The sequence below is a fragment of the Drosophila ananassae genome, chromosome XL, assembly GCF_017639315.1.
Source record: "Drosophila ananassae strain 14024-0371.13 chromosome XL, ASM1763931v2, whole genome shotgun sequence".
NCBI lineage: Eukaryota > Metazoa > Arthropoda > Insecta > Diptera > Drosophilidae > Drosophila > Drosophila ananassae.
In genome coordinates, this window is record NC_057931.1 from 9863292 (window position 1) to 10142995 (window position 279704).

The window sequence follows — 279704 nt, forward strand, 5'->3', positions numbered from 1 at the left end:
CCGGAGCTGTAGACGAAGGCTTTAGGCTAACGTTCTCCTACTTGCAACTGTATGAGTGTCTGTGTGTGTGTGTGTGTGTGTGTGTGTGTGGCATGAGGCACTTAAATGGCAGGGAGTTGGTCTTCACTCTTCTCGTTTTTTTCTCCCATTTTTGTTGGCATGTTGTTTTATAATTCATTTCACTGCGTTGTTTGACTTGTGCGGCACCACCGCAGTCGAGGTGCTACCTGGTGGCAGCTAGCTGGAGGAGAAGGAGTAGAAGCACTAGCAGGACCTCGTCCTGGTCACTTCTACATTCTACCTTCCCCCAAACACACAAAACCCAAACGAGAAACACCGCAAATTGCGGCGCATTTCGCGCGCAATTCTGTATGCTCTTAGGCCGCACCAGGGCATCAAAAAAGGACCTAAAGGACCCACCGCACAGGACGAAGGACCATCGCAGGACATCGCAGCTGTAGGGAGTGGCCCCATATACAAGTCATTCGCCTCGGACTCGCCCCGCTTGTTTGCTCAACTCTGCATCCAACTGCAGTCAAGTCGTTTGTGTAATGCTAATTGCTGTCCTTTGGTCCTTTAGTCCTTTTTGTTTTTGGTCCCTGGCTGATCTGGTCACTGACTGATGTCCTGGCACTTCCTCCTTTGGGGCATCCCATCCCCCCATTTCATTCCGTATTCTAAGAGGGCTGCACCGCCCAGAGACCTTCGCGAAAAAAAAGAAATCCAAATTGAATTGTTGCCGAATTTTTGGCCGAAAAGGTGGCAAAAAGCATGATTGCAACATGTTGCATGCAGCACGGATAAGGGGGTGAGGGGGGTTACTGCCATCGTCTCTGATGGCAATAAGAAGACTTCGAAAGGTCGAAAAAAAATATCGCCGAGGGTAGACTCTGGCTGAGTTTCTTTTTTTTTCTCTCGACACCGGCACTTCAAGGCCGACGCACAACTTTTGTTCGAAGGAGAACGCAGGTCCTGATGAATCCTGCTGCCCTCGATTTTCACAGCCAAAAAAAAAAAACAAGAACAGAAAAGGACAAGGGTGCCACCCGACACATTTTTTTTCGGCAATCGATGAGGTCATACTTGAGGAGGGAGGATGGGGAATGGAAGGCTTTAAGAATACTCCTTCGTCCTTGAGCTCTCTGGTTTTGGTTTTATTTTTGGAGGTCCTTTTCTTGGTGAGCCACGAGGATGTTCGGTGATGGAGGGACATCGGAGAGCATCATTTCGAATGGCAACCGTAATGTATCCTGTCATCAGGCTCTTATCCTTCCGCTTGTCTCCGCCACCTGGCCACTCCCCCACACTGCCCCACAGCCGCCATCCTGCCACTTTTGGTGGCACGCCTTTGTTCGTTCCGCAATTAAATTAAAGTCCTTTGTTAGTCCACCGGGTGTTTGGCATTATGAGTAATTACACACTTCTGCGACAGTTCCCCCTTTTTTTGTTTTTTTCGTCCTGCCGCGTCCTGGGCCAATCCTTGGCTACAATACAATGGCCGCCAGTCCTTAGTGCCGCAAAGTGCTGAACGAAAGACAAAACTGTTCTCTAGTTCCGTAGTCCCGGTGGTCCTTTTTTGTTACCACAATTTTGTTGCAAGCTGCAGTCAGCTTTTATTATATTATTTACTTTTATTTCAAGTATTTTTTTTATTTAAATAGTAATATAATTATGTTTAAGGGAGAGAGTCCTGGCCTCTCTGCTATACGTCAGTTTTTATTGCCTACTTTTTAGGGCATAGTGGACTCTCCTTAGGTTTCCTTGATTTTTTCTTTATTTTATAATAATCATAGTTTCTAAAAGAAATACTTCCATTAAATATAAACCCTTAATCCTTAATTTTTCATAAAAAAAAAATGTCTTAAAATATTTAATCTAAAGAAATACTTAATAATTTGATTTTAATAGCTTTTTTATGAGACAGCGGCAGCCTAAGATTGTGAGGCAACTAAATTAATTAAAAATTGTTGTAGCCAGGACTCTTGGCAGGACTCTTACCAAAACAGGCACTGAGTAGCTCAAAGGATGTGTGTGGGAAATAAGCAAGTTGTTTCCAAACGTGGAGGGGGCCCAGGATGGCGGGGAACTAAGCTTGTTAGCAACTTGGCAGAGGCAGCCACACGCACTGCTGCATGCCCCCATTGCCACTCCCCCGGCCACAGCCTCCTCTATTTTTTTATTTTATTTTTTTGAGGAGAAAAGTTGCCAAGTCGCCGGCATATGCATGTATTATTGTGAATATTATTATGCATATTTTATTTTTTTTCGGGCTTCGCTCGTCCTGCAGCTCCTTCTTCTTGTATTTCCTTTTATTGTTTTTACTTTCTGTCTTATTTTCTTGCACTTTCTGCCTCTCTGCCTTCCCCACGGATAGTTATTCAGCTTCAGCATCAGCTTTTCGGGCTGCTGCGTCTTCTTTCAATTTGGTGGCAAGGACCTCCCACTCCTTCTTGGCCCACACCCGTTTTCGTTCATATGTGCTTGTAAAGTTTTTACTTCGTTAGCATAATGAGAAACCGCGTGTTCATATCCCATTCCCACCCACACTGCCGTATAGCCACGCCCCCCTACCCCCCTACCACCCTCCCCGCAGCAAGGAGCAGCCATATCCTGGCCAAGTTGATTGTGCGCCTTCTTGCGCAAGTATTTTGTATTTCTGCAGGATGGTTCCAGAGTCTGAGGTCTGGGGTTTTGAGTTGTAGGAGCTCAGCAAATTCTATTTAAATTGTGTACAACATTATTAGAAAGTTTTCCCAGGCGGGGGAGCGAGGGGAAACCCCCAAAAAAAAAGAACAAAAAAAAAAAACGAGAAAAGCAAAGAATAAGGCGCCTTTCCAAAATGAAAACAAAACAAGAAAGGAGGGGTTTACTTTTGGGGTTCAGGACTATAGGGGATATACTCTTTTCTTTTAACTCATTGGAGACTAAAAATATTATTTAGATAAAGGATATAGATAGATAATTCTTATTATATCCTATATGGAACTATAACTTCAGAGTTTCTTAAATCTCAAGACCTAGAATTTATAATAGCTTCAGAAATATTATTTTTCGAAGAATTCCTATCCTTCTTAGGCCCCTCCTATATAGTTACCCCTCTAGAATAACCTCTTATACTCTCTTAAAATAATAATAATACCCTTTCTGAAAAAAAAACAAGGCAGAAAAGTTCCCTCCACACATAGAGAAGAGAAAAAGTCGAGAAACGAAATTTTTAATTTGCCTTCAAGGCAATACACGCGCCACCGCCACACCACATACATGCCACACATGACCTGCCACCCTCGAACTCCCCGCTTCACAAGCCACAAAAAAAAAAGTGTCCTGAGTCCTGGATCCTGAGTCCTGACAACACAAAATCCAGCGCCTCATAGACACTCATTCTATTTCCTCAACAAAGCAATACCGCGGAATTGTTTTTCCGCAAAAAGATGGGGTTAAGTACAAAGTTCGCTGCCATCCAGTTCAAGGATATTAAAGGATTTTCCATAAACCATAGCCTGTTACCCGTTAGCCCACTCCTATTTCCCCCAAAAAAAAAAAAACGAAGCAACACACTGCCATCCATCCATCAGCAATCATCCATCATTCTGCATTTCTCCCAGCGACTTTAATGAGCCAAACTTTTCTCCACCCACCCCCTTTTTTATTTTATTTTTTTTTTTTGGTTTATAATTTGAAGGAATCCTTGGCAATCCTTTTTTTCCCCCACCACCCACCGCCTTCTTGCAAAAGAACAACTACAAAGGCGGCAAGAAGTAAAATTTTTGAAACGGCTGAAGAATTAAAACCGCAAATGTTGCTGCGACATTAGTGAGATTGTGTGGGCGTGTGTGTGTGTGTGTGTGTCTAGAGGGGATATAGGAGTTAGCTCACACACACACACATCTACAAAAAGAATTCTTAACAAACTTTTCATATGCTTGTTGTGCCCGTTCCCCCCTTCGGTTATCCTTGAGGCTGCTTCGTCAGCTGCGTAGGCCACATCCTCTTCACAAAAAAGTTAAACAAAATGAACGCAACTCAAGGGGGTAAGGGGGGTAAGGGTGCAAGGATATGGGGTGGTGGCAGGACCGCACTTCTTAAGCATATTTCATTACATGTGCCACGAGTTGCCAACCAAAAGAAGAAGCCGTCGCGGAGTCGGAGGAGCAGCAGGAGCAACTACGTCTCAGATGTCAGCCAAGATCGTTCGTGCCCATCATCATCCACGACGTTTCTCTGACAAAGGAACCATCATCAGCCATTCCAGCAAGGACACCACCTCCCTGGCTCACCCTCACACCCCCTTATTTAGCCCCCATGGCCGCCCAAAAATTGTACCCCCGTTAGACCTCCCATCCTGCCAACATCCTGCTTAAGACTGAAAAAATTAACCACACGCTCTTGCAGTCAGCTAATTTAACCCTGAAAATCCTTGACACACACTTACACGCTTGTTACACTGAGGAAAATAATGACTAAGATTGGAAAGTGTTGGGGGATTAAGAGGGTTGGTTGAATAGTTCTTGAAAGATGCTTTTTTGAACTCCAATTTCTCCTTAATATTGATTTTTGAAGCTTGTAGGACTCAGAAGAACTTTTATAAACTACAATAGCTTGTTTCTAATTCAATTATTTACTTGTTTTTATTTTCAAATATTATTTAAGATTTTTCAGGATTTTTTATATATTTTAATGAAGAATCCTTAAGAATCTAATCCTTTTCTAATCTAATGTATGCTTTTCACAAAAACTGGCTTTCTTTAGAAACCAACCTTTCTTTTTAAAAAATACGTTTTTCGAAAACTCTTTCAGTATTTTAGCTGAAAAACTTGCTTAAAAAATCTACAATCTTTAAAAATAAACTATTAATAGTCTCTTACTTTAATTTTCAAACAGTTTTATATAAAGAATTAAAACTAGAGCTTTGAAAAAACTGCATATTTCTTATCGAAAATAAACCCTTTCAGTATCTTCTCTTTTTTCTTACAACTTCTTCCCTAAAAATAGTCTAAAAGTTCTTAAAAATAGTTTAAATTTCTTTCTAAAGTAAATCTAATATTTAAAAATAAAAACACAATAAAAATTATCCCTAAAACCTCTTTTAAAAACCATTTCCAAGACTTCAAAAAACCCCAGCAATTAGAACTCAAAGTAAAGAAATTAGAAGCGAGAGACCTTTTCCAAGGACCTTTAGCATTTTCTAGTGTAATCCTTTTGTCTCTGCCTGGTAACCTTCTGCTCCTTCTAGACCCCTTTCCCCCCAAACCCCTCCACTTGTCAAAATTACTTCCTTGAACCCTTGAACCCCCTTTTAACTTCCCAGCTCATGATTATTTTGGAATTAATTTAAATGCCTTCGCCTCGCCATGGCACTCTTTGATACTTTTTTGTACAATTTTGATACAAGAAGCGAGTTCTACGAGATAGAAACTCCACTTATAGAGAAGAAACCCCTAAAATGTCCTGGAAAATCTAACCCTTTTTCGGCTTACTATCCTACTATTGGACAGAGACTCGTTTCGGTTTCTAAACGCGCTTCGTACTCATATGCAAAGTGTCAGGAGTCGTGTGGCCTATCGGGCCGAAAACTAAGCACATTTCGGGCCAACCACAGTGCCACATGCCTCCAAAGAGAGGGGGGTAGGGGGGGAGGTTATGTGGCATGTGCACTATCCGACTATTCGGCAGCAAACGACACGCATTTAGGCAGCAGTGGATGTGGCAGAGTGGCCGAATGGTGTGTGGAAGGGGGGAGAGACCTAGTGCCACTAAGCATGTGCAGGACTCCCATTGGCCAGGCGAGTTGGGTGGCCGGGGGGCGTGGCGGGCGGCGAAAGAGGGGCCACAGGCCAATCACACTATCGCAAAATAATTTAAACAAATCTAGGACAGTGCCACCATCGTAGAGAGTGGGCAGTGGGTGGGAATGTAGAGCGCCTCGTGCAACAACCGTCAGTGCTGTGATGGAGCCGACGCAGAAAGAAGCGCAAAACAACCACATTGAATTCGGGTTTTTTGGTGGAGCCGAACAGGAGCCGAACTGAGCCACACACAGGATGTGCAAAATGCCGACGGAATAAGAGACACACACATACACACCTACAGACATGTATCCTACATATCCTAGAGAGCAGAGAACTATGTATGCTGGCATGTGTGTAGGAGAGAGCCAGGACGAGCCAGGACGAGCCAGGACTATGTATGTGTGCTGTTTTTGATTAGAGGGACTACAAAAACAACAAAACACACCACAACACACACACCCACACACACACACACATACAGAAAATCAAAGAAAAAACGCAGTTTTTGCCGAGTCCTGACTGGCATCACGAAGTTTCATTCGCAGGACACCAACGAGGATAACCGAGTGCATTTGAAAGGCTTCTAAGCTATGGCTCTGCCAACTTTGATTGGCCACGACTCGTCCCCGGCCTGGCCTAGTCGGAGGACCTCTGCACTCGTCCTTGACACCGACTAACCGACTAAAAAAAAAACAAAAACTGCAACTAACTTTTGGTTGGCTAACCGCCCACACGAATTACTCCCCCGTGAATTTGAATTCTATGCATGTTTCTAACATTAAACACGATATTAGCACTAAAAATAATGTAACCAGATGTTCTAGATATTTTCTTCTATATATGGTGTGTGTGTGTTGTGGTGTGGTGTGTGGCATAAACCAAGGAGAGCCAAGGAAGCCACCACTCCACCCACTCAAGAATACATTTCCCGGGCAATATGCGTAAAATGTATTTATGATAATGCCAGAGAGAATTACGTTAATGTTAATGCAAAACTGTTACGACAAACAAGAACAATACGAGAAAATGATGACGATATGATGGCGCGGGGAAAGTAGAAGAAAGCAAAGAGAAAGCATATACCCACACATATACCAACCCAACACCCACACCCACACCCATCCATATACCCATATAACGTTATCATAAAAGCAGATAAATTCAGCCCAAAGACAAACTCATAAAGGCAAAATGTTTCATTCTATTAAAAATTTTTATTGCAAATTTGTAATTTACAATTTGCATTTCGTGTGTTCGGGCTTCGTTGTTTTTTTTTTTTTTGTTTTTTATGTTCTGGCTTGTCCTGTTAAGGTCCCAAGGACCTCAACCACCATTCCCCCATCCGCCCTGGTACTTGACTTGCGACTTTTTCGCTTTTCGAGGCGAGGCGAGGCGAGCTCTTTTGTTTCGGCGCGCAATTTTATAACCGTTATTCATAATAAAAAATGTTATAGAACATCATTTTGGCAATACATAAAAATGCAGCCGCTTATAGATACACCGATACAGATACAGATACATTATACACTAGGGGAAAATGGGTGGAACTTAAGGAATTATTGTTGGAAGTTACAGGAAAGTAGAGTTGAGAACTAGCTACTTTGGGGCTAAGAAAAATTGGTTTCTTTATTCTTTTTACATTAATCTTACTACATATGTTTTATATTATATATTTAACTTGTTTTTAAGCATCTTAATCAAGTATTTTTAACAAACATTTATCTAATAAAAACAAAAATAACTAGACTAGAACTCCAAAACATTGTCTTACTTTTCTAACTTCTTCAAGGTTCATGTTTCTTAACTAAAATTCTATAAATAAATTTGATAAAATAGTAAATTACTTGTATAATATTTCATCTATAACTTTTATAATAAGTCTTTTTATTAAAAAATAGCTTATTTGGATTATTTGAAAATAAATATTAAAAAGAACCAAAAAGCCCTACAGCCTTTGATCTTCTAAGCCTCTTTTTTAACAGCTTGGATATTCTTCTAAAAAAATAAATAAAAATGATTAAACTGAAAAACTCCTTCAAAAAACTCTTAAAAACTAATAAATTATAAACAAACCAAGCTTATTAAATGCCTTAAATTTTAAATATATATTTTTCCAAGTGCCTGAGATAGCTGCTCTCTAGAACCAGTAATTTTTTTCTAATAAGCTCAGATCGCATCGCGGCATCTCGAGCCCATTGCCAGGCATATGCGACCCACCTGACCCCGACCCCGACTCCGACCTCTGCCCCCTTTTACCTACGCCCCTCTACCCCCTTCTACCGGCTCTCCTGTCGATGGCAAATTTTAATAACATGTCATAAAATATTTCCCTGTGTTTGTGTTTCCTTCTTGTTCTCCGACCCGACATGGCCATAAAAAAGTCATTACCCATCCATACGTGTACCCGTTGCTATATTCTCTCTCTCTATATCTTTTGGAAAACCCCAACCCATGACCCCCTATCCATGACCCCTCAATATCAGTGACGACTTTGGTAATAATATTTCGCGCGATGTGCCCGAAAATGAAATTGCACAAAATAATAAATAAATATATTGTTGCCTATTTTCCATAAGGCCCTTGCTCGTTCACTTTTCCCCATTTTACGATGATCCATAAATGTGGGGCTTCAGCCAGGCTCTATCCAGATCGCCAGGACATACTGGACACTGGACACTGGGCCATGAGGGAGCCATGCTTTTTAGCCTAACCAGAAAAGGGCTTACCAATCCGGCCAATCTGTTGGCCAGTATACTTGGCCTCTTTTGTTTTACGGCCCCAAGATTTTTGTCTGGCGATAAGGCCAGAAAAAAAAACAAACAAAACAAAATCAAATGAGTTGCATCCCTGCGGGAGGATTCTTTGTGATGATTCTTTGCCGACAAGGACTGGCTTCCTTGGGAATTTGTTGACCAAAAAATAAATAATCATAATAATGGTTTAATTTATAAATTCATTGTCCTATTTTCAACCAATTGATCTTCGTTGGTTATTAAGGATAATTGGATATGAGGAGGTTTCTAATATTTAAGCTTGTTTAGTTTAAAGATTGCTTAAATATTATTTTATTAAAATCAGGAACTATCTTATACAGTTTTTAAGAATTAATTAAGGTCTTTGGGGAATAAACTCACCACCAAAAATATTTGTAAAAAATATTAAAAGAAAATGTCTAGAAAATAGTTTGGATCAGGATTTTTCTATAAAAAGGGTCTTAGGAGTTATATCTTTTTGAATTCTTATATATATTTATTAGAAAATATAATAGATATATGTATTATTAGATTAGATTAAGAATACCTCCCTTTATCATAATGAAAATAACAAGCTAATAGAGCAAAGATTTTTTTTTAAAGTCCCTAAATGCTTAAAACTCTTTTATAAAAAATAATAGTTCATTGTACATATGATACAAAAATAATATCTCTCTTGCCTAAAAGGACTCTTTATCCTTTCAAGTATTTAGGCAAACCATCACGCACCACAACAACAAATTGGGGCGCCCATCTCTTCAGTTTCTTGTACATTTTTTGTTTTTTATTTTATTTATTTTTATTTTATTCTGTGTTTTTTTTCTGAAGGCTTAGAACACATGTGCCGAAGCAAGGACGTGAGCTTTGAAATTTGCGCAGTGGAATTTTCTGGGTTTTTTTTAGATCCTTTTTTTGGAGGAAGGGCAGGAGGCGCCCCCGAAAATTAAGCATTTTCAACGTGCCACCATTTCCAGTGGCGGATTAAATGGAAAGAATAATTTGTCTTTTAGGGCGGGGAAAAAAAATACTGAGCCTTTTTTAGAAAAAAATCAAGCTAGTTGCCACAAAAAAACACACTCCCCTCTCCCACTCACCCACCAAGTCTCTCTTAAAACATTATAATATTTAATATTATTTTCATTCTTTATTTTTATGGTACTCGAGGACATTTCAGGACGCAAAAATGCGATTCCAGGGGTGTTGGTGGTTGCTGTGGGTGGAGGTAGGGGGTGGGGGGTGGTGGCGCTTATCGCGCATACGCGACGTGGGACTGCTACACTCTCCCCCACCCCAGCACCCCTCTAACCTAGGCAGGGGAAATCTTGTGCAATAAAATTCCTCTAAACACTCATAAAAATTGCAGGCATATTAAAAATTGTGTTTGTTTAAAAAAAAAAAAAAGAGCGAAAAAAAAATGAAATAAAAATAAAAACGGTAACAACAAGGTAGCGTTAGCTTTAGCCCCTTGGGGTGGCTTTTTTTTAGAGGGCTGATGCGGGGGTGGAGGAGTAGTGGGTGGCTTGGCGGAATTTTTAGCTCATATGCGAATTTTGGGGGCTTCAAAGGACTAAGCAGGGGGAGGCCATAAAACTGAATGGATATTTGAATAGAATTTGCAATAAAAAATCCCGTTAAAAGCCAGGCCTGCCTGACTGCCACTGTGTGTGGCAGGATGGGTGGCACTGTGCCAGTGTGGGTGGCAATAACAACTTGTGCGTTATGAAAAACTAATTTCTCTAAACATATGCCTCTTCGCAGGCTAAACACGCCAAGGACACAGACACGCATACACCCAGAAGAGTCCTTTTACGAGGCCTTATGCGCAGTGAAGGGAGCTCTCCTACTCCCCTATATCCTGTATCCTTGTATCCCCTTCATGCGTCGCTTATGTTGACAGAAAAAAAATTGGGGGGGTGTAGCCCCAAAAATGGGCTTTTCTTTTTCGGAGGAGGGGAGGGGAGAGACTCTCGCGTCTCTCGAAATTGCAAATTTACGAGTATTTATATTGATGCCATTTTACTTTGATTTTAATGCGCGACCAAAATGCGTGCGAAGATTTTTAATATTTCCTTGCCTCATGTCCTGAATTCTTGTCCTTTTCTGCCAAATATTTATTTATTCCTTCTGCGAGAGAGGGTCCTTTTGGCAGAGCCGAGTATATGCCGCACAGGACATCACACACACACACACACACACACACAAGAATGCCATATGTCCTTGGGAAGGACTCGCCACACACACAAAGTGCATACAAAGTGAAGTGGATCGATGACAAGTGATTTCATTGAGAGTCCTGTTGGGCGGCTTTTTGTTTGCGATTTTTTTCTTTAAAGGATTGTGGAAGTTTGAGGGAAATTTTGGAATTTATTTTCTATTTATTAAAAGAGAGAGGTGTCTTGAAAACTATTTTTAAAATATTATAAATTGCCTTAAAAATTAATTGTTAGTTTATTTCCTCTAACAAAATAGTTTAAATAATTCTCTAAAAAATTATTGAATAAGAACCCCCCCTAATTACCCTCTTAGTACTATAATTTCCCTCACCATTTCCCAAAAGCTAATAGATTTTGTTTGCCACTCAAGTGCCAGCAATTACTAAGGTCAGGGGTCAGCTTGGCCACTTCGAGAGCCCCAACCTGGAGGCTATGGCTGGTCAAGGACAGTGAGCCCCCTTCCCCTGCCACCCCCCACTTGATGCCACAATGCAACTAAATGGCTGGAAATTAATTTTGTGTTGGCATTTGCAATCGCGCCAGTAAACAGGCAATAGAGAGAGCCTCGTTGGGAAAAACAAAGGCCCACAACAATAGTTAGCCGGGCCATAATAAACAACAAAAGTAGAAAAAGAGTTAGAGGCAGAGGCTTTTGTTGCAAGGGGCAAAGGGCAAAGGGCAAAGGGCATGGGGCATGGGGCAAGCACTTGACAATCAAAGCGTTGAAAATCAATTACACACAAAAGCGTCAAGTGGCAAAATGCAAATGCGAATGCAAATGGTTTTTTGTTTCAGAAAAAGGCACAAGGTTCTACAGCAAGAGGTGAGTCCTGGTGAGAGTCCTGGTGAGAGTCCTGATGAGAGTCCTGATAAGTCCTGATGAGGCCTAGGGCCCGAGTCCTGCCATCAAATCATCCGATTCCGGCAAACCAAAAATGTTAATCGACAGCTTAAGCCTGGGGTGGCCGTCCCGGCTATCAAAATATCGGTAATTTTGTAAAGAATCGAAAATTTATGTGCAGAAATTCCCAAACAGGGAGCCAGGACCTGGAACGAGTCAGACAGGACTACCAAAACAACAAGAAAAAAAATAAAATAAATGCCAAACAAAAAAAGAACAAACCTCCCAGGACAACTGAAAAATGAGGAGTTGGAAAAAAAATACATAGACCTCCTCCCTCGTTCGCAAAATGCCGAAAAAACGATTGCAGTCGAATGGCTATGGGCTGGAAGGATAAAGGATAAAAATGAGATGTGTGGAGGCAGGAGGCAGTAGGCAGTAGGCAGGAGTCGAGTACAGGCTGCGTGTGAAGCCGGCGATTATGCGACGAGCAATAACAACAAAAATCTGCTGGCGGCTGGCGACCCACATTCGCAGCCCACATGTCCAAGGATGGGGTCCTTGCAGCACAGGACCTCCTCCCCCCCCCCTCCAGCCAAGCATGGGCAATTTTTACTGACTGAAAAATCCAAAAAAAAATCAAAAAAAAAGAAAAACTGAACAAAAATAAGCCCAGAATGCGTTATCAGAGGGCGGCTGGGCTGAGCGAGTGGGTGGGCTTTGGGTGTCCAGTGTCCTGTGGCCAGTGACCAGTGAGTCCTTTTTGGGGTTTTGTGGGTGGTGTTGGCATCAGCATAATGCAAGTCAACGCAAACATTTTATTTGCATTAAGCGTTGCAGCGGAAAACGAAAAAGCAACCAAAAAAAAACGCTAAAATACATACGCATTCCAATAAAAAAAAAAAAAACACAAAAATACAAAAAGGATATAGCCAGAAAATAAAACACAAAACAACAAAAAAAAATTGTATAGGCATATATAGGAGGAGAGCACCTACTTATGGCCCTGCAACTGCAACGCACACATGCGAACGGACTTGCAACGCTTCAGCCAATAAAAATGCAGCGCTGCAAGTTGCGTGCAACAGGAAGGCAAAAAAAGCGCCAAGCGAAAACCAAACAAAAAGCCGCCCAAAAAGCACAAAAGACTAAAAAACAAGGATTCACAAAAAAACATAAAAAAAAATACAACAAAAAAAGAAGGTGAGAAGGGGAGGGGAGAGGGTAGGGCCTTAAAAATCAAACAATACACATTCTGGTATGGAATGGCATGGGTGCGAGTGAAATGACAGCAGGCTGCAGTGGTCAGCATGCCACATGCAACTTGCAACTGCCACGCCACCCACTCAATCACCACCCACCCACGGCAATGGGAGGGGCATTCGGCATTCGGCTATGTTCGGCTCTTTTGGCCCTGAAACAAAAAAAAAAACAACAAAAAAACCCATCACGCCTAGGATTATATATAAAAATTGTCCAAAAAGTACAAAAAAAATACAAAAAAGGAGAGCAACAAAAAAACAAAACGCACACATATCCTAAGCCCTGGGCAGAAGGCCAGAAAAGGTCGGCAATATTCGGGACAGAGCGAGAGGGGGCTATGTTACAATTGCAGTTGCCGCCGCTGCTGTTGCAGTTGCAGCTTGCAGTTGCAGGTTGCAGTGGCAGCTGCAGCATCGGCAGCAGCAACGCAGCACAAGACTTGTTTTAGTTGTTTTGCCAGCAAATGCATTTTCCAGGAGCGCACTCAGAGCTATAAGGATGCTGGGCTCTCATAAGTAGGCAATAGAATTTTTATTTGCTTTTTAGGAGGGATTTTTTAATGGGATTTTATTTTAAAAGTTCGATTTTGTTTTCTCTTAGTGTTAATTTCTGCAAGAATTATTTTTATTCCTTTTTTTTCCAATACATTTTTTTACACATTACGTATACGCATAGTTGTCAGAGTTTTAAGCAAAGATTCGAAATTTTAATGTTTTTATAGGCTTTAGTTTTAGTTCTTAGTTATTTATATATACCATTTTATTATTATTTTAAATGTTTAACCATAATTTCTAACTATATTCAAAAAAATATGAATATTACGTATACGCATAAGAAGGCCTTACTCGGAATATTTTATTTTAACTAAAATTTATACAGATTGTATAAAAAATAAATAAAATAATCTTAAAAATCTATAAATGTATTTATTTTATTATATATTACACCCAGAAACTCCTAGAAACCTTCTAAAAACCGAGTCCTTGCAACCTCCTACTTACCATTTCGCTCCTGGCCTCGAATCCGTTGCATTTTTCCGGCCAGCCGGTCAGTCAGTTGCCTCCCAACACCCTGGAGGACCCCCTGCCCTCCACCATCCCCTAAAAAACTCGCAGGCTTTTTTGTGATTTTTTTTTTTCTTTTTTTTTGGAGGTGCGAGTGAGTGAGAGGTGCTGCGTTGGGTGAGACGGGAAATGGCAGGCAGGCAGGCAGGCAGGCAGGACATGCGGGCAGTGCAGTCGACTGCAGCTGCAACACCCAGTGCACCGCCCAACGGGTGCAAATAGCAATAATAAAACCAAAAAAACAAAAAACCAAAAAAAGAAATCACAAAAAAGCAAAAAAAAACAAAAAAAAAGTAATGTATAAAAACCATAAATAAATAAAATTAAGCAGAGAAAAAGAGAGAGAGAGCGAGAGACAGGGAAAAAAAAGGATGCAGGACGTGGTGCATTGTTGCTGCTGATGCTGAAACTGCAACTGCAACTGCACTTTACATACAGCCACAAATAAATAAAAAAAAATATAAAAAAGTGGGAGAAAAAAAATACAAAATGGGCAGGGCAGGAGGCAGTTGCAGTTTGGCAATTTAGTGGAGGGACTTGGACACAAAAAAAAAATGACAAAAAAAAAGGCGAAATATATTTAAATTTGTTGCTTTTGTGTGTGTTGGTGTCCGTGTGTGTGAGTGTGAGTGGGATGGGTAGTCGAGAGAGCAGGTCAGCAATAGTGCAACCTGCCTCGCTCGGACGCATGCAAAAAAATCTGCAAAAACTCCGCCCTAAAATGTGCGAGGCAATAAAATAAAAATCAATCTAATGAAGCCCAAAAACAAAACAGCCCATAAAAAATACAACAACAAAAATTGTATAAAAAAAAAACAAAAAAAAAATATTACCGAAAAGGAACAAAGATGGCGATAGATTGTGCCGCAGGATGTGCGTGTGTGTGTGTGTGAGTGTTAATGTATATCTGACTCTGAATAAGTGTGTGGGTGAGTGTGTGTAAGGATACGCTAATTTAAAATGCGCAACTATGACAGCTCCACCCACTCTGTCCCCACTTATCACTCCCCCTACCGGCCCAGGATTTCCATTTATGGGCAACAAAAATGTTCGATTAAGCGGCCTCAGCAAAATCAACAAACGGAAAGGGCCAGGCCAGTCCAGGCCCTCCTCTCATGTCTTTCCAGAATACTCCAAAAATCGAATCACAACACCCCAGAGATAGATCCAGAAAAAAGAGGAACAGAGTCCAGCCCACCACATCACACGCCCCGATAATTATGCTACAGAAAATGAAAAATATGGTACTCCTTTGGCGGAGGATTAAAAAGGGAGTTCTAGAAATCGTTCTAGAAGCCTCTACTTTTCAAAATTTATTAATAATTTCTAGAGATATTGTTCTGAAACTTATAGACTCTTAATATTATTATTATTAATGAATTTCTAGCTTTTATTTCAAAATTTTCAAGTAAAAACTTTGTAGCTTCGGGCATTTTTTTGTTAATTTTTCAGATTAGTCAGGCTTTCAGAGGCAAAAATATGTATAATTCGGAGTAAGAGTGGAAGGGAAAAAGGTTATTGGGCATTATAAAATGAAGAGGCTAAGAGGAAAAACTAAACCGCAGCCTTTTTATGGCCAAGGAGGCCGCTGTGTGGCTGTTGCTGTTGCTGTTGCTGCCACAGGATACAGGATACGCCTCTGACTCTGCTTTTGTAGGTTTGCTGACGAAATGTGCCGATAACTTTTTTTATTTCGAAGCTCTAAAAATGAGACATTTGATATTACTTTTACGGCAGCAGCAACTGCCGCCTTCTTCGGAAATCCCATCTACTTTCAGTGGGTTAAAAACAATTCGGCGTTTGGAGGGGGTCGACCCACTACCCATCTACCCAAAAATTTAACGGACATACCACCCAACCCAAGGGTGTATACCCCATCCCCCATCGCCCCAACCCACCCACACATACACACACTTAACGGCACTCAACGCATACAAAATTTCAAAATCATCAAAAAGTAGAAAAATACGCGTTTCATGCACATTCGCGGCATTTATGAGCCCATCAACGTCGCTCATGGATGAAAGTAACGCGTTTTATGCGTCGTTTGGGTGCCTGCCAAATGTATCTTTTTATGTGGTTTCTCTCCGTTCAGTGCCGACCACATGAGATACCCTCAGTCTTTGGTCCTTGGTCCTCCAGCCAGTCCAATCCAATACCCTGCTCCCAAATATCCTCCGACCAGAACACGGCACACATTTGCCGTAAAATCCGCCCAGAAGGTGAGGTCGTCCCAAAAACCATCAAGTTCAAAGTTTTTCGGCAGCATTTACGAGTCCTGGCTCTGGCTATGGTGGCTGGGCGAACCGTTAGCCAGTAAAAAGTGAAGGGCAGCCACCACATCCTGGTCCAGAGCGGTCTCCGATTGGCCAAAAAAAAGGAAGCATAGAACCTACCTGAAGCGGTGGCCGCCTTCTCTAGTTTTGGGAGAAGTTTAGACTAGTTTTTGGGCTAATTATTATAACTATTTAGGGGTTTTTTCGTTTGTTTTTGTCTCTAGATAATTATAGACAAATAGAATGATTAAAAGCTTAAGATTTTGGCTTATTTTCTTTATGAATTCTGTAAGATTTTAATTTTTCCCTTTTGATTTTAACCAAAACTTGTTTATTTTCGTAAGAATTTAAGACTTGTAGACAGTGAAATGGAATAGTAGTCTTGCTAACTATATTCCATTTATATCGGCTTCTAATTCATAATAAAATAATGCCCCTTTCTATAATATTACTAAACAAAAGTATTGGTTTTTTAAATATATCTTATCTAGCTGTCAAATAAATTTTTAAAAACAAAAATCAGTCAATGTATTTACTTTTTAAAATATTTCATAGAACTTTGTAGAACATCCAAAAGGTTAAAAAATTACTTCATCTAGAAATAAATAATAGAAGAAATAAAATAATATAATAATAATTTATTAAAACTAGTATCTGCTTATAAAATTTACAATATCAAATTGCATTAGGAAACTTACTAAAATTAATGTTTAAAGTAATCAAAAAATAGATTAGACCTATAGTCTTCCCAAAATAATTCCCAATATTAGTGCAACCAAGAGTTCTCTATAAAAATTTAAAAAGAGCTACTCTTAAAACTTTTCTCAAATCATATTAAATTTAAAAAAAAATATTTAGCTTATAAGAAAAACTAAGGGAATGGACTATAAAATAGAAAAACCTAAGAAACTACTCTATAAATTATTCAGAAAATGTTTTCTTTCAGAACTCTATCTTAAAATCTAAAAAAAATATGAAAAATCTAAGCCCATTTTTTTTTTTTTTGTGTAGAAAATATAAGCCCCTCCTCCACCCCTCTCCTTCCAGCAGTCGTGCAACTAACAAACAGTTTTTATGCGCTATTAAAAATATTCTTTTTATAAGCCCTATAAAAAAAAAAGCGAAATGCAGGCCCAAGGAGGAAATCGGCCGTCAATTTATTCGAAAAAGCGCTTTCGATTCACGGCCCAAAACCACCCACTGTCTGCAGCACTCCCCCCCCCTCCTCCCAATATCCTGGCAGAAACGCAGGAAACAGGACTCTCCAGAGAGAAAGAGACATTTTATGCGCACCTAAGTCATTTCGAACAATTTCGATTAAAAAACTCATCTAAACAATTTATGGGCGCGGCGTAAAAATCAAATCAAAGCCCAGTCGGTGGCCCAGTCGCAAAAAAAAAAAAAAAGTGCAACATTCAGCTGAAAAAAGGGGGTGGTCTCATTTTCAGTTTACAACTATGTGCCGGAAAAAGCATAAATTTTTGGAAAATTAGATGACTCTAGGAATGGTTTTCGTGATGTTGCCTGTTGATTGGCCATTAAACGTTTTGTGTATTTTTCGGCAACAACTTTATTATTAAGATTATACTATATAGTACTATATAATACTATATAATACTATATAATACTATATATAGTACTATATAAGAAGGCCTTCTTCATGGCCAAGAAGAGACATTACAAAGTTTCTAAACTTTACGATTAAATATAAACGAGAGATGGTAGAGGAAAGAAAAGTTAAAACCGTGCGGGATATTAAAAAGTGCACGGAATAATGTTTCTTTTATGACTAAAGTGGCATCGGACAGGATAAGGGGGTGAACAAGGAGGAGGCAGGGGGAGGCAGGCACGGGGGGAGTGGCAGGCAACTCTACTTCAAATGTCAGCCGCCGCGCATGAGCCCTCCAGGCCGGTTCAGGCTCATTTCGTTTTTAATTTCCGTAATTCCGTCAGCAGAAAAATTTTTGCAATATAAAAAGTAAATATCGAAATTTATAGACCTGCAGATGTGCTTTTTTTCCAGGAGAGAGGGGGGAGGGCGACGGGCGACGAGGCTGTTTGGCGGGTTAGTGTGGGAGTGTGGGTGGGGGAGAGTGATATAGAGGGCGCTGCTGTAGAGTGATAGCCCCCAAGACGAAGACTGAGGCGACATTAAAATGTTAAATAAAAACAGTAACAAAATACACACAAAAACAAGCCGCCCCCCCCCCCCACCACCTAGCCTCCCCCCCCTCTGCGGAAGAGACAGCAACCCTGTTTTAGGGTTGTGGAGCGTTTTTCGGCAACTTACACGAGGAATTTAATGACAACACTAAAAAGTTTAAGCGTTATTATTTCTAGGGTATAGCCATGGACCACCCCCACCACCACCGCCCCCTCCCTTTTCGAAAAATCAGCTCCAAAGGATAAGAGCTTAGAGGGATGAAGGATGCTTGGATGGATGAATGAATGGTAAGAAAAATAAGAAAGGACGAAGGACGAACGAAGGAAAAAAAAATATATACGACGGCTGTAAAATGGCAAATTCATGACCTGCAACTGCCGCTTGCCCCCCTCCCCCCACCACCTCCTCCTCCACGAGTGTGTGCATTCTAACGGCAACTAAAAACGAGCGCGATTGTAACGATTCGGTTATTACCGTTATATTGCCGAAACAGAGCGCGCCAGGACCACCCCCCAGGACCAGGACCACGGCAAGGACCAGGACCTTACAAGAAACAAAGTCGAAACGCACATAACTCAATCTTCGACGGTAGTCCTGGTGGCACACCCCCCCTCTTTCACCCTCTCACACCATATATCCTGCGAAGGATGGCAACTTCCCTTCGTGCTCTTTCCCCCTTTTTATTGCTAATGGTAGCACACTTTTTGGGGTCGGGGGTTACTGCCGCTGCTGCTGCCACTGCCGCTGCTGCTGCTGCAGTTTATGCGCCGCTGTTAAACTTACGGTAGTTTACCGCCACAATACCCCCATGCCCCATGCCCCGCCCCCTTACTTTTCTTAATTTTTATTCTTTTTTTTCCGTCCAAGACGGATGAACAAGCACATTCCCTTTCGGCTTAAAAACGAAACAATTTTTACAACTTTGTTGTTCGCCAGCGGCAGTCTTGGCCGCTTCTAGTTGGTTACCGCCTTCGTACCGCTAGGATCTATAGGGAACCATATAGCCTAGGCACTGCCAAAAAATATTATAATATTAGGATTCATATTTTTAAGAAATTTATTAAGTTTTAAGGCCTTTTAAGAGGTAGTAGGCATAAAGGAGCTATTCTTCTAATGGTTCTTCTTAGATTTCTTTCTTGATTTTTTCCTTTTTTTAACTTTAAAGCTTTTGCTGAGTTTCTATGATTACATAGATTTTTAATTTCTTTATAAAATTTATTAAAACTATTTTAATTTCTAAGATTCAACTTCAAACTCAACAGAAATAGGTTTAGTTCTTCAATTATTTAAGATCTTAGAAGCCCTCTAGAATAAATAACTATTTTCTTAGCTTTTTAAAATATTTTTAAAATAAATCTAGAACCTCAACCCTTTTTTTCAGTGTCTAGCCCCCACCCCAGACCTCACCCATAAACCGAATGCAGTAATTTTTCAAAAATCTTTGTCTTTAATGGACCATCAAGCACTCTTCGGCCGCTGTCCTGTCTGCGCCCCCAACAGTCCCCTGTCCTGCATATCCTGCCGGACAGAAAACTTGCAACATCCTAGTATACTAGTATCCTGGAATCTTGGCATCCCTAGCATCCTTCTTCTAGTCATCTATGGAAGCCAAAGGCAAAAGTTGCTGGCAACTTGGCAACTTGGCCTTGCAACCTTTCGGCTAAAATGCGAGTCAGTGTGGGTGAGAGACTGAGTTTCCGGTGTTCGTCGTCGTCAATATTGCGATTCGGTTGTAAAAAATGCGTTTTAATGCTTCAATAAAATAAAAAGTTTGCATTAAAAGCCAGCCAGCCAGCCGAGCAGCCGAGCAGCGAGTGCCAGGCGAAAGGATGCTTTTTGCGAGCGAGTTGTCTCCTGAATATATATTTTTTTTCTTCCATTTTTCCATCGTCCGGACAAAACAATTAGCGTAAAAAAACAGAGATACGACCAAACGATGTACATGGCTTACAAATAATTTTTGAGTCCCGGCGACCCGGCGAGTCCTTAAGATAGTTTACTGCCGGATGTGAACTTTTAGAGCATACTTTTAGGCACTCAAATGGCATTAAAATGAAGTTCCCTCCCAGTTTAGAGGAGAAAAAGCGGAGGAGCACCTCCGCACCTGCAATTTGTGCATTTTCGAGGAACAAAATTAATGATTAATCAACAAAGTGGGAATATCCTTGCCACAGGACATGGGGCGAAAGGCCTATCATCCATCAGGACCCTTCCATCGTCGTCAGGCATGTGGAAAACTAGCGAAATTGCATCAAAGAAATGAAAATATTTGCAATGCGTTGGAAAAAAGCAAAAAAAAATATATATAAAAAAAGATATAAATGGGTAGGAGGCATAAAAATTGGATACGGATAATGCAAACAGCAAATTAAAAACGAGAGAGGATACTGCATATCCCAGGATGTCAGTGTCCTGGCACTGTCCTGGCAGTGGTACCCCCATCCGGCGGGGTAATGTTTGGGCATTCCGCTAATTGAAAGCCACTGCGCCGGAGTGCCGCCTTTGCGCTTTGCAGCCCAAAGACAAATATTGGATGGACCGCAGCTTTATGCATATTTAAAATCAATTAAGTCAATAAATAATAAGGACAACCTTAATGGCAATTGCATATGAAATCGGCGCTGGAATCCAGGGGTCAAGATACGAGAGCTTAACCCGCCATGCTAGGCCTCCAGCAGGATGGGGGGAGAGGGTGTACTGCATCAGGATACGCTTCAAGGATCTTGCCCCAAACGGGAATGAAACAAATCAACGCAGTGCACTCAACATGGTATGTTGCATAATATTGTTGCCACAAATAAAAATATTTAAACAAAAAACAAACCTTTCGACTTTATTTACTCGGTACTTGAAAAGTGTAAACAGTTGCTTCTGGGCTTTAATAGTTTTTAGTATAATTTTTTGAAGCAGAAAGGACAAAAGGACGAAAGGACATTTAAAAAAAAATAAGTAGAAAGTCAAGAGACAGATCACCAAGGCAAGTCTAGTAATATTTGATCAGGAATACTAGTATCTATAAATTTCTCTCTAAATTTTCTATAAAAAAATGGACTAGAAGCTATAAGCTTTAACGGACAAGCGGACAGCCGGACAGGTTGAAAAGAAAGTCTACTTTCCGGCAGAAAAACATAGAAATTAAGTAGTTTTGTATCAGAAATACTTATAAGTACCACTATACTTACTTAACTTCCTATGATCTGACAGAAAAACTATCTAAAAACTTAAAAGAACAAACGGACAGGCGGTCAACCTGTTACATGTTTCCCTAAGAACCAAAATACCCAGAACACCATCCCCAAAATACCCTGTATAACTAACACAAAGCAATCGCCGAAGCACGCCAGCCAAAAAATGCACTCGGCCACAAAATCTGAGGACAAAGCAGACCGCAGGACCCTCGTCCTTTTGGGTTAAGTGGAGCAACCAACCTGCCAACCAGCCAGGCAGCCAGCCAGCCAAGCGAAATCAAACGAAACAATCGGCTAAACGGGCAGCTACAGGTTCACAATCCAAAAAATAAAGCCAAAAAAGCCAAATACAATAAATAATACAACGAAAGAAACAAAAAGGAGTAAGGAGAAAGAAAAGGGAGCAAAAAGAAGAAACAATTTGCAACAAAGATGATGCAAGACAAGCAACAAACACGGAACGTAACCCATTCCTTGATATCCTTTTTGGGGATTGCCACGGAAGGCAATCAGTGTGTTGCAGGATTTCATTCATGACGATGAACTCGTAGCCTGTAGTGAGTAGCATGTCCTTGCCCCAACTCGTACTCGTACTCGTACATGCCTCACACCCCATGACTCCAGACTCCCAAAAACTCCCGTGTCCTGTGCCGTCCTTTATCCTGTATCCTGTATGTGTGAGTGTGTGTGTTTGTGCATCTTTTTGCTTTCGTTTTAGAAAACTCACACGACACTCGAAACACTCCTCACCGAAAAAGAAACTGCAACGAATCAAGGACGAATTTTTTGGCAATTTTTTTGCTGCCTCCTCACATGTGTGTGTGTGTGGTGTGTGTCCTTTTGGCTTTGTTTCGAGACCCCCATCATCATCATCATGCTACAGCCTTCATGCGCCGAAAAATGGAAAAAACCTCATACTCGTCCTGGACTCGTCCTCCAGGAGAGAGCGGTGTGTTGCTCCTTTTGTGTGGCGCGAATTTGCAGGCAGGATGCGATTCTTTCTTTGCCATTTTTTGCATTTTTTTCTTATTTTTGCATGTTGACGACCCAGTCAGTCAGTCGTGTTTGGTTTTTTTCTCTTTTATTTTTGGTCAAAAAGAAAGCATAACCGAAGTCGACCCAAATAACAATATTTGGCGAGAGAACAGGAGCCGCAAAAGTTGTGGCAGGTATGCCAGGACCCTGGTTCGATACTCATTAAGGACATAAGTATATATTTTTCTTTTAGTTTTTGGGGGGAAAAGAAGTCCCTCCCTCACTATCAATCTATCATGAAGTGAAGTCCTCATGCATATGTGATGAGATGGGAGGCATCCTTGCATCCTGGATTCGGGATTCAGGATTCTGGATTCTAACTAAGCCGCAACAAAGAAAAAAGCAAATCACAAATCCCGGTTTGTAAGCCAATTTGCACTTAGGCTTATCTAATGTCGTATCATTTGTATAATGCTCTGTTTTCTGGCCTGAGATACTTGATGCCAGGATACTGAAACGCAACGCCCTCGACAGTCAATATCTTGTCCCGCCTTATCCTGCGGGGTTCATTTCTAAGCTCATTTATGTTTATCACAAATGCGTGCCAAAGTGTGTCGTTATTCTTCCCGTTTACACATACACACACAAGCACATCCTTACACACATATCCTTTCTACTGTTGCTTTTGGCGTGTGAACAAAAACATTTCAAATATTCAAAAAAAAACGAAAGAGAGTGTAGTGTGGGGGGAGAGACAGCGACTGCCTGTGTGTGCACACTTTTATATCCTTTCGGGAAGGACTCGAAACTGTACTCAACTAGTCGGGACATGTACTGGCCATAGAAATTCATCTAACGGCTGTAACAGGTAATTGAACTTGGTTATATGGCCCATGGAATGGCGTCGCGCGCTTTTCCACCAAAATGGAAATGTGAAAATGTGGGAGGTCCTGGTGGTCCTGGTAGTCCTGGGGAAAAATACACACAAAGATATGCTGAAATGTGGAAATGGAAATGTGGAAATGGAGAAATGGAGAAATGGAAATGGAATTGAATGACGCTCGCTCGTATCGTGGGCCAAATGTGACGGTTCTTGGTGTCCTTTCGCGTCCTCGAGTCCTTAGTCCTTAGTCCTTAGCGAGTGTGTGCCGCGTGCGAACTATATAATGCGGGCATAAAAAGGATTTGCACACCAGTGGCAGTGCTTGTAGCATGTGTAAGTAAGCTGCCACAAGGGGTGGCGAGGTAGAGAGAGAGATATCCTTACAAAGCACATCCTTGCAAATTGCAAATTGTGTGGAGCCATAGTTAGATTTTTTTTTCTTTTGCTTTTTGGCCAACTGTTGAACTGTTGAATTATTCATGGCCGACTGGAGATTTGTGCCGAACATCAGGGGCTAAGCGCATTTGATGCCGATTTGTGGCACGCATAACTGTAAATCGCCCCAAAGCCAATACTTGGATGGGGGGAGAGTGGGGGGAGGTAGTAGAAAGGAGGCAGGATCTAGAGACCCTAGAGCGGAATCAGAAACAATAACAGCACAGGGAGGAGGGAGAGGGAGGTAGAAAAAAATGCATTTCCAACACCGACATGCCGACATTTTCTGTCATCACTGGGCGCCTGGTGGCAAGTGGCATGCAGCATGTAGCATATACATAGCGTGTGGCATCTGGCTCGAGTTTGGTGACTGGTTTTAGGGTCTTTCTTTCTTTCTTTTGTTGCAGCCACACAGCCAGCACAACAGGTGGCACCTACTTCTGGACAGACACCCACTCATGCAACACTCACACATACACACACTTGCCACAGACAGCCCGGCACGACCCACTGCCCATGCCTGCCACCTCAGAGAGGGAGAGAGGGAGGTGACTGAAGCCTGAAGGACGTTCGGAATTGGAGGGAAAAGTGCACTTTTCTTTTACTTTTTCCAAGCATCCTTTTTTCTCTGATTTTATTCAATCTGTGTGAGTTTTTTCGGCCAATTTCCATTCTCAGATGGTCCTTAAAACAAATAACATTTAAAATCTTTTTTGTTTTAAAAATATCTATTTATTTTTTATGTCTATTGTCTTTATAGTTAAGGGTTAATCGTATTGTTTAAGAGTTAAGAGTTTAAGAGTCCTGTACAAGGGTATGGAGGAGGTTAGCCTGCATTCTGGAAACTGGCCACGTCGCTCAGCTCCAGTGGCTTCCACTGGATGGCGACATGCTTGTGGACCTGCTCCTCCTCGTCGTCGCATCCGCTTCCAAAACAGCTGGGCTTCTTATGACTATCAGCTGGGTCTGCAAACATAATCCACAAAAAAAATTAAACAGAAATCTTTAATAAATAGGAAACACTACATACCATATTTGTGGTCATGATCCTCGTCACAGGACTTGGGGCAAAACACAATCTTGAGGTCGATGGGCTCGTACACCTTCACGATCAGTTGGGGCACCTTCTCGGTGGAGAGTTCATCGTCTGGTGTGGCAACTATTGTGGATTGATCAGAGAATGAGCTCGTTTGGTTCACTGGGTGGCCGGCTGTGGCAATGGGGGTTAGGTGAACGGTGTGGTTCTTGGCCATCAGCAGCCAGGGCTTACTGTTTACAGTGAGCACCTCCTGGCGCGGCCTATGAGATGAGTTCTGTTTTCTGGATGGACTTTCATTGAGGGTTTTTAGAATTCTAGATGATTCTGTTGTGATTGTTGGCTGTCTTCGGGTTGTTTCTTTGGAGATTCTTAGAGATTTTGTGGAAAATCTTCTAAAGATTGGAGCTGTTGTTGGTGTAGTTGTTGAAATGCTTCTTAATGGAAGTGTTGTGGTTGAAGTGGTTGCTGGTTTCTTAGTTTTGGTTTCTACATTTTCATTTGAGATGCTTAAAGATTTTGTTAAAAATCTTCTGAAGATGGGAGTTGTTGAAGTTGTTGGTGAAATTGTTGGTGAAGTTGTTGGTGTAACTGATGGTCTAGTAGTTGGTTTCAAAACCAACGAAGAACTTGTTAGCCTCTGAGGTTGACGAAGTGGTTCAGCGAGTCCCTGAAACAGGACACCATCACTTAAAGCCTTGACTTCCGAGGATACAATTTCATTTTGTTGCAAATTGGAAGCCATGTCAGGGATGATGTGTCTCTTCGAAGGAGCTGCTGTGGGTTTAACTATCAGCTTTGGTTCGAGATTAGCTTCTGGTTCTGCCTTGGAGGAAATGGGTTCGTCTTCCATATAATCCTCATCTTCATAAGACTCTGAGGAGCTAGTATTCCTAGCCACTGGAATTGGCTTCACTGTGGTAGTGCTAGAGGTCTGAGGTTCTACTGTGGTGGTGGTGGTGGTGGTGGTAGATGTGGATGTGGATGTGGTAGAAGTGGAGGTTGTGGTGCTGGTTGCCTCTTCCGTTTGATAGAGTCTCTGCTTGAGCAAGTTCAATAGAAGACTCTTGCGTTCTTCTAGACTCTTGACTTCGTTGGGTATCTCATTCTCCAAGTCGGAGGCCTCATCATTGGCGTAATCCGAGCTTCCGGACTCGTCTTCGTACTCCGGTTGGGCCGTACTAGAAGTACTTGGCTTTGGCGAAGTTGTAGTCTCTTCTGGCTTCTTCTCAGTGGTTGTTGTTGGCTGGAGAGGCAGCACCGCCGCCACCGTGGTACTGGCCGCCTTGGCGGACACCACCTCAGTGTCATCATCGCCATATTGCTCCGCCGAGTCGCCGTCGTAGTACTCAGAGTCCTCTGGAATGCCGTTCTCCCGGCTGCTGGTCGCGTTCAGGACCTTCGGCTGAGGGCCAATGGAGCGTTTCTGGGTGGAGGCCAGCTGCTTGATGGACAGCCGCAGGGAGTGGGCGATGAAGGGTTTCGAGGTGGCCAGGTTGTGGCGCGCCATCTGGGCCAAGGTCAGCCGGGGAGTGGTTGGAGGACTGGGCGTGGTAGAGATCACGTGGAACAGCCGCCTCAGGAGCTGAGCCGCCGCCAGTGTGGACAGGGTGGTGGTGGGCATCTTTGTGGTGCTCTGTCCCGACGATCCACTCTCCGTCGATCCATCGCCCCGCGGCTCATCGTCCATGTAGTCCGGACTCTGTGCCACTCCGCCGGAGATGAGATTCTGCGCCAGGACCCCCTGTCCCTCCCCCAAAACACTCTTGCCGACGGCTACCTTAGTGTCGGTGTGTGTTTCTTGGTTCTGTCTGAGTGGTTGTTGCTGTGGTGGTTGTGACTCGAGTTGTTGCAGTTTCTGTGGCAGGAGTGACTCGGTTTGGTGGATTTTGAGTGACTTCAGAACTACTTCTGAGGGGCGTGTGCATTTCTTTAGTGTATCTGTGTCTGTAAGGCAAGTGTCGTTCAGTATAGGCTCTTCTTTTTCAAGGAAGGTCATGAAATGCAATCGTATTCACTGGGAAGTCTGGATATCTTACCTGAGGTGTCGTCCGAATCGGGGCAGTGTGGCTTAGTTTCGGTGGTCAGCTCTGTGGTGGTGGTGGAGCTGCTGGAACTTGGAAGAGTAGTTGTTTTCTTCGTTGTTGTCATCCTGGCAGTGGTTGTTGTCGGTTTCTGGGTCGTTGTTGTCACTGTCGAGGTCTGTCGAGTGGTGGTTGTTGGCTTTGGTGTCGTTATTGTCACTGTTGTTGGTTTGAGAGTGGTTGTGGTGGGTCTCTGTGTGGTTATCGTCACAGTTGTTGTCTTGGGAGTAGTTTCTGTTGTCTTCTTGGAAGTTGTAGAAGGAATGGTTGTCAGTTTGGTAGTCGTTGTTGTCTCCACTGTTGTTGGTTTCTGCGTGGAAGTCGTAGGCTTCGGAGTAGAAGTGGTAGGCCTTAGTGTTGAAGTCGAAGTTGTAGGCTTTGGTGTCGAAGTTGTCGGTTTCTCAGTAGTTGTCGTTGACTTCTGGGTAGTACTTGTCACCGTTGTTGGTTTCTTCGTCGTAGTGGTTGGCTTTGGAGTGGTTGTAGTGGTTATAGTTGTTGTCTTCTGGGTCGTAGAAGTCACTGTTGTAGACTTAGGAGTCGTCGTCTTCTCTGTGGTTGTAGGCTTAGGAGTTGTTGTCTTCAGAGTGGTTGTCGTTGTCTCTGGCGTTGTAGTTGTTGGTTTCTGTGTGGTTGTCGGCTTAATTGTTGTCGTTGTTGGTTTCTCTGTTGTTGTCGTCACTGTGGTGCTTGTCTTGGTCGTTGTTTTAGGTTCAATTGTGGTTGTCTTCTTGGTGGTTGTGGTTGTGGGATTGAGAGTAGTCTTTGGCCTCTCTGTTGTACTAATAGTTGTCGTTTCCCGCTTTGTGGGAGTCGACTTCTCTGTGGTTGTTGACTTCTCAGTGGTTGTTGTTGTCTTAGGAGCTGTCGTTGTTGGTTTCTGAGTTGTAGTTGTTGGCTTTGGAGTCGTAGTAGTTGGTTTCTGAGTAGTTGTTGTCGGTTTAGGAGTCGTCGTTGTTGGCTTTCGAGTCGTAGTGGTTGGTATCTGAGTAGTTGTCGTCGTTTTCTCAGTAGTTGTTGTAGGTTTTGGGGTCGTAGTGGTTGGTTTAGGAGTCGTAGTCGTTGTCGTTGTTGGCTTGGGAGTTTTTGTCGTTTTCAGTGTCGTAGTTGTTGGTTTTTCAGTTGTAGTTGTTGGTTTTGGCGTTGTAGTTTTTGGCTTTTCGGTGGTAGTTGTCACTGTAGTGGTTTCCCTCTTTGTTGGTGTTGGCTTCTGTGTGGTTGTCGCTTTCGTAGTCGTGGTTGTCTTCACAGTTGTTGTGGGTTTCTCTGTGGTTGTTGTGGGTTTCACAGTCGTCGTTGTGGGTTTCTGAGTGGTTGTTGTGGGCTTCTCAGTAGTTGTTGTTGGTTTCTTAGTTGTAGTAGTGGTTGTCGTGGGTTTTTCAGTCGTAGTGGTTGTCGTCTTCTTGGTCGTAGTAGTTGTAGGTTTTGGGGTCGAAGTTGTAGGCTTTGGAGTGGTGGTTGTAGGCTTTGGAGTCGTCGTTGTCGTTGTCTTTTTCGTAGTAGTTGTGGTTGTCGTTGGCTTCTTGGTGGTTGTAGAAGTGGTTTCTGGCTTCTTGGTTATAGGATGCGTGGGACAAGTTGGCACTGTGGGCTTCTCTGTGGTCGGAATAATCACAATATTCTCGGACAAGCTCAAGCCCTTCAGCGACTTCCTTCCACCATCTCTTGGAGCCTCAGTGGCCTCCTCTTCCTCGGTCCTGGTCTTCGTGTACCTCACATACTCGTACTTCTTAGTTGTCGCCGTGGGAAGAATCACAATGTCCTCCTCCAGCTTCAGACTCCTCAGAGCGGGCTCCTCCTCCTTGCTGTTGTGGTGGTGCGACTTATCGTAGGAAGGATAGTAGTAAGGATACGAGTATGTGGGAGTGTTGGGCTTCACTGTCGTCGTGGTAGTGGTGGTGGGCACGATAACTATGTTGACGGAGGGCTTCTCAAAGCTCTTAGCACGATCCGATTTGAGGGCAGGAGTCTCCTGCTCCTTGCCGGCACCCGTGTCATAGTCATCCTCCTCGTAGAGGGGCAGGGCAGCCGGATAGGGCGGATAATAGGGTAGCGGCGCGAAAGGACCCGGCACCGGACCCGGGACATAATCATAGCACTCCACCTCATTACGCGGCCGGCAGAGCTTCTTGTCCAGGTCGAAGCTGTTGCTGCCCGGACACTTGAACCTCGTCTGCAGGAAGTTACCGGTTTCCTTTTGCAATCGGCAGGTGTAGTACAAAGCGCAGTCCGTCGGCGAACGGAAGGTGCCCTCCTCGGCGCACTCGGGAAACTTGAGTTCACAGTTCTGTGGAATATAGCTGCCGCTGTCGGAGATCTCCGTGGAGGGGCACTGGTCGCCGGGCAGGCACTTCCTCTCCAGCGACGAGAACACAGTGCCCTCGGGGCAGGCAAAGAGCCAGGGCTCTGTTTGATTCTTGTGACACCGGTAGTAGACCTTGCAATCATGTGGATGCGGGAAGCGTCCCTCCTTCTGGCACTGAGGGCGGTTCGCTGGCAGGTTGAGAGGCTGTATCTGTTGCTGGACACATCTTCCACTGCTGGGATTGAATTTCTACACAAAAAAAGGCCAGACTCCCCCACTTAATAGAGTAATTAAGGAAAATTAGGGAAAGCACTTACCTCTTGGTTGGGGCACTTGCTGAAAATCACACAGTTTGGCTGACAGATGTAGTAGTACTGCTGCTGGTCGGGATGTGGCTTGATTCCCACATAGTTCCGGGAGCAGCGATTGTTCTAAGTGGGAATAGGGATGTTTTTTTATAAGAAATAATTCTCCATGCCCCAATTAACCTAGTTAACTTACATAATCGTATCTAACTGGACTTCCGCCGCCCGGGAAGTCCTTGAAGACTCCATAGACATTGCCGTAATAAGCAGCAGGTGCTGGACTATAGACGGGAGGTGCTGGCTGGTATCCGTGGTAGCCGTAGGGCAGAGGGGCATGATGATAGGCCGGATAGGGAGCCGGTTGTCCGTAATATCCGGGATGGTAGCCGCCGGATACCTGACGCACCGAACGACCTGTGACCTGGACGAGCACAGCCACAAGGCCCAGCAGTGTCGACCAGAGGCACTGCATCTTTTTTCTATTCTTTCTTGGCACTTCACTTGAAAATAACACTTTTTAAACAAATTTATTGCTGAATCCTACCAGAACATTTGTGTGTGTTTTGTTGAAAGTTATTGGAGTTCCGGTGTTGCAAGTGAAACTGCAACGGCAACTGGTGGCTTGGAGCGGGGCGAGCTCGCTTAAAAGGTCGCTGGCTGGGCTTCTGACCGTTCCCGAGAGTGTTGCATAACTCGAATGCCGATCGACAGCGGCGTGATTTAAGTACGCCAAATGTTAATACCCGGAGAGTCCGAGTATTACCTCTCCGGCCAAGACTCTCCCAGCCACGTGCCCCAGCACCACCGTAGACCGGAAGAGAGTCTTCCATCTGGCCGTAGTAGAAAATTCATGTCCAGAGAGTACCACTGTCGTACTTCCGCACCGGAGATGTATTTCTTTTTCTTCTCCGAGTGGTATGAGTAATCTCTATAGCTCACCAGATTACGTGATTTGGGCCTCTAGACAGACTACGGGTATTACCAAAAAAAAACTCTTAAAACTCACGCAATTTGGGGAAGAATTAAGAACGTTGATCGATTTGCCAAAAATGTTTCACCCTCAAGGTCATATAACACCAAAAAAAAGTATATAATTTTTTTGGTTTTTAGTTTGTTTATGATTCTTACACGTACTTGGGGTTTGATGGGGGAGTTACGCATCCAAAAAAATTCCAAAATTCGTGGTGCGTCACTTGGACACGTTCCAGTTCGTACCGGAAAGGTAGTACCAGCAAAAAAACCGAAGCCTATTAGTTCATAAGACTCTGGTAATATCAGACACGTTCTTGGTAAACAGGAGCACTGGGAATTTCAGTTTTAAAAACTGAATATCTCACAAGACGCTCCAAAAAAAATTGGTACTGTAATGTATTCCCTATTACTAAAATAAATATTTATTAAAAAAATAATCCAGAAAACACAGGTGTTAAGGGTTCACAAGAGATTCAAGAGTTCCATTCGATGTGCGTGCAATTTTTAAGATTTTTTTCCACTCCGGAAATGATTGTGAAAAGAATACTCAGATACGGATAAAAAGAATGTCCGGTGGTTGGATTCCCAACTGCAGAAGAAGACTCTGTAGATATCTGTAGAAGACTCGGACCATCACTCGGATAGGTATTCCGAGGCTACGTGATAATCGAATTTATTTATTTTCAAATCATAAAGAAAAAAATAAAGTATCTGGTATCTGGTATCTGGCATGTCATCGATGTTCGACAAGAATAACACTAATCTTTAATCCGAATTCTTCGCAATTCTTCTGGGGCAATTCTTTGGATTCAAACACGTCTGGCATTAAGAATTTTGAAGAAAAAGAGACTAAAACTAAGACTTCATTCTTAAGACATTCAATGAGTAAGCCGGCAAGTCTCTGATTACCAATTCTACGCAGAAGAAACAGAGAAGAGAGGGAAGTGAAGAAATCTACAAAGAATGGGTTGGAAACTTGGCTTAAAACTTGATCAATCGATTCTCAATTCTACAGTTACCTTTAAGCAACTCTCCCCTAAAGCTTAGACACTAACACGCCTGAAGAAGCTCTTCTGTAGAAAAGAGAGAGAGAGCAATTCTGCGAAGAACATGGTTCGAAGCTTGGCTAACGATCAAAGCTAAGCCAAGACAGAAACCGGAAACTATGGCCGCAATTAAAAGCTCTCTAGCTCCAAGCTCCAAAAGAAAAGCTTGTGCCGAAAAAAAAAAACGAGGCTCCCTCATCCCCATAGATCCCGGGGAAAAAGTAGAGGTACCCCCTACCCCCACGTGGAACAGACAAGGGGGGGACCACATCTCTTAAGTATGAAACTATTTCGAAAGAGAAGCGGCGAAAGAGAAACCCTGCTGCGAAAAGAAAAAAAATGAAATCCAAGAGCCGGGGCAGCAAAGAAAAAGTTAAGAAAAGTTTTTGGGGGAAAAAAAAATAAGGAAAAGAAGAAAAAACGATTCCCGACAGAGGAGTAGAGTGGCAGGGGGCTTGAGGGGGGGGTACTGCCACCAAAATAAACAGTAGCAGTAACGACAGCGACGCTGGCAGAGCGGCAGCAGCAAGGAATGAAGGACGAGAAGGAGCCTTCCTGCTACACTTGTATTGGTGGGGCGACTGTGTGTTGGTATTGGTGTATCGGCGACAGCGCAGTCAACGTCGGCGTCAGCGTCGACGCCAACGCCAGCCAGTGAGTGGGTGTATTTGTGTTTGTAACTGTAAGTGTGTCCTGTGTGCCTGTATGTGTGTGTGGCAAGTGCGTAAGGCTTCATCCCATGTGGGCAGACTTTCACTCTCGTCCTTGCTGGCTTCGTCTTTTTTTTTCCTTTCCATTCCTTCTTCTCTGTATTTTTTTGCTTTTCTTCCAGGGATGGTGCTGCTCCCGAAAAAAGGGGGGGTCCTGCTGGCTAAGCTAGAAACAGAATCCAGAACCCAGGACCCAGAGCCCAGAACCCGACTGAAGAAGTGATGAATTTCCGAGGCGAACTGGTAACAAGTAACAGGTGAAAAGGACAAAAAAAAAGGACCTGCTCTGACGACCTTGAGCTGGCATCATCCCAGCATCCTCCCCCTACCCCCACCCCCTTTTTTCGTCTGAGATGGACCGGGCAGACATTGTTCTTGGAATGGAAGAAGCCCAGGCAGAAGGCAGAAGGACTCGCAGGACTCGTTTCTAATTACACCAACAGCTGACACACACACGTGGCAACATAGGGGGGGTGGGGGAACAAAAGTGAAAGAAACGAAAATCCCAAAAAACCACCTGTAGGCCATTGACCACCCCTTATTTTTAGGGGGGGTAGTGCAGGGAGAGTCCTTTCTTTAAATACTCTACAAGAGGGTAATACTAGGGGGTCAAGAGAAGTATTATTCTTCAAACTATAAAGAGGAAATAGTTATTATCCTTAAGTCCTTTAGTCCTTTAAGGACTTGTGACATCAAAAATTATTAAAAAAGTGTATCTTATAGAACGACTTCATCTATAAGCTAGCCCTCCTTTCTTATTCTTTTTTTTTTTGTGTCTCTGCCAGAAGGATTTTCTCGCGCTTAGCTTTCTTATTTCTTTTCTTTTCTTTTCTTTGGCTTTTCTTTATATTCTTTTCATTTTCATTTTTTTTTCTGTTTTTTTTTGTGGCACGGCTAGCTATTCTCAACAGGTTGCCACACAGTCTCCGTAAGTGGGCGTGCGTGTGTGTGTGTGTGTGTTTGTATGCGTATTAGTGGGATGTCCTTGTCTGCCTTCAGAAGACTCTCCAAGCTTCACAGCCATCTACCCAGTGACCTTGGGCGCCCGACTAAGGCTAAGTGCTGTCATGGCAGCAGTCGACACACCCCTCCCCACCCGGCACCCCCCATCCCGCTACACATCCTGTCTGGGGCAGTAATCCTGGCAACCAGACATGTGTGTCCGTGTGTGTGGCGCGTGTCCTGGATGTGTCGCTGTGATGGCGACAGCAGCAGCAACAACAACAAATCGAATCAAGTGGCACGGGTCCTGGGAGTGTCCTGCCTCAAGAAAAGTCCTGCCCCACGCATCCTAGCCCGGCGGCCTGCCCCATTTCTCAGATAGTCCCGCGATTAAGCGCTCCCTGATTTATTGCCCCAATCGGTCAGCTGCGGCTTGATGTGTTAATCGCATTGGCAGGGCAGGTCCTGCCAGGATATGGATATGTCCTAGGACCTAGGACATGCACGCAACCATACCGAAAACTATTTTCCACGGCTGGGAGACATTTTCCTGGGGAGACCCCTTCAAAATGTGGGTTTTAGGCCTATAGCCCCCTGGGGAAGTTATATCTCGGCCAATTCTCATCCGATTCTTGCAGGGAATACCTTAATCGATTTGTGGATCGATTCCCCGCCGATCTGCATCAAAACCTGACAACAAAATATTTTTTCAATTTTTTTAATCATTTTCCTGGGGAGATGTGGGTTTTGGGGATAAGGCCCTTGAGGTAAGCTATATTTTGGTCAATTTCTATGCGATTTATGCGAGTGATACCTTAAATTATTCTCAATTCAATGTCCCAACAATATGCTTTAAAACCCCAAACAAATTGAAACCAATTTGCCGAATAAATTCTTCTAAAATAGCGTCTGAACGAAACGAAAACCTAAGGGATACACTGGAGGCAATTTGGTCCGTCCGGTAAGTATGATTTGAAAATAAAAGGCATTAGCCAAAAGGCAGCCGGGCAGAAAGTGGCCATGGCCAAAAGCGAAACCGAAGCCGCACAAATTGGCCGATTGCAGCGACCTACATAGAAGACAGCCGGGGATTGAGAGACCTGTGCTATATGCCACCGAGTGGTTTCCGACGAAGCTGAAATTGGAGTCGTCGAGTCGGGGCTGGGAGAAAAGTGCAGTTTTTGGTTTTTTTGAGATCTGAGATGTAGAAGACGAGTCTTCTGGCGGCCTGCATGCGGCTGCAACGTGGCCACAAATGTTACGCTACTAAAAAGTAAAAGAAAAAAAAAAGAAAAATAATAAAAAGGAGGAACCGCGGAACTAACAAAACTCGTTTGGCTCTCCTTGATTTGGGTGAAAACCGGTTAGTAGCGTTTGATTGAAGGGCCCTCTAGTTGGTAAGACTGGGAGAAGGGAGAAGGGGGCAGGAAGAATGGGGCACAAGTGGCACAAGGCAGGGACACCTCCCTGGTGACCACTTTTTGAATGCAAGCAGGGCTGGGCTGGCAGGCAAAGTTTTCCACTCGAAAATCAAATTAAGTTGCCTCGCTCAGTTGAGGAACAAAATTGACTGAGAAATTGTTGCCCAAAAAAAAAAGGCCAAAGCACGCACGCACAAGCAACTCACACACAAGCTAACACACACACACATATGTATGGATTACCCGAAAAGTCTTTCGTCCTTGGGCTCTTCTTTATTTTGCCAGCAGCACCCTCAAGTGTTTATCATGTAAAACACCAAGAAAACATGTCAAACATCCCAAATATGCATGACCTACAAATTATGCGAATGCGACACCCGCCTCAGGTCACACAGGATAGCCAGGATATGTGTATGTAAGTGTGTGAAGGGTCCTTTCATCTCCCCATTTCCCCCCTCCGAAAAACTGACTATCTTAACCCAGGGAATCACTGTTTCTGAGGGGATATCCTTTTCCTTTTCCTTGATTTCGAATTATGCAATAAAACAAGTTTATTAAATAAAGTCTCTCACGTCAGTGTCCTTCTAGCGCCTCAAAAGAGGAAGTCATAATTGGAAATTACACACATAATCGGTGGACACACCACACCACCCCCCAAAGGACACCCCCATATCCTTTGAATTTATTAGAAATTCAAGAGGGAACAGCAGCACGTCCTGGGATACTCGAAGTGACCCACAAATGTGTGTGTTTAACTTGTGGTTAGGACGAAGGAAGAAAAGGTCCTTGAGGGGGATAACCTCCCCCCCTTCCTGGGGCAAACAGTGCGTGCCGCTTTGGGGCAGCTTAGCTTACTGACTTCATGGCAGGTATCGTGTGAATTAATTAGGCAAACGCCCACACAACCCCCCCTCCCCGTCCTTCTTCCTGTCCTTTCTTTCTTCATGGGCTATGTCCTGTCCCAAGAAGGCGGAAATTAACCCTAAAATGATTTGAACACTTTTATGCCACATTATGTTGCCCCTGCCACATGAGTGAGCATAAGCATAAGGTTAGAAGACCCTTCACCCTTATGCCTCCACCACCCTCCCCCTCCACAGGACAACCCCCCCACCCCCCTTTTGACTGGTCCGAAGTTTTATGGGGTGTCCGGTTGCCGTTATCCCAACAAGAACCGGAAGCCAAGTCAAACGAAGGCGGCTGTCCGCAAATTAGCATGATATGTGTATGTGTGTGTGTGTGTGTGTGTCGTCAGGACATGGAAGAGGAAGAGGAAAGCAAAAGGCAAATAAGAAGGCAAACGATTAGGCCCATCAAAGGATTAGTGAACAGTTATGGGACACACACTGGCACGCTCCAGACCCGAAGGGTTGCCCAGCCCACCCGAATGGGGTCAAAGGTTCAAAACTTTTGACACGCAATTATCTATGTATATGTGTGTGTGTGTGTGTACAGGACACCCCACATCCTGGTTAGTAGCTTGCTTAGAGGGGTTGATTCTAATACAATTTTAAGTGATTTTATGATGAATTTCGCCCTAAAAACTTTGCCTCTAGCTCATTTACACACACTGCCATCCATATCAACAACTTCATCATCATTAGCTTCCTAAATGTTGTGTGTTACGCACATGTCCTGGCTTAAGGTCCTGCCTCTTCCAAAAAAGGATTCAAGTGTTTAGTGGTGGGGATGGGTTTTCTCGGTTTCTGTGGCTTTTCTCTGGGAAAGGCTAAAGTTTTTAGTGTGAAATTTTCACAGCCATTTTATAGGCGTACTTAAGTGGTTTTGCCTCTTGGCGGCACTTCTAAGCCAGAAACCCAAACCCTAGACCAAAAATCTTCACGCCCCTTTTTACCCGCTCTATTAGACACACACACACTCTCATACACATGTAGGATATGTGTGTGTGTTTGGATGTATGTGATTTTTGTGGCATTTAAGCCTTTTTGAACTTTGTTTTTTGGGGGCGGTTTCTGGTAGTTTCGTAAATTGTTTTTACCAGTTTTTGCCACCATTTGTTGCTTGTTTATTTTATGATGTTATTTAAGTGGGTTGAGGTTGTTCATTTAATGCCTATAATCCCCACCCACACCCCCTTTCCTATGTTTCTAGTCGTCCTGTCATTGTTGGGAATGTTAAGTGTTGAGTGTTGTTTCTGAGTGCCTCTAAATTGGCGGTTAACCAGAAGCGTGATTGATAATGAATAGGTTTTATGTTCTTATTTATGAGGTGGGGGCGTTGACATAGGTGTCTTTATTAAGCAGATTGGGGAATCTTGGAGGGGGGGAGCTTAGCTACAAAGTGTTTAAAAGGTAAAAGGAGCTGGGATTTTCTGGTGGGGTGACTTTCCCCTAAAAGTTCACACCTATTTAGAGTAGAGAATAATTCCCTCTTGTTGCTGGAGGCTTTAAATTCCCTTAGACAAATTTCCCTCTAAGGATTTTTTTTCAAAAAAAAACACAAATATTTCTAAGCTACTTATATTTCCCAATTAGAGTAAGTTTCTTAGAGAAGTACATTGATCTCAAAAAGATTTCCCTTCTGCACTAATAAGAAAAATGTATTTCCAAGAAGATTTCCCATAAAATAGAAGAAGAATCTTCTTATAACTAAGAATCACATAAAAATTTCCCTCTAAAAAAGTTAGAGAAGAATCGTTAGAAAAGTACCTTGAACACCAGAAGATTTCCCACTGAAAAATAAGATACATTAAAAATTGAATCTTCTTTTAACTAAGAATTAGACTCCTAAGAAACTCCTAATTAAAAGTGAAGATTTCCCTCCAAAAAAGTTAGAAGAAAAAGTATTAAAAAATGTACCTCAAACCCCAGAAGATTTCCCCGTCCAAAAAACCCACCCCTTTCGAAAACAAATCTTCCTTAAACAAAGAAACCACTTGAGAAGATTAATAGCTCCCCCAAAATAAAGCAAAAAAAAGATAATGTGTTAGAGAGGTAGAGAACCCAGAAGAGTGCATTGATCCCTCATGGTTTCATTCTCCCCGAAGATTTCCCACCAAAAAGAAACAGAAACGAAAGAACAATCTTCTATAAAATTCCCCAAAAAAATAAACAAAAAAAAAAACAAGGTAACTAAAGTCCGAATCGGAATGGGATTCGTATCCTCACTTGTCCGACTGTACAAGACAGACCTCTAGGTCTCTTTTTAGAGAACGCGAAGCGGAGAATTCCAAAATTGAAGAGGAGGTGTGGTGGGGGGGAAGAAAAAGAGTAATGGGGATGAAAGAATATGGGGAGTTGTACGATCTATGTAATGCAAACGACAAAGAAACCGACAAAGTCCCTAGAAGCCACAAAGCGCGACAGAGATGGCAATTTTTTGCCAAAAAACACATTTTATTTATTTTTTTGTTTTTTTTGGCAAACGAAGCTTCAAGTCTGGGATCTCTCTCTCTCAGTCTCTCCTCTGTCTCTGTCTCTGGGCCTTTGAAATGTGCATATAATATATATATATATATATATCGGGAGATATATACAAATAGCAGGTCTCTCTCCCTTTTTCGGGCTACTTCCTAAATTTTGAGTGTTTTCTGTGTAGGTCGCTGAGCTGCGATCGGCTATACGATCGTGTATATATATAAGCTATATATAACAGCAGTGTGTGTGTGTGTGTGAGTGTGTTAAATGTGTGTCCAATGCATGTGTTTGTGTGTGTGTGAGAAACCTCAAAAAAGTTGCATTGAAGCCGTTAACCTCGGCTGCGCGTTCGTCGCCCGAGTTTGTTTTTTTGAAATTATAAATGCCTTGCTTGGTAGCCCCCCCCCCCTTTTTTTAAAGGGGTAGAGAGGGTAGAGAGGTTGCAGATAGAGTGAAGTCATTTGCCAAAATGTAGAGGATCACACACACATACTTATACGATCGTGAGTGGCACTAAAAATTACACAAAAATTACGCAAAAAAAAAAAAAGAAAAAATAAAATGAAGACTGAAGAGGAGACTCTTGCACACAAACTCGTTCGAAAAAGAAGATTTGTGAGTTTGCAATTTTTTGGCACACACAAACGGGTTTTGTCCCAACTGCAAGTTGCTACCCCCCCCCTACCCCCTCCCCCCTTTTGTGGCCCTCCGCCGCGCGCCCCTGACTTTTGGGCATTGTTGGGCAATTTGCGCACAGCTTTCTATGGGCAATACGAGTAAAAAAAAAAATATTAAAAAAATATAAAAATAAAAAATAAAAATATATATCTCAGTAGAAAATGCAGAGATTGCAGAGAAGACCGTGGAAGGACGAGAGAAACGAGCCAGTGCCCTTAAATCATTAAATCATGTAAGATTGATGAGGTTATATGTGTGTGTGTGTGTTTGTGTGTCTTTCTTTTTTTTTTTTTTTTGGGGGAATTCTTCAGGTTTTGTGGCGTAGAAAGTTTTTGGTGATTTTTGGAGATTTGTTTGGCGACGATTTCTCTTTTTTTTCTCACACACAGGAGGTATGCATCCATCCTTTGATGGTCGGATAGGGCCTTTTACACAAAAAATAAAAGAAAAGGGGTAGAACCATCCACAAGCAGTGGCAATTGCATTTCACCTGCCTAACGGAATCAATTAAAATCGTTTATGCTAATTTTTTGTGGAACGGCCAGCATTTTTCATTAAGAGCTCGGGTAAACAAGAGGGCGTTTGGATAAAAAAAATACAAAAAAAAATTATACACCCACACACACACACATTTTTAAATAAATATATAAACACCAGAAGAGTAAAGAAAAATCGCATCAAAAAAAAAAAACAGAGCCAAATAATTAAAAAAAATAATGTAAAAAAAAAAGGGATCAGAGTGGGCTGAGCATGGGCGTGGCTGACATGGCATGTGAGGAGCTTTGTCGAGCCTATATCCTTTCCCCCCCAACCCCCAATCGTCCAACCCTCTCCCCAGGAGTTACATTATATTTTTAACATTTTAAAAATGGCTGCCTTTTTGCATCAAACACACATACACTCATACACTCTCTTCGTATGTGTGTGTGTGTGTGTATGCAATTCCGACAATATAAGCCCATAAATATATATTGAATTGAAAAAATGCACAAAAAGTTGCACAAAAATCCAAATAAATAACTGCGCGTAGGCATAACAATTTATTGTTTATCAAAAATGTGCAAAAAAAAAAATGAAATAAAAATGGGCATATATTGGATGGGAAAAAAAATTGAAAAGAGTGAGACAGAGAACGTTAATATAATCCAAAAGTATAGATAAATAAAAGGGAGCCACTGCCACTCATGCCAGAAAAAAAAAGGATACTGGACCTATGGACCCTTTCCCGCTAATTCCCAAAATCAAATGCACACACACGCTTTAAAAATCCTGGCAGATCCTGCCAGCCGGGCAGGCAGCCAGAGAGAGTGAGATGGGGCTTTGGTAGTAATGCGAGAGTGGGACTAAGAGCGGGCCTAAGAGTGGTAGTAGGAGTGGGAGAGAAAGTTCCGTTATTTGGGTTTGAGTGAGAAAGCTAGCGGCACTTACGCACTTTCCCATCCAGCCCCACTCTCTCGCGCCCACTCTTTCTCGCCCACACTCTTCTATCCTCTCCCCAGGTCGTTTTGTCTCCTTTTCACTTTGTCTTCCCTACTCTCCTGCCTCTTCTTTTTTTTTCTCCTCTCTTATATTTTTTTTTTGGTCTATCCTTGTCCCACTCTTGACCGCCGCCTGCATGTCATTTTCATAATACGCACACACACATACAGTTATACCGTTGCATCGCGGCCATGTACCACGCGGCGTATGTGTAATTTGTCCAGCACCACCCACCCAATCAGTCAGCTCTCTCACTCGCTCTCTCTCTTTCTCTCTCTTGCTGTTTGCCGCAGAAAACAAGCAAAACAAAAAGTGAAAACACAACACAAAACAAGGCAAGGCAACAAAAAAAAAAAATGATGTCAGTGGAGAAAACGAGCAAAACAAACGCGAAACGAAAAGCCAAAAAGAGGAAAAATGAACCAAATAATATTTTGCACGTGTGTGTGTGTGTGTCAGTGTGTGTGTGTGTATGTGTGTGCGTGTGTGATTAACAAAATGCATTGGCCTGATGGCGGAAAGTATATCCGGCCCAACCACCCACTCCCACCCACTCGCCACCTCACTGCATTTGCATTTTATTTTCGTGCGTATGTACCAGAGTTTTTGGTTTTTTATTATCTTTTTTTTGTTTTTTTTTAACAATATTATTAAATTGCTCATTCTTTTTAATTTATTTTTGTGACTGGCATGTCCTTTTTTTCCGTTACATTATATACCGTTAGCATCCTGGCGGAGAATGAAACATGTCGTTGATGTTAATGTGATATTTGGGTGCTTGGTTGCATTACCGTTATTTTTCGGTACATAGAGTGTACCAGTGTGTACATCCCCATTTTTTTTTTCCAGCCTCCCTCCCTTTCAGGAAGGACTCGCAGGATAACTTTTGGCCCTAGAGTTTGGGTAAAAAAATGTTTTTCACGCAATTTTCCAGCCGCTAAAGGCAATTTGGATGTATTCAGTAACAAAAAGGATATGAGGGGGCAGGACACTGGCCACTGGACACAGGTCCTTTCAAATGCAATATGAACAATCCAATATTGATCAATACCTTAAATTATAAGGAATTTTGGCCAAAAGGACTTTATTGAAACATTCCTAAGGAAAGCAAAAGCTACCAAATACATGCAGATCTCTCCTTGCCACAAAAGGATATGCACTTTTAATATCCTTTTCCCCGCATAGCCCGATATGTTAGCTTCAAAAGGGTATCCCTTAAATGCATCAATATGTCCTGTTAAGGACATGGCTCGAATCAGAATGCATGCTGCTGATAAATTGCCACAAATTTTTGGGTAAAAGTGCAGAATTTGTTTGCCTTTGCAGGCAATTAACAGTAATTTATGGCCTCGAGCTCCAACCAGAGTCCTTATATTTGTCCTGCATGTCCTGTCGACATATCTCTCTCTCTCTTTCTCTCTCTTTTTGTCAGTGTGTGTGCTTGTTTGTATCCTCGAGCATGTCCTCGATGAATCCATCCATCTTCTGGTCCTCTAAACTGGCCCCTTGCCTTGTCAGCGTGTGTGTTTGTGTGTCCTTGTGCGAGTGTCCTGAGGAATTCCACAGGTGGTTGGTTGTTGCAGGTCCTTGCTGGACTCAATTGCTTCGAGATTTCAACTAAATTGAAAGCCAAAACTAGGTTTTATTGTCTGTTAGATGAAATAGTTTCATTGTGGGCTTAATATTGCAGCTATACACTGAGAAAAAATATTAATTTTAAGTAGAAATATATAAAAAGGACTCCCTGATGAAAATAGAAAGTATAGAGAACAAAAATAGTTTTGTTTAAAAATATAAAATTAAAAATATATATATAAATTACAATTCTCTTAAAATATAAGAATTAAAATAAAACTTGTACGTTTCTTAACACTTTTCTAATTCCGTTTTCAAACACTATTTTTTAAACATGTTTTAAACTTGCTCTTCTCTTATAATTTTTTAAGTCCTGCAGGCATTTTTTATGTATTTCTATTAAAAAACCCTTGAAATTTATTAAACATTCTTTGTAGAAACAAATTTAATAAATATATATTTACTCGAATATGCATTTTAAAGCATTATTTTTTCAGCAAAGGCATCTAGCCTTTGGGTTTCCCCTTTTTTCTGGCCGTGTTTCTGATGCATTGCCATATTTTTCCAGCCGCACACTGTCCAAAAAAACAAAATAAAAAAGAAAGGGGGGGATGCTCGATAAAAAAAGCGCCAAAGAGCGCCGTGCTAGGCCTATTAAACAAACATATTACGTGGCCCCCGCCCATGGGTGTCCCCAGGCCCCACAGCCCCTCTATTTGCAAACCATTCCAACGGTCGGCCTGCTCCCACTCAGGCGCCGAAAAGCAGGCAACAAAAAAATGCACTGCTCGCCCCATGCAACTGCAACTGCAACTGCAACGAGAGGCCGTATATAATAAAATGCAGTGTGGCAAAATGCCTAAAAGTGTGTGTGTGTGTGGAGGGATTTTTAGCGCATTTTTATATAATTTCCACTTTGTTGCCTCTCCATGCGCATTTATTTATTTTCGTTGTTTTGTCCTCTTTTTTTTTTTTGCGTCCTGACTGCCAGTGTGTGTGTGTGTTTGTGTTTGGAACTTGCCACACGCCGCGACCTTGCATCGCTCTACACTTTCTGTTGCATCCACAAACTGCAACTGTTCACCCACCCCACCACCCCACCACCCACTGCATTAACTGGACTTTTTGTGTCTTTTTTTTTTTTGCATTTTTATAATATTTGGCTTGTTGGTTTTTTTTTTATATTTCTGTTTTTTTTTTTAGTTTTTTGTTACTTTTTTGTTGCGACGCTTAAAAAACGCCCATAACTGAAATCGGCTCGCCGGACTGGCCGGTGCGTATGTCCTTTTTTCGGGGGTTGTTTTGCTCATGCAACACACACACTCACACACACTTACACACACACGCATGTAGCTGCCACGCACGAAAAAAAAAAAATAGGGGAATGCAACACCAACACTCGTTCGATTTTCCGTTGACTTATTTTTTAATTTTATTGGCGCCACCAATGCAGTCGACGTTGGCAGCGAACCTGACGCCGACGTTGGCTGCGCTGTTGCAAGTGCAGTGTTGCAGTTGCAGTTGCAGCTGCAGTTGCAGTTTCCATGGCTGCAGCTTCAATGTCAGTGCATATTGTCGGGCGTTGGCAGACCAGCCGGCCGGCTCTCTGTTTTTTATCCTGCCTATCCCCCCTCACCTTGCCACGCCCCCTGCTATGGTCACCCAACCACCCACTTTTGAGTTTTTTGTATTTTGTTGCCTACTTTTTTGTGCGCGTACATTTATTTTCGACGCTTTTAGTCCTTTTTTTGTTGTTCTTTTTTTTGGTTTTTTTTTGGGCTTGTTTTATTTTTAATTCTTATCCTTTTTTTATCCTTTTTTGTGTTTTATTTTTTGGCCAGTGGCCGGCATGCGTGCGGCTAACAAAGTACATGCGTTAGAGCGAGTCGGCTGCAGTGCATCGCTTGATGCATTTGCATCCTGCCAGTCATGTCCTTTTTGGTTGCTTGATGTTTTTTTTTTTGTGTATTTTTTTTTGTACTTTTTGGCACTTTTCCATTATATGCTTCGTTTTGCGTGACTGCGACTTTTTGATAGGCCTACACATGCGTCGCTTATTTTGGGGGGATTTGAAAGGTCTATGCCTCTATGTATGTGCCACAGCAGCGTCAGTGGCAAGTGGCAAGTGGCAAGGGGGGTTGGGGGGAGAGACAATTGGTGCATCAGTGGGCGTGTATGGTCTGAGGGAGTGTGTGGCTGCTGATTTTTTAAAACCATGCCGACTGACTGTCCATTCCCCAGAACAGAGCTGGGCAGGCGGTGCGTATACGTAATGTGCTATGTGCATTTTTATTCCGACTTTTTTTCGCGAGTCTAGGCATAGCCACACGCATCTGTATGAGTGTGTGTGTTTGTTTGTATCTGCGTATGTGTGGTGCATCCTTAACTAAATAAATATAATGAGTTGCACAGTGGTGCTAGAGGTATTTGTTTTGGTTTTAATACTTAAAAGGCTTAAATATTGATTTTATTATTTTTTTTAATTAGTTGAATAAGCAATTAGGTGAATAATTTAATAAATAATACAAAAACATGGGATAAAATACTAAAAATACTAAGAAGTAGCTACTAGAGATAGGATTTTTGAACTTCATTTGTTAAATTATTTTTTAAGAGTTTATTTTTTTATGAACATTATAAAATATATTGCCAGTAATAAATTTATACCAATTTTTATTTTTTTTAATATTAAATATAGGATCTCTAAACTTTATAAAGATATTCTATATTTCTGAATAATTTGTATTAATTTTTAATAGATTTCTCTAAATATTTTTTAACAAGATAAAAAATAGAAAAAAACAGAATTCTCCTCAAAAAATAAGTATTTAAGGATTCTATCTATCTAATCAAGTTTTCTAAGATAATAAATATAATATCTATAATTAACAATAATAATCCTTTTAATTTATTCCCTTACTTATAACACCCTTTTCAAGCCTTATAACAATATCCCTAAAATTCCCTATAAATTATAAAATTACTATATCCTTGCCCCACTGTCCTTTGAACTAACCAAGGGATATTTCTGCCTCCTGTTGCCCCCTGGCTGAGAGCCGACTGTTGGGGGGGCTTTTTAGCCCAAAAAAGGAAATAAAAATGTAAAATAAAAGCATCGCATCGAACTTTTTTCCTATTCGAAATTGCATTTTTGTTAGTTTTTTGCTGATTTTTTTTTTATCATCACCCGGCCATGTATATATTTTATGTGAATATCTATATGTATTATCCGATGCAGCATCCTCGGCGCTGCAGCACGCATCTGTGACAGTGTGTGAGTGCAACTGCAACTGCCACTGCCACTGCAACTGGTGTTTGTGCATTATTTCTATATAAACGAATATAATATAAAAAGGCTGTGGTGCATTCGATGATTTCTTTTTTATTTTGGTGTTTGTTTTTTCTTATTTTTTTTTTTTGTAAATTTTTTATGTTTTTTTTGTTTTTATTTTGTAGGCACGCAGCAGCGCAGTCAGCTTTGACGGCAACGTCGACTGAGAACCGCATAGGCCGAAAAAGGACGAAAGCGTAGCTCATTTGCCACGCATCCCTCTACGCGTGTGTGTGTGTAGGAGGGGGTGAAGTGGTTGCAAAGTGCACACATATTTTTATAGGGTTTCGATTGCATTTTTTGCATTTTTTTTCTTGTTTTTTTTTTGTGCAGGCTTTGGGTTTTTTGTATTTTTGTTTTTTTCGTATGTATTTGAATTACGCTTTGTGGCCTTCTTCCTTTTAGCCCATACCCCAGCTCCTTTCTGCCCCATGTTGCCCACCTTTTTTCGTATATTTTGTACATGCATTGCCTGACACTTTTTGGTTTTATTTTTCCAATTTCTTCACATCAGTGATGGTGTGTGAGTGTGTGTGTGTGTGAGTGTGTGTTGCGAGTGTGGTTTTTGTGAGCGATTTTTTTTTTTTTTTTGCATTTTTGCTGTTTGTTTTGGGCAGATTTTTATTTTTCGGCGACCAGTCCCGGCTCGACCGACAGAGACGGCATATATTGGCCGCTAAGAGAGAGATGGGTATATCAAAAAAATGAAAGAGAACGAGTGATATGATGATGATATGCAGGCAGGAGCAACCAGGGGCCTGGGCCTGGTCCTGGCCAGGTCCATCCATCGAAGTAGGGGTAGTCCAGTATTCTGTTTTTTTTTGCTTTTATTTTTTTTTCACTGTGTATGGATGTGTGTGTGTGTGTGTGGTGTGTGTGTGTGTGGCCTGGAGAAATGATTGCCCCATGAACGCAATTATGATGTTTTTGGTGGCTCATTACGAACTGGCTGCATATTATGTGCAGGCGAGCGGTGCAGCGGCTCAGAACCGACTTTGCCGTTGCCGTTGCTGGAGCCATTGAAAACTCCCAAATACACACACGCTAACACACACACACACACATACACACACTCACTAACAGACAGTCACTGATAGGAGGTATAGAATGCCAAAATTTTGCAGTCGACTGCAACTGCGACTGCAACGCAACGCAACGCAACTGCGACGCTGATCTCAAAAAACACATTTTCTGGGCAACATTATTTTTCGTATAGTTCGGATCCATTTAGATGAACATCAGTTAGCTATCGGATTGGACGTGCTACGTCGTCAAAAGCCCTCAACTTCCAGCTTCAAGCTCAACTTCAAGCCCAATCGTCTATATTTCACAAAAATACAAAAAAAATATATATTTAAAAAAAAAAATAAAATAAAAATTAATTTGTATTTGAAGGCTAGTAAGCCCTAAGCTATAAGGACATCGAATCAGGACACTACCAGTGCAATGCCAGAAACACTCCGGCGTATCCTTATGAGGAGCCAGCCATGTGAAATATCCGACGACCCGCCTTTTTTGTTCAAGTGCTAAGAAACTAATCATTTTTTTTCCAAGTGTCTAACAAAAAAACAAACAATAAAAAACAGTAGCTAAACTGAATAATCAAAATTATTACAAACAAAAAAACTAAGAACAAAAGTCCTTGAAAGTGCGTCCCTAAAATCCATAATAGAAAAGTGAGTGAGAAAAAATAAAATCAAGTTGCGGCATTTAGGGAAAGGACAACAACAAGCAAGGACTCTAAGGTAGGTGATACCCGATACTCCCCTCCAACCCACACACACACACTAGGTTAGTATAACCACTAAGCCAGGATACAGCCAGGATGGCAGAGGATCCTGCCTGCCTGGCTGGCGTCAGAAATTACAAAGTTATAACAACAATAACCAGAGGTAGCAAAACATTTACTTTATCATTTTTAACACTTGGCCAGACCAGGACCAGGACCAGAACCAGGGCCAGGACCAGCCAGGACCAAGCTAGGCTATGCTCAAAAAAAAATAAAATAAAATAGAATCAGAGTGCTGCTTCCGGTTTTTGCTTCTGCCACAAGGATGCAGGATGCAGGATGCCGATGGCGGATGGTGGATGGTGGATGGGTGGAACAAAAAAAAAAAAAAAAAAGAGGCAACTAAAACGGCGCTTAACACACGCGAAAGGGGGTCCTGCCATCCTTCCCCTCCTCTCCCCTCCTACATAGACATAGACACATGGGTGCAACAAAAAATGCAAAAATGCAAACACAGACAAAGTCAACAAAGTTCGTTGCATGCCACATGGGCTGCCGCAACGCCCTCCCGCAGGGGCTGGGGCTGTTGCATAGAAAAAGTGTGCAACTAGAAGGGGTGGGGGGAGGGGAGGACTACTAGGGGGCAGCTACTAGGTGTCCGCGAGTCAATTGCCCAACAATCGCAGCGCCTCTCGACTTCTAATTGTGCAAACCGTAAGCGTTTCAAATTCAGGATACAAAGATACAATTTACAGGATGCAGGATACAGGATACAGATTTGGGGTTAAAAAAAGGATAGGAGGGGGGTCAGAGCAAAAAAAAATAGAACCAGGAACCACAAAAAGAAATCACAGGCAACCACTAATGTCCGCCATTTAATTTCAATTTGCGCGCCACGCTCTAAATCGCAGCTTATTAATTAAACTGGGAATTTAATGAAAAGGGCGGAACGGGGCGGGGCAGGGCGGGGCGGGGAACTCTATTCCTTGTTCAAGGTTGAAGCTTAAAGTCAAGGATTCTATAAAAATGGGGGAAAGGTAACAGAGTTGGCAGATCACCTTGCTCCTTATTTTACGAGGCTCTAAAATTCCCAACTATGAGTTCAGGAGGGATAAGAAACAAGGATAATTGGGCGCTAAAATGATAAAAAAAAGTTACAAAGTCAATAAGTCTTTTTAAAACTCTACTTATAGGACAGGATTTTTCAAATAAAAAGGTTATAACTTTCAAAAATACTATCTTTTCACTATAATTCTCACCAAAAAGTGTCCTTACTTTCAAAAACAATATTTTCACTATAATTCCCAACTAAAAGTTTCATAACTTTCAAAAACCCAATCTTTCCACTATAATTCCCAACTAAGAAATCTAAAGACTTGTCTCTTCTCTTCCCAAATATCTCATCTTATTCTTGTGACTCATTTAAGCACAAAGTTTAGTCATCAAATCTTAAAAAATATATGTTCTTGATCAGTCTCTGGTGTGATAATTTGTACTTCCTACTACCCCTTTCTGTGGTGACTTCAGGGTTAAAGCCATAATTCATTAACCCCCCCGCCTCAGAGCGAATTCCAACGAAAATTTCACGCCACAGTCAGAGTCAGTCAGAGTGCAATTTTTTGTTTTTAGGCAAAAAGGAACGACTGAAAAGGCCTGAAAGAATCAGTTCAATGACCCAAAACCAAATATACAAAGCTGAACATCCAAACAAAAGCCCCGAAAAAACCAAAAAACCAAAAACCAAAACCAAAACAAAACAACAACGCAACTTTCTGAACTAAAAGCCTTCAGAGATTCTTTAGAGAGATTCTTCCAAGTATGGGTGTGTGTATTCTGAGAAGAATTGCAGTTGCCGAAAAACATCCCAAAAGAGAGAAGCGAGGTGCACTCATGCAAAGATACACACATACACTGATATAAAAAAATAATAAAAAAAAAAAAATATCAAATAGCAAATTACTCATGCGAAGGGCAGGAGGAAGAAAGGATGAAGAGGAGCCTCAGGATCACTTCTCCAAAAACAGAGTTTATTTTTGGGGTTTAGATGGAATGGGAGATCGGGATATGGTCCCGATATGAAACATATGGTGCACACACGACCATTTATTGGGGATCTCTTATTTTCTTCTCCAAAATAGCAATTGCAGGGATTCGGTTCGGTCAGGTCCCTGCACTGTCATTAAAATAATTATCAAGTATCCGCCACATGGGTCTCAGACTGAGATTAACTTGTTTCCTCCAAACAGGCTACTATTTATTAGATGGCAATTATACGAGAGGGTCAACAATCGCAGTGAAGTTTATTAAGCGTTTAATATTTTATGATTGGATTTAAGGGGGGGTTCAATGGTCTATAGAATATATATACTTTAAAAGTCTAACTAGCAAGATTTTTGGGTAAAAAGGTAGTACTTTTGGCACTATTTCTATTTTAAAATGAATTATAAAAATATTTCATAATATTCCATAAAACCTTATTCTTTTTCATTCTTCTTGGAGAGAGAAACCAGAACTGTAACCCTTCGAATCATTAGAAAGCCAACCCCCAGAAGACTCTCTTCTGTGCCGGACTCTCTTCCACTGCAAATGCAAAATAATGCAACGAACCCTGTATCCGGTTAGACTAGAATTTCGGGTATTAAATGACACAAGCGACTAAAACCCAAAAAAAAACAAACAAACTGACTAAAAAGCAAGGGAAGGCCAAAAACTAAGCTTGCGAAACCATTTCCATATGCCGTATAAAGCGCAGTAAAATAATACCTATATATAAAAAAATATTTATATATACATGTACCTCCTAACTATATATATTGAATTTTTTGGCGCATATGTTCGGGGCCTAAAAGGCAAACGCCTACGAAACTGCATAGGCGATCGGGGGGGAGGGAGAGCTCTCTTTTTTTGGAAGAATTCCGGAGGGAGAGGGTGAGAGGGGGGGAAGCAAGTCTTCCAGAACCAGAACGACACTTGTATGTCTTGCCTCGAAGTGGTGTGCGTGTGTGCGACTATTCAGTTTGTGAGCTAAAAAAAAGTCAAAATGGCAACTGTGTTGGTGTTTTTTTTTTTGGCAGTCATTGACCCCCGCCGACCAACGACTCGAAATTCAAGCGATCATGGCCAAGGCAGCGACGCCAACTGCAGCAGCGATAATGGCAGAGGAAGAGATAGTGGCAGTGGCAGAGACAGGGGTTTGGGGCAAGGGCAGCCATCAAAGGCAGAGACCCAGACCCAGACCCAGGCCACGATGTAGAAAGATAGCAAACAAGTTAAACAGAGACAGAGAGCGATAGTACGATCTTGCCAGAGTGTGTGTGAGTGTGTGGTGTGTGTGTGGTGTGAGTGTGTGTGTGTGTGGCTATGCACATGCACTGTATGTCATACACCTGAGGTCACAAAAGTGGTTATACTAGAAATTATATGATATTAGGGCTTCTAGAGAGTCTCTTTAGAGGCAGCTTTTGGGGCTAAGGTATTTTTTATAAATATTCAAATTAATAAATTTTTAAGCTCAATACTATTTTTAAGATTTTTTACAAGATTAACACCTTCTTAAACTCATATTAAATATTTATTTATGAAATATTTAAACCAATTTTACTTATTTCTATAAAGTATAGTGCTGCTAGTAAAATAAAACTCATTTTAAAATAAAATATTATATTTTTGACTTATTTAATGGAAAATACTTATTATCTACACGATTTATTTATATATTTTCTTTAATATACTTTCTATAATAGATCTATAATGAAATATTAGATATTTGATTGAAATTTAATAAACAAGTGCCAGAAAGTTATTAAAATGCTTATATATTATTATAAATATTTAAAAAAATAATAAAAATAATAATTTTTTTACACTAAACCATTTTTCCAACCAAATCTCATACCTAATATCTTAAAATCTGAACTGTATTTGATGGAGAAATTTTAATAAACTTCATGATAATCTTGATGAAAAACTGAAATAATAGAGTTTTCAATAAAATATTCATATATATAGTCTATAAAATAATTTACCTGTATACTATATAATAATATATAGTATATAACTTACCTGCAAATATCAGCCAACTTAAAATCATTAAAAAAATCAAACAAACTAAAGAAGTAAAAACTTATTTCCTTTATTTTACATGTATAGTTATAATTTTAAATCTTAAAAAATATTATTCAACAAAATACAATCTATAAAAATAATAATTCCAAAAGCCAGTACTATTTTTTCCACCTTGGGTGTAAATTTTTTGGCAAATTCGCACTGCGACGCACTCGGGTGATCTCACCCGGCAGCGCTGCAGCAGCGGCTCTCGGCTCTCGGCGCTCTGCGTTCTCCGTTCTACGTTCTCCCTGCCCAATTCTTCCCCTGCGCTCTCCCCTTCCCCCCTATTTATTTTTCATATATACCATATATAGTTTATTATTTTGAAGGCTTTTGGGAGGGTGCTTAGAGAGCGAGGTGGCCGGAGGTAGGGATCGTTGACTTGGCCAATATGATTCACAACCCCCATCGAAGCCGATCGGAGAATCGGAACCGAAAAGGTGATCATGACGAGGTGGATGTGGATGTGGATGTGAATGATGATGATGATGCCCCGGGGCAGGGCAATGACTCCCGGACGGACTTTCAAAGCCTATGTATGACTCGTTGAATGAATATTAGAATTTTTTATTTGGATCACCCCCTCAGGGGAGTCGAAACTCACTCTCTCTCTCTCAGTCGGTTGTGATAAGTGCAGTTCACTGATCCCTGCACGAGGCACAGATATATTTTATTTTGTTACAAAAAAAAAATAATAATAATAATAAATAAGAAAAATACAAACAAATGCTAAAATTAAAACCTCGTGCCTTGCTTATCTGTTTAATGTTGGATTTTTTTTTCGCGTAGAATCTTAGAAGGCAAGGAGAGCTCTCTACTTCCTTTTTATTTTATTTTTTTTTTTATTTAGGAATGACAATCAATCATTTCCTCCCACTACCCTCCTATACTACTGGCATACTGTCAAATGACTAGGGAGAATTTTAATGAAAAGCACTGTGCTGTGGTGCCTTGGCTCCTGCTCCTGCTCCTTGCCATATCCTTTGCGAACGTCAAATCCAAACAATATTAAAAAAAAATCCAAAAAAAAAAGAAAAGAAAAAAAAGCGAACTAGAAGTTATTGCTGCCAGGACACCCGTCCTTAATACCAAAAAGGACCACCCATTTCCATTCCACCATACCACCATACCACCACTTATCAAAGCCAGCACACAACGTTATAGAAATTTTAAACATGTTTGAACTACACACTGAGACACACACAAGGCATATCCTGAGACATCCTTCTTGCCTTTTCTTTTCTTTTTTTTTTGTATTTTTTTTTATTTGAGTAACTCTATTCATCATTTCGGGGTTTTTTCAGAAGTGAAAACTGCTTACAAAGATTTCTGCTACATCTGCACTGTCTCTCCTCTTGATTTTCCTTCATTTTAATACCCACACAAACACACATACATATATATAGCTAAAGGAGCAACAAGGACTCGCATGTAAGTACAAAATTCTAAAAACGAAAGCAACAAAAAATATCCAGAAAAATATTAATCCTTAGCTTAAACATTTGCCAACGTCGACTCCGCCATCTTCTTGTCGCCTGTCTCTCTCGCTGACTGCGTCTTCGTCTTCGTCCTTATCCTTCGTCCTGCCGTCGTCCTGACTGCCACCTTAGTCCTTCCATGCCACACATCGCGGCGGCGGCGGCACCAGCCTCTAATACAGCAATCCTCTACTTACTATTTCACATTTTCTTGCCACCCCCGCCCCCGACTCCTGCTCCTGCTCATCCTGGCGCTCCCAGGACCTGCCTGCTCTTCCTCTTATTATTGATTGTGTTATTATTATGCCGCGGCAGCGACAGCGACAGCGACGGCGACGTCGACTGCGAAGCGATCGTCGATGCTTTTGTGATTTGAGACAGGGGCGGTGGGGAGGGGCTAGGTTGCAAGTGAAAAATGTAATGTTCCACAAAAAAAAAATAAATAAATGAAAATTATAATCAAAAGCTGAAAGTACTGAGAGAAAAAGGGGATACTTTATTTTAATTATTTCTTTTTTTACAAAAATTTTCAAACTAAAAATTAAACAAAAATAGTTCTGCTCCAGTCCTGTTTGGAACTCGGGTCCTGTTTCGATCCTTTGGTTGAAAAATCTAAAAAAAAAAAATAAATAGAAGAGTTTAAAAATATTTTGTTCATTTAAAAAAAACTAAATTAGTTACAAGTATGCATTTTTTTACAAAAAAATGTTAGTAGAAATCTTAAATATAAATTCTTGAATCTTTTTATGCTGAAATTGTGAAAGGAAGTGCCTAATTTTTTCGAGTGTACAACTACAACTACAAAAGAAAGCGTAGGCAGCGACTATTTGGCCACCCCCTCTCCCAAAAAAAAAAAGGAGCTCCCGCCCCCTGCCCCTTGACAGCTTCTAATCCAGCCAAGGATAAAGGACGAAGGACGAAGGACCAAGCAACAACTACATTGTCAAGCGTTAACAGCAAAGTCGACTGAGACAGCGACAGCGACCGCGACTGCGACTGCGACTGCGACTGAGACAGAGACCGCGGCGACGACGGCCGGCGTACTTGCTTTTGGCTTCGTATCGTTTTTATTCAAATTCATAATCGCAAAATTTTTATATTCTACTTATGCTCAAAAGACGCGCGTGTATCGCTCCTGTCCCGCCCACTCTAGCCGCCCACCCACCACCCACTCTTTGCCACCCACCGCCCTTTTGTACAGAATTTTTTGTTTTTTTTTTTTTTTCTGGTAAGGGGGTTAGTGGGAGGGTTTGGGGCGGAAAGCGGCGACTAGTGCTTGGCTTTGTGCTGGGCCTACAATGCCACCACCCCCCCACTCCCCCCCTTGAACCCGCCACCCCCACCACCCCATCCTCTATGAACCGCCCCCACGGTAATCGGAAACTTTCCTCTTTCTTTACATTTTTCATCTTTTTACTTTTTTTTCTCCCCCATTTTTTCCTTTAGCTTTCAATTCGCTTGTGCCAAAAATACAACAACAAGGAAAAAGTAAGGACGAAAAAAAAAAAAGAGAAAGGAGAGAAAGGAGGGAAAGGGAGAGAGGAGGAGAGAGGAGAATGAATGAATAATAAAAACGAAGCACTCGATGGCGTAGAATTTGAATAGAAGCTTAGTTTTTCGCTTATACAACAAAAACTTTCTTTATATTTTGTTTTTTTTTTTTTTTCGGGGTTGTTTCCAATTTTTTTCTACTTTGCGCGGCAGAAGAAGAAGCAGAAGGGGAGAAGGGGAGAAGGGAGGAGGGGGGGGAGGTCCTGCCTCTCAAGGATTCAAGGGGAAGACATCATCGAAGCTGAAAATAAAAAAAAAAACGAAAAAACTGAAAAGGAAAAAATGTAAAGGAAAAGGCAGGGAAAGCGTTTTCCTAACGGGAAACGCTCACACACACACACACACACACACACATACACATATTGAGAAAGTGGAAAAGGGACAGAGCTAGCATAGACGCAAGAAAAACTGAAAAGTTTATAATTACTTATTTTTTGATGAATTGGGTAAATATTAAAAAAAGAAAAAAAAAAGAAAACCCGAAAACGAAATTCAACTGAAGTGAACCGAAAAGTAGAGAGTAGAGGGAGTAGAGAGTAGAGGGAGGGGTTCGATGGGTTGAACAGAGGGTTTTAGATGGCAAAGGACTGGGTCCTGGGAGTCCTGGGAGGGTCCTGACGGGTCCTGGGACAGCCAGCCAAAAAGGTACAACAGCAAGTGCTTAAAAAGAAATACGACTACATTAAAAATTATCGATCGATGATTGCTTCTTTTTCCTTCTATTTTTTTATTATCCTTGAGAAAAAGAGGGTAAAATGAAAATTTTCTAAAATTAGATGGTCTTGAGGGATATCCTTTTTTGCAACCAAATGCACTTATACACTTATATCCTAGTGAGTCCTGGAGAGTCCTGGCCGGAACTCTTAATTACTTTATCACAGCCGCAAAAAAGGAAATTGGGATGTGGGCGTGGTCGGTCGAGTCTTGAACTTAATTTGCGCAATTAATTTATTAAATAATTCAATCGGCTGGTTCGGAGTTTTCACCATCAAGGAGAATACCACCCAGGATAACCAGTTTCCAGACAAGAGTCTGAGTAGAGTCCTGCCACTCTACCACCAGACATCCTTATTAACTTTCATTGAATTTGAATGAATTTGTGTTGTTTACTGCCGCCTCCCGCCCCCACGCCACCACGCCACAGAACCACAGCCCAAACATCATCCTCTCAGCCTCATCCTTTCCTGGATTTCTTCTCCCGAGGCCTTTAAATGTTTTCCAATTTATTTCAATCAAAAAAGCAAATTTTGCGGAAAAATATATAGGGGATCAATACTGTTAAGGGGGTTGTGAGTTTAAACTTTAGTTTTCTAGCTAATTATGGTAGGAAAAGTACTGGGTATCACATACCAGGCTGTTTTTAAGCTTACTGTCATGTTTCTTCCAATACTGCATTGATTTCAAGGCAAAAACTAAGAAAAAGCATGCTTTTTTCATAAATTTTGCAATTTAAAGTTTCTGTATTATATGAAACTTATGCTTTTTCGATCTAGTACCAGTATCAATGTGAAATCATATAAAAAGCATGCTTTTAAGAAAAAAAACATGCTTTTTAGGTTTAGTTCAAAGTTAATTATAAGTGAAAAAGCATAAAAAGCATGCTTTTTGCAACAAATTAGCCTTGCAGAGTACCAGGTATCATATATATTATATGATTTTTAGGTCTAATGTGAGTATCAATGAGAATTGTATAAAAATCATGCTTTTAAAAAAATAACATGCTTTTTAGGTCGATTTCAAAGTGATTCGTAAAAAAAAACATATAAAAAACCTGCTTTTTGAAGCAATAAGCTATGAAAAGTACTGGATATCATATATCTCATGTGATTTTTAGGTCTAGTGCCAATATCAATGATAACTCTTATAAAAAGCATGCTTTTTTGAAAAATTTGCTTGTAAGGAAGAAGTAAAGTATGCTTTTTGGCTCTAGTGCCAGTACAGATGTGAAAAATTGTAAAAAGCATGCTTTTTGAAGCAATTTAGTAATGGAAAGTACCAGGTATCACATACAACATTTGCTTTTTAGGCTTTAACTTCAAAAAAGCATGCTTTTTTTGCTTTTGATGCTTAAACCTAAAAAAAAGCATGCTTTTTTAACAAAAATTTATTTTGTTTTAGAAGAAAAGGATATGCTTTTTAGGTCTAGGAGTCAGATTTGCGCCTGAGAAGCCCTCAACTTCCATATTTTCCCTTATCCCCACCCAAAAGCTAATTAAAAGCATGCTTTTTTAATCAATTTCTTAGTTTTGTCGAAAACTAAACTAATATCCTTCGAATACTTCACTCGACCACCCCTGCCCCCAAGTGCTTCACTTATTCTGTTGCTAAGTATTACGACTTGTGCGGCAATCCCATCAAAGCAACGCCTCTCGAGTGGCCCATCCACTGCCCCCCGGACCCAATCCCCCATCCCAACTACCCCTGCTAGGCACTACGCCCCTGCCCCATGTCTGTATGGTGGAAAAGTTTAGCAACTATGAGGCACAAGAAGTGGCAAGAGCAAACTGAAATGCCAACGCTCACATTATCAAAGGCAGCAGTACCCCCCCTACAGTGTTGCCCCAAACGACCGTAGAACCGCCGCGGTGTACCCCCTTTTTTCAGCCACCGCCACTGCTTTCTCCACTTTCTTAGCGCCAGAAAATCTGCGGAATTTATAAAATTTTCATAGTTACAACTTTCTTTATGTTGAGTTTTTGGGAGAAAATCACAAGGGGGGGGATAGGATGCAGAGGCTGTGGATAGAAGGGGGGAGGGGGTAGCCTGGCCTGGTAGATGGTTAATGTGCAGAGTTTCTTCTATTTTGCAGTTTAGTTTCAAATACATCCCCCCCTTAATATTTTTTTTTTCCTTTTTTTTTTGGCCTTGCCTTTGCTCTTTCTATGCATAAAACTTTTCATTATTATTATTATTATTATTTTTTGTTGCCTCTTCTTCTTATTTGGTGTTAGAGTAAGATGGCACTAACAGCTCATTACCCTCTTCTTCTTCTTTTTCTTTTTAGGGGGTTCTAGCCCCAAAAAAAATAAAAATAAAAATAAATAAATTCGTTGCCTTTCTGAAGACAAACAGACGCAAACTTTGGCAGCTCTAACAGTTTTCTTCTACAAAGACACAGCCATAGAAAGAGATGGAGCTTAGGGGGGGAGCATAGAAAGAGATGGGTAGAAAGGGGGAAGAAAGAGAAAGAGATGGAGCTCCTTAGAAAAGAAAATGTTGCCGCGCCAGAAATGTTAAAAAATATTTTTATAGCTCCGCGAACGTTAGAATAGTGTTTGTGTGGGGGTGTGTGTATCAGAGAGTGTGTATCAGAGAGTGTGTATTGGTGTGTGTGTGTGTGTGTATAGAACCCCCCCTTTTCTTGTTGCTGTTGTTAGTCAAATGGGGTGTTGATTGAACGGTTGTGTGCGCGATTCCCCCCCTTGAAAAATACGAATCTTGCCTCGAAAAAGGACTCGCACAAGGAGCACACAGCTGAGCAGCTGAATCCTGGCGCTGTCGTTATATTTATTTTATTCGTTTTTTTCTCTCCACTCCCCCCTCCCCCCCTAACGCCTTGTTTTGCGTTTAGACACAAATTTTACAGCCTCCCCCCTTATTCTGATTCCACTAGAAGCCAACTTTGCAAAAGTATTACTCGAACATATACATAAAAAAAATGGTTGGTAGAGTCCCCCCCTTTTTTTTGTAGCCTACGCCCATGCTGTCACTGGCAGAGAGTACGTTGTAGTTGAGATTTTCCGCCAAAATGAAAATGATGTATTTGCGAAGGATACAGAATTATGGATACAGAAATCGTCCTTTTTTTCCCTGACAGTCTGTAGGTAATTGAATTTGTGGTTTTATTTTTTGGATTTTATTTTTGAGAGAAAAAGAAAGAGATTTCTTCAGAGAAAGGTCAAGGCAAGAGACTATCAGTTATGAAGAAATATAACTAATATTTACTTGAAACCAAAGATAAGAGTTATAAAGAGGAAGGTCAGAGGTTAGATGGATAACCCCTAAGACCAACCGCAGTGTCTTATCTTCAAAAAAAAAAGAATATAAAAAAATTAGAAAACAAAACCCACTCACCTGGTTCTCAATTTCAATAATATTTTCCATCTTTTTCACAATTTGTTTGACCAAAAACTGAAACTGTGTATTAAGCCTGGAAGGGAAATTGAACAAATTCAATTTGTAATGGGATAAATTTTGTGTGGAAATCAGACTATCCCATCCATATTGTCTATGCCAAAGTCAGTTAGGGCGGCAATTGGGTTTTTGTCTAAATACCAAAAAATAGCATGCCATGCCGACTTTTATAAAAAAAAAAAAAAAACATAATAATAAATACATAAATTACTTGAACAAAAAATGGGAAAGCCGACAAAGCGGCACGAATGTGGCTGGCCCAGGACCCTATCCTGGCCCAAGCTAACCTCATAAAAAAATATAAAAAAATATAAAATAAAATAAAGCAATAGTAAGCAAATGAAATTAAAACAGAAGCAACAACAAACGGTGCAAATTATAGTTAGCATCAGAGTTTTTGGCTCTTGGCCAGGACCTAGGCCTCCTTCCTGTTTGGCCAAAAAAAAAAGAAGGAAGAAAAAAAATACAGGACCTCCTCATTCCATCACACACACTCACTAACACATTCGTCTAAACGTTTGTTTGGCTGCACTGCGGCAACCGTGTTACACATGGCGTATACGTGATACGTGTTCCCGAAGCGCTTGAAATTTATTCGCTTGTTATCCTGCCATAGCCCCTCCATTCACTCCTCCCCCCTCGATTACTTCTTGCCATTGTTGTCAATGTCATTGTTGTTGTGTGTGTATTTATTTTATATATGTTTGTACATCTATACTATGGTATTATGGTGAGAAAAAAATAAAAAGGAAAAAAGTTAGAAGACGGGCCTGGTATATAGCTCATAGTTCAGCGCAAAATCTCATTTAATTTTCATCTATTTATGCCCTAGATGGTGGATTGGGGAGTGTTGGCTATAGGGGGGATTATGATTTAGGGTTTTTATTGCAGATTTTTCTAGCTGTCCGCCAGTGTCCGCCACTGTCCGCTAGTTACTTTTATATTAATTCAAATTTTATTTAAATTATATGATAGATCTCTAAATATTATATTTTTTTCTGGCTATAAGCTTGTCCTTTTGTCCGCTTGTCCGCTACTGTCCGTTGGTTTATAAAATTAAAAAAATTTATAAAAATTAAAAACCTAAAAAAGAGTATTAAAAATACCAAAGAAATGCTATTACTTCTCTCACAGTTTTTTAGCTTTTTTATGACTCGCTTCTATGCCATGTACGTTGAAATTTAAAACGTTCTATATTTTTTTTCCACCAAAAATTATTAGTAATTTTTTCTACATCGCTGCATGGACACACACACTCTGGCACACAACAGGGACAGGGGGGCGTGGCAGTTGGCGGCCCCGTCGTCAGCATTTTAAATATAATTATAATATAATTTGGCGCGGTATTTTTTCGCTTCTCGTTTCGTTTTTTTTCCCCTCCAACATGGACTGTATCTCGTTTTTTATTTATTATTTTTTTTTTGTAATGCTCTCATGTGTTTGGGGTTTTGGGTTATAATTTTTACCCCTACCCCCACACCATTTCAGTGTCTACTTATTGGATTTTGGAGGGGCTGGAGAGGTCTAGGAAGGACTTGGGGGGTACTGGGCTGCATTGTTAATGCAATTTTCGCTTTTGTTGTCGCTTTTTGTTTTTGCGCTTTTGTATTAAAATAATTATACATTTTTTTCCACTCATTTTATCCGTTTGCATTTGTATCCGTATCTTTGTATTGCTTTGTTTATATCACTCTTAGTGTGAGTGAGAGGGAGTGAGTGTCCTGTAAGGACATCATCCATACACATGAGCTGTAGAAAGTCAGTTATAATAGTTTTTTGTTATTGTTTGAAAGCCGATGCTGCCATTTCTCATTTCTCATTTTATATTTTTAATGCGTTTGTTCTCGAGCTAGTAATTTCCGCCAAAAAGTTTAGCAGAGAAATTGTAAAAAAAATAATAAAAAATAAATGAGAGAAATGCAAATACTGTGTAGGATATATATTAACACTAAGACCTCATCCTGCAAAGTCCTGTGGAGTCCTGTGGAGGGAAGATCCAATGATTTATTGCATTTCCATGTTCGACCACAAAAAAGTTTCTCAATAAAAAATCAAACTGATGCCTCGAACTCATACGAATATCCTGCGATATCCTGCCAGTATATCCTGCGAATAATGATTATTGACTTTGGTATTGAGTCTGGCAACTAATTAGAATGCCTCCAGACCTCTTGCAACAGGTGCCCTGACCTAGAGACAAAAAAAACACATACACCTCCTTCTACCATCTTCTTCTTGGTGTTTTTTTTTTTTTCAAGGACGTTGCGTGGCCGCCGTGAAGGAGTTTCTTTGGGGGGAGGACAGACAGGGAGTGAGTGGCTGGTTGGTTGGTTTTTGGCGCTTTGGCTCCCCGGCATCTCATTGAAATTAAAATCCAGACTGTCCGCCGTGCCGGCTGCTGCGGCTCCTCCTCGAGTGCCTCTCTGGTGGCTTTTTTTTTCTCATTTTGTTTAAAGCTTTTAACTTCCGGAGCCACCCAACTCCCCTACCTTGGAGAGGGAGCAGTGGGAGGAGGAAGAAACGACCTTGCCTGGCAACCGAGCGAGCGACTTGACCTTGCCGGGAAAAAACAGCTGCCATCTTGAAAGGCAGACGTCGTCTGACAAGCACACCTGTACACACAACTGTGTGTGTGAGCTGTGATAATCCGCATAAAATTACAGGAGCTAACCAAAAACCAAAACCAAAACCAAAAAAAAAAAAGGACCAAGAAAGGACGACCACACAGACACACACACACACACGCATAACAAAGGCGGCGACAAGAACGACAAAAGGCGAAAGTAAGGCCAAGGTCGTTTCACACTCCATCTCCCTCCCCTCCCACACACACTGCCACACACACACATGGCAATTGACCAGGCAAGTCGACACTGTCGTCCTGGCATGTGACTCACTTTCACTTCGTCCTGCCAGCCATCCTTCCAGCCAGCCAAAAAAAAAAAAAAGAAAAAGAAAAAGGAAAAGTCGGGCAACCTCAGTCAACACCCCCTCCTTCCGTCACATTCTAGCTAGCCGAGTCCTGTTGCTGTCTGTGTCTGTGTCTGTGTATCCTTGACTCCAGGATACTCCATGTATGTGTGTGTTTGTGTGTGTGTGTCAAGCAGTCAAGAGCATATGCCCGACACACATATCCTCCCTGTTTCCTTAAGTTTTTATGGCTTGCTGACTACTACTTCCGGCATCCGGAATCAGGCATCCGACATCCGGACTCCAGGACTCCAGAACGCCAGGACCTCCAATGAATACATTAACACAGAAAGACGGGGCAAGGATATTCGGCCAGCAAGGCCAGCAGACACACAAAAACGTCTTGTGCCCTGCCGCGCCCTTGAAGTCCGGCATCAGAATACACATGGCGACCGTGACTCGACACCCCCCTGGAGGCAAGGAGGCAAGGAGGCAAAGAGGCAAGGACGATATGCAACAAGTAGCTCCGGCCCAAATCAACAAATTATCACACACACACACACTCTGACTCTGACTGTCCTGACAGAGTCCTGTCTGCCTTGAATGTCCTGCCCCCTTGGTTACCCTGTTGAACTTCGATAATATGGAAATTTTCATCATTTTCTACCCCGAATGGCCACAGACGAGACACAACTTTGTCAACACACCCAAAACACACACACTCAGACACATATGAGAATTGTGTGTGAAGGATTCGAAACGGAAAAGGACATTGTTGACAAGCAAACAAACAAAGCAACAAAACCATCTAAAGCGGGGGGAAAGTAAGTGAAAATAAATGGAAATAGAGATGGAAATGTGAATGGAAATCTGAAATCAGAATCAGGATTGAGGATCCGCATATGTGAGCTTTGCCACCCTTGACCTCTTACCCTCTTTTGGGACAGGACAGGACAGGACGAGACAGGACAACCAGTTAACCAGTCGAGCAGTCATGAGCGATATCACTTACCAGTTACCAGTTAGGAGAAGAACCCCAACCCCTATTACTGAGAAGCCCTTGAGCCCTGTAACCCCTGACCTCTGACCACCCCAGACATCTATGTCTGGGGCATGTCTCTCTGGCTAAGTGTTTTAGGCAAAGATTTGCCACATTTGGGGTTGGAGAAATTCCGGTTCTGGCCAAGGGGGTTGTGCGTGTGTGTGTGTGTGTGTGGTGTATGTGGTGTTTAGGAGGAGGTCACCGGGTTAGACCAAAGGGGTTAGAGCTCATTTACATGTCTCTCTGATTTGCATTTTGTCAGAAACGGGACAGGACGAGAGGAACAGGAAACAGGATACAGGATATGTTCTACCAAAGAGGTCAGGGGTCAACCCCCTACCCCTACCCCTACCCATCATATAATGGCTTATAAAATGCCGATTATTTTGTCGCTTTCGAAATGCTCACTTTTGGGATAAAAAGCGTTTTGGTTTTTTTGGTTAACCCGGTGTCCCGGGGCTGGCCGGGTCAGAGGTTACGGCGTGTTGACTTCTGGCCTATGGGATGTCAGGGTTCAAGTATGTTATGTTATCCTGCCCCTGCCCCTGCCACTGCCCTTGCCCCGTTGTGGCACAATGAGGTCTTGATTTAGTGGTGAAAGCATTGGAAAATAGAGCCATTTTTTCGAGGGTGGGTGGGAGGTGGGTGTTTGAGGCAATTAGTGACGAGTGACGTACGACTGTGTGAGTGTGAGTGTGTGTGTGTGTGGGATATGTGCCACAAAATGGCTACCAATTCTTCTTCTTCTTTATTTTCCCAAGAAAGCTCCGCCCTTTTTTGTTGCAAGTACAAGACTGCCTTTTAACTCTTATGTTAATTAGTGGCGCCTCCAAAAAATGTTTCCCTCATAAGTTGCCAAGGGGCTACTGCACTTAAGGGGTTTTCTCACTCAATTCTTTATATTAAATAAAGTTTTCTTAATTGTTTATTATTTTTAAATGTTTAATATTGCTTTCTTTTATTTATTTTATTAATTATTCATTTAATTATCTTATAAATTTTAATAAAAACATTTTTTTTTTGGTGTGCTTGCTTTGGGTTTCCTGAGGGGGGGACCTCAGTGCTCAGTTTGAAAGAAAAAGTTTTAAATTAATTATTAGAAAAAGCATCAGCTGCGGTGGGGTTGGGGTTGGGGTTGGGGTTGTTACTTTCTTTTTTTTTCGAGGGGTTGGGGAGGTTGGGGAGGTGGTTCTGTGTGGCAGCCACATGAGAGCTTCAACAGCAGCAGCAGCATGTGGGTTAAGGTATACACACATGCATATGCATAAGTGTTAGTATGTGTGTGTGTGTGTGTGTGTTAGGGTGTGTGTGTGTGAGAGTCACCTCCCTAGGCAATTTCCGCTGCCAAATTGAAAAATTACGCGAGCGCAAAGTTTCGTTGGTTCTGCTGCTGTCGCTGCTTTGATTTGCCCTTCCAGAGGGGGTACCCCTCCCTTTCTACCCCTCTTCTGCCACACACACCCTATAACCTCCAACCCCCCCCTCCAACCCTACCCCCCTTAGAACAGTCTCCACTCACTACTTAAGCGGCGCAGCAAAACATTTTTACATTTTATACGCTCATTACATAATTTCAAAGTACATGTACGGAATTTTAGAAAGCCGAAGACTCAACCCCCATGCCCCATGCCACATGCCCCCCACACACACCCACACACACACACAAAAAAGAAGAAGCAGCCGAGCCAGAGACTTTCTCCTTTCTTTTTTTTTTAAGCAAGTCTGAGGCAATGGGGGATTAGAGGGAGGGGAGGCAGGGACTTTGCAACAAAAAAGAAAAGACAGCTATCGAACACACACACAGAGAGAGAGAAAGAGAGAAAGACACACACACACACACACACACACAACACACGCAGGAAAAACGAGAAAAACGCTAATGAAAATTAAAATGAAAAATTGCAAACGACGTGTGGCATAAGACGAGGCAAGCCAAAAATGGGAGGGGGTGAGGAGGGATGGAGGCACACACACATACACTTGCATACATTAGACACAATGAGTGGTGTGTGTAAAGAGGGGGAGGGGGTAGAGGCAGGAGAGTGTGTGTGCCTCACGCACACCCACAAAAAGTAGAAACAAATTTTCCATTTTTACTTACCACTTCCCCCTCATGCCCCATACCCCATGCCCCATGCCTCATGCCTCCTTTTCTTGATGGAAAGTTGTACTTAGTGAGAGGGGGAGGGAGTGTGTGTGTGGGTGTGTGTGTGTGTGGCTTAAGGGTTGGGGAGCCGCCAAACGTTCGCGTTTCCCATTAGCATACACTACTCACATTTTATAATAAATTTCACCCCCGCACAGGGGGTAAGTGTGTGTTCATTTCATTACACAGTACATAACGGTTTTGTTGTGCCTGTGTCTGTGTTGGTGTATGTCCTTTGTGTGTGTGTGTGTGTGAGTCCTGTGTGTGAGTCCTGGTGTGTGTAGAGCTAAACTACCCTTTTTGCCTAATTTTTAATCTCGAGTGTTGCCTGGCAGCCTGGCGGTGACTAATTTCTCGTCCTTCCCATCGCAGGACTACAAAAAAAAAAAAGAGTATCCTTGATATCCTTAAAAGCCTCTGTAAGCTAGTTTATATACATATTTTTTTTTATTTTTAAATATATATATACCTATTTTTTTTTTATTTCAATTAAAAATGTAAATCAGCGAGCGGCGAGGTCCTTTTTTTTTGGCAGAAATTCTCTCTTTTTTAAGGACTCTTTTTTGGGTGGGTGGTAATGGTGGTGGTTAGTTGTTGCCTCTCTAAAAGAAAGGTCCTTCATCCTTCGTATGTAAATATTATATTTATTTATTTCGCGGATGACAACAGGAGCGTAACAGGCCACAAGTCGCTAGAATCTCTATCCTTCGTCCTTCCATCCATCGCACTGTCTCTCTTCCTGTCTCTATCTTTGTCTCTCTACAGATATCCTGTTATTAGGAATCCTTCGGCTCCTTTTTGGCCAACAAACACCGCCAGCTCCCCCTAATCTATTATTAAAAATGTTAACTGAAAGCATTCCTCGTATAAATATAGAGCCAGGACCTCTTCTCTTCTTCTATAAAAAAAAAATACCATAGACCCGGGAAGCGGTTAGGAGGTCCTGCCTGCCAGAGAGGGGGGAGGAGGATAGAGGGGATGGTAACAGCCAACATAAATACATATTTATTGTTGGTACAAGCAATTTAGCGAAAAGAAATCCAAATTATATCATAACTTTGTGTAGTGCGCCATCTGGGGTTTAGTTGCCTGCCACGCCTCCCACCCCTACCCACCGCCCCTCCGCTGTCTTCTTCTTCTTGCTGCCTACGCCTACAACAATACCAGGACATCCAAAGGACCCTGGCAAAGGCAGCAGCTGAATCTGATACTGAATCAGATTCTCGGCATCAGAGGAATCCCGGAGTTTGTTCCACCACTGGCGTAGTTAAGGGGGGGTTTCTTATTAATTACTAGAAGGGGGGCTTAGACTATAATATTTCTGGGATTAGGGGGAGGGTGTTTAGAGGACTAATTTTGAGGTTTAGAGGCCGTAGTAGAGGCTCTAGGGAGATTGATTTTCCCTTTGGAAGATAAGAACTTCTTTGAAAAATACCTATTTTTGAAAATCTGGTATTTTATTTTGAAAAATTATAATTTTATTCTGAAAAACTAGTATTTTGTTTTGAAAAAATAACTTCTTTTTGAAATATTAGCACCTTATTTTGAAAAACTAGTATTTTATTTTGAAAAACTAGTCTTTTATTTTGAAAAAATACCTTCTTTTGAAAGAACTAGTTCTTTATTTTCAAAAACTACTATTTTTTTCGAAAAAATGCCTTTTTTTTGAAAAACTTGTATTTTATTTCGAAATATTAGTATTTAATTTTGAAAAAATACCTTCTAGTTGAAAAACTAGTATTCTATTTTGAAAAAATACTAAATAGAAATAAGTTAACCCCTTGATAAATTACCAAAAAGAAAGGACCGCCCTACGACTACGACCCTGCCACCAAACATAGACACCAGACCCATCAAGAGGGGTTAGAAGGCGTGGGGCGTGGGGCAAAGGGTGTCAGAGGGCAGCAAGGAGCTGCAGGAGCCAGTGCCAGAGGGGGGGCGGGGGCGGCCCAGGAGCAATAATTCTATGCCGACGCCATTGTAGCCACGTTAAAGATGTTGCCACACATTTTTGTAGCGCCGCTGCTCTCGGTGCCTCGCTCTCTGTTTTGTTTTGTTTTGTTTTGGCTTTTTTCCCCTACCCCCCCTGCTACCCCCCTGCTACCCCCCTGCTATCTTTGCCCCAACTTCTTGGAAAGGAGCTGCGGAGGCAGAGGAGGCGCGAGAAGGGGCACTGTAACAATGAAAACAATTACAACAACAATTGCGAATAAACATGCAAAAAGCAAAGTAGAAGATGAAGTAGCTAAAGAGGAGACGAAGGGGAGGTAGGGAAGGATGGCTGAAAGGAAGGAAGGAAGGAAGGACCCTTTGTGTGAGAGCGAGACCGCCAATCCGAATGAGAATGAAATGTTTTCTAATAAATTTTGCTTTATGTGCGCGGTGCGGCGCGAAGAGGCATGCCCCACTCCCCCCTCCCCCCCCCCTTGTTGGGGGGATAGCGGTAAAGAAAAAGGGAATAAATAAAAATAAAGTTTTATATTCATGTACCAACACACGCACACACACTCACAAACATGAATGAAAGAGAGAGCATGCTTGCCACCCAATTGCCATTAATATGGCGGCTGCCTAACATCCGTATATGTGTGTGTGTGTGTGTTTGTGTGTGTGTGTTTGTGTGTGTGTGTGTCTCTAATGCCAAGTTGCCGTTTATTTTAACTTTGCCACCAACTTTAGAGGCAGTCCCAGTTGGTACTCCCCCTCCTTCCCCCACTCCCCCCCCCTTACTCGTCCTGCTCAACTAAGCCGAAAAAACTTTTTCTGCCATTTTGTTGCTTCTCTTTTACTATTTCAGCCACATTTTTTTCAATTTTTCTTTTTTTTTGTTTTTTTTTTTCCTCATTGGGTTTTCTCTTATTTCCCAAGCATTTTTCTCTTTTTTCCTTGTTTTTATTATTTTTTTTTTAGGTATTTTTTAGGTAGAATTTGTGTTTTGTTCTCTCTCTCTTCTATTTTTTTTTGCCAATTTTTTTTTTTGTTAATTTTTTAACGCATTTTGCGTGGGCCGCGTTTACTTAGTTAGTCCGGACGGACAAAAAGAGATAGGTGGAGAGAGGGGAGGGAATACCCGGAGTCGCGGATTGCGACAGCTCCGAAATGCCGCGACAAAGGTAAAAGGATTTTTGTGTAACTTAGACAGCGGCGGGCAGGAGAGGGGGGAGCAGGAGATGTTGAGGTAACAAAAAAAAATACTGAAAAAAAAAATAAAATTAAATAAAATAAATTAAATGGCAGACGCCGGTGGGAAATCGTTAGCAGAAGGCGAGGAAATTAAATAGTCTGATAGTCTGGGATCATCGATCTCAAAAGAGAGTGACCAGATGAGAGAGAGAAGCAGGCGCCTGGCTCGTGTGCCCTTGCCATTAGAGATTAAGGCCTTTTTTAGTCCCTATTTTAAAGATTTTAAAGATATGTGATCGTATTAGGATGCCCAGTCTAGCCAAAATCTGTCCAAGAGTATATATTCCCCACAAAGATGATGGCCATCAACATTTATGCGAGCATAAAGAATGGCTCCAAATTGGATTCATTACGAGATGTGGATGCACACGGCCTGAGAGATATCACGAGATGATCCCTGGGGCCATAAACCGCATAGAAGTACCCCCTCAAAAAAATCTTTTACTATCGAATGTGCCCCGACACATACCCCCAACACATACCAACCAGACTCTCTCATCCTTTATATCCTTTATATCCTTTATGCGAGCATTAATAATTTCTCGTATTGGCCGCAATAAAAAGGAACCAACCGGATCCTGGACCACAAAGCAGAATAACAAAAATCAAAGCATGCTCAGGTCATTAAAGTTAACGCTGGACCAGACATGGGGGTAGAAATATTTCCTTTTTATTCTTATATATATTATTTTTTCTTATTTTTGACGGTAAGCGGGGATAGTATGCTGCCAATATACAATTGAATCCACTTCGTCCGCTCGCTCAGTACAGTTCATACCTACAAACGTATAGATTTTTATAAAAAAAAAAAAGGGCCCACGTCAGCTACTTCTTCCTAATCAACCCTTTATAAACCCCTAAAAAAAAATAAAAGAAAAAGGCAAAAATAAAAAAAAAACAAGTAAATTGTTAAGCGAAGAGAAGAGAAGGAGAGAAACAAACGGCCAGAACAATAAAATGTAAAATTAGAAGAGCCCGCTTCCTCGGGGGCAGTTTTTTCTTTTTTTTTCCAGACCATCGATGGTCTGTCAGCTTCAGATGCAAATTCGAAATACGATTTCGATGATGAGAGAAGTCAGTTCGGGGTATTTTTTCATATAAATTATAATTATAATTTAAAAATTATAATTTATAATAGATAGTTGATAGTTTTTCGTGATAATTGGAGAGAAAATAAAGTGTTGCCTACTTTTTAGGGGCGAGGTTCTAGGCTCCATTAGAAGAAAGTTCAAGAAACTATAGTCTATTTTCTTGGGGCTTTATTAGTTTTTTAATTTTAAAATTATTTAAAAATAAGAACTTTTAATAATTAATTATATATATGATCGATCTGGAAGCTACTGCTTTCCGCTTTCCAATTTCCGCTTCGCAAGCCACTGAGAAAAACTTACACGGCGGAAAGGTAAACCGTGGCAAGGAGGTACACGGCCCGGGGCATAAGGCATCAGGCATGAGGCATGGTACTGTGGCAGGGGCAGGGGGCAGCATCCACCAGCCAGCATCATTAAGGGTAGTTTCGAGCATCGTAAAAAATATAGAGAAATAAAATTGAAAAAAGCAGCAACAACAATAACAAGGTCGGAAGACGAAGTCGAAGTCAACGCCAGCCGAAGCAGCGACCGTGGCAGCGGCAGCGACGTCGACGACGCACAACTACAAACACAAAAAGGCAATAGCGGGTGGAGGGTCGGTAGGTTGAGGGGGTGGAGGGGTTATACCCAGAAACAAAAAGCGAAATAAATAAAAAGTATCGATATAGAAAATTTTTTGAAGAAAACTGCGCTGCGACGCAGCTGCTATCCTTGAATGAGTTTCGCGATTGTAATGTAGGTGGAGAGGGGTGGGGGGTGAGGCATGCCACTTGCCCCCCCTGCCTCTGAAAGGAACTACAATTTTAGAGAGCTTTCTACCCCCCCTCTTCCCATTTCTCACCCACTTTCGAACGAAGGCCAAATCAATGAGCAGGATATTTCCCTTCGAAGGGGGTCCTTCAAGGGGGGGGGGGGGGAATGGGGGTGTAGACCCCTTTTAATTTTAGTGCTCTACAATGAAACTTTAGATGAGCACCCCCACCCTCCCCGCTGCCCCTGCCCTGCCATACTACCCGGCTTCTTAGTTTCCATGGATATATCTGGGTCAGACAGACATCGAACCCTATCCTTCTGAAATTAAAAGAAATATGTTCCATTTCATTTGAATGTGCCACAGGAGGTGGCAGGGGTGGCTGCAAGGGGGGGTCGATGGGTACTGAATGTTGCCGAAATCTGAAGCTACCATCCCTCCTCTCCCCCCACCCCTCTCTCTATTATTTTTTGGGAACCCTTGAGCCCACGCAACCTCGTCAACTGCTATCCTTCGACGTCCTTCGTAGTCGTCGTTTTCAGCTTCGTGAGCGTCTTGGAACTTTTACCGCTCAACCCGCTTGCCCTCCTCCCTCCTCCCTCCGCATCCTATCCAGACCTCCCCCCCATCTAGACCCCCATCCAGACCCTCGCCATGCCGCAACCTTAGCAGCCATTAAGTTTTCTCGCTGTAATAAAAAATTTTTCTCTTTTTCGCCGTTCATCGGTGTGCGTACTTTTGTGTTTGTATTGCCGTGTATGTGTGTGTGTGTGTATGTGTGTAGATACTAAATTTTCTAGTTCGTTTTATTTCCTTTTTGCCTTTGCCTTGGCATTAGTGTTTATTTATTTTTTCTGCGCTCTTCTCCCTCATTCTTTTTTTTTTCTTATGTTCCCAACATTATTTTTTTCCTTTTCTCCTTTTTTTTTTTTTTTGAAAAGAAGATTTATGTAAAATGCGGCAGCGGTGTAAGAAGGGGGGGCATGCCACTGGCGTCGGCAGCGAAATAGTCGCAGATGCTGTTGCTGTAAGTTTCACGCAGCTAAAAAAGCAAACTGCCGAAACCCAAACTCAAACCCACACCCACACCCACAACCCACCGTCACAGCCATAGCCCAACCACCTTACCCCGCCTCACCCCTTGGCTTTGCTTTGACGCGGCTTTGGTCGCGACTGCCACACGGCAAAAGGGGCACGGGGCACGAGGCACGGGGCAGCAACAGCAGCAGCAGCAGGTTGGAGGGTTGCCGGCTTCGGCATTCGGCATTTACGGTGGTTGGCAAAAGTTTCGGCGAGTTTAATGTTTAGATTTCTAAGACGCCATCGTATTTTCAACTATAAAATATTCTTTTCATTTTTCCAAACACCACCCTCCAGGCGGAATACCTACCCACCCCCCAAAAAAAAGGCCATACCGCCCAGGAAAGCCATTAAAAGCAAACGCTGAATTATAGTACTCCCTAAATACATACAAACACACACATACAAAGATAGAGAGTAAAGAAGAAAATCCTTGAGAGGGGGGAAGGGGGGGGAGGTAAGGAAGATTGGCCGCTTGTTGCGGTGCTTAGTTGTTAGTTGCTAGTTCCGTTAGGCGCGCACAGTGGTCCACGTCAGGCGCCAATAAAATAACGGGACATCAAGGACTGCCCCACGTCGGGCGCCAAATTGACTTATAAGACATTATTACTCAATATTATTCGAAGATAGTCCCTATTTTTAAACCACACACTCTCATAAATGAAATATACTTTCGAATAACAAGTACTGTCCTTGAATTGAAAGTTCATTGAGCGCACTGAAATGCAATGCTATTTACAAATTATTTTAGAAGTATGTCTGAACAAGCTGCCAGATGAAAAATGAAACAAAAAAAAAAACCCATAACCCATCAAACAGAAAGCGAATGGTAAAACAATTGGAATTGTTTCGTTCGCACATTTCAATATTTGCACATGCCAAACTCGGCCCATAACACACTTGTGCTTGGAACTTTTTCTATATGACAAACAAAGGGCAACTCCGCACAATCGAAGATGTTGAAGCAGCTGCCAACTGCTTGTTTAATTTTGCAAGCGCAACTCCAATGATACTCCAATAATAGTAGATGGAGAAGGCACTGCCCTCCGAAAAAAAAAACACACACAGTGCCAATGGACTTGAGACCACTGTGCCAATGCGAAGGCCACGATTACCAGCTTTTTGAGGCAAGTTGGCAAGTAATGGGTGGCTTCTACACAAATAAAAATGTTTTAAATTTTCAATTATTCAATTTTTTATATCATGGAAAGTCATTATAATGTTTTGGTTGACTTGGCAACACTTATATTAATAAAATAATTCATTTTTTCAGAAATCTGATTAGAAAGCTTTTGAGAAAATTGTTTTGTTTTGAAAGCAATCAAGTGTGACCATACTAATTACAAATATTGATGAAATCTTATCTGTAAACCCGAAGGACTACCTTTTTTGGCACAGTGTCTAGTGAAATCGAAGCGAAAGGAAAGCAAAGTTTCTGTTTCTGTTTCTGTTTCTGGACCTGGACCACCCGACCCACCCACGCACTTTGTGGCTACTTCTACTGTTGCCGCTTTTGCTGCTTTTCTGCTCGAATGGATTTTAGAATTTGCCGCATTTTGTCTCTCAACTATGTGCAATAATATAAAGCAATTCCAGCCCTTGGAGTCCTCCGCCTTCCTGCCCCCCTAAGAACTAGGAGCAGCAGAGAAAACTGAAAGTAGCATAGAAATGGACGTGGACGTGGTTGGCGAAGGAAAAATGCCACAAAACGTGCTTCTAAGTTATTTTTCATTTGCCACGCTCTGTGCCAGCTGACCCACCTCATCCTACGACTTTCCAGTCTTGAGTCTCGAGTCCTTCGTCCTTGTTCAGGATTCATCCCCACCTACCTACATAACGAAAAAGCGAAAGAGAGTAGTTAGGCAAAAAGCAGTAACAGCAACAGCAACAGCAGCAGCCCATTTTAAGATTTATGTCGGTGATTATTTCTAAGTTTTTGTGCGCTCAACGATGGCCAAAGCCATCCAGCCATTCAGCCATCCAACCATCCTATTCTCTCTATAAAATCCAGGACACAGAGGGGTGGAAAAATAGTAGCAATGGTATAGGTAGATCTGGGATAGCTGGGATACCAGGTAACTAAAGAAAAAGGACCCGTCCGAACAGAGCATCCGAAAGGAGCCTCAAATACTAGACGATGTCCTGTCTGCGGAGAGATAATTCCCCGGGAAAAAAGGCCAAGGAAAACTAGAAGAAAAGTACAAGGGTAGTAGTGGGTGGGTGCTGTGCTGTGCCGGGGGTCAATAGGTGAATGCCAAAAACTTTTCGGCCAAAAATTGTAGTTCGACTTGGCCGTGGTAGTAGTAGTAGTAGTACGTGGCCTTACAGCATTTCACCTTTGTGTTTTTGTATTAAAAGTGCCTGGACCGTCCATAAATACTCGTGAATTGATATAAATCAGATTGGGATTGGATAAGTATAAACATATATATACAAACTTTTATACCCAAAAGATATATATATAGATGTGTATTTTAGGTTCTTGGCAATTGATAGTTCTCTTTTTCACTGCCGCTGACAGGTGGAACTTGGGCTTTTTTTTGTTTATTCTGTAGGGAGTCCTGGTAGGTCCTGTTAGGTAGTCCTGGTAGTAGGTAGTCGGGAGGCAGCATAAAAAATCTAATCTAATCTATCTAATGTTTCTTTTCTTCCCTCCTGGCCAGCCTCCCTTAGTACCTCTCTATACCTATAATGCCTCGCATGTTGTTTCCGCTTTATTTTATTTTTTTTGTATTTTTTTTTCTAAGCACAATACTATTTTCTTATTTTTGTTTTTTTTTTTTCGTTGTTGTTGCTACATTTAAAATGTTTTATTTGGCCATTTGTATGTTTTATGGCATTCCTTGTTACCAACGGCCTGGCCTCCTAAAGTTCCTGGAGCTCCTTCTACTTCCCATTCACTGTCTATAAAGGATACTCTTTCTTTTAGGTTATAGGGGGTGTTTAATAATTTTTTTAAAATAAAAATTTTATAAAATATAGTAATAATTATTCTTAGGTAGCTTATTTGATTATTTTTTGAACTTTTCTTGGTTCAAAAAAGCCAATTAGAGCATCAGAAATACTCTTTCTTTAAGGCCATAGGTTGTTTAATAATTTTTTAAATTTAAAATTTTTATAAAATATAGTAATAGTTATATTACTATGCCAATAAGAGCATCAGAAATTCGTTTTATATTTTTTTTAAATATTTATTTTTGTTCCTTTTTTTTTTTGTGCTTTACTTTATTTAATTTATGGCCCGCACACGGCACAGCCAGCGACATAAATAAATAATTGAAGCTTTATAAATCTAAAACAGTCGCCAGTAGTTGATAATTTTCTACAAGCCCATGTGCCTATATGTGGGTGGAATATTCGATTCTATATAGATTCTATATACCTACACATATTCGTGGTTATCAGTGAAAAAAAAAACTAAACAAAAGTACCCGGGGACTTCAAATCACGGGGGTTTCCACTTCCCCAGTTAGTCCTTCTACCCGCAGAATTTTTCGTATTTTTTTTTTTTTAATGCCATTGAGTGAGTTCTCCCCCTACTCTACTATTACGAACCAGGGGCTCTGTTCACTGTCAAGTTTACTTTCGTTTTTAGTCTGCGTATGCTCATTCATTCCGAGGACACTGTCGAGTCCTGTCGAGTAGTAGTATAGGAGTAGTAGTATAAAAGGGGGGGCAACCACTAAAAAGGAGCACAGACGGCAAAACCATGAAAAAAGCACGCACACACGCACTCTCACATACCAAAAAAAAAATTTATATGATATTAAAAGTAATAATAAGTGCCTTCAAAGGGGAGCACAGAACAGGAGAGGAGAGAGGAGGAGAGGGGGTAGACCACCCGCACTTAGATATTGAAATGAGTATGTTTTTAAATATAAAAGGATGTCTCACACACACACACACTTTAACACACACATACACTCGTATCCCCCTAATATCCACTTACAACAACAACTAATACAAGTCCTTTTTGCGCTGACTGCGACGTCAGCAGAAGCAGCAGGAGCGGCAGGAGCAGCATTGCACAAGAAATATATCAAGCAACCCTCGTGTGCTTTTTATTTTCAAAGTTACATTGCCTCACCTCCCTCCCGTGTCCTTCAGGACTACAGCCTCCTGCCTCCTGTTACCCCTCTCTCTCTCTCTCTTGCACTCTCTATTCCTATCTCTCTCCTTTCGTTTTCATTTCACCGTGTCGTGCTGTTGTTGTTTTCTTTCCTTTTTTTTTTCCACCTCCACCTCCACCCACCACCCACCTTCACCCACTCCCCCCCTATATTTTTTAGGTACGGTACTTAGTTGTCGGCCCATGGGTGGGGGGATGGGGCTAGGGGGGGTCTCCAGGATGTCTCATCTATTCAGTTCTTGGGCAAAAAACTCTCTAAACACCGCAGCGGCAGCGGCAGCACATGACAAAAGACACAAGGGGGGGGGGGGCGGTAGAGGGAGCCCACCACTTATCATAAGGACATTACACTGAGAGAAAGTCTAAGGGAGTAATTAGGTGATATTTTTAGAGGAAAAAAAGGGATAACTATTGCCGGTAATTTTTTAATTTAAGATTTTAATTTATTTGTTCTAAAATATATCTAAAAATATAAAAAATAAATATTTAATTCCCAATCAAGTTATACAATTTTTACTTTATAAAATATAAAAAATAAATCAGCCAAAATAACAGAAAAAAAAATATTAAACTTCCAATCAAGGTTTGAACTTTTTACTTTTATTTTTTTTCCTCCAAAAAAATTTTTATTAAAATATAAAATAATTTTAAATCCAAATCCCTTTTAAATAAAATTTCTCTCAGTGGATTGGCGCGTCTAAAAAATCACCTTTTCTCCACTACTAATTCCGCTTATCCCGCCTGCACTTGTAAGCCCTTTGCCATTTCCCCCCCTCAGCCGCTGCCTCAGTTAGCGTCTCAGCCTCACACACACATACATACATGCCACACACACTCACACACACACACACTACAGTCTATACTCTATACCAGCAGGAGGAACAGGACGAGATTGTTTAACTACGAACACGTAGTTAAAAAACGAAAAATTGAGACCCGCAAGATGGTTAAAAGGGGGAGGGAGTGGGTGGGTGGTAGTGGGTGGGTTAAGGACTAGAGGGGGTAGAGGGGAGCGCTGCTAACTAGCGACTGCAACGGCAGCGTCGACGTCAAAATTGAAAAAATATACAGAGCTACAATAAAAAACAGGAGCGGCAGAAAGCAGCTGAGAAAAAGCAGCGACAGGATTCTCACACACACACAGGGACACACACACACACAAGGACACACACTTAAAAATTACGCACACACATGCAGGGGTGGTTTCACCTTCAAAATAAAATAAAAAATTAATACGCAAAGTAAAATATAAAGGGGGTTTCCCCAAAAATAAAATCTATTTTTTCAAAAACATTTCTGAAGAAAGAAATTTTTTAAAAAAATATTTAAAATATAATTACTAAAATAATTATGTAAAAAATAATATTTTATGATATATTTTTATTTATAGTATTTATAATATACCCCCTTATTATCCTCAGTGCCTAAGGGGGGGTACCAAACGAAGTGAAAAGTAAAGAAAGAAATGGTGAAATAAAAACCTTGTTTCCGCGCAAGTTACAAGAGTAACTCCCCCCCCTTCCAAAGCCCCTCCAAGTATGCTTTCCCCTTTACATTCGCCTAAAAAGCTAAGCACACACACACACACACTCAGACACACACATAGACACACTCATACAGACTCACCTTGGCAAGGAGAAGAAGTTCAGATATTTCCTAGCAATAAAAGTAGTAATCAGCCGGAGGGACCCGCCATGGGCGTAGTAGGGGGCCGACATCGCTGCTGCCGCTGCCGCCGAGTTAGAAAGAGATGAGCATTAGGAGAAGAAAAGAAGAAGAAGAGGCAGAGGCAGAAAAAAATAAAAAGGGGGGCTCTCAAGAGGGGAGGACGCAATAAATGCGCCGCGTAACGAGAACTTTTCATTTTATGTAATTTGAGTTCGTTTTTTTCCGGCTCTGCTTTGGCTGTATGGTGTGTGTGTGTGTGTGGGTGTGTCCCCCCTGGCCCCCATCTGCCGCCGTCTCTGCCACTGTTTTGTGGCATAAGCCCCCCCTTTTTCGCCACCCCTGACACTGCTTTCTTTTTCGCCGTCGTCGTGCTTTTGCTCACTTTTCTATAACATTCGAATTTTTAAGTGAGTCTGCTTCTGCTCAGCTTCTGTCTCGGGCCCCCCCTTATTTTGTATTTGTTTTTTTTTTTTTTGGGACACCCCCTTTGTCCTTTTTGGCCCCACAAAGATGTCCTGGCCCCCTCTTTCCATATCAGAAGCTTTATAATTTTGAATGACAATGAATAATCATACTCATTTGATTTCTTTTTATTTTCGGGGAAAATATTAATTTTATTGGATTTGATTTGATTAAGGGGTAACGTAATTAATATATGTGCATTTCGACAAATCGTTAAGGGCATTTTGAACAAGAATCGAGTGGGAATCGAACAAGATATATCCAAATATAGCTAGCCCCAAATCCCGATTTTTGAAAGGGTCTCCACAGGAAAATGATGAAAAAAATTGAAAAAATATTTTGTTGTCAGATTTTGATGCAGATCGACGGGGAATCGATCCACAAATCGAATAAGGTACTCCCCGCGAGAATCGGATGAGAATTGGCCGAGATATAGCCATCTTAGGGGGCTATGGGCCCAAAATCCACATTTTGAAGGGGTCTCCTCAGGAAAATGATGAAAAAAATTGAAAAAATATTTTGTTTCCAGATTTTAACGCAGATCGATGGGAAATCGATCCACAAATCGATTAAGGTATTCCCCGCAAGAATCGGATGAGAATTGGCCGAGATATATCTTAAAATCCCCAGGGGGAATATCTTAAAATCCCACATTCTCAGAAAAGTTGTGAAAAAGGAGTCTCTTAATTTTTGTTTATGTTTGTTTTTCAAAATATTTATTTTAAAACGTGGTTTTGTCTGTCTTGTGTTTCCTAGTTCTGCCCAGTATTTTTCGCAGTGTAGTGCCTGTTTAGTGGCCGCCTTGCCGCTGTGTGGCTGCCTTCGAATTACGAAAGCGACATTAATTTTTTAGAATCGCGCGTATGAGCTCCCGGATTCCTGCCGTCGTCCTGCGTTCGAGTTTCTGCTCCATCTGGAAAGTGGGAGGCTGGGGGGCGTGGAGCCTTTTCAGCGATTTTCCGGGCTTAGCTGGCGCGTGTCTGCGGATGTAGTTGTATTATTTTTTACGAGCACGATATGTTGTGCAAAATAGCGGGCGTAGTACCGTACCCCCTCTCCTAACGCATTACCTTGAATTTTTTTTTCGCTGTGTCTCGCTGGCACCCCCCTTTTTACACACACACAGAGAGCAGTTAAAATATATTATAATGCCTTGCTTCAGATATAAAAATAAAAAGAGGAAAAAGAAACAACCTCCAGACCCTACCTCCTGTCCTGTTATCCTGTCGCGCCACACTAAATAAAATGTATTTACAAAAATTTCCCTGCCACTTATTATTATATTTTTTTGGTGGACACTTTATCCTAGATCCTGGTAGCAGGAGGGGGGAGGTCACTATACAATCAAAAAGTTTTAACCCTAATTCAAATTACAGGATACCTAATAAAAAATTGGAGAGGGCCATCAACTAGACAGACAAACAAACTATATATAGATATGGATTGGATATAAAAATTGGATAGACTATAGGGAGAGGGGAGGGGGGAGACCATGTCCTGGCTACCCGTTCCTCTCTGGAAATTATTTTATGTGACAATTAAAATGCATTTTTGTGAAAAATGAAAGCCCCATGAATAATGGCAGAAAATATTTGGCGTCACTGGCTTTTTCTATATAATGCCCGACTTTTTTTACCGCAACATTTCTCCACACACACACTAACTCGTTCGTCCTGGCAATATTTATATTTGCCTATGTAATGATTTTTTATTAAAAAATAAATCGAAAAAAAATCAGGCAGCAGCCGACACTCTCTCTGTGTGTGTGTGTGTCCTGGAATGAAATTTATCGATGAAGCAGTGGCCTCAAAAAAAAAAAAATAAAGAGAAACGCTTTCAAATGAAATGTTAATTTTATTTTGATGTAATATTTAACAGCGACGCGTCGCCAGCATCCCGCCCTCAAAAAAAAAAAAACAAAAAAAAAAGCACTAAGGACTAAGGACATGTGGCGGCGGGTTCTATCTACTGGCAGCTGACATTGCTAACAAACAATGCAAAAATCACTGCCTGATGCTGCTCTCTGGCTGTGTCCTTCGTCCTTCGTAGGTGGGCTGCTAGCAGGCGCCATCGTCCTGTCAAATCATCATAAAAGCAGACGATCACAAAACAAGGACTCGCATTGCGAAAATATGACTTGCAATAATCGGCTTCTATTCGTTGAAAGTTTATTTTTTTTTTGGGATTTTAATTGATTTGAAATATATATAATATTTGTATTTTAATTAGGGGTTGAATGTTTTTAAAACAGAAATATCATTATTTTAGTGGTTTCTTATAAGGATCCTAACTCTTATCTTCTAGTAGTTCTTAAAATACTAGCTAGTTGGGAATTATAAGCCTAGAAGTGAGGGTTTTTTTTGGGTTTAATTATATTTTAAAATTTAGGGAAATTTCTAAGAAAATCTGGGTATAGTTTTTCCTAATTTTTACTTGATTTTTAAGTGGTTTCATTTATAGATCTTAACTCTTATCTTCTAGTAGCTCCTAAAAGACAAGTTAGTTGGGAATTATAAGCCTAGAAGTTAGAGTTTTTTTTGGGTTTAATTATATTTTAAAATAAAAAAAGTAAAACAAAGCTTTAAAGACAAGCTTTTCCCTAATTTTATTTTGATTTTTAAGTGGTTCCCCCCCTGAAGCATAAAATATATACAGATCTAAGCTAATAATTCCCAAAAATACCAGATAGTTGAGAATTATAAGCTCCTAAAAGATTCCCTCCACTTTTAACTTGACATTTTGATATAATTTCCCTGTAAGATCTATATGGTAACCCCCTTTTTTAAATATAGTTGCCAGGACTAGAGAGACCTCCTTGCAATAGGCCTGCCATTAAGAGTCCTTCGACTGCGCACATCTCGCCCACAGAAATGAGAAATGAACGAATGAGCAGGCAACACACACACACCAAGATACTCATACACATATCCTTAAAACATATACATATTCATGTATGCAAAAAAAAAAAAAAAAAAAAGAATGTAAAAAGTGTGTGTGCGCGAGTCCTAAACGACATGCTAAAAATTTGTATAGAAAATTAGTTAAAAAATTACTCCGCAGACACGCGCACGCATTAAGTGTGGAAGAGGGAAGCGGAGGGAGGGGGGGAGCATACACTTTACATATGCGCACACACACACACAGGACACACACACAACACACACACAGACAGAGATAGCGAGAACGAATCGCTCCACCAGTTAGACACAGTTGGCATTAGTGGGCGGTGTTAGAAGTACGCGCATTGAGCCACCGTTCCTCCCCCCACCCCCACCAGCTCTCCTAGCCTACCTTACCCCACACCCAAGACCCACACCACCCCCTCTCTCCTCACACACACACACATTAAGGATACACCTCCACATGGGCCATGTACAATTTTAATGTTTAGAGTCGCGCGCTTAAAGTTTGTCATAAAGCACCCCATTAAAAAAAGGGCGAACACAGTTCGCAAATGTAAAGAAAGGGGGGTACTGGGAGTTAAGAAGGGGAGAGTGGGAGGGGGTAGAGGGATCTGTTTTTTAGAGGGTGGTGTATACTTTTTTTGGAGCAAAAAGGAAAAAGGCACTGGCAGCGAGAAAGAGAACTCCATCAAATTAAATACAAATGCGAATTAGAAAAACTTTTTTTTTGGTTTTTTTTTGTTTTTTTGGCCCGCTCTGTGTACATATGAAAAATTAAATTGGCTGCTGCCGACGTCGACTGAGACAGAGACTGCGACTGCGACTGCGACTGCAGCGACTGTCACTAACAGACTAGCGCGAATGCTAAAGAGGCAAAGACGGTTAGTGGCAAGAAGGTTGGGGGCACGCACATGCCAGCAGAAAAAGCAGAAAAACTTTTTCTTTTTTTTTTTTTTGCTTTGCCGAAAAAGAAAGTGCTCGCAAAAAGGCAGGATGTGGCATAAAGGGATAGGTTTTCGAACAAGGGGGGTGGGGTCTTTTGGGGGCGCCACAACAAGTTAAAACAAACAGTCGACTCAAAAGCAGGCACACGACGATGCCGCGCTGAAGCCCCATCGAAGTCGAAACAGAGACGATGATGAGGCATCCGCTTTTTGGGTGGAAAATATTTAACAGAAAACTGAATAATTAATACACTTTCTTAGCAATAATATTAAGATTTAATTGCTAAAAAATAAGCACTAAAAAATAAATAGTATAATAATTATAATTATTAGACTTATGATGCCATAAGATTGTTATTTTTTCTTGGGGTTTCCTTGTTTTTATTATAATAAATTAATTATTTAATATTATTTTTATTATTAGGGCTTTTTTTTATATTTTATTATTATATTTGTTATTTATTTAAATATTATTTTAGTAAATATCTGAGCATTTTTTAAAAAGATATAATTTTTAGGAGATAGTTTCTGTTTATAGTTTGGAAAGTGATGTTTTTATGACTAATTTTTTACTAATTTTCTAAATAATTCTTTGAAAAAATCATAATAAAAAATAAGACTAAATAAAGTATTTTTTTTTTCAAATATTTTTTATATAATTTTAAAATATAAAACCCCCTTAAAACCTCCTAGATACTCCCATCCTTATAGAGCATCAGTCACTATAGTAAGATCTAGAGTTTTTGGCTAAATTATCTTTCACAATTCCCGGTTCTATGGCCCCAACCCCTCACTCCTCCTGCCACCTACCACCTCCCACCCCCCTCTCATCCCCCTCCCCTGCCCTAGCAAAATGTTAAATTATTTGGCAACGAATTTCGTTAGGGGGGGAAGAGTGGGAGTGGGAGTGGGAGTAGGAGTAGGGGTGGTAGCGCACAAATTAAAAAATAAGCTTTGCAGCTCCGCCGCCAGCAGAGAAAGAAAGAGGGGAGGGGGGGGAGCACATCACATAACAGTAGTGGCAGTGAAAAAGGGGGGGCCTTCATCTTCATCTGCACGCACCACAACGCACTTTTCCACAAATACATTTGCAATTTATGTACCTTTTGCTGGCTGCGACGCGCGAAATAATAAAAAGGGAGCACCAACACACATACATGACACACACACACTGCCACACACACTCTGACACACACACATATATGGTATAAGGACCGTAGGCATTTCGACAATGTTCTATATGGTTACATATTCATATGAGTGGGCGAAAGAGATGGAAAGCGTTTACATAAGCTCCGCAACTTTTTCTTTCTTTTTTTTTTGTTAAAAAATAAATACGCGGATGTAAAGAGGGGGTAGGGGGAGGGGTAGGGATGCCTGAGGTTCAACTTTCTTTGTACACTCTTTCCGGGACAACAAAAAATGTTACAATCGGGGAACTCTGGGAAGGGTATTTCCAATTCGGTTTTTTTTATTTTTTTTTTCATCATCATCCTGCATCCTGACATTGTTCGGTTTTATAATTTTTTTCGGCTGTCGTTTTGTAGTTGTTTTTGGCAATTAACCAAAAGTGGTGGTACCCCCTTGCTGTCACACGCATGCTTTTTGGGAGCACCACCCCCCCCATACCCTGGCACTTGAAATTTTTTAAATATTTTTAACTGCTCTGCTCGGCTCACTCTGTTTGGTTAATATTTTGTCTGTATGTGTGTGGGTGGGTGGTGTCTAGTGTTTACCCACCCACCATCCACCATCCCCCACTCCCCCATGTGCGTAATTTATTAACCAAAACACAAAAAAAACAAAAAAAAAATCAACTGAAACGAGAGCGTAAAAAACAAAGGCACCCAAAGTAGGTGGAGCAACAAATTTCAGTTCGCTTCTGACACTTGAAGCTTACTCTTTTTACCAACAGAAGAATAAGGGGGGGAGTGGGCTTAAAAAATATAAAAATAGGGGGAGTAAAGTGTACATAAACATAAGCATAACACATAGGCCGCAATACATAAAATATAATATATAGATAGAGAATGTGGAAGCGATTTTTGTTCGCGAGGCACATAATTAATAATTGGGAGCCACAACTTACCAATAGGCAGGACGAATACACAGGACATTTGCCAACAAATAATTCCAACAGTCGGGCAAACAGGGAGCTCTGAAAAGGTTATAAAGGATATATAGGTATAAGAATAATAGTTTCAAAAATAAGTCATAAAATCTTGTAAAAACAAAGTTGATTTCTTCTAACCAACTAGTTGGGAATTATAGTGAAAAGGGGGGTTTTTTAATTCAAATATTTCTGTTTAAAATATTTTAGTTTTTAACTTATATGGTAGAGGATATAAAGATAGAAACTATAATAGCTTACAGTTTCAGAAACAAATCCTTAAACTAATTTAAAACTTGATTATTTTCCTCCGCACTTCCCACTTGAGAATTATAGTGAAAAAAGCGCTTTTCAAATTAATCTTTTAACTATTTCCCTAAAAAAACCATTAGTTTTGGAAATTAAAGTAATAAATATAGAGGATATAGCCTATAACTTCAAAAACGTCTCCCTAAAACCATTTAAAAACTAAAAAATGTCCAAACAACTTCCCAGTTGAGAATTATAGTGAAAAAAAACGTTTTTCTAATTTCTTTTTTTGAGATTTCTTTTTAAGAACTATTAGTTTTAGTTATATATTAAATCATACTTAGTAATAAGCTTTTTAGTTACAAAAACATGTCCCTAAAAGCCTTTTAAACACTTACATTTTTCACCCGACTTCCCAGTTGAGAATTATAGTCAAAAACCAGATTTTTCTAATTAAGAGAATTACAGTTTAAATGTATTACTTTGTCGACCCTTTATTTGACCTTTTGAACCCTTTATTATCATTGCAGATTCAATCGCAGACCGACAGGATCACAGGTAAGCGGCGATATACATTTTCCAAAAGGGTCACAAGGGCAGCCGAAGGATCAAGACCGGTAAGTCCTAAGCTCACCAAAAAAACCAAAAAAAAAAAGAAACCCCCCTCCACCCCTGTCCGAACGGGGGACAAATGTGTGTACTTCCATGTGTGAGGGATGACACACACTCACACACACTCACACACACGCAGAGCACCCCTGTTGGGACACTCATACCACCGCACTTGCTCAAGCTTTTCCTATTGGCTAATTACTTTGCTCGCCCCCGCCCCCCGTCCTCTGGAAAATAATTTGCATATGAGTGAGTGTGTGTAGGTGTAAGTGTGTGTGGGTGTAAGTGTGTGTTATTTAAAACAGAGTCTAGCAGAAAAAGATGTGGCATCTTTGGGAACCTACCACTTTTCTTAAGAAAGTGTGTGTGTAATCTAAATTATATGCAACCGAAATTGTATCTTTCTATCTATGTATCTTTGTATCTTTGTATCTGTCTGCCACCATCTTCTAAGATTGGAAATGCAACTACAAGAACAAAAACAAAAACACAACAGATGGCAGAAGAGCGCCACATGCAGCTTAAATAATTTGTAGCATTTGCCGGCTGTCCTGCTGCTTTTATCCTTTCTTTTTTTTTTTTTTTTTGGCAAGGACACCTTCTACCACCACCCCTCTAGTCACTCTAGTCACCACCCACCTTCCACCTTCCACCTTCCACCTCCTAGGTTATCCCATTCAGAATGAACTACGCGAAACTACAACGAAGACGTCAACATTCACATCCTCATCCAGCACCTCACACACACACACACACACACACACACACCAGGATACAGTGTCCTGGACTCTCTTTTGTTGCCTTTACTCTCCAAAGAAAGAGAGCCAGGATAAAAGAAAAAAAAAAGAATGAAAAGAAATGTACTTCGTGGCGCACTTGTTGGCATCTCGGCGACGTCGTCCTTTTTCGTCTAAGAGAGAATCTGGCCAAAAAAAAAAACGGCATAGCATACTTCTCAGGGTGCCAGCAGCTTAGAGAGGGAGAGGGGAGTGGGGGGTGGGGGCGGCAGAGACGGGGGAGCAAGAGGGTGTCCTGCGTCGAGGCGCTACTGGTGGGTACTTTACTTGATGATTATGGCGACGATAATGATGATTGGAATGGCTTTGATGGCGTTGAAAATGAAGATTGCGTGTAGTAGATTTGCTCTGCTTCTGCTTCTTACTTTCGTCTTGTTCGTCTTCTTCTTACTGACTGCCCGCTGTGTGTGTGTGTGTCTGTGTGTGTGTGGGTTAGTGTGTACTTGTGTGGCGCAAGTGGGCGGCTGATTTCGGGTAATGCGTCCAACTACACACTATCAGCATTTGATTTTATTACGCTCATTTGTATGCGCGTAGTTCGCAGTGTTTACCGTTATAGTGGCAGGGGCGTGGGTACACAGTGAGAAAAGGGGGCTACAAGTTTTAGTTTTAGGTTTTGGGTTTATTATTTAATAGAAGAGAATAGTAAGAAACCTTCTATAGAAGCTTGAAAGTGGAGCTTATATGAAAAATAAACAGTTTTCTTTTACTTTTTGGCATATCTTCTATTAATAATCGATAGTTTATCGATAAATTCAACCAGTTAATGAAAAAAATGGTTAGTTTTTATTATAATCAAATTGTTTATTTTTGGAAATATTATTTTTCTATTACTTTAATATTTTTTTCAAGTCAAGTCATAGAAATACTACTAAATCACAATCTTTTATTGATAATCGATAGTTTGTCGATAAATTTAAGCCATAACTATGTTATTTTTATTATGTTTATGGGTTTAATCCCTAACCCATCCCTAATATCTACATCCTCTTGAAAAATAAAGCCAAGATAGGGGTTGTCTACTACTATTTGATAATCTTTAATGGGTAATCGATTAATTTATCTAGTTTTTGATAACACATTTATCGTTTTCTAATCAATTATTGATTTTTTATACTTTTCCTTACAATTATTTTCCACTTAATTGTATAATATCTTTAATTAGCTTTAGACAACAAATGGTATAATATCTTTATCCTTTTGATATTCTCCTTTTGATAATCGATAGTTTTTCGATAATTTATTCCTTATTTTGTTAAAAAAAACATATTTTTCTAATTGACCTTTAATGCTTTTATATTTCAAAAGCTATTATTTATTTAATGTAAAATATATAGACATGATCTTCATACTTTTAAGAAATATATTTGAATGTTAAACAACAAGCGATTAATTCTTAATGAAACTATCGATTAAATCGATCATTTTTAATCGTAGTCACAGTAAACTATTGATTCAAACTGTTTAATTCATTTTTTAAAATAGGTAAGTAATAATTAAGACTTGAATAAAATATATATCATAATTAAACACTTTCCTATTACCTTTGAGAGAAATCCGCAATTTCTCTCAGTGCCTCTGGTCAGCTCCCAAAAAACAGGCCTAAGCAACAAGGCGACGGGTCCTGGTGGTCCTGGTCTGGGTCTGGGTCTTGGTCTTGGTCTTGAAGTGCTCCCAAACTTTGACCTCCTGCGGCAGCGACAGAGACCGAGACGGAGACCGAGACTGAGACTGAGACGCTGGCGTCGCTGCCTGCTGCCTGCCGCCTTCTGCCGCCCGGCGCGATGTCCTCGTGACAATGAAGGCCACACCACGCGGCAGCGACTTTTGCCGGCAATGTCTACAGTTGACTTTCGTCCTTCTACCTCCTCCTGCCTGTCTCCCCTTAGTCCTGCTTAGTCTCGTCCTGGGAAACTAGAAGACCCAGTGAAGGATACTTTTTTGTTACTCGCAGGACCAGACTCCTGTCAAGGACCAGACTCGAAATAGCCAGCTTCTTGGCCAGTTAGTAACCGTTAGGACGTCGCGGCCGCATGTCCTTTTCTCTCTCTCTCTTGGAAGCAACAAGGTGACATTGCTCTCTCCCTCTCTCTCCCTGTCTCTCTCTCGATCGGTGATCCTTTAACAGGATGCCCTAGGATGTATGCTTCATATATGGCATGGCATGTCATACCCCGCCCCCTCCCCCTCCCCCTTATCAGGCGTTTATTGCATACTTTTTTGGGGTAATGCTAAAGCGGCGGAGCCATATACCGTTATACCGCGTACCAGACTCCAAAAGAGCGGGACAAAACGCAAAAAAAAAACAAAAAAAAAAAAAGACAACAAATTAAAATTTAAAAAACTGCTCTCCTCACTCACACACGCACTAACACACACTCCCCCACACGCACACACTGACTCACTCTCTCACACGCACACGCTATCCTTTTTATTCGCTTGGTTATTTTTGTGCGTCGATTTCCCCTTTTTGAGGCTTCGTTTTGGGGGGGCGGTAGTGGGCGGCAGTGGGCGTTGGACGGTGGGTGGTGGGCGGTGGGTGGCTGTAGCTTCGGCTCGTAGTTCTCTTCTCTATGTGTGTGAGTCCTTTTTTTTTTATATTTTTCGTGCTTTACAAATTTTTGTATTTTTCATTTTTCGCTTCGTTCTCGTTTCGTTTGGTTTTTTACTCTCTCTTCTTGTTCTTCTTGTTGTTGTTATTGCTTGTTTTTTGTTGTATGTGTGTGTGTGTGTGTTGTTGTTGTTGTTGTTTTTGTTTTCTTTTTACTTTATTTTTTTTTTGTACTTTTTTCGCGTCGTCGTGTAAACGCGTTTTTTAAAATTTCCAACTGCTGCCGGCATCGGCACGGGGGTTGTTCGTATGTGTGTGTGTGTGTGTGTGACTCTCTCTCTGTATGTGTGTGTGGGATGCAGTGGGGTTGGTTACGGTTGGGATTTTTTCCACCGCGCCACACACACACACACACACTAGCACACTCATACACGCTGCTGACTCTTTTTTTTTTTTTTTCGTCGTGATGCTGCCTGCTCCTGCTTCTTCTTCTTCTTATCCCGCCTTTCCCATTTCTCCTTTCCGCCTTTCTTTTTTCCTTTTGTTTTTTTTGTTGTTGTTGTTTTTTTTTTTTTTTGTTTCAGGCTGCGCTGCCGCTTTTGGTTTTAGCATTTTTCGTTCGTTTTTCGCATTTTTGTTTTGTTTCTGATTTTCCCTTTTTTTTTTGGCTCTCTGCCTCAGTTGACGTCGCAGTCGCATCCTTTTTTTTAACGGCACACGCAGAAAAAAAGAGCAAACTTTTCGCCTCCTCTCCCTACTGCACTGTCCCGTTATACGTGTGCCTCTCTTTTCGAGAGTGTGTGTGTGTGAATAGTTGTTGCTTTTTTTTTTTTGGGGAGGGGGGGAGGAGTAGTTATGGGAGGGGGGAGTGGAACAAACCAACGAAATGAGTAATGAGTGTTTAGTACCGTTGTTTGGCGGGTGATTTTTATATCTGCCGTCGGCAGAGGCAGCAGCAGCAGCAGAGGCTGAGAGCAGAGAGGGGAGCTAGGGCCTATCTACACTTTAAATGCAATTGCCGCAAAAACATAGCACATCTTTTCGGGCACTTCCAATACGAATTATCCTTCTAATCAGCGATTGTGTGTGTGTGTGTGAGTGTGAGAGTGTATTTGTAATGACTTCAATTGTGTGCTAAATTTTCTATTTCTTGCCGCTTCGACTGGCGGCAGCATCACCAAAACAAAGCTACAGTCGGCGTTGGCGTCGCTGCCGCTGTAAGGATGCCGCTTCGTCCTTTCGAGCAACTTCGTGCCGCCTTCGTGTGGCATCGCTGCCTCGGCTGGCGTCGCTGCTACTGCCACTGCTGCCTGCTGCCTGCTGCTGCGGCGTTGAATCCCCGACTTGGACTTCAATCGAGTTGGGCTTTTAAAAATAACGTTAGTTGCTGTTTGTTGCTCGTTACGTGCGCGTGCTGCGACGCGGACCAAAAAACAACAAAAATCAAATCTGAATCAGAATCACAACTCCGAATCAGAAACCCACAAAAATCGTATCCCAACAAGAGATATAATAAATTATTTTTTTTTTAAAACAAAACTAAAAAAAAACAAGAACTACTTCCGTCATATCCTTGAACAAGAAGAATTTTTTTCAAGTGAAGCAGCAGGACAGCATCTTTGATTGTTTGTTGATTGTTTTCATTTTTTGTTTGGTGTAACCAAAGGAGGCCACAAAATCTCACACAAAAATTGTTAAAAAAAAAAAAATTGAAATAATAAACAAAACGAAACACAAGCCAGTATAGCAGCCCCCAAGTGCCGATGTCAAAATTGTGCAATAATTTATTCCCAATAAAAAAAAATAGAAAAGAAAATAAATAATTTCGTGTAATAGTGCGATAGTCCAAGTCGAAGGATAATAGAAGGTCCTGCCACTCGAACCAAGAAACTGAAACTAAAAATAAAATCAAAAAACCGAAAGAAGCGAGCAACCGCAACAGAACAGAAATCTGACACTGACTTTGAACTCGATTAAGAAATATATATATGTATATATATATTTGTACACAAAATATTTAAAAAGAAAGCAAGAAAGCGAGAGAAGTAAACTGCCCAGTGTGAAAAAAAGAAAGTGAAAGTGAGGAAGCTGGTAGCTGGAACCTGGAACCTGGTAGCTGCAAGCTGCAAGCTGTGTGGCAAGAATTGAGATGCACGTGGCACACTCGAACTCGAAGGCGTCCCGCCCACAATAGGAGGCACACAATAAGTACCACGTAAGTCTGTTAGCCGGCAAAGCCATCACTTTTCTGTTGCCTAGTTTGGGGCGCTCGTGGGGGAAATCACTATTTTTGACAAGTATTTCAAAGGAATGTGTGTTTTATTTCAAAGCAGGGGGTTCTAGGTGTTATTTTTACAATTTAAATTATAAAATATATATAACAGATATTTTTAAAAGGTATTTTTATTTTTATTCATTCAGATATTTTTTTTTACAGTTTTTTTCTTCAAAAATGTTGTTTTCAAAATTATTTTAAGCCACTTGAGTCTTAAAATTCCTTTTTTAGTCACTTTATTTTTGATTTAGAAGCTCTATAAAATATAAGAATAATAATTATTTTGTTTCTGGAGTTCGAAACTCATGCTCTACCTCTCTGCCTTTAATTTTAATAATTTATTTTTATTTACAAAATTAATAAAATAATCTCTCTATAAAATAATCACTAAAATCATTTACAACTTACTCACTATTTAAAGAAAAATAAAAATAAATAAAACTCTCAGTTACATTTTATTTTTTTTCTATCTATTTTCTCTTAAAAATATTACAATTTCCTAAATAATCTCCATCCTACTCACTATTTTGTATAATTTCCCATTCATATTCCAATTCCTAGCCATTTTTACACTCTCCCATTGATTTTCCTTATTTTCTTAATGAATTATGTGATTTTGCAATGAATTTTAATGCCCTTCTGGTATGATATCATGGAATTTTATATTTTTTATGGCATGGGGCTATGGCAGATACAAGATATCATATGTGTATACTAAGTATCATCATCATATACGATACAAAGACGCTGTTCGCTTCTCGAAAGTTGCCTTGTTCCCTAAACCCATTATTCCGATTATTCACACTTTGCCTTTGATCGCACATTTTATTTTTATTTTTTTGTTGCATTTCGCATTCCGCATTCTGTATTCTGTATTCTGTATTTTTTTTTTTAAGGGGTTATTGAACCTTTGCCAAAGCTTTTCTCCTGTAAACACGATATTTTTGTAGGGCCTCGTCTCTAACGCGTTCCGCTGGCGTTGACCTCCTACGGAATATTACGTATACGCCCGATCGCTGCCTCGTGAGTTGCTTTTGCTTTCTTGCCTTTTTTTCTTTATTTTTTTTTGATATTTTTTTGTATATATTTTTTTTATTAATGCCTTGAGCGGGCAATGCACGCATCCGATATTTGGGCCTTCGGGCGATAACAAGTGCGTGAGTGTGTGCCAGAGAGTGTGTGTGTTGTGTGTGTGTAGCTGTGTGTGTATTTTTGTGACTAACCCACTGCAGTTGCCAATTAGAAAGAAGATCGCTGCTGCCACCTCTGCTACTGCTCTGCCTCAGTCGACGCCGCTGCCTGGAGAGGTTGTTGTCGAGGTCTCCGTCCCACCTAGGGGTTAATGCCGGTTGTAATTGCAAAACAGCAACTAAAAAAATAAAAAAAATAAAATCAAAATTAACAAAAACAAAAAATGAAATGTTAAACAAAGGAGCGTACAGCTTAGAACCTCAACGAGAGTACAGTGAAGCCTGGTGATCTTGAAAAAGACATAAAGCTGGCCCGAGAGAGGTCAGTGCCGAAAAGGGGGGTAGGGGGGGCTATCAGATAACAGACAGGCCTTTAAAAAAATCGCAAAACATTAAAAACAATTCTTGAAAAGTGCTAGCACAAGTGCGAGACAAGCAGAAATTAAAAAACTCTAAATCGCCACGCATAAAAATGATAAAAAAAATAAAATAAAAAAAAGATGCAAGTGGCAACAAGTTTCTCCAGTGGGTCTCTTCTTCTCAATTCTTCTCAGGGCCATACAGAGAGAAAAAAAAGGGGGGCTCTACAAGAAAATAATTAAGAAAAAAAAATTACAAAGATTCTAGCTCTTCAAACTCTGGTCTAAAATTTAATAAAATATATACTTTTTGATAAAAAATATCTTAAATAATTACTACTTATTATTTCCTGTGTAATGCGTATAAGGAAAGATCGAAAAAGAAGAAGAGGAAGGGAGGGAGGGTCTGAGGGCGATCGGGAATCTGGGTTATGGCAAACAGGGGAGCCATGTAATAAAATGCGGTAATGGCGAGGGGGTAACCAAAAAATTTAAGACAAGTCTTTTTTGCCAACATCAGCACCGAGAGGCTAAAAGGGCCTACAAAAAAAATATATACAGAAAAATAAAAACAGGCCGAATTTCTGGCTTTGAATTTGGGTTTGGGGTTTTAAGCATTTTTTTTGTTTTGTTTGGAGGGGGGATCTCGAAAGGGGGGGTCTGCTGATAAACCTTCTTCCATGTATTTGTATCTCTCACACTTTCGAGATACAGCTGCAGCTACAGATACAGATACAGATGCAGATACAGATACAGCGAAAGTTGCATGTTCCCTCCGCGCAAAGCAAACATATTTTATATATTAAAAAATTAAATAAAAAAAATAAATAAAATTAAATATATAGCTGCGATCGCTGGTGATTCGTTGAGAGCTTTACATTTTTCCCCCAATTTCTGGGGGAAACAAAACTTCTAAATGGCCAATATACCACAAAAATTAAACCAACATGCAATATATATATAAAATAATAAAAAAAATAATGTAAAAAAAAAAATAAAGAGAACATAAAAAAACGCACACAAACGATCCATCCGATCGCGGCGCAGAAATTCGGTTCGGGTCGGTTTTTTTTGTTTGTATTTTTTTTTATTTTATTTTTGGTGTTATTGTTTTTTTTGGCGACTTTGCTGCCAGCGCTGTAAAATGCAGCGGCGTCGCTGCCAGCGTCGCTGCACTCCAAAAAAAGCGAAAGAAATATACAATCGCATGAGAAGTATATAAAAGAATAAAAAAAAAAAAAAATAAAGGCGAGCAAAGGCAAAAAACGGCACAAAAAGCGAACGAAACATACAGGCGGCATTAAAAGTATACAACGATCACACACACAGATACAACTCTCTGATTCAATTGGGCAGGCACACACACACACACACTACCACACACACACATACAGATACGCACTCAGAGGCCGAGGGCAGCGGCGGCACAAAAAAAAAAACCCAACACATTTAACTGCATTTTTTCGGAACTCAGTTGAGCTTTTTAATTCGATCGGTTCAGTTACTAAAGTTAGTTCATCCCAAACGCACAATTTCAATTTCTAAACCAGGCCCAGGCCCAGGCGTTAGTGCGACGGAGATAGAGATTGCCAATAACTAGGATTAGACTCGGGTTCTAAACTCACCCAAAAAAAAAAAAAAAAATTATTTCTATTTTTTTTTTTAAATTTTTTATCAAGTGTGGAATTAAATCCTTGAAATCCGGTCTAGTGCGGTCTAAAATAAAGAAAATAAAAGAAAGAGACTTGAAGAAAGGCGGAAGAAGAAAGTGAACAAATCTCCAGTGATTTAAAAAAAAAAGAAAAACAAGAAAATGTACCACAAGATGTGGGTTAATCAGGATGTGGAAACCATGATGGCCTTCAGGTAAGGGCTTTAAACGATTTCTCTTTCGAGGATGAAGAATTCTTCTAGAAGAATCAGGATCAACTGAAAGTGCACTGAAAAAGACTGAAATTTGATTCGATCGAAGCGTAGAAGGACATTTGAGTGGAGATGGAGATGGAGCTGGAGATGCAGCTGCTCTTCTCTTGCTCTCCCTCTCCCTCTCCCTTCTTTTTTTTTGGTCTCTCCTTTTTGAAGTTTCTTCATTTTGGGCTTCTTCCCCTTCACCCCTACACCGCCCCTATACCTCCCCAGCTCATTAGCACTTTGATGGGAGAGTCACAATACAAAGGCAGCCCTTTTCGGATGCATCTGCATGCAAAAGATGCAAGCACAAAAACACACACCCAAAGATACAAAGATACACAGCACAGTAGCTGCTGTTGCTTCCTGTCCTTGTCCTACCCTGTTGCCATCTCGCTTCTTAACTTGCCCCGATCCCGATCCCGATTCCGATCCCGAACTGCAGTCTGCAGCGACAGCGCGGCGATCTCCCCTGAGGCCAAGGCAGCTGAGGATCTGGATCTCTGGACACACTTCGTGGCTCTGTTAAGCTCTTCGGCTAACAGTTCGGATAGCCGCCCGAATCGGTACGGATTCCCAATTCCGAATTCCCCGGCAATGCAGTTTGCTGTTCAACGTCGCACCGAACAAACGTCGACGTCGTTGTTCTTTCCGCTAAAAAAAAAAAACAAAAAATTGCTAAAAAAAAAAAAAGCACAAAATACATTTAACATTTCGCGCAAAGTGCAAGTAGTGTGCGTTTTTTTTTTTGAGGACTATTTTGTTATAGTAATATATACATATATATATTTTTTTTGTGTTATCCTTGTTATCCTTGTTGCAACACAGCAACAATACCAACTCAGGCTCATATTTACTCTCTCAGGACCTCTTGTTTGTTTTTTAAGCTCAGGACTAATCTAAAAAAAAAAAAAGGTAAGACCAAAAACTCTCGCTTTCGAGCTCGGAAAATGTGAAAAATGTTGAAAATGTGGTGAAAAATGGGACAATAACAAAGGTCGAATGGTCCGCACCAGACACGCACCAGGAAGTGGCGCCCAACGTGTGGGCCCGCCTCTAGTCCTTCTTCCTCTTCCTCTCTCTAATACCTTCGTCTAGCTTTGGGATGCAGCCTCGTTTTCGGTTTTTTTTCGCTTTTTTCTTGCTTTTTTTTGCTTTTTTTTATTCATGTTGTTAGGCGACCGAGACCGAGACCCAGACGAGTCAGCCAAGCGACAACAACAACAACAACAAGAGGAGTAGACGTCATCAAGCCACCTTACAACACCCCTACCATCCCACAGTCTCCCCCATGTTTTCCTCCCTCTTTTCTTTTTTTTTTTTGTTTTTTTTTTTTTAACCACAAAGACCGGTACCCTACACACACACACACCCATACTACCACAGAGAGTCGTCTGTGGCAAGGTGACGTAATGGCAACTACTCCACTAACACATTTTTCTGCATTCCTGCAACCAGCGAGGGAGCAGCCAGAGGCGAAAAGGAGGCGGTGGGGGGGGGCGCCACCATCCGGGGCAGGGCAGAGCTAAGGAGTGGCGAGGGGGGGTAAAGAGCCGGAAAGTCGTGCTACGAGAGAAAAACTGAATGAAAATTGCAGGCAGCCAACGAAGCGTGCCTAGCAAAAAAGGAAGAGCGAAAAAAAATAAAAAAAAAAAACAGAAACTAGAGACGGAGTAGAGCCACCAGACTACGACAGCAGACAGGGGCGTAGTCCGAAGTGGGCGGGGCGGGGAGAGGGTAAAGGATTGGGGGGGGGATTGAGGAGACTGGGAGACCCACACACGTGGGACGCTATGGCGATGCTAGGAAAACAGAAGCGCGGAGGAGACTCGCCAAACTGGTGGTCTCTAGTCTGCAGCCATCAGTATCTGTATCTGTATCTGTGTTTGTGTCTGTGTATCTGCGAGTGTCTGTGTTTAGTATCTATGTGTGTGTGTGTGCCGACTGGCCGACATTCAAGGTTGACGGGGCGCAGTTGCAATTGTTGCTGCAGAAAAAAAACGCAGTAACAGTAAAAAAAAAAAAAAAAAAAAAAAAAATTGCAGGGCTTCCGAAAACGGGGTAACGGGATAAATTGGATAAAAAAAAGAAGAAGAAGGAGGAAGGGGAGCAAGATAACCCATTGAGGAAGAAAGAGTGAAAGAAAGAAAGGAAAAGAAAGACGGAAGCCCGAAGAGATGATGACTACTCTTCTCCCGTTATTTACAGTTAATCAAAATATGACTCTGTCTCTCTCTCTTCTTTTTTTTTAATTAGAAGTTATTATGGAGAGTGGAGAGGTTATAGTAGTGTAGAGAACGTACTTCCGTTAGCCTTGGAACTCAATCAACTGTCAATTAGGGAGTCCAAGTGGACAAAACTCGAAAAAAAAGACAAAAACTCTATTGAGAGACTATGACTCATGTACTTCTAGCCTGCCTCCTCTTCATAATCATCCTCATAATCATCATCATCATCATCATCAGTAATATATAGTGATCCATTCAAGGCCGTCGAGGAGTTGCAAAAACAAACACACACCACACCACACCACTCCACACCACGCCACAAAACAAAAGCGAAAGCGAAAAAAAAAAAAAAAGACACACAGATAGGAGGTTGAAGCAACAGGGCCAAGTGCATAGTTATCGCTTTAGACATGGGCGTGGGGTGTAATGCAAAAAAAAAAAAAAAAACACACACAGAAGAAGAACAAGTACTGACAGAAGGAGGAGGAATTCTCGGAAACGGTAACTTCAAGGCCCCAAGGCCAAGAGCCGGATAGGATAGGATGGGATAGGATAGGAGGATAGACAAACAAATAGTCACCAGCTCGCAGGCACAAAGAGAAGAAACGAGAAGACACGAGAAGAGCCTAGATATCCGAAGAATACAGTTATAACTCCCTAGAGAAGACCAGTCCTCAAAACGAAATCTTCACATCTAAAGATTTCTTCTACCATAAGCTTGAAGAACTAGTTTAACCTCAAACTCTATTACTGCATTTCCGGTTACATAAGCTTCACTGTCTCTGTAGAGTCTCTTTCGCCTCCCGTCTCTTCTTTCTTCTGCTTGAGATTCTTCCATTCGCGATCTTTCTATTTCTGCCTGGGCAGACAGACAACAACAACAACAACAAGGCAGCAAGAACAAGAAGAACTGGGAATGGGAATGGGAATGGGAATGGAAGAAGCAATGTAACTCTTACACTCTCTTCCCGCCCCGAATTCTTCTGGCTCTTCTGCTTCTTGCTCCTCTGCTGGCTCAGTCAGTCAGTTGGTCATGAGTGTCATGTGCATAGTTCGGGGAGGGTGGAGGGTGGAGGCGGGAGGCGGGAGGGACTAGGACAGACAGCCGATGGGAGGGAGGAAGAAAGACTAGGGATGGGGAAGCCAGAAGAATCGAGTATCGTGGAAGAACGGGGCTTCTTTGCGATCCGATCGCTTCTGTTACTTGTTCGTTTATTATTTTTTTTTTCTTAATTTTTTTTTTTTTTTTCTCCTCCTGCACTTTCGTTGACATTTTTCTTTGTACTGTTTCCCCATTTTTCTTCTTTTTTCTCCATTTTCTGCGACTTTCAATTGGCGAGGGTTTCAGTTTACAGAAAAGAAAGAAGAGGGAGGCAGCCCAGACGAGACGGCGAGGGTCGTGTTATATAAAAAAAAAAAAAAATTAATAAAAAAAAAAAATTAAAAGAAAAAGTGTGTTTTTTTTCTTTGGCTTTTGGCTATGACACCCGTAACCCGAGACGAGCTACTCTCTTTAACGGTAAATGTGACAAACAGTGACAATGGCCGTGACTGTGATGGTGACCCCATCATCTCTAGACTTGCTTATTTAAAAAAAAATAAATAAAAAAATAAAAAAAATGTGTACACTTGGTAAGCCAGATGCGCATTGAAGCACCACCACTACACATCCCCTCACTCCTCCCCCCCCTCCCTTCGCCTGCGTTCCGCCAACCTTGCAACAATGCATTGACATTCAGTGCTTGGGGTATCCAAAAAGCAGAAAGCAAAAAACGCAAAAAAAGCGCAAAAAAAACGAAAAAAAGAACGCTCGTCCAGAGATCAACGGCCAAAAAATTTGCCATTCCCGAAAAATACACAAAACTTGGGCACACACACACACTCACACACACACACACACACTCACACACACACACACACATGAGAGAGTGTGTTGGGGGCCTAAAAATAAGTCGCATCCATGCCTGCTCTCTCGCTCTCTCTCGCCAGCCGTCTCGTTCGGCCCCCCTTCCATAGCCGAACCCCTTCGGCTTAGTCGCCATCCTATCTGCAAGTTCACACACGAGGCCCCCGATCGTATACTGAATATTCGAAAATGCACTTGAAAATAATTCTAGCGACTAGTGGGAGTCAAATAAATGCGATTATACAGTAAAAAGCATGCTTTTTTTTGGCTTAAAAGGCTGAAATGAGACTAAAAAGCATGCTTTTTTGGCTTAAGAAATTGCATTTCTTGAAATTGAATTGGATTGAATTTTGAAAGCATGCTTTTTTGGTTAAAAGAAGTGTAAATGCTTTTTTTTTAGCTAAAACGGCTAAATGAGACTAAAAAGCATGCTTTTTTAGTTTAAAAGGATAAAAAGGGACTAAAAAACATTCTTTTTTGATTTAAAAAATATAAATGACACTAAAAAGCATGCTTTTTTTTAGTTAAAAAAGACTAAAATAAGACTTGAAACATAAAAAGCATGCTTTTTCTTTAAAAAATAAATAAAAAAACATGCTTTTTGATAAAAAAATAAATAAAAAGCATGCTTTTTCAATAGAAAATAAATAAAAAGCATGCTTTTTCAATAGAAAACAAATAAAAAACATGCTTTTTAAGTTAAAAAAGCCCCAGAACTCGACAGAAGACTCGAAGAATTAGAAGAATTGCACACTTTTGCTCTCGCTCTCGCCCCCATTTCGAGCAGTGCACTCCAGAGCGGAGCGGAGCAGAGCGCGAGAGAGGAGCCCTCTAGCGCTCTCCGCACACAGTTGGGGCCGCGATGCGAGCACATTTTTTATCTAATAACCTTGTGCAATGTTGTTAAACCCAAAAAGTTTCTTAACCTCGCCGGCGCAGTGGCAGAGCCGTCGGCAGCGGCAAGAGCAGAGCTGAGAATTGCTAATACATTGTTGCTGCCCTGCTCTCCGCTGCTCCTCTGCTGCTCCACTGTTCTGCTGCATTTGTGTGCGTGTGTGCGAATAATCAACAAAAGATGGAAGCAGGACAGATGGTAGGAGAGAGAGAGAGAGAGGGGGGGTAGTGCATATCAGTATGTGTGTCAATTGATCGTGCTAGTGTGCGTGTGTCAGTGTGTGTGTGTTGCGCAAAATGGTCTATAAAATTAATGAGCTGGCCACGCACACTCAATACAAGCGCAAAAAAGCGCAAAAAAAAAAACATGTAAATGCATCTCCATATCAAAAGGGAAATGGAAATGGAAATGAAAATGGAATGGGAATGGGAATGCAAGGCAAACAAGCAAAAAAAAAAAACAAAGAGCAAAGCAAACAAGCTAAATCCCATGTAATGCGAATTAAATTGAGAAAGAGACAAGCCCTGCTCCCTCTCTCCCCCTATCTCTCTCTCTCTCTCGCGTTTCCTTTTTCTCCCCAATATTGCTTTGCTGGCAACTTAGCCCCCCATCCCCCCTTTACCCATCCTTTGGCCTAACAAATAACTGTAAAAAGGAAATAATAATTACGTAGCATATTTTTCTGCCAACGTCAACTATTTTTCCAATCAGAAGTCTCCAAAATTCCCATTCACTTTTGCTAAATTTAAACGAAATAGGCGAAAAAAACACATCAAAATAACAAAAAATATATACTGATCTCATATTAAAATTCGTATATTTTTTTAGTTAAATGCAAATTAGCAATACAAATGGCGCAGTTACTTCCAGGCTGCACAACTTTCTCGCTTTCTCTTTCTTGCACTCACTATGTGTAGATGGAGCTACTTACAGTGATCTTTCCCAGTTAGAGATTGTGTGAGCGGGAGAGAGAGCGCACTAGGGGTGAATGCACCCCACCCAAAGCAGTCCGCGCGGCGCATGTGGGAGTGAGCGAGTGGGAGCGTTGGGGCTATGCGAGCGACGCGGATGTACCGCTAGAACGCCAATCTCACAGGGGCGTGCGATCGAGGGGGGTTTTTATTATTATTCATAATTATTATTAATTTTTGTTTCATATTTTTTTATAACAACTCTTTTGCTTTACATTCACTTTTGATATAATTTTTTATGTGAACCCCCTCCCACTACGGCAACTACGCCTTTGATCCAGTTTGTTTGTTATTTTCGTACGCTTTTGCAATTTGCAGTTCAACGTTCATTAGAGCGGCGGGCCAATAACTGATTGTTGCACTGCAGCAGTGTGGGGCAAGGTGGGGTGGGCTGGGGGAGGTAGGCCAGTACTTATCAGCCGAGCGATAATGGCGGCAGCGACACAGACACACATTTTGGAGTTGCACGAAGCGCGAACCGAAAAAAATGGGAGGGTTGGCGGCACAGGGAGGGCGGTTTATCAAAAGGGGTTTGGGGGGAGGGGGACGGACGGTGGGGGCGTTGAACGCACAGCGCAGTTCAAAAACCCAACGACGGCGACGTCGACTGCGCTGCCGCTGCCGCTGCGACGGTGACGACAGCGAAAATCAGACAGCGACACAAAAAACACTTCCACTTCCTTTTTATTTCACGATCACAAAAAATACTTTTTTTTTATTTTTTATTTACAAGCAATACTACAAAAATTAAAAAAGAAAAAAATAAAAAAATGGGAAACCCCAAAAACTACACTACAAATTTTACAATTTCACTTTAAACAAACACACACACACACATATATACATGGAATACTACTTCCAAGACAAGACTACTTCCACCACTAGTTACATTACCGTTAGTTTCTACGATCCAAAGCCACGAACGTCTCTACGCCAACTAAAAAACTGGGGGAAAATGAACAGCAGATCTAGCGCGAAAACTATTCGCACTCGATTTGGATTTTGACTCAAGAGCAGCAGCCCCACAACCGCCACTAGACGAAACTTACATGGCTAGTTTTCCTAGAGAGAAGAGAGCCAACCAAGACCCCCAGAGTGTCCCCCTGCCCCATCTCTATCACTCGCATAGTAAACTACCACGGAATAGTTGAGAGCCGTGAGCATGTGAGAGTGGGGCAGCAGGACATAACTCTTCTCCAGCTAACTGTAATTGGAGTGGGGAATAGGAATTACATGTCTGCTAGGAGAGTCCAGCACTATTGGTTTCTAATTGGAATTACTACTGCTCCCCCTCACACACACACAGATACTGATCTCTCTCTGGCTCTCTTGTTACCACTCGCTCGCTCGCTCTCTCTCTCTATCGTTCTCTCGCGTGTATTAGAGAACACCTTTTTCGACTTTGGGCCTTGCTGCTGCTGCTGCTGTTGCTGTTGCTGCTGCTGCTGCTGCGAATGTGAGGTAAACGACCGAATGTCCGAGACACGATGACTAGGTTAAGGTGAAGGTCAAATTAGCAAAAATGCAAAACAACTAAGCGAAGCTGGCGAAAAACGAGAGCGAGAGAAAGAGAGAGGGGGAGGGGGAGGTTGGGACGAAGCTGACGGCGCAGTCGCAGCGCACTAACAATAGAAATCGAAATCAACTTTGTCAGCGGTTGTAGAAAGAATTGCTCGATTGTGAGGGTGGAGGGTGGAGGGGGGGAAGAATTGCTTTTTGGGGAAGAAAACAAAAGGAATGGGAATCATGAGTTCGCAAAAACCAGAAAGCAAAAGAGGAAGAAACCTGAAGCGTAGACAAAAGTGGTGAGGGTTCTTTATAATTTTTTTCCTCAAAAAAATAAAAAAAGGAAAAAAATGAAAAAAGTTTGTATGAAAGAGATAGATAGAGAGTAGGCATAGGCGGCAGACAGGCTAGAAGGAGGAGGGGTGGGGTGTTAGGACTCTGTCTGGGTGGCAGGAGGAGACAAGATTCGCAGACAGTCTTCCTCTTTCTTGAGCGTGTTTGCCCGCAAGCTTACGCTCTAACGCGTGCGCCCCTCTCTCTCTATCTCTCTCGCGTGAGCTTTTTTTCATTTCTAACGCTCTCTCACTCTCACGCTTGCTCTCTATTATGCGCAACTAGCTAAGCAGCGCTGTTGTCAGTGGCAGCACTGTCGCGACTACGTCGGCAGAGCAGACGCGATTGAACGCAAGACCTTGAACTTGGACTCAGTTTACGAGTTAAAGAATTGGGTTTTGTTTTGAATGCCGCTCTCTGTCGCTCTCTCTCTTGCTGTCTTTCTCTGCCTCCTGCCCCTCTAACTGCCTGTACTTTCTCTCTCTCTCCCATTCTGGCTAATGGCAATTAGCTTAATGGCCCAATTAACACACATTAATCGGGTGCCCTCTATCCCCCTCTCTATTGCTCTATCAACAAAATGCAAATGCCCCGTTATGGCCTCTCGTAACAAGTATGGCGGCATGGTGCCAGTGCATTATACAATGCATGTGTGTGTGTGTGAGTGTTTGCTGTCTAGCAGTTGTCTAGCCACACACACACACACATACAAAAACCAGTCCACACACACACACACACAAAAGAGGGGACACTAGGGACCAAAGAATTCCGCCCCCTTCTGTCCTCTAAGGCCAGGCACCCCCCCACTGATGCTGGCACACATTGCTGCATTCTGCACTCTTTTGCTGTAATGCGCTCTCTCCTTGCGACGTCACCTCTCGCTCTCCCTTACTCTCACTCGGCTAGTTTTTACACAGAAACTTTCGCTTTCCGTTATATGGCTTCTCCCCACCCATCGCCATCGCCATCCCACTCACACACACACACACACTTACGTTGGACGTTAGATTTTACATTTGTCCGAGACTGGGCAGAGAGAGGGGGATGGGGGATGGGGGGAAATGTGTGTGCGATGTGGGCGCCAGAACGTCTAGCCGGCAACAAGTGGAAAATAGGGAGCCGGCTGGGTATATGGGTGGTGGGGGCATAGGAGGGGGGTCTGTGGCTGTGTGGACTGACCTTGTTTAATGTTTTGTAAACTGTCCTAGAACTTGTCACTCTCCATCCCTCTCTCCACTCTTTCTATTTTCTCTGTTCTGTTTCGGAATAGAGAAATCGGCATGGGAATAAAGCTGATAGTCTCCAACACACACACATACTCTCTCTCTCAATCATGTGTGTATGTGTGTGTGTGTGTGCATAACTAAATCACTTAACCTTGAAAATAGAAACCGCACACAGCAACACACAAGCCAACAAACAAAGATAGGCAACGAAACGAAGGCAAAGTCAAAAAAGAAATCCGCAAAACTTTTTCGGACAAACAAAAAAGAAAGAAAAAGCAAACATACACGCAGAAAAAAAAAATGAAGGAAAGGTGGGGGGGAGAGAACTAGATCTATCTTCCAGATACAATTAGTGATGGGAGAGTGTGTGGGAGAGATCCTTCCATCCTTATTAGAGATGTATGTTAGAATTAGTGATGGGAGAGATCTTTCAAAAAATATCATGTTATCTAAACTATTAAAATTAGAGTATTATTTTTTATTGTGTAATTTTGGAACATCTTGCTAAACTTTCAGATAGTATATATCCCCCATATCTGGCCTGGCATGGCTTTCTGTACATATACTTCTATTTTTGTGGCCATTATACAATTTAGTTTCCAACTGAATAAACTACTGCTGCTCTATCTAATCTCATTTGTCGTTGCTCTTTTTGGCTTTTTGTGTTGTGTTTTTTTTTTATTATTTTTATTTCTTTTCTGGTTTTTGCTTTTTTTTTTTTATTAAGCCACAGCGCAGTCAGCCAAATAATTGCTTTTATTCAAACTCACACCCATACTAACGCAGATAGTGAGAGCCGAAAAAAAATAAATAAAATAAATAAAAAAAATTACTGCAACCGAAAATCAACTTTTTCTAGAACTATTTTGAAGGCTATATAGGAGTGAGTGGGATAGATAGGCAGCAAGTCAATGATGGAAAGAGAAGGAACTAAAGCAGCGCCAAACAAAAAATTTAATAATAATATGTAGCTACAACAACAAGAACATGTAGTATTTAGCCTTGAAAGTTCGTAAACACTACGGCTGCTATTGTGTGTGTGTGTGTGTGTGTGTGTGTGTGTGTGTGTGTGAGTCGGCGACTGAAGATCTGTTATATGCATAAAAAATTAAATACAAAAAATAAAAAATCTATATAGGCGAAAAAAGTTGTAGAAGAATCTAGGAGAAAGAATCCCACTCATCACTTAGATCATAAGAACTTTCTTAACTATTTCATCATTTTACTAAAAAATAAATATATTTTTTAAATATATTTTATTTTAAGCTTATACTTTTTAAATAAATTATAATGTATTTCAGGGAATAAATATTATAAATGTTTATTAATATATTGCATTTTATAGATAAAGTTTATAAATAAAATGAACAATATTTCAGGGTGAGAAGTTCGACTATGGGGGCATTTATTTTATTTTATTTATTTTTAATAATTTTATTATAGATTCTAGAGACAGGATTATAATCTTAAAAAAAAAGTATCTCACTATCAAATGCAATCTTTAAGATACAGATACAAAAGTATCTGAAGGCCTGTTTCTTCGTCTCTTTGTTAGTTTATTGAAGTTGGACTGTGGCAATTTTTTTTATATATTTTTTTATTTATTTTTTTTGGTAAACTCTCCTCCACTAGTCCCCCAATTCCCCCCGTCTGGGACCATTTTTAGTTATTAGTCAGCCGGCAGCAGCGACTGCGACTGCGGCTGCGACGCGTTTGTTTTGTTCTATGCACAAAATTCCGATTCTAGTATAAAAAAAAAATAAAAAATTAAGGAGAGTGCGGAAAAGAGAGAGCAGAGGGGCAGTCTCAGAGTGAGATCGAGCACCGAATTTTTTGCAAAAAAAAAAAAAATGATTTTTTGCGCGAGCTTTAATGTGTCTGTGTGTGTGTGTGTGTGTGTGTGAGTGCTGCGTCTGGGAATTCTACGTTCTAACATGGAGGAGACCCTCTACGCTCTCTATCACTCGCCCTCTCTCTTTCTGGCGCGCATCCTGGCCCGGCTAGCGCTATCTCTGTTCAATCCTTCCGATAGCCTTTCAAACAGAGCGTGCGCGCCTTGTCGCTCCATCTTTCTCCCAGCTCCACTCCACTGCTTTCTCCCTCTATCCCTCTATCTTCTTGGTTCTTAAGCTCTCTCTCACTCACTCTCTCTCTCTCTTTGTTGCTCCCGCATCCAGACATTGCCAAAAAGTAGTGTTGGTGTGTGTGTGTGTGTGTGTGTGCTGACTTTTTCGGCTGCCTAATGCGCTTTTTGTACTCTGCCGGCGTCGACTGCGGCAGAGGCAGTGGCAGTGGCAGAGGCAGAGGCAGTGCGGCACTGGCACTCTCTCTTCTTCTTTAGCGCAAATTCAGTTCAGTTTCTACGCTTGCAATCATCAAACGCAACAAATACAAAATACCGGAATATCTCACAAGCTAAAGAACAAAAAAAAAAAATAGAAACTATATCTCAAAGATACAACACATCCCATAGATACTGTATCTCATCCGAACCAATGGATGATCCTGCATTCGTTTGAGCTTCAAGCTCGCTATGTATCTCAAAGATAGTTTAGTTTAGTTATTTCGGTTTCGTTCGGTCGGTCGGTCGCTCTCCCCCTTCATTATTTTATTTTTTTTTTAATTTTTAATAATTTTAATAAGTTTTTTAAGTTGAATACTTTTTACGGTTCGGTTTGAAAAAGAAATAAATCAAATAACGGTACATCCTGTCAAACGTGCGTGTGTGTGTGTGAGAGAGAAAGAGAGAGAGTGACCATTTTTTTCTCCATTTTGTTGAGTGTGCAAAAAAATAGTTTTACCCCCTTAAAATAAAATTGTATAAAAAATTGCAAGACAAGCACTAAAAACCATTGAATCACACCATAAAAAAAATATATAAAAAAAAATATATTAAACAAGAAATGAGCTTAAAATGCTCTTTAATAATTATACAACGTTCTGTGCCAATAAGAACACTTCCCAGCTAATCAGAAGAAGGAATCGTATTCCAATTAGAGCGCCAGCAGGAGAAAGGTGAGCCCGAAATTGGAGGAGCAATGGGAAACGGTCATAGGAACTCCAATTGGGAACCAGGAATGGGAATCAGAATCAGAATCAGATGGGAATGGGAATGGGAATGGGAATACCAATTGGAACTGGTAATGGGATGACGATATCCATGCATTCCCATAGACAAAGACCTCTGCTATTTTTATAACCACACATATACCTCATATCTATATATATATATTTAATAATACACTCACACACACACACACACACATTCTCTAGTCTATCTGGAAGCTCGAAAAAAAAAAATAGTTAGAAAAAAAAAAAAAAGTGCAGCGCACGCCTCACAAACTTATCTAATAGTTTTCACTTTCAATGCCGACGTGCGAAAGCTCTGCCGCAGTCGCTGCTGCTGTTGCTGCTGCTGTCGCTGCCGCTGCTGCCGCCTCTGCCGCCGCTTATCGCCAGAATGCCAGAAAGAGAGAGCCAGTGCGAGCGGGATGCAAACTACCTTTGTGAAAGTTTTTTTTTTCCTTTTTTTTTTTTATGTTCTGTATTGAAATTATTTTTTTTATTTAGTATTTATGGGATTTTCTAAAAAGATCGCAAGAGGGAAACACAACACTCTAATATTTCCAGGATCTATTTCTTGAAACTTGAAATTCCGTAGGGATTTTTGTAAAATTTCCCAAGCCTAAAGGCTAATAGGATTTTTAGGGATTTAAGGATCTATTGAGATTTGAGGATAGATTTCTTAAACTTCCCAAAGATTTCTGAAGGATTTTTGTAAAATTTCCCAAGCCTTTAAATGTCTGATGATCTGGCAACTTTCGAAAGGACTTTTAGAAACAAAAAATGTGACCATACTTGAAGAATGATAGAAAAATGTCCTAAAGCCTTACAAACATTAAAAAAGTATTTAAGAAATAATGGAAAAATTACTATTTTTAAATAAAAGGCTTAAAAAATATATATATTATATTAATATTTAAGAAAAATCAAAAACCTAGAAAGCATCTGATATTTTTCTTATGAATTTCTTTATTATTTTTTTTCGAGTACCATTAGTTTTTTTAGTTTCTCAATAACATTTAAATTTAACTTTTTTTTTTAGAAACTGTGACAAGTGTTTAATGCTTTTCTTCACATTTTCGCATTTGTTATAAATCGCATTTATTTTTTTTTTTATTAAAAAAGCAACTTTTTAACATTTGCGATGCGTTTGCTGTTTTCACTTGAATTTAATTTATATATATTATTTTTTTATATTTAAGGTTTTGTATTTTGTTGTTTTTAACGTTGCTTTTGAACTCGTTATAAATTTTTTGCGTCCGTCTGCGAGTTTTTTTTTTTGTTTAATTCGCCCTCGTATGGTGGTTCTTGTGGCGGGTTGGGTGGTTGAGTGGTTCAGAGTGCTAATTGTCGTCTTGATAGTTTATTTAATTTTTTGATTCGCATGGCATGACATAGAAATGGCTTTTTGCTGCTGCGTCGTCGCCGTGGTTGACATTTTAAACTGCATTTGTTAACAATTTTGAACATTTCGCATAGTTGCAAGCGAAACAGAAACAGAAACAGTACGGTAGTGGAGAAAAAAAAAATTAAAATCGTAGGCAAAGCAGAAACAAATGCACAACTTTCAGTTTGCGAAGCACAAATGCCACAGAAAAAATTCTAAAAAAAATACAAATAAATAAGAAACAATTTTTGAACTCTGAAATGGAAGGGGAAAAGGGGATATTCTTTTTTTTGATCCACTTGTTATCCCGATTTGAAGTCGAATACTAATTGTTTGCTCTTCTTCCATTTATTCCATTTTCAGTTAAAAATAATCATTAGTGAATAGACCAGCAATCCAACATAATCAGCAACTGGACGAGTCGAATCAGCAGCAGAATAAATTAATAAAAAAATAAATAAAAAAGCGCCACCAAAGGAGAAGTAAAAGGACTATAAGAAAGGACTTTTGGGGAAAGAGAGAAAGCCGGCAGGTGCTTTCCAAACAGCCAACATTTTCCGTTTCAAGGGGCAAGAGAAAAGCCGCCAAAATACGCAAGAAGGTGACCTCGAAGAAGGCCAGCGTTGTGTCGGTTGACGACGATCACAACAACAACAACAACCACAACAACGACCACAACGCTCGGCAGCCAACACCCACACCAACACCCACACCAACACCAACACTTACACCAACACCGATCCCGATCCTTTCAAAATCAATCATAACAACAACAACACCAATTGCCACACCCACACCAGCACCAACCCCAGACTCGTACTATCACGAGCAGGATATATCATCGGAGGATCAGACAGCCGACATGGACGACACACAGCACTTCTGTCTGCGGTGGAACAACTACCAGAGCAGCATCACCTCGGCATTCGAGAATCTGCGGGACGATGAGGCGTTCGTCGATGTGACGCTCGCCTGCGAAGGACGAAGCATCAAGGCACACCGTGTTGTCCTCTCAGCCTGCAGTCCCTACTTCCGCGAACTGCTCAAGGTAAGGGCTTCTCTATATATATCTCATAACATTAGGATATGTCCTTGAATCCTTTACTTAATTGGGTAATACTTCATTCCTATAAGCTAACCTATAAAAATGATATTTAAACCAAGTACAGTCTCTTCAAAACATACTCTTAGTCTGTTTGTCTTTTTCTAGAGTTTCTTACTTCAATTTTTGTATAGTTACTTGCTTTTTCAGTGAAATACCATAAAAAATGAAGAGCTAAGAGCTAATAGCTTATTTTAAACCTCAAAAAACAAAAGAAAACTTATATTTCGAACAAGTACAGTTGCTACAAAACATACTCCTAGACTACTCTCCTACTCCTAGAGTCAAGTATTGTCTTATTTTGTCAAGTTTTGTCCCCTTTTTTTTATTAAAAAATAACTAAAAATTGAAAAACTAATAGCTAATTACTTTTTTTAACCAAATAAATTGAGGAAAAACTCATATTTCAAGCAAGTACAGTTGCTAAAAAACATACTCCTAGAATTTGTCTTGTTTTATCAGGTTTTGTCTGCTTATCCTTTCCCAGAGTGTCTTATTTTTGCTATAGTTGTTTGCTTTTTAAGTTTAAAACTTAAGAAAGAAGAGCTAACCCTTCTTATAACCTCATAAAAAAAACAAAGAAACCTTCCATTTCAAGCAAGTACAGTTGCTTCAAAACATTTCCCTAACGCTTCAACTGTCCGCTCGTCCGTTTGTCCGTCTGTCCGCCAGCATCTTGCCCTTTCTCTTCCAAACTAAATAAAATCAAAAATAGGTTATCCTCCCTATATACACTTTCTTTTTCCAATTGAATCTCTTAGGCCTCTCATGACGATCGAGTGCGTTTTGTTTTGTGTGTTTTTTTTGTATTTGTGATGTATTGCTCTTTTTTTGCTGATTTCCTTCTTGTACTTTTGCACTTTTTGTAATTCCGTCTTTACAGTTATTTACATCCAACTGAATGCATTATCTTCTCAAGTGTGTGTGTGTGTGTGTGTGAGAGTGTGTGTGTGACCCACTTAAATCGGTTCCCCATTTCGATTCGCACTCTCACTCGAATCCATCTGTGTGTCTTTATCTTCTGCCACAAAAAAAAAAAAAAAAAAAAAGAAGAAACACACATGTGTGCCACAGCCGTCGTGTTTCAGTTTCCTGTCCTCGACTCGAAAAAAAGGGGGGGCCACCACTCCACTTAACACAGTATATACTGCAATAAGGACCTAATATATTTTAGGGATTTAATATTTAAAGCAGGGGTGCCCAAGCACTGCTTATGACAGAGCAAATTCCAATACCTATGCACAAAAGCACAAATACATATGAGCGATAGTTTTTTTTTTTTTTCTATCGTATCACTGAAAAAAATTTTTGTAACATTTTCAACAGAAAAAAAAAAAAAAAATTTTTTCGGATAATTGAGAATTAATTTTAGGATTATAATTATTTTCAATATGCTCAATTATTTTTCGAATTTTTTTTACTGCGCTTCCATATCGGCTTGTGACGCAGATACTTTAGCATAGCATTTAATAAAATGCCTTTCCAAATTAATTTTTTTGTTTCCGCTTATTATTATATTACATATAATACATTGCTGCTCGCAAAGAAAATTTTCGACAAAGAAAAAATGCATCGTTCCACAGTCAACCATTCTGTCCAAAACCACAACAAGAAGTGATTTTTTGCAGTGAAAAGTTTTCGGCAATCCAACAACAAAATGCCAGAAAAGTGTTGAAACTGTTTAAGTGTTATTAAACTACGAAAAATTGTTATTGTAATTTGCCTTGCCTATACTGGGAGCAGCACACGTATATGATTTTGCTCTACCCATATGACAGAGCAATCCAACAACAAAGGAGGAACGAGAGCAATGGGACTGGGCATCCCTGATTTAAAGAGTGGCAATGTGGCAATGTGGCATGTGGCATGAGGCGCCTAAAAGTTTCGTCTTAGTTGCGGCCTTTTTAGCTAAAATATTATGGCCAGGAATAAGTTGCAACTGTGGTGGCATTTTAATTTATTTAGCCAAAAAAAAGGGGGGGTTGCTAGTTGAAAAGGACGAAAAGGCACGCCACAAACTTGCCACTGCCACTGCCACTGCCTGGAAGGATAAAAGGAAGCAAGTTTTGTGTAATTTCTAGCCATGCAACATTTGCGGTGCAAATGAGTTACTTTACTTTACTTTATTTTTATTTTTATTTTTATTTGTATTTTTTCTTAAACACCACTACGTATGATTGATTTGTGTGCTTGGATCATGCAACGCATCTACATTTGAAGTTGCCACAAATAACAATAAAAGGGGGGGGGGGTTAGTCTACCCAGCTAATCCTTCCAAGTTGCCCCGCCAAGTTGCAAGTCTGTAAAGTAAACTTTCCAACTAATGCAGTAGAAGTATTTCTTTTTTGCTTCATTATTATTTTTTATTATGACATTAAAATTATGTGAATCGCTGTGTTTTGTGTTGAAAGCCAAAAACTTTGCAACTGCCACTGCATTGAAAATATTTGCACGCAATTGCGGTTTTTTTGAATGACAAGAGAAGTAGGGTTCCCTGGAAGGGGGGGTCCTAGTTAGACACAGAGACTGAGAAATAAGGGGGGGTTGTAGTCAGTCTAGTTGTGCTGCAGCAGAAATTATATAAATTACAAAGTTACCTCCTTCGACCTTCTTACTCGTTACGGTTACTGTCTCTTTTTCGACATGATTTGTTAACATGATAGAAAACTTGCTTTGCTTTTTCGTTATTATTTCTCGTTTTTGTTCCAAATTATGCGAAAAAAAAAGTAAAGAAAACTTGCCAGTTTTTGTTTATTTTTTTTGTTATTTTTTTTTTTGAAGAACTGCAATTAGGAGAAAAGTGCAGTCAGGACCCCTTCTGATTACGCAATTCCAAACAGTGGAGTGAAGAAGAAACATGTCAAGACTTTGGCAAAAGTTTCCTTTTTTTTTTATCCTTTTTTTGTCCTTTTTTTTTTGTCATAGCTCTAGAGCTGCAAAAAAGTCGGCATTTAATTTGTTAAAAAGGCCAACTAAAAAAAGGGCAAACTGCATTTTTGGACTTTTGTTGTTGTGGAAATTATGTACCCAAGAAATTAGTATACAAAAAAAAAAGGAGAATAAAAAACTTTTCAATGCTGTAGCCCCCCCTTTTTTGCCATGTCGACACAAAAAGCGGCACAAAACTTTGTAAATTCAATTTGAAATAAATACAAAAGGAGCTGCTGCTGGGAAAGGACACGGACTGGGACTGGGACTGGGATGGACTGGCCTGGCCTGGGACACAAAATCCAGACAAGACTACTTCTTCTCTTGGCACTTGTCCAGTTGTAACCCCCTTGGCGTCGCAATTGTGCTGCGCCTATGCATAAATATTTAATTAACTGCAGAGCATTATTTTAATTAGGTGTAAAAACTGCCAAACAACAACTTGGCCGGCTTAATGGCTAAAGAGTATTTTTTGCTAAAAGCATTTTCCTCACTGGCTTTTGTGTTCAAAAGTGCACCAGACACCGCCTTACATTTACATTTTCATTTTTTTTACAAAAATACAAGACTGCCAGCTGCAGAGATCTTATTTTAAATAACAAACAAAAAAAAAAAAGAAAAGAAAAAGGGAACGATCATCTCTCCTGCAAATTGACCTCAATTTCGCAAGATACAGATACACAACGAGTGCTAACTCAATCGCAAATATATCCAGCACAGATACAGATACTCAGATACAGATACTCAGTTACAGATACTCACACGCATCCATCGGATGCAACAAAAGACAAGGCGAGACTTGACCCAATTTGTAGCAAAGCAGCTCCCTTTGTTGGAGTTCCACTTGATAAGTGAAATTTTAACACAAAACTGGAATGCACTGGCCCTGAATATCGGATCATATATATGTATAGATATATATATATATACCTTTGCAACTTCAAATCGCTTTAAACATTGGCCTGTTGACATTTTAAATGAAATATATATACTATATGGTAGAATTGAAGGTTGTCTGGGCCAGAGCCCCCTTGATAATTACCCTGGCAAACAGGCTTATCGGTACACTACTCACTGAATCACTTCTGACTAATCCATATATATCTCTAAAATATATATATTTCATTTTGTTATAGAGTACACCCTGCAAGCACCCGGTTATACTGCTTCAGGATGTCAACTTCAATGACCTGCATTCCCTGGTGGAGTTCATCTATCACGGCGAGGTCAATGTCCATCAGAAGTCATTGCAGTCCTTCCTCAAAACAGCCGAGGTCCTTCGGGTATCAGGACTAACACAACAACAGGCCGAGGACACACACAGCGTAAGTATCTTACCGATCCACTGATCCACCCAATAAATATATTTTATTTAAATATTTATTTTATTTTTTTTTTGTAGCATTTGGCCCAAATCCAGAATCTGGCCAATGCCGGCGGACGTACACCATTAAATTCGCACGCTCTATCCCATCCCCTGCCCCATCATGGGGCATCGTTGCACGATGATGGCTCCACACTGTTTAGCCGCCAATCGGCTGGATCCCCGCCACCGCCGTCGGTGCCGTCGCTCAACTCTCACATCAACAACCAGCTGCTGAAGCGTATGGCGATGATGCAGCGCAGCAGTGTGGCAGTGGCCGAGGATGCTGCCACCCATGCCCTGAAGCGTCTCCGTGGCTCTGATAACGGTCTGCCCGGTTCCGGTAATACCGGTGGCGGTAGCAACAACAACAGTCCGGACTTGCCACCGTTCCACACCCGCAGCGCCTCGCCACAGCAGACTCCGGCCGATTTTAGTACCATCAAGCACCACAACAACAACAATACACCGCCGCTCAAGGAAGAGAAACGTAAGTGTGACCAAAGTGTTAAGTGAAGCGGGGTGGAGATGGTAACACTAAAGATATATAGTTAAAAAATGGATAATATGGCTTTTTTAAAGGGTTTAGTCTATAGTTTAATCTCTAAAAAGCATAAATATTTCATTAGAAACAATAGTGTGACCAAAGCGCTAAGAGAAACAAGGCGTAGATGGTAACACTCGGCTTATAAAGCTCGAGACTGCCTTTGGTTTCTTGTTTTAAACAGGTTTAGTCTTTGCTTTTGATAGTTTAACATCTTAAAAGTATAAATTTAACATTAGTGTGGCCAAAGCGCTAAGTAAAGCAGGGTGTAGATGGTAACACTTAGGATAGACTGTTAATAGATGGATGAAATGGCTTTGTGAAGTCTTTGCTTTTTATAGTTTAGTCCCTAAAAAGCATAAATATCACATTAGTGTGACCGAAGCGCAAAGAGAAACTTGCTAACAGATGGTAACACTAACACTAACACTAACACTAACTCTCCTTGCAGGCAATGGACCCACTGGCAACGGAAACTCTGGCAACGGAAATGGCAATGGAGCGAGCAACGGCAATGGAATCTCTATCAGCGACAAACTGAGCAGCCTAACACCCTCGCCACTGGCCCGGTCCGGTGCCGATGATGTCAAGTCCGAGCCGATGGAGCTGGTCTGTTCGAACAACAATGCCAATGCCCAGGACGAGCACAGTAATGATTCCACAGGCGAGCACGATGCCAACCGTTCCAGCAGTGGTGATGGCGGCAAGGGCTCTTTAAGGTACGTCTTCCACATCCATTTTAAATGAAACCATTATCCTTATTTGATTTGTATTCTATAGCTCTGGCAATGATGAGGAAATCGGAGATGGACTTAACCAACACCATAACGCCCCGCCGTTCATAATGTCGCCGGCGGAGAGCAAGATGTTCCCGGCAGCCGCTTTCAACTTCCCGATGGCCAATATCGATCATTCAGCGTTGCTCGGTGCGTAAGATATATATAGATAATCGATATTGATCCGAGACTAACTGACTCTTAACTAACGCTTTCCTTCTCTGCCCATTCTCTCTCTCTCTCTTTCTATATATCTTACTTGCTTTTTAAATCCTGTCACTTAATATGTCTATGTCTGTCTGTCGAAATGTTGTTTTTTGGGCACGACCAATATATATATGACCGATCTACCCGACCACCACCTATATATGACATATACACACCATGAAAAAATACCAAAAAAAAAAAAAGCAGGTCTCAACACACAATTGCAGCAGTCCGGTGACCTAGCCGTGTCCCCTCAAGGTGAGTCCTAGCATTTCTCTATAAACGTATCTATTGTTTCGCTCTATTTGCGCTCAAAAAGCTCATTATTACATTTTTTACATCAAATGCAAATGCAAATGCAAGTACCAAAGATATATAGTATATACCAGAAATATACCAGAAAGTCTAACCAAGTCAGATACCAAAAAAAAAAAAAACCAAAAAAAATAAGAAATGAAAGGCAAAGAAACAGTTAATTGTAAAAGATATTATATAACTATTATATAATAATAGAAATTTTCAATACAAATCCAAAATCCAAAACCAAAAAATTCAAAGCCTAAATTGCTTGAACTGCTGAGAGATCATACGTATATATAATTAATAATATTTGTTACTTATTTTTTTTTTATTGAATTAAAAAAAAATATATATATATTTTTTTGGCATAATTTTTTGTGATAAATATATATGAATAAAGTGTCCCCCATTTGTTGTTTATACTTTTCGTTGCTATTTTGTTTCTAATTTGTTTTTTTTTTGGCTTTTTTGCGTTTCCGACTGACTTGAAAGGACACACACAGAAATATCGTGTCGATCAGGAGCAGGACTTTTGATTTAACTTTCGATTTATTTCCTCGTTTGACTTTTTTAACCTCATATATCCGCACCCGAACTCGAACTCGAATACGAATCGAATATACGAATATACGAATTTGGTCCTTCGAGACGATCTCATCCGAGTTTCCCACCTTATTACGTTACGTTACGTTACGTTACGTTTTCGTTATTAACGGTTTATTGCAGTTCGTTGCGATTCAAAATCGAGTTCACGTCGTAGCGTACAAAAGCGTATAAATTTCTTTCTTGTTTGATTGTTTCGATGGTAAATGTTTTCATTTGTTTCGGTCACACACACACACACACCCACACAACACACACACGTCCACACCACAACCACCCAAAACCCACCCATACGCCTTAAACAAAAGACAGTATAATTAATAATAAAATAAAAATTAAAAAAAACACACACATGCCAAAAAAAAAAGTACAAATACAGTTAGTTTTCTGATTAGTCTGAAGCTTAAGCGTAAGTGGCAACCCTGGCAATGGTGATGAGCAGGATAATTGCTGAAGCAACAGGCTCCTTCCCAAAAACACACACACACACACATATCCTGTTAGCTAACATGGGAAGTGTTTGATGAACTGGGCGAGGAATTAATTAACTCCGACCGCAGAGTGTTTAGCAAAATTCTATAACAAGAGTGTGTGGTGTGTGTGTGTGTGTGTGTGCTGTTGTGGTTAGGCCGCAACATTCTGGGGCACAGACACTCTACACTCCTGCCTCATGCCTCTTCATTGCCGGGGATTGCCTTAAAGTCGCAAAAATAGCTAAAATACCAGAACTAATACACGAAGGACACACTCACACACACACACTGTGACGAAAGAAGAGTATAATATCCTGTTTAGTCCTTGTTTTTTTTTGTTTTTTTATGTGTTTTCTTAACCTTACGTTATTTCAATTCCGTAATCCGCTAATATTTCCGTTTCCTGTTCTCGTTCTTGTTCCGTTTCCATTTTGTTTCGTTTTGTTATTTGTGTGCTAATTTTTTTTTGTATTCGTAATTGAGAAATAAATAAAAAATAACTGCCCAGCAACACGCACTTACACTTACACCACCACTACCACCCCCCCTTAAATATTTAATTACATTTTTTAATAAAAACACACACGCCTAGATATCAAAATCGAATTAACAACGTGACCCCCCCAGCCCTATTTTTTTTTTAATCAAATCAATTCCTCCCTTAATCCTTTTTAATTAGTTTTTTTTTTTTGCAATCCAAGGAAAGAGTTATATTTATTTTTTTATAAATTTTAATAAAGTAGAATATTTGTTGCGTTCATGTTATTTTTCATTTCCGTTTCTGTTTCATACCGATTTGTTCTCCCTTTTCGAGAAACATAGGCAAAGCAGAACACTAGACATTTCCAAAAAAATAATCATTTTAAAATATTTAAAAAATAAAAAACAACCGGAATAATGCTCAGAAATATATAATTTTTGAGCCAATAACACCCGAGTACATTTTGCAATCGAAATTTTATTGGTGTCAACTTTTAGTTTTCCATGTAAAACGCAACGCATTTGAAAGATCGAATATATACTTACATACCTACATAATATATATATATATATTGAATATTGAACTCTTTCCTTTATTTGTACGTCGTCGTGCTTGTGTCTAAAAACTATGTAAACCCCCCTACCCCCAAAAAAAAAAAAAACTCCCCCCAAAAAACCAAAATTAACCAACCCCCCGCCTTCCATATATATTTGTTTTTTTTTTTTGTTAGCAAAATCAAAAGAAAAGCTTTATTTACAAACAAAATTGCATTCGAACATATTCGTGAATTATATCCGCATTCATTTTCAATGTGTCTTTTGTTACCAACTGTCGAGGTCCATTCCCAAAAAAAAAAAAAAAACAAAAACCAAAAACCCGCAGCCTGTGATGGAGATGGAAAGCGTTTCCGGTTTTCGTTTTATTTACCGTTATACCCAGCAAAAAAAGCAACCCCCTTTGTACATCCAACGCCCCTGTCTGGGGGTATATCTCTCATTGTCTCTCTCTCTGTCTCATTTTTGAGTCGAACCCCCTTGAATTCGGCCACATGTACACACCAATACCCATACAAACAAAGAAACAAACAGCGTCCCCCCCTAAAAAAAATTTGAGATGCGAATACAGAAATAAGTGCACACCACCCGCAGGTTATAATTATTACCAATTTTTGAAAGAAAGTGTTCCTCGGGAGGAGGATCAGACAGAGCTCAGCACAGATGATTGGCATTTGTACACACACACACACTCGCACACACACACACAAACTCCTTCGAAAGAAAAAAAAAGTACAGTACACACCAGACGCGCTACGCGAGTATTCCATTCCGTTTCGTTTCACTCCGCGAGATTGCCGTTACGCGTTCCACGTTCCACGTTCCAAAACTCAACTCAAAACTCAATTTGATCGTTTACTGAAATCACTGATCACTCGATCATTGCTTATTGATCATCGATCATCGATCACTGATCACTTGAAACACCCACACCCCCTCACACACACACACCAACACACACACGAATCGACAGGACACACCAATACACACAGAAGCACACACTCAATCGTGAGAGTCCCGTTTCAAAAAAAAAAAATGAAAAAAAGAAATATAAGAGATCGAACTCACTCACCCACTCACACCAACATACACATCCAAGCCACATACACCAACACACGCACACGCCCACGCCCACGCCCACGCCCACCGCCACGCCCACGCACACACATACATGCGCTCCAAAACAGCTAACAAAAAGAAAAAAAGGATAAACTAACACCAAAGTTGATCGACTAACGCTAATCTCTATTTACTTTCCAATTGTACTAACCGACCAAAATTTGAAAAAAAAAATATAATACTACTCCCCCCCAAATCGTGAGATTGAAACATATGCATATATATCGTATATAATACAGTATATATGTATGTGTATGTACCCACCCACACACGTATATATATGAAACAGATTACATACATAAATATTGTTAAGAATTGATCGATCTAACCCCCCCTTCCCCCTGCATACGTATTATAAATCCGCTTTACTAAATAACCCCCCCCTATTCCAAAATATTAAAAAAAAAGGATTCCACTCGGGGGCGAATCAAGCAGACAAAACTCGATACATGATACAATCACAAATTCCACAAAAATATACCTTATCCCTAATCCTTGGAAACCCCCGTACCCCCAGCACTAAAGTACACTGAAAGAAATACCTCAAAAAAAAAAAAAATAAAAAAAATACTGAAATCAAGGCTTCAAAGTATCTAAAATTAAAAAAATTCGCTTTAAATTTCGCTCTATATGTATATACATATATGTTTGTATATATATGTATATGTATATTTGTTGTTGCTACACACAAACAACACACACCCATACACCCCACACTACACACAGAGAAATCAGAGTAATTAGCTTACGCCTAGCATACCTAGAATTTAATACCTAATTTAACTCCCAAAGCAAAGCATTCAAAATTCACTAATTTTAAGTTTCACAATTGGTGACAAATATCCCGACAATAAATTTTAAAAATAATACGACAAAAAAAAAGAATACAAAAATAAATGTATTTATTTAAGTTACCACCTAAGCACACTCGAATTGAAGGTCACCACGAATGAATTACGATCATTATCGATTGGCGAGCTATCGGGGGTTTTGAGGTTAGAAAAATGCTTAAAAAAATATCGATAAAAAATACCAAAAACTTCTAAATTCAAATCGAATTTTTGTACTATCCTCAAACCCCTCAACTGGCTCTTAAAAAATTAAAAACCAAAACTATAATCTAAGCACTATGTAAATTTTAACAAAATTCCGATAATAAGAGATTTGAAATCGATATCGATAAAAGCAAAGCATAAATATCGCTAAAAGTATCGCAGAGAGATGAAGATGTTGCAGATGAAAGTGATGATTTGGCAAGGGTTTAATTTTAGTGCTTCTTAAGAGACACAACCCCTACACAATTCCCCCCCCCAAAAAAAGAAACCCCCCCAAACTACACACACACACACACACTAAAAGAGACACTGGAAAAAATACAAATTAGGTACGGGATGAACACACGAACATGGAACTACAGAAACAATATGGTGATGGTTTTTACACAAACCTAAAAAAAAAGAAAAAAAAATAAAAACACACACACACCTATACAAAAACGACACACTACCTACCACACACACACACAAACAGAAATACACTTACAGAAATTCTCTGCCTTTTTTCCCCCACAACCCCATTCCCCCAAGAAAACTCTCACGTTTGAATTGAATTGCTCCTCCTTTCTACTCCTTTCTTTCCTCTATTTTGTAAATTACCAAAAAAAAAAAAAACAAATTACAAAAAAATTAAAAACACACCAACGCACACTATGGTAATAAGTTACAACAACAAAAACAGCAATTACAATTACAACAACAACCAAAACCAAAACCAAATACCAAAAAAAACAAGCCAACCAACAACCTTTAAACCAAATACAAAAAAGATACCAAAAAAAGAGAAAAAATACCAAAAGAAACCCCAACAAGCTTGCACATGTTGAGTTATCGGTAGAGTGTCCATTATTCGATAGAATTCGATATAAATTCGATTAGATCGGCATCGATTTCGATTTCGAGTTGAAAACTTAAACGTCGACGAACAATCAAAGAAGAAATCAATTTTCTCACATTTTCCCACATGCGAAGTTTTCTTTTCCACATGAATCCTTTCGACCCCATTTTTAATCCTTTCTGTACTCCCCACCCCTGCCCCTAACTCTTACTATCTCTATCTCTCTTTGTCTGTCTATCTCTCTCTGTCACCCTGTCAGAAAGACAAAAAAAAAAGATAAGAAAAATAAAAAAAGAATCGAAAAATAAATCTAAAGTTAAATTAGCCAAAAATTAGCTAAACTGCTACAAAAAAAATAAGAAAAATGAAACTTATATATTTGATGCAAAAAATGCTAAAAATTTCATTGTTTGAAAAAAAAATACACATCCGGCATTTTAAATCCAAAAAAAAAAGAAACCCTCACGAAAAATACCAAAAGTTTATAAAAATTCAAAATCCAAAAATCGAAACGCAAAATTGAGAGGCAAAATTCAATTGAAAAAAATAAAAATAAAAAAAAACTCGTTGTCCTTGGGCTAATGCGACGTTTTCTGACTTTCTTCCCCCAAAAAATTGTCGTCAGGTAAACTGACGACAAATGCTTCTTCAACTTCAACAACAACAACAACAACTACTACTACAACAACTACAACAACAATAAACAACAACTTGATAACCAACTCGAATATTGTACCAACAAACTACAACAACAACTACTACCCAACAAAAACTCCATCACCAACAACTTTTACAACAACAACAACCAATACCAACAACTACAACAACTACACCAACAACCGTACTCGACAACAACAACAACAACTACAAATAGGCATTACAAATGCCTCTAGCATCTGTGGCCTTAATCTCTCCACATTTGCAGCCAATGGAAATGGCGGCAACAACAACAACAACAATGGCGGCAGCAACAACAACAACAACAACAATGGCGGTGGCAGTAATGGCGGTAATGGTTTATCCGTTACAGCCTTGCAACAACAACGTCAATCCAATAACCATCCAAGTCAGCAATCCTCCCAGAATACCGGTGGCAGTGGTGGCAATCAGACACCTAACGGTATCCTCACCACACCCACATCGAACACACCAACAACACAACAACAAATGCTGGCCGCCGTTATGGCCAATATGGCTGCCGCCTCAGCATCAGCCGCCTCAGCAGCAGCAGCAGCAGCATCAACGAGCGGCAGCGCCAACAGTTCCCTAAACAATTCCAGTTTGAACACCAGTCTTAATACCAGTCTGAATGCCTCGGGCGGGAATAGTGGTGGGAATAGTGGCGGTGGTGCTAGCGGTGGCGATGACTTCCGATGCAATCCGTGCAACAAGAATCTTAGTTCACTCACCCGATTGAAGCGCCACATTCAAAACGTACATATGCGTCCCACCAAGGAGCCGGTGTGCAACATCTGTAAGAGGGTCTATAGTTCGTTGAATAGCTTAAGGAATCACAAGAGCATCTATCATCGGAATCTGAAGCAACCGAAACAGGAGCCGGGTGTTGGGAATGTTGTGGATGTGACCAATCAATCGACGACCAATAGCTTCTACCATCAACAGCACCAGCAGCAGCAGCTAAATCATCACTCCTCCTCCTAGGGATTCATGTACTTCGATTACCAGCATCAGCAGCATGGTTCATCGGAACGGAGGCACGGTGGTTACTCCAGTTGAGGGGCATGGGGATAGCGACGGGATCTTGTTAAGTTTGCCGCATGGCATCGATTGTAAAGGACAGGCACATCAATATACCATATATATAGGGTTTTTTTTTAGGGAAAAGCAGCGATAGTTATCGATAAAATCGATAGGCAAAGGCAACGTTACAATTTTTCCCAAATCGAAAGCAATTTTTAATAACTAACTATCGATTAAATCGATATATAACAAGTATTTAGACATTTTTAGTAGAGTCAGGCAAGAATAATAATCGATATTAATCGATAATATCTCTGGTTTTCCCCCCAGAAACAGCTCTATAGTACAGTTACTAGGCTAGTTACAATTAGTTGCCTTTAGTAGTTGCTAAGCACACACACACTCTCCCACAAACCAACACACACCAGGATACACAGTTTATACAGAGTAAATATCGATAGAAAATCGATAGATAGTTTAGGGAGGAGCACAAAAAATACCATTTATTCTAAATCACTCTAAATCAGATACCAGAAACCACTTTATCAGCTAATCAAGTCTTAATACCTATAAGTAATAAGTAGGAGCTAGAATAAAGAGCAGAAAGCAGGTGCCCGTAGTGAATTCTTCGAAATGGCTTTAACTAAATACAATTTATCATGATAAAAAAAGCATATAAAAGCTAAAAAAAAAAGCAAAAAAGCAATGCGTATTCTATGTAGGCACAATAGAGGATATTATCTCTCAAGTAACACTCGAAAAAAAAGAAAAAAAAAATACTTTAAAAGAAACAAAAAACAATACTAAGTAAAGACCAAGATAAACGTTTTTTTTTTACACCATTGCATATAAAAAATTATATAAAATATATATATATATGATGTTACATTTTATAGATTTAAGAGAAGAGAAAGAAAAAAAAAATATAGAAGGTAGGGGAGCGACCGACCGAACGACCGACCAATTGCAAAGATCTTTTCGATAATAAAATATTCGATAAATATTTCGATAATGATTAGTTAGGTTAAGTACACACATTAGCACACACCACATTTACAATCACGATGCATATGTCCTAGACTATAAGAGAGAAAAATTATGTCCTAATTATAGTCTACACTATTTTTTTTGTTTAACTTTTAACAATTTTTTTGTATATTTAATGTTAATTATGCGAATGTTTTGACCGGATACTTTGATGAAGTACACCTGTGTTCGTTAATTTTTAGTGCTGCTAAGTAATGATACAACATACATTATCTTTAAGATACAAAAAAACAATTATTAAAAATCAAATATATATAGATATATATATATATATATACAAACACAAAACCACACACTCACACACAAAAAAAAAAAAAACAAACCATGTAAGATATGAAGCGATGATGATTGAGGTACTGTGCGAAGAACTCCACTTACGATTCTATTCAATTCATGATAATTACAATAAACGTATACACATCAAAGCGAATATTTCATTTTTCCACAAAAAAAAAAAAAATACAGAAAATCTTAAACCAGAGTCCCCCAAAATCCCGCCCAAAAAAAAATGATGAAATTCTGTAAATGAAACCTCGGTGTTGTATGCATGTCATTCGAGGCGTCAGTCGATCTGAAAAAAAAAACTAACCTATCCCGAGATCTATCCAGTAAGCAATCACAAGGGAATCGTTCATGATTCCTCTGGGAAGCATCTCGGATTCATCCATGTTTCATCCAGGATTCATATCCCTTTGTTCTCATCTCACAACCATCACATGCACTCTCGATCACACCACCACCAACCAACACACACATATTTCTAATTATAGCTAGACTGGCTCTGTTCATAGATTTTTTTTCGGAAAATCGATGTGTGTGCCGACCCCACGTGTCCTTTTTTACTTTAAGCCAATATCCCCCCCCCACTTTTGAGCCATAAAAAGCAGTTAATACTAATACTAATATCACCATCACCACAACAACCACCATGCCACCACCGACCTTGTGTCCCCTGATTTTTTAGCTAAGTAACTGGGTGTTCCCAAGTCCTCCCATTGTTGAGGTGTCCCGATCACACGCCCCCCTATTGAAAATTGGATGAAACCCGCTGTGTGTGACCTTGCAACAACTCCTCCAAACCCCCCCAGAACCTCGCACGTTAATTAAATTCTAATCGAACTCCCCCCCTAATCCAAAAACCCAATCAAAACCCCCCCAAAAAATTTTTTAAAATTAAATCCAAACCCAATCGAACCCAAACACAGGCAACAACGGTGCTGCGATTGAGTTTGAGAGAAAAAAATAAAAAAAAAAAGAGACACTAGTGACAACAGCAAGAAAAAATTGACAACTTGCAAGTAAACCAAAAATAGAAAAACAAAATAACTAAAAAAAAAATCAAAAATAATACTAAACATTTTATATATACAACAAATCAATCAGGCCAAACATGCTTCAAAATTTTGCTAAACTTAACAACAAAAATTTAAAAAAAAAAAACAAAAATATAAGAGAAATCGTACGAAATTGAACGCAAACTGAATTGGAATTGAAAGTCGAAATTGAAAAATTGAAAAAAACTCGACAAATTGGTTTTTCAAAAAAAAAAAAAAAAAAAAATACAAATTCAAAATCAAAATCATCCACGAAATTCGTGACGAAATTCTACCCAAACAATGATCACTTCAAAAATATAAATTAAAATTTTACAAAATTGGCAATTTAAAAAAAAGACACCACAAAATTATGCAACAAAGAGTTTTCCAAAGAGTTTGATTTGGCAACTAAACTGTTGCAGTTGCACCTAAAAAATAAAAAATATTTAAAATTGCAACTGCAACTGCCAATATTGTTTCTGGGGCATGATGATGCCTCTTTCATCACTTCCAATTCGAATTTGTGTCGTCTCCCCACTGCCAGTCAGCTGCTGCCAGAATTTCCAATTTGAGTTTCAACAACAATTCACCACAGAATACAACTACAACAACAATTACAGCCTACAAGCTACAGCAACAATAACAACAGTCAACCAGTTTTATTTCCATTTTATTTCCATGCGTTGAATCAAAAAAAAAAAAGCCCAAAAAAATACCAAAAATATTAATCGAATCAGAAAGAAATACCAGATTTGAGAAAACTATTCGAGAAAAACGGTAACAAGTTTTTCCCCAACAACAATCACAAAAAAAAAATACCAACAAAATCGAAAAGCATAAAAAGTTGAAAGCAAAAAAATACAAGAAAAAGTTAGCAAATTTAGAAAAGAATTTTACATTGTTTTGAGCCTGGATTTGTTAGTGTTATAAAAGTTTAAAAAACAAAGAAAACTAAGAACAAAAACAAACAAAACAACAAACAAACCATAACAAACAGACAAACTGAAATTCCAACAAACAAAAAATACTAAAATTACACCAACAGATACTGACATACTTAACAACACAACAACAAGAACAAAAATACTAGACTAGACATGACACTATACCTCACAAAAACTAAACAAAACAAAGAAAAACAAAAACAAAGCAAAAAAAAAAAAAATACCAAAAAAATAACAACAAAGTCAAATATACAGAAAAGTCACTATTGTCTCTTTTTTTCTTCTCTTCCTATATGACCGTATAGGTGGCAGCACCGGCAGCCTACTTGGCGGCGTCATAGTGCCCGGTGGCGGTACTAGTACCCCTAGCAATAGTAGTAGCACCACCAACAACAACAACAACAACAACCAATCAACAAGCCAGAACAACAACAACCAAGCAGTAGAACAACAACAACAACAATCATCACCACACCATCACCAACAACAACAACAACATCACCAACAACTCCAACAACAACAACAACATCATTCCACACAACATTCTAAGCTAGGGAGTCCACAATTGAAACAGGAGCAAAGCAGCAACAACAACAACAATAATAACAACAACAACAAGGGACAGGATATGCAACAACAACAACAACAACAACAACAACAGAAAAGTTTAAAATCAAGTGATCTGATGGGAAGTGAAAGAAGTTTATCGAGATCCTCGCAAGGATTAGGAGATAGTGCCACGCCCTCACCCTCACCCAACGCCCATTACATCAAGCGAGAAAGAGAAAGGGAGAGGGAGCGCGAAAGAGAGCGAGAGAGGGAGAGGGAGAGAGAAAGAGAACGAGATCATGATATGGAACAGCATCAGAGATCGGCATCCTCGCCACCACCACCGCCCTCGCATCACACCCACTTCGGACAGCATCCGCTGTCGCTGCTGCCGAGCCACCATCAGTTGCATGCCACACACCACGATCTGAGTGCCGCCGCTGCTGCCGCCCACCACGCCCATGCCGCCCACGCTCATGCCGCCCATGCCCATGCCCTTGCCCGGGCGGGTTCACCATTGGAGCATCACCATCTGTTGCATCATCGCCGTTCCTCGCTCTCGCCCTCATCGGCGGTGGGCGTGGGCGGTGGTGGTGGCGGCGGTGGTGGTGTTGGTGGCGTCCAAGGTGGTGGCGGGTCAAGGGGTGGCGGTGGTGCTACGGCTGCGGCAGCCGCCAGCCTGCTGTCGTCGGTGCGGGCGCAGGATGTGGCGCAGGCGAATAGACTGCTGTTGCCGCTGCCACTGAACGCGTGCCACAGGTGCGATGTGTGCGGCAAGTTGCTGAGCACCAAGCTGACCCTGAAGCGGCACAAGGAGCAACAGCACCTGCAACCACTCAACAATGCCGTGTGCAACCTGTGCCACAAGGTCTTCAGGACACTGAACTCCTTGAACAATCACAAGAGCATCTATCATCGACGGCAGAAGAACCACCACTCGTACTTCCATCATGGCGGCGGGGTGGGTCAGGCGGGCAGTCCTGGCAGCCGGTTGCATCAATCGCTCAGTTCGCTGAGTGCTGCGGCAGCTGCCGCCAATAGCGGTGTGGGCGGTGTTGTGGGTGGGGCGGGCGCCGGCGGTGGTAGTGCTGTGGCAGCTGCTGCTGCTGCCGCCGCCGCTGCAGCTGAACTCTTGCTATCGCCGATTGTGGGAGCCGCTGCTGTTGCAGGTGGTACGGCCAGTTCAACGTTGCAACTGGCGGCGGTGCATCAGCAGCAACAGCAACAACAGCAACAACATGCTGCAGCAGCAGCAGCAGCAGCGGCAGCCGTACAACAACAACAGCAGCAACAGCAACAGCAGCAACAACAACAGCAGCAACAATCCTCGCCAGGAATCGTGAAACCATGTATGGACTTCTTATAAGATCAGCAGCAACTCTTGCAGCAACTGTTCCACGTGGCACTCAACAATTCCGCAGCAGCAGCAGCAGCAGCAGCAGCGGCAGCAGCAGCGGCGGGACCTGGCCCCGGAACAGAAGCAGTGGGAGCTGGAAATAACGGAAATGGTGGAGGATCTGGCGGTGGAGGAGGAGGTGGCTTAGTTGGTGCTGGCGGGGATTATGGCGGGAATTCGGGAAGTGGCACACCCACGGTGGACTTGACACAGTTGGAGCATACGGCGGGACATCATCTGCAGCATCATTTGCCGCAACATTTGCTGCATCAGCATCCGGCACTGCCGCATCCGCATCAGTTGGGTGGGCATCCGCATCCGCATTCGCATCCACATTCGCACACGCATCCGCACCACCAGCAGCATCCCTACGAACGCATGAATTTATTAGACCAATAAGCGAGGTGGAACATGGACACACACATACACTCACACACACACAAGCGCAAAAAAAAAGGATCAAAAAAAGGATAATGGAATAAGAGAGGAGGAGGAGAAGGAGGAGAGGATTAGAGAGGAGCAGAACCGACCGATCGATAACCGAGAAGGAAGAAGAGCATTTAGGATAAAGAATACATAATTGTAACATAATAATATCGATAACTATCGATAATAATCGATATCGATAACCATCGACAGCTGTTCGATACAATCGATATTTTTTTTGGGATCTCACAGAGCGGAAAATTCAAAGACTTTTTCGGCCAAGAACAAAAACAAATGAAAGAAAGCGAAAGAAATGGCAAAAAAAAAAAACATCGAGAAACAAACAAAAATAAAGCAAAGCAAAAAAGCGAAAGCGAAAGGAGAGAAGAGGATAAGAAGACAAAAAGAAAAACATTTTTAGGCAAATGGAAAAACTGTGATTATTTACGACTTGATTATAAAGCAAGCAAAAACAAAAGTCTTTTACGATAAAAAGCTACACATTATTACAAAAAAAAAAGAAAAACAAAAAAAGGAAAAACTAAAAATAAAATAAAGAAAAAGTAAAAGTAAAAAAATACACTGTAACACTCCCACTAAAAAAAAATTAAAGAATGCGCAGGAATCCGACTCGTAACACATAAGCATTTTTTTTTTCTGAAGGAGATTGGATAGAGTTTGTCAGAGTTTAGTAGAACTAGGCTAGGAGAAAGTGAACCACCTGGCCAGAAGCAAGCTTAGAGCCAGGCTAGAAGACTGTTACCCACACACACACACACACACACCCAAAACACAAGCACACTCATATGATTTTTAGTGTGTGGTCCTTGAAAAAAAAAACACAAAAAGATAGTTTTTGAAACCAACGAAAAATTCCAGTTTCAAAGTAAGCATAACTCATACGACCTGTTGGCCGGCTGGCATACACGGCGTATGAGTAATAAACCAAAAGTTTTATTATTTTTGTTTTTGTAGCAGAAAAAAGTTAACATATGGCCTTAAAAAAAATTCTCATAAAAGGACTGCACTCTAATATCATTAGATCATTTTTCATTAAAAACATCCATATGAGTATTAGAAGGCATTCTCATCTTCTTCCAAACATCATCCCAATATCCAATGTGGATGCAGCAGGATCAGAATCTAAAATTGAATTTGAATCTAAATCTGAATTTGAATTTAACACAACCATATGTGCAATCCGCCATCTCTGTACAGACTTTCCATTTTCGCAAAATCCAAAAATAAATAAAATAAAAGTGAAAAAAAATGAATAAGAAAAGTAAAAGAAAAAATAGAATGACTTACAAGTAATTGCATTTTTTTTTTTGTTTTTTTTTTCTCTCGTGTATCATAGTAAGATATCAGAAATACTATATATTAAAGCATACATATGTGTATATTTAGCAGCCACTTAATATTCATCAAATGAGTAGCGAGGTCAATGTAAAAATAAACTAAAAAGTTTAAAAGATAGCCTTAAGCTTAAGCGATACAACAGTGTGTGTGTAATATGAATATTTTTTTTTTTTATATGAATATTATTAATTTATCTAGAATTTACGCCCTAAGATCATACACACACATTTATATACACATCTATATAGATACGAAGTACGATATATAACTAAGACTATGACTTAGCATAACTCAAAACACGCAGAAACACAGCGATATATGTATATCGATATTAATCGATATGGGGAGGTATTTTATTTGGACTGTACTGTACATACAAGAACATAGAGAAGGGTGAGAGGAGAGGGCAGGGTTTCTTTCGGAGGACTCTTCGGAGAGGAAATGCGGACAAGGACTGACTAGATTATAATCAATCGATGATGTATTATCGATAAAAATCGAAACAACTGAAATTTAAACAATGAAATTGTTGCGGTCCTCAGTTGAAAATTTCTGCTTAATATTATTGCTTTCCAATTGGCAGACGACGACGACGACGACGGATAATCAAAATTAGATCATTTAATATATACTTTGCATATTAAACTTTGCATTAATTTAAAGACTGACCTTTAGAAGAAAGTATCGAGGGAATGGAAGAGTACACCGCCGAGATGGAACCGCGTGCAATTTGCAACTTGGGGATTTGGAGAGAGGGGTATATATATTATATAATATATAGAAAAAAAAACGATCAGTGGCATATATATATATATATATATAGCCTTAGTTTAAAAAGTGCATCTTTACATGCCCGATTAACGATTGGAAGGAGAATGGGGGTTACGTTGTGTGCGAGTATAGTCGAATTTTATTTTTTATACAAAAACCTATATTGTAATTACCACTTAGTGTAACTAAGCAAGCAAAATTCCTCCAAAAAAAAAAGTCCCCATTGTATTGTATTTTTTCTTGCTTCTTTTGGCAAACGAAAAGTCTGAAGTGTTGATTAAGTTAATCACCCACGTTTTGATACCAAATTTTCGATTTACCACATAGCTTATGCACCACAAACAACAAAAAATTAAATTGTAATGATATAATGTCGAGCATAATGTAATACTGTAACTTAACTATAAGGAGACCCTCTCTCATCTGAAAAAAAAAATAATAAGAAAAATGCCATATATCGTATATAAAATATATATTTTAAAAAGAAAATTAAGAATTGTACCCGAGTGCTGTCCTCTCAGCTCGCCGGCGGCCTTTGTTAACCCGCAATGTCACCTATATATATATTTTTTTTCTATGATTAATAAATGATTATGTTCAATAAATGTGGAAATGTAAATGTGAAATGAAACAAATTGAGAAAAAAAATGAGAAAAATCGATAACGAGTCACGTGGAGAGAAGATGTCGCAGCTTTGCACCTTAATGTTGTTTACGTAAAATCTTATACTACTAACAGACAACGCAGATAAATGATAATAGATCACAGATCACTGGTCACAGATCATCGATCACAAATCACCGATTACCGATTACCGATCACAGATCATCGATCATTGATAACAGTTCACAGCCCCCAGAGTGTGCATCATGTGAGTACATAGACGCAGGATAACTAAATAAAAACCAAACTCAAGCAACTAACTGAGGAGCTAACCAAACTACTAACTAACTAATAGCATATTGATACTCGAAATAGCAGCAGTAAGAGCCCGAAAACAAAATGAAATAAAAACCAATTACAGAATACCGATAACAGATTACCGATTACCGATTACCGTTTAAACAAACATACCGATTAATCAATAGTAGGTTCGCCTGTTTAACGTGTGTACTATGACTATGTTTATCCTTTTTTCCTATTCTAGATGTTCCCCAAGTCCCCCAAAAACCAAAAAAATCAAAAAAAAAAAAATCAAAAAAATTCCCCAAAATGAATGTAATGCATACTGAACCGTATTATCCAATGAACCATTAGCTCCAAGCCACATAAAGCTTAACAATTACAATTTACATTAACGAACTACAATTACAATTTACAATACGCGATATATAAGAAATAAACTAACTGCAGTAACTACATGGATATACAATACATACATAAGTCAAATAGCCAATCCGAGGATACAAGAGGACGATAAGGATCGGGGAAATCCCCCGAATTCGATCGATTATTGCATAGAAATAGAACAGATACCGATACCGATACCAGAAACAGAAACAGAATCAAAGTCACAAAAATCAAGCAATACAATACCAATATCTCTCATCTAGTTGCAAATCGAAAACACTCACACGTACACACTGACGCTTACATTACTTATAATAGCGATAGACGTAAAGCCCATAAATCAAAACCCCCTAGCCCAGAAAAACCCCATTACTACACCCCCCCCCCCCCTCAGAAACCATAATCGATCCAAGATCGTACCCGAAATAGTAAACAATTTTAACCATTTTTCCTTTGGCGACTCCAACTCGAACACGAACTCAAGAACTAAACGAACAACAAAAAAAAAAATTAAAATTAAAAATTAACAAAACAAAAAAAAAAACAAACGAATACAATAAAACTATTAAGTTTTCCACTCTAGCCTAGTAAGAAATGTACATTTTGTCTCCTGTACGTACACTTGTATATAAGCAAGGTGCCAGCACTAGAACGAACTACTTTATCCCCCAAAAAGAATCCACACAACCCACAGCAAATCAAACCACAAAACCACAAAAAGAACACACCCACACTTTACATATATTTATATATATATGAAAAGCAAAAAAAAAAATTTATAAAAAAAGAGAAAAAAAAGTTTGAATAATTAATAATTTTTATGTATTTGTGTATTAGCAAGAAAACAATACTAAAATGATACAAGAAGTAAATGCCGTACCGTTCCGAATTCATAATTATTTCATAAATCATAAATTTCATTACGAACGGAAGGAATATTTAAAAAGAGAAAAAGAAAAACAAAGAAACATCAATCACAATCCAGAAACACTCACACTACAGAAGGAAAATGAAGTATTTTCATAAAAATAAAAAAAAACCAACTGATATCGTGTTATTATTTAAATAAATAGAATGTATATAAGTGAAAAATTGTACGTGCCGAGGAATTCTTTCTTAAGTGTCTCTCCCCTAGGGTTTGGGTTTATGGAGGAAATGGGTTGATCGTTAATCGTTAATCGATTTAATCGATATAATCGTGTAGGTTTAAGCCATCCGTAATGTGTGTGTCTGTGCCGCTGTGTGTGTCTCTCTCTCTCTTTAGCTCTACCTCCGGGTTCCATCCAGTTTTCGACCCATCCCCTGCTCTGCTTCATCGCCTCAGTGTCCTTGTTGATCATCGGGCCTAACCTAACAAAAGATCGCCGTATATTAACTCACCAAGAAACCCACCCACGCCCCCACGCCCCCACGTTCCACGATCCAGCACTCCACTCCCCACACTCAATTCCACTGATCACCGATCACCGATAACAAACAGATAACCGATAGTTGTAACCGTTAACCGTTAACTGTCTGTCAGTCGATAACACGGGCCAGTCAGTCCATCGCCATTCTGCCATCTCTAATTGTGATGGCACCGCTCCACCACAAATATCCTTAAACACCAATCGAAATGCCACTCGGTGCTGCGACTGGACGAATGTTCTATCTATAATATTTTATAATTTTTTGTATGTATCTATATATGTAATGTTATAATTAATGTCCTTGCCATCCACCACATAAATACCACTCACGAATATGTTAGCCGAAGATATATATTCATGTGTGGTTATCGCATTCATACAGAATCAAACCAGAATAAAAATCGAAATATATATACATATATAATCAACTTCAGACCCCCCCAGACATATTTTTCCCAGCCCCCCCAACCCGACACTCATTTCTTAGCTTAAGAACGGTTGTTGCCCACACGATATAAGGCCCTATCTTTTTTTCAGTCAAGTAATTGATTGATTAAACAATAAAAAAAAAGCAAATACCACAACCATTATCCAAAATCCAACACTCCACTACCAATTTGCAGGAAACTCGCCCAAGAAACTCTTCTCATGCCAGCTCTGCGGTAAGCTCCTCTGCTCGAAAGCCTCGCTCAAGCGTCACATTGCCGACAAGCATGCTGTGCGCCAAGAGGAGTATCGTTGCGCCATCTGTGAGCGGGTCTACTGTTCCCGTAACTCCCTAATGACGCACATTTACACCTACCACAAGTCCCGGCCCGGCGAAATGGAAATGAAGGACATCAAGCTCTACAACCAGTTCAACTCGTCGATCTGAGACCATCTTGCCACGCCCATGCCGGTTTGTCCGAGCAGCGTGCCACATTCTCATCATCAACAAAATCCTCAACAAACAGCACAGTCACCATCAATGAAAAAATTCAACTCGACTATGACACAACCGACCATGAACTTAAATACTAGCCAAGACTTTAGCAAGAGACCACCGAATTTGGTGAATGATCAGTACCAATTGATGATACAACAGCGTCAGATAATGACACTATATGATTACTACCTCTATCAACGGACGGGACATAGCAGCCAATCTTCGATTGCCACAACGAGCAACTAGAATTTAGCAACTAGGGACCTCTAACTAACTAACACTAGAACTCAAACTTAAAGCAATGCCATTACGTAGTGATATATACACACCTTACAACATACATACCTACTATATATTGACGTTTGCGAACAAAATAGTTATTATAATATACAAAACATTATAACGTATTATTCGAAAAAACAAAAAGACATTAGACCTTTAAGATAGATATAATAATGGAGGACACTTTGGAACTCTCTATAGACATTAGGATTAGATTAGAGGAACGATTAACCTATACATCGATGTCAACCTAAACGTAGACTTGCTGACTTTTCAAAACTCATGCCTATATGGACCAGTATATGGAGATACATATATTAACTGTTTTACACTCTGTGGCCTTCTTTTACCTTATACCTCATACAACGTACTTGTAGTCAATTTTACAATTATTTTCTGATAGTTCGGAAACGGACGGACCTCGCACAAGTTGCCTTCTCTTATAACTAAATACTGTAACTTCCTACTCGAACTGGACAAACTGAACAGATTATAATGTGCTTTCTTCCACAACAAACAAATACTTTTAGAGCGATTATATACACATATATATATATATATATATAGAAATATAACTATATAGATGAATAGTTAATAATGGAATTTAAAAGAGAAGAAAAGTATAAATAGAGCTATTAAAGAGCTGCTGGCGTGGCAATGGAATGGAGCTCGGCTTGACATCATCAACAACATTAGAGCGTTTATTGTCGAGCGGAGCTTGAAAACGATATATCCAGGAAGATATCCAGAATGCTGTATCCAGAATGGACTTGAGCTGGCTAACTTGATCTCGTCATCCACCAGCTTACTCGCTACCCGCACTCGCTACTCGTTAGTCAGTCAAAGTAGAAGATCACGCGCTTGCCAAAGGTTAGCCCCAAACACCTTACTACATTGGTAGCCAACTATCAAGTATCCAAAAGTATCCGACCATGCGCAGATACGTAGTTAGTCATACATGCTATCTCTCTCTCTCTCTCTCTCATGGCAACTCTCGTCTTTACCACTTTCTATCTCTCAGAGTCTCTCTCGCTCTGTCTATGGTAGCTCGGTTCTATTGGTGATCTATTTACACAAGTATATCTCTTTACAACTTTCTATCTACACACTAACGGATTTGGGAGCTCTTACTCGCTCCTCGTCACTCGCTACTCGTTACTTTTCAATAAAGCAAGGATTACCAGACCGAGCTCCAATAGAAGCGCGTAGTCTCCTCCTAATGCCGCCTAATACTCGTATGTATATTGTAACCACATCTGCCTGCTCAAGTGCCTCCGAACTCTCGCCTCCCCTCTCTCTTTCTCTCTCTCTCTCTCGACTCGCTCCCACTCTTTCTACTAGACCGCCGTAGCATAGCCTAACCACTTCTCATGTACAAAAAAAAAATCATCTGCGACCTGTAAGTACGCCTCTCACTCGCTACCGTAGTGGAACTCGCTATATTTCTTCCTTCTTCTCGCTCACACGCCTAACCTATAATACTAATCAGAAAACTAAAGGCTAACTATCTACATAACTATCCTACTTTCTTCTGTCTTCTGGCTCTCTCTCTATCACATTCTTTCACTCTCTATCGACTATGCTGTACTAACCGTAGTGATCAAATTTCGGCTACTTCGATCTCTAGCTACTTTCCCGATCGATATGGAATTTGGAAACTAACGGGGATCACTAATAGAGGATACTTTACTCACCCAGTAGAACTAGCAGTCGGTTAAACAGAGATCCGACTAACATTATATCTCAGTTTCTCAGCTCTTAGCTCTTAGCTCCTCCACTACTGTTCATCTCGATCTTGATCTCGATCCTTTGCTCCTCTCTCGCCGCGTTGACTTCCCCAGTATCGTTGTCTCTATCCACTGTCTCTATCCACTCTCTCTCTCTCTCTGTCTCTGTCTCATCACAACTGTACCCGCTCTGATGCAACTGTATAAAATAAGCAAGAGTCTTATCCCCCACATATGTAAAAAGATTCCAACTTCCAACTATAAATATCATAAATAGACCTACATACATATATATATATATATAATAATAATAATAATAATAATAAAAATAATGGAAAAAACGAACGCTGCAACTATAATAGATCTACATAAATATAGAACTCAGTCTACTCTCAATTAATCACAATATTTCGTATTTGGTAAGTTTGCGTCGTCGTAGGGCCACGACAACTCGAATCCAGTCTCTCGCCACGCTTCCACGCCTTTGAAATCTTCTGATTCGAGGGCCCACAACATCTTACTAACTGCAATCATAGCTTATTATTTGCCTAACTTACCTTACCACCTTACCTTAAAGCTTTAGTTTTGTTCGATTTCCACCCTAATTTCATCACAAAAGAAAAGCAAACAAAACTCTAAAGAAAATGCCTATCCGACGAAACCAACCAACCAAACCGACCAAACCAAAATTGAATTAAACGACACATCTGAAAGTCATATTCGAAATGCGATTAGCTTCTAATTTAGTCTAATGTTTATTGCTTTACTTTTGATTCTTTGCTCTCGCTAGTCTCTCTCGCTGCATGCTACTCGCGCTTGCCTCACTCGCTAAAAGTCACTCGCTGCTTGCTGCTTCCGCTTGCTACCAATCCTGCTACTCCCTACCCTGCATTCTCATTTCCATTTCCATTTCCATCACCTTCCATCACTACCTCAACAACACACTCTCTCAACCATTTGACACTCATTAATAAACAATTTCGTGTTGTGATTATGCATGTGCACTGTTTGTTTGGTTGTAGTGTAACTCGTAACTATATTTGTAACTCGTCGTATCTTTTTTTAAAATGTATATATGTACAATCGGTTGTTAAATAGCTTAATTTCCCCTCCCTATTTTATTACGCCTTACGAACTACTTATATATTAGTCACAAAAGTGTACAGTGTACAGAATTATCGATCGGAAACGATTGCTTTCGTTATCGGACCGCCGTCTGGCGAGTAGCCGTCTATCACTCGCTACTCGGCGGAATGAGACTAGTTACTCTCTCTAGTAGGAAAGAAGTTAGACGCCTTCTCTGCCATAACCTCCACACATCTGCATATATATAACATTTAGATTCAAGCCAAAATCAAGGAACCGAAAGTTTAGTTTGATTTTGAGATTGTATCAGATCATGCATTACCTCTATCTTTACAAATATATATATACAAAAAGAATAATAATAATAATATTAAAATATTAAACTTTATAACGCTTTACTCTCTACGCTAGTCACTTAAATATATATATATATATATAAATTTCAAACTGAGGAAGTTAATTAGTGCTATAATAGAGCATTCAAGCATCGTATTTTAATTTAAACCCGAAACCCAAAACCAGATCCTTGATAATCCTTGTAACTTGAACCTGTTAACTTGCACTTTTTAATTTCCCATATACTCTCTACCTAAGAATTAATAAGAATCTTAAAAAAAAAGCAAAAAATATAAATATATATATATTTTTTTTCAAATATCAAAATATTACTTAGTGAGTAAATCACTATTCTATAAGACACCACCCAACCACCCAGCCACCCACTTTCTACACCAAAACACAAATATCCTTTTCCTTAAAAATTTTTAAAATATTTAATGATGATGATTTTTAATGTATTTTTTTGTTGTTGTTGTTTTTGAATCCTGTGCAGGACCGCACAGCATCACCCGCTCAGCAGCCACCTCGCCCACCAGCTCCGTATCGTCGCCACCATCGCCGCCCACGGCCCTCACCTCGCCCACCAGCTCCCTGAACGGGAGCCTGGCCGCCGCCGTCTACAATCTCCACAGCCACGCCCATGCCGTCGTCCTGAAGCACGCCACCTCGCCCCCACGCCCCGGCAGCGTTGGCAGCAGTCTTGGCAGCAATCTCTGCACCTCCTCCTCATCCGCCTCCTCGAGCAGCAATGGCAGCAACAACAACAACATCTCCAGCAGCATCTCCAGCAACACCAACAACAACAGCGATGGCCTTAGCAATACCAACAACAACAACAACAATAATAATAATGGTGGAAGTCCACCAGGAGCCGGTGGTGCCCCCCAATTGCCATTGCGAATGCCACCACCCACTAGTGGCGGAATCAATGAGCCGCAAGAGTGCCCGTACTGTCGCAGGACATTCTCGTGCTACTACTCGCTGAAGAGGCACTTCCAGGATAAGCACGAACAGTCGGATACCCTGTATGTGTGCGAGTTCTGTCATCGACGGTATCGCACCAAGAACTCGCTGACAACCCACAAGAGCTTGCAACATCGGGGATCGAGCGGAATGCTGAAGCGACTGCTGAAGACATCGGCCATTAAGCACGGCCTGGTCGGACATGCTGGGGGGCATGGGGCGCACGGTGGCCATGGAGGACATGGCGTCCATCCCCATACACATCCCCACCATCATGCGCTCTCCCATCCGCGGCCCAGTTTGTTCGATTTCGGGAGCGAGTTGGGACAACCGCCGCCGGGCATCCAATAGGAGCTAAGTTGGCGGGCCATCTTTTAAACAATTATTAACTAAACAGATAATAATATTAATGATAAAAAAAAATATATTAACACTCAGACCAGCTACACACACTTTGCCCAACAAAAAGTTTCAAGAAAAAAGGATTGTTTTTCGCAAAAAAAGAAAAAAAAACCAAAAGGAGGCAGAAACCAAAATGGTTTTTTTTTTTTTTCAAACGGCCTCCTCTCGAAGAGCCTCTATATAATGCTAGGACTCTAGTTCTTAAATAATCTTAATTAATGAAGCCTTCTATATAATTTCTACATATAATATAATACTATATATATATTTTTTTTGTTTTTTTTTTCACCCATTACTATTATAGTTTAGTTGATATATTTAATTTTTTGTGCTGCTCTCAGCTACTTAGTAGTGGAAGCAATTACGCTGCTTCATGTGCAATACCTCAAGGATCGTGTAAATACTTTCGATAAATCATAAAAAAAAATAAATACAAAAAAATAAAAAATATATAAATACCTCTTGGAAGCTGAAAAAGCAAAAAAAAAATAATAATAATAATAAAAAAATAAGAAATCAAGCGTGAAGTTGCGTTTTTAAAAATTAAATACTTATTAGTGTTTAGAGTTATGTTTTTTTTTTTTAAATCTAACATTTAACAAAAAAAAATGAAAACATGGGAAGAGAACGAAGGACTAGAACACACACACACCCATACACACTCACAAAAACACACACATATACAAAAACACACAAACACCATTACAAGTCTACACTCAGAGAAGGGAAAGTTGATTTTTGTCAAGAAGGTGATTTTTTTTGGTACATATCAAAACTGAATCTGAATCTTAAACCAAAAACCCTTTTTGACTTAAATCACACTTGAGTTTTATTTTATTTTTTAATTTAAAAAAAAAAAAACAATGTTCTCCAGAAAATAAAAATAAAATATTGAAGAAAAAATGGTGACGGCCTAAGAGCCTGGATTTTAAAGTTTAAGGATGTGTGTATTTTTTTTCGAAGGAAACTAATTGTAAAGCTAGGACAGTTGTAAGATTAAACTTTAAGATTTAACAAAAAGAAAACTAATGTTAAACATATATAACAAGAAGAAGAGAAGCAACAAGCAAACAAACAAACAAACCAACAAACAAAACAAACAAAAAACAAAAGTAAAACGTTATCAGGGATAAAAAATATCAAGTATGTCGTAGCAAAAGTCCTTTTTTTCTACTTATACAAATACAAAATAATACCATACCAATACACAAATAAATATATATATATATGTAGATGTATATTTATATATATATATATTCTAAGGACGAATAAAGTAACAGAAATTGAAATGAAATTTTGTAAATGCGTACGCATCAAAAGAGCAACAATTATACTAAAGTCTATGTATACATACATGTATATACTTTACACCATTTACCATATATACCATAACATATATAAATATATATATATATCTATATATATATATATATATAGGGTTTACCAAGCACAGGGAGTGAAAAAGGGACAAAGTTATAGGAACAAGAGAGAGAGAGCTGCAAATCAAGGATTAAAAAAAAAGCATTAAACACAAAAGCCGCAAAGTAACTCAGTGATTTTTTCCACCAGCGAAGTACAAATGTTCTGAAATTAAAATTTTTTTTATTAAACAAAAAAAAACAAAAACAAAACCTAAAATCTTATAAAAAATTTTACAAAAAGTAAACGTTAGAAATGCGAATTAAATCCAAGACAAAAAGCAGAAGTAACAGCCAAACTTTTAAAATTGTATATAATTACAAACTCTCAGGGGAGCTATGCAGCTAAGAATATATATATATTTCTATATATATATCAAAAAAAAAATATTTAAAGTTCAGGGTAAAATACAAAAACTGCCCCTTAAAAAATAAAAACAAAGAACCCCAAGTGCAAAAGTAAAAACAAGTCGAACAATGTGTATCAATTCATGTCTCAGGAATTTCTTAAAATTAAAAAAAAAAAACCAACATCTAAACTAAAAATAACATCTTCCACTAAAAAAATAAAATATAAAAAAAACACTGGGCATATCAGATCGAACTCTTTATCATAAAAAAAAGTGCGAGTTTTTCTTGTCGATTTCTTGTCATTCGAAACAAAATAGATATAGAAAGAAAAAATATATAGAGCAGCCGTAGGTATAGGATTATTAGTATTCTTTGTGCCATGCTAACCATGGGATTGGTGTAGGAGAAAGAAGGATAAGAATAATATGAGAGGGTTAACCAGGATAACAAGGACATCAGCAGTCGTACCAGCAAAAGTTCCATCCTTCAGCAGATCCAACATAAATATTAAATAGTAATTTATTCAATTCTAATGGCAGGATTTTATTTTTTTTTTTTGTTTTATTTTCGGAAGCATAATTCGGAAGGGATAATGGATGGAGAGAGGAGCTAGAGCTATGGTGTCCTACGATTCTCTATATTTTCATGGCATAGATTTTTTATATATATAATATATATATTATATATTTAATCCACTTTCACAAACCCACACACTCACACACACAAACATCTGCTACGCACACATATTTATGATTTTTTTGTACAATTTTAGTTATTAGTTTTTAAACACTTATATATATATATATTAATAAATACACATTACTTTATATTATATCTATAATTTTGAAGCGAAATTAAACAAAAAACTTGACTCTTTTGTATTTTAAGTAATTAATCCGATTTATAATTATTATTTTTTGAAACAAAAAATATGAGACAAAAACGAAAAATAATGCAAATGCAAAAACAAACTGTGATCTTACGAAAAAATCTTTGACAAAGTGAAAATGTTCATTTTCCTTGTTCGAAATTCCGTTTTGGCTGTTTATTTTTTTTATTAAATATATATATTATATTAATTTTTGTAACTTATGTTATCTCAAAACGAGACGATTAATTTAAATCTCTCGCAAAATTTATGTTTAGGAAAAAAAAGAGAAAAAAACTGTGAATGCGAACTTTTGTATTATTTTTTGTGCACCTCTATAATATACACGTATTGTTTAAAACAAAAATGAAATCTTATTCAAAATTATATGTTTGGCCTTATGTTACATAAACACAATAAACCAATAATTTTCAAATACAAAATTGTACACTCTTGGACTCTCTTTATTATATTTTCTAACAATTTTTTATTTAGTTTTTAAACAAGAAACGAAAAACAAACAAAAATGTCTATGAAAAACTCAGGGAAACTGCTCAGGAACTACTCTAACTTGTAAGAAGTCTCCAAAATCCCCTCCAAAAAAGATATGGAAATAAATCGACCTCACCACATTATCTATCCATATATGATCCGAATCTGAATCGGATAATGGAGCTCTAGCATGGCCAAAATAAACTGAAAAAAGAAAAAGGAGAAGCGTTTAATTCGTACCATTAATAAGAAGATTTTGAATCATATTAATGTAGTTGATAGCTCTAAAGTTCATATAAAGATATATTCTTAGAAACCTAGAGTCGTATATGTATTTGACGCACTTTCCAGCCCCCATGCCCTTTGACCTATAACCTTTGACCCCCTCAACAAATATATATCTGTTTGTATCTGATTGATCGAAGAAGTGAGAGAAGGAGAAAAAAATTATAAAATTAAATGATGAAAATGCAACGCATATCACATGAGAAGGGAAATTATTACAAAAATTCGGACAAAACAATTAGATAATTGAAAATTATTAGTCAAAATTATTAATTATATTATACAAAAAAAAATACATATGCATATACAACATATACATTAACATATAACATATATATGTGAAGAAAATCTTGATGTGTACAGGCATATATGTATATGTGACTATAAAAAACAAAATAAAATACATTTCGGAACTATGCTGTTTATTAATTTAACTTTTCGGTATTTAAAACAAAAAAAATCTGTGATTAACTACAAAAAATTTAAATTTTAAAAATTAATTGTATAGCGATAACGATGTTTATACTTCATTGCCAAAAACAAAAAATGACAAAAAAACAAAATCATGTTTTTTGGATTTTATGAAAAATAGTCAAAAATGTATATGCGGTTGCATTTTCCAAAATACTTTCGGCTATACAATATATACATATATTATATAATTTACCCAAAAAAAATATTCTAATGGATACAGATACACATCCTTCGCCAAAATAATCATTACAAAAGAACGATATAAGTCCACGCACATGCAATTAGTTGTACTTGAAGATGGAAACCTGATCGAGAAACATTATAAAAAATATAACTATTTTTTTTTTTGTAGGTTTTACTAGACATAATATATATCTGTAATTTCGAACACTTTTAAAGTCCGAATTTATTAAAAAATCGAAAGAATTGAAGGAGAAACAAACAAAAAACATGAGTAATCATTAAAAGTAAAGAAAAGAAAAAATGCAAAGATTAAAACTTAGTAAATAAAATGCACAAGTAACGAGATGAGAAACGAACCGATTTCATGTATACAAAATAATTGTACATTTTTTTTATTACTAAAACTATTAAAAAAAAAAATCAAACGAAAAACAAAACAAAAAACTTTAGACGATAGTTGTGACTCAAATACGTCGTCGTACCACAAAAAACATTTATTAAAAATAAAATTAAAGTAAAAGAAATACAAAATACAAAATAGAAAAGATGGATTGCAGATGAGTCGATTGAAAGATACAAGATAAAAAGATACAAAGATACGAGAGATGTTTATCAACGGATTGCATTGTGCAGGCCAAGTGTTATGACCCCGTTAACGACTCTGGCCAACAGACACGCATCAAACATAAATATATATAAATAATATAATTACATGTATACAAAAAGAAAACACTAATTATTAATAAAAATTTAAAAACAAAAGTTCGTATGGTTTAATTATTTAAAATTTAAAAAATTTAAAATTTATTTAAAACTGTTTTTATAGTTTCTTGGAAATTTTAATAAATTATAAATTCTTTGACCAAATATATTTAAATTTCTCAGAAATAAAAATAGTTCTTGATTATACATAATAAATTCAGAGAATCATAATCACTATTGTGCCAATAAAAAACTGACCTCCATAAAAAGAAATTGTTATTTTATTTCCCAAGAATTATTTTCTAGATTGTAGCAAACCATATGTACATAGGTTATTGTTTAAATATAGAAGTTAAACGATAATAATTTCCTTTTTTATTTATTTTTATGAAAACATCAATAATGCATGTTTTTTAAAAGAACTGTGATTTTATCTCTTAAACATTTGAAATTTATAAGCTTTATCTTTATCGTTTAATCAAGAAAAGCTTTACAGCGAGCTTTAAAGGGGGGAATTGGATTTAAAATCGTAAAAATATGTTTTTTTCTTGTTTGAGGTTTCTATTTTTTGTTTTTTGCTAAAATTTAATGCTATTACTATAACAGTTCACATGTTAAGTAAAAACTGAAGAGATTTTAATTAAAATTAAAGTAAATGAAAGATATATAGAGTATTTTTTAAACTTTAAGTGATAAATATAGTATTAACAGTACATTTTTATGGCCTACCAAAGAAATATTAAATAGTGTGATGTTTTAGGGATTTTATTTCCATTTTTTGACTACTTTTTATCTAACATATTAATCTCTATAAAAATAAAATAGTTATTTTTTGGAAATAACATTGAGACAAATTATAAAGCCAAGTACTTGAACAGGATAACAATTATAGAAAAGTGTAATTTTTAACACTATTTATTAAAATCCTAAAAAATACTAAAATCAAAAAATATCTCCAACTTTACTTAATAATATATTATTAAAAAAAGTATTATATTTAAGTTTATTTATTTGAATCCCCCCCTTAAAGCTTAAAAGCTTTTTCAAAAAGTAACCGCGTATAGATATTTTCCAGCACTGTCATGCTGTATATCGATAATTACCCGTGGTTATCGATATCCGCTGATTGTGGGCGTATGGGGAAAAATTCAGGGAAATAGTAAACATTGAAGACAAAAGGATTTTTTGAAGGTAGCACGAACCATTGGTGACCCATTGCCCCCTCGGACGATACAGTGCAGCAGCAATGGCGCATGCAACGCCCAAGGAACCCCGGTTCCTGCCCCGCGTCGAACGGGTGCCGAAGAACAAACCAGAGGCCGCATCCGGAAACCCATTTGTGGCCACCTCCTCCGGGAATCCCTTCGATACGGACGATGAGGAGGAGCAGCAGGGCATCTTCAGCAAGCACAAGATGCTGCTCCGCATCCCCACCAAGGCCAACGGGGAGATGCTGCACCTGACCGTCTCCAAGAACTGGTTATTCTGCATCATGAACAACGCGGAGAGGACGACCTTGCTGAGGTTCTTCCTGCCCAGAGCCATTCCACCGGGTGGTATGTTATTCGTCCTCATTCCAGCTCTGAATCCTCCCTAATCTTGTTTATTTTCCACCCACAGAGGCCGTTCTGGATAAGTATCTCTCCGGCACCGGCTACAAGATCACCCGCATTTTCCTCGATCCCACGGGCCATCATCTGATCGTGTCTCTGGTGCCGAAGTCGGCCGGCTCTGGTGTCTCACCTGACTTCCTCTACGTCCACTGCACCCAAACGGCCCAGGCTCAGACCCTGAAGGTCCGGCGCATCGAAAAGTTCAAGGATCACGAGATCACAGCCGTGGCTTTCAATCCATTCCACGGCAATGACACCACAACGGGCTCCATTCTGCTGGGCACCAGTCGGGGTCTGATCTTTGAAACCGAACTGAGTCCCGCCGGCGAAGGACACATACCAAAGAAGCAGGTCTACGACCTGGGACTGGGCCGACTCAAGTATCCCATCACAGGACTCAGGCTCCTGTGTGCATCCATCGGCAGCCGGTACATGGTGGTGGTGACCAGTCCCGAGTGCATATACGCCTTCAAGGAAACCCTGCGGCCGGACGAACGTTCCCTGAACCCCATTTTCGCCAACTACGTCAGCGGCGTCCAGGAGCCGCACTGCGAGGAGAGGAAAACGGATCTGAACTACTCCCAGCTGAGATTCTACGCCACGCCTCAGAGCAAGTATCCCAAGCAGTGGGCGTGGCTGTGCGGCGTTGGGATACGAGTGGGTGAGCTGGCCCTGGAGGATAGTACTGGCGCCACACTGGTGGGAGACACCCTCATCTCCCTGGACTTTGACAAGAAAACCTACCTCTCGTACGAGGAGCGACGGCTGAGCATTCCGAAGGCCTTCGTGCTGACCGAGTTCCATGCCGTGCTCCTCTACGCGGACCACATCCGGGCCATCTGCCTGCTGAACCAGCAGCTGGTCTACAAGGAGTCCTTCGACGAGGCGGAGGTGGGCAGGCCCCTGAATATCGAACGGGACGAGCTAACCGGCTCCATTTACGTCTACACGACCAAGACGCTCTTCAACCTGAAGGTGACCAACGAGGAGCGGAACATCTGGCACATCTACCTGGAGAAGGGGCAGTACGAACGCGCCATGGCCTCGGCGGCTGGTAATCTGGAGCATCTGCAAGTGGTCCTCGAGCGAAGGGCAGAGGCCGCCTTCGAGGAGGGCGCCCACGAGGTGGCGGCCAACTTTTACGCCGAGACGGAACATCCCTTCGAGGAGGTGTGCCTGAAGTTCATGGTTCTGCCGGACAAGAGGCCCATCATCAACTACGTGAAGAAGCGCCTGCGGAAGCTGACCACCGGGAAGCCCCTGGATCTAGCCAGCGTAGACGAGGACCATGCCAATGCTGTCAAAGCCATGGTGCTGTGGCTCATCGATCTCTACCTGATCCAGATCAACATGCCCGACCAGGACGCTGAGCGGCGGGAGGCGTGGCAGACGGAGTACGACGAGTTCATGGCGGATCCCCACGTCCTGGCCTTCACCGTGAACAACAGTGCCGATGCCCAGGAGCTGATAGCCCAGCATGCGGATCCCACCAACATGGCCAAGTTCGCCATCGCCATCGGGGACTACGAGCAGGTGGTCACCCAGCAACTGAAAGCCGATAACTACTCCGGAGCGCTCCAGACCCTCGCCCAGCAACGGAAGCCCGAGCTATTCTACAAATACATTCCCCTGCTGATGGGCAAGCTGCCCAAGCCCACGGTGGACACACTGATGGCGCAAGGATCCCGGCTGGATCTGGAGAAACTAGTGCCGGACATGGTGGTCATAGAGACGAGGGAGCAGCGGGAGCAGACGATGCGCTACTTGGAGTTCGCCATCTACCAGCTGAATACCACCTACGATGCCGTTCACAACATCCTCCTGCACCTGTACGCGGAGCACCAGCCGAAGCAGCTGATGAAGTACCTGGAGATCCAGGGACGCGACGAAACCCTCGTCCACTACAACATCCAGTACGCCCTCAAGGTGTGCACGGATCTGGAGGTGAAGGAGGCGTGCGTCTTCCTGCAGTGCCTCCTCAATATGTGGGATCCGGCGGTGGCTTTGGCCCTGACATTCGACATCAAGCTGGCCAAGGAGACGGCCAACAGGCAGACGGATGCCCAGCTAAGGAGGCGACTGTGGTTGAGGATAGGTGACTGCTTCTGAATAGGTTTTAGATCCCATTTCCTGTAAAACCTTCTTCACTTCCAGCTTACCACGACATCAAGGGCACCGACGACGTGAAGAAGGCCCTGAATCTCCTCAAGGAATGCGATCTGCTGAGGATCGAGGATCTGTTGCCATTCTTTGCCGATTTCCAGAAGATCGACAACTTTAAGGATCCCATCTGCGAGGCATTAGAGGTGAGTCCGGAGAAAAATTAATCCCAAAAATGAGAGCTAGAAGTTCTTGTTCTCTTCCAGAAATACAACAAAAGTATTCAGGAACTGCGCCATGAAATGGACGAAACCCAGAAGCAATCCGATCGCGTGCAGAGGGAACTGCAGAAGCTGCGGGAACACAAAATCCTGATAACCCCGGAGGACAACTGCTCCCTTTGCAACCTAATGGCGCTGGCCAAGCCCTTCTTCGCCTTTATGTGTGGCCACAAATTCCACAATGACTGCCTGGAGAAGCAGGTGGTGCCGCTGCTCACCAAGGAACGTAGTCGCGAACTGACCACCCTGAAGCACCAGCTGGAAGCGGAGCTGCAGTCCCAGCAGGCATCCGGTGCTGTTCCCAAGCAGCAGGCGGTGGAAATGCAACGGAAACGTCTGAAAATCCAAACCCAAATCGAAGACATTCTGGCGGGTGATTGCTTGTTCTGTGGCCTCTACATTGAAATCGTGGACCAGCCCCTGGTGGACGACTGGGATCAGGTCAATGTCGAGTGGGAGTAGCCTTGATTCCACCTGCTTTTTGTTTCACACCGATATCCGTGTACATATAGACGAGTATTTATTAATAAACTTATACAAATCACAAGCCACATTCAAGTCACTAGTTTCTCGGAGCTCGACTTGGCCAGCGGATGCCGGTCAGTCGACGATCTGCATGCGCAGCTCGTTGGTCACGAAGGACATGACCGTGTTGAGCACTGCCTGCTGGATGGAGGCGTTCTGGACGATCAGTGGCAGCAGCATCACCACGTCGGTGGGATGGATCTCGGCCACGGCCTTGGAGACGTGATTAACGAGCTGTTCCTTCTGGTCGTCGGTTAGGTCGTTCAGCAGGATCTCTCCCAGGGGACGGAAAGTTCCTGAAAGTGGAAAAGGTTAGGGATTAAATGATGATTACTAGATTGGGATTGGAGTCATAAGGCAGGATGGGGGTTCTTGGGAAGGTTGATGACTATGATGCCCTACGAGGCCAATATCTTGGCCAATTCCCGATTCCGATTCTTGAGCGGAATACTTCAAACGATTTGTGGATCGATTCTCCATCGATCTGCATCAAAATCTGGCAACGAAATATTTTTTCAATTTTTTTCATATTTTTCCTGGGGAGACCCCTTTGGAAAGTGGGTTTTTGGCCAATGGCCCCTTGGGAGGGCCATATCTCGGCCAATTCCCATCCGATTCTTGAGCGGAATACCTCAAACGATTTGTAGATCGATTCCCCGTCGATCTGCATCAAAATCTGGCAACGAAATATTTTTTCAATTTTTTTCATATTTTTCCTGCGGAGACCCCTTTGGAAAGTGGGTTTTTGGCCAATGGCCCCTTGGGAAGGCCATATCTCGGCCGATTCCCATCCGATTCTAGAAAGGAATACCTCAAACGATTTGTGGATCGATTCTCCATCGATCTGCATCAAAATCTGGCAACGAAATATTTTTTCAATTTTTTTCAAATTTTTCCTTTGGAGACCCCTGCAGAAAATGGGTTTTTGGCCAATGGCCCCTTGGGAAGGCCATATCTTAACCAATTCCCATCCGATTCTTGAGCGGAATACCTCAAACGATTTGTGGATCGATTCCCCATCATTCTGCATCTGATTATAAAATATTTTTGGAAATATTTTTAGTAAAAATAGGATTCTTGGGAATAAAGGAACCTCAGGAAACCCATCACGATTGAGTGGAATTTCCGACTTACCGCTGGTCATCTTGTAGGCGGCAATGCCACCGGCAGCTCCGCCCACCGCCAGGCCCACAGGACCAAGGAGCATACCGCCGGCGAAGGAGCAGGCAGCGCAAATGGCGGCTCCCTTGCCGGACTGCTTCACGGCCACCCGGACATTCCGCTCGTCCGCCACAATGGCAATCGCCTCCATCAGTTCCCGGGTATCGATTGGCATCTTTGACCTTTAGCTTTGTTGCGACGTGGAGTGCTCCTGTTGGCTGGGAATTTCGTAATTTCGTGACAACTTTTTGTTAGACTTTGGAGCTTAGTCGCCTTATCAAAAATATGTGTCATTCAATATAAAATCGTTCAAGCTATACACTTGGAGAAAAACTTTAACCCTCAACACTATTTATAGAACCAGCTTAGCTGCTGAGGTTGTAAATAAACCATAAAAACAGATAATTAAAAATAAACTTTTGAGCGGGCGACGCAATTTTTGTTTATTTGTTGCAAACTTTAGCAAGAGTGTGGCCAGCAGAGTGAAGTAAGACCATACCAGTTTTGGGACATTTGTGGGGAATTTTTCTCTTTTAAGCAGTTCAAACTGCTTGAATTGTTTATTTTTTAAAAATACAGGATTTAAAGATTATAAATTAAATATTTTATGACTTGAATAAAAGTTTTTAGACTCTTATTTTTATCACCTTAAAAATTAAGTCTTAAAACTATCTCATTTTTACAAAATTGTAGCACAAAGTTTTTGTCCCAAAACAATGTTTGCTTTGTTTTTAAAGTAAAATTACTATTTTTAACTTAAAAAACTAACAATAAGCTAAGTTCAAAAGATAAATTCATGACATTTATGTTTTATTTTTATTATTTTAGGTTTTGAAGCCCTTAAATGTAAATAAGTAAAATGATGTTTAAAAACTAGTTTCTTGAACTAAAGTAACATTTAACATATATTTTTAAGAAATAGTATATTATTTGTGAAAAGTTGTTACTCATAATTTCAGTAAAATCCCTCTTCTATTCCATTAATAATAATTTGAAATTTATTTCAAAAAGCAAGCAGTTGAAAGCAGTGTGACCAAAACGCCTTGTTTTCTCGTTATTTCCCTGGGAAGTAATAACGGTACTACTCTTCGCCTGGGATGTGCGCAAATCATTTAAATGAAAAAGGAAGTCTGATTCCTGGGCCATCTATTTGTTTCGAAGCGACCAAAGTCCTAGTAATTGATTAATTAAAGTCTCCTCTTAATTTAAACGCAGTTGGGTGGCCAGCGGTTAAGCCAGAATGATGTTTTCCCGCAAACACGTAAGTCGTACGCGCATCTTTGTTGTTCTCCGTTTGTTTGTGTGTGTTTTGAGAGTGTGTTGTTGTTGTTTTTGTAGCACTTTTTTTTTTTAATAATAGTAAATAAAAAAGAAAAAAATACTTATCTCGAGAAAAGAACATATTGTATATAAATGATTGCCGTTGTGGGTTGGGAGGGAGAGGGAGGAGTTCCCGACCCACTCGGCCGGGGTGGCTTTCCAATTAATCTTTTTATTGGCCTTTTATCACATAGGACTTGTTGATTCCTCGTTAATTAATTGCCGAATTAGCAAGTTTCGGGCCGCTAAAATCCCCCCCTAATATAAACTCATAGGAGGGGGGCAACCCATAGGAGGTTTACGGGCGCGCCGTAACACTTTCCGTAATTGCCGACTACGGCCAAGCCCTCTTTGCCGTCTAATTCGTTGGGCAAACAAGTGCTAAGACAATATTTGCATATGTCGGGTACTTATCTCCAGGGGGGGTGGAGCTATACACAGCTGAAAATAATACACTTCTATTACATTTTAGGGCGCCGCCTGGGTCTTTATTCCGCTCCTGCTGCTTGCTTGTCCAGCGAAGGCTATGCCACAGCTGGGAGATCCGATTTTGGGAGCTCCGGAGGACAGCAGCTACTCCACATCGGCAGCTCCAGAGCCGGCTGCGGAGATTCCCGCCAGCAGCTCCGAGAACACGCGACTCCCCACCACCGAGAGCAGTGTGATGACCCCAACGGCGGCGGTTACCAGCTATCCGAGCAGCACCACCACTAGCACCTCTACGAGTAGCAGCACCACCTCCACCACTACGACTAGCACGACCAGCTCCACCTCCACCACCCCGGCAGTGCCAGAACCACCCGCTGCCCCCGAACAGCCCGAGTATCTGAAGCACTGTTTCTACGCGGAGGAGTCCCTGTGCCAGGAGAGCCACAACCAGGAGGATGAGGCCCGGCCAGACGACGAGCAGGCGGCGGAGCAGGCACAGAACTCCCTCAACACCTGCCACTGCAAGGAGCATCCGTTTAAGCCCAACTCCTGGTACTGCTGCAACATCACCCAGATGACGATGATCTCCAGCTGCTCCAGCAAGTCCAAGTGGATCAACTTGCACGTCCGCAACATGACCCTGGAGAGCGTGGACTTTTCCAATCCCATCTTCCGCTCCCTCCAATCGCTGGCCATAACGGACGGCAATATAACGCGACTGCTGGGCGCCTTTCCCCGGATGTCGGCCCTCAAGTGCCTCAACATCTCGAACAACAACATCACCGACATCCCAGCGCGGGCGGTGAAGGATGTGCCCCACCTGGAGTTCTTTGGGATGTCGCACAACAATCTCTCGGTGGTGCCGCATCGGAATCAGAACAAGAACATCACCCTGGACATCAGGTGAGTGGCTGGCAATGAAGGTCCTCCTAATCCTCCGCCTCTAATCCTAATCCTAATCCCCTCCAGCGGCAATATGCGGATGCTCTGCAATCCGTTGAACGAACTGATCTACAACGAGTCCATCAACTTTGTGAATCCCGAGCATTCCTACTGCCAGTACAACGCCACCCGCCAGTGGTTCCAGTCCACGGATAAGGTGTCCGTGGAGCAGCTAGAGAACCGGAAACGTTGCCTGACCAACTGCCCCAGTATACCGAATCATGGGAACTGCCGGTGCAAGCTGGAGAACATCATGATAATCCAGGACAATCAGTCGAAGCCGCAGTGCCATGTCGACTGCTCGAATCTGAATCTGGTGGAGCTGCCGCAGCGCCTGCCGGACAACACCTTCGTCCTGAATATCACCAACAACCGGATCACCAGCCTGGGCGATCACTTCCAGACCAATCCAACCTACCACAACATCAACCGACTGGTGGCCGACAACAATCAGATCTCGTCCATGTACGAGTTCGAGGGCACCAAGTTCATCGAGACCTTCCAGCGCATCTACATGCGGAACAACTCGCTGAGCAAGGTGAGCACGGTACTCTCTAATCTCTTCGAGATTATCCCTAAATGGTATATGCTCTTCAGATACCGGAATACTTCCTCAACAACGCCCTGATGGACTCGGGATTGGGACGACGCATCTACTTGGCGGGCAATCGCCTCCAGTGCGACTGCAACTCGGCCAAGACGCTCCAGAACTGGCTGAAGGAGCGCAGCTCGGACATACCCGACTACATGGAGATCCGGTGCCGGAATACGGCCCAGAGTGTCATCGAACTGCAGGAGGCGAAGCTCTGCCAATCCCCTCCAGACTGGACGGACTACATCTACTATCTGATAGCGGCTGAGGTGATCCTTCTGCTGGCCCTGATCGCCAAGGTGTCTTACGACTATTGGGTATTCAAGACGGCCGGATATCTGCCGTGGCCGGCCAGCAAGATGCCCAAGTTGCCCTGCGACTGGCTCTGCGAGTCTTGAAACTGAGCGAGATGGTTAGAGTTTAGAGTGGGATGGAGGGATGGAGGAGCCAGAGATAGTTGAGACATGACAGAAGGCATTATCCTTCAAATATCCTCCGTTCAGCGGATCAATGTGCCTTTTCAACACGATTTTTGTTGTTTTTAGTCGTTTAGAGTTAAGAACCAAATGCCTATATATGTTGTTCGATGTTGTGGGTGCATCTGGGAATATACAGACTTGATTTTATTTTATTTAGGTAGACAATGTACGATTCTAATTAAATAGATCTATAATATTATGAATGTTTATGATGACAATTTTTTTTTTTAAAGAAAAGCTATTAAAAGAAACTCGAAAGTAAGAGCTTTTGGCTTCTAATCTTTTAAAGAAAGTCATTTTAAAGTTAAGATTTAAGAATATATAATTTAAAGAGAGTCTATAGCCCCTCCATAGACCATTTTGTAGAATTCTTCTGAAAGAATACCTCTTCCCACCTCCAACTATAAAGAATTTCGAAAGCTTAAGCTGCTAACCTCTTAAGAAAAGTCTTGAAAGTAAAGTCCTTTTGCGGATTCTTCTGAAAGCAACCCCCACCCCCATCATACACTGAAAGAAAGCAGTCCAGTCCTTTGTGTTTCCATTTTACGAATGATATTTATTGTTGTGGCTTGTTGTGATTCAAATAGAATAATTATTATTAAGAAAAAAATACGCATTTCTAACTCGGTCGATGCTGCGAGGCTGCATCCTTCTGCCCAGTGGCAGGATAATGGATCGTGACTCCTTTTTAGCTTTCATTTTTTTACTTAATTAGTATCAGTGTGTGGGTGAATGGGAGGGGTATGTGTGTGTGTATATATGTGTATTGGAGTGTCCTGTATCCTGTAAGTGTGTGTGTGTGCCTTATAAGGATTATGGTTTAGGTGTACGATGCACATTCAAGGACATTGTTTAACTTTATACTTAATAGCTTGAGTTATTTTTCGTTTTATTTTTAATTTTAATTTATTTTTTAGGGACCTTTTTTCATTATTATCTTCGTAATCGTCGTTTGTGTGTGTGAGTGTGTGTCCTGTGATGGAAGTGTCCTTTTTCGTTGCGTGATTTGCATGTAAATATATATATTTATTTTTTATATATATATGTTATACATATTCGTCGATCGAATGCGGTTTATAAATATTTTTATATTTTTTTGGCATTATTAGTCTTCGATTCGATTGGTTTTCAGTTTTTTTCTTTTAGTTTTTTGGGATCTCTTTGGATGGGAGTCTTGAAAAGTCTATGTGTTGGGGGTTATACATATATGGTATATATATAACTATGAAATGCAGATATAATACTTTTTTTTTCTCTCTGTGTATCCTGTGTGTATCCTTATGCCTAGTCTTTTGAGAATTGAACAATATATTCGGGGTATGCTGGGTGTGTGTTTGAGTGTGTCTTTTTATCTTTCAAAATCTGGCATAGGTGCAACAAATTTTATTTTTATTATATTACCTTTTTTTTAATTTTTCTTGATTTTTTTTTTTTTTCAAATTTGAAATAATTAAAAAGCTTATAATACTGAGCGCAGTAAAGTAACAAATCTATGTACGATTTCTCAATTAACTATACAAACATTTTGATTTGCTAAAACATATATATATATATATATATACTATATATATTGTATATATGTATATGTGGTGTATATGTATATGTGTTATGTGTTAGTCTATATGCATAGATAGTACATAAGTGAATAGGTATATAAATGCAGTCAAGAGCTCTCAACCACGAATACTACCCATGATGGCCAAGTTTATAGTAGGGATTTTTGATTTTTTTTTTTTTTTGATTTTTTTGGCCAACTGGTAACTGGATTCGATGTTGCATGTTGCTTCTAAATGCTTTCTAGATTTTCGCCCATTTTCAATAGGCTTTTAAAGAGAGAGAAAAAGGGTTTTGGGATTAAGGATTAAGGATCAAGGATTAAGGGTTTAAGGGTTAGTGGGTTAAAAATTAGCTAAGTCACCTTGTCTAACAAAATATTTCAAGTACAATAATCTTAGAATCTTCGATGAGCTACATATATAGAACTATCAGTCTCACGTCCCGTACCAAGGATATAATAAAAATCTGTGACATTATATATGATTTTCTTTTTTTGTTTTTAAGTACATATGTGTTTTTTTTTTCGGTACATATGCATAATAGTAGTGGTGAGTGGTTTGAGAGTGTGTGTCTTCTGTGTGTGTGTGTGCTTGCTAATCCTTTGCATCCTGGAGATCCTTTTTTTCTTGTAACTAATAGTATGTGTGAAGTGCTATCTTTTTTTTAAACTTTTTCTTTTGGGAAAAGGATTTTAGGTTTTTTTTTTGGTATTATTTTTAACTCCCGGGGAGTCCTTTCTCTCTGCGCGCGTGTGTGTGTGTGTGGGATTGTGCAACATGTGTGTGTGTGTGTGTGTGTGCAACTTTTCGGGGTAACAACGAAAACATACAACATACAACAAGTACATCAATGTAAGCAAATACACAGATTAAATACATTAATATTCTTCTGCCTTGTAGAGTGCACAATTATCCTTTTTTATCCTTTTTTTTCTTGTTTTTTAATTTTCTTTTTTTGATTTTCAATTCGTTTCGATTTTCGTTTATCGTTATCCTTACGATCATGATGATGATGATAATGATGGTTGATGGTGCAACACATACTATTTTTTTTTTTCAATGTACGACATTAAGACGCTAACATACATTATGAGAGTGAGTGAGAGAGATAGATTGTGTGTGATAGAGAGAGAGAGAGAGTGGAGAGTGTAGAGTGTAGAGTCGTGTCCTGTTCCATGTCAGTGTTGTCCTTGTTTATATATTTTTTTTTTGAAGGGGGGGCTCTGTTCATATATCGATTTTAGCCTCGTTCCAAGCCAATTTCCAGTTGTGTTAAAGTATCTCCGTCTCGTACACCTGCTTGGTAGTTGTTGTTGTTGTTGTTGTGGTTGTTGTTGCAACGGCGGCGCCTCCAGCAGCAACTGCACCACCGCCACCAGCAACAACACCGCCAGCCGCACCGCTCGTAGCATCACTGGACATCACCACCATTCCGCCACCACCGCCTCCATTTGTGGATGCTGCCGCAGCAGCGGCTGCAGCAGCCGCCGCCGCCGCAGCTGCCCCACTTGCCTCACAGGCCAGACTCAGGGCGGCTATCTTCTGTTGTATATTCGACTCACTTCCTAGTTTCCGCAGGGTGTTCGTATTGGCGCCATTGTCCCCTCCCGGGGGGCATGCCACATCCACCGACGGCAACTTGCTCATCTGTTGCAGTCTCTGGTACTGTTCCTGCAACAGTTTCTGCTTCTTCAAGAGCTCCTGGTGTCTCATCTCGAGGGCCACCTGACGCTGGACATGATCGTTGCCGGACTCATTACCGCTGGAGTTGTCGCCACTTGAGGAGTCTACACCGGCAACACCTCCATCCTGTTGCTGTTGTTGCTGCTGTTGCTGTTGCTGTTGTGGCACATTCGGACTGGTGGGACTGGCCAGTGGACTGCGTGAGCTGGTGCGCGGCGGCGGGGGTGGCGGTATACGCTTGTGACCCACCTTGGTGATCAGATCGGCATTACGTTCCGGCACTGGCGGCTTACTGCTGCTGCTACTGGTGCCACCACCATTTGCCATTCCCGTCGCCATCGGTGGCATCTCGCCATCCGACTCACTCGGATACGAATGCAATCGCCTCAAACTGCCCATATTTGTGTGCACCATCAGCTGTGTTTGATTCGGATTTGGATTCAGATTCGGATTTGGATTCGGACTATGGACTTGATTATTGTTATGATTATGGGACTGAGACTGCTGATGGGTTAGTACACCGCGCTGGGCCTGGGCCACCGCCATTACCATGTTGCTGGTGGTGACCTGTTGCACGCTGGTGGCCTCCGTGTAGAGACGGGCCTGCGATATCTGGGTGGTTACGGTGCTCTGGACAGCGGCCTGGGCACTCTCATCGGATGCCGAATCCTCTGGGCGAATCTACATTCCAAATAATATTATTAAAATCATATTTGATAGTGAGAAAACCCCTCAAACTTACCTCATATTGTGGCTGTTGTTGCTGTTGCTGCAACTGTTGCTGTTGCTGCTGCTGTTGCTGTTGCTGTTGCTGCTGCTGTTGCTGCTGCTGTTGGGCAATGGGCTTGGAGAAGGTCTTGAGCTCATCTAGCAGAGCATCGAGTGCGTTTTCGGGTGCGAGTCCCCCGCCGATAGTGAACGACCCCATCCTGGGTGTTGGGATTGGCTACAAGACGAAATCATATCGTAATAATATAATATATATCAGCTACTTAATAAACATTAACTTTTTTTTTTTTTTTTTGTAAAATACAGAGTACAATTAGGAGTCGAATAACAATCTCACATTTACAGTTTTTGGTTTTTTTTTTTTTTTTTTTGGGCAATTACGTACGCGTAAGGGATACACATAGTTATAATAAACTGCAATATCCGATTACACATATCTGATACTTGAAAAAAAAAAAAAAAACGGAAACGGAAACGGAAGTAACCCAGCAATATACACACATATATTAGCTAGAGTGCTGAGGAATATGCAGGATCATGCAGTGCAAAAAAAAACGGATTTTTGGATTAATATTTTGAGGAAACCTCCTGGAAAGTCAAAAACACACATCTTCTTAATAATATTTATTTAAAATTGAATCATTTAAGAAGTTGTAACGGCAAGCAAGCAACAAGCAGAAAGCATCTCAATTCTAGGACTATAGGATAATGGAGATTATCGGGCAAGTAAGCATGTCGGGTATGAGAGTATATATAGAGTAGATATATAGCTGAAGAGAGATAGCATCGAGACTGGAGGGGGGGAAATGAATGATGACTTGGACTCCCAGGGTGGTAAGTTCTTGATTCTCTAGAAGCTCTATTAAGTGGTAGTCTAAATAATAACACAAAAATGCATTCATGATTCCGGAAAGAAGTCTTCACCGATTCTGTCAGAGAGTGTAAGTACTATATATGTTTCTAAACTAAAGTGTCATTCGGTATTCACTTTAGAGTTCCCAATTTTTAACGAGATTTTTTAAGAGTGATTTTTGAAAATGAATACCGAAAGTAGTTATTGGTGATCAAGTTCCTTTGATCTGGCTAGGTTTTGGTATTATTTTGATATATATTTTGATCCTACCTTCCAAAAAAAAGACATATATATTGTGATTTGAGTGTTTTTGATGTGATTGTGGTGATGACTTAGTGGCTACTTGGTTCTGGTTGATGGTTATAGAGAGTTAAAGAGTTAATGGAACCCAGAACCCATAGTTCGTGATACAGTGATTGATGATGGAGTGATGGCTGATTGATTGATTGATTGATTGATTCGATAGGTAGATAGATTGTTGAAACTTCAAAGACAACAATCGATGAGTGAGAACAGTGACTGAACTGAACTGAACAGTGATGACTGTTTGAGATTATTGAGATTGAGATTGAGATTCAAATTGATTGAGATTGCAAATTGGCCGTTCGAATGTCTGATTAAGATTAATTGTCTGGAACGTTATGGGGGGGAGTGGAGTAGTAGTTTGGACTAGGAAGACATGGTATGGAATGGTATAAAAATTATGGGTCTTTACAATACATACACATATTCTCTAATATCGATACACACAGACACACAAAAGCATTGCTCGCAACTACAAAATATCAATTAAATGTATAAAAAAAATTGTGATTTTCATCTCCATTGTTGGCTATTAAAAAAAAAACAAACTAAAAAGACTTAATGAACGAAAATCGGTAGATGGCGGCAATTAAAAAGGTATCTTTATCCGCATCTCAGTGTTTGAGTATCTTTGTATCTTATGTTGTTTCTGTGGAAGTTATAAAATTTGTTGGTTTTTTGCTCTTTTCGGACCACGTGCTGATGGAATGATGGCGAATCCAAAAAACAACACATAGAATTAAGAACAAACACCAAACAAAAGACTTGCAAAGCAGCAAACTTCATGTGGGGGATACAGGGAGGTATCAGTGGGATCAGTGGACTGGGAATTATACCATAAAAGTGCAAAAAAAAGACAATAAAATCAATCAAGGGACTGGAACTCATTCGCACAGTAGGTTTTTATGTTTTTTCATGAGCTATGAAAGAAGGATTCATCCAAATAGCCAATGTACATCATTATTTCTACAAAATTTGGTCCTTCGAGATGGATTTCGGAGTTTTGGAAGTTGGAGGTACATAACACGGAAATGAGATGATGTATCCGGGAATGAAGAAACTGAACACACACACACTCGTACACACACACAGAGACACACTGAAAGACACACACACACTTATTGAATATATGTACATCATATGTACATCATACGAACATGAATATGCAACTGTTGGTTCGGGTTTTGCTCAGGGATTGCTTGGGGATTGTCTTCGGTGGCATTTATGGACAGCTTTTTTTTTTTTTTGTAATTTTTTTTTTTGGTTTTTTTTTACGAGATGATTTACGAGATATGTGGATTGAGTTTTAGTACGAGTATTAGTTTAGTTTAGAAGTTTATAGCAGTAGTAAATAGTATACAAAATATAAACTAGTATGTTTAATGCAGAGCAAATTATGTTTAGCAAAAAGAAAATTGACTTAGTTCATTTATTATATTTTTTTTATCTTTTCAAGAAAGGGTTTTTGTTTTTTTTTTCATTTCAGTTTTTTTTTTTTGTAATAATAATTGTATAAATTATATTTTTGGGTTTTGTTTTGTTTTGGTATTATTTTTTTTTTAAAGGGTTTGTATTTTTGTAAATGTTTCTTTTTATATTTGGATTTCAGTCATTACTCAGTAATTGCCTCTTTGAAGTTTGAACTCCATCGCCAGTTAAACTATGTGGGTTGTTGTTGTTGTTGTAAACGATATTTTAAAAAATGTTTGAGAAAAGGCAAGAAGAGAAAACGAAGGATAAACCTCATTTTATAAGACGTTAGGCTATATAAATTACTCTTTGTTAAAAATTTATTTTTGATTCTCGGCATGTGATGATGAGAATTAAGAGTACTTCTTGTGTGTGTTTTTTTGTGTTTTTCTTTTTTTTTTGTGTTTTAAATATCATAAGATCCAACAAGGCAAAGCTTTGGGGGATTTTCGGAGCAAGGGTCAGAGGTCAGGGGGTTCAAAATGGGGGTTTCAAAATGGGGTCTGGAGCGGATCGGTGAAGCTTCGCGGTGCTTGGCAGGGTGCTAGACACTCTTCTAATACACATTTTATTTTTTCATTTCAATATTTTTCGTTTTTGGATATTTTTGTTCCAAATGTTGACAAGATTTCTGGTATTTTTCTTTCGGGTTTTGTGTGCGTGTGTGAAATGAACGATGAACCAAAACACTATTTATATGTAACAACAGCCAATTGCAACTTATTCATAAGATAATCGCACAAAATAATAATAATAATATCATGTTTTATCAACCAAAGGCTACAAACGAATAAGTGTTAACGTAATCAAGGTCATTTCATTTTTTTTTTAATACAACTAATGGGGTTTTTGTATTATTTTTTTTTATAAAAATTTCTGGTTTTTTTCAGCACACAAGTACCCAATTCAAAAATGATAATCATGTAAAGAGTTTGGCTTTCGCTACAGTATCTGAAAGTATCTGAAAGTCCAAAATATATACATACACCCCATGGGGTCAGAGGTCAGGGCGGACAAACGGACAGAAGGACAGACTGCCGGACAGATGGACAGTCGGACGAAAGCTTCGGCAAACTCATTACATGTTCGATTAAAAGCATCTAGTTTCTGGTTTAGAAATATTTCGAAAAAATACTTTTATACATATGTATATTATATATAGTATTATATATAGTCATGACATTTTATGCATTAGTATATATTATGTAAAAAAAATTGTGTCCTCGCCCGGACACTGACTTGGTGTGTTTCATTTTTGGAATGGAATGAAGACTGGAACACTTTTGAATCTGTTTTGGGTTTTGTTGACTAACTTAGTGTAGTATCAGGATATTTTTGCTTCTTCCCTCTAATGTCCCTAATAACCATTTTCCCACCCAAGTCCTTGTTTTTAAAGCCCAAGTCCTGTATTCGGATTTCAGCACTAACCTTGTCGGGCGCCGAGATATCCGCAGATCGCGGTGGTTCCTCATTGATGGTCGGCTCGTTCGGCGGCAACCTCTGTTCCTGCACACTTGCCAAGCTATAATTTATAATTATTTTATTATTTCTTAAATTTTTTATATTTCTTAATTAAGAAACGAACCGTTTTAGTGTCACTAAGGTGCCGGTTAGCTTTTTACAGCGACGTAGCGCCGACTCCAAGCGGTCGGGCTCTTCCTTGAGGAACTTTTCTTCGCGGACCACCTTTTCCATTTCGTTGGAGAGGATGCACCGCAGTCCATTGGACAGAGCTGGGAATTTGAGCTTCAGCTCGGCCACGGTTTTGCTGGAAGGCAGTAGACATTAACATTATCATTTAATAATAATAGAGTTTCCTCGCGCACGCCTAGGCATGCAGGTCGTCACCTCGTGGACTTCCGTCCACAGTGATTAAAAATATTGTTTATTAAACCCTAGCCGAACCCAAAAGCTTACCTGGCCCTGCTCAGCACCAGAGCCATGTCCTCCACGGCGGTCATGTTCACTCGAGTCCTACGATTGATGACCTCGCCGCGTAGATTCTCCACGGAGGCCTCCAGGTCGCTGAGATCCTTTTCCAATCGGATCACCTCCTGCTTGTAGAGCTCCTCCTCTCTGGAAATCCGTGTGGCATCCTGATCGCCCTGATGGTTCCAAAAACTGCCACTGCTGGCCAAGAGTGTGGCCCGAATGCGCATAAAAGTGCCCTTGATGTCCTCGCGAACGGCCACGGCCTGGGCCTGGGAGAGGCGTCTCAGAGTTCGTACCTCCATACGCAGATCCTTGGCCTTCTTCTGGAGTCCTCGCAAATGATTGTAGACCTCGGGAGCCAGAGCAATGTCCGCCCGGTAGCTGGGATGGGCGGTCTGAGCCAAGACAATGGGTTTGGGTGGCGGAGGAGGCTTCAACCGATCGCGTTCTGGGATTTTAAAGCAATACGATTTGTTTATAAGGATTTAAGGATTAAGAAGAGAAGGTGTGAGAGGTGAGTGGTGATTCTTGTGATTAGTGATTAGTGAGTGGTGATCAGTGACCAGTGATCAGTGACTGGGGCAGGCGTGATCCGGTGTCTTACCTTGGGACGAGGTGCGCGGTAGGGTGGATGACTTGATTGCCGGCTTGGTTGGCTTCGTATCAGCTATCCCAGGTGGAAGCACAGAAAACAGAAAGATCTTAAGCAATTGAACCCCAACAGATACAATTCTAAACCATAACTATAACCAACAAAAGAGAAAACTCAAAATCTTTAAACGAAGAAGTCTTAAAAAGTTGGAATTACCAGCATGTAGAGGACTGTGAGACTTGGGTATTCCCTGTATGTCATCGCTAAAGGACACTGACTTCTCAAAGGACACGGATTTTTCTGCAAGACAAGGACAAGGTGCAAGGATATCCACAATTTGTCCAGGACTCTTATTTAATTTTTTTATAATTTTTAGACTTACGGCACGAGTTCTTGCCCAACTTGGGAGCTTTCTCCCGAATGTACAGATCATCCCCAGAGCCATTGGCTGTGCATTTAATTGAAAAAAAAAAGGACAAAAGCATAAGGATTAGGGAAAGTGAGCTCCTGAGGACCTAAAGTCTTAAAGCATCAAAGCTGGGTGCAGAGACACAAACACTTAGGATGTTTAAATGAAAAAGTACTTACCTTGCATCTGCGATGGAACGACCAGGTAATTGGGATCCAGTGTGGGAACCGCCAGTGGCGCAATCTGCGGGTTCTGATTAACCAATGCCTTCTGCACCAGACCCGTCAGGTTGGCCAGTTGCCGCTCCATGTGCTCCACGCGAATCCGGTGCAGGTCTTCTGGCCTAAAACCGAAATAATTAACGCAAAAATACGCATTAAAAAAAAGCAGAAAAGCGAAAACACGCGAAATCAGTCCAAACTTGTCGCCAAAGTATTGCGTGTTTTTTTGTAAGTTTTGCTTTGAGTTTACTGGGCCACATATCCGTTTGTAGTGCTCCAATTACTTTGGGTTAAGATTAACCCTATAAAGTGTTGTTTTGAGGGAGGTTTTATAAAGAAAAAATGGTCTGAGAGGTCTAGATAAGTAGTAATTCTTATAGAGGCTAGTATGGTGATTATTTTTAGCTGATAAGTTTAAAAATCTTCTTTTATAGCCTTATAGACCTTATAGCCTTTTTCCAGGTATTTTCTTAATATATTTATTTATTCCTCAAACCTCTAACTCTTTTTATCCATTAACCTTTAGAGTGTTAAGATTCTCAGACACCGGAATCGGAATTGAAATCAAAAACTGCATTTTGCGCATGAGAGCGTAAACCAAGAAACCCAAACAAACCGGCAAGAATGTGGCCTATACTTTTGGCTTTAAGTCAAAGCCTGGCCAATACCCTCTACCACCATAAAGTGACAATTAGAAACCGCTAAGATAACTCTGCCTGATATACCCCAAAACAATACCCAGTGACTGTAAAAAAGTAGTGCAATTTCTGAAGCAGATTGCTCAGTCGTCTGACGAAGGCCAGTGGGATTGGATCCAAAAAACCAAAACAACATGACTACTTGCAGTGGTATGTACTCTTAATCTTAAAGAGGGTAAAAAAAATAAAAATAAGAGTTAAGCAATTGTGTAAACCGTTTGATCGAAAGTGACCAGCACGCCGGCTAGATTTGCGCGATGTCTGGCCAATTTCCAGGTGGATGAACTGCTTTTGCTCAAAAAGTCCGTCCAGAGAATGGAACTGGACGACTTTGGCGATGAGGGGGGCATCGACTACTCAGTTATGAGTAGAAGTATTCCCTCCACAACGACCGCCGCTACGATTACGGAGACATCGTTGGAGGGAAAGGCGGAAATGCCAGAACGATTGCCTCTCATGGCAGCAGATAGGTAAGAATTCCATAAATATCTTAGAGATAACCCTTAAAATCCTTTCTTAGAGGTGGCCATGATTCTCATCCTGGATCCTGGCACTCTTCCGATCACCATCCGCCCTCGCCGGGTCCCTGGGAGGATCAGAAGCCCACCAAACTGCAGACTCTCTTCCAAATCAGCATTACGGCCCTGGCCTTCCTATCTTTCGGGGGCTATCTTCTCTGTCTGATTGTTCAGGCCATCAAGAGCAAGGGCACTACTTATTTCCATCCGGTGGCTAGCACCGCCTCCACCAACGGGAACACCAAACGCATCAAGGTCTATAGAAGGAGCCGGCGAAGTAAGCCCAATCCCAGTCCCATTGGTAGTATTCTTCAGCAGGACTATGCCTCGTATATGAGGAATATTCGGGGAAGGATACTGACCTAGTGGGATCGTAGATCTGGTTTCCGCGATGTGGCAATCGATTGGGTCCCACCTTTATTCCATAGAGAGCATACTGATCCTCGGTAAGGGTTCCATCGCTAAAAAAAAATATAATATTTTAGTCAAGTTTTTAAGTCTCTAAAAAAATATTAAAAAAAATTATTTAGCTAACTTATGATTAAGTTTTTTGTTTTTTAACATTTTAAGAATATAAACTGAAAATTTCACAAAGATATCTTTAATATTAAGAAAGTTATAAGGGTTTTTTTGAAAATGTGAGTTTTTCTTCTAAGCTTGAAAAATTATAGAAGTTAAAAATTTTTGAAATACTTTTCTTAAAAATTGTGTTAAAAAAGCTATAGTTAACCGATCACAATTAATAATATCTTAAATGAAAGATAATTAAATTTATTATTAAAACTATATACAAAAAATTCCTAAATAATTTTTTTATATATAAAAATATTCTCTTCAAAACCCACCTTTGTTCTTCGTCTATAATGGGAGCCACTACAGCACCCCTGGTTCCATATTGGCTATAATAGGGTTCCTCGTAATTCCCACGGCTACTCCGCTCCGGAGAACTGGTATAACCATCTACAGATCAACCATTAAGCATTAGTTTATAAGAATTTTGAATAATATTTAAGAGTTAGTATATTTAAGAGTGTCTTGAATTTGGGAAAATAAAAATCAAAAGACAAACAATTAAAAATGAAAGTATAAACGGATGGGGGATGCATTATGATTGAAATCTTTCCAATACGGCTGTAGTGTGGCATGAAAATGGTATTATTTTTGAGTGCAAATCGCATAAAATTTATATAAAATTGAAATTTCAGTTCAGCAAATCCAGAAAGCAAGCCAAAGCCAATAAATGTTTTAAATGAGAATTATTGGGACGAATGGGTATGGTATGGTTGTGATTTCAAGTGACATGGCACAATATCTATAGCTATGTCTTAGCTATTTATTAGCTATATGGTAGCTATATGGTAGATATATCTAAAATATATAAGTTCTCGTGTGTACCTGGAATGCTGTATAACTGATCCGGGGTGTAGGGGAACAGGGGTTCCATGCTACCCCTTGAATTGAGTGATCTGAGTGGTTTCACTGGCGCTCCTTTTTATATTTTCGATTTTGATAAAATATTTTTTCAAATTTGTTTGTTTTTTTGGGTAAATTGTGGTGATGGTGTGGTAATCGGTTAATGGATGGTATCATGAATCATATATAGATTTTGGATATTCCACATGGATGGAGAAGAACTGAGAATACTGAATACTGAACAGAACCGAACGCAAGAGAAGTCAAGGATGTACGGATCAGGATTACAAAAAGGTATTACATTTTAAATTATTTATTTAATTTTTTTTCATTAATAATATATATATTTTTTTTTTTTGGATCGATTAACTGAAAAATTGGGTCCACTAAATGGGAATACGAAAAGAGTAGGAAAAATTAGTCGAAATTCCCTCGACTCGCTACGCACCCATGGAGACTTTGTTGCGTTCTGAGGAGTACATGCCCCGGGGCAGGGTCTGGGAGGAGCCAACATAGTACGGTGCCGGTTGTTTTCCAATCTGTAAGATATAAATAAAATATATATATAAATATTAATGAAGTGATGGATAAGGGGATTTGGTGATTGAATGCCTGGAGGGCTAACTGAAATTGCTACTTTGCCAATTGGCCTTCGTTCAAGTGGCGAAAAGTTAAATATGGTTTCTCCTATTTTTAATTTAGCGGCCTATCCCCTGAAACACGAAAAAACATTGCACATACAAGCACGTTTCCATAAACATGCACTGGGAGAAAGTAAGGGGGTTTCTTTTTAATTAGTTTAATTTTTAAAATAAAGAAACTATCATCTATCTTGGGAAGAAGACAATTCTGGTTTTAGTTTTAAAGTTTTATTTTTTATGGAGTTATAGTATTATTATTTATTATTTTATTATTTAAACTTAACATTTAGTTTATTAAAAGTCTTGAAACTATTTTTTGGAAAGTATTTCTTTTCAAAATTATTTTCTAAAAATTCTGTTAGTTTTTGAAACTGTTTTCAAGTCAAAAGTGAGTAAAGATTATGGTTTTCTTTTTTTTTATTAAATCCTAAAATAATTTCTCTCTCTATTTCTTTAAAAATATTTAACATTTTTTAGCAGTGCCTTGACTTTGGCTTGGTCTTGGACTTGGATTTTGGACCGAAGCGTGATGGATTCGGATCCACGCTTTTTAAAATCGAGGCGTGTGCCGTCCAGGGTCGGTGGTCGGTGGTCGGTGGTGGGCAAGTGTGGCAGTGGCAAGATGAATAACCATTTAATTGCCACACTTGCCGCCACCCGCCAGTGGCTCAAATTGTATTTCCTATCCATAAGATGCAGTGGGTCAGGGACAGTACTACTTGTGGATCTGTTCTTTTGTCTCGAAAACCCAAAAATAAATCATAATAATAATTGCAAATTATGAATTATGGAGTGCAATGCCAGTGGTGCAAGTTGGATTGGTGGCTTGGTGGGTTGATTTCTTGGCTCTCATTCACAATTGCTGCTTTGCAGCCACCGCACCACACAGCAGAAACCTCTCAACCAGTTTCTGTTTCAGTTTCAATTTCAATACAAAAAAAAACGAAACAAAAAAATGGGAAAAAAATCAAGCAACAGTTTACAATTTTTGTTACAACTCGGCGAGAGCAGCTGAGCGCCGGATTGGAGCGCGGAATAGTGTTATTGTTTTTCTTTTTTTTTTTTTATACCATTTTTTTGTATTTTTTTTTCTTGGCTTTAATGCTTTTGGCCGCAAAGCAACTCAACTTGGCTGTGGCGCATGCGTGGATGATTAGTGAAGTGCGAGACATCGCGGCAATCGGACGTTGCAGACGTAGACTGGACAGCAAAATAAATAAGACTATCAACTAAGTAGTAGATAAAAAAAATGCAGGGAATATTCAGAGTGCTACTCGTACTGGGGGTCAGCTCATCATCCCTGACTCTGGCCTGGAAGCCCATCAGCGGCAGTACGGCGGCCTACAGCCTCAAACAGTCGCATCCCGGGGCGGCCAGCAGCAGCCACGAACTGAGCACCAGCTTCACAGATCCCACGGGTGCCGGCGAGGACGAGGACCCCCAGCTGCTCCTTAGCCGGGCCAGGCCCATCTCCTTCGAGGATCAGTACGAGTCCTACAGCCTGGAGGATGCCACCCCGCCCAAGGATCAGGGCTTCACCCGTACCCCCCTGTACGGCTCCAACGAGTGCAGCGTGAAGAAGTTCGCCTTCAACCAGGACGGGGAAGTGGAGTACGGCAATCATCTGCCGGAACTGGACCAGTTCACCATGTGCTTCTGGATGCGATTCACCAACCACACTGGCGATCATGTCCTCTTGACCTACGAGGGTGAGTTATCCATAGATACTACTTGGTATTACTTTGATTTTTGGCTGCCACCTCTCACTATCACCGTGACTTTGCAACAATGGGGGTCTCAATGAACTGTTGCATAAGCAGATCTTTTGATGGGCAGAGACAGAGACTCACCATAAAAACATAATAATAAGAGTAAGAGTAACAGTAACAGAGACCTTCGCCTCTGGGCAATGAAATTTGTGGGCCACGCTCCAATGGATAGCACCTGGCTGCGAAAGTGAAAGGAAGCCCACTTCCTGATCCAGCCAGCCAGCCAGCCCGCCAGACGACAGGTTGCTCCGCTTGATGCTCCGAGATCGTTAGCTCAGAGATTACAGAGATGGAGACTGGTGTCTGGCTGGTAGCTCCTCCTTGATCGACAGGTGCCGGAGACGCCACACTGTGGTGGCCAAATGTCAAAACAGAGAAGGTGTGCTTCGCCAAATGGGTCTTGACATGCCGCTGATAGGAAGTGTCCGGCTATCAGCTACCTTAAGAGATACACTCAAAGAAAAGGGGTTTCTAAACTAAAGGAATAGTAAAGTAAATATTTAAAATAAAAGCTGGTGTTTTTCGAGGCTTCTTTTATAAGAAACTTATCCCCAAATCTTCTAGAAGAATATATAAATTATAGTTTTGAAAACCAAACAGCTTCTAAGATGATTTTTAAATCAAAAATATAGAAAATAGATAGATAGGTAGGTATAAAAAATCTTAAAAAAATGTTATAATCTGTAGGTTGATTTTTCAAATATTTGTTTTATAGAAAAAAGTTCCTCTTTTAAATATTTTATTTTAAAGAGATGGAAACTTCAATTTGAAGAACCATTTAAGGCATTGTAATAGAATGAGTTCTGACAGCTTAAGAAATATTAAAAAATTATAAAGAAGTAAGAAACTAACAGAATTTTTAATCAAACATATTCCAGAACATTTTTCATTTAACATAAAATATTCAAGCTATAATACATTCTAGATTTCTTGAATAATTTGTATTTGAAATGTCAACAAGACTTGTAATGGAATTCCACCATAATTCATTAGAAAGTGGCCTTAGAATAGAAAGGAAAAGTATTTGAGTTTCAAAATGAAATATTTCAAAATTAGATACAATCTTTTTAAATATTTAAAACATATGGTTATACAATTTAGAAAATTTTAAAAACGCCTATTAACCCATTAAGTAACCCTATTTCTTTCAGTATTTGAATGAAAAGTTAACCGAATGATATGTTTATTTTCGTCTTAAAAAATTTCTTATATTTTTCTGGCATTTTTTTTTTTTTGAAAATTTCCAAGTGCCTGATGTTGTTGTTGGTGCTGCGATTTAGTTACTATATGATGTTATTGTTGTTGTTGTTGTTGGCGTTGCGGTCGCATTACATAAGCGATAATTTACCTGTTTCCAGTTGGATGTCGTCGACGTCGTCGTGGTCGGTCTGTCGGTCGCTTGGTCTTCATTGTTGGTGTCGCTCGCTCCTCACTCCCCACTACCCACTACCCACTACCCATTCCCCCCAGCTATTTCCCACTATATCATAGTATTATTTTCTTCTGTTATTTTTTTAAATTGTATCCGACCGACTGTCCAGTCGACTGACTGACTTTAGCATTTGACATAATTCCAAAGCCTCGAGAGCGGTCCCCCCGACTAGCGGTGATCTCTCCTCCATCTGCTGTCTGCTCCGGACTGCTTCCGGATTTCGGAGTGGCCGGGGGAGAGATAGGAAATGTTTTTCCCACACACTGATGGGGTGATTCATATTTAAATATATGCATATCAGAGCCATGGCTAAGCCTAACAGGATTTAACTCCAGCCGGTTGTATAATCTCTCCCCACAAGTGAGAGTCAAAATGATTAAATGATTAGGCGATCTCTGGGAGATCTCTTGGGAGCGATTGGGGGTTAATCTCATCTATTTCCTGAACTAAACTGAGAAATCTTAAATGCAAAAATTTAACAATTTCACAATCTTTGTTTTTTGTTTTTTGAATTCGAAGCCGGCAAGGAACCGAGAGAAGTACAGATCTGGGTCGCCAATGCACAGAATTCCAGTTTCCTATCGATGGCCATAAAAGGTCAGCAAATGTTCAGGTAAGCTAAGGGGTGTCTGTCTGTCTCCACCATCGATCATCATCGGTGGTTCAATTGATCCAATTGCAATCTGGTTTTCATTGCAGACTTAACTATCCGCTGAAAATGCGTCAGTGGCATCATATGTGCAGCTCGTGGAATGGCAAGACCGGCGAGTGGCAGGCCTGGCTGAAGGCAGAACGGATTGGGCGCGGCTTCCACAACTCGGTGAGTGGATTGGCGTGTGGCTGGTGCTTTTGGCCATTCGGTCTCCAATTACATGAAATTGCCAAATGATTGAGTAATCTAATACCCACCCTATGTGTGTCTAACTGCCTATCTCCAATCCATAGCTTGTGGGCCACAAAGTTCCAGCCAATGGCAAGTTACGTTCCGGCGGCAGCTCCGTCACCGGTGAGGTTAGTCACGGCCTCCACTTCGAGATGACCCTCGTTCAGGTGTACAGGGTGGCGTTAAGTGCCGGCAAGGCTCATCGGGATCACAAGCATCATCATGTCCATCACTTTGATCACGAGGGTCAGGAGGTGCCCAGCACCACGAGAGCTCCACCAATGGTGAGTCTTTTTTATATTTTTTTTTTGGCTTCAGTGACCTATTTTTCAAAGGGTTCTTAGGACATTCTCTAAAGAAAACTGTTCATATATATCTTTTCTAATCCCTTCCAGATCAACCGCCCCCAGCCCATGCACACACTCCTCGCCAGCGGACAAATCCCCACCAGAGTCCGCATCAATCTGGCCAATCCCCCGCCAGCGAATAGCGCCAGTCCTGCTCCTCCAGCCGCTCCTGGCTCCGATCCCCAGGCCATCACCATCAACACCAACTTTGTAAATGGACAGATCAATGCCGGATCCCGACTGGTGGCCCAACAACTGCTGGGACTTCCCGCCCAGGCTGGCGGCAATCGATTCCACATGCTGAGCAACTCGGCCAACGTGCAGTTCATCGACGAGACGGAAACCCACATCAAGTTCAAGCGGGAGACGGACAAGAAGCTGCAGAAGCGTGGCCTGGTCCTCCTGGAGGATGGCTCCGTGGTGGACGATGGAACGACGCCTGGAGATGGTAGCGGAGCGAGTGAGATCTACAATGGCCTGGCCGATTTCGGGGGCCAGCAGTTCAAGCAGGACCTCAACCTGAAGATGAGCCTCGAGGAGGAGATCAGCACCCACGACCGGGAGCCGGCCGAGGAGGAGGTCAAGGCGGTGATGGCGATATGCAGTACCTGCCACACAGAGCCCTTCCAGGGCGCCATCGTGTTTGCCTGGAAGGATGTCCACGAGCAGATGAACAATGCCCTCAAAGGACTCAGTGTGGGCACTTGCGGCAATTTCTAGTTATCTTCCGGCTGCTCCATTCCCAACCGGATATCAGTTTTAGCTTTTTATGATTTTTTTTTTAAATAATTTGTATATATGTATGACTTTGGCTAGGGATCTTCCGCTTCTCCGGCCTGTCCATGAGTAAGTCAATGTCAGAGACATAGCCTTGACTCGCTCATGGACAGGATATTGTTCCCTAATCATCCTAGACCAGCCCAGATCCCAATCCCTAAACCCATTAATAAGCGGTGATATTGAATAATAAAGAAAACGATGTATCATATTTAAAACCAAGAAGGAGTCTTGAGGATTTTATGAAAACTAAAGGACATATCAAGTAGAGATCCTCCTCAATGGCAGAGTATATATCAGTAATAGTTTGTGGAATGTTTCAGAAGGATATCCTTAAAACTAAGGGACTAATTCCACTCCAGAACTGAAGTCTAGTCTCTAGTCCCTGCGAGAAACTCACCTTCGATTTGTGAATATGCTGGTGTTTGTAGTCCGAATCGAATTCCGGTTCACTGAAATAGCTCTGATCCTGATCCCAGGCATTGGCATTCGGTGCCTGAGCCTGCGGCAGGGGCTGCGGGATGCCAGGACCACCGGGCAAAATCTGTGGCGGGGCAGCCACTTCGGTGGACTCGAAGAGTCGCAACACCGACCGATCCCGTATTTCACGCAAATGCGACCGCACATCCTCCAGTTCGTAGAACATATCCTTGCTGGCATCATGTATGTAGATCTTGACATTCGGCCCCTCCAGATACGACATGGTCAGCTGTCGGGGAAATGACCTCACGAACAGGGCCCGCACCGTGTCGATCGATGTGATCTCATTTGGCAACAGAGCTCTCTTCGTCTCCGACCGGTACTGGAGGAAGACCAGGCCCAACGGACGCTCCAGGGTCTTGGAGGGGGTGCGCACCACGGGCAGGGAGGACCTCTGCTTGCCGCCCCGCCGGAAGCCCGTGCTGGCCGTCTCCACCTCGGACATAATGCCCGGGTCGTCGTCGAAGAGTGGACCCTGGTTGACGGGCGCATAGCCCCGCATGGGCTGGTTCTTCTTGTTCTTCTGGGCTCTGGTGCTCATCTGGATGGGGGAGTGGACAAAAGTAGCTAAAATATTATTTAAATGGTAGAGTTTAGAACTCACCTCCAGGTCCATGGCGCGCTGCTGCTGTGGCGCCATCTGGTGGGCGTGCGGATGCTGGGAGCCACCGTAGACGAGCATATCTCCGCCCAGGGTGTGGCGCCTCGGATCGTCCCGTCGCATGTTACGTCTTCGTTCATCGCCACCTCCTTCAAAATTACACAGAAAAATTAATTATTCCTCTTCGTACCTTAATTAATTATTTAAAATTATGAAAACTAATTTTAAATTATTAAAAATATACTCTCTATTATGATTTTTGGACTCACCCTGCTCGTTTTGCGGCATTCGTCCCGATTTGTTCTCATTCTGCCAGTCTTCTTCTGGAAGAGATTGGGACACCTAGTTCTCCGCCTTTTTCGGGTGTCAACAAGGACCTGCCAGGATACTCACCGCCTTCCCGTCCCTTGCGCTTCTTTTTGGAGGAGGAGCTGCTGCTGCCACATGCCTGATTGGAGGAGGCGCTCTTGTCTTTGCTCTTCCAGCGGATCAACATCCTGGCCACGTATTTAAGTTCAGGATCTGGAAAGAAAAGGACCTTTGTTTACTTTTGCGGAAAAACAAACACCAGCCACCGGCAACTGGATATGTTGCTGGGAATCGCTGGAATCGGACTGAATTAAGGTCCAACTTTTTGGTGTAGATAAGCCAAAAAAAATATATATATATATGTGTGTGTGTGTGGGTGGGCGGAAGGATGAGTGGGTGGGATGCTGATTTTTATGGGGATGGGCTGGGTTTTTGGCTCCCCCAACCGCCCCGTTCGTCCTTTGACTTTTGAGAATGCGAGTAGGTGTGGTGGAATGCAAAGTAGAAGTAGCAGTAGGAGGAGGACGAGGAGGAGGAGGAGGAGGAGGAGCATCGGTGCAACACTGTGGCAAGTGTGGCAGAAAGGATGCGGAAGGCTCAGCATCATGGGAGTGCGCAAACTCCGTTATGGAAAATCCTGGCAGAGATCTCTGGCCTTTTTGGTCAGTAGGTAGGTAGGCTCACTGCAACCCGGCATGGCAAGAGTCATCCCCGGGGATGATGGACTACTGGACTGTCTTCGACTACTTCCTGTTCGAAGGACCAAAAACACACACCCACTAACACACATACTTTATGGTTACTTTTCTGTTTTTTTTTTTTTTTATATTTTGAAGTTTTTTTTTCTTCTGTGTATCTACGGAGTGGCACGCTTTTACGCCGTAATTGTGGGGCTCTGAAGGAATTTTAGATTAGAATTTAGAGGTGCGGCGTTGCCCAGTTTTTCTCCTCTAGAGAACGCCTCTATTTACCCGCTCCGGAGAGAGAGAGAGAGAGAGATTCCTTAGAGAAGGGCCGAGTGGGGTGGTGTGCCAGAAACATCCAGGACGATTCGCTGGCAGGACAATGCAATTGCGATGCACCCCCATCATCCTCATTGTTGACTTTTTCTCTTTTTATTATAATTTTTTTTTAAGGGAATTATCTGTTTCGTGTTCTGGGTTCTACTCCGCCGGCTGTAATTATCCTTATTTTTTATTGTTTTTTTTTTTTTTGTTGACGCACCTGGCTTTTAAGGAAGGATTCCAAAATCCCACAAACACACAACACCAAGGGCTCTAAACTCTTAGGCCCCAAAAACAAAACTCATAGTTCTTAAGTTTCTTATTTTTTTCAAATTTTTTCGAAGAGTTTTTCTTATAGCTTATGCTTTGTAATTTATGATTTTTGAGTTTTGGTATCCGGGATAGCCAATCTCCTCCTGCACTTCTGCAAACACACACACAGACACACCGAGAGTTACTAAAAAAACACACAACCGAGCGCTCCAGAGCCGCAGCAGAACGGCTGGAGAGCAAAAATATTTCTGGTATATCTACACCGGAAAGCGTTTCCGCCCTAAACCGAGTCCCTTAGCGATGGGGCTGCTACCGCGCAGGCGCCTTGGAGCTCGGATAGCACTACGAGGGACTGGCACTCCAAATCGTGCTTGGTTGGTGAGCTTTCTTTGAATTCCTGGACTGTTTGTCGTTGGCGCGTAAATTTGGCTTTAGTTTAAGGTTTTTAATAGAGGGTTTATGGCAATTTAAAGACTTGTTTAGGTAGTATTTGTCTTTAATTAAGTTTGTAGACAAGAAGAACTAGAATTTAATGAGAATTGTGGCTTTTTTTATGGATATTATTAAGTAATACTTACATAGTTCTTGTAGTTTGTAGTTTTTATGGCTTATCGTTGATAGTTCTTATAGCCTATAGTTCTAAAATTGCTCTTTATTCAATAAAAACAATTATAAGTAACCTTAAGAATCAAATACACATCAGTTTCCTCAGAATTCGCCAGAAAATCTTCACAACAAACGGCAGCCATTTTGAATTCTTGCAGCCCTGGTATTCTTGACAAAAAAAATGGCTGAAAAGCTTAACATTTTGTTTACAGAGTTAAAAATAAAAAGAAATATTTTTTTAAACTATAAATGTATAAAAAATTATATAAATTAATATTTTAATGCCTTTTTTTTAATAATAACCTTTAAAAACTCAACCACAAATAATCCGCAATCTTAAAAAATCGCAAGCTTACAACCGACACTGCCTATCGTTTATCGATTGTGCTTTTTGAACCAAAAGGTGATACAGGTGGCCAATGGCGAGATGCTCGTCCTGGGAAGATTAGCCAGGCCGGGTAATACTCTTTCCCGGCAAATACACAGCCTCTTGGACTTTGCCGGAGCTTGGCCTGCTTCGGAGCGATGTGCCTTTGAAAAGGACATGCAAGTCCTGCAGGATTTCGTAACCGCAGAGGAGGAGCAGGCTCTGCTGCGGGAAATAGAGCCCCATCTCAGCCGGTTGCCGTACGAAACGAGTCACTGGGACGAGGCCATTCAGGGTTACAGGGAGACAGAGCAACGGAACTGGAACGCCGACAATCGGTTGGTCCTCGAAAGGATCAGCCACTTGGCCTTTGATGGACGGGCTATGCCCTTTGTCCACATCCTGGATCTGGCCGAGAGCGGAGTGATAAAGCCCCATGTGGACAGCACAAGGGTTTGTAAAGAAAACTATTAAGTATCCTTAATAGTATCCTAATCCTTAGATCCTTTACAGTTTTGTGGCAACACCATTGCAGGACTCAGTCTTCTGAGCGACAGTGTGATGCGGCTGGTGAGGGTGGTGGAGGATAGGGGGGATCCCTACTGGGCAGACCTGTTCCTTCCCAGACGTTCCCTGTATGTGATGTCGTCCCTGGCACGATATCACTTTACCCATGAGATTCTGGCCCGAGAACTGTCAACTTTTCGATTGACGCCGATAGGAAGAAAGCGTCGAATCTCAGTCATTTGTCGTTGTGAGCCCGAAGAGTCATAACCTAAAAAGAAAAGTGTCTGAAATCTGAAATCTTAAAAAGAAAATCTAAAAATCTGATCTTAAAAAAAAAAAAACCTAAGTAAAATCGTGATAAAATGTTTTATTATATAGTTTATTATTTATTCTCATGGATCTGGACCTCGGAGCGATTCCGTTCTTTTTTGCCACTGGTCGGTATCACCGGCCCCAGTGATAGCGGCAACGAGGTGGCCCTCATCGAGCAATCACCGGAATCACAGGAATCTCAAGAAGATGCACTTTTGGGGGGTCCGGTTAATGATCTGGAAGAAATAGCTTTCGTTGTGGATGGGACCAATCGCAAGCCATCCAATCCGTTCCATCAGCCAGTCAACATCGAGGTGTCCATTAAGGCATGTATCGGAAAAAGTGCCCCGCTGGGAAAGACGGTGCGCGGGACTCTAATGGTGCCACAGCCACCACCGAAGCCAACCACCACTCTGTGCACAGTGCCGCCTCCTCGCTGGGGACTCGTCATCCCGGGCGATACCCTTTCCGTAGCCATCATGTTGATCTGGATCTTTGCAATGGTGTGGTTCAGGCTTCTACCCAAACTAACATCCAAGAAGCGGGCTGGGAAGATGTCCCACAAGAGTGTCCAGACGGGAAATGATAAGGTCTCCATTTGGATCTATCGGGACAACCTGGACAGAATCCTGAAGAAGCGTAAGATCCCGGGTGTGCTGTGCGAAGACGACTTGGCCAAGAAGATCAAGTCCCACATGGATGCTTTTGAGGAGTCATCTTCCGTCATAACCGCCGAGGAGTTGCTAGTGAGCTTGGCCCAGTTTCGGCAGCGGATGGCACAACGCGAGAGGAATGCCAACCTGGAGGAACATCAAGTAAATATGCAGACCCAGACGGATGAAGACCTGGAACTTTTATTCCTGATTTCAAACTTTCAGCCCATGGACGTGGATGAGTATCCCGATTTTGGCCAGATGGAGGATGGAGCTAGGGACGTCTACTACGACGAAGAAGGTGCAGTAGAGTTCCTTAAGCTAGAATTAGGTATCCGGAACATGTATCCCGATCCTCAACCCGAAGACTTGAACGTTTTCTATGACTTTCTCCCAGAGATTGAATATTTCTATCCAGACTTCCGTGACTTTTCCCTAGAGATTGAATATTTTTATCCAGATTTTTGTGACTTTTCCCAGGAGTATCCCCATTTTCCTGAAGACTTTCTTACTGATTATGAAGACGTTCTTGATAATGTTTCTTTAGATGATTTATTTTCAATCGATGAGAACGCCGCCGGAGATGGGATGATGAAGACTCCTCCAGGACCCGAAATGGAACCCACTGCCGCTGAAGAAGAGCCTCCAAGGCAGGTCCCTGATGTCCAAGCTGAAGCTGAAGCGCCCGAGGAGGTTGGAGGAACTACCAACCAGGTTTTGTGGCATTTGGAAAGTGGTTTGCAATATGTCGTTAACTGTCAAGTTTTGTCGGACGAAGATTGCCAGCTAGAAGCTGAGGAGGAGGAGGAGGATACACCGAAGGACGATCAAGGACCAGAGCCAGAAGACGCTCCAGAAGACCCAGAAGAAGTAGAGCCATAGACGCCAAAAAGAAACCCTCGTTTAAAATGTTATTTAAAATTAATTTAAAAAGAAATTGTACCTGAAACCTGAAGAAAGACAAAGAAAGTAATAAAATGTTAACCTATAAACAGGTATATACAAGAAAAGTTTATTCCGATTTGTAGGTCGATTCTTGATCATTTAAAAGTAATACAGACTGATCCACTTAATCGAATGTACACTGTAAAGTAAAACCTATAGCTAACTGATGCGTGTGTGTGTGTGTATTTTGTATAAATATTGGGCCTTACTCTTCCACAATTTACCAATTTCCTAAAATCTCTCCTATAAATTTTACAAATTTTTTTTACTTTTAGACTCTCAAATATCTGGGATTTATATATATATATTTTTTCTCTTTCTTTGTACGTTTTTTGTCTCGTTTCTTTTTAAAGCTTAAAATTATGAGAAAGACAGGGATGGGAATACGATAGGAGGGGGGATTATGAAAGAGATGGGAGCTGTTGGGAGGACAGTGTGATGGATAAACTGGGGAGGGGGGTATGACTACATCTAAGACCATATTTGCACTAGAACCTAGCCGAGGCTAGAAAAAAAAACCACTACTAGCCGGGAGATCGGCTCTCTCTCTCTGGGGGAATGATTTATGGCGTTGGGGCTCCAAGCTCCAGGCTCCTGGCTCCAGATTCCTCTCTAGCCCAGTTTCCGACGTCGTGGCAACTGCAACGGCAGTCCAGCTGCTCGGGATGCACCCGATGTGTGGGCCATTACCGGCAGAGCTAACGCCACCGGTGCCGTCAGTCCACCACCCGTATACTGCAAATGCTGCACCACCGACAGCTGCGGTTGCTGCTGCTTCAGGAGCTTGGCAGCAGCATGGGCCTCTGCTGCCGCCACCGGCAGGCCCAGACCAAGACCCAGTGCTCCGCCTTTCAAGCAACTATTGCTGCTACCATGGTGGACCGTACCATGGTTATGACCATGCCCGTGACCGTGCCCGTGTCCGCCGCCACTCTCGCAGTCATCGTCGTCTGAGATCAGGGATATGCTGAGGTCACTGGACAGTTTGAGGGAGATGGGCGCCGGTGGCGAGGGCGTCACTAGGGGAGCCACCTTGGCGCGCAATGCGGGCGACAGCTTCTGCAGATGCTCCGGCATCAGGTCGTGCGAGTACTCCGGCACTCCACTGGAGGCCAGGCCCTCGCGAAGCTTGCTCAGCGACAGCTCGTAGATGCGATTGGCAATGACCGTGTGGACGGTGGTCTCGTCGGGCAGGCCGCCGCTGTTGATGTCCACCTCCAGGTAGCCGTCGCTGCCACTGTTCGAGGAGGCACAAGCTGCCAGTCCGTTGGTTGTGGCTGTGGCGGGGGCTCTTCGACACGTTTTCAGTAGACTGGTGGGCGGGTGAGAGTGCCGCTGCCGCGCCTGGCAGTTGGCAGTGGTGGAGCTGCGCGGCACCAGCGACACGGTCACCTCCTCCACGGTGTCCGACAGGCTGAGTGGCGCCAGGGGCGGCGGTGAGCTCCTTTTCATGGGCGGCTGTCTTTTGGCGATGGTTATCTCCTCGTCATCGCTAGTTATGAGGATGCTCTCGGTCGCCAAGTGTGGCCTGAGGTTACTGGCGGGTATTAACAACATATTGGGCTGCAGGATAAGCGGACGATTGTTGGTGGCAGGAACAGAAACAGTAACGGGTAGGGGCACTGGGGCTGGGACTGCAACAGGGATGGGGATTCGTGCTGGTCCAGTTGGCTCTTCATCCTCATCCGATAGCAGATCAATGGTGACGTCTGCGGGCAGGGTAGCGGCTATGTGGCGACCCGGTCGTCGCCTCACCCCCCGACCTCGCCCTCGGGCGCGTTCAGTCTTGGAGGCGAGCGCCTGGGAGCGCATCTGGGCCATCACTTGCCTCTGGCGCTCCCTCAGGCGTTCCATCCACCGGCAGCGGCGCCGCTTCAACCGCTTGTTATCAAATAGCCGGGGGGATATGTAAAATGGTTCGGAATGTCTCTGGTTCATGTCTGGTTTTTTGTTTGTTTTCATTGTGGGAGCAGGAACAAAAAGAAAAACAATAACAAAAGCAAACAATTAGAAATGAAAAGATTTTTGAAAAATACTATCCAGGCTACTAACTGGTTGTGGTTGCTCCTCCTCCTCTGAGCGGTCAAGGATCATGGGCTGTACGGGATTGGATCTTCCTGAGGGGCACTGCCACTTCCACTTCCACTACCACTTGGGGTGCTGCCACGGGTGGCGAGGCGGGTACAGTTAGTTCTGCGGCTGCAACTTGCATAATTGCGTCAGAGAGTTGCGCTCCAAGGCGCTGCACTTGCTCGCAATGGCGGCTTCGCCGTCGTCGGCACTCGGCCCCCGCCGCAGTATGCTCTCTAAGGATCAAAGTTAGAGGCTTTTCTTTTATTATTTATCAACTTGAAAGATTAAAATACAAGTTGCGACGCCAAAAAACTTGTGTCGGTTCTCAACATTGCTCTTAGCACGTTTTACAATACTGATAAGAAAAAACATTCCAGGGTTATTATCAACACTCGTTCACATTCCAACCCTCATGGTGTTATCGATAATACAACCAATCGAATAGTCGTTTTTGAAAAAGGCGGGATATTAGAATATTTTTAAAACTTAAATATTGCAAAGATAAATATTTTTATAGTATAGGACACTATTTATATTCATTTAAAATGGTTTAGTTAGAAAAAGTAGTTCGAAAAAAGTAAACAAGTTAAAAAACTTAGAATATATCTTAGAAAACGCCCACTGTTTTGTATTTAATTAAAAATCCACTCAACTTGATTTTGGCACCACCCCCAATTCTGAGTTTCACTCATTTGGCGCCGGCGCTTCGTTTTTCGTGTGACTTTCTCCAAGCTTTCACTCGCTTCCGGTGAAAGCTTTCACTCCGCCCCACAACCATATTTGGCGGCACGAGCTCCCGCCAAAGGCAGTTGGCCATTCGTCGTCTTCTGCCACGGATGCCAAAGGATGTTACGGAAGAGGTTATCCTTTCTTTTAAGGAGTTTCATTTTTATATTTGTATTTAGTTTTTAAAAAAGAAAATGCAGGAATGAAGTATATTTTCAGTGATCATATTTTAGATATTTTTGTTATTATTGAGATTATATATATATACTTTAGAAAAAATAATGGGAAATTAAAAGAAAATCCTCACAAAGTATCTATTATTTTAAATATTTTAGACCTTGTATCTTATTTTTTAACCGTAAAAAGTTACAAAATACTTATTTTATAGTTATTTTTATTGGATTATACATATTTATCTTGAAATTATTTATATTTATTTCTATAAAATCCTGAAAATAAAGTTAAAAGCTATAAAAATATGTAGTAAATCATTTTTAAATGTCCTTTTTTAATTTCTACCTCTTTAAAAAAAAAAAAAGAAAGCATTCCTGGTTAAAGGATCGTTTTCCCAAAAGGATGTCAGTATTCAGGATTCAATAAAAGCGCGCGGTTAGCTTTAAGCGGCAAGCTGGTGGCATCGGGCATCGGGAATCGGGAATCCTGCAACAGCCAGGACCCCAGAGTCCTCCAATAAGCTGCCGCGGAGTGGGAAGAAAGAAAAACAGAGAGGCGGGTGGTGGGCGCGGCAGATCCGATTTCCGTAATTCACGCGAATGGCTCATTTGGCTCCCGCCAATGGCCCCAGAAGAAGGAAGATGGAAGAAGGAGCACCCCAGAACTGCATGTCCTTGGCGAAGGCTGCCAAGGATGCGAGGATGGGGAGGAGTAGGAGTAACCGGGGCTAAATGGCAGACCGAGCAGCCGTAAGACAATAGACAGGAACCACAACAAAAATTATAGACCCAAGGCCTGAGACTCTCACGGCTCTGGTTCCAGTTACCGTTCAAAGGACTCCCAGCGCCAGGTCCTTTTGACTGGTTTGTGTTGTGTTTGCGGAGGATTGCACTTTGCCCGTTTAAATCCGCCAAGAAGGGGGGTTGGTAGGGAAGTGGGTAGGCGTCCTGAAGGGTGGAGGTCCTGAGGGTAACGGCAAGGATAAGGCAGCCGCATCTTGGCGCACCACACGCAGCCGTAATCGACTCGTCCTGGCTCTGGCTTTGGTTCTGGTTCTGGCTCTGGCTCTGGCTGTGGCTCAGGATCTCCAACTGTTCCTGCTCCTGTGTCGGCAAAACGTTTCCTGGCAGCACCCACGCCACTCCGCGCCCCCTCCCGCTGTTGCATTAAAATGAATTCCTTTTCGCAAAAGGACAAGAGCGGCAACGGCGACGGCAGCGACGGCAGCGACGGCAGCGACGGCGGAGGAAGTCCTGAAGTCGATTTGAATGAATGCACGTCCTTGCTGCTCATCCTGGGTGGTGGTGTAGGCGGTGGTGGAGGTCCTGCGACTCTAGACTCCTTGCTTCCTCAAGTGTTTGCCTTTCTCAGGTGTTGAGTAGAGTTGAGTTGGCATTGTCCTTTTTGTTTTTGTTTTTGTTGTTCTTGTCTTTTTTTTTTTTTTGAAGCCATAGTCTGGGAGGACTCTTCGTCCTGTTTTTTATTTTATTTTTTATTGTGTTTTGGCATTACGCCAAATGTGCAAAGCCAACAAAATACCAAAAGATTGCACATTGCACCTGTCCTTGGAGCGTCCTCCCAGCCACTCCCCCTCTCTGCCACCCCTTTTTGGCAATGTTTCCTGGTCCAGCATCCTGAATCCTGCAGGATACCTCTCCTTCTCCGCCTCCACCGCCGCCGCCCCATTGATGAGGCCTGTGCTGAGCTGTTGCTGATGTGGCTGCCGCATCGGTTACTTTGATGATCCTCCAGAAATACTCCAAGGATTACCCCCATGTCCATTTTTTTATTTTTGTTTTTTTTTTTTTTGACAAACGATGGGTGCTTTTAGGTTTTTTAGTTATTTAGTTTTTGTCCAAGTTTGTGGAATCACTTGGGCTTGAATCGAAGTCTCTCACTTAACTGGGGCAACTCCTTATGTTCGCAGGATTAAGGAGCTTTTCGAGTGTATTATTCGAGTGTAAGTTAGACCACATGGAGATGGAGGATTAGCCGCCTTAAGGATCGAATTGGGTTTCAATTTCCAAAGCCAATTAATTATTTATTAAGGCAAGAATCTAGTTCAAAGGGGATTTGTAATGGGGTTTATTATTTTAGAAGAGAAACTCTATAGGACGCTGCCTTATGATGTACGGACTATATTTATAAGAATTATCGATAAATTATCGGCCTCTGCTTCCCTCAGTGCACTTTCCACCATTTGTTAGGGATCTGAATGAACCGGATCTGAACAATTAAAGCCCAGGACCCAGGAGCCCTGAATCCTTGTAACTCAATGACATTATTATAATTATCCTGCAGGTGGAATGACTTGCTACCAATTGCAGACTCCTTCTAAGTGGACACAGATGGACGGCATCAAAGGTATCTTCACAATGGCTACCTGCAATCTGTATCTGTATCTGTATCTGTATCTCACTGATGTCGGTGTATCTGTGTCTGGGTGGAAATAGTTACAGAAGCAGCAGTATCGGTGACAAGTGGCAGGCATTGTTAAAGAGGCTTAAGTTAAATGGGAAAACTTCCGAATCAATGAACCGCAAATTGCATGCGAAATTCCAAAACGAAAATGTCGCCGACCGTTCAAATTGACAGAGAAGTGTGTGTATCTGTGTGTGTATGTCCTGTATGCATGTCCTGGCCGAGTCCTGACTGAGTCCTGGCCGTGTGGCAGTGTGGGTTGTACTTCCAAAACGAAGTTAACTGAAGTCGCAGGCCAAAAATAAACAAACGCGGCGCAAAAATGTATTTATACAGGACATACCCTCCCACTCATCCCCCCTCTCCAGTGCCACCTCAGTGTGTGAATCCTTTTGCAACATCCTTGCACCACATCCATATGACCAGCGCAAGGACCTCTAGTGCAATAAATATCCCTTTTTCGGCCACTTGCAGAAAACGCTTGTAAATTCATCCTACCGTATGGGAATCGAATCTTTTCCGCCGGCCAAGTATATATTTCATAAATTCGGTTTGTTCCTCCTTCGTGGGTCTGTGAGGGGACGAGACTTAGTGCCAGGATCAAGGACCTCACTCACTCACTCACTCTCTGATAGCCAAGTTAATGGCAATTTCATTTCGCCAGCCGAGTTATCAGCAGCAAGGCGACGGATTGAATTTCGCGAGTTTTCGTCTTCATTTTCCGGAAAAAAGGGGGACTTCGCACTATAAAGGGGGTGTACTTAGGGTCAAAAAATAGTTTTGAAAATTTTATAGTATTATTATTTGGAAGTAAGCTTGACTTTCTCTTACTTAGTTTTAGTATTATGTTTCTAAAACTCTCTCTAATACTACTCTATAATCTATAATAATCCCATAACTTCATAATTCTTCTATTATTTTATCCTAGAGTGTACTTGTGCTAATCTGGTCGAAGGATACGTGATTCGAAGAGTGTGCTCCTGTGCCTGGAGAGTCCTGGAAAGGGGGAACTGGGAACAAGGACTCAGGACTCGGCGACGTTTGTCTGTGTATTATCCTTGGTAATGCATGCAAAGATGCTGCAAAGTAGCTTAATACTTTATGCTCGCAATGAAAAGCCTTTTTACGATCGCATTACGCTTGTTCGTCCTTACACGTCCTGCACTCCACTCCACTCCACTCCACTACATACGTATCTGAAAGATGTATCTATATTTTTGGCGACTATTCGATACACAGCCCACAGCACTTTCGGTGGAAGTTTTATTTTTTTTGTATCCTGCGGATTGTAAGTGTGCTTGCATTAACTTTCTCTTGGGGGGGGTGGGATGATAGGTCCTTGCATCCCACACCCCCCTCCCTCTTTTTTTGGTAGTTTACAGCAGGGTTCATGTTAAATGTGCGACACCATGGCGTATGAGTGATATCTGCAGTGCATAAACCATGCAGTAAACAAGTTTATTATCGCAGCTCTTATTTCCGCTGCCTTGAATTCAATATTGGGAAAGTTATATCCGCTTTCCCTCCTCCTCCTCCTCCTCCTATGAGCAAAAGGTCGGCATCGAGTAGCCAACTATATTACCATGCCCTTATTTTTTCCTCAAAGAGACCTCCCGGTACTTTTCAGTAGGGTATCGGGTATATCTACTCTTTACAAGAGCATGTAACAGGGGAAAGGGAAATTCTACCCATTACAGCAAGAGTACACTATAAGCTTGTCTTAAGAGAGCTAATATGTTGTATTGGCTAAGAGAGGGGGAGCTAATGGGTAGCATTGGGTCTGGAAGCTGCGCTCTCTTTTTCGTAATGCACACTTCCCGTTACTTGAGATGAAACGTAACAGCAATTGCTGTTTTCCCTTATTTTTTTGCATTGTTGTAATTATTTTGCTGCCGCTACCGCTTCTAATTAATACAAATGGTTTGATACACAATAAAGATTTTTCAACTTGGCTCGTTACGCTGGTCGTTGCCATCGTCCTTGGTGTCCTCCCTGTCCTCATTGTCCTCCCAGTCCTCGTTGAGGAAAAAAGTTTTCCCATTTCGGAAAGTTTTTATTTTGTGCTGCTTCGGCTTTTGCAGTTGCACTTTCTGCCTCCATCTCTTCGTCCGCCATACACGCACTCTTTCCGCTCTTCGGTCTCTGGCCCCCACTTCCGCCTCTTTTTTTTTCGGCCTCCGCCTACGGTTACTATCTCTTCTTTTGTTTTTGGAGCTTTTGCTTTGCGTTTTGGCCGCAGCAGCATCATTATCATCATCATCATCATCATCATCATCATCATTTGGACGTCTGCCGCTCGGATTTTGTTTCAAGCAACGGTTTCTGTTACTCTTTCTCGTTCTGTTGTCCTTGTGCTCTCCTGCTCCGCTCCGCTCTGCTCCTCTCTGCTCTGCTCTGCGTCTTCATCAGCCGGCATTGTTTTTGTGTAATTTTGCAATAAACAGCAAAACAATTTAAAAAAGAAGGAAGAAGCAACACAACAAAATGGAGGAAGAGGAAAGGCGAACGAAGGAGAATGGCTGGCAGGAGCGAGGACAAAGCAAAGGATGTAACGTTTTGCCAAGTGGAGCGACACTGAGCCAACCACATTGGCCCCGCTCCATCACCCCTCCCTCCTCCTCCTCAGTTACTCAGTAGCAACTCGGGGAACCCCCCCAGCAGCCACACTGGGCGCCACCTCCCTACCCTCCTCCGAAAACAACGCTAAAAACCTAGTTAAAAAGTTGCGCTTGCATTGTCTATACACTAAGAGAAAATTATACACTGTTGTATCTATTTTAAAAACTAAGAAAATATACAAATTCTTACAAATTAAAGTTTCAGTTTTATTATATGTTTTTTTATAATTTAAAAATGAAATACAATTTAAAAAGTTAAAAATTATTAAAAATTAATATTTTAAAGTGTAGTAAGTCCCCCCTAATTTGTTGCTGGTCCGAGCAGAACCCCCCGCCCCCCTTATTGCAGATGGGCTTGTGCACTTTTAAGTGCCACCGACCAACTGTTCATCCGCCATTTTTGCAACCGCCCCCTCCCCACCCACCGCGCCCCAGCTGCCGCAAGGGTGAAAGGTCAAGGGGGAATACTTTCGGTTGCGTTTGTGGAAGGCAAATGTTATGCCTTCATTTAATATGTGAACTGGACTTGCGGTTGGTAGTGTGGCGGCGGACAGGATGAGGCCAGTGGACTCCATGGAGGTCCTCTCCATGGCAGGAGGAGGCCCAGGAGGCGGAGGCAAGACCAGAAAACTGGGCCCAGTTAATTTGTTATTGTTAGCGATTGCTGGGGCCCTTTGGGCTCCCCTGTCTAATTGAAATATATTTGAGAAAGTTTGCCTTCAATTTGCATTAAATTCTATTTAAATACATCTCGAACTCGTGTCCCCATTGTGGCGTTGAAAACTTTACAAAAGTGGAGCAAACTTTCGTATTAACATGGTCAGAAACAGAAGGCCCAAAAAAAAATAAATAAATAAAACAAATATATATATAAATGGGGAATAAATCCGATTGACGGCAAGGGCCACTCTAAGCCATAAGCCAGCTTAATGACCACTCATTACCGCTAATTGATTTCAATTAAATCACGCCCAAAAAGCTCAAGCTCAGTCTTAGTCTCAGGCCCAGGATCTGGCTCTGGCTCTGGCTCGAAGGAAGTGCGACTGATGTGGCCGCAACAACTTAAACAACAATTACAAAAATAATCAGGAAACAGTGACCAGTTATAGGAGAGGAGTGTACGGGGCACAGGAAATGTCTGGGGATAAAACAAGCAAAGGCAAACAAGGACCAAGGGTGGCCCCAAAAGGATCAAGGAGCCACGGGGAGTGTTGGAATAGAATGTGTTGAGACGCCTTGAGTGTTGAGTGACCACGCACTTTAACAACACTGAGAGAAAAGTGTAAGTCTTTTTTTTTAAAAAAGATTAAATTAAAAGAAATAATAGTTTAAGTTTCAAAAGAAAGGATAATCAAAGACCTAAGATTCTTTCTAATAAAGTAGAGCCCCAAAAACTATGCTACACTTTTTTTGCTTTTATATGGAAAAGAGTCTTGGTTCTTTTTATGAAATTTTCTTCCAAAAAAAAATAATTTCACACTTCCACACCCCAATATAATTTTCTCAAAGTTTCCTTAGACCACTCTAGGATATTGGCCAAGGATATCCCGCCTTCAGCCGCTTCAAAAGGCCGTAAATTAGGGCATCTTTACATAACTTTGGCTGCTTAACTCAATAAAAACGCCAACACTTGAGCCAGCTTTTATTTTGATACAGAATCTGAATCTGAGTCTGAGTCCGTAGCCTGATTCTTATTCGGATGAGGACACAGATCCTGGCTAACGAGCCATCCTGCCACATCCTCCCCGCCGTAAAAAGCCACAATTCTCGACCGTTTGCGACGCCAGAAGATTTTCGGATAAAGTTAATTACAACTCATTGGGTATTCGGAGGGGAGGTCCTGCCAGGATAAAAAAAATATACAAAACAAAAAAAAACAGACGAAAAGTTGAGCTGCCGCGGAGAGTTCATCTTCAAGCGTCCACAGATGCTCCGGAGCTCGGGAAGCTCTGATGGAGCAATTAACAATGAAACTACACTTTCTAATTGGATGAAACGCTTTGCAAGTTCTTCGTTATCCTTTATCCTTGATGCTTTCCTTAATAGCCTGGTGGAACGCCACTCCGGCAGTCGGGGGCAGTTGTTTTAGGCATTTGCGGGCGCATCATTAATTCATGCACATTCCGATGGCGAAACATCAGAATAATTGGGAACTCGACTGGGAACGGCATGGGCCGGCAGGACTTTCGGCCATAGGCCGCAAATCCAGGACTCAAATCATCTAATTGACTATAAACCAGGATAACAATGGAGGCGAGTGTACTTTTCATATTTCGGTTAATAAACTTTCACTTCTTATGAGGAATATCTTAGCCGAAGGACTTCCTTGAAAACAAGGACCTTTACAAGTTGATGGCCATATCTCGGCTAATTCGCCTCCGATCCTCAAGCGGAGTGTCTTAAACGGTTTCTGGATCGATTTCCCACCAATCTGCATCAAAACCTGAATAGAAAATTTCGGATCCCATTTTTCGAAATTTTTCCCATGGACCCCCTTCAAAAATCGTGAAAATCGTGGGGAGAGCTATTTTGGTCCTTGCGATGGCCATATCTCGGCCAATTCGAATCCGATCCTCAAGCGGAGTGTCTTAAACGATTTCTGGATCGATTTCCCACCAATCTGCATCAAAACCTGAAAAGAAATTTTCGGATCCCATTTTTCGAAATTTTTCCCATGGACCCCCTTCAAAAATCGTAAAAATCGTGGGGAGTGCTATTTTGGCCCTTGCGATGGCCATATCTCGGCCAATTCGCATCCGATCCTCAAGCGGAGTGTCTTAAACGATTTCTGGATCGATTTCCCACCAATCTGTATAAACACCTGAAAAGAAAATTTCAGATCCCATTTTTCGAAATTTTTCCCATGGACCCCCTTCAAAAATCGTGAAAATCGTGGGGAGCGCTATTTTGGCCCTTGCGATGGCCATATCTCGGCCAATTCGCATCCGATCCTCAAGCGGAGTGTCTTAAACGATTTCTGTATCGATTTCCCACTAATCTGCATCAAAACCTGAAAAGAAATTTTCGGATCCCATTTTTCGAAATTTTTCCCATGGACCCCCTTCAAAAATCGTAAAAATCGTGGGGAGTGCTATTTTGGCCCTTGCGATGGCCATATCTCGGCCAATTCGCATCCGATCCTCAAGCGGAGTGTCTTAAACGATTTCTGGATCGATTTCCCACCAATCTGCATAAACACCTGAAAAGAAAATTTCAGATCCCATTTTTCGAAATTTTTCCCATGGACCCCCTTCAAAAATCGTGAAAATCGTGGGGAGCGCTATTTTGACCCTTGCGATGGCCATATCTCGGCCAATTCGCATCCGATCCTCAAGCGGAGTGTCTTAAACGATTTCTGGATCGATTTCCCACTAATCTGCATCAAAACCTGAAAAGAAATTTTCGGATCCCATTTTTCGAAATTTTTCCCATGGACCCCCTTCAAAAATCGTGAAAATCGTGGGGAGCGCTATTTTGACCCTTGCGATGGCCATATCTCGGCCAATTCGCATCCGATCCTCAAGCGGAGTGTCTTAAACGATTTCTGGATCGATTTCCCACCAATCTGCATAAACACCTGAAAAGAAAATTTCAGATCCCATTTTTCGAAATTTTTCCCATGGACCCCCTTCAAAAATCGTAAAAATCGTGGGGAGTGCTATTTTGGCCCTTGCGATGGCCATATCTCGGCCAATTCGCATCCGATCCTCAAGCGGAGTATCTTAAACGATTTCTGGATCGATTTCCCACCAATCTGCATCAAAACCTGATTTCGGATCCCATTTTTCCAAATTTTTTCGATTCAAAGTCATGGGATTCAAGTCAAAGACTTGTGTTTAGTAGCTTTATCTTATCAAAAGAAACTGTTTAGATTTAAAAATACCTCATTCTATTTATAAAACATATATGTATGTACATATATAGACTTTCAAGAATATAGAAATAGAAAGTATATTACAATATTATTGATAAGTTCTTAGTGGAAGAATATTAATATAAATACTATTACTAATATAAAAGTCTATAAATAAATAGTAAATATGAACGAAATAGAATTGAGGAAATCTTTAGAAAAGAACATTGTAATTGTTTACTTTTAATAATGACAGAAAAAAGCAAAAAGTAATTTGCATCGGCCGGGAATCGAACCCGGGCCGCCCGCGTGGCAGGCGAGCATTCTACCACTGAACCACCGATGCTTGTTGGGGAGCAGCGCCCAATCAGCATGTATACGCACCGTTGGCCGTTGCCCCCCTTTCGAATGGCTCCAGTCTCCACCCCTCCCGCTGGCCCCACTCTTGACAGCAGCTGAGACGGCAGCGATCAAGTCGTTTCCGTGGTGTAGCGGTTATCACATCTGCCTAACACGCAGAAGGCCCCCGGTTCGATCCCGGGCGGAAACAGACAGCGTTTCTTTTTGATTTTTCTTATATTTTTATATTTGTTTTTATTTATTTATTTATTTCTTTTATCTCTGAGAAAGCCAAATCCACGAATTGGCTTTCCGCCAAAAAAAACAACAATGTTTAATTAATCAAAGGGCTGAGGTTGCCTTTTGTTTGCTTGTTAATTGAAAACAATTAAGTTTGTCTGCGCGGTTTCTTTACTTGTTTTTTTTTATTTTATTCTTGTTCTTTTTCCCGTTTTTTATTTTTAACCCTTTTTTGTAAAAAACGCACTTTTGCCTTTGCCACATGCATCCTGCTGTTGCAGCATTACTTTGATTTTATTTTATTTTTGTTCGGTGGAAGTTTTCTTTTGGGCAGCACATGGCTCTGGCATGGGCAGACAAATTCCTTGGCATTATTCGATATCCCCCCCCCGAGTGGGTGGAGTGGGTGGTTGGGTGGGTGCGACAACAAACTCGGCAACAACAAATTAATACAAATAGCCTGCAGTGGTCTGGGCCATAGATTACACTTTTTTACAGACAGATTCGCACTTGGCCAGCCTTTTATATATATATTTTTGTTCTTTTTTTTCTAGGGCAGCTGGACTGGTTATTCCCGGCTAGACGCCTTCAGTTCCCCGTCATCTGCAGCTATCATAGCCGGCCCTGCCAGCCTCCTTAGAAAGTTTCGTCCTTTTTTTTCACCCCACCCAGGCCCCTGGATTTTTTTTGTTCCTGCGAGTCCTGTGAACTAATGCGCTTTAAGTATGCGGACAGTGGAGCTCTGGCGGAGTAGTAAATTATTTATTGGCATATTTGGCTTTTGAATCGAACACTTGCACATTCAGGGCGAAAAGTGAAAAAGTTTTAATAGAATTTCTTGTTTGATATCCTTTTTTTTGTCCTTCCTCACTTCAGAATACGGATCCCAATCATCTTGAATTCCCCAACACATTCGAGGCTTTAGTTACATTGTGTCCAGGACTTTGTCTGTTGGTTGGCTCCTTTTTTTCACACTTGGTGTTTTGCTATTATTATCCTTGAAGTGGTGTCCTTTTTGGAGGGACAGGACAGGAAAAAGGAGATAGGGATGGCTTTAGTTTCTATACTTGATTATTAATTATTATTTAAAATATTATTAGTTTGGTATATAAATATATATTTCTTCCATTCTATATACTATTTAATTCCTTCATAAATATTTATTTTATTTTTTGAAACTCTAATTAATCTAATTAAATTATTAGTAAAGCCTTTTAAAAATCCAGGACAGGAGTCAGGAGAGGCTGTATATTCTTTATTATTTATTTAGAAAATATCATTAGTTTGGAATATCTATTACTTCCACTCCATATACTTCTTAATCCCTTCATAATTATTTTTTTTTGCAACTCTAATTAATACCCCTTAATCCAATTACATAATTAGTAAAGCTAAACTGCAGAAAAGCCAATAAAATGGCGCGGGGAGTGCGTGTGCGATGATAAAAGCGAGTGCAGTTGCAGAAATCAGTGGGATTTCGTGTTCGAATTATGTTTGTCAAACATTTGATTTGATTTGTACGGAGAATTCGTTCGTTACTGGTATTTTACTGGGTGGAGGGTGGTGGTGGGGACTGCCAAAATATGGCGTTAAAATTATTTTCATTGCAAAATTTACACATGCATAATTAATTAGTATCAAAAATTTAATACTCACACTTTGTATCTGCTTAAATATTTACACTTCGTGCCAAATTTGTATGCAAATCGCTTTCCTACAGACTGACAATAACGACCACCCACGCACCCCCACACACACACACTCTTAGAATCAGACACACACACTCGGGCATTGGCAGTCACACCGACTCTGGCACCCATCTGAGCTCACACACACACTCGAACCCGATGGTCTGACAATTAAAAAAGCTTACAGCCAAGGATATAGATATAGGACTTGGATCTTGGTTAAAGGATCTTCTGGGAAGTGCTTGAAGAATAAAAATTAAATCATAAAAATATATAGTTTTCCTTTTTCTTATTATAATAGATTATAATAATAGATCAGTTTTCATTATAACATTTATTCTTAGTTGAAAGGATTAAAGTAAAGCTTGTATTATTCACAAAAGAAAAGAAAATCCTAATAATGAAATATTTAAAATTATTTTTAGGATAAAGAAAAATAAAGTTTCTTTAAAACAAAAATGGTTTCAAAGGTTCTACTTTTTTTGAAATCTATTACAAAGTATAAATAAATTCTATAGTTTCTTTATCATTTTTTTTAGCTTCTAAAGTTTATATTAAATCTTTTTTATATTCTTTTGAATCATTATTTTTTAAATATTTCTTAGATCTACGAGAAAACTAATCGAGTTCCTAGTAATCTCCCCACCACTGTGGTCCGCCAGTGTCGGGCAAACAGAATTGAAAACGGGTTGCCTGCCGCTGGCGTTCCTGTCGCTCTCGTCGTCCTGGCTATCCTGGGTATCCTGCCCAGGGGGCAAGGAATTTGGTGGAGTGGCTGGGGCAGGGTGGTGGTAGTATGGGCGATTGGACCTGGGCTATGGACCTGATGGCGGGACGGGACGGGATGGGTCGGCTCGGACGGACGACTGAGGAGGAGTGGAGGGCTGGTAGCTGCTGGCGTTGATTGTTGTTTTTGAAAACCCTTTTGGTGTTTGCATTTAACGAACAGGGCCACAACGACACAGCAATAGAGCCAATATAACGTGGCCAACGATGGGGAGGGGGGTCTGGGAGAGAGAGTCCTGGCAGCCGGGCTACCAGGATACTCAACGGGATGATGGGTTTGGTTTTTGGGTTTGGACTGGACTGAGTCGGTATGCCGTGCGGAGGATGGAGGTGGAGTCTGAGAGTGGGAGGCGTACTGTGAAGCTAATAAAAGGCTCGTTACAATGAAAACAAATCAAATCGCTGGCCAAGCCATCATCCATCCAGACAACCAAAGTAAATCCAAACGAGAATGAAACAGGACTAACGAATGTGCCGCCTCCATTGCCGTTGCCACCAAACAGGAAGTACTTTGAATTTCCGGTGTCATTCGTTGAGAGGCCCTTTCCCTTACACTAGAGTACTACTAGTACTATATAGTACATATACATTACTTGCCGAAAATCCTTCTAAATGGTCCTGGTAATTGATTACAGCAGGATGGGAGGATGCGAGGATGCGAGGAGGAGGTTCTCGTCCTCGTGCCCACTTTGAAATGCCATTAAAATGTATTTACAAACGCAAATTGATAGTGATTTTGGGTGGTTTTTGGTGGGATCCTGCGGGTCCTGCTTCCTGGTTTGGCTTGTGGCTAACAGGATGCGTTGTCCTTTGTCCTTTGTCCACTGTCCAGAGTCGCGGTCAAAGTGTTGATGTTGCAGCTTAGCCATCGATTTGTCAGGACACGCGGCCGGCCAATACCTGTTCCAGAACTAGTTGTGTTATCTGGGCCCCCTGGCATTGGCTTTCCCCTCCTTGTTACAGGGCGGGGGAAAAAATACAGGATAAACCAGGAATAAAGCTGTCAACGCACCTAATTGTTGGCCATTGTCCTAGGAATCCTTGGAGTTTATGGCCTTTGGATTTGTGAATTTGTGGAATGAAACCGCAATCAGTTGAGAGCGACAGCACAGTGACAAGTTTAACTGCAATTACTTTCAAATGAACTTCGCTTGAAATGCAATTTCAGGCATGTGTCTAATGTATGCAAACAATCCGAATAGCGGGGGGATGGAGGACACAAGGACACAAGGACACAAGGACACACAAGGATACACAAGGCAGAGGACAATGCTAAATCAATATGCAAAAGAAGGCAAATGCCTGACGAGCCAACTCGGTAAACAAGGAGCGTGACAAAGTGATAAAGTGTCGACACACTGGCTAAGAAAACAAGGACATCAAGGATATGGGGATGGCTAGGGGACTATGGGGGTACCCATGGCAAAGTGAGCAATAAACATACGCGATTAAATTCATTATGAACACTCGAACAGAACACAATGCGAATGCGAAATGACAACCTGATTGCAGGCATGATTCAAGTTTGAGTTCGAGTTCCAGTTTGAGGATGTGCGCCGCAGGATAAATTCATTTCTATCAGAGTCCTGGCCGTAGTCACAGTCCCACATCAATTTGACATTGTTTTGCTTCTGGTCTGGATTGGATTGGATTGGAAATGGTATTGGTATTGGTATCGGTATTGGAAACTGGAGGATGATGATGTCCCCTCGCTGGGGACACGTTCGTGACTTGTGCGCCTTTGGCGGTTGTTGCTTTTTCTAATTGTGATATGGAGTGTGTGGGTGTTTGCCTTTCTAATTGCATTGCCTTCAAGACTTTCTTCCGATGTCTAATTGGTCTAATAAGAGCAGCGCCCCAAAATTAACCATTTGCATAATGTGTCCTGGCGAGGCTGTCGGGCGAGGTGGCGAGTCGGCGAGTCGGCGAGGCGAAAGGATAATTGCTGTCACAAACAGGGTATCGACCATAAACCATGCCCCTCGCAAATGTGCGAATTTCCACCACATTTCGCCATTTCGTCCGCTTGTCCGCTAACCATTGTCCGTTGTCCGTGTCCGTTGTCAGCTCGTGCCCGTTGGTTTTAGTCAATTTTGGTTTGTCGTCTGCAGGCTCTCCGGGCTGGTTTTCCGGAAGTCCTGGCCCTACAACCTGTTGGCCAAAATCCACTTTGTAAATGGCCCAAATATGTGTGTTGTATTCGCTTTTTTTTTTTAAGCCAGTAACTGCTGCAAGGATCCGATAAGCTAATGAAAAAGTCCTCTTCATAAATAACTCGCAACTCACATGCGTGGAATGTCTATTTGGAGCGAGTCCTTTTTAGGGTTTACAGCAACAGGAAGCAGTTCACTCACTGGCCCAACAAACTGCAGTCTATACCACACTCTAGACGCAGTCTTGTCAAGCGCCTTTTTTTCTTCTTCTTTTTTCTAGAAGCACCCTTAGTCCATAGTCCTTCGTCCTTGCAAGCAAGTGCTTGGGTGGTTGTTTCATGGCCCAGTGTTCTAGAAGGAGGTGTTGCTCGTGTCGTTATCATTAATTTGCAGGCTGCTTTTTGCAATAATTTACAAGATATTTCTTCGGCGCCTCCATGCCTAAGTTGGAGGTCCTTTTAGTCCTTACACACTCGGCTCCTTTCTGGCTTTCTTTCTTTTTGCGTTTTTGGGTTGTGAGTTGTCAGGAAGACAAATTTTCTGCGAAGGAAACAAATTTTGGAGCAAAAAGCGACCCATATTTCCGAGGGGGAACTGTTACTGTAAGGACACGTCTATAAGGACACGTTTAGTGCAATTAACTGGCAAATACGATCAGGTGGAGAATTTATTCCTAAATCTGAGTCCAAATCGGATTGCCAGACGATGAGAGTGCAGCTGCCGGAGTTCCCCAGGAGTAAGGGCCAAACAATTATGGCACCTGACGTCCTCAGATAGCAGACCAAGGACTGGACATATGGACGGCAGGACAACTGGGCTGCAGGACAATCCAGGACATTCAGGAGTGTGCTTTTCGTATTACTTATCGACGCTGGGACGATGCCGTGCATTGATTATTGTTGCCTTTTAGCAGTTTTAACTAAAACACAAACGGAATGGCCAGAATGGCCAGGACGGCCAAATGGCCAGCTGCCAGCTGCCCCGAATCTGGCCAGGATTCAGCCAGAACCTGGACCAGGACCCCCTCTATTTGTTTGCATACATTGATTGAATTTGTTCACGCCATTAAATTTGCAAATTGCTATCGGAAATTTTGCATAAACTGCAGTGTAAGATTTTACCTCAAAATATGCACGAGTCCTGCATTCTGTCCTTAATGCTTATGGAGTGGCAGAGTGGCAGAGTGTCCTGTGTGTCCAAGGACAAGGCCAGGGCCAGACACTATGTCCTTTGGTCCTTTCGGTCATTAACTATTCATACGGCAGAATAGCAAAACAGAAGCCCCCGCCACTTGATGACACATTTGATTCCGGGCTGTCGTTGTTGTCTGGATTGGAAGAGGATTCCGAGGAGGATATGGGGGATTCCAGTGGATACACTGGCCATCCTATGGCTGGCCATCCTGGGCTTATGAATGGTAATTGCCAAAACAGCCAGCTGTCAACTGGCTTGGCAACAGATACAGATACAGATTCGGGGATCAGACCCTGTTGACCTTGTTGGAAAGCATTTAACAAACGTAAATACTGTTTAAGCCTCTTCTGAGGCTTTGTAGTGTGTGGATTTCCAACAGGGCACGCATGCGAAGAGCGGTCATAAGATAGACATAGAAAAGCTTAAAAGCTTATCACCGAATATCATTGATCTGCGGTCACCTTGGATAAGTGAACGAAACATCACGCGATTCTTATCTATGTTTTTGCATATCGAGATAAGAGTGCCGTTATGTAAAAGCTTTTTCTCTAGCATAGTTAGGGCTAGATTTGCATAGGAGAGCTTTGACATTATTTGACGAGCTTGAAAGCAATACGGCTGCAATTGTAAGCCAAGTTTAATAAATATTTAAATTGTGCTGAAAATTAAATAAAATCAAATCCCAGACGAATAATCGGGATTCATTTAATAAGTGTTTAGTTATTTTATGCCAGGTATGTTATAAATTCAGTGCAGTGCAGTTTTTTCATGAATTTATTACCCCCCCCAGTGCCACGTGCCAGTGCGGCTAGTACCAAATTATGTAAGCGGCTAGCACCAGATTTTTTTTGTAATCGGCTAGTACCAGATTATGTAATTGGCTAGCACCCTATTATGCAACCGGCTATCTGGAGGCCGAAATGGATGAAATATGGGAATTATCTAGTGCAGAGATTCGACGCGGGATCGCAATCTTTTGATAATTATTTTTGGATTCGACGACAAGCCCCCTTTTCGCTACACGGAGAGAAAACTCCGGCGAATTATTTATAAATTTGTAACTATAAGAAGTGCAATTATGTGAATATTGGCCTGCTGAATTTTATTCAAAGCTCAAATCCCTTTTGTTAATTATCCCTTTTGTTAATTATGAAATTATTCTGCGGAAAGAAAGAATATTGTATCTTAATTCGAATTTTGCACACCCTTCAGTTTTTTAAAATAATTAATATCTTAATATCCGTTGTTATTTTATTAAATATATATAGATTTATGTAAATATATATATAAGTGATGTGAAAATATAAGGAAAGAATTTAGATTGAATTAAATAATGATAACTTTGCGATAATATTCGAGCATGGCCAGGCTAATTTATTGTTATATTTAAATTAATAATTGTAAACATCTCTAGCTATTCCTGTCCTTGAGCTCAACGGCGGCGAACATCGGTGAGTGAATATCCCTAAATTAAATTTTAATAGTTTTGCGAAGCAAACAGTAAATTTTAGCAAGGCATGAATTGGATAATTTTGGATTAATAATAATTTTAACTAATGAAATCGCAAATTTTATAATTCCTAATTTAATTACTACATTAATCCCAAACGTAGTTAAACTGATTTATTAAATTTAACCTAATATTTTTAATTCTCTTCTATATATATCTAAATATAAATTTATATATACATATATTTTAATATGAATTCTAATGAAATTATATAAAGTAGCTGTTAAGGAGAAATTTTATAATGAAATAGAAATACCCGACTGGGAAAAATGAATCAAGTTTGCTCCAATTTAAATTTGAGTATTAGGAACTCCATGAAGGCTTAAGGCATTACAGATCCGCCACCGAAACTTCAAATAGCCATGCTGGAACCACAATAGGTATCACATAGGATTGTGATATGGGGCGAATCAAACGTCGTAGATCTCGCCAAGGTCGGGTGGGTTAAGAAAAGGGTATAATGAACATCTAATACCCTACAACTGATCAAAGTCATTCTCTCTCTCTTTCTTCTGAGCCTGTTTGCCTTTTAGGTGATTTGTTTCCTTAGTTTTCTTTTGGATTTGAGTCAGTAGGACAATCATCCGGGTTTTCGTTATTAATTTGCATCTAGTTAGTGCACTTAAATTTATTTTGATGATGTGTAGTATGGATACGTGAAAAGAACCACCCCCATCCGTCGAGCTTAGTCTAAGACCACAAGAAGTGCACGCCCTTCACTCCCATCCATACGTCCCCAAGGTATATCCTCTGGACCTTGCAGTAGATCTTGCAATTTGGTTCTGTTTAACTACAGCCCGTACACCCCCACGTTAGAAGTTGGCTAACAACGTAGGGAGTTCGAACCACACCCACACATTACAAAATTGGCGCCCAAACGGTGAGGCCTGGTTAGAGTTATCTAGTCAGTTTCCTTTTTTTTCATATCGTCTCTTGTGGAACTGCAAGACGCTAGAGTTTTTTTTGGCATCTTGACCCATTAGACAATGATATATCGTAGTAGTATTTTTTTTAGTAAAACCTATTAGATCTGTTTCACTTGAATTTCGATGGAATTCACCAACTGTTCGTCTTTAGGAATTGCGATTGCAGTTCAGCAGCTTGGACTGATCGACCAGAGCGACTCTTGTGTGTAACTTGACTTCTCCAAGTTGAATAATTTCAGATTTATCAGGTCCGAATAATAGATTCTGGTTAGGAATCGCAAGACGCTGAAAGAGTTTTAGCTCTTGACCTTCTGGATGTACATATTATCGGAAGTTTTACGAGTCAGTAATTTTTTTTAGTGTATCCCCAAACAGTATCAGAGAAAGAGAGATTTGATCAGTAAAGTGTTTCAGCACATTTCGGATTTCCGAAAAGCGCTATACGAATTTTGGTGGCGGATTGGTTTTGTTTTTTTTATTTTTTTTTGATTTTTTTTATTTGGCGTATTTTTAATTTTGGAGTTTTTATAAAATTTTTTTTTATATATTGAATAGATAATTTGATATTTTACCATGGCAGTACGACACAGCTTAGAGAATCCAGCAGAAGGCGTAGGAGAGCAGGAAACTATTTGTTCCACTTGTCGCGAACCTACGAGTTTAAACGATATGTTGGCTACGACTCCCTGTAATCATAAATTTCATTACAGCTGTTTAATGCCACTTTTACAAGTAAAATCAATTTGTCCCGTATGCAGCAGTAGTTGCTCAGTGAACCGACTATCCCTTACTAACAATAACGTAACGGTTGAAATAAACGAGGCAGAGGCCTTAGGAGAAATGTTAGATCCCAGTCTTGAACCAATTAGAGCTAATCCATATAACAGAGGGAAAGGTGCTATAGCAAGAAAAGGGGTACAGACAAGGTCTATGCAACGTAAGGGACAGTCAAGTGACTCATACCTCGAGAGCGACAACCATCGAGAAGGATTAGGCAGAACCGAAATAACGGATTTAGTACAATCATGTATACAAGCTCAACAAAACAACATGTTGCAGAATATATCCCAAATTATTAACTCATCGATAGAACAAGCTCTAAAAAGCAAAATGACTTCCCTTAATATCGGGTCAACAGAACAGGATCAAAGGTCACCTAGCGTTCCCCGATGCTTTGACGATTACCAATCGCAATTACCACCCATTCAGAGAAATATCAGTCATCATAGTGAGACATCAGCCGGAAATTCTAGAACGTCCAGTATTTCCCCCGAAAAAGTCGCTAGCATTATACAAGGCTGGCGGATTAAATTCGACGGTGCGCGAAACGGCATGCAAGTCGAAGACTTCCTATATCGTATTCGCTCCCTTACAGCACAAAATTTAGGAGGCGACCATCAACTTTTGTGTGATCATTTATACTTGTTGTTCGCAGGAAAGGCGAATGAATGGTTTTGGAAGTTTCATCGTTCTCGTCCTAATTTCTCTTGGCAAACCTTCCAACAGGAATTTCGAGAAAAATTTCAGGAAGTGGACTCCGATATGGACATTTGGGACTTGATCAATGTTAGACGACAGTCAGAACACGAACCATTCGAAGAATACCAGTTCGCTGTAGAAACTTTGTTAGGTAGACTAAAGATTCCCATATCCGAACAATCTACCGTACGAATTCTTATCAGAAATGCAAAGATATCGTTACGTTACGAGTTGATGCATTTAGGTATTAACACCATTGCTAGATTACGTGAAGAAATTCGTACTCACGAGCAATTTCAAAAGCACGTCAAGGCCCAATCCTTGAAACCGAAGATACCAAATCGTTCCGTTTCAGAATTATTTGGCACTTCAGCAGATGAACTAGAAATGGAAGTAGACGAAATCCATAAGAGGAAGATGGTTTGCTGGAATTGTCAGAAGCCAGGTCATAGGTTCGACGATTGTATGGAGGTCCGATCAGTATTTTGTTATGGCTGCGGAGCCAAAGATGTTTATAAGCCAAAATGCTCTCGGTGTAACCCGTCGGAAAACCGTCAGCGGGATGCGCAGAACACCACCTATCTGACGCATCCTTAAAATCCAAACCAATAGTTAAAGGAAATTATTCTCAAACGGAATTTACAACACCTATTCCAGAGAATAACAAAGTTCAGGAAGAGGCAGAGCCCCTTTGCGCAGTCACCGAACATCACTCATTCGTACCTCTACACCTTCGATGGAAAAGGTACAATGAAGCAAAGTGTCGCATATTCGGATACCCGAAGACGACGGCCAAACTGAAACCAAGACGTTCAACCTCTCGGTTGAAGTTATTTTGGAAAAACGTTACCAATACCAGGAAAAAGTTAGTTTCCTCTATATTTTTTAACTCCGATGATAGGTTGTATACCGATATTAGTATAGGAGAAAGAAACTATGTTGCATTACTAGATTCGGGAGCATCAGTAAGTTGCTTAGGCGGAAAAGCAGCTACCGAAATCATGAGCAATCACCAACTTAAAAAATGTTCGGGAAATATCCGAACAGCCAATAATAATAAATGTCCCGTGGTAGGGAAATATGTGACTAATATTTCTTACCGTGACAAAATAAGACCTATTGAATTTTATGTTATCCCAACATTAAGTCAGGATGTTTATTTAGGCATTGATTTCTGGAAAAGCTTCAACTTAATCAACCACCTAATTAGCCCTAAGGTTGCAGAATTAGATACTGAGAGAGATGAACAAAAGGGAAGCCCAAAAATACACCTTTTGTCACCTGATCAACAAAGCAACCTTGATAAGGTCATCAGTAAATTTCCATCTTTTGATAGGGAAGGCTTGGGTCGTACCCATCTCATGGAGCACGTCATCGAGGTAGGCGAAGCAAAGCCAGTAAAGCAGAGACATTGGCCTATATCCCCTGCAATTGAAAAATTAATGTTTGAGGAAGTAGATAGGATGTTGGAATTAGGTATCATAGAGGAATCGAAAAGCCCATGGAGTAGTAACAGTGTCATTGTAAAACGAGGAGAAAAGATTCGTCTTTGCCTCGATTCCAGAGTGGTTAATAAGGTAACTATAAAGGACGCCTATCCACTACCACATATTGACGGAATTCTCAGCCGTTTACCACCAGCACGTTACATAACCGGCTTAGACATGAAGCACGCTTTTTGGCAGATCCCTCTGGAACAAAACTCTCGGCAGTACACCGCGTTCACAGTTCCGAACAGGCCTTTATACCAATATAAAGTAATGCCTTTTGGTCTGTGCAATGCACCTCAGACACTTTGTAGATTAATGGACCTTGTGATCCCGGCTCACTTTCGTACAAGAGTTTTTGTTTACTTAGACGATCTTCTTATCTTATCGGAAGACTTTGAGTCGCACATGCAGCTTCTTCAAGAAGTGGCTGTATGTCTTAGGAAAGCCAATTTGACAATAAACGTCGCTAAGTCTAACTTTTGCATGCGAGAAGTAAAATATTTAGGATTCATCATTGGATATGGTCAGCTTAAAACAGACAACGAGAAAATAATAGCTATCAATGAATTCCCCGTTCCCACTTCCGTCAAGCAACTGCGACGATTTTTAGGTTTAACAGGATGGTATAGACGCTTTGTGGACAATTATGCAACTGTTAGTTTTCCGTTAACTCAGTTGCTACGGAAAAATAGACAATTAGAATGGACCCAGGAGGCAGATAAAGCATTTGCTGAGTTGAAAGGAAAGTTAACATCAGCACCGATACTGCACACTCCCGATTTTTCTAGACCCTTCATACTACTGTGCGATGCAAGTATATATGGAGTGGGATGTGTCTTGGCACAAGCCAATGCTAACGGCGACGAAATGCCGATTGCCTATATGTCCGAGAAACTGACAAAAGCGCAGCGCAATTACACAGTGACCGAACTAGAGTGCTTGGCAGTTGTCAGAGGTGTGAAGAAATTTAGAGCGTATATTGAAGGTCTAGAGTTTACAGTAGTCACTGATCATGCATCATTGAAGTGGCTAATGGAACAGAAAGATTTGACAGGTCGCGTGGGTCGATGGGCGGTCAAGTTACAGCCTTTTGCAAAGCAGATGAAAATTGAGCATAGGCGTGGAACTCTAAACGTAGTAGCTGACACTCTTTCCCGTCAACAAGAACCAGCGGTATCTGAAATCAAAGACTTCGGTCCATTGATAGATTTGACCTCAGTTGAATTTAAATCAGCAGAATACACGGATCTGATTGAAAACATCCAACGGAATCAGTCTAAGCTACCAGATCTCAAGATTATGGATAATTTTGTTTATAAAAGAGTAGAGCAGGCCACTGGTGACGTTGTCCAAGAAATGAATTCATGGAAATTATGGGTACCTTCAAACTTAAGGCAAGAGGCTTTATACAGATCACATGTCCCCCCAGACGCAGCTCATTGCGGCATTGGAAAAATGGTAGCAAATCTAAAAAGATTTTTTTTTTGGCCAGGAATGGTTTCGCAAATTCGGGATTACGTTTTGAAGTGTTCCGTATGTCGCACAACGAAAAGCCCAAACGTAGTGTTGAAACCTCCGATGGGAAAGCCGTTAACGTCAGATAGGCCCTTTCAAAAATTGTACATGGATTTATTAGGCCCGTATCCCAGATCCAAAAGTGGGAATATCGGCATACTAGTCATAGTAGATCATTATACTAAGTTCCATTTTTTACATCCGATCAAGAAGTTTACTTCGAGCCGGATTTGTGAATTTCTCGAAACTTCAGTATTTTATACCTTCGGTGTTCCTGAGACGATTTTAACCGATAATGGCTCACAGTTCCGATCGGCCGAGTTCAAGTCATTTCTGACCCGGTTCGGAACCAAGCATATTTGTACAGCGATCTATTCGCCCCAGGCTAACGCAAGCGAACGCCTAAATAGGTCAGTTCTCGCCGCAATACGCGCATACATTGGCACCGATCATTCCAATTGGGATAGACATCTGCCGGAGATAAGCGGAGCCCTTAGAGCCAATATCCATCAAAGTACTAGATTTTCGCCTTATTTCATGACCTTTGGTCAGAATATGGTCCTTCACGGGAAAGACTACGAACTGCTGAGAAACTTGAATCTTTTAAAAGACAATACGGAAATACAGCGTACCGACGCCTTGCAGTGTATTCGAAATAAAGCTAAGAATAATATATCTTTGGCTCATGAAATAAACGCTAAGGTTTATAATTTAAGGACTAGATCAGTAGAATTTAAAAATGGTGAAGAAGTCCTTGCTCGCAATTTCGCACAAAGTAATGCCAGCAAGAAGTTTAACGCTAAATTAGCACCTCTCTTTATTAAAGCTAAAGTGAAAAAGAAAGTAGGACGTTCTTATTATGAACTGGTAAATGAATCAGGGAAAATTTTAGGAACCTACCACTTAAAGGACATTCAAGTAATAAAATAAAATAAAATATTAGTAGATATTAGTGATTTCAGTTAATGACCCCTGCTAATAAGATTTTTGGAGCATTAACTGTGGTGTAGTGTGTGGATTTCCAACAGGGCACGCATGCGAAGAGCGGTCATAAGATAGACATAGAAAAGCTTAAAAGCTTATCACCGAATATCATTGATCTGCGGTCACCTTGGATAAGTGAACGAAACATCACGCGATTCTTATCTATGTTTTTGCATATCGAGATAAGAGTGCCGTTATGTAAAAGCTTTTTCTCTAGCATAGTTAGGGCTAGATTTGCATAGGAGAGCTTTGACATTATTTGACGAGCTTGAAAGCAATACGGCTGCAATTGTAAGCCAAGTTTAATAAATATTTAAATTGTGCTGAAAATTAAATAAAATCAAATCCCAGACGAATAATCGGGATTCATTTAATAAGTGTTTAGTTATTTTATGCCAGGTATGTTATAAATTCAGTGCAGTGCAGTTTTTTCATGAATTTATTACCCCCCCCAGTGCCACGTGCCAGTGCGGCTAGTACCAAATTATGTAAGCGGCTAGCACCAGATTTTTTTTGTAATCGGCTAGTACCAGATTATGTAATTGGCTAGCACCCTATTATGCAACCGGCTATCTGGAGGCCGAAATGGATGAAATATGGGAATTATCTAGTGCAGAGATTCGACGCGGGATCGCAATCTTTTGATAATTATTTTTGGATTCGACGACAAGCCCCCTTTTCGCTACACGGAGAGAAAACTCCGGCGAATTATTTATAAATTTGTAACTATAAGAAGTGCAATTATGTGAATATTGGCCTGCTGAATTTTATTCAAAGCTCAAATCCCTTTTGTTAATTATCCCTTTTGTTAATTATGAAATTATTCTGCGGAAAGAAAGAATATTGTATCTTAATTCGAATTTTGCACACCCTTCAGTTTTTTAAAATAATTAATATCTTAATATCCGTTGTTATTTTATTAAATATATATAGATTTATGTAAATATATATATAAGTGATGTGAAAATATAAGGAAAGAATTTAGATTGAATTAAATAATGATAACTTTGCGATAATATTCGAGCATGGCCAGGCTAATTTATTGTTATATTTAAATTAATAATTGTAAACATCTCTAGCTATTCCTGTCCTTGAGCTCAACGGCGGCGAACATCGGTGAGTGAATATCCCTAAATTAAATTTTAATAGTTTTGCGAAGCAAACAGTAAATTTTAGCAAGGCATGAATTGGATAATTTTGGATTAATAATAATTTTAACTAATGAAATCGCAAATTTTATAATTCCTAATTTAATTACTACATTAATCCCAAACGTAGTTAAACTGATTTATTAAATTTAACCTAATATTTTTAATTCTCTTCTATATATATCTAAATATAAATTTATATATACATATATTTTAATATGAATTCTAATGAAATTATATAAAGTAGCTGTTAAGGAGAAATTTTATAATGAAATAGAAATACCCGACTGGGAAAAATGAATCAAGTTTGCTCCAATTTAAATTTGAGTATTAGGAACTCCATGAAGGCTTAAGGCATTACAGATCCGCCACCGAAACTTCAAATAGCCATGCTGGAACCACAATAGGTATCACATAGGATTGTGATATGGGGCGAATCAAACGTCGTAGATCTCGCCAAGGTCGGGTGGGTTAAGAAAAGGGTATAATGAACATCTAATACCCTACAACTGATCAAAGTCATTCTCTCTCTCTTTCTTCTGAGCCTGTTTGCCTTTTAGGTGATTTGTTTCCTTAGTTTTCTTTTGGATTTGAGTCAGTAGGACAATCATCCGGGTTTTCGTTATTAATTTGCATCTAGTTAGTGCACTTAAATTTATTTTGATGATGTGTAGTATGGATACGTGAAAAGAACCACCCCCATCCGTCGAGCTTAGTCTAAGACCACAAGAAGTGCACGCCCTTCACTCCCATCCATACGTCCCCAAGGTATATCCTCTGGACCTTGCAGTAGATCTTGCAATTTGGTTCTGTTTAACTACAGCCCGTACACCCCCACGTTAGAAGTTGGCTAACAACGTAGGGAGTTCGAACCACACCCACACATTACAGCTTCTGAGGCTTCTGAGGGGGGGAGTAGCTTTCAGAGGCGGAAAGAAATGAAAACTGGAAATTATCCGTCCCGCGAGAAAAGTTGAGTTGTGTTACCAAAGCTGCCAAGGGGATCCAGTGGCCTGGATCGGGAAATCCGGAACAGTGCGCTTAAAGACTGAAGTTCGAGTTGAAAAATCAGAATGGGGATGATCAGGTGAAGGACGAAGGACGAAGGCAATATTTTTACATTACACACCTCAACCGCCCCCTGAACTGCCTCTCAAATTTATGATAAAAGTTGTGTCCTTGCGGGAACGGAAGGAAACTTTCCTTATATCTCATTTCCACAGAGAGGGCGAGCGAGCGAGAGTCCAGCCTTGAAAGGTCAGTAATGATGGGGAGGGGGGAATGGAATGTGTGGAGTGCGATCGAGTTCACTAATCTAGGTTTCATTCGCAGATCCTTTGCAGGCCGTGTCCTGGTTGTGGGCTCTCATCATTCCTCATCCTGTTGGCCGGATTGCATTCCCAGCAAATTACTTTTCCGCTCGACTAGAGCCCCGTAATGAGCATAATCCTAATTATCTTTGCCATTCATCTGCGGCAGGACGAGTCCTAGTGTGTCCTCTGCTTGCTGTTGTCCTTCTCCCTGTCATCTCCATAACTATTTGTGGAGCTACCATTGCCCACCCAGGACCTGTCTTCTGTATCCTTCATACTGCATCCTCCATACACTCATGGCTTAATTGCATTTTTTCTTATTTTTTATTTTTTTTTTGCCTTTCCACGGATGATTGAATTTGGAAATGCGCTTCGAGGCTGTCGAATGCACTTCGGCATCCTGCCGCGGTGGAGGAGGTCCTTGAAATTACATTAGCAAGGGGCTTACCTTATTATAAAGGCAGTCATAGATGCTCCTTTTTCCAGGATACTCCAGAGGTGGCTCTTTCGGTTTTAAGGCTTAAAATGGGTCTGGCCTGGTCTCTTCTTAAATTTAATTCAAGTATTTACGACATAAGGACATTAGAGTTATTTAAACTTTGCCATACAAGTCGTACTACCCTTAACCCATGCCCAGAAATCAAAAGCCGACAGACAGCACGTTCGAATAAGTTTTTGGGGCCAAGCCAGGTTGGATGTGGGTGCGGAATAACTCCATATACATAGAGATGGATGACGGGATGGCTGGATGACTGGATGGCTGGATGACTGGGATGAGAAGGAGTCACAAACGCCACAAAATGGCTTATTATAATTTCCAAAATAAACTAAACTGTTGGCTCTCGGTTGCCCGCCGCCTCTCTCTGTGTGTGTCTAAAAGTGAAAATAATATTGTAGTTGAAATATCAACATTGACGTGAATGGGTGGAAGTGGGAGTGGCAGCTCCCGCCTCTGGCCGCTTCTCTGGCCACTTGAATCCCGAAAGCGAAAACGAAAAAGGGTTCGACTCCCCCAGCGAGTGAGTGGTCCATTTCCATGTTTTTTTTTTCCCCATTTTTTTGGATTGTCGTGTCTGGCAGACAGTCAGGGGCATTCAACATAAGCATATTAGGTGGGTCGATGGGTGGATGGCTCGATGGCTCGATGGGTGACTGGATGGGTGATGCTCTATGGGTGGGTTGACACTAAAACGTGACGTTGAATCCAATGCGATGCTCAAGCGTGTGAAAATACCAGAAAGACGTGTTGCTATCAAATGGTTTGAATGCCGGCATCGCAACGCTCGGCGCGTGTGCTCTTGGCCGCCAAGCGTATTTATGGCCCATACTCGTAAGTTAACAGACAGCGGAAGTGATACATCAAGGACATACACGAACACACACAAACACACACCACACACACACAGGCGTACATCGGGTGCCTCTCACAATATTTGGTCCATTTTGGAACGTGTGGCGGAAACGTCCGTTAGCGATTCGTCTTTTCCACGTTTTGAATTAATCCTTCAGTTACTTAACTAACAGTTTGCCTTGCAACGAGTCCTGGACAAGTCCTGGCCAACATCCGACTGCCTGGTATTGGTTTTAAATTCTTGCCAACATCGTTTATGATCGCTTATTTTTTTTTAGAGCCTCCTTTGACATCCTGTCATCTGTCTATCCCGGTTAAAGGGGGCGTTGAGGTCCTGGATCCTGGGTCCTTAGTCCTTGATCCTGGCTTGTTGTTTCAATTGCTTAACCTTGCCGCCACTTGTCACTGGCAGATGACCGAGCTGGCCCTTTCTTTTTTTTTGGCTTCACGCTTCATACAATATCAAGATTAGCGCCTAATGTGGGGTTAGTACACTTGAAAAAATTACAGAAAAATCTTTAGATAATCCTTTAAGGATATATGTTAAAGAGCCTCTCAACCAGCACTTTTCAGAGATTGATTTTTGGTTTGAAACCTTAAAAAAGCTTGTATCTTCTAGTGCTCCGATTTTTTTTTCAAGTGCATGTCCTGTTTGCTGCTCCATCCTCGAGCCATCATAGCCTCACTTGTCCTTTTGTGCTACACATGGGGGCGTTGGACCCAAAAAGTTGTTGCCATTGCTCCTGGCAATGTTTTGGCAAAGGCTGGAGGACGGTGGAGAGGATGGTGAGGTGGTGGAGTCCTCCCAGCAAAAGGCAAAATAAATTACCACTCGGTGTTGTTCGGGCTCATCCTCTATAAAAGTGGGGGAGCAGGTCCAGGTCCAGGTCCAGGTCCTTCTGCCCCAGGACTATGGAGCTACGGTCATTGTCGTCAACAAACATTTTGACACTTGCTCCGTAACCATAAAAGTCAGTCAGTGTTGGGGCTTAGCCAACTTTAAATACCTTTGGACAGATTAAAAGTCTCGTTAACCAAAATGTTTGTAGCTCCTAGAGTGTTAGTATGGGTGTGTGTGTGTGTGTATTAGTGTGTGTAGTGGTAGTGGTAGTGTGTGTTATTTGTGTTTGTATGGGTAACCGTGTGCGAAAACTATCGCCATGCATAAATTGCTTATGGAAATGGTTTTTAGCCCTCTGGGCTCTGATCCTCTTGGCTCTCGTTTTTTGGGATTTTGTGGCCACTTTTGGCAGCAAGTTCAGTCCGGCCAAGTCCTGGCGCGTCCTGGCGAGTCCTGCTGGGAAAACCATATTGAAAAATTACCGAGCATTATACTTGAGGGTCACTTTTAATTACTTTCAAGAAGGTCAACATTAATGAGTGTCATGCCATGTTGCATGTGTGGCATATTGATCAAAACTGGTGGGGACTGTGCCGGAAATTAAAGTAAAAAACTTTTCACATTTGTCGCCCATTTTGTGGCTTAGACATTTGCAACTTTGGTCCTTTTGTGTTGTTTTTGAATTTGCATTTTGTCACTTTTCTTAACTAACTTGTTTGTTTTTCGGTTTAAAGTTTAAACTTTATATATTTTTTGTATTTTTTTGTTAATGTTTAAAGGTTTGAAAATGCAAATGACTTTAATGATTTGTCTAAAAGTTGTGGACTTGTTGGGTCCTTTCTGTTTTCCTCTCATAAGTATGCTATGTATTTTTTTTATCGAAAAAGGACATGCCATCGTTTGAAGCTCTAACGGGGCGTGAAACAAGGGCTCCTGATTTAAAATGTTCACACTCTTAAATCACATCATTTATCGCCATCCCCCAAACACACACACACATCCCCAACATCCTGCCAAAGGATAATAATTTATGCGCGTTAAATTCTAACCGATTGACTTGTCCATGGGCAGGTCCTGAATGTCCTGAATTGGCATTGTTGCACAATTGCCATTTTTGTTGTCAAGAGGCGGTTGTTATTGTAATTTAATAAGCGGCTAATTGTTGTTAATCAATTGTTTAACAGTTTGCAACATGTTGTTATTGTTGGTCGGCCGCGTAAATTATTTGCATTATTTTTTATTGGCCGGCTAAATGTTGCCTTTGCTTCTTACGCCTGTTGTTTTTGGACGCATTTTAATTGCAATTGTTATTGCAGTTGCTGTTGCTGCTGCTGCTGCTGCTGCAATTGCCGTTGATGTTGCATTTGTATTTGTCATTGTCTTTGTTTTTTGTATTGTTGTTGCGATTCATTGTTGCTGCTGTTGCATCTGTTGTTGCCCCAACGTTGGGTGTATTTTGCGGTTATTGCTGCTGCTCCCCCGGCAAAGGGCCAGCCTATAAAGTGGTGGGCGTGGTTGCAGCACAGCTCTGAAATTGCTGTTGCAGTTGCAGCTTCAGCCGCCGCCGCCGCCGCCGCAATTATTCTGTTGCTTTATTGTCTGTTATAATTAAATCATTTGATTTCATTGTTTGGATTTAACATTTGTATGTCGCCACGCATACCTACGCATATAAATAGTTCAGATGGCACAGTAGAGAGTCCTTCTAAAGGACATATACTTACAAAACTCTTTGCTGTTATTAGTTCTTGGAGTGACTTTCTTAAAGGCAAGTACTTTATGGAATATCTCCATCTTATTCCTAAATATCTATCCATTATCCCTCTTACTGAACCTCCACTATTTTATTTTTTTTAGAGAAGTATGAGCTTTACGAATTAAACTTTCACTATCTGGCTTTGCAGCACTAATTGAATTTTTTAGTATCCCCCAAAAAATCTGGGTGTGGGTCCTTGGAGCTCCCTCTCTCTCGCAGTGTGTATGATTATTTGCTGACACCGAGCCAGTAGCTGGATCAGAAATTGGTAATTACTTATTAAAGAACTCATAAATGTTAATACCATATCGATATGCACAGAATTTATTTAGTCCTTGGAGTCCTGACAGCAGAGAAAAAAAAAATAAAACAAAAAATCCAATCAAGAGTAACAACGAAATGGCGCGTAATTTGTTGATGAAAAATTCGCAGGTTCTTCCAGGAAACAAAGTTGCCTGTCAGTGGCCCAGTCCTGGCATTTACTTTACACTCTAATGAAATAACAGGCCCATCCGAATCCTTGGGATCCATGGGGCTCGCTTATCTCGGAGCGATAACAATCCATCTTTTTTCCCGTCTAGGAAACAGCAACAGCAACGTGTCCTTTTCAAGGATAGGGCCAGAGCCGAGAGGTAACCCAAAAATTTATTTATACAAGCAAATGAAGCAGTCGTCTAAAGCCGGATGAGGCTCGTCCTTGTTCTCGTCCTGTCCGAGGAGACATGAGTTACCGTTGCCAAATTAAACATCACCAGCATAAAATTTATGAAGCCAGACATTAAGTCTTCCTGGTCCCGCAAGGAGCATATTTTCTTTAGCCATCCTTGGGTATCCTGCCAGCCAGCCTGCCAGCCTGCCTTGTTTCTCCCTCCCTATGTGTGTGTGTGTGTTTTGTTTAAAACGAATTAAGGACATTACATTTTTACCGGCACTAATTCCTACACACACACTGATGCTTATCCTGTCTACAAATTAGACCATGTCCGTGTCTGATCCTCTCCCGGGATCATCATATGCCGGTGGAGGCTTTTGTTCATCTCGCAGCAGTCCTTGGGTGTCAATGGGTCAAGTGGTGCTCCATCTCCTATCTCCCAGCTGTGTTGGCCAGGACCTACCAGGACCTGACATGGCCACTGAAGCCACAATGCTTAACGTAATTACAAGTAGTTTTACGGTTGAGCTCCAGGCAACACAACACCCGGAGAACCCAGAGAGACGGCTCCCAGCCTTTTACGAAAATTTTTGGGGCAAGGAACCGCAAGGACCCAAAGACCGAAAAGAGAGCACAAGGACAAAGGAAACGGCAGGAGCTGGAACAGGAACAGGAACAGGAGCAGCAGTAGCGCGAGAACAATGGAAATTACGAGTTTCAATTTGTAGAAAAATTTATTATATCCATTAAGTAAATGGGTTTCGAACAATCTGGAGAGGCAGGCTGGCTGGCTGGATGGCTGACTCCGGCGAAGATGCCAACCTATGACTCATTTACTTTGCCCCACAACAACAACAACAACAACAACAACAACAAGAGGAGTAACAAAAAGTAAAGAAATTGCCGGCCAGGCCATGTCCTGTTGGTCCTTGCATGTAAACATCAGGTTTCTTGGGCGAAGACAACGCAGCCAGCCAACAACGCAAAATGTCAAAATTTTTGAATTGTCCTGGCTGCAGCTGTGTCGTCGCCCAACCACAAGGACTCCCTTCCTGTGCCACTAAGCCCCCCTGTCATCTACGCCCCTGGAAGGGAGTGAATCATAGACCGCAATATAAACTTTTATGTTTGGCTTATTTGTTTTGTTTTCTCTGTTTTCTACTGCGATTTCTACTGCTTTTTTTGTGTTATACTCTACAAGAGGGTTTCTTAGTTTTTAGAGAGGGATTGGTTTGTTTTTTATTCCTTAAAAAGTGTAGAAATATTTTAGATTTTGACTAAAGAAAAAATATGTAGACCTTATTCCAATAGTATCCTTTTCCGTGTAGAAAAATATGAATATCTCGGGTAATAGTGGACAGATTTGGAAATTTTATACCTTCCCAGTCTTGGAACTTCGAGTAGAATCATTTTCAATAAAAAACTGGCAATACAATTTTTGACACATTTTTTGAACATTTTCCATCATGATTTTTGCCAAAAAATTGACCATTTTTTTTTTTGGATGAACTTTTCGAAATTTTGATGCAGATCGACGGGGAATAGTTTTCTGATTAATAAATGGTATTCCGATTTAGAATCGCTTTTGAAATAGTTCAGATATTCATTAAAAACTTAGTAAAAAGTTAGGATGTTGGGCCAATTATAAAATTTTAATTTTAAACCAGAACTGGCATAAAAAAACTTCTTGAAAAGTGTGTCTGATATTCTACTTCCCTCTGACTTCCCCAACCTTTCAACTTTTATTTATTTGTAGTGTTTGTTTTTTTTTTATTGGTGTTGCTGACTTCCGTTTCCTTTTGGCTTTGGCTTTGCTTTTGGGGGTAACTCCTTGATGGCTTTGTCCGCCAACCTGGCCCTCAGAGCCAGTGTCCTTCTGGAGGCGACATGTTAATACGTTTTGTGGCCGGGCTTTTAATCAGTTATTTTTCGGATGATCCACCGCATGTCCTGTTCCCGTATTGTCCTGCCAGTGGCACTGTGGCATCGTCTCGATTTGATAGATGTACGACCCCTAATTGCAGTCGAATGGGGGCATGCCACATTCCGTGTGGCAGGGGTGGAACCGTGCCCGTGCCACTCGCAGAGGCAGACAGAACTCGTAAAGCTTTATCGATACATCTGCACAATTTAATTTAACCGCAACTTTATTACTTTTCGCCGTCGATGCAGTCGTGAGAACAACACTATGGAGCCAAGGACTAAGGACCAAGGACTAAGGATAACGGCTTTGTAGTCCAAGTCATCCGTAGTGCTGTGTTTGATCTCTCTAGCCCCGGCTCATTAATATGCACGGCAACAGAATCTGTTTCGACTTTCGACACAATTTTGACTCTTGAAGGAAGGCAAGAGGGTGTCCTGTCCTCCTGTCCTGTCCTCCCCCCCTCTATCCTGTCTTGGCAGGAGAAAAACAAGGACGAAATGAAATCGTAAGAAACAAAACAAAACATTGACAGTTTCGAATCAAATGAAGGCACACGTGGCTCAAAGTCTAAACAGCTGCTGGGAAATAAAGTTGGCCTTCTGATTGCGATTGAGGTTGAATGAGATTCCCAGGAAGGAAGGAGACTTGCCCCATCCTTCCATCCTATCATCCTACCACCCTGACCCCATTTGCCATTTTCAATATGCCCTGGCGCTTAAGATTTTCAATTTTCCGTTTGTAATCAGCACTTTCTATAGATATATACCCGTATGTCTGTCTGTATGTCGGGGGCGAAAACTCACGAAACTCTCGACGAACATACCGCAGGTGTGGCAAAAGTCAGAGCCAAAAGGTGAGCGCCATCCGCTGGAGGGCCAAGGTGAGGAGAAGGTAAAAGGAGCCAAAGGATCAGGAATCAAGGATTCAGGACCTTCCGGAAGGGAGAGAGAGAGAGTAGAGAGCAGGGGATGGGAAATGCAAATGTTTTCCATACGCCGCGTTGTCGCGTTTCTTGAATTTTAATTTCAAGTTGTGGCAGTGCCGGTGGTGTTGCAACACTGCAGCCAGAACGATGCTGGGATGCGGGTGCAAGGACTCTACCTAAAGGCCAAAAGGATTCTAGATTCAGGATTGTGAGCCAGAGAATGACATCCATTTCGCATCTCGCACGTTCAAAGACATGTTCGCTGGCTGCTCATTGCTGAATAATTTGCATAAGCTCTGCAACGCCTTAACCTTTGAGAAAGATTTTATTTGTGGGTCCTTTTCTCAGCTTTCTCTTCTTTCTTCTTCTCGAGCCCATTTCTTTGCTTTTTTTTCCATGCCCCTCTAGCCCTTTTTAATGGCTCTTTCTTCTGGACGTCCTATCCGAAGGAGAGTGAGTCCTGGAACTCAATAGGACACTGCAAGAGGTCAGTTTTTAAATTTTATTTTGCACTCTAAAAAATTGAGTTTGTTTTTTATTTATATATATAATTTTTTGGACAAAAATTGGTATTTTGAGAGCGTATATTAGCTTATGAAATATATTTTAAAAATTGGTTTTAAAAAGCTATTGTTTTTAGGAATTATTTTCATAAGAATTTGCTTGTTTTTTGTCATTGAATTACTTTACTTTTTAAATACTCTTTAAGTTTAAAATATATATTTAATACTTAACTTTTACGAATAAGCATTTTTAATACCCACATTCTTACACATCCTTAATTAATTTAATTTTCCAAAGTGTTAAAATAGATTGCCTTTTCCCTAAATTTGTAACAATTAAGGCCTCAATAATTCGCTTTTTGGCCAAAATCCTCCCAACAACAGGCTCAAATATTTATGAAAGACAAAGAAACCAACAGACAGAGAAACAAACAAATATTGAGTGGACAAACAATACGTGCCAAGTGTCCTGGCACCTTTCTCGATTTTTTCCAGGATATTTGCCAAGCAACAGATATATAGTTTCAGGATTTTATGTTTGTTTTTTTTTTCGTCCTGCTTGTCTACAAATTGCTATTGTTGTTGTTGTTATTGTCTGGCCGCAAATGAACCTTGAAAAGTCATGAAAGGATATTTTTTTTTTTTTTATTTAGCTTGGTGAGGGGGGGGGGCAAGGGGGTGTCCACTGTAAACATATCACGTACGCGAGAACTTCCTTGCGAGGAAGCCCCCAAACCCCATTACACTTTCACGAGCAGACAGTTGTCGTTGTCCTGCGACTTTTGGTCCTTTTGTCGGTTCTGGCTGCCAGTATGCTGGTGTCGGTTTACTGTTTACCAGAGGCAGAGGTCCTGGCCCAGCCTTATTGGGTTTTTACCCAAAACCCATTTAATAATCTCATTTTGCCACAATAACAGAAAATATGATTTCCTTTTCGAACAATCACAATCCATGACATGACATCCAGTGTCCTGTGGCCGCCCACCCACAATCCACAACCCATCACCAGACGACCCCTCGACCTTCGACCTCCCAAGACTACATATATATATCTGGCTCCCTTCCTCCCCCCCAATGGTGTCCCAAATCTCTGCGGGAGCTGGTCATGGGAAGGGTATTGGGAGCGGCAAAGGTTCAACAAGTAATTGAATACATACGTGCTGTGCATTTCCAATATCGAGAATTCCTCTTCCCGTGCCATTATTTATTGCGTGTTATCCTTTTTATGATTCCTATTAGTGGAATTAGTTCTGGCCCGGTGGCTGTAGCCTCCCATATCCATATATCCCCGATCAGCCGTTGATTGTCTCGGCAGTGGAGGTTACTCCGCGGCAGCCCATGGACATGTAATTATGCGCCACAACTCCGGGTGATTGATGCTCCGGATAAGGCGGGGCCAGGACCAGGGCCAGGCCTGTGTGGCAAGAGGGGCTAGCGGGGCAAGTGTGTGGCAAGTAGGCTGCGGCATCAGGTGCTCTCAAAAGTGGGCCTTTCAATTTGTTAGCTAATTATGCGAAAATGAGTTTTTGGGCTTCAGGATATATATCATTTTATGGGAATACTCTTTTGTTTGGAGGGTACTTACTTATTTTATGTTATAAACTATATTATAATTTAAATTTTAATACATATTTTTTAGAATTTATTTAAAAGCAATTACTCATATAAAGTATGCAATACTAATTTACTCTAATACATATAGTTTTTAAGCAACCCTCTATTTTTTTATTTAATTTTCTTAAATTATTTTTCCCTAACTCTTTAACTTTTTATCTCTATTTTTAATTTTTTTTTTTTTTTCTTTTTCTCTTAACTTTTTTATGCAGACACTTTTTTTTAGCCATAATACCCAAAAAGTAGTGGGCCAGTTGGGAATGGGAATGGGCTGGGACCGTTTGCACATTTTCATGAGGGATTTAATTAATTTGTTTTTAATTCAATTTAACTTATTGCCTTTTCCAGTACACACACACACACACACACACAGCCTCACAGAAGACGTTCGTTTTCCGTTGTTATTTTTTCACTTTCCGTATTTCGCATTTATTAAATGGCACATTTACTCTGTTTATTGGCCTTAATGCCGGCTTGCTAGCGAAAATTTACATTTTAAAACAGTTTACTGTGTGGCAGTGGCAGTGGCACGCCCCCACGATACAGCCACTGAAGCCACTCCGGTCCGAGGGCATTGTTAAAACATTTTCATTGGCCTTAAGTGGAAATTCATGTGTACAATAATTTGTTGCGGCAGGCGAGTGTAAAAGTAAACCGTACCGAGTCCGGTCAATGAGCTTCTGGTTCCGAAAGTAAGTAAGGTTAAGTAAAGTAAACTAAAGTCATTAAAGTTGGCGATTCAGATCTCCGATATACAGATCGAGTTCGAGGACTAAAAGGACAATTTATTGATTTTATTTCCAGCCACAGACAGGACGAATAAAACAGGATGAAAAAAAGCAGTCCTTTCTCTCTGCGACTTTTCGTCTTTCAATGTCGCGTGTCGTTTTGCAAAATTGATAGCTGTCGTCGCCAGAATTCATTCCATTCTTCATACCACTTGCCACTTGCCACATGCCACACACACACAGAGAGAGTAAAGTAAAGTAAAGGTGGGAGAGCCGGCATGTAAACACATTAACCCGTGCATTCATTAATACGACAAATATTTGCCAGTCCAGACGTTCAAGTTGGGGCATTTTAAAGTAAACAGAATTAACAACAAAAGCCCTGGCAAGGCCGCTTTTCACGGACACGCACACATAATCACATCCGCACCACGATCACCCATTAACACTTCTCCACCTCCTGCTCCTGCTCTTCCTCCAAAAAAAACAAAAACAAAAAAAGTCCAGAGGAAACCCTAACGGAACCCGAAACCCAGAAATCCTGAAAAACCCCACTGGCCTCTGTCCAAATGGCAAAAAAAAAAAACGACGGCTAAGCCGTAACTTTCGCTGCTTTAACGAGCGTGACAAATACCTTCTGACCTCAGTGACCCCCGGGGGGTTCGAAGGCAGCAGCTCTCTGTCAGTCAGCGTTTGGCTTTTGTTAATTGCCAGGCTTCTGGCCAGGCTTTTTTTTTCACACTTTTTTTAACCAGAAAAGTGCGGGGGTTTCCTTTATGAAGGTGCCAATAAAAAACAAGGCTAACTAAGCTAAATATTAATCTCCAAACGCCTGAAAGTAGGCTATGATTTTCCGTTTTAACGTGTGTCCTGCTAGGCATATGCATTAAAATTATTTGTGTTGCGTCTTATTGTTGGCCAACCGCCACCGGACACCCGTCAGTCAACACCAAAAACCCAACTCGATTCCCCAAAACCCATCCATGCCACTCACCCATGCCACTCACCCATTGCCTCCCACTTTTCACGTCGTTGGGCATTTTTCATGTGACTTATTTGCGTTTGTTGTGGTCAGTGGCTCTGTTCAGTAGCTGTTCGTCATTGTTGTATGATACCTGGTACTCGGGGAGGTCAGGTACTATGTTTGAGAGTAGAAACTTGAATATTAGGGAGGTTATAGAAACTATAGAAGCTCATATAAGGAGTCATAGATCTTGATCTAGAAATAGAAAATAGAATTTTATATCAGTATATATCATTTAGGTTACTATAACTATGATAACTGTATAAGTATTATCTTAGAATATTTAAAAAAAAACAGGCTTTTTAATCCCAAGTACCGGGTATAGTACACATTCTATTCTTTAGCAATTTACTCCCCATTTTTTAATTCTGATCTGTAGAGTCTCTATAACTTCCATATAACTTCTCTCATTCTCATCCATTTTAGAAAGCCTGCTTTGTAATACCTAGTACCTAGTACCAGGTATCCTGTAGTCTCTAGCCTCCACTTAATTATCCTTTCTTGTTCATTTTGTTGCCGCCATCAGTGCTTGACTTTTTATGCCGACATTTAAATGGCTTGCTGGACCCGATCCTGCAAAAGTAACATCAATGGAATGAGACTGGAGACCCTGCCCTGTAACTGGGCGTTCTCCATTGAATGTTGCAAGTGCAACATCAAAAGGCTATTCTTGTTGTTGTTTTAGTTGTTGTGTCTTTTTTTTGTTGTTTTTTCCATTGTTTTTTTTTTTTTCAGTGAATTTAAATCCCCTTTCGTTGAATGTCAGTCAGTATTTTTGGTATTGTGGTTGTTGCTTTTGCTTTAATGGCAAGTACAAACCGCGGACAGAAGGCCATGTTGGTGTTGCTGTTGCATGTTGCTGTTGCTGTTGCAATTGTTGTTGCTTCTGCTGCTCTCTTCACTGTTGCCTTTATTGCACAGTTTGGCGCTGGTCGCCGCTGTTATCGTTGTTGTCTTCATTCATCAGAATGGAACCTTGAATAATTAAAAGCAGTTTCTGATTACCTACCACATCGTTATACGCTCACAATCCGCACACCTCCTCCCCTCCACTCCCACTCCCACACAAACACACACACACACTCTGGCATGGCAGCTGTGACGTAACGCAAGGAGGTCCACCTGTGTGTCTGTCTGTCTCTCCTGCCAGTGGGTGTGGGTGTGTGTGTGTGTGTGAGTGTCTCTAATTAAACGGCAAACAGGATTCGAGTTGAGTTGAAAGCACAACGAAACAGGAAACGGAAGCCAGTCGCCATGCAGGCAAGCCGCCTGCCCACTCACACATATACAAAAAAGCACTGGAAAAAATATTACATTGCTCTTATTAGTCCTCAAACTTAAAACTCTAAGGAAAACTATATATCATAAATATTTACTTACCTTCCTATACTATTCATGGCTGCTCAGTACTTTGTTTAATTTATGTTTATACCTTTTTAAATATCTAAAAAAATATAGAAAAATATTTTTTAAAGAGTCTGATATAGGTTTAAGTAGATATATTAAGAATATAAGATCTAAACCTTCATAGACTGAAAAATGTTAGGGAAGAGTTCTTCTTAAAGTTACCTTTAAGATTGAAGAAGTTCTAAGTTTGAAACTCTATAACTTTTTAGAACTTTTTATAGGCTTACGAAAAATGTTAGAATAAAGTAATAGCCTTAAATTATATCTTAAAAATTTATAAAATAAATCTAGATAATTTTCTTTCAGTGCCTTTTAGCATAGCCCCCGTGTTTGACTGTTTGGGGGTTTGCGTTTGTTTGTTGAGGCTAAGCAGCAGCATTGTTTGCCGCAGACGTGGCATCCACCGTCATGACCCTAGCACGGCTACTGCCCCTGCCACTGCCCCAGCCCCATTCCGGCCCCTTCCTGTTGCACCTTCCTCGGCCATACACCCCCCCTGGTAACCGGTCACGCCCTGCTCATTTTGCCATCATTGTTGGGCCCAGCCCCCTCGAATTTGTTGCTGCAATTTCTTGCCACTTTTGGGGGCAACGTTGTCTTTCGTTTCAGTTTCGTCAGTTATTTAAAACGCAACCGAGTGCCGGACACTGAAGAGTTCCAATTAAAGTTAATAATTGCCAAGCTAGAATTTAGGCTTTAATTAAAAATTGGGAAAGGACATACCTGGACATCTGGTGGGCTGCTAATAAAACGATATCATTTTAATCCCCCCCAGGCAGGCGGCTCCTGCCGGCCGGCAGGACTTTGTTGTGGCTCCTTAATGATCCCGTGACGAGTTTGCTGACAGTGCCGCGTCTCCGGATGTAATTATGCAGCTCTAGTTGCCACCAGCCAGCAAACCACAAGCCCCCCCACTCGCTCTTCTCCTCCACCCTCGCAGTGTGGGGTAATAATAATAAAATCCTTTCACTTTCACTTTTATTTCACTGCCGTGGGAGCTGGCTCAGCGATTATTGCGCATTATACTAATCAAGGTGGTTAGCAAGATGAAAAGCTGGCTGCCACAGACCCCCTTCCTGAGAGCCATGGGTGAAGTGGGGTGGGGCAGAAGGGGCTAGAGCGGGAGCAGGGTCCTCTCCAACTGCCGAGCCTCACTAATCCGAGCCAAGGACTTTGCCTGCCTGGGTGGTAATGTCGCATTCATTAAGCCAAACAGCAGGTGATGCACACCTGCGGCTCCAGGTGCTTCTCCTCCCAGCTACTCCCCTGTGTTCTGTACTCTGTACTCTGCACTCCCACTCATCCTTTTTCGGGGGAGTCGGTAGAAGGCTATCCTGGAAAAATTGTTATTTAAACCAGCGATGGAAGCAGATGCTTCTGCCCCTCCAGCCTTGTGTATTCTTTTAATTCTCTTACTTTGCTCTACACGCCGGAAGCGGAAAGGCGCTGAAATGCGCGCTAAAAAATTTCAAAATAATGAATCGTGGAGGTTCCCAAGCAGCCAGGTCCTGGACCGGCCCACTTTGCAACTTATTGTCCTTTGGCTTTGTTGGCACGTTTTTTTCTATTTTCTATTTTTTATTTTTTATTTTTTATGCGCAATGTTGATGCAACGTCGCGTATGATTTTGATTAAGCGCCAGTGCTGCAATCCTGGCACCTTCTTGCCACTAACTGCAAATGCGAATCCAAATGCGAAATTAAAAAGGCACACAAAAGCGACTTTTGACGGCAAGAAGACGATGGCAGGCAAAGGACTCGCTCAAGCGAACTCTCCCATACGAACATGTATGGCAGTGGGGTATGGAAATAAATAGAAAATAATAGTTGTTGTGGTAGAGGACTCTTAATACCTGGTTCTTTTGGGTCTTAAAGTTGAAAGGGAGATTGAAAAATGTATAGAAATTATACTAACCTAGACTTAAGAGTTTAGAATCTTCAGACTTTGAAGAATAAGTAGTTATAAGTTAGACAAGCTAAAGGACAAAAGTAGAAACTATAGAAACTATGGCATAAAGACTATAGATACCAGGTACTCTTAGCTTAGTTAGAAGCTTAAACTTTGAAGAGTAAACCCCCGTATATATAATAAATACCCCGCACTTGCTCGTAAACGTCAACATATGTTATCCTTCCAGTCTAAAGGGTATGAGAACCTCATATACATCTATAATAGAGTCCTTCCCCTAACTAATACCCGACCCTCGCGTCCAGTTACAAATGGTCTTCCGCTTCGTTGATTGCGAAGCAAAAAACCAAAGTCATAAAAAGTTATGTACTGTACAGAGTGTGTGTGTGTGGTGGTCAGTCAGAAATACACAAACAGGATACTAAAGTGAGAGATAATCGGTGGGGCTTTGACTCGTCGTCACATGATAATCCTTTTGCTCGCCCGAATGCTCAGCAGTCAATAATTTGTCAATATTCAAATAATCGAACAGTCAATGTTAATGGATTGTGCGTGCTGCCACTGTACTACAGTACAGCCACACACAAACGGACAGAGGACGGGGGAGAGACCGCACAGAACATGGTACAGTAGAGCAATCCCTGTCAATCATTTAACTAAATATTTAAGCACTTTGCCCCTTCGGCAAATTCAATTTTGTGTGCATGTGGCTACTTCCACTTCCACTTCCACATCCACATCCACCTTGCGATAAACAAACCACAAATGCGGTACACACGCGCGTCAGATTGAAGTTTTGGCATTGGACCGCCCACTGCCACACCTCCTCCTCAATATATATATATATATATATATATGTATCCTCTCATACCCACACGCAACCAGTCAATGTCATATTTGCGAAAGTGCAATAAATTTCATATGAAGTTGGTAATCGATTTTGACTTATTGAAACATTATGATTGAAAGACATTTATGAGTGCACGAAAAGGTCTCCGGAGGGTCAATGCCAACACAGAAACGCTGACAGCCCAACAAGGGGCCCCGAAAGGGATGGAGGCTTACAGGACTGAAGGCAGGACCTCCTGCCAAACACGCAACACGTCCATTGGCGGGGGAAATCACACAATCAGCAGTTATTAGGACTGCCTCGGAAGTCATGAGACAGCCTGTCTTGGCGGCAGTAAACATAACATGGCGAGGCCAAAACGAAACCAAACGCAATGTAGTCATTGGAGTAAAATAAAAAAAAAGGGGGGACTATGAGAGGCTAGACGAAGTATAGATACTCTTTCCGGCACTCTAAAGATAACTCAAAAGCTTGGAAGGTGGAAGAATAGTAAGCTTAGAAGGATACTAACGGGCAGACTTAACAAACTAATCTCTCTGGAAGAGTATTACAAAAAAAAGGAGGTCCTTTCTGGCCGGATGTGGGTTGAGATGCCTGTTCCAGAGACTGACTCGGGCTGTAAGTGACTAAGCTCACAGGATATACGAGGATGTTGAACGGAAATCGAAAAGAAACCCACTGACTGCCACTGCCACTACTCCCAGTGTGTGTGTAAAAGGGGGCCAAAGAAATTGCCAACAAATCTTTCAAGACAAAACAAAAAAAAATATATATATATAGATGGGAGGGTAAGGAAAAGGAAAGGAAGGGCGGAGTCTCTGGGCAATCATCGGGGAATCAAATTGGGATGTAAACACGTAGATAATGTGCTCATACGTTTCAATATACGCACACGGTTCAGGGCACAAGATTATTGGAGTGGGAGTGCTGGTACTGGTATGGGGTATGGGGTATGGGGTATGGGGTGATCTAACCCACGTAAGTGGCTGACCTGAGGTCTCCCACCTCCCTACATATATATATTTTTCAAGGCGTGCTGTCAAGCTTTTTTCTCGACTTGACTTACTCCCCGACTTTCTTTTCAGTTTGCGTGTCTGTGAGCCTTTCGATTGCTGTCTTGGATCGTTTGGGATTGAATTGGATTGGTTTTGGGGTTTTAGGTTTTAGGTTTTTGGTTTTTAGCTTTAGTTGAGTGTCCTGTGTCCTGTATCCTGTGTCATGTTTGCCTTGTTCGGTGTTGTCTTGTTTGTGGTTACCCCTTCAAAAAGAAACCCCTTTTCCGGCCGAACCCCAGTTAACTGACATTTTTATTTGCTGTCAATTGAGCAGAAGAAAAAAAAGAGAACTTGGCCCATTGCATTCAGCCAACAACGATTTAATTTGCAATGAAATTATTACATTAAAATATGCATAAATCGTATGGACGCCAGGCAATTATTTATTTATATTCAACATATGCAAATAAACAGACATTTTTGCTTGTAAATTCGTTTGGCAAATAAGCGTCGACAGTTCAGTTCAGAACAAAAACAAAACCCCAGAAACAGAAACATAGCCCATCCACAATGGCAAAACCAATTTATTTTCCACATAAAACAACTTTAGACTCTCTCCCCCCGACTCTGTGTCTGTGTGAGTCTATTAATTGCTTTGGTCCCTGGGCCTTACTTCGATTCAATAGTAATTGTATAGATATATCTATAGATATAGATATACGTATACATGTGTACATACTTTGTCGAAAACATAAAGGAGTTGAGATTTATGGATGGCGTTGTGTTCTTAACAAAATTCCAAAAGCAAACGATTAACGATTCTCTGTAGAGAAGGCCTACAATTTTGGCAAAAAGGACCAAATAGAATGTGAGAGCACGCACACTCCTTCAGCGTATAATTTACAAAGTAAATTTTAATTAAAAATCCTCATGCAATCCTCAGCTATTTTAATTGAAGCTAAATGACGTCACAGCATATTTCTCCCAACTGTCGGTTATCTCAAGGCTCAGTCTCAGTCTCAGTCTCAGTTTAAGAAAAAAAAAAAAAAAGGGGGTGAGAGGTTAAAGGGCAAAGGACAAGGGGCTACAGGGTAGAGGCGTGGCTGTGGCAGGGGCCGGAAGCTTAACGGTAATTAAGCGTGCCAACGAACTTGACTCACAATCGGAGATAACGCGCCCAAGCCACGCCAAAGAGTTCATAAAAAGAAACGCTTCCCAACAAGGTCCTGTCTGAACTTTAAGGACTCCCAGTCCCACTGTGAGAGGGGGGAGGGCCAACATCTTGGCACGCTTTGTGCAAATTCTTGAGAAACAAATTAAACGCATTTTAAGACTTGAGACCATCCTCCCAGTCCCCCGGTCGACGTCATCGGCGTCATTAAGTTCCCATCATCAGCGCTCTCGGGGCTTCATTCATTTTATTAAAATTATTCAACTTGTCATCGGACTGTAAAGTAAATGTCATCCAAAAGCGTTACATTTTTCAATTATGATAAAGGACTTACAGAAAAAGGACTCACAGAAAAAAAGAAGGCAATTGTCTAAAAAGAAACAAGTGCGGGAGTAATCTATACACAAATTATAGCATTCTTTTCAGGACAAAAGGTAGGAAAAGGATTAAGGGATAATATTTATAAGAAATAGTATGATTTTAATATTCTCAATAATATATTAATATTAAACAACTATATTATTAAACAACTAATAGCTTATGACTCCCTTGAAACTCCTTATTTCTGGCTGGTCATCGTTGCGACCCCAAACCCCTGACCTTTTGCGGTTTTTGGCCAACAGTTTGTGGAAAATTTGTCGTAACATTGGACACAATTACGTGTGTTATCTGAAGCCAACCCATGAGCATTTGTCGCAGCATTTTCCCCAACATTTCCCCTTTGGAACATTGCTCGTGTCATATCCTTATCATATCCCCCGTGATGGACTCCAACTCCTTTCCCAGGACATCATCCTGGTGGGGTGTCCCTGTGCTCAGTGAAGCGAAGTGATAGGATCGCAAATAGCAAGAAGTTCATGTTTGGCTGGCAAATTATTTGTTATTTGCCGTTTGCCTCGCCATTCTATGACCTAACGCAGGAGAAAGGGACTGGAGAAAGTTATGGAGAAATGCGTAAGCTGATTAGCAAGATTGGTAATTTCTTGGGGTGGCACTAATGACCCTCGGTTTATGCTTTCAATTAAGTGATAACATTCCTAATATCATTATTGGACTGTTCATAAAAATAGAAACACAAATGCGAAATACAACGGAGCGTATACTTGATATTACTGTTCGGTGGCCATATTAAGTATACGCCATGGGGCAGAGCAGTTGCAATGGCAACTGCTGCCTATTTTTTGGGGCAGTCGTCCTTCTGCTCGTCCTGCTGCTACCCTCTGTTCGCTGCTGGATCCTTCTGTTCTGTTTTGACCCAAGAACGCAACGCCTGTCGACTGTTTATGGGACTGGCGGCTGCTTTGTTTAAACTTGTGTGCACAAAACTTTACCAACAACAACCAGCAGGTCTGGCAATGCCAAAATGCCATCATTACCAAGCGACAAAAGTTTGTCCTTTTGCCGGTGCAGCTGTCCCCCCTTGCCGCCTCCGCTCCTGCCACATCCTTTGGCCTTTCCCCTCAGCCTCTGTGGCACTAACAGCCGCAGCAACGACGCCTGCAGAATGCTTCAGCACTCTGGGCCGGAACTGTAAATTATTCTTTCATAATTCAATTTTAATTAGATTGAAAAAAATGTGTTCAAAAATAATATATTCAGATGGATACTACATCTATGTATATCTTGGCTGATTTTCATCAGATTAATGGGAGGAGTGTCTTAAACGATTTCTGGATCGATTTCCCACCAATCTGCATCAAAACCTGAAAAGAAATTTTCGGATCCCATTTTTCGAAATTTTTCCCATGGACCCCCTTCAGAAATCGTGAAAACCGTGGGGAGTGCTATTTTGGCCCTTGCGATGGCCATATCTCGGCCATATCTTCGCATCCGATCCTCAAGCGGAGTACCTTAAACGATTTCTGGATCGATTTCCCACCAATCTGCATCAAAACCTGGAAATCAATTTTGGGATCCCATTTTTCAAAATTTTTCCGATGGACCCCCTTCAAAAGTCATGGGGAGTGCTATTTTGACCCGTGCGATGGCCATATCATGTTAAAAATATAGAGTTCTGTATTAAAATCCTGGAGTGTTGTAAGAGGCCTTCATTTCCAGGACTCTTTGTCCCAGTGTGCACTCCCCGCCCCCAATTTTCAGCGCCGTGGCGCCTCCTTCAGCCGTGTAAACTGCTCCTTGACTGGGCCGTGTAGGCAAATGAAGTGAACGGCTTCTCTGATTCAGATGCTGCTCTTGCCACTGCCACTGCCACATCCAGAGTGGCAAGACTGGCGGGAGTGGCGAGAGTGGGTGGCACTGCTAAAAAATGAAATACGTAATAAAGGAGGAAAAGAAAACAAACGCTCTTACTGCGTCGGAGAACAACAAACAAAAGGCGGGCGCACCCGCACTCACCCCCCTGGAACAGTGGCCCCTGAAAGTTTTCGCCCACCCAGCCAGCGACCAAAGACTGTGCCGCTGACAATAGAAATGCGTTCGAAAAAGTTTATTTTATTTTGTTTTATACTATTTGTGTGTGGCGCCCCCTCTGGGCAGGGGCAGGTTGGCGACGCACGAGTTTTTCATTTGATTTCCGCTTGCCACACTTTTTGTGACCTATGACCCCTCCCCCCACTCGCCAGCCGCTCTTTGCCTCTTCGAATGACACCCTGTGCCGAGTCAGAAACAGAAACAGGACCAGTAGCAGTAGCAGGTCCTGCCAGGTCCTGCCCGTTTCGGGCAAAGGGCTGCCTCGGTCAGCGGGCCAGAGAGAGCGTATGTTTGTTCACAAAAGGATTAAGTTGGTTCTCAACACACACACACACTCTCACACATCCTATGGAGCAGGACATCCCCCGCGGAGTAGTTGGGGTGGGGGAAATGGCTTCATTTGCGAAAAAGCCAGTAATGATATGGCGGTGACTCACATTTTCTATGCAAATATATATATACTTTTATTCCTTCTGATATTTTTGACACTGAACCAAAAATTCTGGGGTTAAAGTTATCAACCGGGTTAAGCTTTCAAAAGGTATTTTAGATTATGCACTAAGAGAAAATAATTATGGCTTAAAAACTAGTAGAGGAAAGGGTCATTTTAAGCGGCATTTTCATTCATGATTTCTTACTTATTATTTATATAATAAATAAAACTTACCTTTTAAATAATAAATGATATTTAAATTTCTTTAAAAATATCATTTTTCTGGAAAAAAGAATTTGAAGCTTTCTTTTAAAATCAAACTCTGAATTCCGAACTCTAATCTTTCTAAACTCAATTTCTTTCAGTGCTTAAAACCCATTTGCCAGACGGAGTTTTCATGGCTCACACTCACACACTTACACACAAGTCCTTTTGTTTTTTTTTTTTTGTATTTTTTTTTATGGTTCAAGTTGGCCAAATTCAATTGGGGCTAACTTTTTGCGGCTTAGCGCCTTTGACATTCTAATGCAAATGCTGATTCCCGGCCATTTGGCAATTCGATTTGAGGCCGACGGAGGTGAGTGAGTGCGAGTCCTTTTTGGGTGAGAGTGTGAGTGACTGCGAGTCCTTTTTGACCGGCTTTTTGGGCAGTGGCCGGTCGTCAGTCAATTCAATTAAATCCGTCCCCGGGGCCCGGGCCCGGGCGATAAACGAAGCCGATTATTGGATTGTGCTTAATGCCCGCAACATAAATCTCCATTGCGGGGCGGCAATTAAAATTTATCTTTAATTGGCACGTGTCCTGCCAACTGGCAAATGGTAACTACCAACTGGCTTCTTCAACTTTGCTCTGCAGAGCCTTATCGGCGGCTTCCCCAAATCGCGCCAGGATGTGGCAGGTGGCAAGGTGCCGAGGTTGGAGGCAAGACCGTGGCACTGGGCACACCTGCCGTTTAACTTCAGCAAAAGCCAACTTACAACCATCTCTCCACGAGTGTGTGTGTGTGTAAGAGGAGGGGAAAGGGGGCAAGAGAGTCCTTGCAAAAAGGAGCAAAATGTAATTCGGATTTAATTGCCTGTTAACACGCACTCGCGCATAGCGGGCACGACCGGTAACAGCTCGTAAAAAAGGGCCAGTGGCAGTGGGAGGAGCAGGACCTGCTCCAGGGCAAGGATAACCGAAAGATAAATGCTCTTAGTAGAACACAGAAAAGGCTACTTATTTCTATATAAAATATAATTTATTAGAATTTTTTAAACTATTTTTTTATTAAAACTAAATCACTAAACCTAAACCCAAAAGATACAAAATGAAATAAAAGCCTTTTAATAATAAAATAACTACTCATATATCAAGGTAACTATTCTTATATTTTTTATAATAGTTACTAAATATTTAAATTCTTTTTTTTTTGGCCAAGAGTATCACCAAGTTGCCCCCAAAGTGTCTGCCACCGGAGTGGGCATGACACATATGAGTTAAAACAAGAGGAAACAGTTAAGCACAAAGTGAACAGCTCGTAATTTAAGCGGCTTTGGTTTTTGGGCAACTTGAGTTTTCCCTTCTTTTATTTTTAACAAGGCCTATACCCCTCACTCCTCTTCCTCGTCCTTTTCGTCCTTCCAGCTAATCAAGTTTAGTTTGTAAACGATAAGCTTTTACCGCAAAAATGCGCAAAAATTCTCGGCCATAAAAACAGAATGCTTTGAATAACTATTAAATTTTGCCGGGAATTGTGCGAGACAGGAGGCAATAAGGATAACAGCGGGCACATGGCCAACATCAAGATGGCAACTGCAGGACTCGCATGTCCTGGAGGTAGCCGAGCAAGTGCTGAAGTCGGCAGAAGGCTGAGATAGACACGAGATATGTGGCAACTGACATTCATTACGACATAAATTCGTTTAGTTGCCTGGACCCGAAGATAGCACACAAACAAAATGCCGAATGCCGACAGGATACGCCAGGATATATGCAAAAAAAAAGAGGAGGTGGAGGTGGAGGTGGTTTGGACTTTTCAGGACTAGCAGGTACTTGCCTGGAAATAAATAAGACAAAAGGCTCACTCCCTCCTGAGAGTGTGTGTAATTTAATAAGTTAATAAATGGCAAAGGATAAAAAGGATGTGGCTTCAAAGGACTTGACTGATGGAACAAAAAAAAACAGCAAGGGGAGGAAGAAGATTTGACCCAAAAGTTGAAATGGCAAGGACATGTGTGCATCCTTGCCCACTTCCTTGACGATGGAAACATTACACAGTTTTTGCCTAATTGCCGACTTAAACGTCAGTTAAGGCATGCAACCAAAGAACCGTTAAGACACACACACACACACACATACCCATACACAAACAGTATCCTGTCATCACATACACATACACATTGTTGCAACAACAATCACTCTGGCTCTGACTCTGACTCCGTTTTGTAAACAAATGAAACAATTAATTTGATTCCGTTCTCCAGCCAAATCCTATTAACTGCAACGTAAAAGAAATGCTTTCTCCCACGGGCACTTGGGTCTTACGTACTTACACTACGTTATACTACCTTTTCTGTGTGTGTTAGTGTGTGTGTGTGGCAAGGACACTCTCATGTGTGTGTTGCCACTTTCATGCATACTTAATTTGTCAGCTCGGCGCAGGTTTACACCCATTTTAGATACCGTTAACTAACTAACTGTTGCTACCCACTCACCCCCCACTACATCCAAAGGGGTGACAGCAGAATACACTGAGGAAAAAAGGTTTATTTTTTGGAGAAAGGGTTTTGGTTCGAACTTCAAATTGCGATTTTCAAAAACTCTTGTTTTAAACCAAGAAAAAACTGGCATATCTTAGAAATTGTATAAAAAATCTGAATATTTTCTTTGTGTGTTTGAGGACACCCCGATGAAGGGTGGTGTGTGTAAGGGTTATGGTCCAAAGGTGTTAAAGGGTTGGTGGGTGAGTGGGTGGTGAGTGGTGGTTTGGGTCTAGGCCAAGACGGTGGCCTGCAGAATTTATGGCCGCTCACATAAGGCGCCGCAAGGTGTTTTCATTTAAATTTTAGGACGGCTTAAGACAGGTCGAACTGGAAGGACCTTCTGCCTCCTCCCTCCTGCCACCTGCCACCTGCCTCCTGGCTGCCACCCAAAAGGCAGCACTTGAGTTATGCATTGAAATTTAAACTATGCATGTGCTTTAGGAGCTATAAAGCAGGGGACGTGGCAGGGGCGGCAGCAAGAAGAGTCCTGCCACGCGACTCTAGTGTCAAAATGGAAGAGAATCGCGAAAGTTGACAGGTGTGTGTGTGTCGGGGAGTGTGTGTTTTTGTTAGTGGTGGTAATTAGAAAATTTTATGTGATTACTACCATGTACAAAACACACACACACTGGGACAAAGGGACAGAGGGATGGAAGGACACTCATGTGTGTCCTAGGATGGCGACAAAATGACAAAAAGGGCGACAATATGACAGAGTTTTGGGGGTAAAAAGTACAAAAGCGCCTATTAGAATATTAATGGAATACTAAAATAGAACGTCAAGTGTGGGACATTTTCGAACCCTCTACCACTCTCATTTCCATTCCCATTCCCAGTTAGCGATTCCCGGCCTAGTCATACAAATTAATCTCGGAAAAGGGCTAAAAAGTTGAGACCATAAATGATGCAGAAACCAATTGAGAATGCAACTCAAAAAGAATCTTTTTTTGAAGCTTTTCAAAATCGAAATTGAAGCATTAACTTTCACTTCAAAGCTCTGGCCTTTTATTTTCTATTCCATTTTTCGACTCAGAGTTCAGAGTTCAGAGCCGGCGAGCTCGGAGAATAACTCAATTGGCCCGAAAAGCGAGTCCTGGTTCGGGTCCTGGCAACTCCCACAACGACGTCAGCGACGACGACGGCATAGAGCGGTAGAACCTAGTTCAGGACGTCCTTTGAATTCCAAAGTGCCAGGAAGGCGTCAACCAACGAGGCGCACTCGTCGGCTTGAGTCCTTTTTTGAGTCGTTTCGAGTCGCTTTTGTGGCAAAAAGTGCGCACAATCCCCACCGTCGAATAAAAAATCCGTACAGCCAACCAATTGCAGGATCCAGGACATCAAGTTCCCGCCCGTCTTCTAAGGATTGCTTTCTTTTTTGTTATGCATGTATTTTTTTTTTTTTGGTTGGTGTATTACAATACATATATATATATATATATATATGTGATATAAAGTTTATATCCATTTATTCATTTTTTTTCACTATTCTTTTATCATAAACATTATGTTTCCTAAATCGTGCTAAAAAAAATTCAACAACAAATTAAACTTAATGCCTCTCTAAAAGCATTTCTTTCTCATTATGTTTACATACGTACAGATATACATTTATTTGTTAATATTATTTTGTATATATTATATTTTAATATATATCTTTTATCTATATATCTATATATAATATATCAGTGTAGTCCAACACTTGACAAATTCAACGGCAATTTTCATTATTTTCAACTCTATTCAGTATTCGTATTTAGTATATTATATTTAATATTTAATATCATATCCATAGCCAATATTTTATATTTTATCTTTATAGTTGGTTAATTGTTTATCTTTATTTTTTGCTTTTAAATATTACACATATAACTATGTAGCTCTTGCGATTCATTTAATGATATTTCATTGTCTTCGTATTGTGTTTTAATGCCATTTCATTGAGTATTCTGTCGGTAGTGGTGGTGGTGATAGATCTTCATATAGATCTTCATATAGATCTCATATATAAAGTCCATATCGCGGTATTATCTACATGAGTTTACCAATTACTAGTTCTAGCGGGTAGTATTTATATTCTATTTACATTCAAGGGAAAGCGCTGATCTCCTTTCAACTACTCTCGTAGGCACACTTTCACAAGGAAGTTGAGTACAGTTACACTGATTTTCTTGCCGCCCCGATCTACAAATCGGATATTATATCATATAATAGTAATACGAGTGCCTGTGCCTTGATATATATATATCTTTTAAGTGTATATTCTTTTGGTATATGTCTATGAAGGATATGCCTATGTCTCTGAATTGCCTTTTCGTTTAGTTAGTCTAGTACACAACATCCAAGTGTCTAAGAAGCTCTTGATTTTGTTCTTCGAATACCGGACGGAGGATACTCCTCCCGTCTAGCTCCTCCGTCCAGGATATACTAAAGAATTATGAACGCAGGATGCAGGGTATATATGTCACTAAGTTTTCCTCTCATCTATGTTACAAATAGCAGTTTATGGCGGATATTTAACGATTAATGTGTGTTTTTTTTGGGGGGGGCTGGTGGTGACCGGTGGCTGGCTTACTTCCTTCGCTCCTGCTGCTGATCCTGGGGGATGGGAATCACCTGCAAACGGTGGAATCATCTCCGGCACATATCGAATGGGGCGCCGCCAGGAAGAGCTTGCCACTGGAGCAGGCACACAGCTGGAAGACACGATGCATGTGGTCCCGGCTCTGGGCAGTGCCCATGATAGGTGGCTGGGCGGTTCTTAAATTCGGCATCAGGATCTTTGAGGACTCCAGGCGTAGCTAAGGGGTTATCGGAAAAGAATTGGGAAGAAAACGGCAAGAAAATATTTTATATTCTCTGGTAAAAATTAATTTTTGGAGCCCCCTCTATGGGAAAGTTATATTTGACCCTCTACTATCACTAATCATACTTACACTTCCGTCCAAGGCTCGGAACTTGACATCTTCGAGGGACACCAGTTCGATGCCGCCAGCCCGCGATTGCAAATTGATGTCCTTGGCGGCCGTCATCTCCAATTGGCGGGTGGGCGACTCCAGTCTGTAATTAAATCACTTTGGTCAGTCCATGAAGGTCCTGGCATTACACGGGGAGAAAATCTGTAGAGCTAAGCTTAGAGGAGAAGTTTTAAGAGCCTTGCAGTTACTATCCTTGCGGCTAACCATTTGTATAGCATACTTTTAAGGGCCTCTCTTTTCACTTCTATATCTCTTTGTTTAAAATTTTAAATATAAATATATTATTCTTGCTGTGCACTTTATTTCAAGCTGACGGCCAAAAAGGACTCTACAGCCTGTCTAATGAAACGGAAAGTCGTTGAATTGCGACTCAGCGACTGAAAAAGGACGCTGGCGATGATTTAAAAACATTGCAATTTCAATTTGAATTGGCGCTGTGACTTCCCTGTTGCTTCTCTCTATACGAGAGTGTGTGGTGTGTGCTTGCAACCTGGTGGCAGGCTGCAGGTTGTTGTCAGACAATTTGTAATTTTCATGAACCAACATGGAACAGGCATCGGGCTATCACCAAATTTGTCAATGAAAATGTTATTACAAGCCGCCGATCCCCTTAATGGTTCATATGTGTACACACACAGCACCGCAGATGGATTGCTGGATTGTCGGATGGATGAATGGATGGCTGGATTGGCAGTGACTGGGTGGGGAGGTGGCAGTGTCACATAATGCAACTACCCCAGAGGGGGTCCATCCATGTCGCCCCTTTGGCGCTTTTTAATTCACTGCCAACGTTTGTGGACATTCAGACAAATGTGTATAAATATTTTCGTTCCCCAATCCACCGAGCTCACTGAGCTGAACACCGACACCTACCGAGAGCAGGGTGTGTGGCAGTGGCAGTTGCATGTGCCCCCCCACAGGACCCACCATTCAAACCATTTTGTGGCAGGCTATGGGTGTGTTTGTGTTGTTTTTGTTACCGTCACCGCAAAAAGGTGACGCCCCGACACTGAACACTGAGTGTTTGCTTTTAATTTTTTATTTCTTTCCAGATTTCTCGCTCGCTCTCTCTCTCCTCCCGTCATCGACTAAGGCTGGCCAGGATATGGGCCACAGGATACTGTAACCGTATCCCTTGACTTTTTCAAAATTTATTACACTCGTTGTATTTCAACATTTTTCCCCCAGATTTTTTAACGATTTTTAATAAATATTTACTTTAATTGGAGGATCACCGCCTTCACAACTCACCTCAGTTCGCGTCCCGGCTCCGCTCGGATGTGTGGCGTCTGGACGGATTCCCGGAACACGGCACCGCCCTCGCCGTCGATCCGCAGGGAATGGGCACCGATGGTGACCTCATCCCGGTTCACCGAAAACAAACTCCGTCCGTTGGTGTCGTTGATGCGAAATCCCGCCGACAGGCACTCGAACTTATCGTGTCCCAGAAATAAATGATTCTCAATCATGCCATTCGGGTCACGTGTATTGATTGAAAAATTACGTGATGATTCTGTTGATGTTCATGATGATGATGATGATGGTGGTTTTTTTTTTTTCAAGAAGAGAAGAAATTCAAGAAGAGAAGAGTCAGTAAGAGGATGTCATAGATATTTCGGTTGAATGAAGGATATAGACAATTAATCCGGAATGCTTGCCTGACAAATGCGGGTAATTTTAGCAGTAATTGCAATATAAATAAGTAAACAAGCCAGCCATACATTTGACATTAGCAGGGGGGTGGGGAACACTGGTTAAGGACATGTAAGAGGAAGTGGAAGTGGCAGGCACCGAAGATGATAACACGTAACAAGACGGCGGAAACGGAAATCAAATTTCGACCCGCCATCGCCATTTCCAACGTCATTGTCTCCCCCCGGATTTTCATTGCTTTTCCACGGCAGTTTCTCATCCGATACACTTGGCAAAATTGTTCTTAATATAGTATTTAAAATTAATAAATTCTTTGCCTTATTTAGCCTGAAGACTTCGAAAACCCATTAATTCATAGGCTCTAGGGTTAGGAAATGTACAAACTAGTGCATCTTAAACTTTAACAGTTGAGATCTTTATATTTTTAGTTAATATTTTTCAAGTTATTTATTTAAAAAGAAATCATTTACATTTCCAATAGAAAAAAACAACCTGAAATCACCACCTTTTCAAACTTTTTTGTCCCCAATTTGTTTTAGATCCTTATCCTTTTTGAAGCCCTCTTTATAAATCTTTTTTCTGACTGCATCTACCTGGAGATCCTGTCAACCGTCACAATCTTGTGCCCACATCCGCGTGCGTGTCTGCGGTGCTACTTATCGCTCCGGGAAATGCTACTTCTCCCGACTCCTTCGCCCAGGACTCCTGTCCATTCCGTGATAGCAATTTCTTGTCGACACATGGACGAAGGTCTCCTGGCAATCGCATCCGTCTTCTTTGGGCATCCTTTCGCACGGTTTATCTGTAATTGTACATCTTGGCGTGGCTGACTGGAGGCTGGAGGCAGGAGGCATGGGGCAGGAAGGATGGTGTTGGCTGCCCCCGATCTCATTTGGTAACGCTTAGTGTCTCTGATTTCCTGCCCCCCTGCCGCCAACACACACTCACAGAAACGTTGTTGATATCCGTTGATTTATGTCTTGACTGGCAACGGCACACATTTGTCCTGAATCGTGTTTGCCGAGACCTGCTGTGTGTCCTTTCCCTAACCACCTTACCACCTTGCCACCTTGCAACACACATCCTTGAATGCTTAAACCCTGCAGCGGAGGTGAACAAAATGAGGCTGCACAATGGCGGCGGCGGCGGCGTCGGCGGACGCAGTTCATTAAACATGCACTGCCCCCGCCATTCAGCCAGTCATCCTGCAGTCTGTCCGAGTGTCCTTTTTGTCCGTGCGTCCGTTGGTCCGCTTGTCCGGTTGTCCGCTTTGTCCGCTTTGTCCGGCCCTGTCCCTTGGCCTGTCAGCCTCTCCATGACTTTGAAAACGTTGCCCAGGAAGGTCAGTGTGAATATTGATGCAAAACCTTAACCAATGTGTCCATTTATGAATTGAATATTAACAGCCGGGGGTGGCAGGTGACAGGATGGGGATGGTGGCTTGTGGGGCAGTTGGAGCTTAAGCCGGAGGCTAAGCGGTGCCTCATGTATGACGTGCATGTTCGCGCCTAATCGCCCAATTTAGCCAGAAGCCAGTAGCAGGAACAACATGCAACAACACATGCAACACACACACACACACATACACACCAATTCACTCACCTATGGAAAGGGGCTGGCCGTGACGCGAACGGATCGTGGAGGCGCGCAGCATGTCCATAATTATCGCTTGTCCCGACAACTGAATGCCACCGGGCACGATTTTGAGCTGACCCATGCCCTCCTGAAAGCGAAACCAAATCAATTTGGAAACAGAAACAGGTCGGGTGGGGGTTTAAGAGACAGAGAGAGATTAACAAATTTTCGGTTTTGGATGATATTCGCCCGGGGGCTGTGTTAACCAATTACCGTTGAGAACTCCATCACTTTGAGTATCCAGAGGGTGAGCACCAGATTCGTGATAATCAGGAGCATTAGGAGCAACAGCAGCGTGTACAGGCACTTCTTTCGCCAACCAATTAACCCCAGATATGTTTCGATGCCACCGACGAATCCATCAACATTGCAACGTGCCGATCCAGAGCCATTATTGGTTCCGGCACCAGTACCGGTTCCTGTTCCTGTTCCGGTTGCTGTACCACTTCGTCCACTCCTGTGGCGACCGTGACCATGGCTGACGGTCGCCTTACCGGTTGTCGTTGCCGCTGTCACGGTTGTCATGGCTCCAGTGCTGGTGCCACTTGCAGTCGTGTTGTTGCCGCCTCCCTTGTTGCTGCCACCTGGACAGGTCCGGGTGCTGGTGCTGGTGCTGGTGCCGGCCGTCATACCGCTTTTGGCGGCCTTGGGGGGTCGCTTTGAGGTTCCCTGCCGGGCCGAGATGGTGTTGCTGCCAAAGTTGGTGCCTTCGCCGCCACTGCCACCAGCCAACATTGCAACTTAGCAACTTTCCGCCTTTGCGATGTTCATGATTGTCTGGACTCGATCTGAAAGGGATAAACATTTGAAAAGTAATTAATACTACAGGATAATGGGATATGTTGCAAAGGACTTGCTACTGACTTCAGCTTTCGAGGACCTCGAGGACCTCAACTGCGATTTATTTACTGCATACTTAATGCCCAGTTTACTCAAGAATTAAAGGCACTCTGCCCCCCCGAAAGTGGACCAAATTGAGTTGCAAGTAAGCTGCAATGGAAGAGGATGGCAACCAGATGCAGTTTCAGTTCCAGTTGCAGTTGCACTATGCCTTCGTACGGGGAGGCCATAAATCTGCCCTACAAGGATAATATGTCGCCTCGTCTTTATGGAGTTCTCGTTTGGCCAGAATGGCATTAAAATATGCAGCAGGCTGTTGCAGTTAGTACTGCTACCGCACTGCCGCACTGCCATGCTGCCACACGGCCACGCGTCCAATAAAATTGCTTCAGTTTCAGTTGCAATTGCAATTTCAGCAGCAACACTACATGCAACAGCAACAGCAACTGCTCTGGCAACTGCAACTGCAACTGCAACAGTTGATGACTTTAGTGGCGTCAGCTGTTGGCGACTTCACACGTGCAGCTCTTCAATTATGCATGCCTGCAGGTGTACGAGCTACCTACACGGCGTATACGTATTTATGTACTGCCAGGTGTCTGTGCTGCATTTTGTGGCAGTGTACTTGTGCTGCCCATACATTTACATGCATCAACTGCGCTATGGGCGGACTGGGTGTATTTATTAAACCATTCTGTCAAAAGAAATCATAATAAATAAAATAAAAAATCATAAATGAATAAATTATAGTCTTTCGCCCCAAGCTCCATGCCTCGTGTATCCATGCCTCGTGCCACATAAATAAATAAATAAATAAGTAATTCTAGAGAGTTGCAAGTAAATTATTTTCCAGCCAATCTGATGTCAAAGGCAATCAGTTGATTGTTGAAAGCTTTTTCTCACTTTAAAGGTGAAATAAATTATGAGTAATGTTTTTTCAAAACAAAAATTCATTCAAAAATTATAATGATCTCTCTTTATTTTTTGGCTGGCACATCTTTCGTCATAGTATCTTAAAAATGGAAATACATTTCGCGGCTGCTCAATAAAAAAATTTATAAATAAATGTATATATAATTTGTTGTTTTTGTTTTGAAATTTATTTTTATTCGTTTCGTAAGTACACACGGTGTGTTCTCCTGATAGTTACTCAGTCCTCCACCGAAGGCCATTTTTTCGGCCAAATCGAAGATCTTTTCCACATGTGTACCGACCAATTGCCCGTAAATATATATTTTACGATCTCAGGTCTTCTGGTCACCTCATCTGTGGTGCGGCTTCCCAGTACTCTGATTTGTTTATATTTCCCCATATTGTTTATATAGTCTGTGCTGGCCATTACCTGAACTGTTTATGGTCTGGGGTAAGTGCGTTGAAAGTGCCGACTGGCAGAGAACAGTGGCTGATAATAGCTTGTTTCTGATCTCCAATGATCATAAACTGCGGGTAGTTCGAGCCATTAAAAAAGAGAAAATATACTTCAACCTTGAAACACTCACTGACTAATTAACCGATTATTTTTGAACTTGAAGAATAGTTTAATTTTCATTTTAACTCCAAGCCCCTTGGCCAACCTGATGTAGCCATTTGTTAGACTGGCTCCTGCCCGCAATCTGAACTGGGATCGTGCCCCAGGAACTACTACTGCCACTATTCGGTTCAAGTTGAAGTTGATTTAGTATCTGCGGACAGCCGGTTGGCTTGGAGCACGCACCCAAATGACGGGATCACGGAGTATGGAAACTGGAGAATCAAGGATGCCGGATGGAGGGCTAAAGGACTAAAGGTTGTAGGTTGGAGAGTGCAATATAAACTCCTTCACTGAGCACCACACTGGCATCACGTACGGCACGTTACAGTAAAGTTGCCCGCTCACTTAATTTTGTTGCTACAATTTTTGCTTTTTTCTGTTTTTTTTTTTGGTATTTTTCAGTTATCCTTGTCGCCGTTCTCGTCCTTGCCAGTGCCACTGTTACACGTTTTTATGGCAACTTGTGTCACATACTGACTGGCCCACGACTGCAGATTTTCCGTTTCCGTTTACATTGTGATATTCATAGGAAATTACTCCGCTTTTCCCACCGAATTCCGAACTCCATACTCCACTGCCATCGCCATCATACGCAGAGGTTATGTATTTAAAGTAAAGTGAAAATCCGGATCGGACAAAGCATCGGAAGCGGCAACTTATGTTTGTTCCTTGAAAGTCCTCCAACGGCACTCCAAACTGGTTAATTTAAAGCGAAATGGGCTTATGTCGAGGCAACCGCAGGAGGCGGACGGACAGAATCGGTCTGGGATCGGATGTTGGATGGAGTCAGGTGGCTTTTGCGTTTGCCTGCCTCTGGCCCTGCCTCTGGCCCTGCCACTACTACTGGCCCAGCCACTACTACTGGCCCAGCCCTGCCCTGTCCGTTTATAGAAATGAACTCGTAAATGGAAAGTATTGCATTGTCCTGCTATTAAGTTATCAACAAGGACAGCCACACGGACACAGACACGAACTGGAAGACCCATATGCATATGGAAAGGGTTCTGTGGAACAGTCTGGGCTGCGGCACGTTCCATGGAGTATGGGTCCTAATACCGGGTCCGTGTACTGGGTCCTGGGTGCTGCTGGGCTTTCTCGAGTGGTTTTGGGGATAATACTGTTACTCCAACTTGAAAACACCAACAGAAACACCAACTGCGGCACAGCCGTTTCATATTTTGCAACAATTTCGTGTTGTGTCTTGGTGGCAGGATGAAAGGCAGGAAGGTGCTCGGTGGCAGAATAGTTGCCACACTTAATGGCGCTCGTACGTTTTGGCAGCAGCAGACAACACTTGTTGTCCCGCCTGTATATTGTTATGTCCTTGTTGCCGCCTGCAGGACATTTTTATTCCAATCATGCGTAAGTGGCATAAGGACTGTAAACCTTTGCTTGCCCCCTCGACTCGCTCCTGTGCCTTTTATGGAAATAAACTACATAATGTAGGGACTATTGCCTTTTTGGCAGTGCTCCAGTTCAAATTTAAGCTCTTGGTTTTTTGGTCTTCAAATAATTTGGATTTTGGATTCAATTTTTAGGCAAATGATCTTGGAAAATCAAGGCACTGTTTCTTAAAAAAACAAAGTCTTAATTATTATAATACTTTATTTTTCTAAAGAAGTTTCTAAAGAAATTCTTCACCACTTTTGGGAGATCTTAAGATTTTCAAATAAGTTTCTGAAGACTACTATTTTAGAAGCCTATCAGAAAAGTAGCGGGTATCATAGTTTCTTCTAGTATTCTTTATATTTACAATTGATATTAAATGACTGAAAGAAAACCTTTTAACTTTAATTAATTTTGAAAGAAAAGACCCAAAGATCACTGAACTTAAGAAGTAGAATTCTTAAGTTTTTGTTTAAAAATAAATACAAACTATTAATAATTTATATTTCTAAAAGAAATAGCTTTTAAAATATATTATTTATTAAACACTTTAATGCAAAGTATGTCCACTTTCTTTGATAATTTCTTGATTATAATTATGTTTATAATTCTACGTACATGTTCACATCCACTTCGTCATAAATGTTTGCCAAAAAATCAAAAAACTGTCGCTCGAAAGTGGCTTGTCACTCAGAATTTCGAGAAAAGATATTATTTTGTCCAACACGGCGAAGATTACGACACTAAACGATCGCGATGCCAAGACCTTCGCGACTCTGAGTTTAAATGCGATTTCAAAGAGACGATCTTGATCGATGACACACCAAAAACTAACCAACTAAAAAAAAATCGAACAAAAAATTACAGCCAGAGCGCGAGAGAATTGGAAAACGTTTTGTTTTTGAAAAATGTTCAAAAGTGTCTTCGTGTTGAGAATTGTAATTAAAAATATCTCTGAATTGTATCTCTCGGATGTGTGGGGGAGCGTGCACAGTCCGCACTCGTACACGCTGGCACAACAACTGACGGCGCCCACGGATTTGACTTTGCCGGAATGCTCCCAGCCGGATTATATTATTTTTTTTTTCTATTTTTTTTGCCGGACTCGTGCCCGTAGAGCTTTCGAACGAACGGCGCCAAAAGTTTCACTCAAACATCGGTTGGCTGGGAAGCAATGACTCGGCCCGAATCGTTCCATTTCGGCTAACACTCGACTTTCAGGCACTTCGGTCTCGGTTTGTTTACAATTTTCATGCCACACGAGTGGCAGCAACACGTGGCATAGCCAACAACGTGTTGCTCATTGAGGGCGCTTCGAGGGTGAATCCTAAATCCTAAAAACTTGAAAAGCAACCAGAAAGCTGATTAAAGTTCCAAACAGATTGCTTTAATTATTCAATGGCATTTTCCTTTGTGTCCTCTTGCCGCATGGCATATGCCACATGCCGCATGCCACTTGCCACTAGCCTATTTATAAATTAAAAGCCTGTTCATCTTTGGCCAAAAGTTCATAATTTTTGCGCCTTCATTAGGGGCGGCAACGGCTGCCTCACACATGCTCCTTCTAATTGTCCTTACCACCAGCTGTTGTTTTTGTTGCCCCACAGCCACTCCACCCCCATCCAACCCCACCACACATGCCACCCAAAAAGAGCGCAGAGGTCAGGTGGGCGGGTCTGTTTTGGGGCCACAATTGTCCCCAGGAGATCAGGCCAGGAAACAAAAACTGTCGGATCCGCCTACCACTTCTTCTCCACAGCCAGCTGCTCCACTTGTACGGGAAATATGGCCGAAAAGACTTTTGTAGTCTTTCCGTTCCAAGGAAGCCAAGGAGGTAGCATCGTGGCTAAAATTTTTAGCCAACCCCGCCCTCAGGGCAGCCACACATGTTAATTGTTCTCCAGATTCAAGGAAAGGGTTATTTGCCATCCTGCCATACTGCCATCCTGCCACACCCTCGTCTTTATGCATTTATAATATTTTCAACTTGTTTTCAACTGGCTTTTGGCCTGGCTCTTGGATTTGGCCAACATTATCAACAGCAGTAGCAGCAGCAGCAGCCTTTTGCTGGAAAAATAATGAGGTTTCTTTTTCCAAAAAAACTTTCAATAGGATGGAGCTAAGAATGGGGAACAGTTGAGGGCGTTGGGATATTTTTATGGCCAAACAAAAGTTATTAGAACTTGGCCAAGTCAAAGAAATTGGGTCTCTTATTCTTAGAGACAAAAATATATAATATTTGGTAGGCTTTACGGATTAACTACTGAAATAAATAAGTCTTTAATTCCTCTGTCTCGTCCTTTTTCCGTTTCTTAACTCAAAAGTGGCTTACCCCCACAGAAGCCCTACACTTATCACTGAACTTACTATTTAGCATTCAAAACCTGTCTAAATTGTAAAGCCTAATTAAAAAAACTAAACAAACCCTTGAAATTGTATAATGGACAAGTTAACCAGTTGATTGGACGGCCACAACACCCTCACTTCCAAATGACAATTTTGTACAAATTCAGAGCAAATAGTCGTGTTGGAATTTAATATATATATATATACTAGAGCATATATGTGTAGGTCTGGTCGGTTGACCGTTTGTCTGGCTCGTGTGTGTTTACCTGGTGTATACCCGGCCAGAGTCCGGAGTCCTGGAGTCCGGTTGGCGTCCCTCCCCCGTCCGGATACACGATGTTGTGGCTGGGCAAGAGAGCTCCAAGTTGTGCAAACAATCATAAATAAAGCAAGCAATCAAACATACTGTTGTACTCTGATTACCCTAATTTGTATGCCACAATTTGACACATGACAATTGACACTTAGTTACAATGGTGGCAGTGGCAGTGGCAGTGTGGCAATGTGGGCAAGAGGCAGCATGGTCGTGTGGCAATGAGGCAAATGTGGAAATGTGGCAGCCCAAGCGTACATATTTGGCAATCGTTTATTTTAGAGCCAATTGAATTTTAAGTAGTCAACATGCATATGACATAAGTACGTAAAACAGAAGGGTTTCATGCACCATGTTGCATGTATGCCAGTGTGTGTTTGGTTGCACAAACAATTTACATCTCGATGCATGCATTGCATCGATAAAAATATACTGCCAACCAATCCACCTCCACCCACCCACCAAACGAATAGCCTTCCGTTTTTGGCCATAAATATGACAAGTTGAAGCCATTGAATAGTTTCATTTCAGCCCTTTTTTGTGAAGTGGAGTGGAGTGGAGAGGAGGGGGAAAATTAATTGGCCAAACTATTTGGCTTTAATGTCCTGTGCTCTGTGTCCTGTGTGTCCTGTATCGTGTCCTTCATTGGCTGGCAAGTGTCGTGCGAGTGTCATCGCAGATTAAAACCCACAAATTGATGGGCCTCTGTGCGTGGTTTTATTATTATGGCTCCTCGACATGCAAATCGATTAGAAATAGTCACCAACTTTAAATGAGTTTATTAAACAGCGAATTGATAGCGAATCCTCTTAGTTGCTGAATTAAAATCAACGCGACTACGATTTTGATTCTGAATCCGACTCCCGGGTGTCTCCGGGTCTGGGTTCCTGTTGCTTTTCCTGCTCTTCCTGCCGCACAGCCGGTACACGCCGGAGGGCACCAAAAAATCAACCGTCACATTGCACCACCCTGGAATATCCTGACAGCCTCCTAGCAGCCGCCGTCACCTACTACGCGATCCTCCTCCTCATGAGCCCATGAATAATTCCCACTTCAATTCCACTTTGTATATTTCATTTTTGCAGAAGGCAGTTTGGAGAAAAAAAAACAACATACATCACGGCATCACAGCGTCAGCGACAGACAACACACGAAGGACGAGCCGGCGAAAGGACGAAAAGTATTGGCTAACTGACTGACTAAAGGGATATTCGAGAATAAAACATTTCGAGGTAAAGTACTGGCGTAAACCTTATTAATTAATCACAATGCTGGCCGTTTTTTGCGGTTAATCCTTTGACATGTATCCTTTTACCAGGACTTAACCAGATTTTGCTAAAAAGTTTTGGTTTTTTTTTGCTTTTGTTTTTGGGTGAGAGGTATCCCACCGTCGAACAATCAATTTAGTTTGGGTTTTATTTTGGTTTTGTTTACGCCACCGCTGCTACTCTGCACTTAAATAAACTTTTGTGTCAAAATTTTATCAATTATTCAGTTAAAATGCATTGCAAATCCTGTTAAAACTCGGCGCCAGCAATAGCATTTTCATCCGAAGCTCAGAATCAACTGGCCATCACACAATAGCCAGCGAGGGGGATTTTTTTTTTCAAGGATGAGATGAGATGAGAGCGGGTCCTTGCGGGTGGGGGTAGAAACCATGTCACTGGCCACATATGGCCATTTGTCAATTGAATGATGGGAATATGAATTTATGGCATTAAAATCTTTTGGTTTTTCGGCCGTTTGGCCATTTGGACGCTGGAATGAAAGCGAAAATGAAACGAAAATGAAAAAGCTTCAACCGGAAAACAAAGAGCGAATCGCTGTCCGGCTGTCCGCCAGTCCCACTGTCCTCCTGTCCTGCTGTCCGTTTGTCCGCCTCTCCGTATGTATATATAGTTGGTGTGAAAGCGGACAAAAGCTGACTAGGATCAGAAGGCCCGGCAAAAGCGGATTATACGTATTTCGTAAAAACAAAAACCGGCAAAATGAACAAAAAAACCAGAGTCGTGTTTAAAAAAAGATGGCAAATAGTTGACGATATGGCCAAATGGCATTGTCGCATACAAGTCAACTGAAAACACACACGATTGTCACACACTGCCAGGATGTTTTCCTGAATGCCTCACTCACTCCATGATACAAAAAAAAAAAAGGACAAAAAAGGACATGCTATATGAGAGGTAAAGTGGAGAGCCATCATCATGTGGTATTAGGTTTCAATCGATTTATTGTTTAGACAACAAAAAATACTCCTAGAAGATCAACTATAACTTTTATATAGAGTCCTGGAAGTCCTTTATTTATATATCCCTGCTCCTGTTATTGTAAACTCTCCCTGAAAATCCAGAAATAGACACGCAGTCTGAGGGATTTGTGGGGAATCCAACCAACAGGCACTTGTCTAAGCGATTTTTGATTACACTTCCGACGGAAATTATCATATATCCTTCTGCTTGAATAATTTCCATGGAAATTCGCGACAAGGCGACGAGTTGGGCTCTGCATTTTCCCCCACCAGTTTCCTCCGCCATCAACAGATACACTTTCCCCTTACCAACTCCCATTTTCCAACACTGCAGCCGTCTGCAGTTGCAATCCATTTCAAAAAATCTATATAGACCCACGGAAAAAGGACGAAAAGGAAATGGCTGCGGGGGTGGTGGCTTAAGGACACCCACTCCCTTAATCGAGAAGCGAACGAAACCAGACACTAATTAAAGGCATTTGTTGTAGCAGTTTCATTCAATTAATTATTTCGGCTATCAACGCTGTCAATCTTTTTATCAAGAAATCTGCCAGCCAGCAGCCTGGGACTAGGACAGCGCCCAGGACCTGCCGGGGTCCTGTGAGAGTTTGGAGTTCTGGGCTGCACAACTTATTTGTTTTTGGCAGACAGGAGCAGTCTGAAGAAAGAGCACAGGGAATTAAATATATATTTTTATAAAATATTAAAGCTAACAGTATTTTTTTAGTGTTGCAAAGCTTAAAGTATTTAACAGTGTTGTAAAGAAAAGAATTTTTAGAGTTATTGTCAGGATTGCTTACTTATTCTATGAATAAGGATTTTAAATTCCTTATAAACTTGGTGTTTATTCTAAATATAAGTTTTCCTATTACAAAAATTTTAATTATTTAACCCCTAAATATTTCTCCAAGTGCATAAAACAGTAAAAGGCGGATAAAAGCCAAAAACTGGAGCGGTTTTAGCTGGCCAGAGAAAAACAATGCTTTGTCTTTACGCTTTGCAAACGCGTTGATTCCTCTCCTGGTCGCAGGAGTATTTAGTCCTTACGGCCTTCACACCCTGCCCCCTCCTATGTCCATCTCACGTTTCTACTGTCCCCCTTACCGCCCTGCCCCCATTTGAAGTCTCACCGTACGCCCATGTCCATCAGCCGTCAGCCTTTATCGCAGATTCTGCCTTGCAAATTGCCTTTTGTTGTTTGGCTCATTGGAGTAGTAGAATCCCTCGGCCGTCTTTAGCCACTTTTTCACTATTCGAGCCAAGGAATTGCTTTGCAAAGCAATGCGCTTTAAAGCCATGATTGCGTTATTAGCCAGAGCTCAGGATAATGGCCAAATGATGACTAGCAGCTGACCAAAAACCGAGACAAACTCACCTTTACGGACGAGGGGGCAGGTTAGTCAGCATCAATGTCGCTCTCCCCATTCCCCCATCACAAATGGCGTTTGGCTTCCTCAATGGGACAACCAGCCCCGCTCCACACAGGTCCTGTCGCCCTCTGCCACCCTCGTATCCCCCCCTTGGTTGTCACCCACAAACCCCAGCACAAAAGACAAACACACTTACACACCGGGTGCCACTGACCTTTTTATGCAAATATTTTCCAAGGCAATTCGATGGGCGTAAAAGGGGGTGTGGCAGGTGCACTGGGTGGCAGGTGTGGCAGGTCTGGGGTGGCAGGGCTTCGGGGGCGTGGCCCAAGGAAGCACATGAGCGTTGACTGTTGCCTTTTGGTTTTGGTTTTTCCTTTTGTTGCCTCTGCCGGTCCACGTTTGGGCCTATCTCTATGCCAATCTTTATCTGGCCATGTCCATGGAATTCCTGCCAAATCATATACCAGGACTATGGGAGGAATATGTAGTTTTTGGTGGTAAAAATTTATATAATTTTTAAATAAGTTTGCCCTAAAAAGTAGGCAAAAGATATGATTATTTCTTGAAAGCAATGAAGTTTATTTTCTTATTTTAATAAATCTTTTCATAGACCCCTTTCAATTGTCCTTAGTTAGAAACCCCCTAAGTTATTCAAATTTTGTGGCTTATTCCAAAAAAACAATCCAAAAATCCTATTTAAAGCCGAAAACCAACAGAAACCCTTCAAAAAGTAGATACAAAATAGGCCTCATCCCTCTAATGATATTCAAAACTTAAAGCCATGATCGCCAGTCGATTATCCTTGACAGTAAATAACGACGATCCTGCTTGACGAGACAGGTAGCACCTTGGCGGAGAATCAGGAGCAGTAACAGGAATTAGGAGCAGCAAGGCAGTGAGTGAGTGACGCCATTGCAATCTAGATTTGAGATGGGAATCGTAAAACCGGAAATAAAACAGGAAAATTAAAAACGTACAAAAGGTGCAGGCACGGCAGGGTGCGCAAACAGAGAGGGGAAAATGGCACACGGATAGATATATACATATATAGACATAGAGGTGGAGGAGGGCTTTGGATGCGGATTCTAAGAGCCAACATTCAACATTTAGTTCACCGCCAGCTAGGCAGTTAGCAAACACACAAAGGTACAAAACACAAAAAAACAGACAGCAGAGGAGAAAGGAAAGGAAAAAAATATTCAACTCCGAGGGCAATATGTAAAATGAAAATTGCAAAGCGGCCATGGTTCGGCCATCCAAGTCCGCAGGGTTCGGCCATCGACTCATTAAAGCTCACTCACCCATCTATCTCTCCAAGGTATTCCTTTAAAATATTATATTATGTTTAGGGAGACAAACGTGATAACCTGCTTTATTATAAAAAAGTTTCAAATCCCACATCATTTGATTGATACATGGGTCTAAATAAAGGATGTGTGTATGTTGTGATAAGGACTCTGAAGAGAGTCCTTCTCGACTATAGATACCTGGTACTTTTAGGTTAAAAGAGACTATTTCTATTTCTACTACTACTGTTTTTAACCCAGTTATCTTATACAAACCTGTACCTAATCCATTCTCCGAGATTTATTTCCCTTTTCCAATATATTCTATCCAATATAATCCAATCCCTAGAATCCAATATACCCTATTGTTTTCTCAAAAGTACCGGGTATGTAGAAACGGGAAAGGACCGAAGGCAAAAATGGCACAATATTTCCAAAGAGGGGCAGACAGAGAGAAGGCGAAAACAATTACTTAAAGCAATTCTTCCGAACCATTTGTACGAAATCCGCAAATTAAGGCACTTGCTCCCGTAGACAGTCGAAATCGAAAGGAGCTGTGGGGGTGTGTGTGTGTGTGTGTGCCGGGTGTCATGACAGCTGTCGAATGTCCTGGCCCAGCTCCTGCTCCAGCTTTGGCTTTGTGCTTGAATGGGCGGGCTATCCTGGCTGGCTAAAAGCCGTTAAATCGCGGTGCAGGAGCCACAAAGCCAATGCCGAAAGTAAAATCAAAGTCAATAACATAGAAGAGGCGCCCCAACACAGCACTGGAATGATGAAAATCCAGTCGAGGAAAAACAGCAATCAAATGCAATAAAAGTCACAGGCAAAATACGGGCAAAAAATTGAATAGAAAAAGGGAGGATAAGTCCCAAGGACTTGAAATCTATTACGATACTATGAAAATGCCAAAGGATATCTGGGCAACAAGTGGCGGATGAATGCAAAGCAATAATTAAATTATTAAAGGATTTATTTCTGGAAGTCTCATTGTTAAAGTTTTCTATATAATTTCAAGTTGTTGCCTCTTTTTTTGGCTGGTAACTTTGGAAAAAAGATTTGTCATTAGGCAGCCGTTAGCTGGAAGCCAATTGAGCCATATCGAATCAATTCCCGAAAGGTTGAATGCCTTTCAAAGTCTATAAACAGTTAAATCTGGCCAGGTTTCCGCTCAATTACCTGTCGCAGGTCCTGGAATGCAAAAGTTGTGCCTCATGTTCCCCATTGTTACCAACGATTCCGATCACTACCCTTTTTTTTTTTGTAGCTACTACTTGGAAAAGTTTTTCCCTTAACGCCTCCCTCGGAATGGGAAAATGACGGAAAAGTGTCGGCTGTTTTGTCCACAAAAAAATAAAGAGGGAGGAAGGATGTGGCGGAAAAGCCACACACATTGACGATTGCGGTGGAACTGCTTTTAAAGATGTCATCTAGGAGAGGTCCTTCCGCCTGCCAGGCTCTCGTTGTGCTCATTTATTTATGACAATTTATGCGTCGCCGAAAAGAAAACATCGCCGAAGCGCAGAAGACAAGAAAGGCGGCAAGAATCTTTATTCATTGATTATTTAACGACTTCTTAAGTGGTTTCTTAAGTACACAAAAAACTCACCGCTTATGTGCGATTAAGCCAAAGTAGAAGACTCAACTCCATCTATGTGTGTGTTTGTAAGGGTATGAGTGTGTGTGTGTGTGTGTGGCACAAAGGATATGGCAAAGTCAAAGTGAATTGATGAAGCGCCATGGCAAACTTTCACCGCTTTGGACCCTGGACATTTGCAAACTAAATCGTAGGAGGCAAATAATGGCCCAAAAACTTGCCCCTTCTATACGCATTTCCATGCAAACTACCACACAAACACAAAAACTGGCTAAAATAAAATCAAGATAAAAAAATAATAAAAGAAACGGAAGGCGGAAAAAGGTCAAAGCAACTAAGACGGATAAACTGGCATGCTTAAGTTGCTCAAATAGCATACTGCCAAACTTTTCCCCCCAGAACCGCCGCATAAAGTTTCCCAAGTCTTATTTTTTGCATTTGTTGGACCGTGTCCTTTCTGCACGGAGTCATGTCCTTACGTCATCACGATAACCGATCGAACTGGTCAAAATATCAGACGATCGACCAACCAAGGATTGCAGGACATTTCCCTCCATTCCGATAGGCATAGCTCTGCCAACATACATCCGATGTGGAAATAAGATGCAGTTTTGTAATCAGGGAACTAATGCTGCACAGCATTTACCGCACAGCATTTACTTCACTGCATAGATCGTACAGCATAGATCGTACAGCATATACCGCACAGCATTTACCGCACAGCATTTACCGCACAGCATTTACCGCACAGCATTTACCGCACAACATTTACCGCACAGCATTTACCGCACAGCATATACAGCACAGCATTTACCGCACAGCATATACCGCACAGCATAGATCGTATAGCATAGATCGTATAGCATAGATCGTGCAGCATTTACCGCACAGCATTTACCGCACAGCATATACCGCACAGCATAGATCGTATAGTATAGATCGTTTAGCATAGATCGTGCGGCATTTACCGCACAGCATTTACCGCACAGCATATACCGCACAGCATATACCGCACAGCATTTACCGCACAGCATTTACCGCACAGCATTTACCGCACAGCATTTACCGCACAGCATTTACCGCACAGCATTTACCGCACAGCATTTACCGCACAGCATTTACCGCACAGCATATACCGCACAGCATAGATCGTATAGCATAGATCGTGCAGCATTTACTGCACAGCATTTACCGCACAGCATTTACCGCACAGCATTTACCACACAGCATTTACCGCACAGCATAGATCGTATGGTATAGATCGTACAGCATAGATCGTACAGCATTTACCGCACAGCATTTACCGCACAACATTTACCGCACAGTGGAAAATCCCTTGAAAAATCGCGATTTCTGGATGTTTTCAAAATTTGCACACTTCTGTCCCTTCCGTAAGGCATAGCTCTGGCAATTTATTTCCGATCTGGAAATAAGATGCAGTTTTGTAATCAGGGAACTAATTGCCATTATTCCTCATTTAAATTATTGATTAAAAGCCGTTTTAAAAATTTTCGATTTTTTCCAAGGGGTACCCCTTGGAAAATCGCGATTTCTGGATGTTTTCAAAATTTGGACACTTCTGTCCCTTCCGTAAGGCATAGCTCTGGCAATTTATTTCCGATCTGGAAATAAGATGCAGTTTTGTAATCAGGGAACTAATTGCCATTATTCCTCATTTAAATTATTGCTTAAAAGCCGTTTTCAAAATTTTCGATTTTTTCCAAGGGGTACCCCTTGGAAAATCGCGATTTCTGGAAGTTTTCAAAATTTGGACACTTCTGTCTCTTCCGAAAGGCATAGCTCTGGCAATTTACTTAAAAAACCGGAAGGCTATTTGTAATAATATAGCCTATAGATTAAAAAAGGCTTTTAAGCAATATTTTAAATTAGGAAAAAGGGTATTTGGTGCATCTGGTATCTTTTATCTGAATCATGTGGAGGAGTGTCGCTTTAGTTTTGCAAAGAGTTTTAACCTTTTCTGAGAAAGTCCAGTAATTTTTTGATTGCACTCACTTATAGCTGCCATCGGTGCTGCCATTTGTGGCTAAGGGACTGTGAAAGCCAAACAATAATTGAAATTCTGGGAAAATATACAAATTAAATTAGGTGCCAACTTCGAAACCCAAAATCCGTTTGGCGACACTGCTAATTGTGCGCATTAAGTGAAGACTCCGGCGACTCTTTCTATATTTTTTTTTGTCATGAATTGCTGCTGATGATGATGGGGGAGCCCTCTTATTTTTTTGGGTGGTTTTGAGGATGGTTAGCTGGGTGCTGTGGTGGGTGGTAGGTGGTAGGTGGTGTCATGGGTCTTTTGGTTGTTTTGGGTGGCGACAAACAGCGAAGCGTTGAAATAGAACTTCCGGCGGCAACGGAATGAAGAAAAAAAAAGACAAACTCTCTAACGAAAATCCCAACGTAATACAATATTCATTTTTCTGGTCACGTACGTAAAGTAAATCAATTAAGTTGTCATAAATTGTACCACTGCAGCCAGCGAGGACAACGACTACGACAGTTCCCAGTACCCAGTGTCAGGACAAGTACCACCTCTTACCCTCCGGGTCCCCACTTTGGGATGTCTGGAGAGTCTGAGGCTGCTTTTTGTGTCGCCCCCAGAGGCAAGACTCTTATTTGATTTGCGTTTCTGTTTGTGCAGCAAATTGAGCGGCATTTGCTTTTTTGCGTTTTGCAAAGTGTCTCATTTAATCTTCAAATACACCATAAATTTATATATCATTTTTTTACATAGAGCAATGAACCAACGAACCAGAAACCGCCGGATTCTTATACACTTTTTTTCTTTATTGGCAACAACCACTCTCATAAAACAATAATTCAAAGTAAATAAATTGCAGCGACTGTGGCGCGAAAGCTTTTAAGCTAAAGGCGAATATTTATTTAATAGAAAACTCTTGGCTAAAATCTTTAATTTCCATGCAGTAGATATATATATATGTGTATTTCTGGCCCGCTCAATAGCCAGTTTAATATGAAGGTATAAATTTGAAAGACTTGCTCCCCCTTCCCAGAGTCCGGGGGAGACAAACAATTTACGATGACACATTGTCATCGTATTTTTCCCAGCACCGAGCTGGATTCCAAGTAACCTACCAATTCGCTGTTGTCTGAGCCACAAGCCATCCCCTTTTTAGCCCCCCCTTTTTAACCAGCAGCCGGCAACCGGCAGCCTCTGGCAGTTCCAGTTCTCCATTCTTGGCCGCAGACTTGCCGCACTTTAGTTAAGCTCAAAATGATTGCGTATAATTTGGGCAGCATTTAGTGGTGGGGGTGGTCCTGGGGCATGACAAAGCCAAAAATTGGTAGCTGGAGGGTTGCCTGAAAGGTTAAGATCCTTCTGGCAGGAAGAAGCCACTTGCGGCCGCAACGGGATTTCTCCTTCATTTCAACAAGGATTATTTACTTTCCCCTCCCCACTTAAACATCCTAGCAGCCATCCTAGCCATCATAGCCATCTTACCCGGCTAGAAAAGATTCAATAACAATTTTGAAATGAGCGTCATTTCGTCGAGTCTAAGCCCTGAAATAATGTGGCATAAAGTGCTTGGCCTGTTAAATGGTCAGAACTAACTAAATTAAGAAGATTTCGGCTGGGAGGACTTTCTCATCATATATTGACACGTATCCTGAACTCTGTTGCCCCACAGCCATCCCCTTTTTTTGCACAGCACCAACCAAAAGCCCGACACACTTATCAATTAAAAGCTCTGCAATGAAGCCGCCGATAAACCGCTGTCAGTTGAGCTCTGCCCTCAGTTAATGGCATTTTATCAAGTCGTTTTCGGGTTTTGTGTGCAATTTTAATTAAAGTTGATTAAATGCCCGACTGATGTCCTGACTGTTCTGGCTGTCCTCAGGTTGTATGTACAGTAGGGAGCAAAATTGAGTACATGTTGAAAATTTGATGTTTAGGTGCTCATAACACATAAACGCGAAAGTAAATGGTAACACCTTTTTTTTCTAAGATTATATATCTTATTCATAACAAAATGGCATATTTATTTTAACCATTAAAGAAGCCGTTTACTAGATATAAATTAAAATCAGTAGCAACATGCAATATACTCAGACTAAGATGATATGACACAAAAAGGAAACAAGATATTTTTAATACTTGGTCCAAAGACCCTGGTTTTTAATGACATTGTTTAGTCTCCTTGGCATGCTCTCTATCAGATTTTGGATAATTTCTTTTGGAATTTTTTTCCATTCGTTTTCTATACGCCTCCAAAGCTCGTCCAGATTGCTAGGGGCTGCCTCATATCGTCCTAGCCGTCGCTTCACAATTGCCCACAAGTTTTCTATTGGATTGAGGTCGGGACTTTGAGCAGGCCAATCCATAAGTGTAAAAACTTGATTTTTCAGCCAACCTTTAACGATTTTGGCAGTATGTTTCGGGTCATTGTCATGTTGAAAAATTAATTCCTGTTCGGGATAGGCGCATTTTTCTATGAAATCGGGTAGATTGTTTTTCAGGATTTCTAGGTAGTCTTCTTTATGCATTATGCCATCGATCTTGATAAGTTTCCCTGTGTTCCACCATGTAAAACACCCCCAAACCATAACATTTCCCCCACCATGCTTCACACTTTCCCTGATATGGGTTCTATTTAGCTTTTCCCCAGGTCTGCGCCAGCAATACTGCTTTCCATCCGATTGCATTCGATTAAATTTTGATTCGTCGGACCATATCACACGTTTCCACTGTTCTGTGGTCCAATTTTTATGATCTCGTGCAAATTTGAGGCGAGCCCTAGCATTCTTTTTGGAAATAGATGGTTTATTTTTTTTCACGGCTGCCTTATACCCTATTTTTTTTAAAGCCCTTCTGGCTGTCCATCGACTGACATTTTTTTGGATTTCCGTCGAAGCCTCTTTCGGGGTTAAATTTCTATTTTTCCTCATTCTTTGCATCATGAGCCTAGCATCAGAGTCCTTTAAAAGGCGAGGGCGACCACTTAAATTTTTTGACTTCACATTTTTCCTTTTTTGGACTCTGACCACCACTGATTGGCTTATGTTAAGTTTTTTTCCAATGGCACGCGTTGAGAAACCTTGATTTGTTAAAGAAACAATGCTGTTCTCTTGATCTGACGATGTTTTTTTCATTTTATCACAAAAACAAAAAGAAAATTTTAGATCAATGAAGAAACTTTCTTTGACGTGTCGCTCTCTGAGTTATGATGGTGAAAGGTGACTTATTATTACAGGGGTTTCTTTAATAAAAGCAACAATACAGTTCGAATCACGACAGGTTCTAAACTGAGTATATGCATGTTGCTACTGATTTTAATTTATATCTAGTAAACGGCTTCTTTAATGGTTAAAATAAATATGCCATTTTGTTATGAATAAGATATATAATCTTAGAAAAAAAAGGTGTTACCATTTACTTTCGCGTTTATGTGTTATGAGCACCTAAACATCAAATTTTCAACATGTACTCAATTTTGCTCCCTACTGTATGTATGTCCTAAAGGTACATGCTACAAACATGCATTATGACCCGATGTCAGGCAATGTTTAACGCCCAGCCCCCAAAAAGCCTGGCAATAGATAGGACTATCCCTCCAGGAAATTAAACTTCACGAGTTTAAAACGCACACATCCAGATCCAGATTGGATGGCCGAAGTGATATCATCGCATTGACCTGGTCAGGAATCATCGTGTAATTGTTGAGAATATTTAGGAAATTAGCTTTCATTTCATGGCTAATGAAATTGGTAACAATTTGTAGTACCCATTGCTTGTAAAGGAGTATCCTGTTGGCCCTTTTAAGTTACCTATACATAGTAGCTTAGACTCCCTACTATTGCTTAGTTTTCTCATCAATTTCTTGATAATTTTTTGCCCGATTCGCATGCAAAAATCTAATAATTCTCTGGCAACTGTCACTCCATTAGCGCCAAATCCGGGCCAACAAAAAGGGCAGAGGGCAGGTCAGTATTTCGAAGGGGTTAACCATTTTTTTCTGATGTGGCGCCGTGAGGGGAAAAGGTCAAATGTGTAGGCATGCGTCTATCCGGCTGGAACTCCGGGTGTTGGGAGGGCATCGATCTTTCAATGTCTCACTGCCTCTGTCTGGGACTCTGACTACGATTCGTTTACTATTTCGAGGTTTGGCGATTTATTTTGCACAAGTTTTAATTTCCGGCAAATTTCCTAGTACAATTTCCCTTCTCAGAGCTGCCATTGCGCTTTCCCAGCTGCACTCCCTACTCCGGACACTACTCCTGACACTCCGGCACTCTCCACTCCGGAGTTTGAAGTCCTTTCCACTGCCACTCCCACTTATAAATTACCGCCCCCATCGGTAATGGTGTGGGCTGGTGCGTGTGTGTGTGTTTTGAGAGTTAAAGAATTTCCTTGGCCGGGTCAAAATACTCATAAATTTTCCATTTGTTCCCATTTAATGTAAATTAGGCAAAAGCCACTTGGCCACTCTCCACGTGCATTTTTCCACCTGCCAAATGCGAAGGATATTCATTTGCTGCCAAGGAACATGTCCTTCCGGCCAAAAATACACATAGTCTTGATATTTGACTGAAGCAGCAGCTGATGCTACACTTGGAAGTATTTCTTAATATTTTTTATTTATTAAAACAGGGTATTAAATAATTTTAAAAAGAGTAGTGGTAAGTGGTAAGAAAATTACAGTTTTTGGACACTTTTTAAAGGCCAAAATGAAAGCTAAGAATAATTTTTGAATAACAATATAAAATATTTTAGATTGCTTTGATTTATTATGATGTTTTGGAATAAAGTAATAATTTTTTGAAACCTTTTTCCGAGGGTCCTGTTACCAGCTTGTGTTTGTTACTAGTACTTGGCTGAAAGCCACTCATTGAATCAAATTTAACTTATATTCTCTATGAACTATAGAGTAATTTAAAATTTATTTAAAAATCCCTCCAAGCAACCCACCTTTTAAACAATTTTTTCAATCAAAAAGCAATACAAAAATAAAAATGTATTTAACCCCTTTATTTTGGCGAAATAGTTTGACGTCTGGCACTGTTTTTAGCTGACCTCCTGCTGTTACCAACTAAACTCTAAACTGGCAACAAAGAAAGGCCAAAAAAAAGTGGCAAAAAATCAGTGGCAATCATAGGCAATAAAGATTTTACAATTCGGGTGGGCGGAGGATGGGAGGAGGGCGTCCAAAGTCGCGTTTTCAATCTGAAACACGACTTTCTACTTTCTCCAACCCCTTACTTACTATTTTTTGTTATTTTCCTTTTTTTTTTTTGGTAGCTACAGCGGTTTGCCAGCTACAGACATTTTGTCCCAGGACTCTCGCAGTTAAAATGAAAATGCCGATGCCGATGCCGATGCCGTTTTGGCGATTCTGATGCCGATTTTGATGCCAATGGCGAGATGCCGCTAAGCCAACAAAACTGGCAACTTGATCTGGCTAAAAACAGTTTGATTTCTCTCACACATCCATAGTGGCCAACAGGCGGATGCGGATGCGGATAGAGTGCTGCAGATGCGGATGCGAATGCGAATGCGAATACGAATGTGAGTGCTAAAAACAAAACGGTGCGGAAACGAATCGAAAAATGTATCAAAAGAAAAACGAGGGGGGAAAGAAAAACAATTGGCATTCAATTGACGGCAATCATAGGCAGGCCGTGATTTTTTCACCACACCCTCCCGGACCAATCCGGGCCATTCCCCGCCATTCTTCGACAAATTGAAGCTGCAGTTTTACACACAGGGCTCCTGGGTTCCTGCGACTCCTGCCGGGATCAGCGAACTGAAATCCTATTAGGACTCATGCGTCCAAACGCATCCTGGCATCCTGGCCAGCCGCCCTGTGTGAGCACTTTTTTTTTATCTCGCCTTTAAGTGCTGCAACTCGCCAGAGACTTCAATTAAATTTTATATTTCCTTTTGAAATATAATTGCCTGGAATATGTCGCGATAACGGAGACAAAGTAGTCTTTAGTGCACTGCAAAAAAATATTTGTACGCCTCATTAAAAATGGGGAAAGTCTTCTGGTTTTCTAACAAGGTGAAACATTTTACATTTAGGCCCCAAAAAACCTCTAAAAATGTCAAGAGCAAAACCTAATTTTTTTAAGGATAATTCCTAATTTTTTATTATGTAATTTGGCCTAGAAAAAAAGGACCAACAGGAACAGGAGGCCAAATGGCAAAGTTTCACTTCCGTTTCGTACAATTAAACTTATTTAAGTTGCCTTTATTTTGCAGTTCCCAGGCCTGTCCGCCTGCAACTGCCCCACCGACTGCCCCACCGACTGCTTGTTATTTAGTGGACTTCCGGATCCTGCAGGATCTCTGGCAGGACGAGGGGCAGAGGCGACAAAAAGGGTGTTTGACGCGGTTTTTCGGGGGTCTGTGCGCGCCTCTTCCAATGGCAAGTATATCTTATTATTATCAGTAGTTGCCACGCAGTGTGGCAAAACATTGCACAAAAACCAGAGAGGGGGCAGGGTTGGGGAGTCCTGTATACTTACAACTTACTATATAGTATGCCTGCCCGGACAGCAACAGCAGCCGATAACTTTGGCCATAATTCATCAGTGGTGCGCGCTGCAAAGTCCTTTCAACTGCTCCTCAGTTGCCAAATATGGTTTTTGTGCCTCGCCCAGCAACTACTATAGTATACATTTGGGGGCAAAGGAATCGGAGGAAGTCGAAGGAGTCCCGGTCTTTATAAGTTTATATTTCTGTCTTTTCCGTGTCTAAATATGATACATACCCCTGCCACAAGTTGCAACTTGCCAGTTACCAGTTGCCAGTTGCAGCCTACTGCATTTTCTAGCAAACTGCCTGACAGGCCATTCTCCTCCCAAAAAAGGCTGATATTCCCTATATATATATATGTGTATATATATAGTAACTGCCCCGTTCCCGGCTCTGATATTCCTCTGTTCTAGTTGACTGCCACCGTTCAGCTTGTTTCAATTTTTCTAGCAAAGTTGATGCCGGGAAACAGATTGTTTGCTGCAAACAAGGGCGGGCAGGAAAAAGTGCCGGCGCTGCAAATTTTCCTTAACAGTTTGAACTTCTTACCAGCCAGCCAGGACCCTCTAGTCCTTTTTCCAGTCCGGGTGCATCCGTTTTGTTCCTTGGGAGCCAGGACTCCCAGCTCCTCCCAGCCTTGGGATCCTAGTGGGCTTGCACTCTTATCTGCTGATGGTGTAAATTTCTTAAAGTTACCAACTTACTACCCATTGTTGCCACTGCTGCTGATGTTTTGGGCGTCAATTTTTACTCCTTTTTTTCTGTTGTCTTGGGATGCTCTCTCTGAGGGTATAGTGGTTATAACAAGGAGTTTATAAATGTAAGATCTATCTTTGTTATAGCACTACTAAGTTATCTTCACAAGTCTTTCATTTTAATTTATAAATATATTTCAATTTATTCTCCTAGAGTATTTAAAATGATGTTTTATAAAATGCCTTAACCTCTTATTCATATTCCTCCTGGCTGCAGTCATCGATTGTGGTGTTGTGTCGGCCGTTTTGTTGTTTTCTGTTTAACATTTTGTGGCAGCATTTTTGAGTATTATCCTTGGTGGGTGAACAGAGTCCTTAACCACCCTGTGGTGGCTGCCCGCCTGTCTGTCTGTCTGGGTGCTGGTATAAATAATATTGCCGCTAAATTAGTTAATAAATCATTGGGAAGTGCTTCGAAGGCGTTGACTCGGCCAGGAGCAGGAGCAGGATATCCGTTTTCCCCCCGTTTACCCAAAAGCCCCGAAAATCGAAACCAAAGTCGTTGGTCCGTTCGTCTCTGAATTACATATGCATAGCCACATGGCCGAGTGAATGATTGAGTGAATGATTGAGTGAACGAGTGACTGCAGGACTGGACAGCAAATATATGTACATACATCATCGATTGTGACATTCCGGGGCTAAGGTCGGGTAATTATCAGCTCGATTAAACATTTAGCACGTCTGCCATTCGAACGCCACTCGAATTCAATTAAAACATTTACAAACAGAGCCTGAGCCAAAGGAATTGAATGGGTGGGGTGGGGTTGGGTTTGTGGCTTGGTGGCTCCACCAGGGGGTATATATATTCAAATGGAATGGTAAGAGGCGATGGAGTATTACTCCTTTTTCCCCAGCAGGACGAGAGCGGGAAAGTAAAACACTTTGTAAATGAGTCCTGGCTATTTTCCTGGTGCGTGCATATTTGCCGATTTACATTGCGAAATTTTTGTTTAAACACGCACTCGTCGATCAATCTCACTGCTTTTCACTAGCCCGCCCCTGGGCCACGCCTCCCCTGCCCCGTGCGACCGCCTTTTCCCCTCCTCCTCCTCCTCATCCTCGTCCACTCGACCCTCAGAGCCGCCATACTCACAGAATCGCTGCCAGACCGAAGGGACGTTGGCACGCTTTTGAGGGGTTTTTGCTGTTGTTATTGTATTTACATTTGTATACTCTATCCGGGTGAGTATCTTAGCTATTCTAGAGAGGGGGCAGAATTTTTAAAAAATTTTTAACAGACAAACTATATGAAAATCTACAGAATATAGAACAGAAACCTTAAACAAAGTTGGTTCATTTCTACACTAAATGGTCCATCTAATTCTCCTTGAACTCCTTAAATATCCTTAACACTCATTTAATTATTATTCAGAAAGGGTATTAGAACTTCTCTATTAATAAAAAATGATTTCTCCTTACCCTGTATTTCGAAATATATTTGTAAAAAAATATTTCGCATTCAAACGAACTGAAACGCACAAACACAAACATTTGCTTACTTTCCTTTCGCAGTTTAATTGCGGAACAACTTAAATTTTGTTGGCCTTACAAAAAGGATATTTACATGTGCGAAAATATGCATTTTCCAAAAGGATATCCCATTTTTGATGGTCACTCTCAAGTTCGGGAAGACCAAGCCGAAAACCTATTAAGGGACATTTTTGCCAAGATTTTTTCGGGCTTCAAAGCAAACTTTGTCATCGCTCCTCTTAAGCGATATTAGTGACTGAGTAGATTAAAAATATTTCATGCAACCACAAGTACGCATTTTTTTGATAAAAAGAAAAGTTTCAAGCAGGAGTTCACCTCCGGGGAGGACACTGTTTTCTTTTTTCTTGCCTTCCTTGAGAATTTTTTAATAATTTAATATGCAAGGGCTGGGAAGGATAGATAATACACTAGAAGAAATAACGAGCCTAATATTTCTCAAGAGATTATTATATTAAAATTAGTTAACAGTATAAAATGTTAATGTTTTAGATAATATAATAGTTTAATTATACATTTTATTTATTAATTAATATACCCTTTTTCCGAGTGCCACCTTAGATAAAGTCAAGAAAGCACACATCCTGGCCCAGTCCTTTCATGTGGCCTGCTCTTGACATTGGTTCCTCGTGACTGGCGAGTTATCCTTTGAGCTTAAGTTGCAGCTCGTGATTCAGGACATCGTGATAGCCCGGCCCGGGCATTAGCAGCAAAATGGCGAAATTATTTTGCAATAAATTTTGTGACATATTTCCATGAATGTGAAAAACGCTTAAAGGAACAACCTGCAGGAGGCAGACGCCAGGTAACATCTGGGGTGGTTCTGGTACAGGTCCTGGATACTGGATACTGGATACTGGATCCTGGCATCGACATTGTCTCTCTCTGCTGATGGCACACACTCGCCCACGTAGAGACACATATTAAATGCACATCAGGACGACACAATGGCAACTTAAATTGTCTAAGAAAATGCCACCAACGGGATGGAATGTGGGATGGGACTTTTGACAGAAAAAATATTATATATAGAAAGAAATGAGCCAGAATGGACCAGAAAACTTAGAGCCGCGATTTCTGGCAATCTGGTAGCTGTGACTTTGTGACAGTTTGATTTATATATTATTGAAAAAGTTTTGCCAAAAGGCACAGAAATCACGTAGCAATACTACTTTATAGATTGGCCAGAGAATCTCCGCTGGCGGGAAAAGAAATACACGGTTACGCACAGTAAGCCCATAAATAATTTTTGATGAACAAAATATATGGATGGCAGACAAACCCAGAGTCGAAATACATTTTTAATGCTCTCCTCTCGGTCTCAGTCCATCAGCTTGCCAGTTTCGAGTCAAGACGGAGGAAGTTTGGGGCTCAAAGTCGCAGGCTCGGTTACTTTTGGCAGGGAAATTAATTAAAAAAGTTTTCAATCAGCCATCGATGTCAGGGCAAGGCAATAAGTACTTGTTAATATGACATTGCCAAACTGCCAATCAATTAGTTTTCTGGGGGAGGTAGGGCCTGCTTAACAATCAGCCAGGCCGGCATGTCCTAACTCTCCCGAAAAGAATCCTTTTGGAAAACAAAGGAAATCACCATATACCCCCGGATGTGTGTGCACAGGCAGGCTCACCTGGTTCACCTTGCCGGCAATTTTTCATAGCTTCTCTGATAAAACACACACACACTCTGCTCAAGAAAAGGTCCTGTGATAAAAGTTTTAATTTATGTCAAAAGCTTTCACCAAGAATTTTAATATGCGCAAAATTTTTGCAAAGTTAACCCCACACTCTACCCCCCCCTAAAAAAAAAAACCTGCCTTTCTTGACTTTTCGGGGAGAGCCTGTAGAAAGTATGTCCTTTGGATTCAAAAGTTATCGAAGCTAAGAAATCAACACAGGAAATTCCTTTGCTCAAATAATAAAATGTCATTCCAATTCAGATTCCAAGCCCCACTTGAAAGAGGTCCTGGCTGGTGTAAAATAAAAAGGAAGGTATCCACTTTGATTTGTTATGTGCAGGAGTGTGTTTGCTCTTAGCCTTAGACATTGTTGTTATTCAATTTGTAAATCCCAATGTTGTGGCACTTTGTTTGCTCAACTCTTCTGTCGCAAATGCAACACACACAGAGATTTTGCCACAAAAACGCCCTCCAGGACGTCAGGACTTCAGGACTTGAGAGTTGCCTTTGCAGCTCGGTTTGCATTTTGATTTTGTGCATTTGGAATGAGAGTAGAAATCGAACATGCCTGTTTTTCATCATCAAGGAGTCAAGGAGTTAAAGACAAACCCTTTTCAAAAAATATAAACTTTCTCAGAACCAAACTTGAATTCTTAAAAGGATATGACATCAACTAAAAGCTATTGAAAGCTGAAAGCTTACAGAAACTTTATATGAAAGCCTAAGCCAAGTCAGAGGTAGGACATAAAGGACCTGCCAAGCGCAGGCGCCAAACGCAAGTCCTTATTTAATTTTTCAACCAAAGCTTGAAGGTCCTTGGCTTTTATAAACTTGAAAGTTTCAAAAAGGATTCAGTACCAGGCTGAATAAAATATGAAAGCTTAGTGAAGAACAAGCCCCTGGTTTGTGAAAAACATAAATATATATCTATGAATATTTTAAGGACCTTCTTTTTTTTGGTAAACCCCTTTCGGGTCCCCTAGATGTCCTCAAACAATAGAGCAATTCAACCACCAAGATAGCCATGCGGCAGTACGATGTAATTGAATTTGAGGAAGCCAGTCAACTTGACAATTTTCTGGCCAGTTACTTCGACGTGATTGCATTGTCCGGCTATTTTGATTGACGGCCGTTTGATGGCCGGCGGACATTCGTATGACGGAATTAACGCGTAACTGAAGGCTTATCTGCATCCCGGATTGAATCCAGATTCCTCATTCCTGATTCCTGACTCCTGAATCTGAATATTGAATTCTGATTTCTGTTTTCAGAAAACTGAATTCCGTAGTCCTGATTCTGTCAGTCAGTTGAAATGGATTTACAAGAGCGGAAATTTGGAGCGATGTCCGTTGAAGGGAAACATACAAAAAAAAAAAAAAACATTTTCGTTCAGGGATAACCTTCGTTCCAGGACGACGATGACAGCGACTTGTCCCGCATTGTCCTGTAAGCACTCGAACTCTGACATCCGTCTTGACGACCGGCCGTTTGTCTAGCATCCTAGTAGCATCACTCTCTGGTTACATCCAATCAGGACTTCTGGCTGATATGCGGCCCCAACACATGTGCTCCTTTCTTTATCCTTGGCCGTTCCGGAGTGGGTTTGGATGTTTGGACAGCAGTGAGTCGGAAACCGAAGAGTTTCCCGGCAATTGAACACAGTTGCCCCCTCCGAAGGGACAGACATCTGATGATGAACCCTTTAAATACACTCCTTGGAGGGTATCTGCCAATACGATTGTCCTTATAGGTTTCTAACTATATCCTTTAGCTGAGAGACTGGACATCTTCCAAGGGATACCCAAAGAACTCCCTCTACTCCCAAGCTTCTTCAAAGCAAATTCCAAACATGACAGCGATCACAAAAGTATTAAATAATTTTCGATTTCGATTTCGTTTTCATTTTTGCATTCTAGATTGTACATCCCCGTATTTGGCAGGACACTGGTCCTGATTGAGTGACAAGGGTTGATTAGTACAATATTTATTTAGTGGATAGCCCAGAAAGGACCCTCAAATGTTTGCGCTGTATCCTGCTGGTGTTGTTTGGCAACTGTCGTTAAGTTGCTAATAAACGATTCGTTTAGTGGCCAAAAAGTATTGGTCGTGTTGGAGTACTTCAATAAAAACCTATTTTGCCAACCAACCAGCCAACCAAACAACCAACCAACCGACCGACCGACCACTCCTTAATCGTCCTGGCTCACCGATCAAATAAACAAACGAGTTGTGCTTAGTCAGGTATCGAAAATTCATTTGTTCAGGCTTTATGCATGAGGTCTTGCTCACATTGAGGCACTCGAGTGTCAAATGAGCCAAGGAGGCAGGCGGCAGGCGACAGGCGACAGGACCAGAAGGAAGGACCAAAAAGGACCACCTCGATACGTGTCAATTATGGAAAAAAGCAGTCACCTATGCTTTGAGTAATCACCATGGCTTTAAACATTAGCCACCAGGAGCTACCGATGCTACCGAAAGTATGGAGGAAGTATGGTCCTATGTATCCTTCCAGGATTTTGATGGATCATGGTCTGTGTGAGTGGTAACCCGAGAGTCTAGTTTGGTCTGGTCTGGTTAGGGTCTGGTCTGTTATAGTCCTAGTCCTATAGCCATGCAACAGTTCTGGGATAGCAAATTGCTACTTGTTCGTGGCTAGCAACCCCATCGACTTTGACCTTTGGCCTTAGCAGCCAGCAGCCAGCATCGAGCAGCAAAAGGTGACCAGGAAATGCTAGAATATGACAATATTGCTTATGATTTATGAAGCCATAAATTCACTTTTTCGCTTTCGCTCACATTTCACTGGCTACGCCGCCTGAAAACCAGCACTGGCTCCAGCTCCAGCTCCAGCTCCTTTGGCTTTTTCCTTTATTCCTTTTGCAGCCAAACAATGCCCAGCATGTGAGTGCATCTTTTGTGGCCAGTCATCCCAGTCGACCATTCAGCCATTCAACCATTCAGGTTAAAACTATTGGTTAGAGGTCCTTGCACCAACTCCTTTAGCCACGAAAGAATATCCCAACTGCTAGTTCTACTGCAATGTCCTTGTGTCAAAATCGTGGCTGCGGATTAATTAGTGTGATTCAGGTTCTTTCGTAACTGGGAAATAGATTTACGTAGTCGTTAGCATATTTAACCAGCCAAAACACAATTGACAGATTAAGCAATAATTGCTTTTCGAACACGGATATTTGAACATGCGCCCCAATCAATTCCGTAGTCTGTCCGAACCCATGGGGATACTCCCACACTTGGTGTCCTTCGAGCGGAGGGCTGGTGTCCGGTGTCCATGGAGTGTTGTCATGAATATCAATTGGTCATAGTTTAAACTGCAGCAGCAGCAGCAGCAGCAGCCAACATGGTTGATACTTTCGGTTATAGTACATCAAGAAGTCATATATGTAGAGCTCCCAATAAATGCCAGATTATCCAACTCAATTGCAGTTATTCAAATGCGTGAGTATGGAACGCAACGTATTACAGATTGTGCTGAATGCATGATACATACATATATGTATGTCCTGGTTTTTCAGGACCTCTTTGCCCTCATCCCTACTCAAACGAGAGGAATGGGTTTCAGGGGAGGGACTATAGGAGTCGGCTTGATCGACGCCCCCGGCGCATTTTGAACAATGCAAAGAAAACAGAATTGAAATGAAATGAATCAAATTGAAAAGCCAGCGACAGTTGTTGTGTAAACACACACTCGCACACTCGCCATACACCATACACCATACACCATACAACGCCATACACAACAAAGCTCAGACACAGGCTGGCATAGATATCAACAACGTGTGGAGACACCTGTGCCGGTGTGAGTGTGCCAGCACTTTTACAGTCAGAGAAATAAATGAGTTTTATGGGAAATATTAGTCAGCAGAGAAGTGCATAAATTAGAGTAAAAATAATTAATAAATTGACAAGACACTTGACAACTAAAAGCAAATAGATAAGAGCTCAGAACTTTTTCTCTCAGTGGATAAATGAATGCGAGTCAAACGCCGGATGAGTGACTTGTAGCCTGCCCAATTGAAAAAAATGCTCGTGGCAAGGACAGAACTGGGCTTTAGGTTGGATGTGTGTCCCATCAGCGGCGATTTGAGCGGCGAACAATGGTGTGTGGCCTGGTGTCTGGTGGCCAGTGACCAGTGGCCAGTGGCCAGTGGCCACCACCTGGCCAGTCGCCTCCACATCCCGCCAATATAGCCAACCCAAACCCGATATCCACATGCTCTCTCGGCTTAAGCTCAAGCTTATTGAATGGCACTGGAGAACCTTTTGAACTTTGGGACAATAAATCGAAAGGGTATTCCATAAGCGGTGTGTTAAAAACTAAACGAGTCCTTGTGTGTCGCCTTCTGTATTTTTTTTTTTATTTGTTCCTTCAACCGTTCTTGGAAAGGCATTGTGCCGTGGCTGATGTCCGCATTTTTCAATTTATATAAACAAAACATTTTAATTTCAGAAATTTAATTAAACAACACACCCGATGCGATGATAGCATTCGTGTCGTGGCTATTGTCCTGGCTTCTCTACTGTCCAGCACCGTTCAGTTCTGCCCCATCCCGCCCTGTCTCCTCCTCCTCCTCCTCTGTCGTGTAGTGTCCTTTTTGGTATTGATGGGCCAATGGAAAATGGGCAATCAAATAACCGACCTCCGGTCGGGATATTCACCATAAATTAGCAGGTTCGAAAACAGGAATATTGAGAGCCCAGAGAGTCACGTGCTTCACCCAAATAACACACATCAGGAGGTCCTCATTAAGCTTCCAGCACAATCACTTGAATCCTTTTAAACTAGTTTCCACTCCGGATTAGACAAACCACATACATATGATTCTAGAACTTTGTAGTATTTGGAGAATCTGGTTCTGTAAATCATATGGGAGATGGTAACCAGTTCCATGAGGCCACAGCGGGTGAAACCAATTAATCGGAAAAATAGACAGTAACCCCTTTTGTTTTTGGAATGACCAGCATGTGCTTGAAATTTTGAATGCATATTAGTGCATGAATACAGAGAAGCTTTCGGTTAATTAATTACTAAATGGGAATATAAAGATCAAAGCGATTAAAATGTGTCCACACATTTACATTCACGTATACTATTTATGTCGTCTTCCGCTTAACTGGGCACACTCCCAGCAAGGATACCCCGGCAAGGATGTAAGGTAACACGGCACCCAGCGGGATGTAGCGGTGTGTATCTTTATTGGCGGTAGGCGGGGTATAGGGGGGTTTCGGTTCGGCTACGGCTTCGGTCCAGAGTCCTGTGTCCTGTGTCCTGAGTCCTGAGCCCGGACCTGAACCTGGTCCGGTCCAAAGGTGTTGCCCAGATTCACGAGAGCGAAACAAATCCCTTTACTCATAATTCATTAATTTCTGTATTTAGATTTGAGCGCCATGCTTGTGTTTTTTTTTGCCCTGTTGTGTTTGTTGTTTTACTTCTTTGGTGAACTGAGGGAAAACCCTTTTCCATTCGGTTATCCTTGCCACCCTCTCCTGGCTCAGCAGGATGCCAGGACTCCGGGTGAGATGTGTCCTGTGTCCTGTGTCCTGTCCGCACGTGAGCATTTAAGGTCAGGCCTTTGGCTGTCGAGTCTATTTTCCACAGACCATTTGAAAATCTCCAATCATGCCGCTCCTCTTACGCCTGGATTACCTTGGAACTCATAGAGTTACCGTCCTTATAAAGGGTATTTTGAAATAGTTCATCAAGTTTCTGGTTATTTACTTAGGGAGGCTCTTCCTCAAATAATAATTAATTGAAACTTTAAGGTCTACTTGGGTATTTTTATACACAAATTATAATAATTAACTCCTTATGTGAATGGCAGCTCGAGGATTTCTTCATTTATTTGTAAGCTAGAACCTAAAGACTTTCTATTTCCAGCTATTTCTTATTAACAAACAAAGATGTATATATCAGAAATTGATAATAAATATATATCAAAAAATGTTTTAGACTTTTAATCATAAAATTCTTACTAGTTTCTAGGGGTTTTCGGTTCATTTTCTAATTGCTTCTAGAGGATATGCTCCTATAATAAAACATAAGTTTCAATTTAGAGCTAATAAAGTACATAAATATATAAAATTAACTGCTTAATCATTTAATCATATCTAAAAAAAATAATAAGCTTCAAATCCATTAAATTTAAAATAATTCAACTTAAAAGTACCGCAAAAATAAATAAAAACTTAAACAATTGAAAGCCATGACCCAAAACAATATTCCTAAAAATCATTAAATAAATAAATTAGCTTTTAATTTGATTTTATTTGATTGTTTGTTTTAAGTAGCTACAATGTGCATTTTTTTGTGCATTCCCATCTGTGGTTATTTGTTTACGGAATGTAGATTTTTATAAAAATAAAAACGTATTTGGTTGGCTTGTTGATTACATGCCATTATTTATTGGGGATTTTTCGCGACTTTGCGTTGCGGCGATTGTGTGGCAACTTTAATATGTCCGCGATATGTCCGTGCGATTCAAAATCAAATTATCCTGCATCGCAATGGGTTGTAAATTCATTTTTCCACATCATGACAATAGGGAGCCTGATGGGGAAAAAGCGTGTAAAAAGTCGGCCGCAAACGCAATGAAGTGCGTTGACTGGGCGGATGGATTGATGGCTGGATATCTGGTTGGTTGGTTGGTTGGATGATTGAATGAATGGATGGTTGGGCAAAGGAGAGGCGTTACGGCGACAGAGCGACAGAAGGACATCTGGATGGCAGGACAGCAGCAGTGGCATCACTTGATGACTTTATTGCATGTTGCTGGCCAGAATGGGAGGCGGCACTAACAAAGTCAAAGGGGCTGTGTTGCAACAGAAACAAGGTTTGCTTTTAACGTTAATTTATGCAACTTTTGTCAAACGCATCCAGAGCACTTGTTGAAGCGTTATAGCTACAACAGCCGCCAGGCGATTGTGAGTCCTGGAAAACAACATCGTCCTCGTCGTCGTCCTGCCAGCCGCTTTGCTGCGTCCTGCCAGTCCTAGCATCCACAGGACACAGAGAGCGAGAGGGCGTTAACTAGGACCCACCCAGTCGACTGTTCTTTGAAGGAATTGATTGCCCTACCGTGTGTATTCCTATGGAATCTGCGTAGGTGTGGGCTTCATTTTGTTTGTATGTAACCGGATGCACTTCCGCTCACTGACGACAACAATAACAACAGTAACAGCTAACAGCTAACAATAAACAAACAACAAAAACAATAGAAAAAGCAACAGTAACATCACCATCAACATCAACTAGAACAATGGGAACAGTAATGCCAGCAATTCAATAAACTTTTACCAGCTCTGTTTGCCGGGCTTCCATCCACAAAAACACATGCTATATAGTCCGGACTATATAGCCATGCCAGGACTCGGTCCCGGACCCGGTCCCGGTCCCGGTCCCGGACTCTGACCCGGAATCCAGCCCGGACTTTAACCCGAACCCGGACGCGACTACACCCTTCTTAACAGATGGAGTTTTCCCTTTTTCTTTATTTCTTCTCAAGCCAAGTCCTACTCCACAATAAAGTTTAGCTTTTTAAAAGACATCATAGCTTTGGACGCCCGACTTCTAAGAGACTTACTTTAATGAATTGCAGCTTTTTCTTCACTAAACTGATTCAAAACATAAACATTTTCGATCCGACTTCAAAATCTGACGAACATCAAGATATACGAAAATACGGCTCTTGCGAAGACCATATCTTGGCCAATATCCATCCGATTCTTAAGCGGGATACCTTAAACGATTTCTAGATCGATTCTCTCTAAATCTACATAAAAATCTGGAAACAAATTTTTGGATCCCATTTTTTCGATTTTTTCTGATGGACCCCCTGCAAAAGTTACAAAAATCAAGAAACCCCACATATTGGCCCTTGCGAAGACCATATCTTGGCCAATATCCATCCGATTCTTGTGCGGGATACCTTAAACGATTTCTAGATCGATTCTCTTTGAATCTACATAAAAATCTGGAAACAAATTTTTGGATCCCATTTTTCCGATTTTTTCTGATGGACCTCCATCGAATATTCCTTTCGGAATATCCTAAACAGCCGAATACGATTTTCAAGATAGTTATGATGAAGCTTTAATCCTGATCCTTTGTTTTAAGTGGATTCCATTTCATTGTCCTTAATAAAAGAACGAGGTTATGAATATTAAATCGGCTTATGGAGGTCCTGCCACATGCTTAGACTGTATAATGTATAATCGGGGTCCTCAAGTCAAGTGAAGTGACTTGACAATGGCCGGGGAGAGCGAACTGGCCATTTAGCCGGCTGTTTGGGCCAATTAGAGGGGGCCTGGTCAACGAAAAGTTTAGCATTTAAGTCCGCAATCTCCGCTGGCGGATGGAGGTGGCAAGATGGGAGGTGGGCGGATGGCGGATGGCATTCATTTGCACGACCGCACATCATAAAAGTACGGTAATGGCATTCGCATCGTCGCGCCGTCATGAGTGAAATGGAAGAAGTGCTTTTGCCGGATCCGGTACGGATTGGGCTTGAAAACCAGGGTCCAAGGGGGTGTGGTAGTTGCTGAAGGGGGCGGGGTGAGATGGTAATACGGGCTATGGGCTTAGCAGAGTCCTCTGTGGTCCGTATCACACCCAGGCAGTGCAAGTGCGAGTGCAAGTTCCCCTACATCGGCAGAGGATCCTGATAGGTGCCAGGATACTGAGGAGGTGCATTCTCCACCTACTTCGTCTCCTCTCCAGTCGCCCCTGCCACATTTCTCTAAGCAGTCGGGAGAGTGTGTGTGCTGGTTGTGCGCATGCGACCGTAGGGTATCCCGTTCGGGTCCTGCCGAAGGACCTCCTCGGAGTACCTGTTGCTAGAGAGCGAGCGCAACAGTTGGAGAGCTTCGGTTTGGTGGTGTGCGTGTCGCTTTCAATTTTTGCACTTGTATGGGTGTAGCCTTCTCCTCAAAGTGTTTCATAGTATTGGTGGATGGGGGATGGCAGAACCAGCACCATCACCAGCACCAGCAACAGGCTGCAACAGCAACAGGATACCCAAACAGGACTCGGACTTGGCCCCCGTAATCGGTTTGTCAGAAATCGCAAGTCGCACGTCGCCAGTCTCATGCTCTGTTGCTTCTTAAAGTTGCAACAACTCCGACTACTCCGTCCGACTAGACAAAGCCCTAAGGGGGAAGGGGTTGGAAGGATCTGGTGTCCTGGTGAAAGGAGTTACTGGGCGGGTGCTAGAGGAGCAAAGTAAATAGGGCATGGGCTTATCCCCCGCCACCCCGAAAAATCCAACTTGCAATCATTTTCCTGCGTTAAGGAATTCCGCCTGTTGCGGAACCGGATGTGTCAGGACTGCAGACCAGGACTCGGCTTATATATATGTATGTGTATGTGTATGTGTGGGTGTGCGTGTAAGTGTGCATTTGACACTAAGTTTGTGTGTGGCTGCTGCCTGTTGCACACACAGCTTTTCTGCTTTTGATATCGCACAGCAACAGGCTGACATTGACCACACCTGCAACCTGCAACCTGCAACATGCTACCTTCTACCTTCTGCCAGGTACCATCTACCAGCTTACCTGCAACCTGCAACTGCTGCATTTTGTGCGGTGACGCCACCGCAGACAGCCTCCCACTGCCGCTCCTGCTGCTGCTGCTGCTGCTACCGCGACTGTCTGTAGGAGATGTCCTGGCTTTAAAGGATCTCTCACACCCACATCCCCCTCACTGTACCTCTATCTATCTGATTTATGCCTATGTGCATATAGTTCGCGTTAATTGCTACTGCTTGGCTACGTTTTTAGTCCTGCTGCAGGACCTGCTGCTGCTGCAATCCAATTTTCCGCTACACACTTTTTTGCTCCGGCCTCTCCTGGCTGGTCTCCGGCTGTTGTTGTTATTCTTGCCTTTGGGTGTGTCTGTGGCTGTCTTCGGATTTTTTCGCAACTCTTGCCTTTGTTTTTATTCGCACACACAAACACTGAAAGGGAGGAGATGCATCTGCGCCAGGACCTGCCCTGGTTGCCGCCCTGGTCCCTCCCAGGTCCTGCCTGTTGCCTTCTGCCTGTTGCGCGATTTGCAGGCAACTCCCTCTAACCACCCCCTCGCTCCTGCCTCCCTCTCGTCCTTCGGCCATCTATACAGAATCCTGGCGCGCATCGTGCCACGAGTCTGCGTGTCTACATTGCAACGTGCCAAGGTTCAGTCGTGCAACTGCCGCGTCCCAAGGCAGTTTAGTGTGCTCTGGCTTTCAACAATCTCACTTGCCTTCTGACGGCCAAGCTATCCAACTTTTTCCGCATATGTAACCTCACTTTAATCAAGTTAAAGCCACATTTTCCCACATAAAGCCAAACTGGCCAGTTACCCAGTTAAAGATTAAAAAGTCAAACACCCACACACTCTTCACAAACACACAAACACCCACACTCCTTTTTTTTCTAAACATTTTTTTTGTTGTGGTTCAGTGATCATCCCAGCTGGAAGTCGACATTTTCGACAAGATTAAGATTTTCTAGCCAGGTGGCAGAGCAGGTAAATAACCAATTACAAGTCTACTTCATTGAGTATATAAATTTATAGAGCACTAAGAAAAAAATTCGTTTTAAGATCAAGATTTTTAAGATTTTAAGACTAAGTTATACGACCTTTTAATCTACATTTAATATAATCTTTAATGTGAAGTTTTGAAGCAAAAGCTGTTAGCTTTATTAATTCTAATAAGTTAATAGTCTTTCTATAGAATATATAAATAAAAAATATAATATATATCCTTTAATAAAATGAATTTTAAATGTAATGTTTCTATTTCTATTTTAATAATAAAATACTTTAAAGTTTTCAGCTTCTTAAGACCTTAAAGAAAAAACACCAATATCCTTGACTATTTGTAACCTTTTCAAATTAAATAAAATTTTAAGAAAAATATTTACAAAAAATATATAATATCCAGAAGAAAATCCTTCACTTTCTGATGTATCCCACCCCTATTTTCTCAGTGTAATTGTGTTGTAGACTTTCATATATTCGTGTGTATACCTCTACTTACGTGCTGCTGCTCTTTGCTGCATTTAATTTGCATGTAATCTAATTAGAGCCTGTTGAGCTATACACACACTCAAATTATACACACACACACACACATAAGCCACTAAGTCTTCCATATGGCATAAGGACACAGAGCCTGGTACGTGCCTGAAGCTCCAGGACTAACCGGCAGCTGTTTGCAGTCAAGGCCTGATTTATTTATTTATCTATTATTGCATGATTCATTGGGTTTTATATAATTTATATGAAGACACAGGTAGGTGTCTTCTTCACATCCTCCTGTGCTGTGCTGTTCTGTGGCACATATCCTTGACATATCCTGGACATGGCCCAGACATATCTTTAGCAGAAACCGCTACATGATACGGCAAATAATTCATTTGGTTTTTGGTTATACCAGTTGCTGGGACCAGTTGAGTTCTTGGGGTTTTTGTCAGGACATTTGCAGAGCTTTTCGTCAGATTGGGGGCGAAATTTGCAGTTAATTCCTGGGTCCAAGTCCTGGGGCATGCAACTAGTAGAACACAAAAAGTTTTCGGGGTGATGAAGTGCTGGGGTGGCGCACGGCTAAGTGAATTAGCGGACGCAGGAAACGTCTACGACTTAAGCGTTGAGCAAAAGAAAAAAAAAAGGAGCACAAGGAGGAGCACAAGAAAGATAGAAAAAGGACGAGCTCTGGGTAAGGACTCTCTGGCCGTCGTAGAAGTGGTCAACCGTAGCTGGAGTACCCAGCGCACATTCGCGTAATCATGATTAATTGCAGTGTAAATGACTTTGGCTCCGCCACTTTCGTCCTTCCCCAGGATGTTGTTCACAAATTAAAACCCAAACTGAGAGTCAAACAAAGAGCACTGGCATCGGGATTCCCGACTGTTCATCGTGATAAATAATTTAGTTTTTTTCTGTTTAGCTTTTTCTGTTTCTTCGGGGGACAGATATGTTGGCATTTAACAATTTACGACTCTACGTTTATATTTAATTGCTTCTATTTTGTATTTTTTTTTTTTATTCAGCGCGAACTAATGAAGATCTACTAGAAAAATAGGCAGTCTCTCTGTAGTCTGAAAATTCTCCTCTCCCAGCCCTACTAGTTCGAGGCTGGCCAGAAAAAAAAAAAGTTGATTCTTTTTTGAAAATGAGGAATAGGTTTTTTCCACGTTTCGGACAACGTCATCAAAGCGAAGGGTGCCTGCTTTGTTCAACTTTTGCAAATGCTGACAACAGGAAATGTTATCTTCATTACTACAGCCAGTTTCGTTGTGGAAATCCCCAGGACTACAGCCCAGCCCAGGACTACCCAGGACTACCCACCCACCCGGCCAGCCAGCCACATCCGCATTCGCGACTGGCGTCCTCTGTCCGTTTGTCCGCTTGTCCGTTGTCCGTCAGAAACTTTTGCACTTCACCTGATGACGTTGTGGGGGGGCGGTTGGATGGGGTACTACTGGGTACTGAAGGTAAATTCCAGGCTCAGGCCCTTCCAGAACAACCCTTACCAATAGCAGCCTCTTTGGCTTTGGCCTTTTTAGCGCCATGTCGAAACATTCATCTTCATCTTGAGCTTCATCTTTGCTTCGCTGGTAACATTTTTAGCTAATTTACTTTGCTCTCCCACCTCGGTTTTAACGCGCATTTCCTACGCTTCGGCACTTTTGGCTCACAGCCCACAACTTTGGCTCGCAGCCACTCCACTCCAAACAAAATAAGATTAATTAGGGAAGATGAAAAAACAAAACGGCAAGAAATATGAAAACTCTGGAGTAATATGGAGTATGGAGTTGTTTGGCAAAAGTGATGAACTCGGCAGGATTCGTTCGACGAGCATGTGAGTCTGAGACGACAGCAATCAGAGGTTGGCTTGGCTTGAAGAAAAAAAATAAAAAATAAAAGAAAGTAATCAGAACCCGCTCTTATTCTTATGATTTTTTTCATCCTGACATCTATTTTTTAAGGCGTAATAAAGAAAAGTTTGGGGCGGGCGGGTAAAAAGAAAGTCAAACACAATTTGACCACAAATTGTCTTCAATCCGACGGCCGCCTAAAAGTATGCAAATAAAATAAAGGCACAGGCAGCAGTCCTTGTCGCTTGCTCCTTGCTCCTTAGTCCTTAGTCCTTAGTCCTGGCCTCATTGTCACTTCCTACTTTCATTTCGTTTGTTGGTTTGTTTGAGAGCATTAAGACCCTTTCCACCCATCCATCCCTTCCCCACACCATCCGACCTTGCTCATTTATTTCAATTGTTATTTTTATCTGCAGCGCCCCGCTAGTTATGCCACACCATTTTCACACACAAAGATATACATACCCGGTACTCACTACCCAGTATCCTGTATCCAGTACCCAGTACCCAGTACCCGGTAGCCGGCAGAAAAGGCAGAGTAGCAGTCAAAAGCAAAAGCTTTCAACAAGTTTATGGGCCGTGGTCGGGGCTAAGCCAAAACGCAATCTTTGTTGCCGGCCCAGTGTCCTCCATCCAACCATCCAACCATCCTCCATCCAACATCCTACATCATCCCTACTTGTTATTGTGTCAGGATATTTCGAAATCCCTTTCTGCTTTCTGGTTTCTGGTTTTGCCTTGTTGCTGCCTGGCTTTTCGTCACCAATTTAAGTTACTTTTTTATTCTCGTGTTCTCGTGTCATATTTCTTATCCGCTTACTATCCGCACCGGATCAAGATATCCATCCTTCGCAGGACACTTGAGCAAAAGTTTCAATTGATTCATTTTTGTTTTCGAACTCTATGATATGTTGGCTATATTAAAAGTCTGTATACAGTCTATTTGCATAACTCTCATAATCAGCGGATGCAGGACATCTTTTTCAGTTTCCAGGACATCTTGTTTTTTTTGTTTGTTATTTTTTGCGAGGGCGGGTACGAGAGGACGAGACGCCAATAAAAACGCGTCGATTGCCACTTGGTCGAGTGCTCAAGTAAATGATACAATTATATGGCAACGAGGGCACACAATTGCCGTCGCATCCTGTCGTCCTCTGTAAAAGTGAGACACTGCGACGAGACGCCACTTAATAGCTGGCGGCCTCTGTTATCCTTTCCCAAAAAAAAAACCGAAACGTTTCATTTTGCACGTTCGGACTTAAATGCCAGCACGTGACTTAATAGCGAGTCCCGACCCAAGGACTACCCTTTCGACAAAGTGACACATGCATTGGGAGTCTCCCATAAATAGTAATCAGTATCCTGGATGCCAGGATAACCGAACTCTGGCAGGCTCTCCGACTGGCTAGACAGGACTATTAAGTCAGAAAACTATGCGTAGTTTCAATCATTAATTGTAAATGATTTTGATTTGAAGTTAATGCCGGAATATACCCCGTGATTCTCAAACCGCGAACTTTGCGGCAGGAGCTCTAATGTTGCACATAATTTGTTAAGCCAATTCATGCCAATGGCAACATGTTGTTGCTTTGTGACTCTGTCATCTGACAATGGGGGCGGCCATCCAGCCAGCCAGCCAACAAACCAGACAGGAGGGTCCTGCCCAGGCCAGGCCAGGCCAGGCCAGGAGCGGGGCAGGTCCTTGATAGTATTTTGTGTGTCGAGCAAGCCGCACAATTTCGGTTTCTGCTTGCTACTTGTTTTTTGCCCCGGCAACTGCTGTTGTCGAAGTCGCAACAAAAGAGCAACACAGCAATGGAGCAATGGAGCAACAGCAACAGCAACGGCAACAGCAAAAATACGAAACACAATTCTGTGCAAATGTTTCACAATCAATTTTAAATCGCACATTCCATAGATGCGACGTCAGCCGCTTATCGGCTGACCCACCAAGCCACCAACCCACCCAGAGTCACCCAACCACTAACACCTCCACATCCACCTAACAGTGGTGCCTCCTTCTGTGGCAGGCTCCTCTCCAGTTTCCAGTTGCTGGTTGCCGCCCCCCCGTTGCCAATCCGTGCCAAAATCGATTGGCAACCATTCTAAAAGCATTTTATGCAGCAATCACAATTTCCTTTTAGCAGCCGCGACACACAGATACGTATAAACACACACACATACACTTATGGAGACTATGAATGCAGCCACACGCAGGACACAAGAGCAGGGGGCGTTATGCCGTCGGCGTCAGATTGCGTCCTGGCCGGGGCTTTGGTCCTGGTCATGGTCCTGGCTAGCCAGCCATTTGCACAATATGGCAACGATCATTCGCACCGTGTGACGCTGTGCTTACGCCTTTTGCCACTAAGACTACGGGACGGAGGACCTCGTCCTGGTCCAGGTCCTGCCAGGACCTCATCCACGCCAGGTCCACCATTGGCGGGACCGCCTCTCGCTGACTCTGACACTGACCTCCTGCTGCTAGTAGCCTTTCTTGCCGTACATTGTGGATCCGTAAAAACGAAAGCGATGGCCGGCACAAAAAAAAATATAAAGCTAGAAGGGCTAACAAAGGGACACGACGAATGTTAAATGCTCTTTTTGAAATATAGCTTATAGAAAATATAAGTTAGACTTGGAATTTAAAGACTTAGAAGCTTAGGAACTTGCGGTTCGAAGCTTTCCACTATAAAATGGACTTAACATTGTAGAAAGGATAAGATAAACTTAAAATCAAAACACCAATTAGCCAAAAACATTAACGGACAATCGGACAATCTATAAGGACTTCAAAGACCACCATACCCCCTGATAGAGTATAAATATTAAAATAAAGAAAGCAAAGCGCAAAAAAAGAGAAAAGTGGAAACAGGACCTTCGCCTGCGTTCAATGCAATTATACGGCGGGCGCGGATGCAGAGCAAGCTGTGCTCGGAATCCACTTCATCCATGATTTAGCATTCTTTTTGGTTGTAGCTGATTTTTTTTACTATATATTTTTTTTTTTTTAGCCTGCCAGAGAAGCCAGCGAAAGCCAGGCATCGCAACCAGCCAGTCAGCCAGTCAGCCAGCCAGCCTGTCTGCACAAGGATACATACCATATTATGTATACGTATATTAAGTATACGCCGCACACACACACACATATACATAAATATATATAGTAGTATTTTTATATACAAACATGTACCGGGACATGGACTGCTCCAGCAGCTGTCCTTTTAACTTTGCGCTTGTTAGTCGCAATCGGAGTCTGGTCGTTTGGTGGGATGATGGTCTGATGGCCTGATGGGAGGGCTAGTGGGTGTGACGATGATTGCTGGGCAAAAAAAAAAAAACAAAAATAATAAAACAGTAAAGAAAACTGAGAAAAAACCAAGAGGAGGGAGGTGGTAAAAAAAAAAAAGCCAAGAAAATGTATTCGAAATGCGTTTTCATTGCGTTTTCCGCTGGCCCTTTCCAGTCCCCACACAAAAGTTGCCTCGCCATCCATGGATGTTGCAATTTAAATGGATTTATTCATTTGCGAATCCAAAACCAAGTCAGGAGCTCACTTTTAAGTGGAAACAAGAAAACATCCAACTTTCAGATCAATTTCGATTTCTCAACCGCTGGACAGTTATTATGCAAACGATAAGCCTGAATGTCAAAAATTAATCCCCATTGATTTAATGCCTCCAACCGAACTGAATCGAAACGAACCCTTAATGACACAAATCCACAACAACTACCTACTTCATATCCTTTATGCCTTTAAGCGGAAATCGTTACAAAAATCGAGTTTCATCTCCATTTCCACCCACGCACATTGCAAAACTCTCTGACTTCCGGCCTGACTTTTCAAAATTATGACAGCTAGACCACCCGAATACCCTGGAAATGCTTTCAACATCTAAGTGGCTTATTGGGAAATTACTACAAATAATTAATGAATTACCTTAAAATAACCTTATTCTATCCTTGGCTTTAAAAAGTTGCTCCCCATTCCCTAAACTCCCCATCGAGGACTGTGAAAATGGGAAACTGTGAAAACAGAGGACCCCATTTTCCCATTCAGAGGATCCCGCGAATGGGGGCTGGGGTCGAGGGGCGGCAAACATTGGCCATGGAGAGTTCATTAAAATCGCTGGAAATTATTTTGCAACTTCATTTAACTCATTTGGTGGCGCCAGGAGCTAATTACGATGACGTTTTGCAATGACCCGCTCCGTGTTCGGAGAACCTGGCCCGGCCAATAGACTGTTTGTCAGTTTGGCATTTACGAGCCAGAAAATAAACGCCATGAAATGTTAGCGCGCATTTTCCAAATTCCCTCTCACATAGAAACAGGAGTCGGAGTCTCGCATCCTTAACATTCTTTCTTTAGCTGGCAGGATGTTTAGGGCTTGAGGACATTGCGTATGTTGGGTCACAGGAAAAAGAAACTGTCTTTAAAGTGGGATATACATAAATGTACATTATCTTAAAGAGACTGTACCTGTTATATCTCTATCATTATCTTCTGCCTAGATAGGGCTATCATGGGTGTGATTATATTATCTCATAAGCAAAGGAAACTTACTTTAAAGTCTAAAATAAATTTAATAAATTGCACTTAACATTTAAGGGCAAGATCACACTGAGTTAGACCCATTCTAAACGAGACTGTACCTGTTCCAATTCCCCTATCATTTCGTCCTGTGTAAGGACACAAATCCAATGCAATTAGCACCTCTCAAAGTCCATTCAAACTTTGTTGACGAAGGTGAGGTGAGAGATCTACAGGTGTCACCCGCATACACACGCTCCTGCATTTTGTATCCGAAATACAAATCGCTTCCTGCCAGGATACGATTTAGCCGAAAACACGACACAGTCATGGCTTTCACTTTTCTACAATACTGTTGGAGATGTGAATGGGTGAGAGGGTGTGTGTGTGCTATCCATTCGTTTCGTTTCGATTCCATTCGATTCGATTCAATTCAATCCGATGCCAAACTAAGTCGATAATAATTACTTTAGATTGAAATGGGGAAATTAAGCAGATATTTGCAGACATCGGGGGCTCGGCTCGGCGAGGAGAGATGGATGTGCTGGAGGATTTCATGTGAAGAGCCTTACACACATGTTCACCCATCAATACGTATTGCATTTGCATTTTTTTACTTTTTTCGTCGTCGTCGTCCTTTCACAAGGACATTGACAAGCCGCACTGGGGAATACTCTACGGAAGCAGTGGCTCTACCTCAAAAGTTCGAAAAATAAAACCGAGGGTATAAGTTGCGGAGGTGTTTTCTACAAATCTTGGAAGTTGTTTGCTTCGTAACATTGAAATTCAACAAATGGGATTTGTTTTGATTTATCGCATCGCAAAAAAATACCATGGAATAAGGACTAAGGACCAAAAGAAGCGAGACACGAAACAGTCACGGTTTGTCCTTTTTAAATTTTTTACTTCAAGCTATTTGGTCGGTGAAGAAAATGTGTTTTTTTCTCTATCCATGTGTCTCTTAAGGTGCCACATCGTGTTAGGCTTATAGTTGTCACAGGGAAAATAATTGAAATTTAAATGTTGTGTCTCTGATGATGAAGTCGAGCCTGCGAGGGGATAGAGACATCTTCCGAGAACCTAAACCGCATTAAGTGATTCGGGATTCGGGATTCTGGATTCTGGATTCCAGGCTACTGTACTATGCAGTTGCGATACAGAACGTAACGTATAAGCCGTATAACCCCCACCTTCTTGGTCTCGCCTAAGGCTCATCAGTGTCTGGATGAGGCCGGGGATGTAAGGACATACTCGGTAACAAGGAGCAAGCAAGGAGCTAACGACAAACATGCCTAACAGGCACCATTAGGCAGTCAGTCAGTCAGTCAGTCGGTGAGTCAGTCAGGGTCGCAGTTGGGTTCGGATTTTTAGGTCTGGGAGCTGGGAGATGGGAGCTGGTGGATGCTGGAAAGGTGGATGGTTAGCTCACTGGCACTTTGGCATAATAGCGCTTATCTGCATAAATCAATATCTTGGCTTTTAACAATCTTAATAATGCGAAGGACTGACGACATTCAACTTTCGACATTTCGAGGACGACCCAGCTGCCTAACAAGCCGACAAAGTTTAACCAGAAAGGTTGAGGTGCGAGGGTAAAGGTGAAATGGATTTTTTAAAGCCCAAATTAAAGGCTCTCCGAATCTCTCCGAGATTAAAATGCAAACAAGCTATTAGTACCGGGTATCATACAGCATATAGATATTAATAGCTTGTAAGGGGTGTCGTATAGCTTCCCTTTTGATTTTGAACACAATTGGGGAAGCAATTTCCTCTTCATAAAACTTGATTTTTATGAGTGCCTGCTCTGACGGAAATGGTGAAAATTTTCGCACCCTACTATTTATTTGATTTCTGCCGCGTGTTCTCACCTGTCATGAACTTTTTTTTTGTGTTTTTTTTTGTGTTTTCGGGGGGCAATGACAGCAGTTCATTTACATTACATTGCTTTCGGTTGTGGCATACAACTTGGCATCTAACGCCTCAATGGCCCGAGGCTCCTTGCTTCCTTGCTCCTTGATTCTTGCTCCTTGCTCGCTGGTCCTTGGCAGACAGACACACACACAACCGACAAAACAAAAAACGAAAAAAAAAAAACAGAGGGAGTCCTTAAAGTTTTTTGACGAACCAAACAATGGATCTGTCCGTGGTCCCCCCTTCTATATCCGCTTTTCACTTTCCCGCTCGCTCAATCCGCTTTTGGTTTTTTTGAACAAAATTATATTCAAATGCTCGTACATTATGCGATTTAAGCGTATTCGTATTGATTTCGACTTAGATCCCAATTGCCGTATATTTTATACCCATAAGGAGGGAGCTTGGTTTAGAATTAAATTGGTCGAGCAGGACTTACAATATAACAATATTCTATAAAATAAAAATAAAATATTTCTTATAATCTCTAACGAACTTACCCAAAAAGAGTGACTGTAAGATACCCGATACTCCTGCTCTTAAAACACAAAAAAACACACAGGTCCTGGCAAATAGCGACAACAAGAAATAAAGTCCTTATAATTTAGTTTATTATGCAAGTTCAATTCAATAAAAAGCGTCGCAGGGTTTGGGGGCAACAGAGCCAGAGTCAGAGCCCATAACCCGTAAAACTTGAAATTCATATTTGTTTGTTTACAGCACGAAAGTCAGCCAGTTTGGCACGTTTTGTACTGGGTTTTGGGGAGGTAGAGGTCTGGTAGAGGTCTGGAAGTATACAGGTTTCGATTTCAATTTCGAAGGAAAGAACTGCAGCCAGGACAGCCACAAAAAACAAGAAGCCAGGGGCATCCTGTGAGCCAAAGTTGGACTTGACTTGACGCATTTTATTACAAGACAGTTGCAATCTCTCCTCTCGGTTTATTTTTTTTATGGAAATGCTTGAGCACTAAAGACGATTAATCATAAATAAAGAAAAATAAAAAATAATAAGGATCCGGCTAGATGGCTGGTTGACTGGATGGCTGGTTGCTGGAAAATTGAATCTTGTCTGTGCCAGGAAAAAGGATATTTATTCTCAATGGTTTTAGTGGCGCAATTTATATTAAACGAGTCGAATTTTTGGCCGTCTTCAAATTACCAATGCGGAAAGATTCCCAAACTCTCATTCCTCCCAAAAAAAAAAGACAAAATGGTCAATTGTGGGCGTTCGTCCTTTTTTGGTTTTTGGCCTGCACTTTTCGAATCCTTGCCATTCCTTGCCTTTCCAGGAGAGAAGAGTCCGACTCAGAGGTCCCAGCATTAAAGCAGCCTAAGACTAAGAGGCTAAAAAGTGACAAAGTTGTTGGGTCAAAAGCAAAACAACCTTTTGATTTTGGCCTCGGCCGCAACTGCATAGCTCCATTGGGTGAGATAAGATGGCGGAAGTTTCTCCGGGGCTTTGGTGCGGTTTGTTCATTTCAATTTGCCGTGCGGACAATGAAAAACTTTACTTTATTCTCCAATTTGGTTCAAAATAACCCTTGAAATCTCCCTAAAACCCAAACACCCACCGGTTTCGGTGTTTATGCTTTAAATTAGAGAAACAGTCTAAGAGGGAAACTACGGCAACTGGTTGCAATAAAATTAACCAAAAACATTAATATAACTTTCCCGGGCGTTTACTGTCAGGGCGGAGTGATGAAAAGCATCCAGCATCCAACATCCAACAGAAACAAGAACAAATCAGGTAGCTGGCGAAAAATTTTAAATTAACTCAAGTCCATGGGTTATGGAGGAGGACGGAGGATGGTGGATGAACTTCCGGCCCTGAAAAGATGCCAAGATTATATCAAAATTGGCAACGCTGAAAGGTTGACATCGTCAAAGGTGTCTGCAACACGAGAGCACTGGGAGAAATTCTAGAAGATCCTTAATAGATTCCCTGAAGTTCAAGAACTATATCTCAAATACTTCTATAAACCAAACCAATTCCATCACAATTACTAGTTTAATTAAAGCTAGTTCTTGTCGAATACATCTGGCACCTTATAGACTTACTTGGCTCTACTTCTCGTCAATGTCAAAGTTCAAGCGCCTCAATTCGGCCGCCACTTCCTTTCCATATTTC

The 279704-nt window shown here is 41.3% G+C and overlaps 12 protein-coding genes, 1 long non-coding RNA gene and 2 other non-coding genes across 36 annotated transcripts; 8 read left to right on the forward strand and 7 right to left on the reverse strand.

Annotated features, from left to right (window-relative positions):
• Positions 1-24560: 24560 nt before the first annotated feature.
• Positions 24561-30187, reverse strand: LOC6504680 (mucin-2). The gene is made up of 5 exons (XM_032453180.2): positions 29771-30187; positions 29587-29700; positions 26920-29518; positions 24875-25003; positions 24561-24810 (listed from the first exon to the last, which is right to left on the reverse strand). Exons 1-5 carry the CDS (start codon positions 30044-30046, stop codon positions 24671-24673), a joined length of 3258 nt encoding a protein of 1085 aa, XP_032309071.1. The 5' UTR covers positions 30047-30187; the 3' UTR covers positions 24561-24670.
• A 22705-nt stretch (positions 30188-52892) lies between these two features.
• Positions 52893-99549, reverse strand: LOC116655369. Of its 4 annotated transcripts, XM_032453191.2 has the most exons (4): positions 98425-99549; positions 90231-90376; positions 82503-82571; positions 52893-53031 (listed from the first exon to the last, which is right to left on the reverse strand). In XM_032453191.2, the coding sequence occupies exons 1-4, from the start codon at positions 98513-98515 to the stop codon at positions 52954-52956; spliced, it is 384 nt and encodes a 127-aa protein (XP_032309082.1). In that variant the 5' UTR covers positions 98516-99549; the 3' UTR covers positions 52893-52953. The 4 variants fall into 4 exon arrangements, 1 of the variants encoding a protein (XP_032309082.1); XR_006507614.1 differs by lacking the exon at positions 90231-90376; XR_006507613.1 differs by lacking the exons at positions 52893-53031; positions 82503-82571 and having other exon boundaries at positions 89859-90376; positions 98425-99202; positions 99359-99549.
• On the forward strand, positions 90376-139602 carry LOC6504831 (broad-complex core protein). 6 transcript variants are annotated; one of them, XM_044716968.1, is made up of 8 exons: positions 90376-92422; positions 106343-107027; positions 111146-111334; positions 111412-111862; positions 112368-112635; positions 112697-112842; positions 113107-113157; positions 135383-139602. In XM_044716968.1, the coding sequence occupies exons 2-8, from the start codon at positions 106842-106844 to the stop codon at positions 136201-136203; spliced, it is 2112 nt and encodes a 703-aa protein (XP_044572903.1). In that variant the 5' UTR covers positions 90376-92422; positions 106343-106841; the 3' UTR covers positions 136204-139602. The 6 variants fall into 6 exon arrangements, with proteins under 6 accessions (XP_044572903.1, XP_044572906.1, XP_044572902.1 ...); XM_044716971.1 differs by lacking the exon at positions 135383-139602 and adding an exon at positions 131154-131779; XM_044716967.1 differs by lacking the exon at positions 135383-139602 and adding an exon at positions 123636-129665.
• Positions 139603-142115: 2513 nt separating this feature from the next.
• Positions 142116-145568, forward strand: LOC6504833 (vacuolar protein sorting-associated protein 18 homolog). Its single transcript, XM_001966382.3, has 4 exons — positions 142116-142583; positions 142648-144735; positions 144795-144946; positions 145007-145568. The coding sequence occupies exons 1-4, from the start codon at positions 142274-142276 to the stop codon at positions 145481-145483; spliced, it is 3027 nt and encodes a 1008-aa protein (XP_001966418.1). The 5' UTR covers positions 142116-142273; the 3' UTR covers positions 145484-145568.
• LOC6504679 (protein C19orf12 homolog) lies at positions 145519-147181 on the reverse strand. Its single transcript, XM_001966383.4, has 2 exons — positions 146681-147181; positions 145519-145842 (listed from the first exon to the last, which is right to left on the reverse strand). The coding sequence occupies exons 1-2, from the start codon at positions 146880-146882 to the stop codon at positions 145622-145624; spliced, it is 423 nt and encodes a 140-aa protein (XP_001966419.1). The 5' UTR covers positions 146883-147181; the 3' UTR covers positions 145519-145621.
• A 568-nt stretch (positions 147182-147749) lies between these two features.
• On the forward strand, positions 147750-150731 carry LOC6504834 (protein halfway). Its single transcript, XM_001966384.4, has 4 exons — positions 147750-147968; positions 148500-149359; positions 149426-149936; positions 149996-150731. Exons 1-4 carry the CDS (start codon positions 147948-147950, stop codon positions 150386-150388), a joined length of 1785 nt encoding a protein of 594 aa, XP_001966420.1. The 5' UTR covers positions 147750-147947; the 3' UTR covers positions 150389-150731.
• A 264-nt stretch (positions 150732-150995) lies between these two features.
• Positions 150996-171644, reverse strand: LOC6504678 (coiled-coil domain-containing protein CG32809). Of its 12 annotated transcripts, XR_006507615.1 has the most exons (19): positions 171057-171073; positions 170170-170298; positions 170046-170099; positions 169780-169925; positions 169096-169716; positions 163295-163385; positions 162829-162921; positions 162279-162393; positions 161796-161894; positions 160176-160339; positions 159970-160035; positions 159804-159887; positions 159600-159662; positions 158981-159443; positions 158649-158831; positions 158492-158585; positions 157210-157253; positions 154451-154654; positions 154250-154389 (listed from the first exon to the last, which is right to left on the reverse strand). XR_006507615.1 is itself a non-coding variant. In XM_032453122.2 (18 exons), exons 2-18 carry the CDS (start codon positions 170270-170272, stop codon positions 153298-153300), a joined length of 3735 nt encoding a protein of 1244 aa, XP_032309013.1. In that variant the 5' UTR covers positions 170273-170298; positions 171310-171644; the 3' UTR covers positions 150996-153297. The 12 variants fall into 12 exon arrangements, 9 of the variants coding, with proteins under 9 accessions (XP_032309013.1, XP_044572908.1, XP_032309014.1 ...); XM_032453122.2 differs by lacking the exons at positions 157210-157253; positions 171057-171073 and adding an exon at positions 171310-171644 and having other exon boundaries at positions 150996-154389; XM_044716973.1 differs by lacking the exon at positions 157210-157253 and having other exon boundaries at positions 150996-154389; positions 171057-171074.
• On the forward strand, positions 164480-168917 carry LOC6504836. Its single transcript, XM_001966387.4, has 5 exons — positions 164480-165196; positions 167208-167301; positions 167388-167508; positions 167634-167855; positions 167967-168917. Exons 1-5 carry the CDS (start codon positions 164737-164739, stop codon positions 168636-168638), a joined length of 1569 nt encoding a protein of 522 aa, XP_001966423.1. The 5' UTR covers positions 164480-164736; the 3' UTR covers positions 168639-168917.
• Positions 171645-172221: 577 nt separating the features above from the next.
• Positions 172222-173135, forward strand: LOC6504838 (alpha-ketoglutarate-dependent dioxygenase alkB homolog 7, mitochondrial). Its single transcript, XM_032453174.2, has 2 exons — positions 172222-172788; positions 172849-173135. Exons 1-2 carry the CDS (start codon positions 172396-172398, stop codon positions 173107-173109), a joined length of 654 nt encoding a protein of 217 aa, XP_032309065.1. The 5' UTR covers positions 172222-172395; the 3' UTR covers positions 173110-173135.
• On the forward strand, positions 173109-174805 carry LOC26514369. Of its 3 annotated transcripts, XM_044716979.1 has the most exons (3): positions 173109-173969; positions 174033-174108; positions 174355-174805. In XM_044716979.1, exons 1-3 carry the CDS (start codon positions 173205-173207, stop codon positions 174687-174689), a joined length of 1176 nt encoding a protein of 391 aa, XP_044572914.1. In that variant the 5' UTR covers positions 173109-173204; the 3' UTR covers positions 174690-174805. The 3 variants fall into 3 exon arrangements, with proteins under 3 accessions (XP_044572914.1, XP_044572913.1, XP_014759886.1); XM_044716978.1 differs by having other exon boundaries at positions 173109-174108; XM_014904400.2 differs by having other exon boundaries at positions 174033-174805.
• Positions 174781-177196, reverse strand: LOC6504677 (protein a6). The gene is made up of 2 exons (XM_001966389.3): positions 176805-177196; positions 174781-176692 (listed from the first exon to the last, which is right to left on the reverse strand). The coding sequence occupies exon 2, from the start codon at positions 176688-176690 to the stop codon at positions 175365-175367; it is 1326 nt and encodes a 441-aa protein (XP_001966425.2). The 5' UTR covers positions 176691-176692; positions 176805-177196; the 3' UTR covers positions 174781-175364.
• A 9696-nt stretch (positions 177197-186892) lies between these two features.
• Trnag-gcc lies at positions 186893-186963 on the reverse strand. Its single transcript has one exon. It is a non-coding gene; the product is annotated as a tRNA-Gly (tRNA).
• A 131-nt stretch (positions 186964-187094) lies between these two features.
• Trnav-aac lies at positions 187095-187167 on the forward strand. The gene has a single exon. It is a non-coding gene; the product is annotated as a tRNA-Val (tRNA).
• Positions 187168-193399: 6232 nt separating this feature from the next.
• LOC116655365 lies at positions 193400-194653 on the forward strand. The gene is made up of 3 exons (XR_004310480.2): positions 193400-193751; positions 193808-193840; positions 193903-194653. It is a non-coding gene; the product is annotated as an uncharacterized LOC116655365 (long non-coding RNA).
• A 34102-nt stretch (positions 194654-228755) lies between these two features.
• On the reverse strand, positions 228756-237710 carry LOC6504676 (delta-sarcoglycan). The gene is made up of 6 exons (XM_001966390.4): positions 237278-237710; positions 233116-233690; positions 232870-232990; positions 230866-231127; positions 229573-229696; positions 228756-229437 (listed from the first exon to the last, which is right to left on the reverse strand). The coding sequence occupies exons 2-6, from the start codon at positions 233635-233637 to the stop codon at positions 229249-229251; spliced, it is 1218 nt and encodes a 405-aa protein (XP_001966426.1). The 5' UTR covers positions 233638-233690; positions 237278-237710; the 3' UTR covers positions 228756-229248.
• Between the last annotated feature and the right edge of the window lie 41994 nt (positions 237711-279704).

What these genes read in the sequence shown, in the direction of transcription:
- LOC6504678 (XM_032453122.2), bottom strand. Translation starts at nt 170,272, where the DNA reads ATGTTGATCCGCTGGAAGAGCAAAGACAAGAGCGCCTCCTCCAATCAG. An exon ending in AGCATATTCACAAATCGAAG is followed by an intron (nt 163,386 to 169,095) that starts GTGAGTTTCTCG and finishes TATATCTTACAG; the next exon opens with ATTGGAAAACAACCGGCACC. An exon ending in ACGCAACAAAGTCTCCATGG is followed by an intron (nt 162,922 to 163,294) that starts GTGCGTAGCGAG and finishes AAATATAAAAAG; the next exon opens with GAGCGCCAGTGAAACCACTC.
- LOC6504677 (XM_001966389.3), bottom strand. Translation starts at nt 176,690, where the DNA reads ATGAACCAGAGACATTCCGAACCATTTTACATATCCCCCCGGCTATTT.
- LOC26514369 (XM_014904400.2), top strand. Translation starts at nt 173,205, where the DNA reads ATGTTTTATTATATAGTTTATTATTTATTCTCATGGATCTGGACCTCG. An exon ending in CCAACCTGGAGGAACATCAA is followed by an intron (nt 173,970 to 174,032) that starts GTAAATATGCAG and finishes TCAAACTTTCAG; the next exon opens with CCCATGGACGTGGATGAGTA.
- LOC6504680 (XM_032453180.2), bottom strand. Translation starts at nt 30,046, where the DNA reads ATGCAGTGCCTCTGGTCGACACTGCTGGGCCTTGTGGCTGTGCTCGTC. An exon ending in GTCCAGTTAGATACGATTAT is followed by an intron (nt 29,701 to 29,770) that starts GTAAGTTAACTA and finishes ATTCCCACTTAG; the next exon opens with AACAATCGCTGCTCCCGGAA. An exon ending in GGATCATGACCACAAATATG is followed by an intron (nt 24,811 to 24,874) that starts GTATGTAGTGTT and finishes TTATGTTTGCAG; the next exon opens with ACCCAGCTGATAGTCATAAG.
- LOC6504834 (XM_001966384.4), top strand. Translation starts at nt 147,948, where the DNA reads ATGATGTTTTCCCGCAAACAC. An exon ending in AACATCACCCTGGACATCAG is followed by an intron (nt 149,360 to 149,425) that starts GTGAGTGGCTGG and finishes AATCCCCTCCAG; the next exon opens with CGGCAATATGCGGATGCTCT. An exon ending in GGAACAACTCGCTGAGCAAG is followed by an intron (nt 149,937 to 149,995) that starts GTGAGCACGGTA and finishes TATGCTCTTCAG; the next exon opens with ATACCGGAATACTTCCTCAA.
- LOC6504831 (XM_044716967.1), top strand. Translation starts at nt 106,842, where the DNA reads ATGGACGACACACAGCACTTCTGTCTGCGGTGGAACAACTACCAGAGC. An exon ending in ACTTCCGCGAACTGCTCAAG is followed by an intron (nt 107,028 to 111,145) that starts GTAAGGGCTTCT and finishes ATTTTGTTATAG; the next exon opens with AGTACACCCTGCAAGCACCC. An exon ending in AGGCCGAGGACACACACAGC is followed by an intron (nt 111,335 to 111,411) that starts GTAAGTATCTTA and finishes TTTTTTTTGTAG; the next exon opens with CATTTGGCCCAAATCCAGAA.
- LOC6504833 (XM_001966382.3), top strand. Translation starts at nt 142,274, where the DNA reads ATGGCGCATGCAACGCCCAAGGAACCCCGGTTCCTGCCCCGCGTCGAA. An exon ending in CAGAGCCATTCCACCGGGTG is followed by an intron (nt 142,584 to 142,647) that starts GTATGTTATTCG and finishes TTCCACCCACAG; the next exon opens with AGGCCGTTCTGGATAAGTAT. An exon ending in CCATCTGCGAGGCATTAGAG is followed by an intron (nt 144,947 to 145,006) that starts GTGAGTCCGGAG and finishes GTTCTCTTCCAG; the next exon opens with AAATACAACAAAAGTATTCA.
- LOC6504679 (XM_001966383.4), bottom strand. Translation starts at nt 146,882, where the DNA reads ATGCCAATCGATACCCGGGAACTGATGGAGGCGATTGCCATTGTGGCG. An exon ending in CGCCTACAAGATGACCAGCG is followed by an intron (nt 145,843 to 146,680) that starts GTAAGTCGGAAA and finishes TTCCACTTTCAG; the next exon opens with GAACTTTCCGTCCCCTGGGA.
- LOC6504836 (XM_001966387.4), top strand. Translation starts at nt 164,737, where the DNA reads ATGCAGGGAATATTCAGAGTGCTACTCGTACTGGGGGTCAGCTCATCA. An exon ending in TGTCCTCTTGACCTACGAGG is followed by an intron (nt 165,197 to 167,207) that starts GTGAGTTATCCA and finishes TTGAATTCGAAG; the next exon opens with CCGGCAAGGAACCGAGAGAA. An exon ending in GGCGCGGCTTCCACAACTCG is followed by an intron (nt 167,509 to 167,633) that starts GTGAGTGGATTG and finishes TCCAATCCATAG; the next exon opens with CTTGTGGGCCACAAAGTTCC.
- LOC6504676 (XM_001966390.4), bottom strand. Translation starts at nt 233,637, where the DNA reads ATGTTGGCTGGTGGCAGTGGCGGCGAAGGCACCAACTTTGGCAGCAAC. An exon ending in AAGTGATGGAGTTCTCAACG is followed by an intron (nt 232,991 to 233,115) that starts GTAATTGGTTAA and finishes TTTCGCTTTCAG; the next exon opens with GAGGGCATGGGTCAGCTCAA. An exon ending in CGGCCAGCCCCTTTCCATAG is followed by an intron (nt 231,128 to 232,869) that starts GTGAGTGAATTG and finishes GAACATCAACAG; the next exon opens with AATCATCACGTAATTTTTCA.
- LOC116655369 (XM_032453191.2), bottom strand. Translation starts at nt 98,515, where the DNA reads ATGCGCCGCGCGGACTGCTTTGGGTGGGGTGCATTCACCCCTAGTGCG. An exon ending in TCTAACTGGGAAAGATCACT is followed by an intron (nt 90,377 to 98,424) that starts GTAAGTAGCTCC and finishes TTATTTTTTTAG; the next exon opens with TTGCTGTTTTGCAATTACAA. An exon ending in TGTATTCGTCCTGCCTATTG is followed by an intron (nt 53,032 to 82,502) that starts GTAAGTTGTGGC and finishes TTTTTTTTTTAG; the next exon opens with ATTTTTCAACCAAAGGATCG.
- LOC6504838 (XM_032453174.2), top strand. Translation starts at nt 172,396, where the DNA reads ATGCTCGTCCTGGGAAGATTAGCCAGGCCGGGTAATACTCTTTCCCGG. An exon ending in CCCATGTGGACAGCACAAGG is followed by an intron (nt 172,789 to 172,848) that starts GTTTGTAAAGAA and finishes GATCCTTTACAG; the next exon opens with TTTTGTGGCAACACCATTGC.